Consider the following 214,804-nt stretch of genomic DNA (forward strand, 5'->3'; position numbering starts at 1 on the left):
CCAATATTTTAATATAACTGTAGCTATAGTCGGTATTTTAAAAGATGTATTTTTAATAAAACGACAAATTTGAAGAATTTAAAAATTGTCAATTTGAGCAACAAAATTAGGACTTGGCAGGTAGGTCAATTTGACTTTAAATGACCCTTACATTCAATAATTGCCAAATTTTTATTATCAAGTTAAAAATATTTCATAACAAATTATTTATGCACTCAGTATCATAGTTTAGTTCTTGATGGATTAAGATTATATCAAGTTTTTCACATTTAAAATATTTTTTAGTGGGTTAGTGACAGAATCTAGGAACTTCTGATCATAATTTATCAAATATGTTGTATTCTGCATGTATTTCCATATAATTCTGTTTTATGGTTACTTACAATAATGTGCTTTGAAAATTTTATTTATAGAAATGTATGCCAGGGTAACGAACTGATTAAATTAAATACCGTCAGGGTAATAAAGAATTTTGTATATCTACTCCATCAAAACTGTATTGGAATAAAACATAAAAGCCAGCAATTTTTGGATGTATATTGAAGGATATATTTCCAGAGTTACTGTTTAGATTTTAAAATAGCCTTCATTTTTTGATTCTCTTACAAGCAACTTCTCCTGACAAGATGAGGGACCGATTGGAGGAGTTACAGGTAGGTTCTCTACTTAAATTTTAATGCTTCATAGGTCATTGGGTTAGTTATAATAAAGTCTATTTTGGGGTTATTATTTGAGGATAAATGACAGTGTGTTGGACATTTTTGTGTATAATAAATATACAGCCAGGGTTGTCCTTATTAATTGTGGTATTTGGTGGAGTGATCTGTAAGAGCTGTCACAACCTTATTCTTCTACATTCTATGTACCGGTAGATACCGTAATTCATACTGTTATCCTAGTAGGCCTATATTTGGTATTTTTTTTTCTTTTTATCTCGAACAATCATAATTCACGCATGAGAGGTAATTTTGATTTCGCTCAAATTGTCATTCTACCAAAAGAAGACCGATTTTCATTTATCGCAAAATGTATTTCATTATGTAGCCTATGTTTCATTATGTTTCCTCAGTTTTATGAAAATCTAGATTGGCTTCACATTGGTTTTGCCTGTATCAAGCAAGTGTTTGCGTTACTAATGGCACTATTCTATTGTAGTCATAAAAATAAAGCAGAAAGACAATAAATGTATCTAATGCTATGTAATACAAGTCTGTTTAAGCTCTGAATTCATCACATATATTTCAGACATATGTGATGGAGGTACAAATATAATAAATCTCTATATAATTTGTACACATTTGATCAGGATATAGCATGTATACACAGCTAACAATCATACAACTAAAAAATACATCAACTAGAAATTAGTTTTAAAATAAAAGATAATGCTTACAGCTAGAAATATTCATAATTTTCTTGAAACATCATGCTTTTTAATTTTCATATTAAATTGATTTCTAATGATTGCTCAGTTATTAACAATCAATCGATAAATATTGTCATTTGTGCCATACACTATATACGGTAGATTGTTTGCTACCATACAGATTGTTCACACAGTTTGCTGTGATATACTGTGTTACACCTTGGTGACTCATTTATGATGTGTTGAACCGACACAGTGTCATCTATGTTGCTATTATTACGACTGAAGTATGAATTGCTGGGACCAAAGTGGCAAATCCCAGTATAGAATGTATCATTTTACCATAAGAATATCATTAGTAATTTTATTTTGATGGACTCTCATTTGAATGTTTACTTGCCTTAGTATGAACTTTGTAAAATTAATCAAGATTTGGACATATCTCAGCATCCATTTATTTATCTCAATATTGTATTGCTATGATTGATTTACCACTGCATATTGCAAGCGACAGTGGATTCTGGTCTCACTCCACTTTTAAAAAAATTAAAGCCAAGTAGCCTTTCAAGTAAAGTGACTGGGAAAAGTGAATATGCTAATATCAAATGCCATCATATCCTGTCTTTCCATTGTCCTATTAAGCCACACACTCACATACACACATCCATTGTTTTGGCCGTTTCACAGCTTTTTATAAGGATGGAAAAGTGGTATAAATTATAAAAAGGTGTCTGATTTGCTCTGACTGAAAATTTCTACATTTCTGAAATCCTGATATTGGAATTGAACACATGATCATCATGTACTGTTTTTATGCCTTATAGCAGTATTTAACAAGGCTATGAAAATGTTAAATTCTGTCATAATTTATAAATTTGTCTCATTTTGTATCTTTGTTCTGAAGTCCTATTGGGGAGCCACTTCTGTCAATTTTCTAATTAGGTACCTAAATTTTATATCAGCAAATAAATTATTCTCTCGTTGGGCATCTTATGAAAAATTTGGTAATTGACTTCATTAGCAAGCACATATAAGATAAATTTTCGCAACCTATGCTACAGTATGTTATATATATCTAATAAAAGTTGATCAACACACGCACTTATTGGGTGCTATCGTTGATAAGCACTTTTATTACTGAATACAGCTCTTATTAATAAACAAGAGTTCACATTTAAAACCAGGTATTATCACAAATAAATTTGAGTAAAATCCAGTGATTGAATTCAAGTGAATGTGACGTGTTTCCTTGTTTATTCTTACAATTTCACAATTTCTGATTAAAGTGTGTGTATAATATTTTCTAAATCCACCTCCCTTAATTATCCATCAAACTCTCAAGGCCCCATTTGCCATTGAAATAATAATTCTTGAAAAAGAATAAGGTGTAAGCCCAAATAATAGAAACAACTCTCATGTCAAAGTGAGGAGGAGGTTTCATCTGGGTACTTCTTTATTTTATCTGGAAACTAAGGGACAATGAATGAAGGAAAGCATAGAAATATTTGCTGTATTCTGCCAAATTATTGTACTACTAGAATATGTAATCAATCTTGTTGCAAGAAAAGTTATTGAACAGAAATATCACATTTGGGACTGAGGTAGCATTGTATTAAAGCACCTTGCCTTCTGTCCTTCATGTAATATTTATGTCCATCCTACCAGTTGGCATAAATAAAATATGCACATGCTAACTTTTCATTTTTTAATTGCCACTGTCTTTTGTAGGTGCCTGAGCTTTTCTTTTCTCCGTGATACTCATATCTGATAATGATATAGATTTCTTCCAGGCTTGAAAGTTTTATTAATATCGATCTATAATATTTGCATATTGAGCGATATCTTCAATCTGAAAGCGAAATCCTTTTTTTAATGCAATATGGTCTATGGATTGACCTGGATCTGACCTGTTAGTATCATCTCATTTCATTTTAAGTTTAATACAGTAATTTTTATTCATGGGATACTTGATAAATTTTTGCAATTCCCCTATTTGGTAAATGTTTTTTTATACATATAGCTACTAAGTCTGTATAAATCTATTGATAAGAGGATTCTTAATTTTGTCCAAACCCAAGTCTTGGGTTAAACTGATTGCCCAAAACAATCAAAGTCCAACCAAAATTATTCTGCCTTCCTGCCTTCCAGCTTGTGCCATATTTTAGAATCATGAGCATAATTCAAAAGTTTCGGTATCCAAACCTTGTATTTTGGATATAGGAGTCAATAATGGCCTCTCAGGACATATTTGAGAACAGTTCAATGCTTTATTTCATACATATATAACTGTCAGAGATGGTTAAAAACACTAGTGAAAAGTAATTGGAAAACATCTGAGGATATGCTCAGAGTTAATTCACATACAAAGTTGATACAACAGATATAATCGATTTGAGATTATCAATATCAATACTGATACTTATATTAAAAAACAATTTAATCACATGTAAAACTCACACATTTTCGCGAACGATAGATCAACAACAATAGTTAGCCAAAGCCAAATGATTTACTATTCTGAACACACAATAAAATAAGGTGGATTATTGAATATATTCTAAAATGAGTCATGTTCAATGCATACACATGTACCAAAATCATTTTAAATTTATAGATATTCAGTTTGCTACTTCAGATAAACATTGTTTTGGTTAATATCAGAAGTTGAACTAAGTCTATTGGTTTTCTGGTAGATGTCAAATGTTCAAAAGGACAAATTTTTAAAATGAAACGTTTTTAAATTATTCCTAAAATTATGCTTCAAGAAACTCTATTGAACATAACCAATTTCAAATGTATCCAATATTCAATTCACTTTATATACCGCTGAACTAACAGCGCATTCTAATATACAGTTTTTTGTATTGTTGCCAGTAATATTGTGCAGTGAAATCATGACTGTGATCATTATTTGATTTTTCACATTTCAGCGTCAAGCTAATTTTGGAGTTGAAGAAGATGAAGATGATGAAGTCACTGTCAAAGTTGAACCAGATCACATGGAAGAATTTTTTGGGCAGGTGGGCATTTCAATAATATATTGTATTAATAACATCAATATCAGGGGTGGGCGATTTCTTTTCTGAGTGGCCAATAGGTCAGTTACAGGAAATGAGACTTGGTTACTGGGCCGAAAGCTCAAAACTCGATATGAAAAATTATGAATAGAAAACAGTTTATTTACAAAAGCTAGTTCAACAGCTAGGCTAACTTGCATATAATAATGAGAAGCACATTGTAACAATTGGGGTCATTATGACGTTATTTTCATTGATATTCTCAACAGAAATTTATATAAAAACTATAGTCGTAATTTCAGCAGACACATGTGGGCCGGATGAAACACTTCGGTGGGCCAGATCCGACACGCGGGCTGTAATTTACCCACCTCTGATCTAGATATTTACTTGTCTTGTCACCCAAAGAAGGAAAGAAAGTCTGCGTAGGGCTTGTATGGCAGAGATTGTTTTGCAATTTTGGTGACAATGACCAAAGTACTTGAGACATTGTATATGAAAGTGTGTTTTAATATGCCCGGTTTCTCTTATACAGCTCTTCTAAAACACAGCATTTTTATTCAGAATACTTGTAAAATGTGGGACATATTTAATTTATATCTACAAGATGGAGTTGACAAAGTTTGTGAAGTTATACCCTAATATACTTTCATTAAAATTTAATATTTGCCAAACAATGAACCAACCTAATGTTAGACTAATAATATGAAGTATTCCAGTTCAAAACAAACTCTAGTGAATTCCGAAATAATAAACACTTTGGTTTTGTGCATTGTTACATTGCTCAGGTCGAAGAAATTCGTGGCTACATTGATACAATATCAGAGAAAGTTCAAGAAGTCAAAAGAAAACACAGTGATATTTTATCAGCACCACAAGCAGATGACAGTAAGTAGTATGAAAGAAACACTACATCATCTACAATAGTGAATAAATATATTCCTACATATGGTTGCTATTATGATTATAATATGACTCACGTCTTCTTAATAATGGCATAGGTTGCGGAGCACTGGAGGGGTTGTGGTTGTATTTATAGCTTTTACATCTAGAGAGATGACTATGTGGTTTCTGCTGTCTACATAGACTAAGTACAATTCAAATATAACATCACTTGACTACTTCCTAGTATCATCAGTACCACTCAGTGTTTTTATATTTTCCCACAAATAACCGGGTTCAAAAATCCAGCTTGATATTGCAATTCAGAATTGATTTTAAAGATTTTTTTTTACTTATCAAAGTTTTTCTTTTTATATCAATGTGATCTTACTAAAGATTTTGTGCTTTTTCTGTGTTTTAGAAGGTTGAAAAACTTTTTTTCTCATTCCTCATCCCCAGCAATAACGGATTTTTAGAAAGTTTCAGTCTTGCCGATCTTGTAAATACTAATGCTGTTCACCTCTTCTGAAAGGCAATTTAAATTATTGTTAATTAAATATTTTTGAATGAGTTGCTTGGATTTACTGAATATCAAATATTCGAATGTGAACCTTCGGCCCTATACCCGTTTATGCTTGTCTTTAATGTATTTGTGGTTAATGCTTCTTCCTCCAAAATTCTTCGTAATTTAGTGTAACCAGTAGGCTCAAAATTAAGTAACCCTTTTATTAATACTTCAATAATGCAGTGCCCTCTTCAGAATGTATTATTTATCCAAAGTCTAATGCTCTGTATTTCAAGCATGGATAGAATATACATCATGCTCAGCATACGTGTTATATCAATGTGCCATACTTGGGTAGTATTTGAAGACGAATAATTTTACTTGTTGGCCGTTATGGGATTTACCGATCATTGATTCAAATAAATTTTAAAAAGTTCTTCTGCTAAAGTTTAGTCTTGGTGAATTAAATTCATTGATTTTTTTCATCTGGTGGTTAGTTTTGTGACCAAGTAATCAATAGAAATTTTCAATTGTTACTTCAATGTTCTTCATACGACTTCTTTCCGCGGGTAAAGGTTATTTATGAGCGAGAATATATTTCCAAACTTTCGTTCGACTCTCTTCCATCCGCAACCGTTCAATAATATATCAGCCGATTTCCCCATGGTCGCTTCCGTTAATTCTCTTTCCAATAAACAGCGTTTGAGCTTTCTTTGTCTGATGTACGGGGTGGAAAATTTAATCCCATTTACCGTTATTATAAAATCGTAGCGTCGTATTTAATCCCCCTCTCTACATCCGGAGCAAGGAAAACCACGTAGATTCTGTGAATTCGATAGTTATGGCTTGGCGTATGAATCGCAAACGGACAGTTTCGGTCACGTGCTTTATAATTACGTCACAGCCTTCCACCCCTGGCCAATTTTATCCGGATGGTGACAACGTTAAGCTTAATCGTATTCCTGTTTGGTATATTTGGACGTACTTCTCTGACGAATTATATTGCAATATTTATCATCTCAAAGAATAAAAGACGATTTATCGGTTTATCTGGTTCAATGCATCACAAAGGACACATTCTTTCGCAACGCTCTCTGATCTCGTAGGCAAGCCTGCATCGTGCAGTTTTAATTATTTATTAACAACCGTCTAATCAATAACTGGTTGAACGAAGGCAGTATTCTTTTCTCCCCATGTAATAATGTAACCCGTAGATCGAGGTTGATTCTAAAAATATCAGATATGTATTGTGTCGTTATGTGACGTGAAATTGTTGCGTTTCATGAAAGATTCCTGTAATCAGAACTATAAAACGGGCCTCGTTTTGGAAAGCCTCTCACATTCGGAACTAATACATTTCATGTGCCTGGGTCTCAAAATACTGTCGACGAAATATTGCGTTGATGAATGTGTTAGCGTGTGACAAAATCAAACAAACCCGATCCCATTCACACAGAAGACCCGTTCAAATGGCGATTGGGGTCGTATATTAAGTTAATATTGATCTACTATATACAATGTTGAATATCTTACGTATAGTAAAACGTTTGTGATAATATTTTGCTAATTTGTAGCACTTACATTCATCGTTATTGCCGAGATTTTAGAGTTTCGACAATTCTCGTTTCCAAATTGTAAAGATGTTCTCTACCTGTCATCGCCTAGTCGTATGCGGCACCATTTTCATTCCCCTGGCGAGCTAAATCGCCGGTAGTTAACCGCACGACAGATGACGCGAAATCGTATAATTAAGATTGATCTGTTTCGCAGCCTCAACGGTGACGAAAACTGCAATCAGCAATCATCCTATAGATTTGAAAAATTGCATTAGAAACTTAGATAATTGCGGCGATGCTCTAATCCTTTGTTAACCAACACTATGCCAGCCATACCTGAATTACTGGTACATTGCGTATATGAGGCGAACTGTACACTTCATGCGTTATCAAACATTTTTCTCGTCGAGTTATAATTTGTCAACGTACCATGTTTCAACAATTTCTTAAGCCTATGCTTGGTCTTCACGCACCGCCTACGCACTAGCAAGAGCGCGAATGGTAAATTAGAATAAGAAAAAATGGTATTGTATATATCCATAATTTTTCAAGGACTATAATGCTACCAAACGTTATCGTAATACAGTTATATTGTGATTGTTTTGACGATTGTTCACCATCGTGAAATATTCGTAGCTCAACATCGGCTTTGAAATAAAATGTTCAGTTTCAATGTCCTCTTTGAATTATGAGTAACGTGACTATGTTGTTGACAAAAGCAATTACATCATTTGTTTATTTTCGGACTCTAATTTTATTTCGAATAAGCGACGTCACCGTTGGTATATTCGAGGGCGTACGACCCGGCAAGACTAATCTATCTTTTTTCCGTGGTATATGCTTTTTTTTCGTTCTGGTAATCATTATTGCAGGAATTAGGAAACGATAATAAAAGTTCACGAAATTTCTGATTCTAATTGCGCGATGCAGTAGTATACGTGTTAAAATTAAATGTAAAATACTAGTAATAAAATTGATCCTACAATTCTAGTAAAATTGTGTAAAGTATGTTTCGCATGAACACAAGCTGATGCTCACGCTAGTGCGTTTTTACATTAAACAACATCTCTGCTCACATCCCGATCAAGTTATATACAAACGTTGGGCAAATGTATTGGGATTTAACCTGTTTCACAGTGTTTTGAAACGTGACTTCCAATGAAAAATTTCCGGTCGTTTCATAGTATACAAAAAAGTTTGTTGGATTGATTTTTTGGTACTCTTGTAGTATGCGAACCAAGATGGCGGACACCGAAACGTAGTATGTGTACCAGGTACCACGTTGGGGTTAGGCCATAGTTTTATTTAAATTTTCCTTATTTTAGTTCTATTACGAGTTCGGGGACTAGCCAAGTAACTCCCGTAGTATATGTACCTAAAACGATACTATTTAATTTTTTTATAATCAAATGAAACGATTTTAAATTGACTCCACGGTAAAAATGACAAATAATATATTTGACGTTTTTAAAGTCGTAGAGGTATTTTTTACACGTCAAATTAATTTCTGAATGTCATTGCTTCCTTACCACAAACAATATTAGATATTTGTTAAAACCTTGATTTCACCTCACGCATACACAAGCAGCTCGACTTCCAACTTTTGTTTACTTCAGGCGGAAGCGATGTTCGGCTTCCAGGTCACATGACGCAGAGAACCGATTCACTCTGTTCCGTCGCACGCAGTGCTCGCTATTCACGCTGTTATCAATTTGCTGTAAAATCAACTTGAATATCGATATTATCACTGTATTTCGCTTAAGCCAAATTGAGATTTTAATAACAAATGGAACTTAAATTTGCGATTAGAAGTATAAAATAAGACGCATTCCGGCGGCCTCCGTTTTGAGCATGCTTGATCAAGCACGAATGAAAAGCGCAAATCAAAATTACCGGTACTTGCGATTACTGTTGTGTGGGCCTACGATGTATTTGAAGTATTGGTGCACTCCTGAAATTCATGCATAACCGGGTAAAATGCTTAAAATATTGAACATTCTTCCAACGAAGACGACGAGGATTACTCGGTCTCTGGTTGCCAATAAAAGACGCAAAATCCTTGATGACCAGCGGGAAAATCAACTCGACAGCGTTAAATGACCTGACAGATGTGCCATACGACATTCACTTATAGTAATCGATAGCAATGGGGAAAAAGCGCTTGCCAACTTCATTATGGATAAATCGGTTTCACCAGTTATCAACCTCGACATTCTTTTATGTATAAAAACACAGTGTGTGATCTTTATTTCACCAACATTTTAAATCTGCATATTGGCTGGCCTGGGATGTGCCCTAATATAAAGGGGTTAGGTGTTAATAATACACTACTTTGATTCCCTATTAAATTAAACTAAAAAACGGAGGGGCTTGAAGGACAGTGCTGAGTTCAAAATAAATTGTCTCGCCTATAATATATCTATTTGTGGCTTTTGCTGTGTTGGAAAGTTTCTTTGAAAGTATCAACATTTAAGATAGGGATGGGATAAATTATGTTAAACCTCGCCATAGTCCAAAGAAATTACAACACACCGGAAAAACACATAGGACTCTAAATGAAGTTTAAAACTTCACATAAAAGTACAGCAGGGGCAAACTCACTCTATGCTATAAAGTATATGTGAAAACGCAATGATATACTCTTCAATCGAGCTTTATGATAATAACATAAGACAATCTCTAATTGGGCTCGATTTGTTACAATTGTCCTTTACAATCCACATTTTTGCTTTTGAACTTTCAGAAATACTGCCTCTTACACATACTAATTCTACCCACTGATTTTTTTTTTATTCATCAGAAAAAATGTAATTTTACATTTATGAAACAGATTTTCCTTGTCTGACCATGGTGAGGCAAAACCTTACCAAAAATTTATGCATCTATGCATCATACTAAACCACTTAGTACAGAAATTGTATGTGTATTCTTTTCATAACAGCATTGTCCATGCTGTTGAATTACTTGGTCTTTATTTGGAAGAATTTATTAAACAATTGTTCCAATATTCCAATGAGAAATATTCTTTGTGAAATTATATTTGTTGAAATTTGGTTACTTTTGAAATAGATTCTGAATTTTATACTCAATAATTTCATCGTTGTGAAAAAATATGGGATGTTTTAATCTTTTCAAGAGTAGACAAGAGTAAACTTCCCTTTATTAAAGTTCACTGAAATTGCATTATTGAAAAGAAGGGTTATATTGACTGACTCAGTATTAACAAAAATCATGAATATAATTGTTTTGCTCAATTGTGATTACTGCATCAGGTAGACTTTCGTCGGTTAAATTTTTGGAATTTGGTTTTTGATATAGCAAATTTAGACTGAATTATCATAATATTGAATAAAGTTTACTCACTTATATTGACATCATGTTTATTGGAACCTTTTGATTCTACTGTGCCGAAACATTAAAAAATATGTAAGTAAAATATAGTATGTTCACAAAAGATTAGTATAACTATTATTATATTCAGAATAATTGATCATTCAGAGAAATTATCGATAATTCGTGCCATGTTAAAACTATTTAGCTTTATATATATTTTTATCAGGTGACAATTACACATCTCGCATGTAATGTCTATCACAATAAGAGGGTTTTTAGGCGGACCTTATTATATTGTATTTATGGGAAACTTCATACCAGTTTAAAGGTAGGTAGGTGCTCATGCCTAGACAGGTCTGAAATGACGATGTGAACCTTTCGCTACCTGGTTTTATAACTCTCTCAAAATAGCTCAATACATTGCGTACGCCATCACACCCGAATGACAAATATTTACCATTCAAACTGGCTTAACGTATCTTGTTTTTTCTTGATCGTTATTCACTCATAACAGGACAAAGGGAAATGTAGTTTTATCATTAAAAACCTCATGAATTGAAGTAAATAAGATATATGCATTGTTAATAAGTTAAATACTCAATGAGATGATCATGTAGATGTAGCTATAATAAGGAATATCAATCTTTAAATCTTCATACTTTCTCTGAAGCACTCCAGCATTATGCTATCTTTTTTTCGTATTGGCCGAGTAAGGCCCATAGATAATAGGTTTCTAAAGCATGCACTACTTAAGTATACTCTGGCCTATCCATACTTGTTTCACCTTACAAATCCCATTTAAGAATGGCAAATTTTGTTCTGATTTTAGGTCCATTATTAACTTTTATTAAGTTAAGTTTAAAAGTAAGATTCTATAAGATTTTAAGGGAAAATTTTTAATTTATACAACTATCAGTTGATACATGATAATTAGATTGTACAGGATGAAAATCTCAGTTTTGCATTTGATTGTTTTTACAATAATATTGTATATGGATGGATTGTAAGACAAATCATGATGGCTATAGTCTAGGAGGGTTGAAAAAAATATCAGTGTTATTGGACATGAAGTGAACCTATGGGTCATTTTGTATTCATGTTCTTGTTGTTCCCGTATGATAATCGATTTTTCTTATTAATTACTGTACCGAATGCTTCAAAATTTTCAGTGGTTGAAGATTGTATTTTTCGCTAAAAGGCTATTCTTTTAATTGTTTCATAATTTATGCGGGTCTCAACTCTCAATGGGATTCGCTTTTCAAGTGCGATGACCTCATCAAAATAAAATCTACGCATCTTGTGTTGAATTCCATCAATTTTTAAAAAGTGTAGTGAAAGTAATTTTTTTTAATTTTTGATATCAAAAGACATAGGAATTTTATTGGACTGCATTCATTTCATCGAACAATTTAAAATTTCACCCAGGTTTTTGATGGTTTTTAAAAAATGGCCTTAAATGTAGAAATTTTGGTATAATTGACATATTTTGTGATGATTCCTGACACAAAGTGTTTGATTGTGTGGTACAGTTATTTCATATGGAATTGACGCACTGGATTTAAGTTAATAAAGTTTAAATGTTTGCAGTGCTGTAGAACATTTCTTCACCCATTTAACGATTTATCACCAGAATTTTAAGAGATAATAGATGCCGCTATTCCGAAGTGGAAAAATGTCCTGAAGTGTCACGTCCTGTAGTGTCACATACAATATGCACATTATTGGCATGGATTTACAGTGTTACATTAAGTAACTTGAGCGACACATAGAGGGGTAGTTCAGCTACTGCACCAGAAAATATTATAGGCTCCCACTGTACCATCGCAAAAATTTACAGCACAACACAACGTACTGTTAGTGCATGGTGGATTTGCCGTCCTGTAGTGTCACGCTATATTTTACTATATTTTTTTATCTACTAAGTAAGGTTGGGTGTAACTTTTGTGCAATTTTTTACATATTCAATAAAGCAACTGATTGGACAATGAAACAAAACATGTAGCTGAAAATATATTGAATCTAACAACATGCAAAATTTCTGGAATTGTCTTGTAGTGTCACTTGGAATAGCCCATAATGATACTCATGGCAAAGTTCAAAAATAGGCCCTTTCGATCATTAAATGACAATTTTTAACAACTGTTGTTGAATTGAGATACTTATTTATTGAGTGATATTATGAGTTAAAATTTTTTCCAATTTAAAATAATTTCTCTGCATATTTAAGATTAAATTTTTTCGGCCTTTTTTTTCCCATTTTCAAATGCCATGGCTGCCATATATATACATTACTGCTTCCATTTTTCGTTGACCATGGCCCAATTAAGAATATACTTGATATTCCTATTCAAATACATTATATTATGTGGGATTCATAATAGCTGAATATTTGGTTTTACAATTCCTGGTGAGAACCATTTCAGTTTTCTATATCATGCTCTCTTTTTACATCATGGCGGTCGTAAAAGACAACCGAAAAGAACAGTCATGGCTTAAAACTCCTACAAAACAGCATTTTTATAACTATTTTTTTCTTTCAGAAACAAAGGAAGAATTGGAGGAACTTATGGCGGAAATCAAAAGAAATGCAAATAAAGTTCGAGGCAAATTGAAGTTTATTGAACAAAATATTGAAGAAGGTTCTAATTCAAATACAGCTTCATCAGCGGATCTGAGAATTAAGAAAACACAGGTAGATTATTGGATTACTTCCTAAGGCAAATAGAAATGAATTTTACCTGACAATATATATTGAATCTTATTAAAAAATGCTTTTTGAAACAGTATGGAACGTTTTGAACATTATTGTCATGTGAATATAAATAACCATTTTCCAATGTGAATTTGTTATTTTAATGATGGATTTTTTGCACCTTGTATCAAAATGATATTTTGAAATACCAACTAAAAGTACAAATACCTCTAGTGTACAGAAAATTGGATCAGACCATATTGCTTCCGAATATGGTCATCTATTAAGAAATTCAGGATATTTGAAATATAGTAAAGCTTTGGAACAAGAATTGTAATTATATATGTGATTAAATTGAACCTACTTGATGGCGTTTCTATATCCATGGGTGAATGAGCTTGTCAGTGTATTTCCCATTCTTTATCTATTGATACTATCTCTTTCTCATTTGTTAAATATTTATTTCAGCATTCAACATTATCTAGGAAATTTATTGAAGTTATGACAGATTATAACACTACGCAAAATGATTATCGAGAAAGGTGCAAAGCCAGAATTCAGAGACAATTGGAAATTACTGGGAAGCAGGTTTCAGACAACGAATTAGAGAACATGCTTGAGAACAGCAAAGATGGGAGTCCTGCTATCTTCACGGGAGGAGTAAGTATCACAGTTTATCATTCTATACCAGGGGTGGGCAAGGTTTTTGCAGCAAGGGCCAAAAATTTTGCCCACGTTCACTGGTGGGCCATATAAGTGTGACGTAAAAAGTTACATTTTATAAACAATATTTACAGTATTACAAAAGCAACAGTGGAAAACAATAGGCCTTGTGTCAAAACTAAATTTAACCGCATTGAACAAATTTCTTGAGCTATTTTTAGCTAAAGCATCAAAATTTGGTGTCCGTTTGGTTGTGACAGCATCAGGCGGGCCAAATTGAATCAGCCAACGGGCCGTACTTTGTCTGATCTATACTCTTTCTGTACCAAAATTTAAATAATCAATCTGTACACTTTGAGATTAGGATTTTTCGTTTGTTCTTTTTTGTATCTGGCTTAAATCTAACCGCATTGCCGCATTTTGTAATTTTTTTGTCCTTTCCTCTGTGCATACTGAGTGTTGGTATTATTTGCTACATGCAATGCCTTAGCAGACTGTAGTGTAGATTGCTCTAATTATGTTTGTATCCTGGGTTAGAGATCTCGAGGGGTAAGGTCTCTTTTGGTTCATCAGTCAATCCGAGCTCAGTACCTCCCTTAGAATGTACTTTTCCAGCTCATACAAACCGGAAAGATCTCTATAACCAGATATCACATAGTTTGGAATGCACCATATAGAAAAATTGTAAAAAAAAATTTTTAATTCTATTATGAACCCTAGAAAGAAAACCTACAATTAAACTTGGCTGACAATTATTATTGCTAAAATTTGTTCTGTATTTTTAGATAATCATAGACACCCAACAAACGAAGCAAGCCCTTAACGATATTGAAGCCCGACATAATGACATTATCAAATTAGAAAACAGCATAAAAGAACTACACGATATGTTTATGGACATGGCAATGCTTGTTGAGCAACAGGTACGTCTTGTTGAGTTAATTTTTACTCTTGTTTCTTTACTCTTGTTTTGAAATATTTAATTTGAATATCATTTTCATTTTATGAATAGATTTTTTTGATCAGTTTGTTTAAATTATTCATTTAATTAATTACATATGTCTGAATATCATTCTTTAAATATTTTCAAATTTTATTTGTTAATTTAGCAATTTAGCAGTAAATTTCACTTCAGGAATTTCTATACACAGAGTTTAATAGGTATTATAAGAAAAAAGTTGTTCCTAAAAATTTTTAAAAATTAATAATGTTGGATTCAAATTGTTCAAACCAAATAATCCACGTCCGTCTAATCGGACATTTTTTATAATTTTATTCTCTCATGTCTTGATTTATTTACATATCCAAATTTTTTCGCAAATTATATTCATAACAGAAATCTGTATTGGTATCGGATGAATTATAGATCAAATACAAATATAATTAACGTCTGATGTATGCTCTACCTGTCTTGGAGTTTGATTAACTTTAAATGGAAGTAATAACGAATCACATGGTTTAGTCGAAATGCCGCAATGCTCTTTTAATTATTCATAACTGTCCGATTTTTTATTTTCGACTGATTTTATTTTCGTCAAATTAAAGATCCTTCATTTTGAATTCATATACTTTGAAAATTTACTTCGAAAATGTTTAGGTTTCATAGGTTTTTCGTTTCATATTTTTTGTTCGAATTTGGATATGTACAATAGCAAATATGCAGTTTTAATATTAATACAAACAAATCTTAAATTAAAAAATCATGATTTGTTATATTAGTTCTTTTAATTGAGTTATTGAAAATCTTTTTTTTTTTTTTCTTGATTGGCACTGATTTTAAAATCAATTAAATTTTTCAATTGTGTGAGAAAAAAAAATTTTGTTTGGATTTGGTCATTTCTTCATTTTCAAAATCTTTGGGGTCAAATATAAATGAAAAATTCATGCAGTTATTTGCTTGTCAGCATGACCAAAATTGAAGCTATATAATTCCTCATACTATTGTTATATTATTTTTTAATGCCGCTGAGATTTTTTGCGGAATTTGAGTTCAAAGTTTCAATTATTCTGGATGTTGACTCAGGTAATTTGTTTGAATATTGTGCTCATCAATGTGTCAAGTCCCTTTGTGTTTTATGTGTTTGTATTCTGTGTCACCATAACATCAGTGTATTATAAAATTTAAAAAAGATGTCATTTTGTAGTATACACTGTTGCTGCCGCAATGTTCAATCATGTCTGAATGTGGGAAGCTAAATAAATATCTGCTTTTGGAATATTCATCCCTAAAATATAATTGTTAAAATTGCATGTAGTTTTTGTTCTTTACCATTATTACTATCATAGCTTTGTTACGTGGCTTTATCTCTAATTGAATGTATACAATCTGGCTTTCTTCAATTATTAATCAAAATTCCATGCTTAAATGCGATATTTCATTGATTGAAGTCATAGTAATTGCAAACTTTGAGTAACTGCTTGCAATGTGAGTTGTAGTCAGACCAGAGATTTTGAAATATGGATTAATAATGGTGTACTTATATTTGAAAGTAAAACTGGTGCTTTTGGTGTAGTGCCTGAAATGAATAGAATTTGGAATTTTTATAAAAGATTACCGTTTAAAACTAATATTTGAATATGTTTAGTCATACTTCATAGTTGAAAATTGCTTATCATAATAAGTCCGACCTCTGTCAAAAAATTACAGAAGTACGGTACATGTGTGTGGGTGTGTGGCAAGACCCTGAAATCACTCATACAATTTGAAATGGTGTATTTCACATTGTAAAATTTTGTCCCAGATGTTACTTTGAAAATATTATATTTGAAAGTTTTTGTTCCATTACTTATCAGGTGATGCTTAGAATAATTCTCAGCTATGTTTTACTTTTATCTACTTACTGTAATATTTAGGCGGTACTTTCTATTGTACCTCTCATATAAGCGAAATTTTAAATATATTAGGCATTAGGAATTTGAGAATACTTTAAAATAAAATCATCATTATGCAGTGGTTAGTTCTTCAATCAATTAAGCAAAATGTTACATTGTTTACACACCAAGCACCATTGTTTCCTGTCTATATCATGACTATTCTGAACTGCTTGATGTAGTATTTTTTTGTCACAAGAATGAGTATACGAATGAATATATGATGTTGACGCTAATCAACAAGTATTCTGTAAATGTGATCCATACTTCGTCTATTACGAACATAGGTTTTCATGATTTTGTGTTTGGGTGAAACCAATTTACTCTTCTAGTGAATTTATGATTCTTTTGTGTATTTTCCCAACCATGATTTTCCATCTGTCAAGCATGTGCCTTGGAGCGATGTACTTCATAAACAGTCTATTCTTAAATACTAAATATTCTTAAATACCTATACCTAAATATAGTATTCTTTGGGATGATATGTCAGGTCAGTACTAACTAGTCTTTAACCTTTATTCAACTAAAATCAATACTATATTTCTTCTTGTTTGTATTTTACTTGCATGTCATTTTAAAATGCATCAGATATTATGAAATATACCAATTTTTTGTTTTGTTTTTTCAATGACAAAGGTTCCAAACCTTAAAATTGGAAGTGATATTTTACCAAAGCTTTGAATTTATGACTTGATCATCTTTAAAACCTCATAGGAGTGCATGCAACAACTGGGGCAACATTAACTTTTATTCATATGTGTATATCATTTCGCATATTTTCATAAAGGTACCATGTAAACATCATAGGCACGGCAAGCACCCCCTCTATTGTATTAGACTTCATGTACATTATCATTGTGTAAGGCAGTCAGAGTTCAATGGCTTCCTCAATTTTGAATGAGTAATAGTCATTATTCAATGTCTATCGAGATGCTTGCTTATGTGATATAGGTTTTGTGATTTTGTTATAAATTGGTGTAGTTGGTGTGATATCTTGGTATAATTCATGGTAAACGGTTTCAGTATTTTTCTTCAGATGTTAGTAAAATATATATTTTGACTATAAATAAGCGTGTCCAAATAATTTTGTTTAAAAAAAATTGAAAATATTTTCAAATGTACCATTTTGAACTTTGGTTTACAATTTTAGATATGATCATCTCTAACTGTTTTGTCTTGTGGGCAATGTTAGTAATGCTGACATGTATATATTTCAATATCATATCTTATCAAATTGATAGTGATGTATTGCCAGACTGATTTTGAAATATTTTTTTTCCTATTCTCATGAATGTTATTGATTATTTTACAGGGTGAAATGGTAAACCAGATTGAATACAATGTCAATAATGCCGCTGATTATGTGGAAATTGCCAAAAATGAGACAAATCAAGCTGTTAAATACCAGAGCAAAGCACGAAAGGTACTGCCGAAACGTGGTGCTCCATCTTGGATAAATAAAGAGCACAAACTGGCTTCCACATTTCACCATGAGTCAACATCAAATTCCAACCTCAGAAATACAAATTGCAACAAAGGCTATTAAAATTATTTTTTGTTACACACCTAGTAGTATCAAAATCCAAAAATAGGTCAATTTTTGCCTTTGTTGCAAATATGTATAATATATGAGGTTACGTTTCAAATTTATACATTTTCGATGTTACTAAACATATTTTTGACCCATACTGTCGTGCCAATCCCACTCGGAAAACAACAACAGGGAGAAATGATCGATAGAATTGAGTATAATGTCGAACACTCAGTCGACTACGTAGAAAGAGCAGTTTCAGATACAAAGAAAGCAGTAAAATACCAGAGCAGAGCAAGACGGGTGAGAAGAGAATGTTGTCAATAAAAATATTACATATAAGATGTCGTAATGTCAGTGTCAGTTGTTGTGCATGCCAATTAGTCAGTTTTTCAACAGATGTAAAATTATTAGAAATAATACATAAAAGTCATTTGTGAATCACTTCGTCTTTGTATTCCTTATATGTTTTGTTGATATGCATGTTTGTCTAGTCTTGTCTTCATCTTTACTGTGAAATCGTCGTGGATGGAGTCTACATTTTATAAAAGAATCACTTAGGATTTGGTAGTTATCATATGTTTTCAATAATCCGATTCTATTTATCTGGTGGATTGTTGTCTTCCTGTGGAAATGATCACATTTGTACGTCTGACGATCGCTTCCTATTTGTCTTTCATTCATAACTGCTTTACTCCGATGTGTTCTGTCCTTGTATTTATCGCGTTGAATCCTGGTAAAATAGGAAATTATGCATATTGTTATGATTCTAAGGATCATCTCGCGTCTCAAATTATTCAGCCGCAAAATCCTGCGATCTGCTGCGGAGTTAGTTTTAATCCAATTTCTTCATCTTCATCTACAACCTGGACTTGTTTTGAACCTGAATTCAGCTGTATTTCTTGGAGAATCTACTTGTTAATTTTTCAGCAGCTTTCTTAATTTCTGGTAAAATTTTCAATTTGTATTTGTATATTTAATACAATAGGCCTAAATTTCACAGAAGTGAGCATAGTTTCAAGTATTGAGTAATGGGTAGAAGGAGCAAGAAGCAGTAGAGGTTATTATAGAATAATCATTGAGCAATTTTGTTTAGTTCTTTAAAGCAATGTACCGTAACCTCAGCACCCACAATGAAGTAGTTCTTCACAGCGATTTAACTTCATTAGACACAATAGAATATATCGACGAAAAAAGTTAAATTGATTTCCTCTCCTAATTTATAACTTCCTGCAGCTTCAAGTAAGGAAATAAAATGTGCTCCAGTTTTGGCCTTTTCACTGCTATGCAATGATCAATATTATCAATCTAATTCTTTGAATATCATGTCATGAATACAGTACCGTATTCTTGAATACCTGATATTCTTTTTTTAATTTTTGGTTTAAGCTTGTGGTTAATTACAGTTCCATACTTTTGTTTTAATAATTAACTACTTTCAATGAATGAGTAAAACATTTGTCCTTGGTGAATGGTGACCCAAATTTTGCTTTCGGTGAAGTAAAATCTGAATCAAAGATATGAAATACATAAAACAATGTATTGTATTGGTGAAAATGTGATCAACAGTTTTGGGGTGTCAATTTCCAGTACTATTGTGAAATGTATAAAATGGAAGTGGTCAAAAATCATATACTCTTAATTGGAGAAGCTTGTCACAATAGTTTTATACTAAAATTATTGAAACACTACTCAATGCTCATTGATATTTATTGACTAATCTCTTTTGATAGCAAATATTCTCTAATTCAGTTAATTTACACATCTTTTGTAATTTAACAATACTTATTTGACAGAAACAAATCATCTGTGTTATTCTGATTATTGTAATTCTTGCAATCATAGCTTTGATTGTAGGAATTAAATGTGGCACCTCTAAGTGCTGGTGAGTATGAGTTGTGTGATGTCTGCTACTAAGATTTCTAATGCTGAAGCATAGATCGTTAATTTTGTAAGCAGCAAGGTTTTAAAATGGCTTTTATTTTTAATTGATCATTTAAGTTGAATGCAGTGAGAGGTTATTTTGAGTTGATCATTGAAATGATTCCAACTAAAAGATAGTATTCTCCATGCAAATAAATAATCAATCAAGAATGAATACAAATATTTTGCAAATTTATTATGTTCAATTTTTTTTATTTCCATTAAGTTATATAATTAATTTCATATAATTATACCCATCAGTTATAATTGATTTAGCAAATCAAATAACTGATCTCAATGATTGGAATGTGTCAGTTTGCAGCATGAACAGATTTTAAGTTTTCCTTTGTATTGGAATTCAAAAATATACTTCCCATAGCAGGGATGGCGAACCACTGACCCGGGGGTCACAGAGTGACCCACCGCGTTTTATGCATGACCCGCCAAGGCACGATTAAAATAAAAATAAACATATCAGCAATAAAAATTGATAAAACCCGCCTTAAATTAACCTAACAGTAACTAAACTATTATAATTTATCGTCAGTTGGGCAGTCAGGGCTGCGATCGCTTATATGCAAATTGTTAATTTCCGCACCGGTATGGTAATTTTCAAAATCCCTAATCTTGGACGCATGTCTGCACTGCCGTGTACCGTTATCCAGCTACTGATGCGAAAACAATAAATAGCATGTTCAAAACATTTGGATATTTCGTGAATGACTGCCTTCCACTTTAGTTGGAACATCTTAGAATGATATGAAGTAATTACAATATATTGACAATAGTATCATTTCTTACTAAAAATTTAATATTGGTTTTTGTCAACTGAATTATCTAATTATCACGTTTCTTGAGTGACCTTTTGAAGAATACATTACGAAAGGTTGTTAATGCAAAGCTTTCGCTAAACAAACCACATGCAGCATTTATGCTTTTAACAATATTGATATAAATCGCATGGCTTAAGCCTATCCTGCATTAGAAATTATAGTTAGTTGAGTGTATATTCAGACAATATCCGCGCAAAATACATTTCCTTATTCTTGAAAAATATACAATAAATATAAAAATCAGTAAACATACACATATAAACAAATGTATTAGGTCACACTGGTTTCCTCAAAACCCCCAAAAAAGATTGCACTAAATTGTTTTTTCATAGTAAGAAGATAATATTTGACCGAAGTTAGTTACCTTTGTTAGTATATAGTGATACAATTGATTTTCTCAGTATTTTTAAAAATGAGATTAAGGTAAAAGAGTCCGTTTTATAGGATTTAAACGTCGATAGGCTACATGCCTATCAAATACTTAAACAAATTCTTCTTTATTTCAGAAACAAATCTTTATCATTGTTTGTATCATTGTAGCACTGATCATACTTGCTATTGTCCTGGCAGTTACATTGACGTGAATTGTGGTGAGTATTTTTTTTAATTATAACCAGTAACCACATCTGAGTCTGAAGTTTAAACAATTTTCAGTATGCTTTGCTGATTTTTCTTTGCTGTTCATTCTAAATTTAAGTCATGTGTAGAATTGGTTGAGTTTTTGTGTCACATAATCTGATGTAATTTACCAATGTTTGGCCATTGGTTCCATGGTATTTCCAGTGTATGATTACTTTAAAATACTTTTCAAATACCGGTGTTTAACAAACTTTGTTTCTAGTTTCTCATTATACCAGATTATCAGTGTGATTCACATAGCCACGGATTGACTCTTATAACTGGAAGAGAAGCTGTGTTTCACTCATTGATTCATTTATTGACTTTTGCCTTCTGGATAAAATGAAACTGCTTCTTTTTTCATTAGATTTTTGTGATGAATCTTGTTTTATATTGCAGCAATTTACATTCTGATTCCGACCAAAAATACTTCAATAATTCTGCTGCAACATAGATTTCCATTGCAATGTTCAAGGACTAAATATCATCCCATGATGGCAGTGAAAGTTGATGCTAGCTTGAAGATAAGCGATTGGATATTAGCAATGTTCATTGTTTCTGTTTACTCGGACTTCAATACTGAAGCATTTTTTTTCTATTTTGTATCTCACGATAGACTATTATATAATTATATTAGCATTCTTTTATGCCTTGTTTTTAAGCATTTTTATTTTTCACCGATCTTGAGTTTATGCGTTGATACTTCAATTTAATTTCTTTCTTCTATTATATGTCACCCACGTTGTACTTCTGTCTTTCTTTTTAATTTATTGTACCAAAGTACTTCAGAACATGACTACTACAGTATTAATGAAACTACACTTACAGAAAAAGAACTCGTTCCATTAGTACTCACCGCCCAACCAACAGCCATACAACCTTGTCAGTGAACTATCCATCGTTTTAGAATAAAAGATTGTCAAAACAAACTTTAAAATTTTATTTTTGACCAACAGTTCTTAAAAGTTTAACTCTTTTTCGGATTAGAAATTGCTCATCACATGTTTTTTAAGTTTTTAGTTTGTTTACCCCACCTTCAAACTTTGTTGAATCTGCCACACCGAGCTACTGAAGCTATAAAGATAGGATATGATTTGTGTATGTGAGTCTACTCTTGGACTAGAGTCCATAACCTGCAGTCTTTTCATAGATCAATGCCTACTCATTTTCCATTAATTGGAGTGTAACCACATTTAAGAGTTTTATTTGTAATTACTTTTACAAGAAGTTGGCACTTTCCAAATGAGACTCATTGCCTGGAGGACATCACACAAGTATGATTGAAAACATTGATTGGTTTTAGTTTCAAAATGCCTTACCCATCATGGCCTTGTTTTCAGAGTTTAAAATCTGTTCCCTTTTTTAGGTATTTTCTGTTTTGTAATTACCAGTTCCTGTCACTCAAACTAGTAATTCAATTTTTTTGAGAAAACAGGTTATTGTAGGTGAAAATTATAATTACTAGTGGAAACTTTGGTAAAGAATGGCATTGCTTTATGACTGCTTATTCCATTATATTGTAAGGCAGGGGTCGGCAACCTACGAAGCAATATAATCCGGCCCGCGAAGCTTCACTGAATTATAGTAACAATTTATAGCTGTTTTGTTATATTCTTTACGCAAAATAATTTACGTGTAGACTAAATTATATTATAACGTAACAGTTATATAATTCACAATTACTCGTTTAATGAGCCTATAATTTAATTATAATTTAGACAAATGGCAACAGAACGCAGAAAAGTTGATGCTAAGTGCAAATGGTTTAATGACGCAAAAAATATTCAAATGGTCAGTCTTTGCGCGCAGCTTAAAATTTAACTTTTGATCTGTGTGATAAAATGTGATTCATCGGTCATCTATTCCATTTTTAACTTTCTAAACATATGTGTGGCCCGCTAAAGACTTGCAACCTTTAATTTTGGCCCCCGAGAGACAAAAGGTTGCCGACCCCTGTTGTGAGGTATACCAAAAATTATGGTGTGATTCAGTAATGCTATTCATTAAAGTACATAAAGTCATATTTTTGGATAATAGATTTCTCAAGACAAATCAATGTCTTTACCTCTTCACAAACTCATTCTTTGCTTGCAAATCTGTCTTATAGCTTATCAAAAATTATCAATTGAAAATATATATTCATCTATATTTTTTTAAGTCTTCGAGATAACTTTAAATTTTGATGGCCCCGTACATATTTAAATGCTTTCATTTTGAATATTCAACTCTTTCAATAATATTCACAACATGCCAAAATATTAGAAGGAGGCAGTATGAAAATTTTAGATACGGAAATACATATGGAAACAGGATTTTTTATTTTAGTAGGTTTCAATTTGTCTTAATCTATTTTTTATGATTCTTAGGTTTTCATTACTGAAAGAGAATATTGAAGCTTTTGTTCTATTTTGTTGTCTATTTTAGGGGCACATGCAATATTAATATATATTGATAATATTATTATGAGTTATAATGCAAGGCTCCTGGGTAAATGTTGCTTTGTAAGTGAGATTTTCAAAATACTATTGCGTTACCAGACTGGAGCATGGTTAAATTGAAAATATCTGTAATATTCAGTACATTGCGATACTACTGATTAACTATTTTTCTATACTATTCAGAATTTGTTTACTTATTATATGTTGTTTGTTTTTCTGTACTTTCTAATTTTTGTTTATGATTTAAGAGATTTTAGTGATAAACGTGTAGGGTCTGAAAACTAATTACACTCCTATTTTCAACTCTGGTCTTTAAATTTTCAATCTGGTTTGGGGTTGATTTGTGATTGTTTCGCTTTGATTATAAGTTTCTAAATTTTTTGTCAAGTAAATATCCAATTAGAATATATACTTATGGACATCAAATATATAAAATTCTATCTTCAAAAATATTGTGATCGGGTTTATATTCTAAAATCTAGATCAATCTCTCATGATTTGAAATTATGGGTTAATACATTTTTTGCTTATTTATTAAAGGCACCATGCCCATTAATGCTTGAGAGCAAGTTATTTTATTGACTTTGATTTCCATCTACAATTAATAAGATCTAAGAACTTGAGAATTTGAATAATATCCTATGAATATCTTATGCTTATTATAGCATGGAATTTTTCGAGCATTATCAATAATTATGGTTAAACTTATTGGGAGAGAGAGCTTTGGCAAAGTGATTGAACTTATTATTGTCTTCATTCTTATTGAAATTTGTTTCTAAATGTTTGGTTTGAATTTGGTGCTTTTCACTAATTTGATTCAAATCGAAAATAGGACAAGCTCAAAATGTCTTCAAGGGCTGTCATATACGACTGTATTACTATCTCTGGTTCACACTCAGATAATTGCAATAACTATTATCCTGGCAATTGATTCTAAGCCATTTTTGTTTGAAGTATGTTATAGTATGACACTCAGTATAATGTATATTCCTGAGTCGACTAACATCTAACTATATTTAACACTGGAGTTGTTGTTTATTCGCATATGTATGTGAATACAATTTGATTGCCATTGTTTGAGTACACCATGAGTGCTCCTGAAGGATAGTTACATAGTCTGGTTGTTTTTAAAAAAAGTGATAGATAGATCTAAAATGGATGCAATATCGTAAATTAAAGTAACATAAATGATACTTTAACAATATTGTTTTTAACGTTTAAAAGTTCTTTATCAATGTGCCTTTCTATGCTAATAATTATATTCCCTGTCTATTTGTTTGAACATCCTGAATGTTTTGTATTGATCAACTATTTTACAATAGGCAATTCATGAAATTCCGAATTCGTATTACAGGAATTTTTTGTGGTAATTTAATTCGGTCTGTGCCTACAATTGTTACTTGATTTAATGAACAAAAAATTGAATTACAAAAACGTAGTATACTTCTCAATAATCATTTCCATGACTAAACCATGATTAAATGTTTCAGTTATATTTATACTCAAACTTAGAATGTAATGGTAGCACGCCAGGTCGTTCCTATTTCATATGCGCTGTTTCCTATATTAAACTGCCTAAAAAGATTGACCCATACTCAACTGACAGATTTATTTGCTGTTGATTATTCTATATAAACCGTCTCATGATTAACAAGTATAGAAATAAGATAAGTGATCTTAAGCCACCCCCTTGGTTTACCCCTTGCTGTATGATAACACATAGCTCAGTTTTGGCTAATCAGTTAATAGAACATCCGTTCATTCTACAATGATTATATTATCATATGTTATATTTTTCTGGGGATCATTTAAAAAAAAATATTGTTGTACGAATGTCCTTATGCAAAAAAACTGCTTGAAACTAGTATGTTGATTATGCACTGGCAGTCCTGCGGATGGCATGTATAGTATTCGAATACTTATTATACAACAATTTGAAATAAGAAAAAATTTGTAGCGGGCCGAGTCAAATGTGATTTGGCAAGGGAAAGCTGAGATTGGATCAAAGAATATGACAGAATATATTGTCTATGTGTGCATATGCAGAGTGGCATGGCGCATCTGAAGTTTGATTATATTTGGGGCTGTTCTTGAGACTTTTAAAACTAAAAAGTTTTTGAGGGTCGTAACGATTTGATATATTCTAATGAAAGTTTATACTCAATTGCATTGTATATTTGCTTCAACGCAGTGACTACGTAGCGTCTAGGCGCCTCGCCTGGACTTGAATTCTTACCGTAGTTTTCAACCTTCATTGAGCATATCGATGTGTTGCTAACGAATGAAGGTTGCGCGACAATTCACTACGAAAACGTTAGCCGTCTCCATGCAATTCAGATGTGTTTGTCTTGCGGTTTACTTTCATGAGCTCTATCATAGTAATAGTGGTAAACTTGCATGTAATTGTATTGAATGTATTGTTCGTCCACCGTAATTCGCAGGCTAGCAGCGCACTGGGTCATATTCGTGGCGTGCTGTGCTTCATGTAAAGGTATGTATATGTAATGTTACTTTAAATATATGCTGAATGCACGTTTAGTATGGATTTTAGCTGAAAGATGACCGACGCCAGTTGGAGAAGTCTTTTTTGCATAATACTGACTCCAATGTTTTTTACTTGCCCGGTTCAAAACTGGGCGCAATGTTAAATTCAACACTTGCCGTATTTGAGATATTGAAAAGTAGTATTTTTGTGGATTCTCTGAATAATTTTAATTTATTAATATCACAAATCTCTTATTATATTAAGTAACGTTATATCTAGTTCGCGTTTAATGCCAGTAGTTCGGAGGTTCAAGTTCTTGTTTACGATATCCACTATGTCACATAATATATTCTAATATTAAATAATCTATTTAGTGTTATTTTCTTTCTTTTCCAGAAAAAAATCTGTATGATGGTCTGTTGTGCTGTGCTGCTCATTGTCATTATATCGATTGTGGCTAGTCAAATATCATAATGGTTGTCTGATATCCCGTATATTTGCCCGTATCGGCATGGAGGAACTTCGAGATGTATTTTATTATTGACGGACCTCAAATGAAGAGATATAGAGAATTGAGTTTTTGGTTGATGTGCTTTAAATGCAATTCATTTTAGTTTATGCCACATCCCCTCCGGTATAGAATTTTCAATATAAATGAATTCATTGATAAAATTTGTGCAAGGTTGAATCCGAAGGAAATATTTGAATGAACTGGCGTCATTGGGATATGAAACAATGAATTGCATATTTTCAGTAATTTTTCAAACCCGTATTCTGTAATAACGGAGCAATATTCTTCATATTTTAGCGAGTCGTTTCTCTCCTTGTTTTTTACTTGTACGTAACCATTGGTATGATAGGAGCTACTAGATATAGGGAAGTGCGCTTGACTTGGTTGTTTAGAATTATACAAATTTCAGCTTTGGATGTTCAGTTATCATGTTTATTCTCGAATGTATTTGTGAATCACTGTCTGAATCCACAACTTATGGTATCAGCAATATAGTGATATTTATTGTATTTAACTTGGGAAACCAACCAATCAAACATTTCTTGTGCTTCGCATAAAAATAGCTTCATTAAAAAGTTGTACAGCATTTCCTACATTACCATTTGTTGTTAAAAGCAAGGAATAAATGTTTGAAACCCCGTACTGCATATATAAAAACTTATATATATATCAACATATAATATAATCATATTGAAGGTTAATTTTATTAAATTTCCGTTTGTGACATTTTATTATGTTTTTTTTTTTCATTGTCAGTTAAATCGTCGGAAGTTGATGATTCATCATAAACTGAGAGATAAAATTTTGCTTTCAACTATATATCCGTTTGCATGTTTATTCCTATTTAGGCTAGATAATGATATAAAGCGCCGTGATTTTATCTTAATTTTCTCGAGATACTGCCACCACTTCATTATTAAGTCAATACACCCATTACACTTTTATTCTTTTGTGTGGGAAATGCTTGATTTAGATTTCAGGAAGAGTAAGAATAGTTTCGATATCTTTACGAACTGATGGGCCAGCGCGGACATCAATTTTTTAGAAGTAACTTAAATGTCTCGTAGAGCTACAATATTAGATTTGTTCCAGGTTCGAGTAAGTCTGAGACGTTCGACTATATAGTGCGCATATGAGGTTAATTTTTTCCGATGAGTCGAGCGGAGGGTTGTCTGCAACTAAGGATGATAAGTATGACTACTTACAAGCAGTGGTGGGATTCAGCCGGTTCGCACCGGTTTTATAGAACCATCTCACGGAATTTTATGAGATCAGCGAACCGGTTAGGATTACTGGTTAATGTCAATGACTTTTTGTAACAGAACCAGGTGAAAAATATGACATTTGTGATGGAACCGGCTGACAAAAAAATTGAATCCCACCACTGCTTACAAGTATATATTCGATTCTTATCCAATTTCTAAATTTTCGATTCTGATTCTCGATTCTCGTCATATCTTGCCGAGAAAAACTACCCACTTAAACAATACTATATGAAATCAAACACGAGAGCTATGTTCAAATATGTGGAAGGACAAGAAGGCCAAGTAGTATATATATATAGGTATTTAATCTGTCACAGTAGACAAAATCGCATGAAAAAACGAATCCCTCAGAACCCACAGAGACTTTTAAAATAAATGATCTTAAAAGTCTTCTATTGAAAAATACATATACAGTGAAGTTGGCGACGTCGTAACAACTCAGCATAGCAGTAAAGCAATTTATACATATGTGAAGGACTTGCCATAAAACGTTATATACACTGTTTGCAATCCAAGTTTTAACCTCAAGAAACGATTCCAATGCATCGGAATCGATTCTAGTCGATTCCGCGGAGAATCGAATTCAGACTCGATTTCGCCCTCCCTATCTCCAACTGATCCCAGATTTGCAACTGCGATCGATTTCGAAACGATCTGATTTGAAAATTAATTTCTAATCGACTGTAAACGTCATTGAGTTTGTGTTAGTTGATTAACTTAAAATGCCTATATTCCGCCCTTATTGATAAATCTGTTCAGTAGATATATATTATGTAAATGAAGATTTTAGAGTATTGGACACGAATTGAACCTATGACTCATTTTACTGAATTCGTATAACGGTCGATGTTGTTATTGAAACTGAAAACGCTTTGATTTTGTGCTAGAATTATTAGTCGTTGTAAAAGAAATCTTCTACTTCTGGAAGCTGTAATGTATGGTAACTATCAGAAAGGGTCAAAAGTCATTCTAGAATTCACTATAAATTTCTTTGTTATGTAGTGTTTCTGTGTCCTATATATCCGTGCGCTATGTTTTGGTTAACAAGTGATAAACTTTTGCAATGCAAGATACTTACTTGTAATTCAGTCTGCCAGGCCAATCCTTAATGTAGCACCACCATTGATGAATACCTTGATGGGGCGTAGCCAGGAATTTTCAAAGGGAGTGGGTCAAAAGTTCTAATTGCTATGTTATGCCCTTTTTCACATTTCAAACGCATCCATTGTACAGACTCTGTTCTCCGAATTCATCTTTCTCTCTCTTTTTTCTCTTCACTTCTGCTTGGCGTTTTGGCTGTATCAACATTATTATACTGTACATTACATAGACGTGTTTGCCATTTTACTCAAGTTGGTGAGATTTGAACCCATTAGTTAAAGATCGAGTCATTACTTGAGCATTGCACTTGGTTGGAAGTGAATGTCTTTTAGCTGCCCTAAAACCGAATCCGCTAATAAATAGGGGTCACAGTGGGACATGGCGCACAGTGGAAAATAAGCTCTCACATTCGTGCTATATCCGGTCTGCGGTTTGATATTTGAATCCACCCTTAGGTCCACCCTTAGAAAATAATTCAATTTGTTTACGGATTTCTTTGAAAAAATATCTGAAATATTTTGGTTGAACATTGATTTCCAAACTTTTAAATCTCGAAATAGGAATTCTCCCCGTTCTTTAAATCAGGGTCGTCCAACCCGCGGAGGTGTTCCGAGTGGCCCGCGCTGTTTTTTCGAAATTGAATAAAAACAAATTGAGTAAAAATTCTATTTTACAGTGAAGTAGTATACAAAGATATGATACAAACTATTTGTTTCTTTTTCTGGAATGCGCTCTTTTTTTTTAGATGCGCTCTGCTAGCCCTATTCAAACGAGCCACGAGTGCCATTTTGAATCGAAACCAACTGGGGTATATCGATACATAAAGGTGCCATAGTCCCTTACACACTTGTTCTTTTACTACTTTTACATACATAAAATCTTTGATGTTTCGGCAATGAAGCAAAATATTGATGAATTTAATAACTCGCCATTCCTCAAATTTTACAGAAAATACGTATGTAGGGGAAAATTTTAGAGGACGAACAAAATGGCAGTTTTCATGACCTCATTACTGAGCAGTACTTATTTGTGCTGAAAGTTTTTTCACAGATGAACCATGTCAAATCCCCCGTGATATCACTAATTTCTGACAGTCATATATGAAAAATCCGCCTTGGTACATCGTCCATCACACCGAATATTGACAAACTTGTTAGTCAAAAGCAGTGCCAAACTTCACATTGAAATATCTACGTGTAGAAGAAAACTTGTTGACTCCACTGTATCTTCGTTTTTTTATTGTTCTTATAAATGTAAAAGTTCGGTGAGACGATTTTGTATGTTTTTTCTTTAACCTATAGTCAGTGTAGCAAAACTAGAACATAACTACATAACGTGTTAAGTGGCACGCGCAATTATTAGTGAATTTCATGTGGTCCTTCGACAAAAAGGTTGGATGATTCTACTTTAGATGATTCTGCTGATTTTTTGCTCGTTTCCAAGGGCGTGCATCGTTGAATTAAACCGAATGCCCAATTGTGCCCCAGGGTCTGTCCGAATGTACCCCACAGGTGTACGAATGTACCCCACAGGAATGTACCCCACAGGTGGGGTACAGTGGGACAGTTGACAAACGCTTTTCGAAGCATTTCGGTGGTAAGATGTGTGTCGCAAGGAAATTTCTTAGTCGCTTAATAAAAACTACATTTTCCTCTCTTTATTCCGTCCCTCAAAGTGAAATGAATGTGCAGAATAAACGGCTCAAAGTATGCAAAAGAAAAAAGTGTCCCCAATTTCCCCCTACGGCAGCCTACTATTCCAGAGGAGGACATTCAAATGGCGATTAGACAAATAATCATTCTCCACCTAATTGTTATGCCATGAACGTTGTAGCGACATCAGTAGCTGCATAGCGCCGTACTACGGTAGTTCACTAATTGCTAGAATAAATTGATACCGGTTTTATTATCAATGTCATCACTGAAATGAAACAGTTTTTTTGCAATAATTAGTGACTTGGCGTTTCACCTAAAGACGCGGTAGATCACTTTGTGACCCACGAGTCAGTGGTTCTCACTGCCTGCTGCACGGGAACACGGACGTTTCTGCCCACACAGGATCGTATGCGTAGATACGCCTATCAAGAGTACGCGATGCCATAGAACAGGGCTACTCAACTGGCGGATCGCAGTCCAAATCTGTCCGTACCTTTCGAGTATTCGATTCGAACCGCACCTCATTCTTTATATTTAATCATTGGTCTCACTTTGGATATGTGAGGGTTTCCTTTTGTCAAATGACTTTCATATTTTCAAAGGCTATTTTATAATTTGCTCATATCTGCACCTGCCTATGAAAAATCCTTTAACGCCGCGGCGAAAGTGCGCGTTTAGGGACGTTGAAATATAATTTCTCGAAAGACCGGATCCAAGTTATTTTGAAGTTTTGTTCACGGGTCTTTGATAAAATAGTTCAATAAATCTGCCATAGAAGACAAGGCTCGATCTCCGTGATTAAATACCTCGTTATTAAAAGTGAATTTTTCTTTGTTTTTTTATTAGCATTTCGTTATTTAGTGGAGGCAAATTCCCAACGCAAACACCGCAACACGATTTTCGATTTTCAACGTCTACATATGGCGGGATCGTTAAGAAAGTCAGCTGCACGCATTGGGCGCCGGTTAACTTCCTTTGTATGTCAACCCTATTTTTAACAGCTTTTTCTAGCCTTCATAGATGCAATAGTTTTGACATAACGGGTACGGACCCAAATGAATTGAAACACTACAGAACTTTATTTAGTAATTCAGTTCGTATTAGGCAAATTCCATTACCTTTTTCAAGTCTACACAATATAACATAAACATTGAAACAAAAATAACCACAGAATGAAACACGTAATTATATAATATCAAATCAAACTATATGGTAGCATGGTGTGGATTTCAATATTTGAGATCATGCTTGATGTTGAGATTTGCTTCCGCACTTGCTTTGCCAGAAGGATTCTGTGCGACGCACCGGTACATTCCTGCATCACGCGGTCGACAATCGTGAACAGTAAGCGTACAAACACCATAACTGTTTTTTATGGAGTACTTGTTGTTAGGCTTGATGCGGTAATCCTCTGCAAGATATCAACAAATGAAATGAATATCTAGGATCATAGGGTGACCCAAAAAAATGAACCCAGATAATTTGGAAAATATTCTAGAAAGAGCATAACTAAGTGTCGCGGACTGCTGTATCTTTTTGGTACAATCATATACACAGACAGAAGTTCAAGTGTTGAATAAATTTTTGCAGAGGTAATTAGGAAATCTGTTAGTTCTATTTTTGGAGGTAACGCTCTATATAATGATTACCACTGGATATTGAAAATATTCATTTCAGCGAATCTTACATGTTGAATTATTAAATAAATAATGCTTGGTGGTGAAAATAAACGGGGTTAAATATGGCATTACAGTGTTTTTATATTATTCGCTGATAGTTCTCCTTAACTTGTTTAGAGACAGAAAACGCGATATATAATATCAATATATATATATATATTATATCAGTTTCTATACACCAAAACTGTTATAATCACTTAAAATCACAGATAGTTTTCCAAAGCCAATAATTCTACATATATTTATACATGAACAATATGAAATAATATTTAATTTAATACGTACCTTTGTACCAAGTAACTTCTGGCTCGGGGAGTCCTCCCACAGCACAAGTAAAGCGAGCTGTACTGTGCTCGCTCACTGAAATAGGCTTGAGCGAAAGATGGAACTGTGCTGGTTTTTGAAGTTTAACCGATCTGTAGTCTGTCTTCTCGATTTTAAGCGGTCCTGTGCATGTTAAAAACGAGAGATTTATTCATAAATATTATTCAATACTGAAAGACAAATCAGCAATGGAGTAAAGCGAACATGACCACTAAAACTTCGATCCTGACCTTTCCTATCTATAAAAAATTGAATGCAGTAATATTTTAACATATAAACATAGCAACATTATTGAACTTTCAACTCACTCCTTAAAATTTTAACGTTTACAAAATCGACTCACCTCTTCTCTGTACAACTGTAACTAGGTTAGACTGATCTCCATCGCCTCGTCCCAGTTCGTTTTCAGCAATGACTCTAAAGTAGTAAGTAAAACCCGGTTTCAGGTGTTTCATGACGTAGGATGTTCCTTTGATTTTGTCCTGAACGGTCTGGAACGATCTGGAGTAGGCGTCTCTCATCTGTAAAGAGGACTTGCTGTGTTTAAATAAAAAAGATACAATGGTACAATAATTCACTCCATGCGAGTGGTTTTGCAGGACCATCGACACCGAGAGTATATGGGAAATTCTCCATCAATGAGATAACCATTACTTACGTAAGACTAACCTGTAAACAGTAATGTTTGATAGGGTGTCCACCATCATTTGCAGGTGGCTTCCACTTTATTTCCAATTGTCCATCTTCTGTTAGATCACCGATAGTAATATGAGACGGTGGATCCGGGGTGTCTAAAATGAGGTCATGTAGTGATATGCGAAGCTTCGTGCATAATACCAAAATAGAATTTATGAAAGATGTATTTGCCTGAAACACTAGAACACATGAAGTGTCATTTAGGTACGTGAATTCAATCTTATGTAACTGGTTACAAAGTTTTATGTACAATCATTTTTAACATTGCAACAAGAATGAATAGAACAATATAGCCTCCTAGATGTTTATCAACTAGAATGCTATTTGAAGCTTTGTCAAATATATAGAAATACAATATTTCACAACAACACGTCGCTGATCAAATACCGCAATTGACGTTTCCCCGCCCCTTGACCCCATCAACATTTTTACTTTACTTTACTGTTCATTTTGATGTGTGGGCCCTCTTAAACTGGTTTACATGTTCAAAATCATCATATTTATGAAAATGTTCACCCACGTGCCACCTGACAGGTATTGATACCAAATTTTAGTCTAGTCTATCACAGCGTTTGCGAGACTAATTTGATTACTGCCACTTAAGTAAAGCTTCTCGGAAGACATAATGACGATTAGGATTTTTACGTAACTACTATTTTTTAGAAATACAACTGAAAACTGACAAAAAGCACTGCAACTGTGAAAACGAAGCAATGTTTACAACCATGATTGAATATTTGCCCGAGCGAAAGAAGTGTCTGGGCGGCTGCAGAAATTGCAATTGTTACGTTATCATTAACTCCTTGCTGATTTGTTATGGTTACGGATATGAACAAGTTTAGTTTGCACAATAATTTTACTGAAGAATTTTTATTTACAACATTGGAAAATTTCACCAGTCGTTATAAAAGACTGTCAATACCTTGTAGTTGCTTGACCTCCATAAAGGTCTGGGCGGCTGCAGAAATTGCAATTGTTACGTTACCATTAACTCCTTGCTGATTGGTTATGGTTACGGATATGAACAAGTACGATGCTCATGAAAATATCCGTGACTCACCTCGTACTGAAATCTTAATTGGGATTTCAATAGTTCCGCTTGAATTAGTTGCTGTGATTTTATACACGCCAGAGTCAGCTTTTGTAACGTTTCTCATAATCATCTGTGAAACTCCATCTTGAGTCGTTATGGCGCATCTTCTGTCGAGGTCAGTGTCGTCCTTGATCCAGCGAATCAGTGGGGTTGGTTTACCCTGTTGTACAATTAGTATTCAATTTAGCGATTTAATTTTGTACGAATGGTGATGGAGTGTTCCAATAACGCAGAGATGCCTAAATTCACGGTAGAATCTAATGGCTGTTCATTTATTCAGGATAGAGGTAGAGGTAGTTTTGTTTTATGTTTCGAAGTCCATGCTTTAAAAAACAAATGACTGGCTAACTAATCCCTTACCCGACATGGACTGGTGACCGGACGAGAGGTCATGGTTTGCCATATGATTAAGCCAATATATCTGCTTTCATATCCCCCGAGATAAATATGTAAATCCTATCCTAGGTACAAACTCACGCTGACGCTAGCCACAATTCTAACAGTATTGTTAGCATGGAGATCAATTCCAGTTTCTTGAAGAGACTTGTCGACTTTGATGCTAGGCTTTTCTGTAATCAAATAAATATTATTAAAACATTAGGAATTAAATCTGCTCCACAAAATGTTCTGATACCACACCAGGCATAATTCAAATGTCGTCGAAAAAACAAATTTGCACAATAATTTTACTGAAGAATTTTTATTTTTACGACAATGGAAAATTTCACCAGTCATTATAAAAGACTGTCAATACCTTGTAATTGCCTGACCTCCATAAATTCGAGAGCGTGTGCATCTCCATATCCTCCATCGTTGATTCCTCTCACACGGAAACTGTATCGGTCACCGGGAAACATGCGAGTAATCTGGAAACAAAAAGGCAAATCAGTCTCTCACGTGACAAAGATCTTTCCTTTTGTTTGAGATATTGTTGAACACGAAATGAACCTACAAATCGTTTTGTTATTATATTGCTGTTGTTGTTAATATTCTCATTGTTAATTCTTTTTGTTCTCCCTTTTCTTTTAAACTGTTTTATTTTTGTTCACGGAAACACGTGTTTTCTGCCGCCAAGCAAACGGTTTACGCCAAGACTGTCCTCGGTTTTGATTTTACTATCTCGTGCAACGCGAAAGTAGAAAGTTTTTTGAGAAGGGTACGGTTGTCAATCGAAGTTTAGTGTAGTGTACTTCAAGCGGGCGTGATGTAACAATTCTTGCATATGTCATTCCCGACTACGCCATCCAAAAATTACTTCATTGCGACGTCACAATCACGTCAATACGAGTCCGTTGTCACCGATGAAGAATGGACAAAAATATGTACGAATTGTTACACCATGCCCACTAGCCCACTAGAAATACTTGGGTGCTAAACTACACTAGTCCCACTGGCCCGGTAGCCGTTCCATAGCTCCAGCTTCGTTCAGGATATGGTTTTGGGAAAGTGTGTGTAAAATATTTCGTTTCATTTTTTTGTGTCCATATATTAGATCATCGCTGACTTGTTTATCTGAAGCATTACGACCTATATTACCTAATCGGCCGCTTACGTCTATACGTCTGGTTTAGGCCTACTATAAATTGTCTCGTGCGTGATGAGGAAACGGGAATAATTCCAAAAACGTTGGGAGAGGCATTTTTCTAGCCATGGTGTGTTGTTTGCTTACCCTGTACTTGTTTGTCCTGATAGGATAATCATTGCATGCCATCCAGTTCGTAGTTCCCTCTTTGCATTTCTCAACTACGTATCCATTGAACGCGTATTTGGTGAGATCTTCCGGAGTATCCCATTCCAATGAAACGCTGTTGTCGGTCATATCTGTCACTTTTACACCGGTAACTGGAGGCGGAGGTGCTGTAACGTGTAATTTCGTAAGTTTAATGGTTTTCTAGATTATGATAGTGGAAAATTTCATGAATGGAGACAGGTTATGCTAGCCCGATAAATTTCAGAGATACAGTTGTCTAAAGAATGAATGCATTCTGTGAATGAGTAGCATTATATATATATATATATATAATTTATTTGTGCAGTTAACAACTGAATATTCCAATATGCTAACTTTGTACAATTGTATCTTGTGGACGCAACATATTTTCATGTCTCATAAAATTATTATGACTCCCACTGGAAGGATATTTCCAAATAAATCACTTTTCTATAGACAGTAGACACACCAAACTTCTGATTGTTCCAGAGTCATTCTCTCCAACCATGCCAATCGTGCATCAAGGTTGTCGATTTGGGCATTTGTTCCACATAACTAAATCACTAAACAACTTTTGTTTTCCACCTAAATAACCCCAATACGCTGCAAACGTGACAAACAATGGCTTACTACTCACGGACAGGATCTCTGGCTACAATTTTCTGTGAAGGCAACCCTGGTGTCCCGTTTCCTCCTTCGTTATGAGCGGTGACTCTGAATGAATATTCTGAACCTTCTTGAAGTTTATTGACAGTATATCCAGTGTTTTTCAGAGTCAGATCAAATTCATTAACTGATACCCAATTGCGTCTGTTCTGTTTCCTCAGTTCAATAAGATATCCTGGAATACAGCGATCCCTGACTTTATATTAAATTCGATCTGCTAGATTTTTAGTCGCAGCAAGGAATAATCATGTATATATATATTTTATGTGTGTATTCAAAATCATTGGCGAGAAGCAAATTGTGATTGAGAGATCAAACTTTTCGATCCAGTCATATTGAAGACGAGCTATCCGAGACAACGTTCAAGAAGTAGGCATAATATCTAGTGACTATTAAAATATAGTTAGGTGCAGACTATCATATGCGATATTGTAAAAGCCCGCCCCAGAGATCATGGGGTGTCTCTGTGTGATATGATGTCCTTATTATAATGACTGCTTAAGTGCTTGGTAATATCATACACTAGAAAGCATGTAAATTGAATATCAATCTTGTGACATACCGTTGATTAGACTGCCACCGTCATCAGTTGGTTCTGTCCAGCTAAGTACACAGGAGTTGTTTTTGATGTCTGTGATTTGTGGTACCCCAGGTTGACCAGGAGGTTCTGACAAAACAATTGGATATGATCAAATATATGTAATTCTGAGTGTAGGATTGTATATGTAGTAGACGATTTTTAGTAATATTTCTCTGTTAAATATCGTCCATCAATATATATAATATTTACTTACTATATTTGTCATCAGCAAGAATGAACTCAGATTCTAAATATCCACTGTTTCCCAACTGATTAAATGCACTGACTCTGAAAGCATAGGAAGTTCCTTTTTCTACGTGGTCAGCAACAAATTGCAACTTTTCTCCCGGAAGAATTTTTCCTGCCTGTTAATGATACATACAGTTTTAATTGGATTATATATATATTTCAAATGAGCAAATTATTAAAAGAGAGAAGTCTACAAACCTTTTCATTTACAACATAGCATAAACTTGGGATGATCTTAATTGACAGAATTTAGTTCCCTTGACGAAAATAAAAACATTTAATAAATCTCACTCTCGTCCATTCGACTTCTTTTCCGTCGTCTTTTTTCTCCATGACATACTGTGTAATTTTAGTTCCTCCATCGTCTTCTGGCGCCTTCCATCCAACAGTAATTGCTTTGGATGAAGCTTTGAGAACTTTCATGTCGGTTGGATTTCCAGGAGCAGCTGTGATACGTTGAGCAATTATTACAAATATGTACATTTGGTATTAAAAGTTTGAATACTAACTCAAGGGCAACTCAAATGTTTTGAAAAACTAACGTGATTAGAGCAACTACACCAGACTGAATTTTAATTTGAACTCAAGTGTATCTTATTTACTATCATTGTGACGTTAAACGTTTTACTGTTTCGAGTTTTCAATTGTTTTTCATCCTGAGTAAGTATTTGTTTCATTGAAATCTAAGGAATCGGTCTGGGATTGTAAATTGGAGTAAAACGATCAGAAATAGCTGTAAGGTTCCTCTTATTTATCAAATATACAATAATTTATCGGTTGATTACTGTAAGCGGCTACATTTTACAACTAAGTTGAGTTTAGCTTCTGTTTCTCCCTCGGTGTTTGTCAGTTTCACATTATAAGCGCCAGTTTCCGATCTCTTGACTCCACGAAGAGTTAAGGTCACAGATCCCTTCTCCACAACAGATTCTTTGGTTGTGTCGCCCTCTGAAATAGCAAAATATGGTGATGTTTAGTGTATTATTAATACATCGAACTTTATTGGAAATACACATCTCTGTATAGCTGTCCTAAAAATCATATTCGCTCTCGATGTGGAAGACCAAAAGCACTCTAAGGTAGAGGCCAATTGGATGGCAACTGCATCTTTATAGGTTTAACGATTTTGCTCTTTGTTGTCTGTGTGCGAATAGATCTAAATGCACCTTGTGAAAGTGTCCTCTTATTGAAACAACTTTAATGCTACACAGAAACAAGAGATATGCTCAGAAATTACACTTTGAAATCTCATCATATATATGCTTATTCAATACTACGTGATCATTTTTTTATTCTAGAATTTAATTGTTTCGCTAATACTGCTCTGAAGTCATGGGATATTCAGATATTGAATTGGGCTTTAAATAGTGAAATATATACAAAGAAGGGAGTCTCGGAAAGTGAATTTAATTTCGTACTAGGTTTATAGGTATATATAGAACAAAATATTTAATGATGAAGAAAAAACCTGGAAACTCGAGATCAACTCCATCCTTTTGCCAAGTAGCAACAGGCTTGGGTCGTCCAGTGAACGGAACTTTCAAAACAACATCTTCTCCTGCCTTCGAATTGTGAGGCTCAGCTAAAGTGGCTTTCAAAGCCTCTTCGATCACCGGTGGCTCTGTGTCGGAATTATTCAAAAACGTACAATTGAAAAGTCTTTCGAATAGTACGAGAAATAAGTGTGAATGATTTTTTTTGGGGGGGAGGGGGCAGAATATTTCTACCTACGACACTCGGTCGGTGCTTTATAACAGATGTTATAGTTATGATCCATTAATAAGAAGTACAGTATGGTGGCATACGTCAATACATTTGAGCCAGTGCATTATAGGCCCTGAAGCCCTTTGGTCATTCATAATGGGCTTGATTTCCCCGTACAAAAATTTCGAATAAATTTATGTAAAAAATACGCTCTGGTTTAGTATTCACAACATTGTTTATCATATGGCAGTCTGTTTTGAATTTACAACGAGAAAAAGTTTGCCTGCCAAAAATGCAGGATTAAAAATTCTTTAAAAAATTATAATTTATGCGTACCTGGAGCATCCATAGCTACGATTGGTTTATCCGTCTCTATGAATCGACCCTGGCCTGATGAATTGACAGCAGCAACGCGAAACTTGTAGCTCGAATCTTCTTTCAAGTTTTTAATTGACGCGCAGAGATTTTCAACGGATTTGTGTGGAACCTAATAAACCAAAGAGTTGCGGATAGATATTGCTGCAAAAATATGAGGATGTATATATATATATATATCTGGATTTTAGGAGAAGTTTGAAGGTAGGTGGACATTGATCGGTTAAGCTTTTCCGGATAGACATACAGGTGGCAATTGTGATATTTCACTCGTATAGCAAATAACAGACAAGTGAATCATATCATATGAACCGCGGTTTTGGGCATGGCGCTTGACAGCGGTGTCTTCGGCCTCAACTTGCCCTTATTCAAAAATATTTTTTGATCATAAAGTTCCATAAAATTGAAGAAAAATAAAATTACAAATCGGCTTGCTCTTAAAACATAAAATGTAATCTTTACTTAATTAAACCTTCATACCTTTTCCCAGTCACCGTTATCTTCTTTCATCTCCATTACGTATGACGTCACAGGACTTCCGCCATCGCTTTTAGGCTGATCCCAAGTTAGAGAAATACTGCTCGATGTTACTTTGCCTGGACTTGGGGCACCTGGAGAACCCGGAGGACCTTAAAAGCATAACATTTATGTTTTTGATTTTTTCATAGTGCAACAAAAAAACATTCACACACCAATATTCATCTTTTCACAGTTATGTACTGTAGAGTGTTATATTTTTAGAAACCCAGAATATATATATGCGTATTGCATTCTTTGTCATAAAACATGTGTCTCAAATCAGATGAAGAAGACAGATATTTATGTTTTTAAATCGCGGATAAAGCAAATATATTTTAGGGCTATCAAAGAATGACAGACAGACGAGAAAGCGCCAGCGTGTTACCTGAAGCAAGTACCGGCTGGGAAATAAGTGGTTTGCTCTCTCCTTCTTGGTTCATCGCTTTTACCCGGAAAGTATATTTTACGCCTGTTGTTAACCCTTCAACCGTACATGTTGTTTCATCTGGTCCAACCTATACTGAAAATATTTCTTCATTGTTAAACAGTTTTAAATTTGGCTTATCACCATGCCATAATTAATTTACTGATTCACCAAAATAATCTATTAAAAATTACTCAAATCATATTTATGCAACATGTATGATTGAAAAATGATCTATCTGTTTGAAGGGGTTTTATTATTACAAAATTACAGCTCATAGAAAGGTTTTTGTTATAGTTAAATTTGAATAAAGGAATTATTTGATTGTACCAAATTTGCCGGTGAAACGTCGTTTAATGTTTTAAGTAACGGATGATTAAATAATAAACTATATCACCAAAACCTTGTATTTCTACTTGATGTAACATTACACATTTGGTACATATAGAATAAAACACATTCACCTTTGTCGCAGGGGACCAATTTGGCGATTTTGTGTCTTTCTTTTCAATTTCATATCCAGTGATGGGACGACCGCCATCAGATTTAGGTGGATTCCACGAAAAAGATGCATCGGTACCAGTTACCAGGTCAAAATCAATGGGGCCAATGGGCTGAGATGGTGCATCTTGAATTAAATATTAATGAACAAAGAATAAATTTAAACACTGTACAATATATTCAGATTCATATCTGGGTGACATCACTGTCCAAGAACATAAACACAATTGCGAAATTTTCGTAAACTGATGCTGATGCTGACTGCAAACAGTGGGATGGTACGAAGCAGTGATTTCGTGACGGCATCGGCAAATTATTAGTTAGACAACGAAGTACATTTTTTTATCATATCATCTTATAATAATAAAACTCTTAAAACTTAACTTAAAAAAGCTTCATAGATCTTCAATTTTTTAAGATTTATAGGAAGGAGACATTAACGAATATTCGGTTCTACTAATACTTGGATGAGGCTGTTTTACGAAGTAAGTTTTTATGAGAAAATAACATTTAATTGTTTAGATTTTCCCTCATAGGCAATAAGCCTAAGTGCTATAGCCAGGAACATAATCTATTAACGTTTGGGTTTTCATAAGTTACATCCCGCACATCACTTAGCACAGGATATGGGTTAACACAGCATATTTCATATTCATCACGGGCTGAACAGAGAATCAGAAGTCTATCCGAAGTGTAATCATGAAACGTTAGCAAATACTAGATAGCCATAATATGAATGAAAAATCGAACACTACTGCATAGCATTAGGGTGACTATATAGTTTGTATACCGCCTGTCATCTGATGTCATATGCAATGATCTATCCCTTGGGACAGTAATTCCATATACATCGATCAGTGTCAGAGCTACATATTGAAATTAACATATATATTGAGAATGGCTTAGCAATATAGTTTTATTTTATACTTAAATTTAGAGCATAATTTGCCGGGTGAATATTTTTAATTATCGCGTCTTTATCTATTACATAATCATGAGCTTGTTCGTAGTCGATTCGCATTGATGTTCAAACATTTGCAATAGATAATGTCCTTGATAAACGTAATATATTGATTGAAACTATTAATGATCCAGTCACTTACCTATAACTGCCATCTTAAATCCAACCGTGTTACTACCGGCCTTGTTTTTCAATAGCAAATTGTATTCTCCGGAGTCTTCAGCCCCAACTCCGGTTATTGTGAAAGTTGTTGCGTTGTCAGTCGTTTCGGCTGAAATTCTGCCTTTAGTGTTCAACTTTTTGCCATCTTTTGACCACACTGCGATTGGCAGAGGGTGTCCAACGTATGGTATCTGGAAGACATAAAATTGAAGTTTATGGTCCTATGTTGTCAGTTTTCGTTCACTTTTGCTTGGCGTTTTTACATAGTACTTTTAACTTTTTATTACAATGAAGTATACAACACCAGTCTTCAGCTGAAATCTTCTTAAAGATTCCTAGATCAAATGCCATAACCAGTCTTGTGATTACAATCTCACCTTCAGTTTGAAATCTTTTCCAGCTTTGGGTAACTGCTCGCTTTTTAGCTTTTCCAAAACTGCAGCGTCCATATCAGGGGGATTAGACGGTGGTTGAACATTGACAGCACGGGATTCCAACGGCTCACTAACTCCCAACTTGTTCGTAGCTCGAACGCGAAACATGTATCTCTTGCCTACTGGCAGATCAGTGATAACAAATGACTTTTCGGTTGCTGGAAAGGTTCCTGCCTGTAATGAATAAGTTTATAGGCTTGCAATTTCAGAAGTTTTCGTTACTGAAACTAATCATATCTCAAATTTAAAACCACTAAAATGTAGCCTTGGAGATCTAAGCTTTTCTGGTTTGTACATAAATTTGAGATTCGAGCGAGCAAACTTTGTTCATACGGCGTAAACAGTGATTAAATATATTGGAATAGTGTAGATATTTAATTTTTGTACTAGCTTCAAGAATTCAAATGAATCCTCTTTAATAAATGAATTTTATTTTGGGTCTTTACTACAAACTTGAGTTTAGTCAGTGTGTACTTCAGGTACGTTGAAGTAACTTGTGAATCCTCACTTTGAGCCTGAAACGATCTGTCATTGAATTTAAAACTTTTACTGATAATGAACAAATGAAACTATATTCGTTATTCGTTTATATGAATAATGGATGAATATAAAAAATCACATACTTCTTGCCAATCACTCTTTCCAGACTCGCATTTCTCCACGATATAATTTGTAACGTTGGCTCCAGCACCGACAGTCAGACCAATAGTAAATCTATTTGCTGACATGTTGTCAAACTTGATACTTCCCCCAGGTTTAGAAGGAGCCTCCATAACTTCGGCTGAATTTAGAAATAAATGAAATAATAAAATAAATCAATATTTCACACGGGTCATAGCATATTAGAATATGTAGTAAAATATAGATGCATTCGGTTTTGGTTGAGAAGCTCAATTCTATCCTAAATTTATTTTAGAATCAACATGTCTCTAAATTTGGCTGGTATTTGATCGCAAAATTGCGGAGTGGGGCTGTAGGTTAGCACCCCAACTAGATGATAGTTTAATTTAAAAAGCTCTTGGTACTATATTTTCAAGCGTTGAAAATACTGTTTAATTTTTGATATGGTAATTAGAAATTGTGTGATATAATCAAATAGGAAACTGTTTTTAACATCTCATAGTTTTGATAATTTTCGATGCCTTTGAGGACTTGCTTCTGCATTCAATACATTTTTGAAGACGTCTTTTACTTCAAACGTTTTTAATACTCACTTTGCTCTTGTTCAATAGTAATAGTTTGAGATTTTGTCGTAGTGCTTCCTGGCTGTTGAACCGTTTCAAATTTAATTTCGGATACATCAGATAAAGTTACCTCAACTGGTACTTTGATTTCACCATGAACATTTTTTAGTGTAACCTGAAATAGGAATCACTACAGTATTTGCTTTTCATCAATTCACTACTTTTCATACAATCTTTCATGGATTCTTATAGACGAATGATTTGGAATAATGTTTACTATAACCGGTGGTGTGCAAAACTTTTTTGCTGACCGAGGCAAGTTTCTTGTAACGACGACCCTTTATTCCCATAACTTCAAAAATAATTCAGGGATTGAACAAATTATATATGTTGTTATACAACATATACTGTTATACTCTACTTATAAAAGCACATTGATGTGCAATACATCACATGTGTAATAACGCGAACTCTACATCTTGGATCTGCTGCCCCCTACAACGTGCTGCCCCTATGGCCCTACCCTAGGCCCACCCCTGCCCATAACTAATTTTATAATATTTCATATATATACTAAAATATAATTCCCAGTTTTGGGTCTGTGGACCATATTATACGATCGCGGTGATAGCACGCAAGTTTAATTCAAGTTTATTTTAATTTAGACTGAGCCATATAAACTTTCCGTGGCCCAAAATGGGAAGTTTAGAAGGTAGCAAGACTGTTATTGAATAACACTGGCAAAACCGCAAATGGTTAACTACACAGCTGTTACTAATCCTGGTCACCCTGGCCTAGAGTATTCAATAGTTTAATAATTTGTTAATTTTGGCGTACATTTCAAACCTGTCACACTAGTTTCAAGATAACTCCGTTTATTTCTGATCACCAGCCATAAATGTTCTTCAATTCGATAATAAATCTGAGTTTTGGTAATACTAATCTTAAATGAAATGAAACTATGAGTAACTAATTCCTAACGTTACCTCATAAGTTCCACAATCATCGGCATTGAATTCAGTGAGCGTCAGAGTGCTCGAATCAGAAGTAGTTGTGATTGTACATCTTGAAGAAGTCTTGATAATCTTTTCATTAAACTTCCATGAAGCAGTGATAGGGGATGCACCACTGAAAGGAACCTTTAGCACCAACTTGCCACCGCTTTGCAATCCTTCTAATGCCTTTGCACATTTCTCAAACTCCACAGGATCAATCGAAGGAGGTTCTGAGAATGATATTTGAATATAGAATAATATACAGAATCAAAAAGGTCTAAAATATTTTTTTCGTGTCAAGAACAATAAAAAATTATATATCAAAACTGTGATTCATGTGATTATTTTCTGGTGCGCAATGACGAATTAGCAAATAGCACTACAATAATATTATCAAATTTTATAGTAGTCTTAATACGAATTATGTGGATCGTACTACAGAGGACTTATTTGATTGTGTTCGATTTGTTTATCTATCGTCTTCAACAATTTCAAACGCGAAACATGTATCTCTTGCCTACTGGCAGGTCAGTGATAACAAATGACTTTTCGGTTGCTGGAAAGGTTCCTGCCTGTAATGAATAAGTTTATAGGCTTGCAATTTCAAACGTTTTCGTTATAAAAACTAATCATAATTAAAATTTAAAACCACTAAAATGTAGCCTTGGAGATCTATGCTGTTCTGGTTTATACATAAATTTGAGATTCGAATGAGCAAACTTCGTTCGTGGATCGTACTACAGAGGACTTATTTGATTGTGTTCGATTTGTTTATCTATCGTCTTCAACAATTCTTTTCTTTACATTTTACAAATTTGCGAAAGAAGTCATAATGCATTTGAAAATATAATCCAAGTTGTATATTAACTTAAAATAAATTTTGTTTATAAATTAATAAAAGCTAAAAGTATCATTTCTCTTTGCATGAATTTCTGATAGAAATGTTCCTAGTGATGGAATTAGCATTTTCAATTGAAATGATCCTTACCATACTTATTCGGTTTATAAAGTTCAATTAATTTTTATTAATATTATTTATTTTATTATATCATTAACAATGACATGTTTCAAAGTTGTGTCAGAATTTCTTTTTCATTACAAAGTATTAAAAATTCATCTAGGTTTTTTCATGTATTGATAATCTGGGATGACGCAGAATCTGGCAAATTTCTCCTTTGATTGTTCGTCTATGCCAATTGTGTTTTGCAAATCGCTTGGATTAACTCCTATTGAAATCAAGTCGATGATAACACTTACCGGTCACAATGAGCTTGAACGGAACCTTAACGCCGCCTTTCGTGGTTTCAAAGGTAATTTCACCAGCATCAGTAGTATTGGTCTTTGTAATTACCAAACTATGTTTTGCTTTATTTTGTGTTATAAGTACTCGAGATCCATCGTGGGCAAGTTTCTTTCCTTTCTGAAATCAAAAGCATATAGATCATTACAAACTTTATAAAAATTGAGATAACTGTCTGAAAAGTTGTTCAAACTAATACCAAGTAATTCATGTCTTTGCAACGAATCCCCCATTTATTTTAGAATTTATGAGTGAATAAATTTGGAATTTTACAATAAAAATAAACAAAAAAGTGATGTTTCAGAAGTGTATTGGCTGTGAGACAGGTGAGCTGAGTTGGTCGGTTCAAAACTTGTGTTTCAGTTTCCTTGAATTGAAGTGGACACATATTTGTGTCGAGGTGTGGTGTTGCAATAACTACTATTATTGTCATCTGTTGTGTGAACCTTCTTGCAATAATACTGTGATAAAATCCCCCTATTATATTTTTCCTGGGAGCCATTACTAACTATACTCATATTAGAGTATAATCCCATAAAAGCGATTTCAAGCTCGAGTGGTTTATTATTTTTTACATTATTTAAAAAAACTGTTATGATTTCGACAAATTCACTCAGAATTTCCTATTTGTTATATATGGGTAATTAGTTTTTTAGTCTTTTTTTTTTACAATTTTAAAATGCTTTAAGTGATCGGCGTATACAGTGATATATTGACAAAGCCAATGCTAATTTATATACGCTGCCTGTCTATAATCTCAAGTTTAGTAGTAATGCGACATTTTTTGTGATAAATTATCAATATTAGATGTATCATATTATGATGTCATTATTATGTTTTCAAAATATGTTATCGCCTTTCTGGAATTCTGTAGTTAAATAGCAATCTTTTTCAAATTTTGAGAAATGTTCTTTACAATAAATATTGCGCCAGCGTCGTATTTGTTGAAATCTGAAATCGAAGATACCGATTGTTTCTAACTATAATTAACATTGGTAAAGCCAATATCAGCATTGAAAATAAGCAGGATGTCTATAAAATGATGTATGCGCTGATTACATACAAAAAAGTAGATACCATATTTGTCAAAAACGTATAGGTTTTTATTTTAAATTATCACATTTCCAACATTTTCAATAAATACTACTCAAATTATGCCGGAATTTGGTTTTACAAATTGATTATTCCTAGCCTATCTAGCCTCGTGGACTCGAACTTCGGCTAATATCTGGGGTGTCAATTTTAAATAAACAAAATTTAAATAAACAATTTTTGAAATTCATATCTCATAAATTAAAAGTTAAGCCTAGTCTAATGATGAACGTTTGGGAGATAAATTTGATTACCGGTAGTGACAACAGCACACGGATACAGACGATGTAAACTCAAATTCAGTCATAGTTCGCTAAACACTGAAAAAAGAATCTCACATGATTCCATGATCCGATGTACGATTCGTCAGGTAGCTCGCAGGAAAATGTTGCTTTACCTCCCTTTGATACAGTTATATCCGACATTATCGAGGTGAATCTTTCACAAACAATCTAAACTTTGAAACCTACGACGTTAAGCGTTCCCTTGGAGTACCGAGTTGACTGTAGAAAATAAGCAAAACAAAAAACACTTTTCGATAAAGATGTTATTATACTATTTTCAGAATAAATAAATAGTAGTGCAAAAGGAAAAAGATATGACACCAACACGTGTAATCAATTTCATTGTGAATATATTTCAGCAATGATCAACGTTTCCCCCACAAACAAGCTATAGACAAGCATTTGTACGTAAGTTAACAATAAATTTTGGAACAATAAGAATCTCTCCAGCTTTGTATTGCAATTTATGGCATCCTAAGTAAGGTTGTATGACTTTCAAGTCGGAACTTTTCAACCCAAAAAGATAACATAACAAACTCGACCCAATCACATGGCATTCATGATAGTTGACTATATATTTCGTCTGAAAGTGCAATTTTGGATATAAGTATGGGCCGTTAAGTATTAAGTATAATAACTCCGTTTATTTTTATATAAAACAATAAAAATCAAAAGCAAAATTTTTCCTATCTATGATCTATATCTGATTTGTAACTTCCATTATTTATTGAACTCAAACCCTTATCAACAATTTTCGCAGAATCACACTATCATTATTATACTGCATTTAAACAGTTTTAACAAAGACATTATATTATGATAATACTATATAGGTATCTTAATATTTTTATTTTATTTTCCTAAATCTATGTCCCACTTTCTTGTCTGCTACCTCGTATTTTTATTCTGCGGTTATTCTTCTATATATTAATTAATAATTTTCTACTTTACATTGATTTCATGTTGAGCAGGCTGCCATACAACAGTACCGTCTTGGAGCCAAACGGTTGGGTAAGAAGGAAACATGCTTCATGACTTTATAAGGGTGGATTCAGCTGATGCCATCACCATCTCATGGGATTTCGGCGTTTATTTTAATCAACCAGGCGTTCGCTTCTAACGATATGCGGGCGTGTGCACTGCAAAAAAAGATCAGCAGAGTTACTCATGTTCTCAAAAATCCCGGTTAAATTATTCGATTATTGTATTTGACAAATTTAGAATTTTAGGCACAAGATCTATTAAATTCGGACACAGATTTGAACACTTTTTTTGTTAAAAAGTAAAAGTTCTTTGAATACACATAATTATAAATATAGTCAAATGCGAGTAAAAAATCCATCATTTTGGACTAGGATTCTGCGTATGTTATTCAGACAACATGATTCCGACGTCAATGCCTGGTAAACGCTTGCAAGAATTTATCTGTTTCAGTCAATTAAAGTTTCTCCATAACATGCATCATAGCAAGCTGTACATGGCGTATGCTGTACTAGTACGTCTAAATATTACCAAATTTCTTCTTGCCTTTTTTCACTTCACTTGTCGAACAACTAACGGATTCCTATAAACAAAATATGTATATTCCGCTTCATAACAAGTTAAAAACGAGTGAGGTGTCTCATTAATCCCTACGATTTAAAGCTTAATTCTCATAATGATTTCCCATTTGAAGCCTCTTATAGTTAAGTCATTGTCAGCATTGAATATTCTGAACAAATTTTAAAATTCCAGATGAGATGCAAAGGAGGCAAATGTCTACGGTTGAAAATGAACATTTTGATATGCGCACGTTTATATGATATTATACGACACGTGTACGGTTTTACATACACTATATGGACATGGGAGGAGAGCTATAACTCTGAATATACGAATTAACTTGTCGAAAACTATGCGATACTGATTGAGCTTTTTATGAAAACAGCTCGTGGGATCGTGATTACCTTTAATTTCATGATTTTATATTATTCCGCGGAACCACCCCAAACAAAGACCAGCATCCACCAATTCCCCACAACCGAGTATCGTACATTAGGAATTACCAAAATCTGAATGTATTTTAGTCTTCCACGTTCTTGTTAAAAATTCGACGGTGTTTCATTATGAGGTCATAAATGTATTTATTTTAACCAAAAATGTAAATACAAATTAATATTATTTACAAATTCCGAGGGATATACTCGACGTTTGTCTACTCGCTCTCAGTCCGACTCAGTTCCACAATGAGTGGGACAGAGACAGGCAATTGCGATGAGGAGGAAAGAGAAATATGTGATCAAGTCGATTCACATGAACCGAAAAAAAAGGTAAAATAAATCAACATATTCAAACTTTGGTGATAACTTTGTTTTTACTTTAGCGGAGGGATTTTATTCGAGCATGGTTATACTATTAAATGTTTGTAAAATTCATCATTTAATTAAAGCGCACGTAAAATCGTAATCCAAGAGACAAATATATACTTGTACATTTTTAGTTATATTTTTTGTCAAAACAAAACTCTTTATGGTTTATAGATGGCGCTTCCATTAAATATTTTTACAAACTTGGTTGATGGTTTTGCAACTATGACGTCATAGTAAACACTGTGATGAAACTAAGAAGTAAAATCAGGTCATTGTATCTCATCCCATGTTTTAGCGTCGAATTTTGTTTGTTACAATTGAAAATAGATAATCCAATTATTCCTCTCATATAATTTTTCCCATCTATACATCTTACCCAGAAACTTACGGAAAAATAAATAATAAGAGAAGCACCTGTATATAAGTTGTAGAACTCAAGTATTTTAGGGCTGTTTCGAATGCCGATACGCAATACACTTGAAACTTTTTTGGTCCACGTGACCTTGAAAGCTAGATGACAAGTAAATGCTACAGAACTAGATAGTTAGCACTAGACAGGTCAGCAACTGTTGCCATAGAACTTTTTGGTTTAGCTATTCAGAAAAGAGAATGATTCGTATAAGTTTCGTTATTTGCGACCGAGCTTTTGTTATGCTCTAAATTGGAAAAAATTTTTTTTTAGAAAAAAGTCTACAAGCTTTGCAACTGGATCCGTGGAGCAGTCTTGGTGGGTTTAAATTAATCATTTGTCTCTTTATAAAATTAATATGAACCTTTGTGCTTGATTGAACTATCTATGTGCTGCCTTGTAGGAAAGTGAGGGATAGATACATACTTATAGTTGGTTGCATCGGTTGCAGTTGAGCGTATCAATTTTATGTTTACACTACTGGATGCTCTGTCAGATAACAATTTTTTATTGGCAGTTAAATTGAAATGCAATATCGATACATTTTTCAGTTTTGCTTCTGTTGCTTTCGGAACCCAAAAGATGAGAAAAATGCTGACTCTACATCGATGACTTTAGTTGAATCAATCGATGCCGTGGAACTCGGAAGAACTCCAAACTATGAGAAAACTGCAGCATTGAAAAAGCCTTCAAAGGCATCTGGCGACAATGTAAGTTCAACACTACAATGCCAAATTAATCGATAAAAATATTAGACAATGCAGATAATCCCGCAAATACGGACTATTGGAATTTCAGCAAGCAGCTCTTGGTAAACGTTTCATTAATTCTTAGCCAAAGATTTTTACTACATTCATTTTCAGTAAAATTTCTTTATAATAAAATATTAACAGTGCATCTTTCTGTTCAGGATAACAAATATCCGGGATTGCCAATGATGCCAGCAGAGAAAACTCAGTCATTTGAAGTAAGTGAGTCGAGTTTAATTATTGGACACAAAGTGAGCCTATGGTTCGTTTTGTTAAATTGTTGTTGTTGTTAGTATCCTTGTTGTTATAGCGCTGTTACCCTTTCTATCAAACTACTGGACCAATTGCTTTAATTTTTTTTATTTATTTCAAAAAATTCTGTGGGCTCCATGCCATTCGTTTTTCAATTTGCATTTTGGTGTGATGACTTCATCAAAATTAAAAATGGCGCACCGTGTGCCGGGTCGGCGAGCACCTTTCGGCGATCTGGTGGTCAGCAACTAGAAAGACTACCGGTACTGTGAAAGATTTAATACTGCTACGTTTTGTAGGCTATATGCCTTCGTTTCCATATATTTCAGCATTGCTCTCTTGTTTTAAATTCTTTGTAGAGCATGATTTTTATTACTATTGTGTAATATTCTTAATATGCATTCAGAATATACCCGGAGCGGTATTTGACGAAAAAGAGTTGGTCGTGTCAAAGGTCGAGGTTAGTTACAAAATATTTCTATAAGTTTTTTTTTTTTGAAAAAATATTTCGAAAAACCGAATATTCTAAGTTTGATCCTGCTCTTTCAAATTTAGGGCAAAATTAGACTCCGGAGACCGAAGACAGCGCCAGTCAATCGAACAGACCCTGCAACAAGATATTTCCCACCTGTGGCGTTCTGGACTCCTGTAGATATCAAACAAAGCGATATCTATAAAATTGATCGTAATCTTCCGAACCTCAAGCTTCATATTCAAACGTGCATTAAATCAAGAAGAAACAAGGTGGAGTAAAATATTTTTTATTCATAAATTGATTACCAACATCAGCCATCTTACACGAATTCTTCTATTCAGACGAGATTTCTCAAACCTTTGGAGTTGACACCTACTGGAAGAAAATACGGAACTGAGGTTCGTGAAATCAGAACTTACTTTTGAAATTATACCAATGACGGTTAGATTGGCCGCAAACTGTATTTGGAAAATCATTTTTATGAAATCGAAAATTACCAAAATAAAATAGTGTTTTGTTCAAAGTTTTTCGGGTAAATAAATAATTCAAAGCATGACCCTCTGGTGCATACCTACCACATCATAATTGCTTCCTATTATAGGACAACGTGAGGAAAATGCGACCAAAAACGGCACCACCTACACGAAAAGGCAATGCAGACTTTCCATCACTTGCATTTTGGGCTCCATTTGACATAAAAAGATGCGATTTGAACAACATAAATCGTAATCTACCAAGCCTACAAGATTACGCACGAGCTCGCCCCAAGTCACGTAGAAACAAGGTTTGGTTCATTTATACGTTATGAAAAAAAAATGTATTATTTAGTCTATCTAATGCAAAAATGACAGACTTTTTTCAGTGCATTTTATACATTAGCATTTTGTAAGACATTGTGAGTCTCCTATACTATTCTCGGACTCGGGTACATGGTGTGGCACTAGAGATACATGTATTTGAATAGAATTCATCAAATTAAGATTTATAATAATTATTTTAGAGAAAAAGGAGAAAAAGAAAGTTACCTTCGGATGAAGATTGCAAAGTATGAAAATCGGTTAGAATATAAACATACAAATGCTATTGCAATTTTCGGCTTTTATTATCATTATTTGGAAAATGTTAAAACAATATTTTAAAGCAATAAACACGTTTAATTTTATAATTCTGTTTATCCTATATGCGCTTCAATTGAGGCTCAGAAATCAAGGCGTTGAAACTTGAATCAAAGATTGTTTAGTTTAATAAAGTAGTTTACAATAAGTATTGTCATTTTATGAAAAAATACTTTTCAGATTAGAGCTGATGTTTGACATATCATGGATAAGATGTTGGATGAAGTTCCACAAGATGATGACATTCGTGATATTTTGGAGAGTCCCATTGACAGATCGGTAAGATGTCTTTTAGGTTTTAGTTTTTATTCATCGAGTTGCATGAAAATGATATAATAAAATATTTGTTTTCAGTTTGTTCTAGTCATATAAAATTGCTTCACCGACGTTCCTGCTTTCCAGTATAAATATAGAATGATATTTCATATGTCCTTCTATAAAATTTAATTTTCTTTTTCTCATTAGCTAGATGACAAAAGAAATGAATGTCAAGTGAAGGATTGAAAAGAAAACTGGAAAAATATTTTTTGCCTTATTTTTGAATATAAAATGTATTCTTTTATTTTAGTACCGGTAATAAAATTTAAAAAAAATAACAAATTGTACATATCGATTTTCGTAGGAAAACGTGAACGCAAATCGTAATTTTTTTTTTATAAATTCATTTAAAACGGTCAAATTTTCAAATTTTCGGTTAACTTCATGAAAACATCAAAACAAAAAACTCTTCAACGTTAAAGAAATCTTGTGACAAAAAAAAACATTGATATCAGAAATTCTATATTTAACCCGCCAGTGATTTAAGCCGCAACACTTTGGCGTCAGACGTGTAACGGCAAAGATTCTCATCAAACAGTCCTAAATTGGACAGACAGGGAAATTTCGAAATGCTGAAATTAGTTCTTATTACATATATTTCGATATTGGAGAGACTAGTTTGATGTATCAATTCCCAGCAATGAACATCTTCTATCTCATAGGTTCTCAAAGGGCTCCGTACGGAGCCTCAGGGCTGCGTTAAAGACACGTCGGGGCTCCGCGATCTATTGGTCCACTTAAATACTGACCCGGTAAATTTAGTATCTATAAAGAAGTATTAACACCACCAAAAAAATTTACAAAATGACAACGGTAGAGTCAAATATGGTAGTGATTCAGATATAACATTATCTATAATCAGGGGCGCAGCCATGGTTTTCTAAAAGAGAGGGGGTTCAGAATAGAAAATTCCCGAGCAACACTCATCGCTCAACACTCAATTAGGCGACTTCTTGTAAAAACGTATTTTTCAGTGGAAAACAAGATTTCTGTTGCTTAAACTATTCAATCCATGGCCGACCCGAAAATTTAAAATGTCTTGTTATATCAATTCAATTGTGTTTGGTGTACTCGCCTTTGAGTTGACTAAAATACTACGGCAATCTAAGGACCAAGAAAAACATGCTAAATTGTCTACTAGCAAAAAATAGATTGAAATCGTATTTTTGAGTTGTTCTTTCAGCACTCAAGTTTATCGCAATGTTTTGTTGTTAAGGGAGAGTTTTTGGTTATAACGCCAATTATATTTAATTTCTTCACATTGAATTTGGTCTATGCATGAAGGTATCAGTGATTTCTACAAGTGAAGAAGCCGTCACGGAATACATATCGGCCGACACGGTAAAATGATTCAACCGTTATTAGAAGTTCAGACTTTCGAGCTAGTGCCGTTTTACATTCCTTCCCACTGCCCTATCTCCATCAACTTTTCTATCCTCGACCCACTGCCTCATCTCCATCAACCTTCCTATCCTCAAACCACTGACCCATTTTCTCCATCAACATTCCTATCCTCGACCCACCTCACTATCTCCATCAATCTTCCTATCCTCGACCCACTACCCTATCTCCATCAATCTTCCTACCCTCGAATCACTGCCCTATCTCCATCAACCTTCCTATCCTCGACCCACCGCCCTATCTCCATCAACCTTCCTATCCTCGACTCACTGTCCTATCTCCACCAACCTTACTATCCTCGAACCACTGCCCTATCTCCATCAACCTTTCTATCCTCGACCCACTGCCCTATTTCCATCAACCTTACTATCCTCAAACCACTGCCCTATCTCCATCAACCATCCTATCCTTGAACCACTGCCCTATCTCCATCAACCTTTCTATCCTCGACCCGCTGCCCTATCTCCATCAACCTTCCCATCCTCGAACCACTGCCCTATCTCCATCAACCTTCCTATCCTCAAACTACTGCCCTCTCTCCACCCTATCCTCGAACCACTGCCCTATCTCCATCAACCTTCCTATCCCCGGCCCACTGCCCTATCTCCATCAACCTTCCTATCCCGATCCACTGCCCTATCTCCATCAACCTTCCTATCCCCGGCCCACTGCCCTATCTCCATCAACCTTCCTATCCCCGATCCACTGCCCTATCTCCATCAACCTTCCTATCCCCGGCCCACTGCCCTATCTCCATCAACCTTCCTATCCCCGATCCACTGCCCTATCTCCATCAACCTTCCTATCCCCGATCCACTGCCCTATCTCCATCAACCTTCCTATCCCCGATCCACTGCCCTATCTCCATCAACCTTCCTATCCCCGGCCCACTGCCCTATCTCCATCAACCTTCCTATCCCCGATCCACTGCCCTATCTCCATCAACCTTCCTATCCCCGATCCACTGCCCTATCTCCATCAACCTTCGTATCCCCGGCCCACTGCCCTATCTCCATCAACTTTCGTATCCCCGGCCCACTGCCCTATCTCCATCAACCTTCCTATCCCCGATCCACTGCCCTATCTCCATCAACCTTCGTATCCCCGGCCCACTGCCCTATCTCCATCAACCTTCGTATCCCCGGCCCACTGCCCTATCTCCATCAACCTTCGTATACCCGGCCCACTGCCCTATCTCCATCAACCTTCCTATCCCCGGCCCACTGCCCTATCTCCATCAACCTTCCTATCCTCGATCCCCTGCCCTATCTCCCCCAACCTTATCCTCGATTCACTGCCCTATCTCCATCAACCTTCCTATCCCCGACCCACTGCCCTATCTCCATCAACCTTCGTATTCTCGACCCACTGCCCTATCTCCATCAACCTTTCTATCCTCGACCCACTGCCCTATCTCCATCAACCTGTCTATTCCCGACCCACTGCCCTATCTCCATCAACCTTCCTATCCCCGACCCACTGCCCTATCTCCTTCAACCTTCGTATCCTCGACCCACTGCCCTATCTCCATCAACCTTCCTATCCTCGAACCACTGCCCTATCTCCATCAACCTCCCTATCCTCAACCCACTGCCCTATCTCCATCTCCAATTTTATATTGCCCTCAACCCACTGCGTTATCTCCCTGACTTTCCTATTCTTGACCCACTGTCCTATCTCCCCAACCTTCCTATCCTCAAACTACTGCATCATCTCCCTCTACTTTCCTATTCCCGACCCACTTCCCTATTTTCCTAACTTACTTAGCTTTGACTTACGACGCGATACTACCTAATACCTGACTTAACAGCGTTTTATTCACGTGTGACGACCCTTGTTTTATTGGACACGTTTAGTGGCCATAACGATCGTTTCAAAATTTTGTTGTTATTGTTATGTGTCTCCGTCTCCATTTTTAAAAAATCGCTTTTTTCTTCGAATACTGGACCAATTGCTTTGATATTTTCAGTGGTTAAAGATAAAATTTTTCTCCAGAAGGCTATTACTTTTTTTCCCGCTATGACGTCATCAAAATTATTGCCACTGGGTGGCGCTACGTGTCCATATATTTGAGCATAGCTCTCTTGTCTGTTAAATGATGTTTGGCACTGGGGGCGCTGTAACACTGTCGATCTGTTTGTTTGGTGTGGCTTGTTAGCGTGTGATGTGGTTGGCAGGGTGCAGTTGTCTGAGTGTGGTTGTTTTCGGTTGGATTTTGGGTGTTTTGTGTTTGTGGCAGTGCCTCTGGTCTCCGGTGGGTTATCGGGGATGTTTGTTTGTGTTTTTGTGACTGTTTTTATTGAGATTGGGGGTCTAGTATAGTTTAGTACCACAAGTACTTCCAGTGGGCGTAGCATACCGTTTTTTGCATATGTTATTCCTAACCCCCACCTTACTATGCCATCCAAAAATTACGTCACCAACACGTCATAGGGCTTGCCAAATTATAATTACGATCGCCCGAAATGGCATCTGCGCCGTTGACAACGAACTCGCTAAAGCCGGCGATCTCTCTCCTATCGTGAACGTTGTGACGAGAAAACGAGAGAAATCGCTTGCTCGATTTCGGGTGATCGTCTGCGCGATTTGGACAACCATCAGCATACTTTGATGGGCCATATTGCGCTAATGTGATGTCGAAATGACGTAATTTTTTGGTGACGTAGTCAGGTGGGGGTTAGGATTGACATATGCAAAAATTATTGGGCCAGGCCAATTAGAAGTACATGTGGTACTAAACTATACCAGACCCGAGATTGGTTGGATGTTTTTGTGCTGGACAGTGGGCTAATGTTGGGACCCTGTTGCTGTTTGCGTGTAGTGCCATTGCAGTTCATTTAGTGTTGTATTTTCAGTTTTATCATGGAATTAGCTAACATCAGTACTGTTCAAATGTTGTGCACATATATAATTGTTTATAGTCTTTTAAAATGCCTGTCATATGTTATTTTCAGATTGCAAATTGTAGTAGCTAGTCTCAGGGCCGTCAGTGTTTTTATGGTGTATATTGCTTTCTTACATTTTATTGCCTGGTATTGTTGTTTTTGTTGTGTGCTTTCCGTTTCTTTGGAGTGTTTGGTTGTATTAACCGTTTCATTGAAGGATAATTAATAAATAGAACAAAATAGTATAAATTAAAGTGAACACTGAGAGGAAACTTACTACACACGGCCCAATCGTCAAACTGAACTTTTCTATCTTGCGGCCAACTTCCATGAGTTATACTGGTCGAGAAAGCCAATGAGACGATTCAATCGTACGTCGGCAAAACATGATTGACGGCATTCGTATATGTAGGCTGGAATGTCAAATGGTAATGAATAACCATAATTAGTAGCTTGAAAATATGCTGCTAATTAGGCTAATGATGGCCACCGGTATGGAATCACGAACAAAGTTGTTTTCAAATTTTAACAAGCTGTTTTATGCCCTTAGTAATTGGTTAACTCTTTGAACTCTGAATCCCCAGAACGACGCTACTCTCTCATCCTGATCTCCCACGGCATCGCATCGATTTGACGCGTTAAATGATTGTAATATCTCTAATTTTGAATCAACATAACTTCTAAACCATTAGATATCAGATGGTCTGTAATATGTCATATAAAAGCTTATTTAGTCTTTTATTTTAAACTGGCAATATTTTTTACGAGATGTTTCGATGAGATGTGTAATCCTATTTTTAGTCCCACCTACCAATTTTTTGTATTTTGATAAGATTTAATATCTTTTTGAGAAATGTATCATCAATATGAGTAAAATATTGAAAAGTATACAAAATTACCTTTCGGTGAATATACGGATGACTTTCTTAACATACGCATAACTCATTTTATTGCAGTATTTTTACTATCGATTCCAATGGTTTGCGAACAAAATTGATCAACTATTTTGACGCCAAGTTTGCGTAACGACGCAAAGGGCGTCGACGACATTGTCGTGATAACGTTCACGTGACGTTTCGTGCTTAACGTTTTGCGTGAGGTAGATTGCGCAATTGCGTTCACAGCTTGAGTTCAGATTGTGTCATCATTGCATCAGTATCATATCCTCGGCCGCAGATATAACCCTTTTTTTCAGACGAATCTTGACCGAACATAGTAAATTTGCTAGAATATGAAGGCCATTTTATATACGTTAATTATTTGAATATGGGACGAAAATGAATGGCCAAAGTGAAATATTTGATCCTCATGCATTTATGAGGTTCCACCGGAAACATCTTGGCTAATAATTCACCGTTGCATATCATGAAAATTGAATAAAAAAACTGATAACGGGAACGCGGAAGACATGGTGGCACCAGTAGCTCACCTGGTCAGTGTTTTACATTTTGCGGCCTCATTAGATTTTCGAAATTACTGCATATACGCTACATTCCTGATATGGCTATATTTACAATGGATTTTAAACGAAAGCTTTGTCCAGATGGAATATTGGATAGTATTCATCTATCAGAAGAAGAAAATATGGCACAATGAAGTCCAGCATTGGCGCTGAACAATGCATCCATCGATATGTTCCATCATTCCGTTTTTAGAAATCCGTAATTTTGCTATCCGTATTTTTCATATCTTTATGCAATTAAAACGGAAATACCACTGCATATTGTGTGTTTTAGTCGAACAGTAAGTTCCCCCGTGTATCGTTTACAAGTCGTTAGTCCCTTCACGAGTACGAATTTAAGTAAATAACATTACGAACATGCGGGGAAAAGAGTTTTTCGTATGGAACGTAAACGCGCTACGCGCCAACGTAATTGCTTAACGTCGCTGCGTAACGGCGTAAATGTGTTAGGTCGTTATTTACGTCACCTTGACGTCGCCTCTATCTTGCGACAAACAAAATCACGAATAAAAATGCTTCTAAAATTTAAATGGTGCAACATAATTTCAATCTAATGGTATCACTGGAAAGCTATTTTCAACTTCTACAAATGTTGTCGATAATGTAGTAGGTTAAAAAGAAAACAAATTGAAGTTTTTCCAATTAGATTTAGGAGTTTTTCAGAAGTTTTTCATGCTTTTTAATTTTGCCAATTTCACAAGATGATCACAATATTTTATCTCGATTTTTAAATTATAACTAGTCCTGTAGAGTATCTTTCACACGATGTAAAACTTGTCTAAATATAATATATGGTTCGCAAGATATGAGGGTTTCAAAGTTGCATAGCTCATACGGGATGCCAAAGCTGCTAAAGCGACTTTCAGCGTCAGAAGACTTTCTCTTACTTCCACCCAGGGCTTCCGTGTATGCTACCCATGACGCAGCACAACTTCCACCCTGCGCTTCCGCATATGCCATGACTAAACGTAACATGATTTTTTTTTATTCGGGTCAGAGCGACATCACTGGAATCCAGCCCAATGCCTTCATGCCCAGTAGATATCGACGGAAGTTTAGTTCACTACCCTTAACATGAATTCTATATTTACCACATGTTGTGGAAATACTTCCATTCATTATTTCCGTTTTTAGATGGTATTACTGATATGTATAAAAATATAGTGAACCACTTACACTCGCACCGGCCTTGCAAGAAGGACCGGATTCAAATAATGACTATGTAGTGTTTACTTAGCCACATTCTCAGCGAGTCATAGTGGTCTATATACTGATAGTGCTACCCAGCAGCGTAGTTTGTTACAGGCATATAAATCAAGAGCTCTTTATCTCCCATTTATTGACTGATTCAGATTCTCATGAACTTTATGGAAAAATATCCAATAGTTAGCAAGTTAACTTGGTTCAACCGGTGCATTACACCCTTTATCTTAAGGCTAAAAGTAGTGCCAGATACACATACGTCTATGCAAGGTTCGATTCCAGTTTTATCCAGAACATGAATAAACTATAACATAATTGTACATTGGTTATATCTGTACATTACATGAATGTCTTCGTGTGTATATGCACATGACATAGCTTAAATGCCCTCATAAACACATAGAGTTGACTATACATACATATGATATTGACCGATTGTGTAGGCTGCATTACTTAAGTGGCTGTATAGGTATATTGCGTAGTCCATATGAGCATATTGCATTGTATGCTTATGATATTGACTTCACTCTTTTTTGCTCACCACTTCAGTATATTAGTATATATAATAAAATATGTCGAACTAAAACCTGCAAAAGCAACTTAATTTAGGTGCACTGTATATCAAATATATGTTAATTAATAACATTGCAATTTACAAAATACATTTGATTGTTTGTTGCAATATATTTGTTGTTGAGGTGAAACCTTGCTTATTTGTCATTAATCTTGTGCAACATTTACCAAAGGCTTCAAAGCTAAAATGATCTTGATAGTTATTAAACATTAGTAGAATTTAACATGTGGGCGTTTCTGTCTTCTCAACTCACTTGAGAAAGTCATTTTCCAAACAACGACAAATCTTGGAAGGTCAAAGGTTTCTACGACTACAGTAGTAAATAAAAGAGAAACAACGTAAGGAGACAAGTTATTCTATATTCTGTGATAATACAATAGCAACTGTTTTATTGTTATGTGTACATTCGATAGCATTTCTGTCACGTTTTCAAAATACGCCGGTGAAATTTGACTGCGAAATTACCTTAAATACTGAATGAACGCAATATTCATGTTTGAATATATTAGTTTGTTCAAGATTCACCATTACATCGATTTCTAGCGCGAGATATTCATAAAATTGATCAAACAGCATAACGTATATTCGTAAAAATATATATATATATATACAGAAAATTTGAGCAATGCGAATAAAATATATTTCATTCAAACTAGTTCATTCAAATGTTACTGAATCAGGATATTTTATGTGGAACTGCCACAGATTTGTATCGTCACAACATGAATTGATTTTTTGCGTGTATCCTCTGCGTCCTCTGACTCAGAGAATCTTCACCCAAATTATAAACAGTTCATTTTGACGTAAAGTAAACATAGAAGGATAGAACAGAACAATGAGTAAGATTCTACTCAAGAACTATGAAATGAAAAAGGGCCTTGGGAGGCATAAAAGCAGCACAATAGAATATAGACTATAGCAGCATTCACATTGCAGCTATGTGAACAACAGTTCATTCTATTTTTGGTTGTTTCATTGAAATAAACTTCTAATTTTTGATAATATAGTTGAGATGTTTTGAATAAGGCGTTTTAAAGAAGCTTTGTATGATACATATAATATTACGTTTTCCTATTTGTTACAGGTAAATTAGAAAAATCACGAAGCGTTTATGGTCATAATGAGCATGATTTTAATTGTTGAATTACTCTTACTATTGTCATCAATTGCACTGATAACAAATGCAAGTCAGTTACAGAAAAGCTGTATTTCAGGGGGCATGGAAATCGATGCTGGAAAGGTACGGTGGAGATGAAGATAACAACTCAAATTGAGACTAAATTATAGAAGTGTGTTGAACCCACTTGTTTTTGCTGCTTTTAATGAAAAACATGACTCTTTAAGTTAATATTAAAGTAATTACTTCCAATCCGTTATTAGTCAAAACCATTTTTGTGTAACTAGTATTAAATTCTAATCAACCAATGCTAACATACACCGTGTTTCCCAAATATAAGACAGGGCCTTATTTTAATTTTCTTTCGAAAAATAACACTAGGGCTTATATGGGAGGATGCCATTTATCAAAAAACAAAATTACGAAGTAGAAAATTACGAGATTTTCAAATATACAAAATATGAAACCCGATATCCATTTACTTAAAAATAACACGTTTTTATTAAACAAAAACTGCCATTATTCAAAATTGACCATATCATCATCCTCTGGAATGTCATGTCAGTCACTAGATTTTTATAAATTCCAATGAAGATTTTACTCATTGAACCTTTTCCTTTCTCACGCGTTTTAGTTTAACCATTTGAAACGTGTAAGAGAGATTTCTTGCCTTCGATTAGGTCAAAACAAATTTCACGCTATCGGCTAGATCTTATTTTAAGGGTAGGGCTTGGATTAAAATCATTTTTAAATTTGGGCTAGGTCCTATTTTCAGGCTATAGGACTCATTTTCGGGGAAACACCGTAATTTATGTTTTTTCCCATTTTGTAGTTATCAAAAACTACGTGGTATTCTGGACTGATGAAACAACGTCTAAGGTCTCTTGTGCTTGATTCACTAATATCACGTCTACAGAAACTGGATTCCAAGCTGCTTCAAAGGAAAATGGGTCTAGGTAAATATATGAAAACAAAAAGCAAAATCTACAGAGTATAAATGTGTTACAATAAGTAAAATATTGTTGGAAATAGCTAGAATTAAAAATAAATTATTTACCTATAGTGATTCTTCTACATTTTCATATGTTGTTTAAATTACCAAATCTACCTGAGAACTCATCCAAGAGTTACGAGTCTATTGCCTCGGATCTGGTAGCATACTAATTAATAATGCTTCCTAATAAATTCTCGAAAACACAATTATGAAATTAGATAACAGGTTGCATAGAAAGACAATTTTTTTAACACCGTTTTATTTGCCAGATATGTTGAATTTGAATTTCATGTTGACTATGAAGGAGATGGAACTTATCATATTAGGAAATCAGACGATGGTATGTTGTGTACACAAAATGTATCCCAATTGAATTCTTTCAAAACGTCGTGGAAAGTTATTGATTAGCATAACAATGAAAAGTACCAGTAAACTCTTTTACTATTTTCCTTCTAATTTAAGACATTTGTTAATTTTTTGACACAAATTGAACGTTTGCAGAATTTATTCACCTCGAGCACGGAGAGGAAATGAACGGACTTGCGAATGAAGCGGTGTCAAATATGGGTAAAATTACTAATACATGTACATATATAATATAATATTCGATATATAGATAAATTATTATTTTTTTGTTGGTCTGCAGTTAAACTCATTTAATTCTATTTGTTTTAATCAGACAACCTTTTAGACAATGCAGCTATAGTTTTTCTTTCTGACTATGAAAATTATTTTGCGGCTTTGTTATGTCCACTCGACAAAGGTATGAAAACTTATATCAAACTTTTTAAGTACTGGAAGATATTGTAAATTAAATTACCAAGTCGAAGTATTTGTTGTTGCATCATGAACTAGTACAAATACCGGAATATAAATACTTCTTCCATTGAGTTCAAACGTTTGTTCTCTACCCATTGTGGACATGAACAGCAGTCTCGTTTTGCCTTAGCTATATATATATATGCAAGGTCTGGTGATATCAGAATTTTATCGAAAAAACTTGTGTGCTTTACTTTGTTCAGATCATCTGGTGATTCGTGGATTTTTCCCAAGTCCAAATCCAACTTTGTGACAGGTTGCAGCCTTCATTAACGTCTTGCATGATGTCGCAATATCTGCAAAATTTTCTCCTTCAACATGCCCAGAAACTGACTGAAGTCATTATTTGAGCTAACCAACTATTATTTATCAATGTTAGTTACATATCTATATATATATATATATATATATATATATATATACTAATTTCATCAACAGTCCTCGATGTTTGCTATTATTCAGAATATTGTATTTTAAAAAATAACGCTGATTACGTTGTTTTATAATTATCTAAATATATTTTATCACACCCTTATATGAATGGAAATAATGACTAACTCGTAACCTGTAAGATAATATCACTATTTGACAATTTAGCCATTGATAAAAAAAAATGCTAAAAAATACGTTAAATATAATTCCTATGACCAAATTTATTGTTAATTAGGTTTTGATTTGGGTATTTTGAGAATTTCGAAAAGTATTGATATTACGTAAAGCGAACTCGCCACGAATTAGCTTGGCTTGGGACAAGATTGTGTTGTCAGTTTAGTTCATGCGATGTGACTGCTATACGTTTCTTAATATAGACGCCGTCGGTAAAAGTAATGGTCAGAAGGATTGGCAAGATTTACACACAAGCCATTCACGGATTCTCACTTCTCTTTTTATTCGCGTTTCTATTGCAAAATATACTAATAGTTTTAAAAATTCGAAATCTTCTTTACGGTCGATAGAGTATAGTCAATGATTCGAGAAAATTCATTCCAGTATATATACATGCTCTTATCCTCTACGTTCATAATGGTCTCCCGGCAGCTTATGCATATACGTACGGTTTCACAAAACATTTTCCTGCTTCCGAGTCTTATTCCTCTGTTTTAAATCATTCCTATTTTTACATGTCAATTTGTCGTACTATTTTCAACTTGACAAGCTGGATATTCATCAAGTACATCCGCTTGCTGTTGCCAACCTCCGTTTTTTTTTCAGAGCTCCAGAAGTATATGCACCAAGATAGCGCACATCTTGAACATAGTATTTATACCAGGTTATGGTTCAGGTTGTGCGCCATCTTGGTGCACATACTTCGGGAGCGGCGTTTTTTGATCCTGCTTAAATATAATTTTATCAAAATATTAAACCACATTACAAAATATCATTTTGTTTTAAATTTTAGCATGAATATCAGTCGAAAACAAATTTAGCACTTTGCCTTAGCCATGATCCATCACACTTATTAATACCAGCTTGTCAACAGGATTTCGCAAGTAAAATCAGAGCCAACCTATTTTTAGAATGAGAGCTAAAAAATGACAAAGTTATTAGTAGATTATCAGTAGCATTGTGCATTTCTTTATGTTTATATATTTATTGGTATTCGTTATTCACCATATACTTTCTTTTCATATAGTGGGTAAATTATTATTTACTGATAGCCTAATAAACAAATAGTGATATATAATTATCTATGATTTACCCTATGTGGGATACCTTGTGACATCAAGATGCCAAAGATCAGATGCCCAATCAACGAATGTGAATTTGAAACAGAGGATGAGGCCTCTATTGTTGCTGCATTGCTGAATTTACACGCTACCACACACAGCGCACAAAAAACTCAACAACCCACAACCCAAGTTGAGAAAGTAAAACGTCTAAACATCACATCTGCTAGCTCAACTGAAGAATGGACATATTTTGAATCAAGATAGACAGACTACAAAGCTGCCACAAAAATATCTGGCCAAGACATCATTTACCAACGATTGGAATGCTGTGACGATCCACTCCGCAAAGATCTAACTCGCACCTCACCTAATCTTACAGGAAAATCAGAACAAGACATACTGAACGCTATCAAAGGAAAAGGCCATGATCGCCAGAGTCAAGCTCGCCAACATGAAACAAGACAGAGACGAACCAGTAAGAAACTTTGGCGCCCACATTTGTGGCCAAGCGACAGTCTGTAATGCAGTCCCTCATGCAGTCAAGATGTGAATTATACAGAAGAAATTATGCGCGACATTTTCTCTAGAGGAATAGGTAACTCCCACTTTCAACTAGATCTTCTTGGGGACCCGAACCAAAACATGACCCTGGAAGAAGTCTTCAAATTCGTCGAAGCCAAAGAATCGGGCAACAGATCCGCCTTCAGACTGTTCGATTCCCAGTCCACAGACGCCATCAGCTCATATCGAAAGGGGCGCATTCAAGTCAAGCCCACATCCGATAAGATGCAAGCCACATGTGCCACTCCACTTACTGCGGAGAAACAGGACACGGCAAAAGTTCTCCACTGAGAATCAAATAACGTTCCTGTCCTGCTTTCAATCAGACTTGCTACCACTGCTTGAAACTACACCATTTTGAATCAGTTTGTAGAGGCAAAACATTGTCAAAAATGGTCAAATCATCACAGGAACCTGATGACATGGAGAACTCTATGTCCAATTCATTACGCTCAGTTTACAAGAATTCATCCAACGGAATGGCTCTGGACCACCACCAATATGTGCAAAAGATGGGAAAAACGCAAGTCAGATCCACAGCTATTTTTTGATATTATGATCGACATACTGCCATCTGACTTTGCTAAATTGGGGTTTAAAAAGAATTTCAAACCCCAACAACAATGACTGCGACCAATAACAAATGGATACATATCCTTGGCGCCCTAGTTGCAAGATTTTCAGGAACAACTGATAACGGGAAAATAGTTCGTTCCCGTCAGATCATTTACATTACCGAGAGCTCGGACAAGCTGTTCTTGAGCAGGAAAGCATGCATTGAACTTGTTTAATTTTTCAAAGATTGGCGGAGTCAACAGGGAAATGACATCAATTAACATGACGGACAAAACTTTGACAGGGACTAAGAATGGTGACATATAAATATGCACATGTCCCCGCCGCAAACTTCCCCCACCAATCCCAACGTCGTTACCATACTCGCCGAATGGGGAAAACCGACAGAAGCTACAGGAATATCTAATCGAATAATACAAATCTAGCACTTTCAACACCTGCGAACACCAACCGCTCTCTATATGATGGACGGGCCGCCAATAAAACTTATGATAGACCCTGAAGCAAAGCCTGTCGTTCATCACACACCAGTACCAGTACCCCTCCACTGGAAAGAAGAGGTGAAAGCCGGCCTAGACAGGGACACTTATAGGACTATAGGATATTGGGTAAACTATCTGCTTTTGGTTAATAGATTACGTGTTTAAACTTAGTCACTCTAATCTTAAAATTAGAAGTAATATCTTAGTCATAAAATACGTAACAATTAGACGTACTGTAAGGGCAGGGGTCCGCAACTACGGGGTCGCGACCCAAATTTGGGACGCGAAACCCCCCGCTCTGGATCGCGAAACAATTTAAATTTTCCATAAATATGAGCATTGCGTCTGTGTAGCGTATTTATGTATAACAACTTTATAAATCACTGATTATAATTATGAATGTTTCCCCGAGTATACACTTCCTTATTTACTGTCGTAACATTGGCCAATCAGCATAATTGCAAAAATGAAGTAACAATAAACGTTTCAGAAGCGCTCAGATACTTTTTCCATTTAGACAGTCTTACGTGGTTGTGGATATTATCTCGTTTTGGCAATTTTCGCGTGTTGTTTGTTAGTTTTTAGTTGTGTTTTGGTAAATATACGTCCTAATCAAATAACTAAGTCCTAATTCTTGAAATAAGAACCAATAATTTTGCAATGGTAGAGTGTAGATCCAAGAGGAAGAATTCAAGAGATCAAAAGTCGAGGAAACATTCGTTACTTAGTTGTTCGCATTGTTACATCCTACTACGTAGACTTTAGGCTTTCAAAATGCTCCGTACGTACCCTCAGGACTCCGTTTAAGACACTTAAACCTCCGCGAGCTATTCGTTTACTTGAAAACTGTCCTCGACCCACTGCCCTACATCAATCTACTTATCTATCCTCGACCCACTGCCCGACCTTCCTCAACTTTCCTATCCTCAACCCACTGCCCTATCTCCCTCAACCTTCCTATCCACGGCCCCATCCCCCAACTTTCGCATCCCCGAACCACCACTCTATCTCCCTGAACCTTTCCCCTCTCGTCCTACTGCCCTATCTCCCTCAACCTACCTATCCTCGACCCACCGCCCTATCTGCTACAACCTACCTATCTTTGACCTACGGTGCTATACTATTCAGTACTATTATTTACTACCCGATCGCCACACTGAACTTTACTATCTTGCGACCAACTTCCATGGGTTAAACTGGTCGTGTATGCCAATGAGATGATTCAATCGTACGTCGACAAAACAGGATTGACGGCATTCGTATAATATGTAGGCTGGAATCTCAAATGGTAAACAATAACCATAATTGACAGTTTAAAAATGTGTTACTAATTGGGCTACTGATGGTTTCTCGCTGGGAGTGACAGTTTTCTAAATTTTAACAATCCGTTTTATGCCCTTAATAATTGGCCATGTCGTGAGTCTTGTGACAATATGATGCCGATCCGAAATGAGCAATAGTGCTCCTGTTCGTATAAAGTTTTTTTTTTGACATTTTATAGTAAAAGCTGCGTCCTTTGCAGCTTCATAAGTTTCAGATAAGATAAGCTCAATTTTGGGACTACACGCTGGATTGGAGGGAAGTTGTCAACGCTAGCTACGACAAAACATTTCATGTCTTAAAAATAGTTTGGAAGGATTTACACTCACTAAGCGACTTATATTTTTGACTGTTTTTGAGCTTTCAGCCTCCTCAGCCACGTAAAAAAAATTTGTATATACAACAAGGATATGGCAGAACATTCGTTGAAAAAGACTAAGCGTGCAAATATTCGATTACTTCCTCGTCGTTTTGCCCTGCACGGAAATACAGGCGACATTAAATGAGTTTCTGAAAGGGAACTCAGATATTTCGATATCGAAAGGCCTGTTAAAATTTTAAAAACAGTGACTTCAAGCCCGATGCCATCAGTAGCCTAATTAGTAGCACATTTTTAATCCACTAATTATGGTTATTGATTACCAATTGAGATTCCAGCCTACATTTACGAATGCCGTCAATCATGTTTTGTCGACGTACGATTGAATCATCTCATTGGCATACTCGACCAGTATAACACATGGGAGTTGGTCGCAAGGTGGTTAAGTTCATTTTGACGGTCGAGTCGTAATTTTAGCGCCGTGGGTCAAAGATAAGTAATTTGAGGGAGGTCGGACAGTGGGTCGAGGGTGGGAAGTTTGAGGCAGATAGTGCCAGGGATTGAGGGTAGAAAAGTTGAGGGAGATAGGGCAATGAGTCGAGGATAAAAAAGTCGGGAGGGGATAGGAAGGTTGGGGAAATAGGAAAGTGGGTCGAGGATAAGAAGGTTAGAGGAGATTGGGCGGTGCGTCGAGGATAGGGAGGTTGAGCAGTTGGCCGAGGCGAGGGAGACAGGGCAGCGGATCGAGGATAGGAAAGTGGAGGGAGATAGGGCAGTGGGTCGAGGATTTGAGTTGGAATGACTGTATAACTTCACTGGCTCTAAAGTCTAAATCAGAGGTCGGCAATCTTCTGTCGTTCGCGGGCCAAAATGAAGGTTGCAAGTCATTGGCGGGCCGCACGTATTTTAGAAAGTTAAAAACCAAAAGGAATGACCAATAAATCACATTTTTTCACCCAGGAATTTCAAGCAGTGCGCGAGGACTGATTATTTGAATATTTTCAGCGTCATTAAACCATTTGCGCTCAGCATCAACTTTTTTACGTTCCGTTGCCATTTCTCTAATTATAATCAATTATAGGCTCAATAAACGAGTGAATGTGAATTATATACTTGTTAGGTTATAGTATAATTTAGTTTCTCAAAACAAATTTTGACACGTAAAGAATATATTCGTCAATAAAGCTGTTTTGTTAATATAATTTAGTGAAGCTTCGCGGGCCGAATCCGAATGTGGTTTGCCGACCCCATATTTAAACCCTCCAATGAAAGTTTGATCATTTTACTGTGTCGGTCGATATTTGTCTCATCACTGCATCTAGAAATCACTGATACATTTATGCATAGACCGAATTCGATATGAAAGTATCAAATATAATTGGCTTCATAACTGCAAACTCTGCCTTAACAACGAAACATTGCGATAATCCTAAGTGCTGAAAGAGCAACTCAAAAATACGATTTCAATCCATTCCTTGCTAGTAGACGGTTAAAAAGGTATTCCATGGTTGCCGTAGTGTAGTATATTAGTCAACTCAAAGGCGAGCAACGATGAACACAATTGAATTGATATGACAAGACATTTAAAATTCACGGGTCGGCCATGGATTGAGCGATGAGTGTTGCTCGGAAATTTTCTATTCTGAACCCACTCCCTTATAGACAGGGTTGCCATACCGTGCTTATTTCTAAGATTTTTGCTTATTTTCTAGCCCACCTCTTGTAAAGTGCTTATTTTTGAGTCGCGTGCTTATTTGGTCTTAGAAACGTAGATGACCAATACTTGTTTTGCGTACAAAGCTTGCGTGGAAACGATGGACGAACTTTTTCTGTCAACAATGGGGTTGCGGTATTTCCAGGTAATCTGTGACACACACAATAGTTGCTGCTAGTTTTTAGGAATACTGTTTTTAGGGACAAACTGCAATTTAGAGTAAGCGTAACCATGAGTTCTGTTTCGAACATGAAAAGAATTTTTTTTTATTACCTACTGCTATTGCGACATCGAGAAAGGTGGAAAACAGTAATCGGTGCCCACAATACTACCATAAAAACACAAGAAGCATTGTGGGAAACCAAAGTATGAGGACTTTAGGTTAGAGGTCGGCTGCCTGCGGGCCATATCCGCCGCACGGAGTAAAATAATCCGACCCACAGTGCTCACTTAAACCTACGGATCGTTGTTATGTTATTCTTGTTCTTCATTAATAATTCGTTTTCCGATCTTTACGATTTCTAATCTGTATGAATAATGTGGTTCATCAGCCACCCGTTCAGTTTTTAACTTTCTTGAAAAAGATTCGTAACACTTGGCTTTTGCTCGGGAGCTACAAAAGTTGCCGACCCTTGTCTTAGAGATTTTGTGTGGCAGTGACTTCGTCTCTTTCCATAGCTTTTTGCAATTTTAGAGCTGCGTACAAATTAGTAGTATATATTTACGGTACAACCATGTTCGAAGCGACTTCTAATGATAAAAAGTGGGAGACTCGTGTATGATTTCATGCCTATTTTTGGCTCTGGGTAGATGGCAACCCTGCTTATAGAAAACCATGGCTGCTGCGCCCTTAGTTATAGATAATGTTATATTTGAATCACTACCACATTTCGAAACCCCGTCGTCAAATTTTATTAGTGATGGTAATGCTTCTTCACAGATACAAAATTAACCAAGTCAGTTTTCCAAGTGAAAGAATAGCTCGCGGAGCCCTGAGGCTCCGTAGGGAGCACTTATAGCAGTGGGGATCAACGCCCGACAAATAACTCATCTTCTCATCAACATAAGTGGAATAACAGCGAATATTGTATAAAGATTGGTTCCACGTGTATCTTACAGCAAAGCATCCAAAATTCATTAAAAAACCAATACATTTTTCCCGCCTATCAGCGTTTTCATACATAAAATACAATTACAGATCAAAGCTAAAGGTAGAAAAATATCTACGAGTTGCTGTCTCCCAAATTAAACCTCGATTTGATATGTTGTGTATTATACACAAAGTTTATAATTTGCATTAGTCATAATAAACGCTATTATTCACAATTTTATGTGATAAGTTTCATATATTTTGTGCAAGAAAAATGCTAGTGTCGACAATAGTCTTAAAATCGATAACTAATAATTACATGTTTACCAAATGCTTGGGTCGCGAGAAGTTGAAAATTTTTTTGGTCGCGCTAAAATGTAGTTGCGGACCCTTGCTGTAGGGTACGATGACGATAATGCGTCATGCCCTAAGGATACCAAAACCAGCATAAAAGCGACCATTCGTTAGAAGAGAAAAAGGGGATAACGATAGACAAGTAATTAACGAACTCGGGCCTGCAGTGAAACTTAGATTTAACAGTCATGACTTGAACTGATCTTTGTATTTGTAAATATACAATTGCAATACATGTATTCGGAACCAGGAGTATGTCTTCATAAGATCAGATCAGAGAGCAACAGAAATAGCCAGAAACAACCGCAAATACAAAAACAATGGCAAATACTCATTTGTTCCCTAAACACTCAACTAGGAGTAATCGAACCTGTCCCTATCGATCACATGGTGCCACGAAATGGTTATATGCGCAAAGAAAAATGGTAAGCCTCGACGAAATGTTGATCTACAGCCCCTGAACAAGTTTGCTACTCGCGAAACACATCACACTTTATCACCTTTCTACCAAGCTCACCAGGTACCTCGTATCACAAAGAAGACAGTTTTCGATGCTTGGAGCGGCTACCATAGCCTACCCCTACACAAAGATGACCGCCATCTAACAAGTTTCATCACACCTTGGGGCAGATACCGTTACAAAACAGCCCCACAGGGATATATTGCATCTGGCGATGGCTACAGCAGACGTTTTGACGAAATCGCCTCTGATATTTCTGACAAAACGAAGTGTATAGATGACACATTATTATGGTCCGACAGCATTGAAAAAGCATTTTTCCGAGCTGTTCAGTGGCTCGAGCTTAACCGATGCCCGGTCCTGGTTTGGCATGGTGAACCAGGTATCATACGCTTTTGCATCAGATGAAAAGATGTTACCATTCCGCCAATAGCTCCAGCCGTCGACCAAATTTGTCTGGACGGAAGAACTCAACCAGCTCTTTGAGGAATCCAAAAAAACAATCATCAGAGAAATTGAATCGAAATCTATGACAAAGATAGACCCACATGCCTAACCACTGATTGGAGCAAAACCGGGATAGGATTCCGGCTTCTTCAAAAACACTGTTCATTTCCCACACAAAACCCATTCTGCTGCAAATCAGGATGGAAAATAACACTTGTCGGTATCACGCTATGCGTCAGTAGAAGGCGAGGCCCTAGCTGTTGTTGACGCCCTTGAGAGAGCGCGCTATTTTGTTCTTGGGTGCGAGAACCTTACAGTTGCTGTTGATAACAAACCACTCTTGAAAATATTTGGAGACAGATCACTGGAGAACATTTCGAACCCTCAACTAATGAACTTAAAAGAAAAGTTGCTACGCTACCATTTCAAAATGATACACGTTCCAGGCCTAAAAAACCTAGCGGCTGATAGCATGTCAAGACATCCAGTTGGTAAAGCAACAAAGATGACATTGATTGATGACATATCTGCATTAGATAACGCAATCGAGCATTCTAATGATCATAATTCGATACCCTTTCTACCTGGCTCTTTCATTGCTAACATCTGCATATCTAATGAATCAGAGAAGTTTCTCACATCCTGCGAAAATGCCACCACAATCCATGCTCTCAACAGCCTACAATCAGTTACATGGGACGACGTAAAAGTAGCCACTAATAGCGACCCAGGCATGTCAAAACTTATGACTATGATCAAAGATGGCATCCCAGAATTCCGTATGAACTCCCCGTGGAACTACGCGAAAATCATAGATTTCGTAACGACCTCCACACTTACGACGGGATAATACTCTACAACAGGGGTGGGCAACCCCTGGCACGCGTGCCAAAATTGACTACAAAGAATTATATTATGACGTAACAAAAGAGTGAGGTCCCGAGAAATTTTGTCGAGAAGACCGCAGCATTCATTTGGCTACATTCTTACGTAATATAGTTCGTCCGTGCTGCCCTTTTTCTTCATTTCTGCCTGATTTATGAAGTATAGCTCATGTTGGTTAGAGTTACTATTTGCTACCTTACTGTTATAAATTGATTTCGAAAGAACTATAAGCGATTAGGGAAGGGAATACAAGAGAGAAGTGCAGAAAACGAATTATTGCATGATTGGAATGCCATTGCCAAAAATATTTCGTGTCTTAAAAACTTTGCAACTGCATTACTCATGTATGTTTTCATTTACATATGCTTGTGAATCTCCGTTCTCAGTTATGAACTTCATTAAGTCTCGTAACAGGAGTATCCCAAAAGATGAAACGAGTAGTTTGTCTAATTTTTTGAAAGTTACCAAATATAAAATCTCCATCAGCGCTAATGCAGCAGCATAAGGCTCACTGATATAGAATAAGAAAAGTAATCAAATCTATTTGCCGGACTGATATTTTACGAATAGTGGATCTGTCTGTACATGTTTAAAAGGTTTTTTGTTTTGACAGTAGCAAAGCATTGTTTCTATATTGGTAGGCACGCGGAAGAATTATGTCGTTAAATTTAGCCGATTTTGGCACCCGAGCCGAAAAAGGCCCACCCTGCTCTACAAGAACCGGATTGTGGTTCCACCGTACCTCAGGGAACGCATCCTAAAATCCACTCATTCTGCCCATCAGGGGTATCTTCTATGTCATGACATCACGAGCAGAGACATCCGTTTTCTGGCCAGGCATCCCAAATGGTATCACAGCTGCGAGGACAAGATGCAAGCACTGCAATCGTATGGCACCATCTCAGCCAAGCAACCCACCTACGCCCACAATCCAACCAGTATGTCCATTCCAATTTATATGTGCAGACTATTTTCGCTATAAAGTGTTTAACTACTCTGTCATAGTCGACAGATATTCACAAATGGAGAATTAAACACGGATGCATTCCAGCGAGCGATGCTACAATATCGCAACATCCTAGATCAGGATACTAAAATGTCTCCGGCCATGCAGGTATTTGGTAGGCCAATTCGGGACTTTATTCCTATTCCACCCGGAAAATACGTACCTCAACAGACATGGCGAGAAACAAGAACAGCCAGAGAGGAAGCCTTGAGGAATCGTCACATGAAGGCTGCGGAACGCTGGACTGAACACATGCGACAACTCCCTGCCTTGGAAATCATGTCCGAATCCAAAATCGAACTGGCACACATCCGAATAAATGGGATAAGACTGGAATTATCATAGAGGGGAAACAGTTTGACCAATACATGGTTAAAGTTGACGGATCTGGTCGAATTATCATGAGGAACAGAAAATTTCTTAGGCGATATGTACCAATGTATTCTAGGAGCCCAATTATCGACCTCTTTCAAAATATGGCATCCCCATACATGCCACAATTTCAACATGGCCGCACGTCCAAAAGCGTTGACCGGTCACGAACAATACCACCTGATGATGAAGCAAACATCCGTACTCCAGAAGAATGAACACCAGAGAGCAAACCCAACCACCCGCAGAAACCAACAACTGAGTCCCCGATGACACCAACATCTTTAAACTATAAGAAACTACCTAGAGCAGGGTGGTCCAAACCCAGCCCCGCCGCCGCTTCCTTATCTGTGGCCCGCGTCACATTCGGAGAGTAATCAATAAATCGCATTTCGTGTTGTTTTGTAATCAAATTAATCAGAAAAACATATTGTTACATATTAATGATGCATATATTTGACACTAATGTCACTGAATTGACTATAGTATTATGGCTAGCTGAGGCAATTGGCGAAATTGTCTAAATTATTATCTGGCTTTCTATCTTTTTGGTCGGGAATATATGCTAACAATATAGGCATCATAGAAAACTGAAAATCAAATGCGGATTCTATTAGCCTGGGATGGCTATGTCTGATAACTATGTAGTTTGCACAATAAAAAAAGCGTTTGTTTTGTATTGCACCGTTTACCTATTCTTGGCACTATTGTGGCCCGCAAACAATAAAAAAATAAATTTGTGGCCCGCGGAGCCGACAACCTTGGATCACCATGACCTAGAGCGTTATCCAGGCTTCACCTTATAACAACCCTGGTCTACACGAATAGCCACGAATAACTTCACACAGGCCTAATACCTTGCCAAATCAAGATCTACCACTTCGGTCATTAAGACACAAGAAAACCGACTAATGACACAAATTTAAAATAATTTGCAATTATTGATATTGCAAAATTGTGTAAACATTTATTTGTCACAATGCTCATTTATATATCAGTCTTTGTCTAAACTGGAACGCTATCCAAAAACTTGGGAGCGCATAGTGGATTATCAGTAGCATTATGCATTTCTTTTTGTATATATATTTATTGGTATTCGTTATTCACCATATACTTTCTGTCCATACATTGTTTACTGATAGCCTAATAAACAAATAGTGATTTATACTTATCTAGTTATAGTCGTCAAACATCATAACTTTACTTGAAGCAAAGATAAAAAATATTCCGTAAGAGAAATACTTGATATAGCGAGATGTACTGTTTACCCTTAAGTACGTCTTCAATATCATTACAATCGGAATGAAAAAACACATAAAGCAAAACGACATGTTATTCTATTGCATCCAGCAGCATTGAGTTTTCACAGGTTGCCCTGGCAAACAACTGTACCCGAATAATTTTATTGTTGGTTAGTGAAGATGGGAAGGAACATTTTATTTTTTGGCTTCATGTTCTCTCATGTTCTCATATTTTTAACTGCAACGTATGGCAGCAATGAGTAAAGTGTTCAGGGACATGATTCGGCGCATCAGCTGAACGGAGACATATCAAACGGAGAATGGTTCAATGTTCTAAATACTAACATAACGATCGACAGTATCGCAGGATGTGCTGTAAACATCGACTATAAATCAACCGAACGTGGAGTATCATCACATTTGTACTATTACAATATCGAGAAAAAAACGTTTCTTCTACATTCTGATTACATAGACGGAAAAAAATATCGATTCATGAATAGAGATAGGAAGAAATATGAAAGTGACTTAACAAAAGATATCGACCGGATATCTTCACCGGAACAGCAAAAAAATGATAAAAGTTGTTGAGAACTTTCCGACGCTGACGTATTCTATATCCACTGGGTACACGCGGCCCCACAATTATTTTTGTATTGTTTGCGGGCCACAATAGTGTCAAGTATAGGTAAACAGTGCAATACAAAACAAGCACTTTTATTGTCCAAACACATTGATCGTTAATTGTTATTTATCAAGCTAAAACATGCAAAAACTACCAAAAAACTCACTAAAACGTACAAAAATCTCACTATATCTACATTTAGTGTAAGATTTCACACTCATAACTGAGAAAGTTTCCGTTTTAGATTGTCTGTTTCAATTGGTCAGCTTTATTTTCATTAATATTTAGTTATCAGGCATAGCCAACCAACGCTAATAGATTCCTCATTCGATTTTAGTTTTCTATGAAGCTGGCTTTGTTAGCATATATTCCCGACGAAAAATCAACTTCTATTCAATATTTGTATTCGCTGCCTCATTTAATCGCCGAAGGAATTCATTTATGATATATTCCTCATCGGCTGGGTCATACGAATTCTGGAAAATAACGTCATTAGCATCTTTAACAGGGTTGATGAACACTGACAGAATTATATAATTTTGGAAATGATTGAAAACGAATTGGATGAAACAAGTTCAAGAGATTTTCACCGCCAACAATATTTCTTCCCTGAACAATTTTGGTGCAAACAATTACAACGTAGATTAAGCGTCATTCGCCCTTCTCCAGAAAATGCTCGAACACAATACAACACAGACCGGAGTTTTCAACTGGTTTACTGACCCATTGCGTGTAATATAAGATTATATTCTGTAAAACAGGAGAAATTTTCCATTTTTTTGCTTGTTTTTCAAATTGAAACTCAATTCAAACTAAAAATGATTCAAAATAGATGTATTTGATAGTGTATAGCAAATAATAACAAAAAAATATTTTTTATGAATTGATCAAGTCAAATTTATGGCTATTCAACGACAATATCCCAAATGTAATATTTTCCTTACCTTGTAAATTGCTCCTACAACTTTAGTAATATCTGTTATAGTGAATGATGCATCATTATTTACCTAAAATGAAATCTTGCTATCTAACTAAATTTTTTAATGTTGTTGCTCTGTAGCTGAATTTCACATTCGGAAGTTCGCAAATAACTCTTCCTAAGCATAAAGCCGTAAAGAATTCTTTTGAAAATTAAAAACTAATTGGATGATTTTTTTAAAGCTCCTCAATAATTCACAAAACAAATGGTGCTGTTTTGTTTTGTTCCTGTAATACATTCTTCATGTAATTTTGATTAATTTCGTTTTGTCTGTATGTCAACCGCAATAATACAAATATTGAACAAGATGTTGGAATGTCCACAATAGCTTTTTTAATACCTCGTTATATGATAAGAAGAGTTGAACGACCCAACCCTTTGCGAATATTTTTCAAGCCCATTTTCTCCCTGAAAGAACAAATAATGGGAAATATATATTATATTGTAAAAATTATAGTTACATACCGTGTTGAGTCATATCAGGTCAACTTAAAAGTAAAAGAGGATAATTCTCGCATTACAAAACTGAAATGTCAAAATATATATGAGGTAAAGAAAGGGCGGGATGCACGTATTTATTAGAAACAAAAACATTATAGTGCGTTAAAATTTTATCAAAAATTATATACGAAAATAGACAACTTCTACCTAACTTACAACGGCTCCTGTCACAAGTGTTGAACTTCATTATGCAGATATTTGTACAGGGTAAATTACCCTTTTGTGAATTTGCTTAATTAAATATTGCCAAAGACTTATCTAACTTTCTAAAATTAAACAATTCTTGTTTAATCATTGAATCATCATTCCTTGAATCATCATTCCTTGAATCATTATATTCCGCGAAAAAGTTGTAAATTCAATGCTCGAATCTAGTCAATGAGTCTGGTCATATAGTTACGCGGTTTGGAAATATAATATACTTTGCCGTACGGACTGTAGAAATTACGATATATATTAAAATTTTGATAATCACTGTTCGAGATGCTTATGGCTTTTCTAATTATTCAAGACTTCGCATTAGGAACAAATAACCTGGGAACTATCTTTTTTTATTGATTCGGATTGGCGACTTAAATTAAACTTGGCAAGTTAATTGACTCAGGTATTCAGACACATCAAAGGAAAAGAATGTTTTTCGAATTGCGACACATGAACAAAGACGAGAATTTGAGGAATGTCAAACTTCTATAAATAAATGTGTTTCTAGATTTGATTTTACCCTGTGATAATATTTTTCATTATACGCCAGCGTTCTTACCATATCATTATTCCTTGAAGTTTGTCTGCATTGAAACGTCACCAAATTATATTAGGCCAACACCAAATTAGAAAAGCGCCAACAGACTTACTCAACGTATGAGTCGCTCGCTATACGGAGTCTAGTAGAAATTTACTGCATTGTATACTTTGAAAGTCGATTTTCTGCGATCTTTATTTCGCTTTGCACTTTTTTCATAAACAAAGCATATTGCCTGCAGCATATGCGCTCTAGAATGTGCCACTAGCTACCCCATTGCTTCAGCCAATACTTCCTTGCAGTATATTGCACCGTGGACATACTTACACGTCAGCAATTCCTTTACCTCCTTCTATTCATCTTCACCATCAGACTATATTTGAAATAATAAAAGAACGATACTCAAATAGATGGACACGATAGCCGGTGCTCCTTAAGTATGCGTAACAAGATGGCGGACACCGGAACGTAGTATATGTACCACGTTGGGGTTAGGCCATAATTTCAGGTACAAATACTACGAGAGTATCTTGGCTAGTCCCCTAACTTGAAATAAAACAAAATAAGGAAAATTGGAATAAAATTATGGCCTAACCCTAACCTGATACACATAATTCGTCCCGGTGCCCGCCATATTGGTTTACATACTTCGGGAGTACCGAAGTCGAATACTTAGTCATATATTAGGTGCAAACGGTATGTGGTGTATGTGGTCGCCGAGTTCGCCATATTTCATTTTACTAGTATTGTATTATTTATCGACTGACGATTTGCTTGCTCGTTTTTATTATTTTCCTCCGCGGGACCGCACTCGCTGATTTCTATTCTCTACCCAGGTTTCTACCACCACCATTTTTATGTTTCTTGGCCTGCTGTCATATCCTCCCTTTTTTACCACGACCACCTGTATCGTGTGCTGATCCTGCCCTGCCCTGGTGTATCAGAATCTAGCTTATTCAATAACGTCACGCATGACAACCCACGACTAGGCTAATTAACTCTCAAAAATTACAATACACATACTGGATTGTTTTAAAGGAAGTGTTGTTATAGCTGAATGGAAATCGTTCATCTGAGACTATCGTTTGCGTTTGCTTTACACTTTTACAGTATCCGTGGAAATAAAATGATATCTCATTTTAGCTCTTGATCATTTTAGTTTTTTCGATAAAAATGCGTAATTGCGAAAAGATGCGTAAGATAATTTGAGAAGTGAATCCGCGAACCAAATTTCTTACGTTCAGTCAGCTTTTTCATCCTACACAAACAGATTCAAGTTATTATTTGAGTATTTTATTTCAACCGGCCAATATCGAGGTATATGTCGTTTGACTGATTCGAATCTGCCAATTAGTCTAATTCTAAACACTGAGCCCATTGAAAAATCGTCTATGGAAATTACTAAAGTGCAGATATTTCTGTGGTGCCCATTTTCATTATTGCCAGAAGCACCTGATTCTATTACTTAATGCAGTGGTTTCCAATCATTTACGGTAACACGTCCTAGCAGCCACAGCCTGTCGGTACTGGACTATATATGTTTCTTTTTTCTGACAGCATTATCCAAGTCTTCATTACGTTTCATTCCACTGCTGTTGACCTATAAATAATAGACTACAATCTAATTTACAAACGTTATTGCGATTATTTTTCAACTTTGTGATTCTTCCGAAACTATACCAGCAAAAATTAATCAACTGAAAGTAGGCTACCGTACGATTTGGGCACAGATAGCAAACGTCAGCTTCAATAACAGATGCATCGTATGACATGGAAATTACAAGATTGCAAAAATTCTCAGCCCTCTGCTTCAGGCAAATACTTGCTTCACCTATGTTTGAATATTGTGACAAAAAACAAACATGGGGGGAAAATGTTAGAAGTCTTTCACGTTCATTATTATTCTGGTAATTGTAAATAAAATTGCAAGCTGGTTCATATTTTACACAATGCCATAAGTTTATAAGTTATACATTTCCGTAGTATGTGAACTGGGTTAAGCCATACCTTCATTCAGATTTTCCTTAATTTAGTTATATTTTGAAATCGGGCTGCCTGTGTTGGCCAAGTAAAAATACTCGTTAACATAGATTTTTGTCCTTGATGTAAAGTGGCCCAACAAAATTAGTTACCTCCATATTTGTACACACACTTCTGGAGCTTGAATGCCTGACATTGGGTTAAATAACTATCTTAAGCAGAGACTAAAATTAATTGATTACCATCTCGACGTAGCATGTTACAGACAAAGTTTCTTTGTTTTATTTTGTATATATTTGACAGGGTTTATTTCAAGATATCGGTCATTGAGCTTTGTTATTTGGTTGACCGCTCATAAATTACTCCCTTTTTTGAAACAATTTCACCATTTGTTTGTAGGCAGGAATAGGCCTGTCGGCGTAAACAAAACCCTTTATAGGTCTTTTCTTTTTCTCTCATTCTTGTTTATTTATTATTTTGAATCATTGCCAGTCGGCTGTTTACTATTTATTTAGTGTTAGTAGTTTGATTTATTTTGCATAATTTAATGTTGCTATTGTTTGCATATTTTAGAATAAAGTATGTTTAACCTGCCTGCTGGGTTGGTCGTAAACTTTAGCAACTCTCAACATTACTATATCCATTTATTGGGTCCTCTACATTGCAAAAATTATTCACACGTTTATATCTACGATACTGGAATCATTTGTTTTTATCCCCACACAATTTTGTTGTTTCATTCAGCACATTTACTTGTCGGTATTTCATCGACTGCAATATATTTCAATCATATTCAAAGTGGTGGAGTTTTTAATTATCGAGAAATCTGGCAGGTTATACATCAAAGGAAGTTAATAGCGCAAAATATCACCGCCCAACACGTTATAGGCTTCTTGTAGAATGTAGATCCTCATCATAAGTACTAAGTCGCTTATACCCTACATATCATATTGACACACTCAATTGTATTGCTCAACATATATGTACAAAACTGCGTGTCGAAATTGGTTGGTATAAATTGCCACGTTTCTAGTTTAAACATGGAGATCGTCGCCAAAGTAACCCTAGAAAGAAAATTTTTTATAGAAATGATCACTTGCACAAGTTTACATGCAGAATGAGATATACTTATGGTGGTGTCTCTCTTTTGTCAAATATAAATTTTATTGGGTCTCCTCAAGCACGACTCTCTCGTCAAATATTTATTTTATCTGATTCTTCCCAAGCACGAAAAACGAATCCCCCCTTTATGGTTTTTAACTTGCTATACTCCGTCATGCTAGTCAGCAATTTCTTTGGTGTATCTACGTTCACCCATGCATGAAGTTACAAAGTAAAACTGACTACGCTCACTCATGCATGGCGTTACAAAGTAAAACTGACCATGCTCACTTATGCATTACGTTACAAAGTAAACTGACTTAGTGCACTCATGCATGACGTTAGAAAGTGAAACTGACCATGCTCACTCATGCATGACGTTAAAAATGTGAACTGACTTCGCTCACTCATACATGACGTCACAAAGTGAAACTGACTAAGCTCACTCATGCATGAATGACGTTACAAAGTAAAACTGAAAACGCTCACCGACGCATGAAGTTTTATATTAAAACTGAGTATGTTACAAGGTAAAACTGACTACGCTCACTCATGCATGATGTTACAAAGTATAACTCACTATGCTCACCCACGCATGAAGCTACAAAGTACGCTCACCCCATGCATGAAGTTACAAAGTACAACCCCATGTATGAAGTTCCAAAGTAAAACTGACTATGCTCACTCATGCATGAAGTTCCAAAGTAAAACTGACTACTCTCACTCATGCATGAAGTTACAAAATGCGTGAAGTTACAAAGTAAAACTGACTATTCTCACTCATGCGTGAAGTTACAAAGTAAAACTGACTACGCTCACTCATGCATGAAGTTACAAAGTAAAACTGACTATGCTCACTCATGCATGAAGTTACAAAGTAAAACTGAATATGCTCACTCATGCATGAAGTTCCAAAGTGAAACTGACTATGCTCTCCCATGCACGAAGTTACAAAGTAAAACTGACTACGCTCTCCCATGCATGAAGTTCCAAAGTAAAACTGACTACGCCCTCCCGAGCATGAAGTTACAAAGTAAAACTGACTATGCTCACTCATGCATGAAGTTACAAAGTGAAACTGACTATGCTCACTCATGCATGTAGTTACTAAGTAAAACTGATTCGCTGACCCATGCATGAAGTTACAAAGTAAAACTGACTATGCTCACTCATGCATGAAGTTACTAAGTAAAACTGATTCGCTGACCCATGCATGAAGTTACTAAGTAAAACTGACTATGCTCACCCATGCATGAAGTTCCAAAGTAAAACTGACTATGCTCACTCATGCATGAAGTTACAAAGTAAAACTGTCTATACTCACTCATGCATGAATTTACAGAGTAAAACTGACTATGCTCTCTCATGCATGAGGTTACTAAGTAAAACTGATTCGCTGACCCATGCATAAAGTTTCAAAGTAAAATGACTATATGCTCAATCATGCATGAAGTTACAAAGTAAAAAGGACTATGCTCACTCATGCATGAAGTTACAAAGTAAAACTGACTATGCTCACTCATGCATGAAGTTACAAAGTAAAACTGACTACGCTCGACCATGCAAGAAGTTACAAAGTAAAACTGACTACGCTCACCCATGCATGAAGTTACAAAGTAAAAGTGCCTATGCTCACCCATGCATAAAGTTACAAAGTAAAACTGACTATGCTCACTCGTGCATGAGGTTACTAAGTAAAACTGACTACGCTCGCCCATGCAAGAAGTTACAAAGTAAAACTGTCTATGCTCACTCATGCATGAAGTTACAAAGTAAAACTGACTTGCTCACTTATGCATGAAATTACAAAGTAAAACTAATTGAACCTAATACGCTTACTTACTCATGCATGACAATACAAAGTAAAACTGACTGCGCTGACTCACGCATGACGCTATAAAGTAAAACTGACTATGCTCACTCATGCATGAGGTAACAAAGTAGAACCGACTACGCTCACCCATGCATGAAGTTTCAAAGTAAAACTAACTACGCCCTCCAATGCATGACGTTACAAAGTAAAACTGACTATGCTCACTCATGCATGAAGTTACAAAGTAAAACTGACTATGCTCACTCATGCACGAAGTTACAAAGTAAAACTGACTACGCTCGCCCATGCACGAAGTTACAAAGTAAAACTGACTACGCTCTCCCATGCATGAAGTTACAAAGTAAAACTGACTACGCTCGCCCATGCACGAAGTTACAAAGTAAAACTGACTACGCTCACTCATGCATGAAGTGACAAAGTAAAACTGACTATGCTCACTCATGCATGAAGTTACAAATTAAAACTGACTATGCTCACCCATGCATGAAGTTACAAAGTAAAACTGACTATGCTCACCCATGCATGAAGTTACAAAGTAAAACTGACTATGCTCACTCATGCATGAAGTTACAAAGTAAAACTGACTACGCTCGCCCATGCAAGAAGTTACAAAGTAAAACTGACTACGCTCACCCATGCATGAAGTTACGAAGTAAAACTGACTTGCTCACTTATGCATGAAGTTACAAAGTAAAACTGATTGAACTAATACGCTTACTTACTCATGCATGACGTTACAAAGTAAAACTGACTACGCTGACTCGCGCATGACGCTATAAAGTAAAACTGACTACGCTCACTCATGAATGAAGTTACAAAGTAGAACCGGCTACGCTCATCCATGAATGACATAGCATTGTGAAACTGACTACGCTCAGCTATTCATGACGTTACAAAGTAAAAATGACTATGCTCACCCATGCACTCATGCATGACGTTACAAAGTAAAACTGACTACGCTCACTATATGTTACAAAGTAAAATTGACGGAATCTGACTACATTCATCTATGCATGAAGTGATGTTCACTCATGCATGAAGTTACATAGTAAAACTCTCACCCATTCATGAAGTTGCAAAACTGCTATGCATGAAGTTGCAAAGTAAAACTAACTATGCTCACCCACGTTTCAAAGTAACACTGACTATGCTCACCACCCATGCATGAAGTTGCAAAGTAAAATTCACCCATTTTTTCGGAGACCTCTCGAGGCATTTTTTTTTGTGGTCTTTCGGGAACCCTCATCAATTGCGAACTTATAATATTTGTCTAATACAGACAATTGCTGGGTAGATTTGTATAATTCAATAGCCCGACTAGATCTGCCATTTTGATACGGAATAGAACAGGACAGTCAAAATCGTTATTTTATTAAACAGATCTATTTTTTCATTTAATATATATATGCAAAATACAACTAAAACATATTGCAAAGTAAGTGCAGTAGTCACATATTTAATGAAATAATAAGTAATATATATTCATTGCAAATAGTAACATTATATTTTTTAATAATTAAAATAAAAAAGTATTTTTTAAATTGTCAAAATATAATACCGATCTTCCATGTGGACCCAAGAGGTGTCGGTTTTTCCACTCGTTAGGACTTGTTGATGGGGTCCTGTCGCGCTCCAGAAAAATCTGAAACGCCCTATGCCCATATTTAAATTCCAAACGAATCAACTAATTTGGGAAACAAGACTTTACCAATATTATAAAAACCCAGTCATTAATGCATTATATTATACCTTATCGTGATTGTCTTCACAGATATTGTTCGGCTTCTTCTATTTCTTGGTAAGTAATCTTCTGAAAAAAATATCATTCAATAAAATATTCAATAAAATCGAACTTATTAATAAAATTCACCTAATTGAACTTCTTATCATAAAAAATATCTAAGCCTAATAAATTTGGTAAAAATATTTACATGTAATTTGTAGATTTTCCTTGTATCCGTCTTTTCTTAATTTTTCCAGTCCCTTCATAGTTCTGTGCCTGAGAAGCTAGAATAACATTAAAAATATCTAAGCCTAATAAAAACCCTATTTTTCCTAATGGCGGGAATGGGTCTAAATCTATCTATAACAAATAAAATGTTAATAGTGAAAAAGCCATGGCGATCCCTGTTAATACTTTTCTTCTTTTGTGGGTGTCACAATTATTGTTTCCTGTTGAAAATATCTCTAAAATAGAAGAGAAAACAATGATTATGACAAATAAGATAGGCAAATATGGATACAGCATATTATCATAAAAAGCTTTATTAATAAATATTCAATAATAATATTGACATATTTACCGGTATTTTAGATTTGTCTCTGGTTTCGTCTTTTTTCAATTTTTTCAGTGCCTTCAAAATTCTGTGCCTGAGAAGCTAAGATAATATTAACAATATCTAAGCCTAATAAAATTAGTAAAAATATTTACATGTAATTTGTAGATTTTCCTTGTATTCGTCTTTTCCTAATTTTTCCAGTCCCTTGATAGTTCTGTGCCTGAGAAGCTAGAATAACATTAAAAATATCTAAGCCTAATAAAAACCCTATTTTTCCTAATGGCGGGAATGGGTCAAAATCTATCTATAACAATTAAAACGTTAACAGTGAAAAACCCATGACGATCCCTGTTAATACCTTTCTTCTTTTGTCGGTGTCACAATATCTTGTTTCCTGTTGAAAATATCTCTAAAATAGAAGAGAAAATAATGATTATGACAAATAAGATAGGCAAATATGTATACAGCATATTATCAAAAAAAGCTTTATTATTAAATATTCAATAATAATAATAACATATTTACCGGTATTTTAGATTTGTCTCAGGTTCCGTCTTTTTACAATTTCTTCAGTGCCTTCCCCTTCAAAATTCTGTGCCTGAGAAGCTAAGATAATATTAACAATATCTAAGCCTAATAAAATTAGTAAAAATAGTTACATGTAATTTGTAGATTTTTCTTGTATCCGCCTTTTCTTAATTTTTCCAGTCCCTCCATAGTTCTGTGCCTGAGAAGCTAGAATAACATTAAAAATATCTAAACCTAATAAAAACCCTATTTTTCCTAATGGCGGGAATGGGTCTAAATCTATCTATAACAAATAAAATGTTTAAAGTAAAAAAGCCATGGAGATCCCTGTTAATACTTTTCTTCTTTTGTCGGTGTCACAATATCTTGTTTCCTGTTGAAAATATCTCTAAAATAGAAGAGAAAATAATGATTATGACAAATAAGATAGGCAAATATGGATACAGCATATTATCAAGAAAAGTTTTATTAATAAATATTCAATAATAATAATAACATATTTACCGGTATTTTAGATTTGTCTCAGGTTCCGTCTTTTTCAATTTCTTCAGTGCCTTCAAAATTCTGTGCCTGAGAAGCTAAGATAATATTTACAATATCTAAGCCTAATAAAATTTGTAAAAATATTTACATGTAATTTGTAGATTTTCTTTGTATCCGTCTTTTCTTAATTTTGTCCAGTCCCTTCATAGTTCTGTGCCTGAGAAGCTAGAATAACATTAAAAATATCTAAACCTAATAAAAACTCTATTATTCCTAATGGCGGGAATGGGTGTGTCAATACTTTTCTTCTTCTGTCGGTGTCACAATATCTTGTTTCCTGTTGAAAATATCTCTAAAATAGAAGAGAAAATAATGATTATGACAAATAAGATAGGCAAATATGAATACAGCATATTATCAAAAAAAGCTTTATTAATAAATATTCAATAATAATAATAACATATTTACCGGTATTTTAGATTTGTCTCTGGTTCCGTCTTTTTTCAATTTCTTCAGTGCCTTCAAAATTCTGTGCAATAATGATTATGACAAATAAGATAGGCAAATATGAATACAGCATATTATCAAAATAAGCTTTATTAATAAATATTCAATAATAATAATAACATATTTACCGGTATTTTAGATTTGTCTCTGGTTCCGTCTTTTTTCAATTTCTTCAGTGCCTTCAAAATTCTGTGCCTGAGAAGCTAAGATAATATTAACAATATCTAAGCCTAATAAAATTAGTAAAAATAATTACATGTTATTTGTAGATTTTTCTTGTATCCGTCTTTTCTTAATTTTTCCAGTCCCTCCATAGTTCTGTGCCTGAGAAGCTAGAATAACATTAAAAATATCTAAACCTAATAAAAACCCTATTTTTCCTAATGGCGGGAATGGGTCTAAATCTATCTATAACAAATAAAATGTTTAAAGTAAAAAAGCCATGGGGATCCCTGTTAATACTTTTCTTCTTTTGTCGGTGTCACAATATCTTGTTTCCTGTTGAAAATATCTCTAAAATAGAAGAGAAAATAATGATTATGACAAATAAGATAGGCAAATATGGATACAGCATATTATCATAAAAAGCTTTATTAACAAAAATATTCAATAATAATATTGACATATTTACCGGTATTTTAGATTTGTCTCTGGTTTCGTCTTTTTTCAGCCTTCAAAATTCTGTGCCTGAGAAGCTAAGATAATATTAACAATATCTAAGCCTAATAAAATTAGTAAAAATATTTACATGTAATTTGTAGATTTTCCTTGTATTCGTCTTTTCCTAATTTTTCCAGTCCCTTGATAGTTCTGTGCCTGAGAAGCTAGAATAACATTAAAAATATCTAAGCCTAATAAAAACCCTATTTTTCCTAATGGCGGGAATGGGTCAAAATCTATCTATACCAAATAAAATATTGAAAACAAAACAAAAAACATGGCAAGCCCTGTTTATACTTTTCTTCTTCTGTCGGTGTCACAATATCTTGTTTCCTGTTGAAAATATCTCTAAAATTGAAGAGAAAATAATGATTATGACAAATAAGATAAGCAAATATGGATACAGCATATTATCAAGAAAAGCTTTATTAATAAATATTCAATAATAATAATAACATATTTACCGGTATTTTAGATTTGTCTCAGGCTCCGTCTTTTTTCTATTTCTTCAGTGCCTTCAAAATTCTGTGCCTGAGAAGCTAAGATGATATTCACAATATCTACGCCTAATAAAATTGGTAAAAATATTTACATGTAATTTGTAGATTTTCCTTGTATCCGTCTTTTCTTAATTTTTCCAGTCCCTTCATAGTTCTGTGCCTGAGAAGCTAGAATAACATTAAAAATATCTAAGCCTAATAAAAACCCTATTTTTCCTAATGGCGGGAATGGGTCTAAATCTATCTATAACAAATAAAATGTTAATAGTGAAAAAGCTATGGCGATCCTTGTTAATACTTTACTTCTTTTGTCGGTGTCACAATATCTTGTTTCCTGTTGAAAATATCTCTAAAATAGAAGAGAAAATAATGATTATGACAAATAAGATAGGCAAATATGGATACAGCATAATATCAAAAAAAGCTTTATTAATAAATATTCAATAATAATAATAACATATTTACCGGTATTTTAGATTTGTCTCAGGTTCCGTCTTTTTTCAATTTTTTCAGTGCCTTCAAAATTCTGTGCCTGAGAAGCTAAGATAATATTAACAATATCTAAGCCTAATAAAACTAGTAAAAATAGTTACATGTAATTTGTAGATTTTCCTTGTATCCGTCTTTTCTTAATTTTTCCAGTCCCTTCATAGTTCTGTGCCTGAGAAGCTAGAATAACATTAAAAATATCTAAACCTAATAAAAAGCCTATTTTTCCTAATGGCGGGAATGGGTCTAAATCTATCTAACAAATAAAATGTTTATAGTAAAAAAGCCATGGATATCCCTGTTAATACTTTTCTTCTTTTGTCGGTGTCACAATATCTTGTTTCCTGTTAAAAATATCTCTAAAATAGAAGAGAAAATAATGATTATGACAAATAAGTTAGGCAAATATGGATACAGCATATTATCAAGAAAAGCTTTATTAATAAATATTCAATAATAATAATAACATATTTACCGGTATTTTAGATTTGTCTCAGGTTCCGTCTTTTTTCAATTTTTTCAGTGCCTTCAAAATTCTGTGCCTGAGAAGCTAAGATAATATTAACAATATCTAAGCCTAATAAAATTAGTAAAAATAGTTACATGTAATTTGTAGATTTTCCTTGTATCCGTCTTTTCTTAATTTTTCCAGTCCCTTCATAGTTCTGTGCCTGAGAAGCTAGAATAACATTATAAAAATATCTAAACCTAATAAAAACCCTATCTATCCTAATGGCGGGAATGGGTCTAAATCTATCTATAACAAATAAAATGTTAATAGTGAAAAAGCCATGGCGATCCCTGTTAATACTTTTCTTCTTTTGTCGGTGTCACAATATCTTGTTTCCTGTTGAAAATATCTCTAAAATAGAAGAGAAAATAATAATTAAGACAAATAAGATAGGCAAATATGGATACAGCATTCAATAATAATAATAACATATTTACCGGTATTTCAGATTTGTCTTTGGTTCCTTCTTTTTTCAATTTCTTCAGTGCCTTCAAAATTCTGTGCCTGAGAAGCTAAGATAATATTAACAATATCTAAGCCTAATAAAATCCCTATTTTTCCTAATGGCGGGAATGGGTCTAAATCTATCTATAACAAATAAAATGTTTATAGTAAAAAAGCCATGGCGATCCTTGCCAATACTTTTCTTCTATTGTCGGTGTCACAATATCTTGTTCCCTGTTGAAAATATCTCTAAAATAGAAGAGAAAATAATGATTATGCCAAATAAGATAGGCAAATATGAATACAGCATATTACTAAAAAAGTTTTAATAATAAATATTCAATAATAATAATAATAATAACATATCTACCGGTATTTTAGATTTGTTTCAGGTTCCGTCTTTTTTCAATTTCTTCAGTGCCTTCAAAATTCTGTGCCTGAGAAGCTAAGATAATATTAACAATATCTAAGCCTAATAAAATTGGTAAAAATATTCACATGTAATTTGTAGATTTTCCTTGTATCCGTCTTTTCTTAATTTTTCCAGTCCCCTCATAGTTCTGTGCCTGAGAAGCTAGAATAACATTAAAATATCTAAGCCTAAAAAAACCCTATTTTTCCTAATGGCGGGAATGGGTCTAAATCTATCTATAACGAATAAAATGTTTATAGTAAAAAAGCCGTGGCGAGCCCTGTTAATACTTTTCTTCTTTTGTCGGTGTCACAATATCTTGTTTCCTGTTGAAAATATCTCTAAAATAGAAGAGAAAATAATGATTTTGACAGGCAAATATAGATACAGCATATTATCAAAAAAGCTTTATTAATAATATTCAATAATAATAATAACATATTTACCGGTATTTTAGATTTGTCTCTGGTTCCGTCTTTTTTCAATTTTTTCAGTGCCTTCAAAATTCTGTGCCTGAGAAGCTAAGATAATATTAACAATATCTAAGCCTAATAAATTTAGTAAAAATATTTACATGTAATTTGTAGATTTTCCTTGAATCCGTCTTTTCTTAATTTTTCCAGGTCACTTCATCATAGTTCTGTGGCTGAGAAGCTAGAATAACATTAAAAATATCTAAGCCTATTAAAAACCCTATTTTTCCTAATGGCGGGAATGGGTCTAAATCTATCTATAACAAATAAAATGTTTATAGTAAAAAAGCCATGGCGATCCCTGTTAATACTTTTCTTCTTTTGTCGGTGTCACAATATCTTGTTTCCTGTTGAAAATATCTCTAAAATAGGAGAGAAAATAATGATTATAACAAATAAGATAGGCAAATATGGATACAGCATATTATCGAAAAAAGCTTTATTAGTAAATATTCAATAATAATAATTACATATTTACCGGTATTTTAGATTTGTCTCTGGTTCCGTCTTTTTTCAATTTCTTCAGTGCCCTCAAAATTCTGTGCCTGAGAAGCTAAGATAATATTAAGAATACCTAAAAGCCTAATAAAATTAGTAAAAATATTTACATGTAATTTGTAGATTTTCCTTGAATCCGTCTTCTCTTAGTTTTTCCAGTCCCTTTATAGTTCTGTGCCTGAGAAGCTAGAATAACATTAAAAATATCTAAGCCTAAAAAAACCCTATTTTTCCTATTGGCGGGAATGGGTCTAAATCTATCCATAACAAATAAAATGTTTATAGTAAAAAAGCCGTGGCGAGCCCTGTTAATACTTTTCTTGTTTTGTCGGTGTCACAATATCTTGTTTCCTGTTGAAAATATCTCTAAAATAGAAGAGAAAATAATGATTTTGACAAATAAGATAGGCAAATATGGATACAGCATATTATCAAAAAAGCTTTATTAATAATTATTCAATAATAATAATAACATATTTACCGGTATTTTAGATTTGTCTCTGGTTCCGTCTTTTTTCAATTTTTTCAGTGCCTTCAAAATTCTGTGCCTGAGAAGCTAAGATAATATTAACAATATCTAAGCCTAATAAAATTAGTAAAGATATTTACATGTAATTTGTAGATTTTCGTTGTATCCGTCTTTTCTTAATTTTTCCAGGTCACTTCATAGTTCTGTGCCTGAGAAGCTAGAATAACATTAAAAATATCTAAGCCTAATAAAAACCCTATTTTTCCTAATGGCGGGAATGGGTCTAAATCTATCTATAACGAAACAAATATTTAAAAAAAAAGCCATGGCAATCCCTGTCAATACTTTTCCTTTGTCTTCACGATATCTTGTTTTCCTGTTAAAAAATATCTTAAAATACTATAGAAAATAATGATTACAACAAATAAGATATCCAAACATGGAAGTAGCATATTTTCAAAAAAAAATGTACAATATCAGTGAAAAACAATAATATAAATAATAAATCAGTAATATACAATAACAGTAATAAAAATATAAGTATAACGTAAAACGAAAGAAATATTTTAATTGTTTCATACCAGGGCGTCAAATAAACGATTGCATTACAGGGTGTTAAAATACAAATACCAATTGTATTTAGTTTTCTGAGCTATTATTCAATTCATTAATGAATATATAATCAAGAATTTGTTTGCAATTATTCAAATTACATAAATAGTTCTTCACGGGTCGAGCCATGTTGAACTTCCGCTTATAATCCTTTTGCAATGTGTATGGCATTTTTGTATAGTTTTGAACAATAGTCTTATTTGATATAAATACATTAGTGTGTACTGCCCAGTGCATTTGTTTGCGACCACATATTGGTAATCAGTGCACATGCATACGATCTCAAAGTACGTATGACAATGGGATACAGTTTCAAACCAACAGTCAATTTTTCTATATTAAAGTCTTGTGTGTGGACTCAACGCATTTGGTGGCTAGCACATCTTAGTTATCTTCAATAAAACTCTTCTTCCTATTTGAATAATTGAGTTTCATTTTCTTTTGAAAAACAGAAAGAGTCGTCAAGTTTCATAATTGAGTACCTGAAAAAATATATATACATTTAGTTATTATGCCTTTTTATATTAGAGGAAGTAAATTATGAGAAACTTATTACGTATGATGAGGCTCTACAAGGCGCCTATAACGTGTTGGGCGGTGACGCTGCGCGTCATCAACTCCCTCAGACTTATAACCTTCTAGTTTCACAATATTAACAACTCCACAACTTTGAATATGATTGTAGTCCATTACTGGCAATGAAATATCCAATCTACATGAACAATGTACGAGAGACGAATAATATGTGATGAAATACGACAAATAGTGTGGTGGTAAAAATGATTATTGTAGAGGTCGAAACGCGTATTGTAGATGTATAGGGTTGCTAAAGTTTACGTCCAACCTAAGTATGTCGACAACATACTTAATTTCAAACAATAGCAACATTAATAATTTATGTAATATGAATGAACCTATTTAACCAAAATATAAAACAAGCAAACAATCCGTTTATTACGGCAATTAAATTAACACTACTTGAACGACAAACTTTTAATGCGAGCATTAACTCTTAAATAGCCGACTTGCAATGATCCGAAATACCGAAATAATAATAAACAAACAAGAATATGAGAAGACAAGACGATACAAGATTTTGTTTACGTCAACATGCTTATTTTCGTCCCACGAACAGGAGATTAAATTGCCTTAAAGGGAGTAGTCTATGAACGGTCATTCACCAAAAGTACAATGGCCGATAACTTTCAAAATAACCTCTGATCAAACATATATACGCAATAAAACAATTAAACTTTGTCTGTAGCTGAGGAAATGAATCTTACTATTAGTATGTGTAACCAATTACATGCTATTGTGGTATAATAAGGGATGCTATTCGATATCATACGAGTTTTTAATGTTTGCAGTAAAAGAGTACATTGTTTTACAACATATCATTTGATACAATAACGCATGGGATGGATGTCTATTTTAAACATAACATTAACGCCCATTACATTATACTGGAGATTCCAACAAGAGAGATGTACCGATACCACTTGTCGCCGATACCGATCCGACAACAACGATAAAACGCCGATATCAATATTTTAAAGCAGAAATTGCCGACATTTACATGCTATGTAATTATTATTTCAAGTGTGCAGTCCAAACTAGTTGAAGTAACAGTTTACAAGCATTATTCATGCCACACAATTTTTCAGATTGAAAGAGACATATTTCAGATAATAAGAAATTAATATTTGAATCCTGATACGTTTTTTGGTTTAAATACATTGCACACTGACGCTAATAATATCGGTGTTCGGTTAGAAAACTCATCGGGTTTGGCTACTGTGGGGGATAAAATAAATAAATGCTTACTCACTCTATCTAACTGATACATCGAGTTGCGTGCGCAGAATTTTATGCCATCACAACGTCGTATTTTGTATTTTACAATTCAAAAAATTCCCATTTGATATATTTCCTCATAATTTCCATGTAATGTTAAAAATGTCAATATAAAAAATGGGCTGCAAAAATAGCCAAATTAGTTGGGCTGATAAATGGCTAAAATCAGGTCATAATCCTATTCCCGTTTCTATTCGCGCGGTTGGGAAACAGCATTGCTCATACTTAACGAGGCTAATACCGTGAAAAGCAAAAAATTATTTTCATATCAGTATTTCGAGCTACTTTTTAAAAACATTCTGGAATTGATCAGAAAGTTACTTATCGTGGAAATATCAGTCTACATTTAGCCGATATCAATACGAATACCGATACCAAATATTATCACCGATGCCCGATACCTTTTACCGAAAGCCTTTTAATTTAGTTTTGACCAGCACTGACTGTATAACGACATTGATGTTTGTTTTAAGCAGAAGGTATAACACTCATTTAACCACTCCAACCCGAAATTGAAATTGATGAAAAGCCAATATACCTCAAATAATAATGAAATAAAACAAGTAAACAATACACGATAGTAATATGAACATTCGTTAAAAAATTAATATTCAAGCCAGACGATATTATTGCAAAATGAACCTAGCAATTTTTAGCTGCCCTCAGTTAATATTTGGACGTGTTTCAACTTAAAATTATTCTAATTTGAATCGAGCAATAAAATTGGAACCAAGTTGAAGTAATAAAAACGAGAAAAAGTTACAATTATATTATATTTTCATGGCATCGTGATTCCAGGACAAGTTCATAGATGACCTCTTATTAGGGGGAAAAGGAGAACAAACAATAAGCAAGAGACTCAAGTAGAAAATGCGTGTGAACATTCACAATAAGTGGTCTTTTTAAAACCAAGAAAAAAAAAAATGTAAAATCAAAAACGATCTTGACAACAACAAAAAATGAATAAGCCTGCAACGCAAGGAGCTACAGAACAAAATGTGGAATGGACAGACATTTTTCTTCTTTACATATATTCCATATTTTCCTCTGCATGAAAGCAAGTAGAATCCGCATTTTTATTTTTTCAAATGCTCAAAGTAGTATAATTTTGTCACAATTACAACCAACAAGGCTCATTTACGCAACGAGCGTATTTTTATTTATTTTTTGGCGCTTCAAATTTCATTAATGTGATACGAAATGAATAAAAGCAAAGCATTTCCGTCGGCGAAATTTAAAACTATCCAACGCCAAAACTTTGTCTTTCCAAACACAGTTTAGCGCCCGAGCACATTCTGTCTCATAATCATTATTTTATCTCGGCTTTAAATTATGAATTAGTTTCCTTTTGTGTATATTTTTCAGTGCACGCACAAGTTTAACCAGTGCTAGGCATTTGTAGCAGAGGCATTATCCAACATATTGGGTGAATATAAGCGCCTTCAGTTAACAGTTAGTTGGACGTGTTTTAACCTAAAATTAATCTAACACTATCCAACATTGAAATTAGAAACAAATTAAAGTAATGAAAACGCGGCTATTTGAAGAACTGTATGGTAATACGACATTATAGTGGCATTCCTTGGTATACCCAAACAAGTTTATAAATGTCCACTTATTAGCAGAGGATCAGCTAAAATAGAAGAACAAACCATTAAGCGAGGGCTTAATTAATATGACTCGGCATGTGTGCAGTCTAATTTGGATATTTTCTGGCCTGCCAGCCTGTTTGGAACTGTTTTCTATGCGCTCAAAAATATGAATATCCAGTGTAAGCGTCAAATATGCAACATTGCAGCCTTCAACAGATTTAGCAACCAATCACAGGAAATCACATTTCTTTGCTACATTAGATACCCGACAGACGGACTGCACCTTTTGAAAAGGAGTCAGAAACATCAACCGTTGGAATATCGAGCGCACAAACCCAGGATAAACAGATCGAGTAATAATCAAACACTATACGAATGTATGTATTATTATTCCTGTAATATAATTTGTACACCCAAGCTGTTTACATTTTTTACCACCAAAACTATGTCGTGTCTGACATTAAAACTTAACGGTTCTAATGAATTTACTAATAGGGACAAAATCCGACAAACTTTCGCTTTCAATTAATATGTTTTCAGTCAAATATTTGCACCAATAAATTGGGCTTTTTTATGAATCTGTTGTTGTGCATGGCTTTCAAACATCTGATCAAGCGTTTTTGTTATGGCGGAGATATAGTGTGGGGAATCTTGTATAAATAAAACATGGTATTAGGAACAAGAATTATGCAGTTGATTTTCATCTCTTCACCACGTAGCTTAAGATTTTCGCAAAATACCATTGTGTAATGAAGCATTGTTCTGCAAAAGTACTCGCAAGCTCTAATGAAAAAAAACTGATCAGTATCAATGCGACAAAATCAGAAAATTCTAGAAAAATAAAGAAAAGTCCTCATGTTGCGTGTTTTTAAATCTACCAATTTATTACGCTTTATCAGAGAATTAGAAGCGACCATTTCATTTCTTTCTTAAATTCGTGGAAACGTTCAGCGCTTTTTTGTTGATACGTTTGCTTGCATTTCTCCAATATTTAGCTTAACATTATTACTTTCCATCTTTACTGTTTTACTTAAGTAAGAATAATAAACATAATAAATATTTTTGTACGGCTAAGACATCCATGCGACAATGACTTAGAAATAAATTATTATTTATCAGAATTTTTTTCTATTTAAATAAAAATTCAAATTCACCAAACACAAATCTGAGTCGGGCATTTAAGTTACGACAGATTTAAATTCAATTCAATGGAAGAAATTTTTCAGAAAAAAAAAACACATTTCTGAATAGGATTTTAAATTTTTGAATAATTCCTAACCCGAACCCAAGCTGAACAACTACTAATTTGTTATGCCGGGAAAGCACTTAGGGGCTCATAAAAATGTGACCCTAATATGTTTGTTGAGTAAGAGTTAATATCCTTTACGTATACGTATCATCGTGCACTAAGTCAAAAGAGTAAATCAAAACAAAAGCAATAAGAAACTTTTGCGTCGTTTTCAAGCATGATATAAGCTTGTCCGATTGTTTGTGGCCACGGTAGCACGTAATTTCTCTTTATCATATTTTCAATTTTCCGAGTTTTATGTCTGTAAGTATTTCAAAGTTAGAAATATACAGAGGAATATGTTATTGCTTGAAAGAAAGTGATTTGAGCTAGCGAGCAATCGTTTTCAGCGCGTATATAAGCTAGTAATCATTACCCGCACAATAATAAACAAACATTAAATGCGCTCGCTCGAAATTATTCGCGAAAACATGCGCCCTTTGTTAATTGAATATTCACTTTGCTTCAAAAGCAAGGTTTGGGCTTGCCAGAACGGTGACGTAATTTTTTCTTTCGTGAGAGACTTTGTTGTCGAGTCGATTTCGCTTGTATTTATCAGAGCGGTACCAAAACAAAAAAAAAATAAATAAAAAATTTCTCTCATTTTCAACGCGACACGGCTGAGCGAAAGGCACACGCGTATCGGGAGCGTCTGGCACAAAGCGTCCTAATCAAGTTTTCCGATGAGATTTAGCTCAAATGGAGGGCGGGTAGATTGAGTTAAGTTAATGACAGATTTAAATTCAATCCAATGGAAGCATCAACTTCAAAAAAAAACACCCGAATGCAGATTTCAAATTTTCAAATCATTCCTAACCCGAACCATATAACCCAAGCTGAACAACTATTAATTTGTTATTTTAAAGCGAGCGGGGGTGTTTTCCAAAATCTCATTTTTCCAAAGAAACATATTCAACTGTGGTAATATACTTAAATATTTAATATACAGTGCAAACGAAATTGAGAATGAAACACAATAGCGGGGGAAAATTTGAATATTTCATTAAATCGAGCACTAATATAAAAAAAACTTGATTCAACAAAAAGTTGTGGTGGCTCAATGTGATTAATTTCAAAAAAATAATTAATTATTTTGATTTAATTTCGGCTGGGGGGTAAAAATTTGAATGTACCAACAATTTTTCGAACTACGTCATTATGTGAACTATATGAACTATTTCAAGTTTTGGGTTTATGAATGACAGAAAATGTAATTTGATAAATTAGATATGAATTGGATATATTGGAATTGGATATATTAACAAAGCAGAAAAATTTATTGCATACCGGCTAAAACTGCACACCTGCCCGTGAACTAACCACTGCACAGTGGCGTAGCCCGGGGGCGGGTCGACCCCCTCCCCTCTTTTAAAAAGAAAAAAAAAATATTTTTTCTGTATCATAGATGGCAATCTTCCGTACCTTGAAACGCTTTTTAGACTCCAAAGACTGCTGAAACACGCGTATTCTAGCGTTCGATCGGACTCGCTAGCTGTTTCGATCTAACTTGGCGAAAAAAAATCAGAATTGAAAAATAATTCTAGGCTCAGACCTTTCCTATCAAGATCTATCAAGATCAAGATCATATCAAGATCGGAGCCTAGAACACATTGATAAATGTTCTAGTAAAACTTATTGTGAAATCAAGCACGCCGCGGAACAATTATTTCATGCTGAGAACCGATCGCATTTTTTTATTTCGCAATCTGTTTCTGAATATCAATAATTGTTTTTTCATTGTTTGGTCACAATTAATTTCAAACAAATTTATTTATCGCCATATTTAAACCGCATGATTGCTCTTTTCTTGTCATTGTTGTAAACTGCTTGTCTGATTTTTGAGGAAGTCTGATTTTGGTCAGACGAAACGTTACAGAAATATATTTGTGTTAGTGTGCACAGCAGACTCTTGAATTGCATAGTATGGTATTTTATTCTTGCTACAGCATCCTTGCATTACATGCATACGGATTCACTAGCGCAAAGGCATAGAGGAAGGATTGGGGAGTTAGTCTCGCACAACCTCTACTGATCGTTATATTAGTCTTTTCGCGTGACTTCTGTATCCGAATGGATCCTGCCAAACTACTCCGGACTCGACAACTACCACAAGAAAAGAATTTAGAAGCAATACTAAAAAGAATTCAACGCCTTTAAAAGAATCACATTAAAAGGACCCTGGCTATCAAGATCTGAGCCTAGAACACATTGATAAATGTTAAACACATTGGTAAATTCCACTAGCGCAAAGGCATAGAGAAAGGATTGGGAGTTAGTCTCGCGCAACCTCTACTGATCGCTAATTTATTAGTTGTTGAACGTGTAAGTTCTAATATCTGAGATGAACTGTAGCTAAATTTGCATAATTTGTAGACGATGTGATAGAAAAGTGCCATAATATAAAACTGTGTTAATTTAAAGGACCTTCGTCGAACCCCTGGAACAGCTCCAACAAACACCAAAAATTCGATTGAACCCAGGTAAAAAAAAAAACTACTGTTATAGACCAGCGTTTCCCAAGCTTAAAATAAATATATAGTTTCATTATCAAGTTTGGGATTTATAAATCACAAAAAGTGCTGTTTGGCAGAGGTAAAGCAAAGGTAAACTTATATTAAAAATACATAAAAAAAAAATCAATCCAATGTTATGTTCATGTGTATACCGAGTCCATCTAACTTTAGGTGAAACTAAATTTCGTTGACCTAAGACACTATCAAGTTATTTAAATCACAAAAAATGCTATTTAACAGAAATACAGAAAAGAGATTTGGTTAAAGACATAGTCTTTTAAACTATGTTCTTATCAATCTTTGGAGCTGTAATTAACATGGACATAGAGTAGCTAAGCTTATACTAGAAGTTAAAAAAAATAAAAATATTAATTTTTCGTTTAAATAAAATTATTTGCTGATTTGCTGCGTTACAGTATCGCCACTGGAAACGATATTTTATTTTGGGGCTTGCATGGCGTAGTTAACCAATGCCAAATCGTATAGAATTCATATTTATACACTCGGTTGGAATTACTTATTAGCCAGAAAAAAACGATAGTTGTGCGAATCATGATATTATACAGTATTTAGACTAGAGGATTTTCCAAAATAAATTCCATTTGACAGACAAACCAAAGCTGAGCTTATACTGAATATAATAAAAATAATACTTTGTCAGGAGGTTTCCCGAAAAAATTGCAGATATTATTTATTGATAGATATACAAGTAATTTACACGAGACGCGAGATATTCCAAACTTGAACGGCTTAAAATGTTTGTGTACCACAGGCATTGTGCGTTATATTTACCTAATATTGAGGTCCTCTAAATTAGCCACAGGGATTGTAGACATTCTACATTCATTATAAGAACATAACATATTAATACTCGAAATAAACTATGAAGAAATAGGGAATATATTTCTAGATTTGGAAACTTATGGACATGAGGGGCATGGGTTCTAGGAACACTACCAATGAAGGTCTATACTGGTTATAAGGTATTTGCGGCTATAGTATATCATAGGAAATTTAATTTTAGGACACGAATTTTGGGAGAGGGGATTAACAACTACATTAATACCCTCTGGTGAAAACTAGTTTCAAGATAAAAAAAAAATGGTATATGGTATGCAGAATGACAAGGACATGTTAGCTTTGGTACCTCATGATAAACGATTTTAGAGTCGTAATATTTGCAATAATAAAGCGTCATACATATTACATACACGCATGAATATAAGATATGAATACTCGCACTTAAAAACAGCGCATCAGGAATATTGCCAGCTTCGAACACTTATCAACCTACTTCGAACATTCATAAATATGAATCGTATGGTTACTTGGACTACCAAGGATTGCCGGCTTCGAACACTTATCAATATGAACCGTATGGTTACTTGAACTACCAAGGAATGCCAGCTTCGAACACTTATCAATATGAATCGTATGGTTACTTGGACTACCATCGATTGCCAGCTTCGAACACTTATCAATATGAATTGTATGGTTATTGGTTACTAGGACTACCAAGGGAAGTATAAGTCGGGTGTACAATTGGCCTAATTTATATATTATCCTTATTGAAAATTTCAGTTCGGGACACAAATTACATGGTTAACCAGTATCGAAAGTAGTAAGATTCACGGTAATATTAATGTACTTGATTAGACTCACTCCAATATTACCAGTATTGAAAATTTAATGCGATTCTGGATTGGAACATGAATGGCATAGTTATTAACTGTTTACTACCAGGTGGTATAAACCAGGGATTCCCAAAGTGGGCGGTTATAATTATATTATAACCTGATAATTTAGTGAAGAGTTAATCGTTTAACGAGCCTACAATTTAAATATAATACGACGAATGAGAACACGCTGCAATGGGCAGGGGTTCAATAGCGCAGAAAATATTTAATTTAAATGGAGCTCCTTGAAATGCAATGAAATGAGGAAATAAAATCCATATGTTATATTTGAGAAATGCATCGATACGTGATTTTTATAAAGATGTATCTTTTTAATGAAAATCTCTCATAATTTGACAAACCATGCAAAAAAGACAGAAGGCAGAAACCTGGATTCTTTCATTTACGACCTCGTTTGTGGTAGAGAAGGGGTTTGTAACAATGAAACAAGTGCTATCAGAAAAAAACATCGCCATTCAATTAGTAAACGGGGTGAGTTGAGATTGTGGCTGACGAAATTGTCACCAAAAATTAAGCTTATATATCTCATTGAAAAAAAAACACTATAAACTATGATTTACCTTGTTTATTTGTTCTGTATTATATTCGTTTCTGACCTCAAATGTTTTTGTAAACTGGGTGGGTATAATATATTACTGCGAATAAAAGATTTAGGAACCACTGATATAGACCATGATAATTTACAGATACATTTCTGCGCTTAGTCGGATTCTTTTTTATAGTATGATACTATTTTGTGGAAAAAAACAAGTGAATTCTACACAGAATATTAAGAACCATGTTATCAATAAAGTAATACCCATATAAATAAAACATGAGAAATATAGACAAATCCGTGTATTTATTCTATTGGATCATTTATATAGATGTATACACATAATAACCTAACATATTAGTACCTGCAATCAACGATATAGCAATAGGAATTATATTTCTAGATTCAAAAAGTTATGAACATGAACGAACTATTACCAATAGGAAATATATTTCTAGATTCAGACAGTTATGAACATGAACAAACTATTACCAATAGGATTTACGGCTATATTGATACGTTACAGCAGTGGTTTTCAAAGTGGGCGTCGTAATTTTTTTTTTTGCGGAATCTCTTTTGCGGCGCGTAGAAAAAGTAATAATACAAGCGTGAAAATGATACTAAACAAGAAAAGGCTAAAAACGCAAGTACGACGTAGGCTACATTGACTTTGGATCGTACAAGTAGTAAAGCTCCGTGATTTTTGTTGCAACTGGGGATGCGATGATACTAAATGCCGTTTGGGCTTATTAGATAACATGTTTCACTGGCCAAAATCTTGCTTCAACAAAACATTGATGCTTTTCTTCGTCGTTTCTAAACGAAATCGATGTAAAAAGAAATTTGGATTTTCTTCAATAAGGATCATCCTTCATTGGTAAAAAAAAAGCGTTGCGCACTCTGATCCCTTTTGCGATTTCGTATTCATGCGAAGCAAGATTTGCGACCATGGTCGTAATACAAACAAAATATCGATTTCGAGTAAATGTTGAGAGAGAAATGCGTGCGGCTCTCACAAATCTTACCAAGGTTTAGTAACAGTTGTAAAAAGACGCAAGTATTCCCATCCCATTAAATGCAATTTCACTGACTTTGATTTAGTTTTCTTTGATCGTTTAAATAAAACTCATTGCAAAAAAGGTCCTTTATTGGAAGGTACGGTTTAATACGGTTTCCACGAAAAGTAGCAACTCGAGCATATTTTTTGGAGGGTGTCACAATACGAAGAAGCTTGCATGGCGTAGTTAACCAGTGCCAAATGGTATAGAATTCACATTGATACACTCGGTTGGAATTACTTATATCACATCGTTATTGGAAAGCTAATGTAATTCTAGCTTGGAACACGAATGACACGGTTAACTGGTTACTACCATGGTCATAGACCATGATACTTTCAAATTACATATATAAGATTAGCCAGATTGGCCCAGAAAATTTATATCAATAAATTCCATGCAAGAAAATATTGACTATGCTATCAATAAAAGAAGGCAATATACATATAAATATGACACAGGATATATAGACATCCTTGTATCCGCAAAACCTAGTGTGTACTCAATTTATTTCATTATAAATAGAAATGAGTTTCAATGTTTTAGAATTAATGATTTCCTCTCTATATTATTATTGATACAATGCTGTTCTAGCAGTTAGGTAGAGGTTTTCAAGGGAGGATTTGAGGAGAAATCGATAAAGAAGTACTGGTACTTATATCTTGAGTATAATTTTTTTTTTCATAAGTATCGTATAGCTATGAAAATATTTTTACGAATTGTGGTGATTACAATGTAACTCTTGTTATGAAAATGCTCGCAACAACTCAAAAATAACTAGCTAGCAATAAGCTACATATAACAAATATTATGTTTCATTCAAAAATACCTTGAAAATACGGGGATGGAATGTAAATATCCAAAAAATGCACGATTAAGTCCAACAAACAAAAAATAGATTTAATTAGCTACATGCCCCCTCAAAAATTGTATACGCCCCTTTTGCAAAGCGCGCCCCACCCTTTTTAAAACCATTGCCCCAGTGAATAATTGCTGATACTATTAAATTTCATGCCAACGATACTGAGAAATGAACACTGGTCCGGTTCTAAAGACTTTGCCATAAAAAATTATTAGCGCGCATTGGTGCCTAAACTAACAGTATTACTGCAAACACAAGGGGAAAAGTTCCTTCTCAACAATGACGAAAATTTGACAAAATTTGGAACAAAGTAATGCAAGTTTTATTCCGAATATTGGGCGGTAATATAACAAAAACACGGTTTTTTATTGCTAAAATTCATTGTCTTATTCGCTCATTAGCCACAAAAAAACGATAGTTGTCCGAATCATGATAATATTAAGTATTTGGGGGTTTACCAAAAAAGAATCCATTTGACAGACAAACCGAAGCTGAGCTTATACTCAATATAATAAAAATAATACTTTGTCAGCAGGTTTCCCAAAAAAACGGACTTAGTTAACTTTTTATTCATAACTATTATATATGTGTTCATCAGCCCTTTCACGAAGTATATTGTTAATGCTGAATATGTTTTGCTCTTTATAACTAACAAGAGAGCTATGCTCAAATATATGGACACGAAATCCATAACGAAAATTTTTACCATCATTTCCCTGAAAATCATATGGATTTCGTGTCTCACGCGTCCCATGGGAAATACAAAGGTGTGTTATCCCATCCCATCTCATGGCACGTTTCCCATGGACAAGCCTGGACATAAGGTAACTTTGCGATAATGCGTATCCATATTAAGTTTTTGGCCACTCGGAAGCGTTGACACAAAATCTTAATATGGTGAGCTGGAATGAATATTTAATTATTAGTTGCAAACAGCTAATTTTGAAAGAGATGCTAAAATTGTACAATATTCCGCCTAAAACTCAGCTATTAAACATGTACAACGATACTTCAAACACTTTTACGAAAATTTCTTCCCTGGTCTATTAAGGCATAGATTCTCAAAGTGCTCCGTGGGAGAAACTTAGGCGCTCCGATTACTTAATAAAATACTGACTTGTCCAATTTTGTGACTGTCCAAAGAAGTAATAACACTAATAAAATTTGACATCAGTAGTGTCGAAATATGACAACGAGCGCAAATTCAAATGTGACATTATTTATAAGTAAGATCGCAGAGGATAAAAAGTTGTCTCTCAGTAAAATATTCAATTCATAGCCGGTGCGAGCATTCAAAATATCTTGTCATAGTAATTTATTTGTGTTCTTCGTTACTCGAATTTTAGTCGGGAAAACTTTTACGATTATTTAATAAATGAAAAATCACTATTTGAAAATTGCACGAAATACGTCCCAAACTGCCAACTATAAGTAGACCGGAATCGTATTTTGAAGTTAATCAAATTTGATTTGTTTTTTCGGCACTCAAAATTATTTTAAAGATATCGACAAAATACGAACGAGTGTAATTTAAAATATTGCAAAAAAAAATGTTCGATATATTTTGCATTAATATCTTATATATCGTCACATACAGAGAAAAAATCGTATTGGGCTCCATCGGTAATTTCAAAATAGACAAAAGGTACATCGCGCGAACAATTTACTGTGTTTCCATTTCAGTTCCTATATGGTATACATTTTAAAGAAATCCTAACATAACACAAATTTACAATGTCTGAAAAGCGTTTTCAATCTGCTGTGAGACTGCTAGAACAAAACTTATGGTGATATCTTCCGTTTTAGATTTTAGTTTTAATATTTTATAATGCCGGTTTTCAATTAAGAAATTGGGTTGCAAATTCACCTGGTATTAAGCCTATTAAAATGTTTAGCATTTAAATTAAGTAAAGTAATTTTAACTTATTTAGGAATAGTAATAGATACCAATTTTAAAATTGATTGTGGGGATCCGTGAATAGTGGTGATGAATGTAAATTAGAAAGATTCAAAAGATTTTAATAACATACTTGCTCTTTAGACTCGAGGCAGCCACCTCTCTCAGTGATGCATAATCGGACGAATAATCCCGCATGTCTTTAGATATGATGAATTGTCTTTCCCTCTTTCAAGAAGTGTTTCAGAAAGCTGAAATTTATATGAGATAATGAAATGTAGGTAAATTTTATATGATATTGATTTGAATTATATATAGATGTTCGAACTACGTCATTATTAAGTTTGAGGTTTATAAGTTACAGAAAATGTAATTTGACAGGAGCACAGAGAAACTATGCTTATACTTTAGTGTTTAGATACATAAAAATGAAAATAATAATTGTCAGTTCATGGACAAATTATTCACAGATTTCCCCCTAAATTACAAATATTACTTTGGAATGATTTGTCAGCGTACAATATTGCAACACATCATATAAAATATATTTATATTCATGAAGAGCACGTTGAAAATACGGCTACATATTAAAAAAAGGAAAATATCGAAAATAAAGCGGGAAAGATAAAATCTAACAAATTTTCCCTTTACGCCCCTCAATAAATTGTCCACGCCCTTGTGATAAGCTATGCTTATTCTAAGATACAAAGACGACAACTTGTAGCATACTGATATCCATTTACATTCATTCTATATTATTTGCAGATTTTCAATATTATAAATATTACTTATTTTGAATGATCTGTCAGTGTGCTATGTTGTATCTCATTATCTAAATCTTAAATAGTTAATAGTTTATTAGTGTGTTATATTTTACCTTCAAGTTCTCTATAGTCTTTCCCTCCCAGCAACTTCCTGAAAATATAGGTCAATAAATAACTTCAGCCACAGACATTGTAGACATATATTTATATATATATATAAATGTGAACAGGACAGATGCCTTTCAAAGAATCACATTAAAAGGACCCTGGCTATCAAGATCTGAGCCTAGAACACATTGATAAATGTTAAACACATTGGTAAATTCCACTAGCGCAAAGGCATAGAGAAAGGATTGGGAGTTAGTCTCGCGCAAACTCTACTGATCGCTAATTTATTAGTTGTTGAACGTGTAAGTTCTAATATCTGAAATGAACTGTAGCTAAATTTGCATAATTTGTAGACGATGTGATAGAAAAGTGCCATAATATAAAACTGTGTTAATTTGAAGGACCCTCGTCGAACCCCATGGAACAGCTCCAACGAACACCAAAAATTCGATTGAACCCAGGTAAAAAAAAAACTACTGTTATAGACCAGCGTTTCCCAAACTTTTTCGGCCACGGAACTTTTACACTTTTTATCTCGCCTCGCGAAACAAAAATGAAAGGGTAAAATTGATAAAGGAAAACGGTCTAATGTAGTGGTTCCCAATGGATAATATTTTGTACATCTTGTGCGATAATTGAAATATTTGCAGCTCTTCCTGACTAGCGGGATTGAACATGATATATATATCAGTTTATACGTGACAAAATATTAATTGATAGATTATAAGATTACATATATGCTTGCTCTTTACTCTTTAGACTATATAGGCGTCAATCTCACTCCGTGATGCACCAGACTATTAACAATGTCGATTCTGTTTGATGCAATGACTCTTTCAAGCAGTGTTTTAGAAAACTGAAAATAAATATATAGTTTCATTATCAAGTTTGGGATTTATAAATCACAAAAAGTGCTGTTTGGCAGAGGTAAAGCAAAGGTAAACTTATATTAAAAATACATAAAAAAAAATCAATCCAATGTTATGTTCATGTGTATACCGAGTCCATCTAACTTTAGGTGAAACTAAATTTCGTTGACCTAAGACACTATCAAGTTATTTAAATCACAAAAAATGCTATTTAACAGAAATACAGAAAAGAGATTTGGTTAAAGACATAGTCTTTTAAACTATGTTCTTATCAATCTTTGGAGCTGTAATTAACATGGACATAGAGTAGCTAAGCTTATACTAGAAGTTAAAAAAAATAAAAATATTAATTTTTCGTTTAAATAAAATTATTTGCTGATTTGCTGCGTTACAGTATCGCCACTGGAAACGATATTTTATTTTGGGGCTTGCATGGCGTAGTTAACCAATGCCAAATCGTATAGAATTCATATTTATACACTCGGTTGGAATTACTTATTAGCCAGAAAAAAACGATAGTTGTGCGAATCATGATATTATACAGTATTTAGACTAAAGGATTTTCCAAAATAAATTCCATTTGACAGACAAACCAAAGCTGAGCTTATACTGAATATAATAAAAATAATACTTTGTCAGGAGGTTTCCCGAAAAAATTGCAGATATTATTTATTGATAGATATACAAGTAATTTACACGAGACGCGAGATATTCCAAACTTGAACGGCTTAAAATGTTTGTGTACCACAGGCATTGTGCGTTATATTTACCTAATATTGAGGTCCTCTAAATTAGCCACAGGGATTGTAGACATTCTACATTCATTATAAGAACATAACATATTAATACTCGAAATAAACTATGAAGAAATAGGGAATATATTTCTAGATTTGGAAACTTATGGACATGAGGGGCATGGGTTCTAGGAACACTACCAATGAAGGTCTATACTGGTTATAAGGTATTTGCGGCTATAGTATATCATAGGAAATTTAATTTTAGGACACGAATTTTGGGAGAGGGGATTAACAACTACATTAATACCCTCTGGTGAAAACTAGTTTCAAGATAAAAAAAAAATGGTATATGGTATGCAGAATGACAAGGACATGTTAGCTTTGGTACTTCATGATAAACGATTTTAGAGTCGTAATATTTGCAATAATAAAGCGTCATACATATTACATACACGCATGAATATAAGATATGAATACTCGCACTTAAAAACAGCGCATCAGGAATATTGCCAGCTTCGAACACTTATCAACCTACTTCGAACATTCATAAATATGAATCGTATGGTTACTTGGACTACCAAGGATTGCCGGCTTCGAACACTTATCAATATGAACCGTATGGTTACTTGAACTACCAAGGAATGCCAGCTTCGAACACTTATCAATATGAATCGTATGGTTACTTGGACTACCATCGATTGCCAGCTTCGAACACTTATCAATATGAATTGTATGGTTATTGGTTACTAGGACTACCAAGGGAAGTATAAGTCGGGTGTACAATTGGCCTAATTTATATATTATCCTTATTGAAAATTTCAGTTCGGGTTACAAATTACATGGTTAACCAGTATCGAAAGTAGTAAGATTCACGGTTATATTAATGTACTTGATTAGACTCACTCCAATATTACCAGTATTGAAAATTTAATGCGATTCTGGATTGGAACATGAATGGCATAGTTATTAACTGTTTACTACCAGGTGGTATAAACCAGGGATTCCCAAAGTGGGCGGTTATAATTATATTATAACCTGATAATTTAGTGAAGAGTTAATCGTTTAACGAGCCTACAATTTAAATATAATACGACGAATGAGAACACGCTGCAATGGGCAGGGGTTCAATAGCGCAGAAAATATTTAATTTAAATGGAGCTCCTTGAAATGCAATGAAATGAGGAAATAAAATCCATATGTTATATTTGAGAAATGCATCGATATGTGATTTTTATAAAGATGTATCTTTTTAATGAAAATCTCTCATAATTTGACAAACCATGCAAAAAAGACAGAAGGCAGAAACCTGGATTCTTTCATTTACGACCTCGTTTGTGGTAGAGAAGGGGTTTGTAACAATGAAACAAGTGCTATCAGAAAAAAACATCGCCATTCAATTAGTAAACGGGGTGAGTTGAGATTGTGGCTGACGAAATTGTCACCAAAAATTAAGCTTATATATCTCATTGAAAAAAAAACACTATAAACTATGATTTACCTTGTTTATTTGTTCTGTATTATATTCGTTTCTGACCTCAAATGTTTTTGTAAACTGGGTGGGTATAATATATTACTGCGAATAAAAGATTTAGGAACCACTGATATAGACCATGATAATTTACAGATACATTTCTGCGCTTAGTCGGATTCTTTTTTATAGTATGATACTATTTTGTGGAAAAAAACAAGTGAATTCTACACAGAATATTAAAAACCATGTTATCAATAAAGTAATACCCATATAAATAAAACATGAGAAATATAGACAAATCCGTGTATTTATTCTATTGGACCATTTATATAGATGTATACACATAATAACCTAACATATTAGTACCTGCAATCAACGATATAGCAATAGGAATTATATTTCTAGATTCAAAAAGTTATGAACATGAACGAACTATTACCAATAGGAAATATATTTCTAGATTCAGACAGTTATGAACATGAACGAACTATTACCAATAGGATTTACGGCTATATTGATACGTTACAGCAGTGGTTTTCAAAGTGGGCGTCGTAATTTTTTTTTTTGCGGAATCTCTTTTGCGGCGCGTAGAAAAAGTAATAATACAAGCGTGAAAATGATACTAAACAAGAAAAGGCTAAAAACGCAAGTACGACGTAGGCTACATTGACTTTGGATCGTACAAGTAGTAAAGCTCCGTGATTTTTGTTGCAACTGGGGATGCGATGATACTAAATGCCGTTTGGGCTTATTAGATAACATGTTTCACTGGCCAAAATCTTGCTTCAACAAAACATTGATGCTTTTCTTCGTCGTTTCTAAACGAAATCGATGTAAAAAGAAATTTGGATTTTCTTCAATAAGGATCATCCTTCATTGGTAAAAAAAAAGCGTTGCGCACTCTGATCCCTTTTGCGATTTCGTATTCATGCGAAGCAAGATTTGCGACCATGGTCGTAAAACAAACAAAATATCGATCTCGAGTAAATGTTGAGAGAGAAATGCGTGCGGCTCTCACAAATCTTACCAAGGTTTAGTAACAGTTGTAAAAAGACGCAAGTATTCCCATCCCATTAAATGCAATTTCACTGACTTTGATTTAGTTTTCTTTGATCGTTTAAATAAAACTCATTGCAAAAAAGGTCCTTTATTGGAAGGTACGGTTTAATACGGTTTCCACGAAAAGTAGCAACTCGAGCATATTTTTTGGAGGGTGTCACAATACGAAGAAGCTTGCATGGCGTAGTTAACCAGTGCCAAATGGTATAGAATTCACATTGATACACTCGGTTGGAATTACTTATATCACATCGTTATTGAAAAGCTAATGTAATTCTAGCTTGGAACACGAATGACACGGTTAACTGGTTACTACCATGGTCATAGACCATGATACTTTCAAATTACATATATAAGATTAGCCAGATTGGCCCAGAAAATTTATATCAATAAATTCCATGCAAGAAAATATTGACTATGCTATCAATAAAAGAAGGCAATATACATATAAATATGACACAGGATATATAGACATCCTTGTATCCGCAAAACCTAGTGTGTACTCAATTTATTTCATTATAAATAGAAATGAGTTTCAATGTTTTAGAATTAATGATTTCCTCTCTATATTATTATTGATACAATGCTGTTCTAGCAGTTAGGTAGAGGTTTTCAAGGGAGGATTTGAGGAGAAATCGATAAAGAAGTACTGGTACTTATATCTTGAGTATAATTTTTTTTTCATAAGTATCGTATAGCTATGAAAATATTTTTACGAATTGTGGTGATTACAATGTAACTCTTGTTATGAAAATGCTCGCAACAACTCAAAAATAACTAGCTAGCAATAAGCTACATATAACAAATATTATGTTTCATTCAAAAATACCTTGAAAATACGGGGATGGAATGTAAATATCCAAAAAATGCACGATTAAGTCCAACAAACAAAAAATAGATTTAATTAGCTACATGCCCCCTCAAAAATTGTATACGCCCCTTTTGCAAAGCGCGCCCCACCCTTTTAAAACCATTGCCCCAGTGAATAATTGCTGATACTATTAAATTTCATGCCAACGATACTGAGAAATGAACACTGGTCCGGTTCTAACGACTTTGCCATAAAAAATTATTAGCGCGCATTGGTGCCTAAACTAACAGTATTACTGCAAACACAAGGGGAAAAGTTCCTTCTCAACAATGACGAAAATTTGACAAAATTTGGAACAAAGTAATGCAAGTTTTATTCCGAATATTGGGCGGTAATATAACAAAAACACGGTTTTTTATTGCTAAAATTCATTGTCTTATTCGCTCATTAGCCACAAAAAAACGATAGTTGTCCGAATCATGATAATATTAAGTATTTGGGGGTTTACCAAAAAAGAATCCATTTGACAGACAAACCGAAGCTGAGCTTATACTCAATATAATAAAAATAATACTTTGTCAGCAGGTTTCCCAAAAAAACGGACTTAGTTAACTTTTTATTCATAACTATTATATATGTGTTCATCAGCCCTTTCACGAAGTATATTGTTAATGCTGAATATGTTTTGCTCTTTATAACTAACAAGAGAGCTATGCTCAAATATATGGACACGAAATCCATAACGAAAATTTTTACCATCATTTCCCTGAAAATCATATGGTTTTCGTGCCCCACGCGTCCCATGGGAAATACAAAGGTGTGTTATCCCATCCCATCTCATGGCACGTTTTCCATGGACAAGCCTGGACATAAGGTAACTTTGCGATAATGCGTATCCATATTAAGTTTTTGGCCACTCGGAAGCGTTGACACAAAATCTTAATATGGTGAGCTGGAGTGAATATTTAATTATTAGATGCAAACAGCTAATTTTCAAAGAGATGCTAAAATTGTACAATATTCCGCCTAAAACTCAGCTATTAAACATGTACAACGATACTTCAAACACTTTTACGAAAATTTCTTCCCTGGTCTATTAGGGCATAGGTTCTCAAAGTGCTCCGTGGGAGAAACTTAGGCGATCCGATTACTTAATAAAATACTGACTTGTCCAATTTTGTGACTGTCCAAAGAATTAATAACACTAATAAAATTTGACATCAGTAGTGTCGAAATATGACAACGAGCGCAAATTCAAATGTGACATTATATATAAGTAAGATCGCAGAGGATAAAAAGTTGTCTTTCAGTAAAATATTCAATTCATAGCCGGTGCGAGCATTCAAAATATCTTGTCATAGTTTTTTTGTTTAGTTTATTTGTGTTTTTCATTACTCGAATTTTAGTCGGGAAAACTTTTACGATTATTTAATAAATGAAAAATCACTATTTGAAAATTGCACGAAATACGTCCCAAACTGCCAACTATAAGTAGACCGGAATCGTATTTTGAAGTTAATCAAATTTGATTTGTTTTTTGGGAACTCGAAATTATTTTAAAGATATCGACAAAATACGAACGATTGTAATTTAAAATATTGCAAAAAAAAATGTTCGATATATTTTGCATTAATTATCTTATATATCGTCACATACAGAGAAAAAATCGTATTGGGCTCCATCGGTAGTTTCAAAATAGACAAAAGGTACATCGCGCGAACAATTTACTGTGTTTCCATTTCAGTTCCTATATGGTATACATTTTAAAGAAATCCTAACCTAACACAAATTTACAATGTCTGAAAAGCGTTTTCAATCTGCTGTGAGACTGCTAGAACAAAACTTATGGTGATATCTTCCGTTTTAGATTTTAGTTTTAATATTTTATAATGCCGGTTTTCAATTAAGAAATTGGGTTGCAAATTCACCTGGTATTAAGCCTATTAAAATGTTTAGCATTTAAATTAAGTAAAGTAATTTTACCTTATTTAGGAATAGTAATAGATACCAATTTTAAAATTGATTGTGGGGATCCGTGAATAGTGGTGATGAATGTAAATTAGAAAGATTCAAAAGATTTTAATAACATACTTGCTCTTTAGACTCGAGGCAGCCACCCATCTCAGTGATGCATAATCGGACGAATAACCCCGCATGTCTTTAGATATAATGATGAATTGTCTTTCCCTCTTTCAAGAAGTGTTTCAGAAAGCTGAAATTTATATGAGATAATGAAATGTAGGTAAATTTTGTATGATATTGATTTGAATTATATATAGATGTTCGAACTACGTCATTATTAATTTTGAGGTTTATAAGTTACAGAAAATGTAATTTGACAGGAGCGCAGAGAAACATAAGATACATTAAATACATAAAATACATAGATACATAAAAATGAAAATATTAATTGTCAGTTCATTGACAAATTATTCACAGATTTCCCCCTAATTTACAAATATTACTTTGGAATGATTTGTCAGCGTATAATATTGCAACACATCATATAAAATATATTTATATTCATGAAAAGCACGTTGAAAATACGGCTACATATTCAAGAAAGGAAAATATCGAAAATAAAGCGGGAAATATAAAATCTAACAAATTTTCTCTTTACGCCCCTCAATAAATTGTCCACGCCCTTGTGATAAGCTATGCTTATTCTAAAGATACAAAGACGACAACTTGTAGCATACTGATATCCATTTACATTCATTCTATATTATTTGCAGATTTTCAATATTATAAATATCACTTATTTTGAATGATCTGTCAGTGTGGTATGTTGTATCTCATTATCTAAATCTTAAATAGTTAATAGTTTATTAGTGTGTTATATTTTACCTTCAAGTTCTCTATAGTCTTTCCCTCCCAGCAACTTCCTGAAGATATAGGTCAATAAATAACTCCAGCCACAGACATTGTAGACATATATTTATATATATATATAAATAAGAACAGGACAGATTATTACTACGGAATAAACGATAAGGAAATAAGAATTATATTTCCAGATTCGAAAACTTATGAACATGGGACGGTATGATTACTGAGACTACTAGCAAAGAATTCAACGCCTTTAAAAGAATCACATTAAAAGGACCCTGGCTATCAAGACTTGAGCCTAGAACACATTGATAAATGTTAAACACATTGGTAAATTCCACTAGCGCAAAGGCATAGAGAAATGATTGGGAGTTAATCTCGCGCAACCTCTACTGATCGCTAATTTATTAGTTGTTGAACGTGTGAGTTCTAATATCTGAGATGAACTGTAGCTAAATTTGCATAATTTGTCGACGATGTGATAGAAAAGTGCCATAATATAAAACTGTGTTAATTTGAAGGACCCTCGTCGAACCCCTGGAACAGCTCCAACGAACACCAAAAATTCGATTGAACCGAGGTAATAAAACTACTGTTATAGACCAGCGTTTCCCAAACTTTTTCGGCCACGGAACTTTTACACTTTTTATCTCGCCTCGCGAAACAAAAATGAAAGGGTAAAATTGATAAAGGAAAACGGTCAAATGTAGTGGTTCCCAATGGATAATATTTTGGACATCTTGTGCGATAATTGAAATATTTGCAGCTCTTCCTGATTAGCGGGATTGAACATGATATATATATCAGTTTATACGTGACAAAATATGAATTGATAGATTATAAGATTACATATATACTTGCTCTTTACTCTTTAGACTATATAGGCGTCAATCTCACTCCGTGATGCACCAGACTATTAACAATGTCGATTCTGTTTGATGCAATGACTCTTTCAAGCAGTGTTTTAGAAAACTGAAAATAAATATATAGTTTCATTATCAAGTTTGGGATTTATAAATCACAAAAAGTGCTGTTTGGCAGAGGTAAACAAAGGTAAACTTATATTAAAAATACATAAAAAAAAAACAATCCAATGTTATGTTCATGTGTATACCGAGTCCATCTAACTTTAGGTGAAACTAAATTTTGTTGACCTAAGACACTATCAAGTTATTTAAATCACAAAAAAATGCTATTTAACAGAAATACAGAAAAAAGATTTAGTTAAAGACATAGTCTTTTAAACTATGTCCTTATCAATCTTTGGAGCTGTAACTAACTTGGACACAGAGTAGCTAAGCTTATACTAGAAGTTAAAAAAATTAAAAATATTTATTTTTCGTTTAAATAAAATTATTTGCTGATTTGCTGCGTTACAGTATCGCCACTGGAAACGATATTTTATTTTGGGGCTTGCATGGCGTAGTTAACCAATGCCAAATCGTATAGAATTCACATTGATACACTCGGTTGGAATTACTTATTAGCCAGAAAAAAACGATAGTTGTCCGAATCATGATATTATACAGTATTTAGACTAGAGGATTTTCCAAAATAAATTCCATTTGACAGACAAACCAAAGCTGAGCTTATACTCAATATAATAAAAATAATACTTTGTCAGCAGGTTTCCCGAAAAAATTGCAGATATTATTTATTGATATATATACAAGTAATTTACACGAGACGCGAGATATTCCAAACTTGAACGGCTTAAAATGTTTGTGTACCACAGGCATTGTGCGTTATATTTACCTAATATTGAGGTCCTCTAAATTAGCCACAGGGATTGTAGACATTCTACATTCATTATAAGAACATAACATATTAATACTCGAAATAAACTATGAAAAAATAGGGAATATATTTCTAGATTTGAAAACTTATGGACATGAGGGGCATGGGTTCTAGGAACACTACCAATGAAGGGTTATACTGGTTATAAGGTATTTGCGGCTATAGTATATCATAGGAAATTTAATTTTAGGACACGAATTTTGGGAGAGGGGATTAACAACTACATTAATACCCTCTGGTGAAAACGGGTTTCAAGATAAAAAAAAAATGGTATATGGTATGCAGAATGATAAGGACATGTTAGCTTTGGTACCTCATGATAAACGATTTTAGAGTCGTAATATTTGCAATAATAAAGCGTCATACATATTACATACACGCATGAATATAAGATATGAATACTCGCACTTAAAAACAGCGCATCAGGAATATTGCCAGCTTCGAACACTTATCAACCTACTTCGAACATTCATAAATATGAATCGTATGGTTACTTGGACTACCAAGGATTGCCGGCTTCGAACACTTATCAATATGAACCGTATGTTTACTTGAACTACCAAGGAATGCCAGCTTCGAACACTTATCAAAATGAATCTTATGGTTACTTGGACTACCATTGATTGCCAGCTTCGAACACTTATCAATATGAATTGTATGGTTATTGGTTACTAGGACTACTAGGTCGGGTGTACAATTGGCCTAATTTATATATTATCCTTATTGAAAATTTCAGTTCGGGATACAAATTACATGGTTAACCAGTATCGAAGGTAGTAAGATTCACGGTTATATTGATGTACTTGATTAGACTCACTACAATATTACCTGTATTGAAAATTTATTGCGATTCTGGATTGGAACATGAATGGCATAGTTATTAACTGTTCACTACCAGGTGGTATAATCCAGGGATTCCCAAAGTGGGCGGTTATAATTATATTATAACCTGATAATTTAGTGAAGAGTTAATCGTTTAACGAGCCTACAATTTAAATATAATACGACGAATGAGAACACGCTGCAATGGGCAGGGGTTCAATAGCGCAGAAAATATTTAATTTAAATGGAGCTCCTTGAAATGCAATGAAATGAGGAAATAAAATCCATATGTTATATTTGAGAAATGCATCGATACGTGATTTTTATAAAGATGTATCTTTTTAATGAAAATCTCTCATAATTTGAAAAACCATGCAAAAAAGACAGAAGGCAGAAACCTGGATTCTTTCATTTACGACCTCGTTTGTGGTAGAGAAGGGGTTTGTAACAATGAAACAAGTGCTATCAAAAAAAAACATCGCCATTCAATGAGTAAACGGGGTGAGTTGAGATTGTGGCTGACGAAAATGTAACCAAAAATTAAAAAAAAAATACTCTCTGGAAGACCAATAAGCTTATATATCTCATTGAAAAAAACACTATAAACTATGATTTACCTTGTTTATTTGTTCTGTATTATATTCGTTTCTGACCTCAAATGTTTTTGTAAACTGGGTGGGTATAATATATTACTTCGAATAAAAGATTTAGGAACCACTGATATAGACCATGATAATTTACAGATACATTTCTGCGCTTAGTCGGATTCTTTTTTATAGTATGATACTATTTTGTGGAAAAAAACAAGTGAATTCTACACAGAATATTAAGAACCATGTTATCAATAAAGTAATACCCATATAAATAAAACATAAGAAATATAGACAAATCCGTGTATTTATTCTATTGGATCATTTATATAGATGTATACACATAATAACCTAACATATTAGTACCTGCAATCAACGATATAGCAATAGGAAATATATTTCTAGATTCAAAAAGTTATGAACATGAACGAACTATTACCAATAGGAAATATATTTCTAGATTCAGACAGTTATGAACATGAACGAACTATTACCAATAGGATTTACGGCTATATTGATACGTTACAGCAGTGGTTTTCAAAGTGGGCGTCGTAAATTTTTTTTTTTTTTGAGGAATCTCTTTTGCGGCGCGTAGGAAAAGTAATAATACAAGCGTGAAAGTGATAATAAACAAGAAAAGGCTAAAAACGCAAGTACGACGTAGGCTACATTGACTTTGGATCGTTCAAGTAGTAAAGCTCCGTGATTTTTCTTGCAACTGGGGATGCGATGATACTAAATGCCGTTTGGGCTTATTAGATAACATGTTTCACTGGCCAAAATCTTGCTTCAACAAAACATTGCTGCTTTTCTTCGTCGTTTTTAAACGAAATCGATGTAAAAAGAAATTTGGATTTTCTTCAATAAGGATCATCCTTCATTGGTAAAAAAAAAGCGTTGCGCACTCTGATCCCTTTTGCGATTTTGTATTCATGCGAAGCAAGATTTGCGACCATGGTCGTAATACGAACAAAATATCGATCTCGAGTAAATGTTGAGAGAGAAATGCGTGCGGCTCTCACAAATCTTACCAAGGTTTAGTAACAGTTGTAAAAAGACGCAAGTATTCCCATCCCATTAAATGCAATTTCACTGACTTTGATTTAGTTTTCTTTGATCGTTTAAATAAAACTCATTGCAAAAAAGGTCCTTTATTGGAAGGTACGGTTTAATACGGTTTCCACGAAAAGTCGCAACTTGAGCATATTTTTTGGAGGGTGTCACAATACGAAGAAGCTTGAGAACCACTGCGTTACAGTATCGCCACTTGAAACGATATTTTAGTTCGGGGCTTGCATGGCGTAGTTATCCAGTGCCAAATGGTATAGAACTCACATTGATACACTCGGTTGGAATTACTTATATCACATCGTTATTGGAAAGCTAATGTAATTTTAGCTTTGAACACGAATGACACGGTTAACTGGTTACTACCATGGTCATAGACCATGATACTTTCAAATTACATATATAAAATTAGCCAGATTGGCCCAGAAAATTAAATCAATAAATTCTATGCAAGAAAATAATGACTATGCTATCAATAAAAGAAGGCAATATACATATAAATATGACACAGGATATATAGACATCCTTGTATCCGCAAAACCTAGTGTGTACTCAATTTAATTCATTATACATAGAAATGAGTTTCAATGTTTTAGACTTAATGATTTCCTCTCTATATTATTATTGATACAATGCTGTTCTAGCAGTTAGGTAGACGTTTTCAAGGGAGGATTCGAGGAGAAATCGATAAAGAAGTACTGGTACTTATATCTTGAGTATAATTTTTTTTTCATAAGTATAGTATAGCTATGAAAATATTTTTACGAATTGTGGTGATTACAATGTAACTCTTGTTATGAAAATGCTCGCAACAACTCAAAAATAACTAGCTAGCAATAAGCTACATATAACAAATATTATGTTTCATTCAAAAATACCTTGAAAATACGGGGATGGAATGTAAATATCCAAAAAATGCACGATTAAGTCCAACAAACAAAAAATAGATTTAATTAGCTACATGCCCCCTCAAAAATTGTCTACGCCCCTTTTGCAAAGCGCGCCCCACCCTTTTAAAACCATTGCCCCAGTGAATAATTGCTGATACTATTAAATTTCATGCCAACGATACTGAGAAATGAACACTGGTCCGGTTCTAAAGACTTTGCCATAAAAAATTATTAGCGCGCATAGGTGCCTAAACTAACAGTATTACTGCAAACACAAGGGGAAAGTTCCTTCTCAACAATGACGAAAATTTGACAAAATTTGGAACAAAGTAATGCAAGTTTTATTCCGAATATTGGGCGGTAATATAACAAAAACACGGTTTTTTATTGCTAAAATTCATTGTCTTATTCGATCATTAGCCACAAAAAAACGATAGTTGTCCGAATCATGATATTATAAAGTATTTGGGGGTTTACCAAAAAAAAATCCATTTGACAGACAAACCGAAGCTGAGCTTATACTCAATATAATAAAAATAATACTTTGTCAGCAGTTTTCCCGAAAAAACGGACTTAGTTAACTTTTTATTCATAACTATTATATATGTGTTCATCAGCCCTTTCACGAAGTATATTGTTAATACTGAATATGTTTTTCTCTTTATAACTAACAAGAGAGCTATGCTCAAATATATGGACACGAAATCGATAACGAAAATTTTTACCATCATTTCCCTGCAAAATCATATGGTTTTCGTGTCCCACGCGTCCCATGGGAAATACAAAGGTGTGTTATCCCATCCCATCTCATGGCACGTTTCCCATGGACAAGCCTGGACATAAGGTAACTTTGCGATAATGCGTATCCATATTAAGTTTTTGGCCACTCGAAAGCGTTGACACAAAATCTTAATATGGTGAGCTGGAGTGAATATTTAATTATTAGATGCAAACAGCTAATTTTCAAAGAGATGCTAAAATTGTACAATATTCCGCCTAAAACTCCGCTATTAAAACCCATTACAGCCGGATGGCATATATTTAGTAATTATAATTAGTAATTTTAGTTTATTTATTATCTTGAGAAAAAAACATAATTTTTGAAAAAACAAATAGTATTATATCTGCGTGGATTATTTCCGCGTGGGACTTGGCTAGTTATATAAATATGACGGGATTGAACTCGAACGGGTCATATCGATTCATGCGTCATAATAGGAAAATCTACCTTAATACAACCAAATACTCCAAGAATATATACTGTCACATTACGAAATGTGCTATGCAGTAGTAGGAAGATATACTATCACATTACGTCTCGTCAGCAGTCGCAGTTATTCGTTAGAGAGTGTCCTCTGGCAAATAGAGAACAAAAAAATTGTTCCTAACCATTCAGATGCAAATGATTCAGTGGAATCGGACATTTCTTATGTCGCACAACCTGACGCGAAGACGCGACCTACCCAAACATAACACGTCTTCACTATGCGACGGCGTAAGCTATAAGACCTCTTACGGTCTCATTCTGTTGCTATAACAACTAGGAAATCAACGATACCAAACATGCGAGAGTGCTGTTATGATAAAGAATGACGCGTTCGGCAGGAATTGAAAAAGTTTGATTGTTTGTTTACAAGCTGATGCTTACTCAAGCATAAGCGTGACGTCGTACGAATAATGGTCCAGGAGCGACATCTAGCGTGTAGAAAACAAAACATAGCTTCCAACGAGCCCTGAGTGATGTGTCAGGCGTTATTGCTTAACGAGAAATTATAAATTAAAAGAAAAAAAAAATTGGGCTTAGATGTACCGGCAGCGTTGGGTTTTAAACATGTACAACGATACTTCAAACACTTTTATGAAAATTTCTTCCCTGGCCTATTAAGGCATAGGCTCTCAAAGTGCTCCGTGGGAGAAACTTAGGCGCTCCGATTACTTAATAAAATACTGACTTGTCCAATTTTGTGACTGTCCAAAGAAGTAATAACACTAATAAAATTTGACATCAGTAGTGTCGGAATATGACAACGAGCGCAAATTCAAATGTGACATTATATATAAGTAAGATCGCAGAGGATAAAAAGTTGTCTCTCGAGTAAAATATTCAATTCATAGCCGGTGCGAGCATTCAAAATATCTAGTCATAGTAATTTATTTGTGTTCTTCGTTACTCGAATTTTAGTCGGGAAAACTTTTACGATTATTCAATAAATGAAAAATCACTATTTGAAAATTGCACGAAATACGTCCCAAACTGCCAACTATAAGTAGACCGGAATCGTATTTTGAAGTTAATCAAATTTGATTTGTTTTTTCGGCACTCAAAATTATTTTAAAGATATCGACAAAATACGAACGATTGTAATTTAAAATATTGCAAAAAAAATGTTCGATATATTTTGCATTAATTATCATATATATCCTCACATACAGAGAAAAAATCGTATTGGGCTCCATCGGTAGTTTCAAAATAGACAAAAGGTAGATCGCGCGAACAATTTACTGTGTTTCCATTTCAGTTCCTATATGGTATACATTTTAAAGAAATCCTAACATAACACAAATTTACAATGTCTGAAAAGCGTTTTCAATCTGCTGTGAGACTGCTAGAACAAAACTTATGGTGATATCTTCCGTTTTAGATTTTAGTTTTAATATTTTATAATGCCGGTTTTCAATTAAGAAATTGGGTTGCAAATTCACCTGGTATTAAGCCTATTAAAATGTTTAGCATTTAAATTAAGTAAAGTAATTTTAACTTATTTAGGAATAGTAATAGATACCAATTTTAAAATTGATTGTGGGGATTCGTGAATAGTGGTGATGAATGTAAATTAGAAAGATTCAAAAGATTTTAATAACATACTTCCTCTTTAGACTCGAGGCAGCCACCTCTCTCAGTGATGCATAATCGGACGAATAACCCCGCATGTCCCTAGATATAATGATGAATTGTCTTTCCCTCTTTCAAGAAGTGTTTCAGAAAGCTGAAATTTATATGAGATAATGAAATGTAGGTAAATTTTGTATGATATTGATTTGAATTATATATAGATGTTCGAACTACGTCATTATTAATTTTGAGGTTTATAAGTTACAGAAAATGTAATTTGACAGGAGCACAGAGAAACATAAGATACATAAAATACATAGATACATAAAAATGAAAATATTAATTGTCAGTTCATTAACAAATTATTCACAGATTTCCCCCTAAATTACAAATATTACTTTGGAATGATTTGTCAGCGCATAATATTGCAACACATCATATAAAATATATTTATATTCATGAAGAGCACGTTGAAAATACGGCTACATATTCAAGAAAGGAAAAAATCGAAAATGAGGCGGGAAAGATAAAATCTAACAAATTTTCCCTTTACGCCCCTCAATAAATTGTCCACGCCCTTGTGATAAGCTATGCTTATTCTAAAGATACAAAGACGACAACTTGTAGCATACTGATATCTATTTACATTCATTCTATATTATTTGCAGATTTTCAATATTACAAATATTACTTATTTTGAATGATCTGTCAGTGTGCTATGTTGTATCTCATTATCTAAATCTTAAATAGTTAATAGTTTATTAGTGTGTTATGTTTTACCTTCAAGTTCTCTATAGTCTTTCCCTCCCAGCAACTTCCTGAAAATATAGGTCAATAAATAACTTCAGCCACAGACATTGTAGACATATATTTATATATATATATATAAATAAGAACAGGACAGATTATTACTACGGAATAAACGATAAGGAAATAAGAATTATATTTCCAGATTCGAAAACTTATGAACATGGGACGGTATGATTACTGAGACTACTAGCAACGGGGATATAGGCTGACTATAGTAGATTTACAATTTGGTGGGATCTCATGTATATAGTGATCTTTAAACTGGTTATCGAGCAGCGACACCCAAGTTTCTAATATCTAATTAAAAAAGTAAGAATTCCACAGAGTTTTGAAACTACTATATCTCATATTGACGGCGTGTGCCGTATAAACGATCCAACTAACACCATTCAGTAGAGATTATAAACGAGAGTTTATATGAATTAAGCTCTTCACACGTGATTAGGCATAACACGACGTGACCCGCACCAACAATAGGGAAAATATGACATATATTCCCATGTCTCTAAATTTAAACAGTCCTGAACATATGAATACTTAGCACTTTTACCAAGGGGATATGGACCAAAGAAAGTTCGTCACGAGTTCTTTAAGGGGTAAGATTAACGGCTATCTTAATACACTTAGTATGACTCACTCTTATAATATCATTGTTGGAAATTTGGGGCGATTTCAGTTTGAAGTATAGTTGGGAACATCAATGACATGGTTATCAACTGTTTACTACCAGAGCGTTTACTACCACGATGAGCTACAGTTAAATTTAAGACATTAGTCTGATTACCATTATCATTTGTGGCAAAAACGCTCATCAGATTAATAAAAAAGGCCAGGACTACGATTTCAGGGAAATTAGGCATATTAGTGTGTATATAGGCATCCCATGATAAACAACAAGGTAAACAATAAGTTTTAATATTTGCATGGTTATTAAGTTGGGGTTGTGTTTTAACCGAATTGCACTTAACGAGGCATAGTTCAAATCCTTTCAGTATCATTGCAGATATACACTGCTGGATTTACTTATAGTATCACTTTAAAAAAAATTCACTGTTTGTAGTAATCACAACGTGACGCCCTATTGCGATGAAACGCCTTTTATTTATGCTGACCCAATGAACTTTACCTAAACTAGCATTACAAGATAGTAATTGGTCTTTCGGTTTGGACGATTAAACAAAACAACAGCAGATGGGACAACACAGCAGTTAGCCCCTGAACGTGCAGCGCTATACTGACTACGCCATTATTCACCGGATATTGCTACAGTTAATTTGTAGTACAGAATAGTTAATTTCGCGATTATACTCAAAATATTAAAAGTAATAATTTATCTGTCGATTTCCCGAAAAAAAATACAACATATTATTTATTTATAGACACGTAAATTGAAAGATTTCAAATGATATGATTACATACTTGCTCTTCAGACTTGATAGGCCTTCATCTCACTCAGTGATGGAAATCTGACACTTGACGAATTTCTTTTGGTGCAATGATAAATTGTTCTGTCGACTTTCAAGCAGTGTTTTGAAACGCTGAAAATCAATATATAGATCGTGATTTTGTGTAAGTCAATTCTAAATTTGAATTAAACTAAATTTCGTGGAGCCAACTATGCCATTTTCAGGTAGTTAATTCACACAAATGTTATTTGACAGAGACACTACAAAGCTATGCTTATGCTAAAGATACAAAAAACCAACTATGTAATTCAATTGAGGTCATTTTCAACTATGTCGCTGATTTCACCAAATTTACATCCTTTAGTTAAAATGATATGTTAGTGTATCATATTGTACCTCATTTTGTATTGTTAAAGTGAGACTCTTTTCTGAATATTTTCTTCTAAAAATATACGTAAGTTTTAATAAAATACGTAACGGGTAAATTTCGATATTTAATTTCATAAAATTTAAAATTTAGAAAGTTTAGACGAATAGACGAATAAAATTTATTCAGCGATTGACATTAAATTTCAAATATAAACTCCATAACATATCAGGTGTAGTCTTCAAACTGCACAAATTGCAAATATTACAATAACAATAAAATACTCAATGAATTTATTTAACTCTTTCATGGAGTATATGACTAATTAATTACCTCTGATCAGTAATTTGTAGCATTATCACATTGTTCACGGTAGAGATCGCAAACTGGGGATCGCTATCCAGCAGGGAAGCGCGCAACGAATTTTAGGGGTCGCAAAGAGTACACCAATTTGATACAAGATACTATATTTATAGTACTTTTTTGGACTTCTGCTTCGAAACACAATTATTAAAGCTTGTGCAAAATCTAAATCTTACAATTTCGATAGAATGCACAGGATCAAAAAAGCGGCATAACAATGTTCGGACCTCCTGAAGTATGCGCACCAAGATGGCGCACAACCTGAACTCAGGTTGTGTACCTGGTTGGGATTCAGGTTATGCGACATTTTGGTGCGCATACATCAGGAGCACCCAATGTTGGCTTGCATCGAACTATTTAGCATTTTAAACGTGAACGTGGGTCTGACTTTTTTATATAAATCTCACAATTTCGAGAGAAAACACATGATCAGATAAGTGGCATAACAATGCTGACTCTGATCGCAAGACCAGAGACGCGGTGCGCTCGCATCGAATTTTTTAGCATTTTAAACAAAAACAGTGGTATACAGGAATCAATAGGCGTCAAATAAAATGTTCAAATAATACTTACTTGTAATATTTCTCGTTCGTTAGTTCGTGTCTTTGAATCTTTAACCTTCAATATTTCTTCATCTGAAAAAAGTTAAGATATTGATAAATAAATTGTCGCAGAACTGTAGCTAGCATAATCAATGGACAGTGGGACTGAATTTATCGGATCTTTTGCACAAAGCTCCCGCCACGTTTTAAAATGACATATTAGTAATTATCCATTTGGGGTTAGGAATGATTTAAAAATTTGAATTTCCAGTGCAATCTGCATTCCTAACTTAAACTGGATAATTACTAATTCTCTTATTTTGAACGTTGGTAGGGTCTTTGTACAAAGATCCAATCCATACACAATAATATATTAAAGTAAAAAGGCTATGGCGAATCTCTATTAAACCATGGATTTTGCGCTACATTTGCGAAAGTTTTGAAAGTAAGTGTATTACGTTTAAGTTTCTTCATGATAAGCTTATGTATTGTCATATAGGTTTTAAGTTTGGCCTATTTGTGAGAAAACGATAGAACCCGCTGTTAGTGAGTTGGGTGCAAAAGAGAATCATCCATCAATCTAGACTTCTGTATTAGTTAATAAGTCCAAGTCGTATAGGCCCGAAAACCTCTAATTTACCACTTATACAATAGTAAAATGAAAGCAATATAATAGCAATGAAAACAATGGGTATAAAGAACATTTAACTCACCTGAATATTGTTTCGAACTCGCTGTCCTAACCCAACAGGCAGCCTATCCATACATCCTACACAAAATCAAATCTTATCCTATTACGAACATTTGTGACTGACTGAAAGCGATGTCGCTTGTGGCTTCCCGCGCAAAAATATCTGACGAAAAAAGCTATCTGATTGTTGGTAATCAAATGATTGACCTGATTACTTTAATTACTCCAGGTTGTCGTTACGAGTCGATCACGCTTCTGAAGCGTGATCTCAAAGTTGCAGAATGCAAATGGCGGTTGGATTTGCTTCATTCATAGTATAATACCTAGTTCACAGTAATATTCTCAGGATCTTTTGTAACAAGCCCCGCCCCAAAACAACACCCCGCCAACGCTCGAATTAAATAAAAATAGTACTTATTCAGTTAAGGTGAGTGATGCAGATTCAGCCGGAAATTCAAATTTTCGAATCGTTCTAACCCAAAACCCTAACTGCATAATTACTCATTTTTTATTTTAAAACTTGACAGGGGTGTTTAGCTCAGATCACACATTTTTGCATCAGTGACGGGAGCTTAGTACAAAGAATCCAGCAATTCCATTATATTCGTCTGTTTACATTTGTCGAGTAAACGCGCACGTGAATGCCATCAAAAATGTAACCATCCTACAACTCAACGAAAGAATAACGGCGTGTACAGGTTCAGCGTTATATCAATGCATTCTCTGCATTGGCGTACAAATCTTAGCTCATTAACTGGCGCATAGCCAAGAATACTTTTAAGTTTTCTTACTATAACGTGCGGGCGATGTCGTTAAAAGAGAGGTCATATTGTGACGTTGTTTCGATGCCTACTATATAGTAATTTCTTCGCCCAAACCAAACGGCGGAGACATAACATCAGCAACGAGATTAATCACGGTTCTATGTGAAGTAAATAATTGACTGCTCAAGACAAGAGCATACCGACGACAACAACTGATGATATATCGATCAACTATTCGAGACCATTCAAATATTTGGTGTTATGGAGCTCGTGAAGAGGTGGACCGTTATTGACGTAGCTCCACAATAAGAACGTAACAAAAACAAATTGTTACTTAGCGATCAATATTGATGGGTGAATTGAAATTACTCTATTTATTACCTCGGATGTATTTGCTGCTGCTTAAATTTTATTAATGCCATTTTGAGTAGACGAATAGATCGCGGAGACCTTAGGTCCGTTTGAAGCACTTTGAGTCTGTCTCTAGATTAGACCTCTTGGTAAAGAACGATCATGATACAGGTATGTAAGGCCGTAAAGAACAATCCTGAGATTTCAACACCCAGGGGAAGGGTATACACGTGTTATAATGTATTTAGTATCTATGTCAGCCAGTGCACTGCAGCTGACTACGTTTGCGTTGAGTGGCGCATCGTGCTAAGCCCTAGGAATGCGCTTGATTTCTAACCTAAGACTACCCCGCTTAGATTCGCAGGTTCAAATCCCGTAGGGGATAATTTAGTACCAGAGGATTGCTGGCGGCTTCCTCCCGCCACCCCTACCCCAAGCCACAGAACACTTGCACTTTTTAGGTCGCTTCGCGGAACACCAAAAATGAAATTGATAAAGAAAAATGATGCAATGCAGCGAGTTGCTGAATGCGCCGCGAATACCTAAAATATGATTGGATATTTTTGTTTTGTTTTTTAATTTAAATACTGGGTATATGGATTAATAAATTATTTTCACCTTTCTATGTCGATTAATTTTCATTATGTAGTGTGTGCCTTTAATGTTACGTAACAATGAAGTACTTTTATTTATCTGCTCAATCTATTATTATTTATCCACTGAAACGAGTTTAGCAAACATAAGTAATTTTTTCCGCATTTTAAAGTGTAACCAGGCAGAGGTGGAGGAAGAAAAGTTGACCTTTTGCCATTATCCTTTAGGAATACATGTTTACCTACAGCAAAACCAAAAGCTGTAAACTTGATATTGAACTTGACAATCAAAAAGCTAGGCCGACGGTTAACAAAAATGCCACCACCCGCAAAAAGTTTGTCAGCTTTAGGCCGACGGTGACGCGGTATTCAACAGTCGTTAGTTGGGCGACAACTTTACGATGACGTGATTGACATGGCGACCAATTTAGCCCTAAGCGAACGCCATATAAAAAAGATGTTTTCTTGTAGGCTTTCCCACTACCGGAGGAAAAAATCTCATTATGTATAATTTTTGCAGCCATAGATTAAACATTTACATAAAGTCATCAGCTCCACGAAACTAGGGCTCAACGTCTCAACTTCTTAACTTTGGCTAGCCTAAATTTTACTGGTTGGCAAAATTGGCCCGACTTCGCTCAGTTGGATGATTCGTGTCAACCATAACATCGACTGATGGATTTCATTAATCATCTTGCACAATTTCATTGATCATTTGAAGGCTCTCTCCTAACTTTCCAAGCTAAGGAAGAACGCAAGAGAATCGATTCCGGCCCATTACAAGTTGAAGCAGTGAGGAAAGCTTACTTGTGCCGTTATGGGTTTCGCTTTGGGTAGGATCTTCATATAAGCGCGACTGGACTGAGGTCTGAACTCTGGATCTCTAGTTGGATAATGTATATTTAATACACTGACTTCTTGTAAAGATCCATTTGTACACTCAGTGTCCAATGAGAGGATGAGCTGAAAAAGCCTAACTTGGTAACATCACGCGCACTCACTCAGAAATACAGGAGACCGATATCAGAGCAAAGTTACAGGCCAACACACTAAACTGCCAAGAAAGACTATAAAAAGACATGATATACTCGACATAGTCGACCACATGTTGGAAGTACAGTAAGTTGGTCTCGCGCAATCCAACTCGTAATCCATTTAGATTCGCCAATATTATAAAACTTACGACACTTGCATAAATATAATTTTGTGTCTCCAGTATTAGATTTTCTATATGTAGCCTACTATTCAAACAACTGAACTATCGCACTATTGGATTCCTCGGGCCCCTTAAATGTTCCACTGGAATTATGCTTCACCAATAAAATAAAAAAAATTCAAAACCACTGGGTTGCATCAATAAATGATTCCATGTTTGATAACTTGACTAACTGGACAGCATAACTGATTTTTAATCGCATAACCCACACGGACTGGTAACCTGGCAAAAGGCGTGGTACTCAGGTTTGATTACGCAGTCATTTCGGCTTTCATCACCCCCACCGGATTGTGTGTGGAAATGCTTCTTATTAAATTTCATATTTTTTTTTTTGAAACTTCATCGCTTTTGGCAGAATCCAAAAATCGAAAATACCTTAGAAGAGTGAGTAATTTGATACATAACATTATCACATTGCACCAAAACTTGTAGGGTCACATTTTTGCCAGAACAGCCATAGACCACTCACAACACTATCACCCTTGTGTGGTGCATACCATATATGTACACACCCTTTAAACTTGACCATTTCCCCGTTTTATAGTATATATGTGGTATCATCACTCAATGGTATTGTACTTACATTCAAATTCTTAAACTTATTACTATATTTACATGCAGTGTGTTTCATGTTGTGTTGTGTCTGTATTTATATAGATGTTGTTTTGTTATACAAACTCCTTTGTACACACAGTTTTGGATACTCCACCCTTACCTCTGTTACCAAACCCACCCACCCTCCTTGCACAACTGTCTGTATAAAAGACCATATTATACGTATTTGATGTACCGTAATATAATTCATACATATCAAAAAGGGGGTATGACGCACATTCGTGTTTTAGGCCAGTATGATCTTGTGCATACATACCGTATTCAGTATTTATATTTACTAATTCTCTTATATTGCTTTTACGAGACGAATAAACATACATACATACATACATACATACATACACCGGACCAATATGTGGATCCTATCCCTTTCTTACAAGCTTTTAGTAATAATACACAATAAACATATATAACCGCACGAACAAACGCAGCATGTTAATTACCGAATTTGCCTCGACGAAAATCTGCCTATAAGTAATATTTTGACGGCGGTGTCCTCGTCAGTCACCGTAGCGCAGGGGTAGCGACTAGGTGCCGCTGAGCGTAAGTCTTTGGAGGATGAATTGATAGTAAGCCCCAAAACAGCCAAATATCAATGAATAGCTCTAGAATAGAGCAAAATAGTATTGAAAAAGACGTTCTTACCACTTTGTGTTTAACTTTAAATGACATGAAATCGTTTGTTTCAAAATTTCGGATCTTAGGGCAAAAAATAAACACACTCGCTACCACTCAAATATAAAAAAAAAAGATTGCGCAAGAAATTCCAATTTTCAAATCATTCCTAACACTAACTAGATAAATACCAATTTTTAAACGATGCGGACCGTTTGCGTGTAAAGCGAACGTGATGACCACTACACTACAGAAACGCATACGCCGGTGGGTCATATTAAAATGAACAATACTCTTGGGAGACTTCTATATAGGGAAACGTATACACCCGTGGTTCGTGAAATCGGCTTGAAACCGACCCTGATGTCTTTCCGTAGTGTAGTGGTCATCGCGTTTGCAAACGGTCCTTCCAAAGTGAGAAACATGTTTTCCTGTTAACATTTCGCTCTAGCCTAAAATCTTTGACGGATCTCGTTCATCGCCGTAAGAAATGGTGCATATTATGAACTTAGGTATCCTTTTTAAAGTAGAAATCAACCCTTCGTGGTAGATTTTTACTTCCTTCTAATATCTCGAAATACTTTTAAGATGAAATGAATATTTGCTCGAACAATCGATAATAACCAAATGTATTTTTATCATAATTGTCACACATTTAAGAAAAATGGGTTGAAATGATGAAATTAATCAGTTGTTAAAAACATCTCAAATACAATAAGTAATTAAAGTTTAACTTCAGTGGGAAGTATTGCGGTGAACTTATACATGAAAATAGTTGTCAAATCACCGACTTTTTTTTAATTCTAGATAAGTAATTTTATCCGTTGCTAAAACGTGGAGATAATGAAGATAGACATTTCGAATGTCAAGTTGCTCAATTTAAAGCGTAAAAGTGTGGAATCGAGTAATATATGAACCGATTAAAATGAACAGGAGACGGATTAAAATATGCAGTGGATCTTGAGAAGACTTCGAAGTTTTTTAAAAACCCAAATAACACGCATATGTAGTTACCACACACCCTGCCTCTATACACGGAGGTTGTGAATTAAGTATTTTAGGTTCGAAACCTGCTTGGTCTAGCAGTATATTCCTACCAAGCCGCAAGTTTCAGATTTTTACGTAAGAGTTACAGTTTCCGTGAAGCCTCGTTCTGAGTGGAAATACGAAACACCGTGAGAAAATGACCACGGAGACTTATCATAACTACATTCTCATTCGTCACATATACAAATCGTTACGTTGTAAACGATCCATCCAACGTGAATCTAGACCGCTAGGGTTGATATCTAACTTTTAAGTGTTTCCTCTTTCATGTCATTTATTTTGCCGTCATATCCATTGTGCAAGGCTGGCTGCATTCTGCGTTATTGGACACGTTAGTGGACATAACGATCGTTTTGTTATTATGTTGTTGTTGTACTTGTTCTTTGTAGCATAAAAAAACTCTTTGATTACTGGACTAATCGATTTGAAACTAAACTTTTCGCTAGAACGCTATTACTTTTATTTATTTCAAGTATCCCGGTGTGCTGTATGGGGTTCGTTTCTTCGTGTGATATGACGTCATCACAATTTTGCCACTATGTTGCACTATGTGCTCATAAATTTGAGAATAACTCTCTTGTTTATCGCCATTTGATTGTTCACAGCGTACTCAATTATAAATTTTTACCCACTGTCTAATGAACACAATTGCTACGACACCGTCACTCCCACCACTTCAAGGCAAACCATATGCTTATTTTGTCTCATATTCTTTTGAATGATGTATAGGACTGAAACAAGTGCAGAAACGAAACATTTAGTGAACTTGCAAACAGCTGTGAAGATTATATCTCATATTCGGTAAACAAAGGTTTAGAATTCGAAGTTTTATAAATATTTTCATATTCGGCAAAAGAATAATTCAAATTTTACAATTGCGGTAAATTTTGAATTCGACAAACAAACATTTCAAAATCTAAGTTTTGTGATGAAGTTTTTATTTTGTGTTGCAGTCCTAACCAATTACAATTCTTATTTCTACGCCATGATTGTCTTGTTAAAACGTGTAAAAACAATAAAAAACCGTCAAAAAGCACTAGAAACCTTGCTAAAAAGTGCAAAAATGTATCAGAAGTTCGCTCAACTTCATTTGTCTCTTGTAACTTTGCTCAGAGATCATTGTTCTATATTTTTACAATATTAATACAAGCCCTGTATTATCCCCAAGATTAACAACTGAATAAAAAAAAATATGGCTATGTACTGATTTATATTCTTCGAGTAAAGTTGTAAATTGATGATGTTTTAGTCTTTCTTGATATAATTCGTACACTTTGACACAATTTTCACATTACTTGAATTTCGAATACAATTTATTGGAATGGTCGTGATCACAAATGTACTGATTGACTCGACATGGTTTGCAATACGCTAATCATTGTTATCAGATTTCCTATTTTCAGAGGTAAATAGTATCTTGTGCTACCATAATAGAAACCAGTCGAAATTTACATATATTATTGCGATTTTGAGGAAAATCCATAACATGCACTGCGATTAATACTTCAGCCTTCTCCTCTTATGGAATTAGTTTGAAACGAGCACGCCAAAACCTGACAAAAATAGCACGTGGTGACTCAGTATTCTAAGTTACCAAAATTATGTTGAAACCAATGCACCCATCGAAAATATTCATAACGGTCGGTTGTAAAATAGCAAATATGCAGTTTATATATATGTATTCCTATTTTATCGATTTGATCGACAACACGGGGTTATTTTCGCTGTACTTGGGCGACGGTAATATTTGGGCCACATTTTGCTGTCGCACAAATAGTTTGGACTTTATTTTCCTTAGGAGCAAAAAGTATGAAACTTTTTGTGATTCTGGTTCTTGTCGACAGTTTCTAGGCCCAGCTATCTATCTTGTAGTTGTTTTTGCTAAGTTGGGGCTACAAATATATATCATGATTTCTCTTTTTAGACCCGGTTATCTTTTGACAAGATTTTGAGAATTAACAGGAAATTTTTTTCGCTATCGTATCGTATTCCAATAATTCGTTGGAAACATATCTGGAACTTGGAGTACTGTTATGGTAAATTTCACCCTAAATGTGCAAACTTGCAGACTGGACCTATTACGTCATATATAGTATGTATCTGCTTAGTCAAGAGCGATGAGAAGTCGGTTTTAGTTATCGATTCAAATAAAGGATAAATTCAGTCGGATCTTGCTCGCCTTACACGCCTTACCGTACTTGGTAAGGATTTCCCATAATTAATCGAATTGGTGGAGGGGTTGGGGCTTACTCAATTTTTGATTTGGCAACATATTCCATATTCTTAACAACATGCTTGACTATTGCCGACTTTATTTATATTTTGCTTGAAAGCTAACAAAAAAGCGGCGACGTCGTCCCATAAACTGGTACCTATCTATATCGATAAATGAATATGAAACAGTCAGTACTCCAGAAGTATGTGAACCAAGATGGCGGACACCGGAACATTCTATGTGTACAACGTTAGGGTTAGGCCATAATTTCAGGAACAAATACTACGGGACTCACTTGGGTATTCCTAGACCTTGTAATAGAACTAAGGAAAATTAGAATACAATTATGGCCTAATCCTAACCTGGTACACATACTACGTACCGGTGTCCGCCATCTTGGTTCACATATTTCTGGAGCGCCAAACATTCATACCGGTACATTATTATATTTTCCCAAACCAAATCAACAAAATCATTTTTTTGCTGAAGATGCATTTTAGATCAAATAACGTTAGCGTGGTTTTCCTAATCGCAGATGTGAGGAATTACGATGCTAACAAGAAAACAGACAAAAAACAAAGCGCTTTGCTTCCATTTTGAGGGTTTAATAAATGAAAGACGTTAAAGCGGTTTAATAAATGATTGAAGAAATATGTGCTTCATTGTACAGTATATAAGATAATTCGGAGTCATTCAAAAACATGTGGAAGGAAAGATGGTATTTGGAGAATGAAGAATTCGGTGAGGATAAAACTAGTAAATATCGCAAGAAAAATCATATGGTTGATCTGAAAAAAGAAGTTGTTCAGCAAATATCGGAAAAAAGTCATATTGGCCGAATATCCACAAACCGTTGGTATGATTGGAAAGTTATTGGAAACTATTTTCCGACTATTAAATAAGCAAATCAGTTAATGGCCCATACACTGTGGACTAATTTGGACGCATCCCACTCAGATATATATATATTGCCTGAAATTGAAATTCAGATTAAAAAGATCTACTTAGCTCTTGAAATTTTTCTACAAACTGGAACTCTGGCATATTTAAAAGCTCATGTTATTCTTTTAGCGACAGCATTCCTAATTGAACAAATTGGGTACAATTTGTTGCTGAGACTTGTGGCAACGTAGGAATTTGGACACGTCTATGTACGGAAAGTCTGAATTGCTCCTGACGATGCCGAGTATTTTCGTTTTCCACCCCCATTCCCTCTGTTCTCCCGTTTTAAATATATAAATATGCAACTTACGGTCATCAGAACACGAAATATTGCATTTATTAGGAAAAGTTTCTGGTAATGGTAAAAGTTTTCTGGAAATGGTAACTATATTTGAAAGAATATATTTTATTTCAAAGAACGGGTAATTATTCAGGTGATGGTTCGATTTAATGGTGGGAGGTACCAAAATACAACGTGTAGTTTTAACTTGCTCATATAAACACTTTCAATTGTTAATACAATAAATTATCGCAAAACAACTTAATAATTATGGCGATTTCAAGACCCTCAACATCATGAATCGATATTTTCTAGTTCTTTTGCCTAAAAGTGATGTAAAGCACGTGTAATGCACTTATTATAGACAAATACATTTGAATACAACAAAAAACGACATCGAACGCACAAAATTGAGATAATCGATGAAACCCTATAGTAACTTCGATATGCGATAATTAGTTTTCTAACCCCATTTATTTGCGAATTTAATGCGTCTCTGAAATACCAAGTGATTGGTATTGACATCATTGGTTTTCATCAAATATATCAAAAGTGAGGGCCGAAAAAAACGATAAAAAAATAAATTTGAAATCCAATTTTTTCGAATTTTATTGATGATAACATTTTTAGCTTTCTTATGTTGAAATATATCCGAATATACTAAAAATTTTAATCCAAATGCAACAGAACAAATTTTCCATTTTGGGGTCCGAGGTCATATAGGTAATTGAAACCACTCCCTTAAGATATAATTATAAAATTCTCACATCGACTAATGCAACAAAAAAATTAAGTTTGACTGAAAATTCGCTCATTTATATGTGTTTGAAGTTTAACTCACGACTTCGTAACTTTCAGCAATAGGTCATTTAACAGATAATCCAATTTATGAAATTATGGAAATTTTGTCATGTGGTATTCAAAACTCCACTATGAACAACTTTCAAAACATCGCTATTAGATCTCTTTTCAGGTTACACTTTGACCTCAATTAAATAGTCTATTCTATTTTTGAAATTGCAATTACTTCGCAAAATATAATTTTGTAGACGATGAGATTTTAGTTCTGAACAATTCCTGAACAATACTTTTCAGTATGTATACTGTCAATTTATTATTTTTCCATGTGTGTCATCTATTACGAGTATAAAAATAATTAAATGAGTAGTCTCATATTTTCATGTGCATAGTCTAATATCGTCTGTTACACGAGAAACTCATTTGTGATTAGGCAATGAGAGCACTTCAGTTCGAAAGCGCAGTCGGAGTCAGATGTCGTTACGCACGACGAAACTTGATACGAAAGTATATTCGGGGTTTCGGGAACAAACGAACATTTTACAGGGAACTAATCCGTGCCAAACTTGGCAAGAAGGTCTGTCACGATGTCTACAAAACCCACAAAAGTGATCAGGCCAAAGGAAGAGGTTCTATTTTTGCAAAATCGGGTTTTTGGGTCTCGGATGCGAGTACCCGTCAATCTAGTCACACTCGAGTGATTTCAATGTTTACAGGTCATTGAGCTCTGTTTCCGGGCAGAGCGTTTTGCAGACTATATTTTTACAAATATATTCAACAGGTGGGCAGTGGCTTACAAGCAAAGCATTTAGGGGAAGCGTGAACGTTTTTAATGATGGACTATAATTAAATAGCCAGCTCGCGGTGTCGACCATATCCAATGATATTCCTCATTCCCGCAAATAGGCTAAATAACGTAGTCCCTCGGAATTGGGCGACGACGATTGGGCACCATCTCCACTATATTTAAAACGAACTGTATTACTTGCGTGAAATTTTGTCATACCATTTTTTATTGAAAACCGCTAAAAATAACGCTGTGAGTGGCTCACCATATGCCACAGAAAACGAGTAGCCCAACTGCAGCAAAAAATAACATGTGACCGAAATGCAGCAAATAGATGTATATATATATATATAACTATAACATTATAAATATATATACAACATATATACTTAACTTACTGAATTTCATCATTTCTAATATTTTATGATAGCACAATAGCTATGCATTACTGTATATGATTTTTATTCACAGGTATAGCATCAATAAACTTCATTTGGACCCAGAGATCTCGGTTTGCAATTGAGGTAAACGGCAGAGTGAAACCTATTTAGACTTCCACATAAACCGGCTTCAATATTGATTGGCATATTCAAAAAATTGATCCAAAAACACCAGATGGGAAAATAATAGCAATAATTTTTCATCGATTCGAGTTTTATATTTTGTCAAGGTTTTTACACTTTTCGTCAATTAAGGAAAATAATATTTTTGGGTACTCCTAGGATACAAAGTTCGACCCAAAATTTATCTATCTTGGTTCTGTAAAGTGCTTTATACAACTTATTTTGTTCGACCTCGAAATAATATTTGTGAATGGCGGTGGCTTATGGACGAGTGTACGTGATTTATCAATTTTTCCGCTTGATAAATTACACTTTGAGCTGAACGACATATACACGGAATATTATGAAAAATAAAACTACGTTTTATTGGTATATCTACCATGCTCTTACCATATTTGTTAAATAACTTCGGAAAAAGTATTTTGATTCTAGTGAAACTATTGTGAACGAAATTACGCGAAAGATTTAAAAGTTTCGCATTATACAAATTGCATTTCTTAGTTAGCTTTTGATTTAACCTTGCATGTTTCAGTTAAGTGTAACTATTTACTAAAATTGGGGTATAAAAACTAACAATCCTAGAATAGGTAGGTAATTGCTCGAATGCTTTAACTCATTCACTGATGAAAATTTAATTCAGTTATTACTATAATATTATAAGTGGTATGAATTTCTGGTGACATCCCGTGGCTAAACACGGTAATAGCAATTTATGCAAGCAAGTTCTAAATATTTTAAGGTAATGAAATAAATATTTAGCATTTTACGGAAAATCGAGGAAAGTCGAATCCCACCCTTACATTTTGCTTAACCAAGTTGAAAAGATTTGCTTGTCGTTCAAAATTTGCTGGTGACATATCCCAGAATTGTTTTGTCGATTTAAATCAAGTTATCCGATGGGTTTTTCCATTTATATTAATCGTGATCGTACAATCAACAATGAATTAAACCACAGATATGTTTTAAGGATGAGTAACATCACGAAGAATTCTGTTTTTATAATAAAACAAAAGGTTATTACGTTAACTGTTTGATGAGATTAAACAGAACACTAGAACTTATTTCAAACATTCAAAAATATACGTCATCACTGCGTCATATGTTATTTGATTTGCATCATTGTGAATATTTATATTCGTCTCCATATTATTGACCGTCTGACCGTTGTTAATGGACATTGTTTGAGAATTTATCCCAATTGCTGCCGTAAAAGAATCAGTCAGTTTGCGTCAAGCAGCGTTGAAACGTTTGTCATAAAATACGCAGTAAAACATCTTCCTTTTGTAATTTCATTCTGAAAGATTGTTTGCAGGGAAAGTCTGCTTTTCGTTGTCAATTTCTTAGCGTCCGCACAAATATTACTGTCTTTGTGACTCTCTGTTGTGTTTTCGCAACCAAATTCTAATTTTAAATTTTGTACAAAAATTATCTTCCCATTCAAAACAAACAAAACTTTACTTTAAATGTCGTTATGTGGCTATATTAGTTTACTAATCTTTCAAGCAATGTACTTATTGGTATCCGCAATTCCCAAAACCATGACGTTTCCCAGTAAAAAAGTGAATATTTTTTATAATTCCTCCTATAATATCCACACAATATTTAGAACGTTGTCATCAATATGGCTGGCAGGTTCAATTTCATTTTACCATTTGCTCTTCCTTCGAGATTCCAGACGATACTTGTTTTTATCGAATATACAGTTAGTTTTAGATTGGAAAAAATATACAGTGAGATATTACAATCGAATTCATATTAAATCCAAGGATAGCTTCATATAGACGCATTGTATGATGAAATTAAATATTATAAACATATAATACTGGATCAAGTACGCGTCTGCGCTTCTTCACATGGAAGTCGTTTTCATTGCTTGTCAACGCTCCTTAGCAAACCATCACCATTGTCTTTGAGTTACTCAACTACCGTCGTATTTCGCAAGGTAAATCTTACTAATATTCGGCTTGTTGTATAAAGGCGTTACCAAGTTTGCTTCGGTCGTTCTTTTCTCTAGACTTTTCCCGACGTAGATGTTTTATATCTATTTACCGTTAATTTCAAGACCCGTCATCGAAGAACAATTTCGTTCCAATATTGACTCAAGGAGCCCAACTTTTACGAAGAGTAACTTCGAGCTGACGCCTTAATTTAATGTAAAAAATAGATAGATGAATGACCACTCAAGTATGGCGCTGGAAAATCACGCTTTCGGAACGTACTTTTTCTGTACGCCAGGTATGATGCACGACGACCTTTGACCTTATGGGACAAACATGGGGATGCGAAGTGAGACAACGTTGCCTAGGCGTAGTCGTAAGATGTAAAAGAGAAAGCAAACAATCTGGAAAAAGACAAACGCCTAGAAGTAAATTCCAACATGAAATTGTCGGGAAATGTAAACACCGGCATCGATAAGTTGCGGATTAATACTTCCATTCAACAGTTGTAGTTGACCGGTCTCTTGATGACGGACGGGGTTCAAGACGGAGCAAAGGTCTCATATCGAGTTCTAATTCCGATTAAAAGCTGTCAGCGTTCGACCGAGTCGGTAGTGTTACTATTCGATTTTGAATGGCGACTTTTTTCAGATAGGAATCACGAAGATCGGTATTTTTTAATCATGCGCTTAGAGAAATAGATGAGTGTAGATTCCGACTGCGATAGTGCCTGCACGAGATATAGTTTCTTTTGATATTCCCATATTTATTCGTGCAATAATTATTAATCTGAAAATACTCTGAAGACTAGGCTCAATCGAGACGAAATAGGTATTTAAAATATCAAATCGCAAGTTCACGCTCGTTTGTTTGTTTTTCTGTTGAAATTTAGGAGTCGATTTTTCTGAAATTATTTATATTATTCCAACCGCAGGATTAGCTTATAAATAGTTGCTATGATGAAAACTTGTACTTAAATCAGGTTTACCTTATGTATGAATAAATGTCAATGTGGTATAGAAAATAATAAAAAATATCTATATTCTAGTAAATTATCTGGATTTTTTTGTAGCCTAAAAACCGATATTGCTCGCGTCTTTGAATTTATTGAACCAGTTGGCATGGACAAATAACGTCCCCCTAAAACAAATTTTTACGAAATCACCACAAGTTTGAGGTTATTTCGTCTTTTAATATTAACCATATACTTCGTGCGTCGTACGGCTTCGCCTATATCGACCTTTAAAAAAAGTATGGCGCAATCAAAACTTGTTCGCAATAATGCTTAGATTATGAATGAAATATACTTTATAAAGAAACCCATCATTGAGTCCAACGTAATGAAACCTTTCAAAGTGTTTGCTAAATTAGACCATCAATAAAGTGAGGCATGTTTGAAAATACATCATTCTGCTGGAAAATTTATTTGAGACAAGAGACTCATTTATTATAGTGAATTTACTGAATATTTTCATTAGTAAACTAATTGGGAAAACAAATATTATCGCAAACTTAGGCTCTCGAAGTATATTTACAAAACTCTCAGTCACAATATTATGTTTTAGCCAAATAATACGAGCCTATTAACATTTCGAATTTTAAAATCGTTTCCAGATCCCGATGTCCAAATAATTTGGCGCCGTTCAACAAAGTGAAAAAGCCCAAAGAATCGCAAATTTGTGGGCTCAATGAAGGAGTCGACAAGTCCAAATTAAATCCAAATGCGGGAAAATTTAAATACTGTATTACATATCAATTTATGTAACTGGATATATGCCCTATGTATTTTATCTAAACTTTAGATTCGAGCAAAACAATAATTTTATTAATTTTGTCCCCTGCGTACATATATAAATAAAAAAAAAATTAATATGAACCTCGCACCTTACAATATTTCATCGAGTGAACCCATGTGACCTACATGAGGCAATATAAAAACTCCCCCACCTATTTGTTACTTACTGAATCGAAAGTGGTTAAATTGATTGAGCTTTGAAATTAAAAATTGTGTAAAATGGCGCCACAGTTTAAACAGATCACCAATTTCATTGCCAATAGCTCTATTAAGGAATGTGTCTTCTAACAATGACATTTTCATATACGCCATATTTGGCAAGTACACTTGTCTCGCGACTATACTATTTACCGGGGACAAAAAATTCCCGTCCCTTTTTTGTTCTAGAATTAGAAAAGCTGGTTGGCGTTTGTTCTGATTGCAATTTTTTGAACGGCAATAAGACGATAAGTGTATATAACACTTAGCGCTGTTCTAACAAACTGTAACTATAGTTAGGCATGCGACCCCTGAAAAGATTCTGCATTACGAGTTACGTATGATCAATTCTTTGCAACGAGAATAAATTCATCGGAAAAATTGGCCGATTGTTATCTGTCTTTATATTACATGCAATTCCAATTTGCATTACGTATCGAGTATAAACAAATACAAGAACAGGGGTGCCAACATTGAGTTAGAATATCACTTCAATTGTTTTGGGCATTTACCTTATTAATGGAGCCCAAACCACTATTTCTGTACAGGTGATATCTTGTCCAGCAGGGTTAAATTAGAAATACTCCAATTCATGATAAACTTATAAATAGCATTTTAGCAAAATATAACACGAGAATAGTGAGGAAGCTCAAATTAAGATGAAGATTTCTGTGGCGATAGCCGTCGTTTTACTTACGGCTGTCATCCATGCTGAAGGTACGTGATATTCAATACTTATATCATAAGTTTGAAAATTTGTTTTTTACGTTTCGGAGCACATTTTGATAATAAAAGCGTATAGTTTAATACTATTTGGAAATCGATTTGAGTGTGGACCGAAGCTGATAATATAAATTTTTTTTTTACCCAGCACTCACTTTGTACACACACGCGAAATACACTTGATGTTGTTTCGGTGTGCATAGTTGTTTGAAAACATTAGTTCCAAATCAAATTCACGTATTTTATTCATACGACGAAATTAAATAGTTTTTCAAATTACTCTCAATTGAATCTGTCTTTCCATTGTATATAGCAATAATCAAATATACGTCTTTACAATTTACAACGCGGGATTTTCAATTTTTTAGGAAGAAAAACTGAGGTACTGAGGAAGAAAAGAAGCGTGATGTAAGTTTGAATTTATTTTATATATCTTAAGCAGAAATTTTCCTTGTATATATATGAAGTAATCAAATTGGAACCATTTTTTCATCAAAATTTGATTTTACATTTTAAAATGTTGCAATAATTTAAAATAATGTATCCTTTTTGTTTGAAGTTTTAAATTAACAAAAACTTTCCGTTTGACCTAAAAAATCATCTTATGAATTATAAATTGGTCGTCATCAAATAAACTTTTTCTTCCAGCCAAATTCCAAAACTTCCAGATTCAATGCAGCAAACGCAATCACAAAGTCAATCACAAAGTCAAACGATAAGTTGCGAACCTGCATGTTCAGAGAACGGAGCTTGCGCTGGCGTGAACACCTGCAATTGTGATGATGGTTGGACTGGACCAACTTGTCACCAATGTAAGAATTTTTATTAAAATATTTTTTATTAACAAAGAGATTTACATGTATACAGCCTCATTTTTATAAGTATACTCGTATATTTAAGTACTTTTCACTGTATAAATTTAAATACCAAATAACCAAATATTCAATTGTATTACTTCAGTTCACTGTGACAACGAATGTCAGAACGGTGTCTGTTCTGGGCCAAACACATGTAGTTGCATTGCAGGCTGGGAAGGTGAAACCTGCGCCCAAGGTAAGTTCTTGAAACATCTTGTGACGTTATCAGATCCCTTCATACATTCATAGTTTGATTCCAATTCTTTTTTCTACTTCAGCTATATGTTCGCCAAACTGTGGGTCCAATGGCATATGTGACGAACCTAATCATTGCAAATGCTCAGAATTTTGGAGCGGAGACTTGTGTGATGTCGGTAAGTGTTTTGACTTTTTTAGGCCTCGGAATCTTCGCGTTCGCGTTGTTGTCGAATAAATCTAATGTTACAAAAATAAATACAAATAACTTATTTATTGTTTATTTTACAGCAACTTGTGGAGACGGGTGCCAAAACGGAGGATCTTGTACTGGACCAAATGAGTGTGAATGCCCAAATGGATACAGAGGAGAACGATGTGAAACTCGTAAGTCATTTTCATTTTTGTAAACGAATGAGGCGTTTTGAAAACATAACCGATTGAATGTTTCTGGGTATAGTCTTTGTAATATTGGGTATTCACTTGAATTTCAGTATCAGATATATATATATATCAACAAATTACAAGCAAGCGACACACAATGTATTCGGTATGATCATATATCTAATGAATCCATTTTGAGCTGCATTGAGATTTTCCTTTCCAGCTTTACCAAAAGATTGCGTATTTCCCTTTGAATACAATGGGAAAATGTACGAGGAATGTACCAACGTAGATGGAAATGGTGATTACTGGTGTTCTACCTCTACAATATACCAAGGAGAGACCAGAATCTGTACTGGTAAGAATGGTCTTCATTCCAACATCTGGTTTTGTAAATTTTGTTTGCTAATCAATCAACTTAATTCTTGTTTCTCGTGTGTTATAATTATAGTATTGATGCAATTTTAATGATTGGTATATATGGCTACCAAACAATCAACAGCGTTTCGTGCAATTTTACAAAGAAATGCTATATAGAGTATACTCACTAAGATAGAAATGTAATCCCAATTATCTTGCTTGGATAAAGTTGACATGGACCTTGCTAAAATTGAGAAGAAAGTGTTTGACAAATTCAATTATATTTTGTGAAACTAAGCTACATTTAATTAGTTTTCATAAAACGTTTGAAGAGTGTGAACAATATTTAATTCCAACTTCAATTGATTTTATGGCACTATTTCAGCATATCCATTGGTTGAAGCGATCGGCGAAGGTAATTGTTAATTACATTGCATGTCTTCTTTTTTTCATCATGTTAATTAATCATTTAAACTGATAATTCTTCATTCCATCTGCATAATCATTACAGAATTACCAGTCATTGTACCAATCCCTGCACCAGCGATCGAAAGCAGTGGCCAAGGTAAACTTCCAGTCTGTGTTTTTATAATGATTAAATACAACTGAATGTTGATCACATTTTGGTTGGTTTTCACTTTTCGTGGAATCCAATTTTATCTGTATGAACAACATTCGTTGAAAAGCAACAGTAACCTTTTCGAACACTTTTGAATGAGATTTAAATCAGGCACAAGTTTGGAAATATATATGTCTAAAAAACAGATACTAGATATATATTATCACATACGTTTTTATTCTGTTTACAAAGCACTTTTAATAACAATTTCCACTAACTGTTTGCCTAACTAACTAACAAGTAATCTCAGCACATCCAACTAATTTCACATTTCGTTCACATCATTTTCAGAATTACCAATTATTGATATAAACCATGTGGGCGTAATTGAATCCAGTGGTCAAGGTAATTCACTATTTTTCCTTACATTTATCAGTAATCTTTTTTTATCGTAAATACGAACCTAAATTATCACAACAAATCATTAAAACTTATTCCTCAACTACGATTATCTCATATTTTCTGAGAATTTCCTGTTCACGTTTCCCATACACAGTTTGTGTTGCATGGTACTAACTCACAAACTAACTATGTGACAAACTATAGCAGAGGGTATAATTTTTTGGAAAGTAACATGACAACTTATCATTATTATCATTTTTTATTATAAATATTCTTACCTTACGTTTAATTACCTGCAATTGAGTTTCATCATATCATCATTTAATAATTCAGATGTCTCACTGACCGAAATTGAAGGCAGTGCAGCAGGTACTAATTTTGCTAATTTATGATATAATATAGAAAAATCAAATCGGTATCTTCATAAATTTAATCTAAATAATTTGAATTGATTCCAACTAATTTTGATGATTATTCATTACAACATTTGAAATACTTCAAATCTGTCAAAAAAATGTAACTTTTTACATTAATTCCATCAAGTTTCTTACATCAATCAGATATGCTATCAAAGTTAAGTTATAATTGTGATTCCACTAAACTTTTTTTTTCACTGAAGCTGTAGTATTTATATATTTATGAAGTCCACTACGATCATTAACCCAATTGACCAATTTAACCAAACGCTGCTTGGACAAAATCTCAAAAATATCATTTGCATCAATTCATCAGAATATAATGTAATCAACCACAATTCACATATGAATGTAATTTTTCATCAAATTCTAGGATTACCAAGTATAGATGCAAATCCTGGATCCGTTATTGAATCCAGTGGGCAAGGTAATTCATTCATTTTGGGGGTAAATGTTAAAATAATTGAAAAGTAAATATTGATACTTTAAGCCTTAAGAAGTAGAAAGTGATGAGGTTATCTTCGTTTTCTGCTGTGTCTCACTTGTATGCATGCTAATGGCACAAATTTTGTATAATATAACTAATTTTCAAAGTGTGTTATCTTATGTAGTGAATTAACCTTGCATTAGATATATTAATTTTATTGTGTATTGTTTGTGTAATCACTTTCATACAATTGTTTTAATACACTCATTTTAATTCACACGCACAGAAGCATCACTGCCTGGAATCCAAATTGAAGGCAGTGCAGCAGGTAAAAATTTTTATAATTATTCATTTATTCAACATTCAGTCAAAAAATACGCATCGTCTCAATATCAATTTGCTATTGTTCGGTTATTTTTACTTAAATTACTGAAAAATGAGGTTAAAATAAACATACGAATAATTTTTCATTTTCATCTAATTATTTCATTCATTTTTTCATTTATTAATTCTAGGATTACCAGTCATTGAAACCAGTGGCGCAGGTACTAATAATTCTTTATACGTTATTTTCTATTTTTTATTTCTATTCACCAATTCAAGAATGCTTTCATGTCTGTTCTTTTGTTTAAAAGGCAAGAACATTATAAAGTTTCCCAATTACATAATTGTAATATAGAATCATATTATAATGCAATATCCGATAAAACTTTTGCGATTTGTAATTTATGTTTTGCTATGAATTATTTGAAATCTGCTTTTAATTATTTGTCAGTATATATGCAATAAAATTATAATTGATCATTCATTCATCATTCAATGATATATTTTCATCATTCATTAATTCCAGGCTTACCTGACTTCGAAGCTAGTGGTGCAGGTATTAATTATTCATCTTTTCATATATACATTTATGTCTTGTCTCATTTAGATGCCTGATTTCTTTATATATCCAACGCTTTTCGCTCTGGAAATCATTTGAACGTTCACTAAAAACAAATTGAGTTCAATGTCCAACAAAACGCAGTAACGTCTGACTGTTCTCAAGTTTCGGATTTTTTATTTTCCCACTTCGTACAGTTACAATCTTTTAATAATTTTATTCAACCAAACATTTTGGCCATAGGTTAACAACATTTTGGTTATTTCCAATGTAGAAAAATGAAAAGTGTAAAATTGTATATAATAAAAAATTGAACGCCTTTATTGTACTTGGATGGTATTGAGAAGTTTGGTTGACATATTTAGGATATACTTTTTTACGTGAACGTTTAATAATTTTAGAAGACTCAAGTGAGTAAGAATAGATAAAAGGAATCAATTAAACTTTTTCAATAACAATCAAGAAATAAAAATTCATGTTACGATATTGTATTATCTTCAGTCTTCTTTGGTAGAGTCCGAGACAGATACTATAGAATAAAAATACTATCTCGTTTTAAACATCCTACACGTTATTGCCGACTTTTGAGTTGTAATCCTAGTAAAAAAGATGAACCAATATTCACTCATACCAATCCAAGTCTTTTTGAGAAATAAAGCTTTTACTTTAACAGGGATTGAGGTCACCGCAAGTGGAGAAGGATCAGGTGGATCTGGAGGTAAGGTTCTATATGGGAAACGATGGGTAGAACGAGTAAAATTCAAATCTGAAATATAAAAATTGTCAAAAGTATTTAAAATTACAGACGAAGATTATTCACAATACCTTAGTTTGTGCTCAAAATGGCCTCATCCAAACCCATTCAAATCCTGTTTTACGGTAGTAAAAAATCTTAAGTGGGCCGCTCAACCACAAAACAAGTCATTAAATCAACCTTTATTAGGACCACACATATTGAAAATTGGGATAAGTATGTAAATGTGAGAATAATATATGTTGTTTTGAATATATTTTCGTCTGTCATTACTTGACATCAAATTGAGTTATTTTGGATTTGAATTGGATAGGTGAGAAACGTTTATCACTCAGTTCCACATTTTTTCAATTTTGGATTTTGTAATACCGGTATTATAGAACAAACCCATTCTAAATTATTTTCACTGAGAATCGATACGACTTGAATGCTAAGTAAATGTCATCCTCGGAAGTTTGCTTGCGTTCGGGGTGTCGCACGTAGAAGAACAAATACAGTTGCCATTGAGGTTAAAAGGCTTCTGTCAAACTTCTTTAACTTCTAACGCCCTTATCTAACTCATTATTCACTCGTCTTTTGTCACGGCGATATTTTGCAACCTGGTGCAATAAAACTTACGCACGCAAGTCCGGGCCCGTTGGTTTACTCTCAAATAATCTGACGCAACTTTTGCGTCTTGCGTCAGGAAATCTAAAAATAGTTACGCACATCGGTATCTAGGCGTGGCTTTTTACAACTTAATATTTAGCAGAAACACATCTTTACGTATTTCGAAAATACTTTTATGACTCCGGGTCATATAATGATTCAACTTTGTAGATAATACCGTTTGAGGTCATCGAGGTCATCTCCGGTAAATATATTTTGCAATCTTGTGTTTAAACAAATTTCGAGCTCAAATTCAAACAAATGAAAGCGAATTACCGGAAGTAAATTAATGAATCAGTACTCATATTTGCAATGATAAAACGCTAAATGTACTGTAACGAAAACGTGTACTGTAACGAAAAGGATATCGTGAGGAACTCGAACTTTTTGCAAATCCCCGGTTCCATAGATAGTTCCAGATGACAAGAACACAGCCCGTTTAAAGTTATAGCGTTTAAATAAGTTTCAGTTTGTAACAACCTTTGCATACCTAAAAATTCGTTATTGTAATTACTGGTTTTCCGACAGTATAATCCATGTTCTTCAGTTGAACTAGGGCATAGTAACCCTACAATGTTCTTTCTATTCACAGGAGAGGGAATTGTTCTTCACGGAAATACGTGCGCACTATGGGGTAATGAACATTATCTCACATTCGATGGAGCTATGTTTACGTCCACTGGTCGATGTCATTATGAGGTCATACGTGACTGTTCTGGTGGAAACACTTTCGTCATCAGCGTGCTCTTTTCGGATGAAGGAAAAGCAATTCTTCGAATCTCAAACGCTGACATCGAATTGGAACTTTCACAAGGAGAAGCCACATTTAATGGAGAGAAGTAAGCTATTACCTCAAATTATATTATTAATATTATATAGTAAACAAAGGGGAAAAGAGCAATTGTCCAAAAAATTATATGACAAACTTGCTGCTTTTGACCTATTGGTACGAGGACATCCGCAGATTAGAAAACGCGTAAAACAAGATTTCATAGAATTCTTCACATCTTCAAAGTACTTTCAGCCGTACAATTAATTGGTATTACGCACCTTTAGAATCGAATGCACGTGTGTCAGTTGATTCAACTGATCTAAAATTCCAAATGTTCTGGTAACCAATATTGCCAACTTGTCTATTAGTCTATTTCGTTGTTAATATATTTGAATTATTTGTGTTTTTTAGAGTTAAAATTCCCAGTCTGACCAGTGGAATCCATATCGAAACCATCCCGTATACAGATTTCATCGTATTGTATGGTCAACTTTTCGGGCTTTCTATTGCCTGGAATGGTGATTCTGGTTTTTTCTTCCACATTACCGATCAAGAGAAATGGCACGGAAAACTGTGTGGTCTTTGTGGAAATTACAACGGAAACATGTTGGACGACATGATCCCAAGAGGATCAGGTAAGAAGAGTGCATATACCTAAAAAAATTAAATGAATTTTAGAAGTTAATCATTTTATATGACGTCACAGATATGGTAACCGTAAATATGGAAGATTTTATGGACAGCTGGCAAATCAAAGATCAAACAGGGGTTTGCACCACGCCAGAAGTTTCGCATTATTGCTCTGGGCTCTCAACTCAACAAATTGAGGTAACTAGTGCCTAATATTTATTTAGGTAACTCCAATGATCGCAATTATGCTACGCCTTTAATATGATTTTTCGAAACATATGAAGTCATTAAAGATTTCAAACGCTTTTAGTCATTCATTTCCAAATAAAATCATTAATGTTTGTAATAGCTAGTTTTAACAGTTTCAATACTCCTACAATCGTTGACTATCACATCATTTCAACTTAACTATATAGGATGCTAATAGTGGAGTGGATTTTCGCTATGAACTGTTGTCATGGTCATACGCTCATGCTTATGTTATCTTCTTTAATATAGCTTTCGGCGACAATTTGAGCATTCATATCTTTGTACGCTGAAATACTTACATTTTCAACTTCCGAATAATCTTAATCTTACAAATGTACACATTTATAAAGGTGTGGGCGCAATAATACTTGAATTCCGTAGGTAAGATTGTGAGATAAAGTTATATGATTGGGATTGGTCACCGTTGTCAGATCATTTTACATTTTATTGAATTGATTCTTAAATATTGGTCATATAATTAATGTTAAGGCGTTGACCAAAAAGTAATTACTTAGTTTAGAAAATTATCTCTTGAATCAAGATTGTCTCAAAAACTCTGCAACATAATTGATTCGTAGATACTTCGCAAAAATCAGTATTTAGTGCTATCTATGAAGGTTGTTTGAGTTGGCACCGTAAATACTTTTGCTTTTAACTAATCATATTCATTACCTTTAGGATGCTGCTGCCATATGCGAGCAATTGAAGGAAGAAGATGCTTTTGCTGCCTGTGCTGGATACGTTGCTGAATCAACATTCAATGAACTATGTTTGATGTCAATGTGCCAGTGCACTGGCGATTACAACGATTGTATCTGCAATTCTTTAACTCAGTTTAGCAGACTTTGCGTTGCCAGAGGAGCTCACATTGAAAATTGGAGGACAGAACAATATTGCGGTGAGTGTTTCGATTTGCTGTCCGACTGAATCGTCATGTCGGGCCGTCCGCAATGAAATTTACCTTCATTCTTTCTCTTTATATAACTTTCAGCCAAAGAATGTAGCGGGGGTATGGTACACATGGAATGTGGAACTCCCTGCCCAAAAACTTGTCGCAACCGTCTTCAACAAATGATCTGCCCAACAGCGTGTATTGATGGATGTTTCTGTCCTCACGGCACCGTTCTCGATGGCGACGTTTGTGTCCCAGAAAGCGAATGCTCTTGCGTTCACAACGGAACAAATTATAAAAATGGCGAGGTTCGCAAAGAAGAATGCAGAGAATGGTAATATTTTCAATCTTGAAAACTTGAAGATTACAATGGGCCCTGCTCGTCATATATAAAAATTCTTTGTGTTTATTTCAGCACTTGTGTTGGTGGTGCATGGACTTGCGATTTCCTTCCTTGTGGAGGAGAATGCGCTGTGACTGGTGATCCTCACTACAGAACGTTTGATGGAAATACCTACAACTTCGATGGAAAATGTCAATACGTTCTTGCCACTGATGGATGCGGAGGATCAAATTATACATTCTTGGTAAGACAAGCCATAAAAATTAAGAAATTTGTCCTACTCAACATCCAATGGAGTAAAAAATATATACAAAAACAAAGAGTGTACCTATAAGCCGTCATATTTAATTTGCCATTTTTAGTCAGTCATATGTGGGTCACATCGTTCCCACGAAGCATCATCATATAGATGTCTAGAATTAGACAAAATTGTCATACTGTCCAATTTGAAATTGCATTCCAAAATATTTGATGTGGGATTCTGACCTTGTTACTATGCAAAACTAAACTCTTCGATTCTCCAGGTAACAGCTGAAAATGTACAATGCGGTGAATCTGGATATTGCACAAAATCTGTTCTTTTAGTAACTAAGGGAATGCTCGGAAAACACAAATACAAACTCAGTGCTGGGGAGGTTGTCGCTGTTGATGATGTTTCCGTTGCATTACCTTACATACATGGTAAGTGTACGGAGCTGTATTGTCATGTCCAGATCCGGAATATTCAAGGGATTGTTTAGAATTTAAATTTCTCTTTTTTTGTCTGATTTTTATTTTTTTCAATCTTTTCAGGCGATGTCTCGGTTGAGCGATTGTCCACTCTGTCAATGAGACTTCGAAGTGCTCTCGGATTTGACTTAGAATGGGATGGAAAAATGCGAGTCTACATTAGGGTAAGATTGCTATGTAAAAGCAAATTCAACCAATTCAAGTTATTGCAAACTATGCTTTTATTGTCATTGAAACGTATGACATCAAGATCACCGTAAAACACTGTGACGATTTTTGTATAAAAACGAATATCGCTCCTATACATAACGGGCATTGAAAATTCTTTGCTAGCATTTATCAGTAATTACAAAGTTTATATATATTGGAAATTTGCTACGATTTAAAAAATTGAGAATCTCATTTTCTTGTAGAGTGATACATTTACAACTGCGTCATATCATGACGATCCTTCGAAAAATATTTCTATGTAAGCGCTTCGACGTCATATCGCTGAGACAAAGTCATTCCGTGTGTGACCAACTCAAATATATTAAACATATTGATTATGTTGATAAAATGTTCTTCGCATATTGATGTAAAAACTGCCAAATATTGGTACCGTAAGTATCACACATCGAAATAATGTATTTAAGCGCCGCTCGTTGAGCCAATAAAAACACGTGACTTGTGTTGAATTGCCGAAAATTTATCAAAAGATAATTTTACACGTTGCCGCTCGTATTTGTAATTCATTATTTCATGTGTTTTTTTGGTTGAATATTTTTAAATATTCCGAAATAAGATGACGAATGTAATTTTATTTTGAAAATAGGAAAAGAGAGTTAATATATATCTACTGGCTGGCACATTCTATCTAAATATATAGTTGCCGCAGTTCGAGATTTCGAATTGAATCTTTACATCCAATTGTATACGATAACCGGTAGGATTCATGCCATTTTAAAAAAAATATTTTTATATGCACAAGAGGATGCTTTTTGTAAGTCCCGCTTGAAAGAAAAGTTTGCTGCATGTCATAAAACTATTATCTTGTTGCAGCTTTCCTCAGAATGGAGAAACAAAGTTTGTGGAATGTGTGGAAACTTCAACTCAAAATCGACCGACGATTGGGCAACACCACAAGGAAGTGTTGTAACTAGTGTCACAACTTTCGGGAATTCTTGGAAGGTATTTATTTTATTTACTTCAATCTATGCTAAAAAAAACGTGATGTTTGGGCATCTCTATTTTGTTCAAACACCATACGCCCTAGTAATTGCTACCGATACATTCAATACGGCTAAACTATTTTGCGTATGAACTTTAAAAATGAAATCTTTAGAAAGGGACGTAACCGCAGAATTTAATAACAAAGACCATTTCATTTTGAAAAGACTTGAGAGTCACGTTAACGCCAACGCAAAGTTTTGTCTTAGGTTGGCTTAGCTTCTGTGTAAACTAACGTCCCGGTTTTACTCCGTCCTTCACGCTCACGCAGTAACGTTGTGATAGATGGATTGTCTTTAAGAGCCCGGCCCGCTTGGTAAACACAGACATTAAGAATACTAATATGTGATGAATGTTTTTGAAAAGGGCATATCGGCGAGTTTGCGTCAACACTATCTTACCCGGTAACGCCCTTGCAATACATACCTATAGGGTCACAAAACATTGAGAAAAGACGATTGCGGTTAAAAACAATCTTGATTCGAGTTACCTTCTGGTTCTGTTGAGAATCATTTTTGCAAAGCCACACGGAGTTCTTGGTATTAATTTCGTTATTTCTTTTGTTATATCAATGAAATGAAACACCAAAAATCGCCACAATTATTTGAAAAACCCGTTTCCACGAACGAAAAAGAGGTTGTGGGGCTGAACAATGTCACTCCTTACAATTAGGCTTCTCACTGCTGACTCCGCATTCAAACGGATGTTTTATTCATTGTTGTGATCCGTGAACGAGTGATTACTTTGTTAAGCAAACTGTACGGATCCATTCATTTCAGGCCTTAGGCCACTTCTTCCAAAGTGTAATAATTTAGATACCATCTGCTATATTATCCATAACATTGTTTAGAACGATACAAATTATCACCTTTGAAAATAGAAGCAGAAAACCTTTTTCCAACAAAATTAACCTACTTTACGTACATTTCAGATCAATCAAGAGTGTCCCGATGCTCTCCCGGTACTTCCAGATTCTTGCAAACTCAGCAAAGAACTTGAAACATATTCAGAAGCAATGTGTGCTGTTATCAAAGAAAAACAATTCTCAGCATGTCATAGTGTTGTAGACTGGAACTTGTTCTATTATAACTGCAGGTAAAAATATACCCCTGATTTTTGTGGAAATTATTAGAAATATTTATCTTAAAAATATCTCTTGGAGACAAACCAATAATTCAAATAAACTCTCATATAAGAAATACTTCAAGAACGTAACATAAGATTGCATGGTAAGATTAACATGATATCCTTCAAACGCCAAATAAAACGCTAGTCGTCTTCACCTGTACCCCGAGGTTGAATTCAAAAATCCGTCTTGCATATATATTTGTAAATTCGAGTCAAAAAATCTATTTTTATCATTAGGTATCAAGTATTCACCTCAAGTAAGCTATTACACATACTTCAAAAAAAAATATCGCGAAGTCTAACTTTTCGCTTTCGATTTTTAGAAATGATGTATGCAGTTGTGGAACAACCCAATGGTGTGCATGTGACGCCGTCGCTGACTATGCGCGAGAATGTTCAAAGAAGGGAGTAATCGTCCAATGGAGAAATGAAAGCTATTGTCGTGAGTATTAAAAATGCTGTGTTATAGTCTATAGCTGACATGGGCAAACTACGGCCCGCGGGCCAAATCTAGCACGTTCGGTAATTCAATCTGGCCCGCCTGATGCCGTCACAACCAAACTAAAACCAAAGTTTGATGCTTTAGTTAAAAATAGCCAAAGGAATTTTTTTGAGATTGTCTTCAAATATAGTTTTGGCACGAGGCTTATTGTTTTCCACTTTTGCTTTTGTAACACTGTAAATATTGTTTGTTAAATGTTACTTTTCACGTCACTCTTACATGGCCCGCCAGTCTAGGTGGGCACAATTTTTGGCCCCTGGTTCAAAAACCTTGCCCATCCCCACTCTATAGTCATCAGTATCAGTGAACATTCATCTTCCTGTGATAAAAATTCAGATTTTTCGATTTTCGATAATATTCAACTTAACTATTATTTCAGCAATTTCCTGCCCCGATGAAATGGAATATCACGAGTGCGATTCCCTCTGTTCAACAACTTGCAGAGCTTTTGGTGACAACCCGATGGTTTGCGATTCATGTAACGAAGGTTGCTTCTGTCCCAAAGGAACATATCTTACAGAGGACCAAACTTGTGTCCCGCTTGAAAAATGTGAATGCACTTATCTTGGAGCCATCTACAAACCAGGCGAAAAACTTGATCTCAACAGCATTTCTTGGTAAGTACCAACATTGTGCAGGTTTACACCGGATGGTTGCTTCTACCCCGATCTTGTTAATAAAATGAGAATGTTTTTGTTGTATACTTTTTGCAAAACCTGGTGTTGCGATTGGCACAAGATAAATATAAGAATGACACCACCCCATTGTCTTACCGTCAGTTCATAAGTATCTGAATGAGCCTCGACAAAATCATATTTTCGTTCGTTATCACTTTATTAACTTTCTGCATTTCTGTTAAATTTTAGTGTTTGTGAAAACGGACAAATGGCTTGCCACAACAAAACAGAGGGATATTCATGCGACCCCTCTTTTGAATATTTCGATTGCCGCACTGCCGCTGCTGGTTCAACTGGACTTGCCTGCAAAACTACATGCTCAAATCCGTTCAACAATTTGTGCAATGCCGAAACAGAGCAATGTATTTCAGGATGTACTTGTCCCGTCGGATTTGTACTGGGTAACTCATTTATTTTTGAAAAAGTTATTTATGTTTACTTTCGGCGCGTTTTGAAGTGTAAGGATGCTGTTGGTCGGCATCTATCTTTATACTTTTAGTAAGGTTCGAGCTTTGTATGTTAGGGGCCACAGTTATCGAAAGTTGAATTACTGCTATCAGTTTTTGTGAGTTTCATGTAAATCATTTTTTATAACTTTGATTTCTGACCTGAAATCTGTAATTCTTACCGATTTCAAATTAGAAAATTTTACTTTTTGTGTGCCTGTCCGCCTGGCGGTCTTTGTGGTTTATAATTGCAGCAACTTTACATACATTTTTAAATTTCAGACGAGAAGACTCACGTATGTGTAGAACTTGAAAAATGCACATGCCTTCACAACGCAAAACTTTACATGCCGGGAGAGACAAGAAAGGAATTGTGCAATACTTGTACTTGTCAATCAGGTGGTTGGCAATGTACTGAATTGGCTTGCTCTGCTGAATGTTCAGCAGTTGGAGATCCTCACTATACAACGTTTGATGGTCTTAAATATGATTACCAGGTGACATTATTTGTTTCGATGAAGTGTCGAGCTTAAATTGCGATATATTAGAGGCCTATACAGTACCTAGATGAAAAAAAGGTAACCTAAATATTGGCGGATGATAATAAAGTAAAAAAGGCTGTCACATTACAAATTTAATTCTTTAGGGAAGGGCACAATGACAGATTTTTTTTGGATTTGCAGGTGACTGAATCATAAAGAAATTAGTTATTTGTTTATTGAGTCAATTAATGCCAATGAATCTATCTACTCTATGTTACCATCTTAAGTTTGAGGTCGCAAATTCAAGACTTCATCAGTCAAATTTTTAGCCTAGGCCCATCTATCAAGTCAGAATATTGAGTTGGCTTTGTTCTTCTAAACTCAGTGGAATCTTCCGCATAAACAAGTGACTAATTATGCTGAGTCTTGTTTGGGGAATTAACGTCAGTACTTAAATTCTTTTCAGGGTGCATGTGGATACACTTTAGTTCAGGATCTTTGCAACGGAAAGCTTTTCGGAAGCTTCAGAGTCGTTGTTGAGAATATTCCATGTGGCAACACCGCTGTTACTTGCACCAAATCTGTAACAGTTTACCTCTTCCACCACGCAATCCACTTCACAAAAGGGGACGGTGAACCAGTGAGAATATTTTTGTTTAATATCCTAATTGCCCAACTACAAAAGTAATTGCTAAATCATCCCTCAACCTTGGATTAGAATATTTGTTCAATCTTTTCAAAATTATAGATTTAATGTCATCATTTCTTACGTACATTTTCCATTTATGATAATCATGTTTTAGATCGTATCATACTCTAACGCAACTAACGCTGGTCTTCGTCAAACTCCTTTTGATTTTACGTATCACGTGAGACAAGGATCAATTTACTATATATTGGAAACAAACATAGGAATCTCTGTTTTGTGGAATCATGACAATGCAGTTAAAGTTCAACTGTCACCTAATTATAGTGGGGAGGTAGGTCAATATATATTATATTATTGACGTTCCCAAAGTATTTGTACGAAGATGTCGCACAACCTGAACAACTCCCAACCTGGCACACATACTATGTTCAGGTTGTGCGCCATCTTGGTACGATTACTTTGGGAGTACCAGTTTATTTGCATTTAATGGAAAAATGTTTATAACGTGGTTTGAAATTCCATCAACATTTTAGGTATGTGGTCTCTGTGGTAACTTCGATTACGACCAAAGCAATGATTTCCAGACAAGTGATGGCGATATTGTAGCAGATCCCAACGTTTTTGGCAACTCGTGGAAGGTAGGATTAAAAAAAAACATTTTATTTATAAATTTTAAATTATATATTTAATGGACGATTTATCACAAAAAGTTCTACTTCGTATTTTCTTTTCCTCACCAGTAAAATTTTTCGTTTCAAAAAACTAAAAGAAAAAACGTTTTTTTACAGTTGATTGAAACTTGTCCAGACTCCGAAGGTGAGCCCCATCCATGTGACGTTTACCCTCATCGTGCCCCATGGGCGGAAAGGAAATGTGGCATCATAACAAGCGAAGTATTCAAAGACTGTCATGCCGTCATCGATCCATCAACTTTCTACCAAAACTGCATGTATGACACATGCGGATGTGACTTTGGAGGAGATTGTGAATGCTTGTGCACTGCAGTTTCAACATATGCTCAGGTATGATGCTTTACTAATCGGAATAACAAACAAGCAAACAATTTTTTCACATAGTCAGCGGAAACAAAAAAGGGTGATAGAGTCTAAAAATGTTCAATTTTAAATCATGAGTATGAGTTACGTCAGATACATTAGGGCAGGGGTTCTCAAACTCTTGGTGTTGCGGAGCCCTTGAAAAGTTGAATATTATTCGCGGAGCCCCAAAATAAATGTTAAAATTGTTACTTTTAGATTAATATTCCTGAGCAAAGTAAAAGTACTTTACTTATTTTAAATGCTGAACCTTTTTTAATAGGGTTATAAATAAATCTAAAGTTTATACTAAAGCTGTAAATTTGACATTTGACAAACATATATATTAATAAATTAGGGGTCGAATCTTTTCCCTTTTGACATTTTTGGAAGATTTAAAAGATTTAACGTGCGCGATTTCATTTTGTTACAATCACCGATTTTTTCGTCAGCATGTCGTGTTTTAAACATCTTTACGCCGGTGTTTATTCTCCCTAAATCAAAAATTTCCCTCTGCATATACATGTATTGTTACACAATGACGACGTTAATTGCTTTTTTGTTCTCGTGGGGAATTATGAGTTCAATGTGAAAAACATGTTACCATATTATAGTCATCGGCGACGGAATGCTAAAAATAATAATTAATAAAGAGGTAAATCCACAACTCAAATTTCTTGATTGAAAAACGGCATTCTAAAATATTAAAACTGAAACTTTAAAAGGAAGATCACACGTTTTGTTTCAGCAGACTCACCTCAGATTCAAAACGCTTTTATAGACATTGTAAATCTCACAATTTGGTTTTATGTTAGGTTTTCATCGTAGTAACTGCGATATCGAAACACAGTCAATTGTGCGCGCGATGTACCTTTTTTTCTCATTCTGAAACTACCGACGCAGCCGCACGCAATCAATTGTGAGCGCGATCCGCGATGTACCTTTTTTTCATACTGAAACTACCGACGGAGCCGAATGCAATAAAATAAATTTCAATTGTCCGTATTTTGCCCAGTCATTGTGATTTTTTGAACGGCGATATCTTGCTTAAAAATAATCTCAAGGGCAAAGGAACAAATCAAGTTTGACAAATCCCGAAATCGCCAAAATACGACTCCAATTTATTTATAGTTGGCAGTTTATCACATATTTTATGTTATTTTAGAATAGTATACTTTCATTTTAGTAATCCTAATAGTAATCTCGAATCAAACGTGAGTAACGATGAGCACAATTACATTATAACGACGAGACACGTTAAATGCTCGCATCGGAAATTGGATTGAATATTTTACGCAACAGAAATCTCGTTATCCGTTTTTTTAATTGCTAAGAATGTTGCGCGGAAATTTCCGATTCCGATTTTGAACCACCTCCCTCTTAAGAATCCTGGCTACGCTCCTGCTTATAAATAATGTCATTTTTTAATTCCGCCTTTTTACCATATTTGTCAGATTTTATCAAAGCTGTTATTGCTTCTTTGAACGGTTACAAAATTTTGAGTCAGTATTTTGGAGAGTAATCGAATAGCTCGCGGAGCCCTTGGGTTTCTCTCGCGGAGCCCTGGGGCTCCGTACGGAGCACTTTGAGAACCTATGCATTAGGGTATAGATTAATTTAGATGTTCCGATATGGTGAAGAAATCGGTGAAAAAAAGATCATCGATTTTTTAAACCACCAGACTGTTTCGAGGAGTCGAGCAATTCTCTTACACATAATTAATTATTCCCATCGAGATGGCAACCGGCGTAGGGTGGTCCGAGATGCTATGCCGAGAATGTTCGTATCACTTTTCTTGGTGCACCAGCGTCAAACATTGTTCATCGAGCATAACTTTATAACTATAAGCCTCACATTCAATGCATCAATATACGGAAAATTAGGATTCAATTAACATTTTTGTACCTTCTCTTCTAGGCTTGCTCCCAAGCTGGTGTTTGTGTAACATGGCGTGACAGCGAATTCTGTCCTGTCATGTGTGAAGCTCTTGATCCTGGCTACGGAACCAGTGGTGATTATGAATGTGAATGGAAATATGAAGCTTGTGGAAATCCATGCCCGAGAACTTGCTGGAATAAAGACCCGGTTTACTGTCCATGGGAACAACTCGAAGGATGTTATGTTCAATGCAAAGACGGTAAGGAGCTGGTGATGACTTTTCTGATGACATTTTTAAAAAAATATGCGGAATGACTTTCTTAATGCGTTTGATCGGAATATTGCAAATTGCATTTTCTGTTGTTAAGCAAAGTATGTAACATAAGATTTGCTATTGGAATCGCTTTGATAGACCCTTTTCCTACAAATTTATTCAAAACAGTTTTACACATTTTATTTTAATTGCAAGTGTAAGATAAGAACGACCAAAAACCTTGCTGCACGGCGCGTTACATATATAGATACCTAAATTATTATATGGAATTTTATTGCCATTTACGCATTGTGAGCTAAGATCCAAATTTTCCATATTGTTGTAGATGAAGTATGGGACTACGTTGGTCAAAAATGCAAGCATGAGTCAGAATGTCCGGTTATTCCACCGCCACCAACAACTACAACCCCGGCTCCAACAACAACAACAACTCCGCAACCCACAACTCCGGAACCAACAGTAATACAGTTCTGTAACTGCAGAGATGCCAACGTAAGACAGAAAACAAAATCTAATAATATAGAATAGAAAATTGAGTAACCGAAATTCTACGGTATTTGGATTTGAATATCATTACCAGCAAAAATCTCAGCAATCTAGCATATCTTTAGCGGGTCAGGATTACCAATTTATAGGTATTGTTGTTGCTGTAACAGTAGGCACCATTTGACATCATTTTTAATAATACAGTTGGAAACAGCAGTTGTCACATCAACTCTCCGTTTTTATTACCACAAAACAACAGCTTATAAATAAAATAAATGACCATTAGGAAAAGGTCTTAGAATATTGCACTGTAAATATGTCTGTAATGGTGATTATAATGGAAAACTTTCAAAGCTCATGTCAATATTATCACACAGGGCAATATTTATCTACCTGGAGATTCTTGGCCTCTGAGAGGAGACTCATCACTTTGCGTTACTCTGGAATGTGTAGAAGAATCACCCGGGAAATGCATAACGAAAAGTACAGATTATAAACAAACTTGCGACTCTCAGCCCAAACCAACATGTGCTAACTATTTCCCAGCTGTTGCTGTAGATGATGGTTGTTCCTGTCACTGGGAATGCCAATGTAAGTGCATACTTCGTAAAGGGATTCGTTAGCTGAATATAGTTCTTAAATCAGGCTGAGGAGAAATTCCAATCCATTCAAATGAAGACTCCGAAGAATTTTATATTTCGGCTCAGTCGTTCGACTTCGCGAAGTTAACCTTCAGCACAGCGAGCACATTTAACCTTATTGTCTTTCTTTCTCAAGGTTATTGCTTCGGTCAAGGTGACCCACATTTCTTCACTTTTGATGGATTCTATTATCCATTCCAAGGAAACTGTACTTTTGTGTTAGCTAGAAGTTCAGGATCATCATTGACAAAGGATGTTAAACACGTTGTTGAAAGGGATTACGAAGTAAGTAAAATGTCTTTCAACTATCTCATCTACTCGCAATATCAGAGACAATTTGTTTGCATTTTGTTTCAGGGAAAACTCTATTTTTACAAACTAAAATTACCTATTTCAAATATTTAGATTTGGATGCAAAACGTGAAATGTGAAGAAGCCCCAACAACAACATGCACAAGAATGATCACATTGAAGTATAACAATACCGATCTTGAACTCATTGATGACTATACGGTAAAAGAAGACTATAGTTAGAATAGGGATTAATGTACATGGTCACAATCGCAATTTTGATGCCCAAGTCCGTAAGAGCGGCTATTGGGCTACCATACAGACGGCAGGTTCAATTTTTAGCGCAGCTACGCGACACCCAAGTTTGTATAGGTAGTAAACGAACAGATGTTATCATATCATTTTTCGAAAAGTTCTTGAAATACTTGAAAAAGCTAATTTAAATTTTCAGTCGTCTTGAAGTAAATATTCAATTAATTCCTCAATAGATTCTTATTTTCATTAGGCAATGACGTCATCGAGCATGATCTCATATTTTCCAAATACAATTTTGACCACTCTCACGTGTTCTTGAAAAAATAGTTTTTTCTTGAAATTTTGATTTTTCTAAATTATTTTCATTGCAATTGACAGTTCACCGTTAACGGTGGTCCTCCAGCTAGCGCCCAAGAGAACCTGCCAGCAACAATAAATGGAATCCTTGTTGAATTACGTGGTAGCAATTTGTTTTATGTCACGATTGAATCTATTGGACTTGTTCTGACATACACCGGCGAAGACTACAGTTGGTCACTTCGATTACCATACGGATATGCTGAGGATAACACAGAAGGGTTGTGTGGTGAGTGGGAGAAGTTTTACCTGTTCAAAATGGGTTTGTTCGGTGTTTGGACCATGATAAGTTTTATATTTTCATACGACGTTTTTTAAGCCTTACCGAAGTACCGAAATCTTTCCGGTTGGGCGTTGCCTACCCAATTCGTTAACATTCGTCAACGTTATATTAATCTAGTATCACGCCAAAAGTTACCAGAACGTCGATTCTACGCAAGAATTTCAATTTAAAATTGTTTATATTGTTAAAAAGTATTATAACTTATAACACGGATTCAGAACCAGGTTATTGAAAAATCGAATGTATCTCTGGCTTCAAAATAGATAAGGATGGTTGCATGAATTCATGAATGTTGGCGTAAGAATTTGCATGTTTTAGCTAATTGACAGATAAAAAGGATACAAATGTCTAATTCTAGGTGTTTGTAACAACGATCTGTCAGACGAACTGACTTCACGTGGGGGTGAAATTGTCACTGACATTGAGAAGTTCGGATACAGCTGGCTCGTTGCCCATAAAAGTGGAGTTTGTTACGAACCACCTCCAGTATGTTCAGACCCTCCAGCGTCAGAGTGTGACATCATTCTATCTGACATATTTGAAGTAAGTTATTGAATATCTTTAAATGAATTCAATATCTTTGGATCCATGGAAGATTTCGTACTTTATATGTACAAAGTAAGAAGGCTATAAGAATCAGACTATCTTGGTTGGTTTCTCATAGAAAGTTACTCTTCCATGGGCCAATACTCATAGCCTGATTGGCAAAAACTTGAGTATCAGTGTATATAGCCTTGATAGCCTCAGTTAATATGTGAGCATAGTCACAATTTTATTGCTAATCAAATAACGAAAAAACATAACTATATTTTCTATTATAATTTGCGCTTGTTTTCCACGTCGAAAAGTAGCAATGTTTATATTCTAACAGTACCTACGGACAAATGAAAACTAACAAAATTACCTAATTGTCGATCTTGCTACCATCAAAATACGTGGATTTTGTTCGGATTTGTAAAATCTGAATCTGATTATTTTATTTTCGTTTCCAGGCATGTCATCCACTTGTCGACCCAGAAAAATTCCACAAAATTTGTCAATTTGACACGAAATGTGGCAAATACAGTTATTGCGAGGCAATTTACGGCTATGCAAGAATTTGCCAAGTGGAAGGAGCGTGCATTGACTGGAGAAATGCCGACTTCTGTCGTAAGTACAAGTACACAAGGAATTTTCCTTGTTGGTCACGACGTATATACCAATGGGAGGTTTTGTTTCATTGTTAAATTATATCTACTAGTGGGCTAATTCATATCAAATTTTCAAAACTTGAAGATGCAAAATTCGCTTTAAGTATATTGCTATTTATTTTTCAAAGTTTCTCGCGGGTCCAATATTTTAGCCCAGGTCTTGCTGGTTATTACAATCCACTTTCGTATACCATTTGTCTGAAATTTTGCGGTATTTATATAAATCATTTTACTTTTGCGTCTTTCTATTTGAGTATTTTTCTCTTTTTTACTATAACGTTAACAAAATATTCCCTACTAGAACTAATCTTTGTTCTTCCTGCATTCAGCGTTTGAATGCGAAGAGGATTTCGTATACCAAGCCTGTAGACCCGGGTGTGACTATACATGCGCTGAATTCAATCAAGGAGTGGAATGCGTAGACGGAGAAGTTATTGAAGGATGTTTCTGTCCCCCAGATCAGGTTCTTTCCAACGGAAAATGTGAACCTACCACTAATTGCACTAACTGTATTGATGATAATGGAGATATATATGAGGTTGGTAACAAAACAATTCATCGTGATGGTGGTAAACATAGGTGATTGGCTCAGCCATCCATGTTGAAATGATGCCGTGGATCTGAACGTAGAATCGCTTATTTTAAGCCTCAAATTAGTCATTTGACAATCATGTTCATATATTTTAACATGCCTCTCTTGTTTGTATATACAGTAAAAGTAATATGACTATGCAATAGCAAATAAGACTTACTGATATACCGTAGCGAGATGTATCCCGTTTTGTCACGTGCATAATTTTCGTTTTAGTGTAGGTAGTGCCGCCACCTTCTCTATGTCAAGTTCTCCTTTTCTTACATTGTACTGAAGTATGCATACTTTTCATTAGTACGGTGAATCATTCATTCCACCTGGAGACACATGCACTGTATGTACCTGCATGAACGAACAACAATTTGCGTGCAATCCAATTGCATGTTCACCGGATTGGAGTCCGGAAAAACCGGAATGTTCATCATGTCATGTTGTACAGCAAGTTGTCGGAAGTGATCCATGCTGTCCTGAGTATGAATGCGGTAAGATTACCTTGAAAAAAGCATAAAGCACTAACTTATAATATAGAAACAGTCTCCACTCATCGCTGTTTTGTGTATTTACATCAAAAATATAGCTAGCCAGTAGTCATTACGGAATATTTTATTTCTAGTTACGAACAGACGTGTTTGAGTAGAAAGTTATCCGACATTTAACCAAAACAATTGTCGATTCAAAAAAATACCATTAATTAAAATACTAAATCTGTAAAACATGATCAACATATCGAAGTAGATGAAACATTAATAATAATTGCTCATAGTAAATCTCCCCAAAATTCCTTTCCTTCTATAATCCTTCTAAATATATTTCCTTCTCCTTAAAACTCTTAACAGTACTATTGATTAGGCAACATTAAATCGACTATTCGGTCTCCTTCATATAGTTTGCAATTATGCAAGCGGACAAGGAACAGGGGAATGTGCCGCCGCTTTTATACCAACTTGTTCATCACCCGGCTATGTAGCTGACATAGTAAATCAAGGAGAATGTATTCCACAATATGATTGCGTTTGCAACACTGATGTCAAAAATTGCCCGGAAGCGCCCACATGCGAGGACAATAAATATTTACATACGGAAGTGGGAGATTGCTGCCCAACTTATGAATGCAGTGAGTATAGTTTGGTGAAGAAAATATCAAGCAGGGAAAATTGATCAAGTGTTCTATTCTAAAACGCTTTCCCCGTCGTTCGAGTCAAGGCTTTTACAACCATCCAGTCAATCCCGAATACGTTTTTGTTCAAGAAAAATGCTAGCCTCCTCCCGTTGGATAAATTTTAACTACTGGTCTGTTATAATTTCCTCCACCCCTCTATTCCATTTGTATGGAACCGGTGCATTATCCTCAAAATGAGCCCTATTATCGCCCTTCTTCTCCTCCGGTACAAATATCATAGTCTCATCCCAAACACTAATCAAACCGTGTTTACCTAATTCCGTATAAATAAAGTCTCTGACGGTTGGTCACACGGCGCAAAATCTCTTAGTCCTTCAGTGAAGCAGCATCTAGTACTCGATAAGATACCACCACTATACGACATTGCTTCTAGATTCTCAAAATGTCCGGTAATTTTTAGAACATTACGCATAAAAAGTTTCAGTACCAAATCGAACTATCATGTTTATAAGTAGAATAAAGGCCTTAAATATATTAAATAATTTAGGATGTAAAACTTGTCCACATGATGGTGTATGGTGTGATGTTTGCGAAAACAAGGTTGTCACCTACGATGACTGTGGATGCAGCGCTACTACATGTAACATAAAGGGAATTTGCTATTACAATGGAACGGCATATGAGGTATTTTTTGTGTTAAATGCAATGCAATGCATCCAATTTCAGGATGCAATGTTATGAGTAACTTTCATTTTAAATGTCCGTGAAATATCACTCAATAATATTTATTATTCTTCAATAATAATTCTTTTTGGGTATTTTCTACAAGTTTGCACCTAGTGTTGATTTTCAATTTAATCTTGACTTTAACAAAACCCGAACCGATCTTGAAAATTGTAGAAGTATCGATAAAAGAGCAATTCATGCAAACTTCAAACAGGGATGGCGCTTGCTACGCAACCAAAAGTATTAGATTTCACCTGACTGATTTGTCAACCTGACTAATCTTAAATTTTGTTTAGCCTGGTGATGAGTACTGGATAGACCCATGTCAACACTGCACATGTCATGCGACTGAACCAAACGAGAGGGGTTGTTACCACGCTGACTGTGTTTTAATGGCATGTGCCGCATACTGTCCACCATGTCATGAAAGGGTCATAAATACAGGAGAATGCTGCGGAACTTGTGTAAAAACTTCTTGCTCCGTAGATGGGCCGGACGGTGAAGCGCAATGCGTCGATGTAAGTGAATATATATTGTTATAAAAGCGTTCATTTTTGTTTATTTTGGATAGTTATTATGTTACAACTCCTAAATAATTTGGAGACCGACAATCATGTTGGTCCGGCGTCAAAAGTCGGTTTCATAGAGTACAGAACTGTTTTGATTCTGAATGGACACACGGGCACCGGGCCTTATAAGAAATTTTACATTCACAAATTACATCAATACGTGAATAACAATTTTTAATGCATTTACTGATTAGACTTCAGTGCCTATCACCCTTCCAATATCAATCGAATTGAATGTAGGATTTTCTAAGATTGAACCATATTTGAATCACATTTTCTGATTTCGTGTGTGTTTCTTACGCTGTTGTGCGACGGCGACTCAAATAATTTGAGCAATCGATTTAAATACTACAGATTGGAGATGGCTGGGAAGATATGGACACTTGTTCATCACATATCTGCGTTGCTGATAATAAAGGCGAACCGGTCGTTATAGAGCGTCCAATGGATTGTCCTGCTCTCATTATGCCAAGCTGTGGTCCATGTTACGAAGTCAAAGTCACTACTGAAGACTGTTGTCAAACGGCTCATTGTGTAAAATCAGCAGTATGTTGTAGCTTGGATGGCACAACAGTAAAACAGGTAAGTAATTTATATTATCGTAACGACCTAATATTAACGAGTTAACGAGTAGTACTAGAGCTAGGTGTCTCTGACGACTAAATCTTTATTGGAAAGACTGTAGGCTATAGGGTAAAACAATTCACTTGTTGATGTGAGTTCAAGGCTTCATGACTTTAATGAGATTGATGATTAGTCCCTATCAACATAGGCAGAAAAAAATCCTCGAACTCATTCAACGTAATACCTATTTATAAAGGAACCTGTAATTTTTTAAATTTTAGCAAGGAGAATCATGGCCACCAAATCTTTGTACAACGTGCACTTGCACATCAGCCGTTAACCACACATCCGGTTTTCATATCGTTAACTGTGAGAAGAAAGAATGCCAGAATTTTGACGAATCTCTATGTGAGGGAACTATAGTACCAACAGAAGATGGCTGCTGCAAGAAATGTGATAACAAGTGCATAGACGCAAACGGAGGCACTTACGATGTACGTATTTGTTTTAAATTTGTTTTGGAGAAATTGACTAGATTTTCAAAATTTTCTAGGTGGTATTTTCAAATCCTGAATTCATTCGCAGTTTTCAAACGAATATTTCCAATGTTTAGAGTGAATGGAAGAGGTTCTACGTTTTTTCACGTAAAAGATGGAAACAAAACTAATTTTGCTATTAAGGCAATATCCAATTAGGTTTGCTTTCCGACATTTCAATCTCCCCGGGGAGTAAATTGGTTTTGTTATTTGTAAAATACAGTTAGGAATAGAGGTGGATACGTGTTTCCTATTACAATTCGAATACCCTATGTAAATATTATTTTTTCATAAAACTAATTAGGGTCATGAATTTATTTAGTATGGTGAAGTTTTCTATCCGGAACCTTGTAAAGTCTGTTCATGTGTGCAAGGCAACGAAATAAAATGCAACAACGTAGCCTGTAATAGTACTACTGGTGGAAAAGTACCGGAGTGCGGCCCATGTCAAGTAGCAACTAGAATTCCAGAATCGGATCCTTGCTGTCCTGAATATAAATGCAGTATGTATTTATTTATTTTTCTAAATAAACTATAGTAATATGCAGTAATACACAGTTTATATCAGTTAGCTCAACTAGGAAACAGGTTACAAGTCTTTTGTATAGTATCTTGGAGAAATTTCATCTCAGAGAACGTAGTTAATTTGCTAAATTACCCGTTTGCTGAATTTAGTATGCAAAGGATAAGCTTACTTTTTACTTGTAAATCTGTACCTAATCATTAACGTAAGATTATTCTTAGCTGCTATGCGCTATCAGACCGCAATTTCACATATACATAGTTGATAATGTTTACGTTATTCACTGTATGTATTCTCAAAAATTGAATTAAAAAAATTTTCAGCGTGCAACTACGAGCTCGGAAAAGGAGAAAGTGAGAATTGTCCAGCAGTCGAAATACCAACCTGTGAAGTTGGTTTTGCACCAATTCTAACCAACCCAACCGATTGTATACCGATTTACGAATGCACATGCAATCCCGATAAGAATCCATGCCCTGCTGCCCCGACTTGTACTCACTTACAGCATTTGGTGACTGACGAATCAGGATGTTGTCCTAAATATAAATGTGGTGAGTTTTTATTATTGTATATTAGATAGGATTTCGATGATATAAGTAATCATTCCGTAAATATAATCTATTCAAAGCAACTAATATTCCTAAACGCCATGCAAAATTTTGTTTATTGCTAAAATAAATCTTTCGAACTGTCATTAAAACCGCAAGAAACAGATGTACCCAATCCCTAAATTTTATGATCCGGATAGGTGGCGGAAGAGAATTGTTATATTTTTCAAAACGACGGAATGTGACCTAGTTCTACACTTGCACGTACCCTGTGTGAACAGTGTTTTTTTAATGAAATCTCTTTACTATCAAGATTAATGAATCCGGGATCGAAAGTCATCTACACTATTATACTATTATTTGCATCGAAAAATGCTGGATATTTTTATCTCTCATGAACGTGTTTTTTTCGTTCCAGAATGTAACAAATGTGATGATGTACAACCAGCCTGCTCTCCATGTCAAGACAGATCAGTAACCATTGATGATTGTCTATGTGCTCATGTTCAGTGCTTATCAAGAAATGTATGCCATTACAACGATATAACGCGACAGGTTCGTCTCATTAAATTTAATATTGGTAAAGAAAAGCATCCATGTTGTGCTTTGCATCTAGTTCTATTCCCCCGATTGTCATTTCCAATACAACCTATGCCCAACACGTCATGCTAAACTTGAATATACACCTCCGTCATAATTTATGAACTTTGGCGGTACCATTGGCTGCAACAGCCTAATGATTTCTGTGGTGGTCAACTCAATTTACGTTTTAAATATATCGTTCCTGATTAAACGGATAGCTCCCTACGTATCAGGCAGTCCCTTTCTAGCACCATATCCCGGAATATGAATTATCTCATACAAAATCGTATCATCCCATCCTCTGATTGTCTGAAATTTTCCGACAATACGGTGAATGCTATTTGAACGCTAAATCACTGACGCTTTTAACAGTACTGTTAAAGAAGCGTCAGTCGTAATCTTTTCGAATGTCGCACGGCTAATATATTGAATCGGCTGGACATCAAATGCAAAACGGTGTTTTATATATTTATATATACCTAATTGTATGTATATCTTTTTGTCAGATTGGAGAAGAGTGGGATGAGGACGTTTGCACTCGTTGTAAATGTTCAGGTGAAACATTCAGCGCAGAAACAGGTTGTTATTCTACTACGTGCTTCGCCACATCTTGTGATACCACTTGTCCACCTTGTCATAACTACGTCACCCAAAGTGGACAGTGCTGTGGAAGTTGCATACCCGTTGGCTGTGACGTGCATGGACAATGCAAAAACGTATGATATATTTTGCCATATTTAATTTATTCTGTTTCATAATAGGGCATATTTGGATTAGAAACGAACTATAGAAACACTCGATTGCTATTTTTTATACTCGAAAAAAATTTTCTACATTAATATAATATTATAATTTTAACGTTTTGATGAACATTTACATCATATTTGAAAATTTAGTTTGTTTATATGTTTCAACTTGGACCCAAATATTGATTTATTGGAATTGTTAATAACAATTGTAAATTTCTTATTTTCCATTTTACGAATTCAGTGTATTTTAAAGTGTGCACTTATAACCATATTTAGCGCTTCATTCTCGGAATTTCTACCTAAACTGTTGCTGAAAAGGGGGGAAATTGTTTGTTAGCTTTAAACAGACTTCTCTTGCAAAACTTTGCAGGACTCGAAGTAAAACCACTTTGTTGAACTCATACACGAATATTATTTATTATCAGATTGGTGAATCATGGAGCGACCAGGACGAATGCAAATCTTACGTATGCATGCTGAACGAGGAAGGAACCCATGTGGTAACTTCATCATATGCATGTGAAGAACCAGAAATACCATCATGTAACTCCTGCTATAAAGTCGAAAGATATACTGAAAATTGCTGCAGTAAATACAGATGTGTACCAGATAGTGTATGCTGTGCGTCTGGATTGCCACAACTGGTACATTGGACTACATAATTTTAGAAAATAAAATGATGTGTATATAGAAAATTTTATTATCTCAATCCCATATATAATATCTTGTTTAATAGGCTATAAACCCGGATGTCTTTATTTAATAAGCTACAAAACCGAACCTATATTCTTCAAAAATTGGGAAACAAATTTATGGCATCGTGAAAAAAGATGAATTTGTTATTATAATATTTGGCGTCATGGGTGTAGAAACAATTCATTACAAATTGATAATTCAGACGTGTGATTCAGACCCTCAACTCGAGATACAGAGTATTGATTTCGAAAAAGTTTTTGTCTGCAAATCCCATTCTATTCGAGTTTAAAAAACTCGACTCCTAGTCTCGGGCAACCGAGTACCAAATGCATACTTCAGACTCGATAACCAGCACACCTCAACATGAATATATGCGTATTTAATATGCTGCGTAAAATTACTCTCTTCATATTTCACATTATAAAATTATACATTACAACAACCTGAAACAACTGGTTTTGGACGTGAATATTCAATATTTTTTTACCTTCTTATTTACGTCACCATCATATTCCTGTACTGTATATATAACAATTTTGAACGTTATTTTTGTATTTCAGCCCTCGTCGAGTTGGCATCCAACAAATTGCGATACATGCCACTGCACTGAACAAATCGATGAAGACACTGGTTTTTATATACATATGTGTGTACGTAAGGCATGTCCACCTGTTGACGAGCAAACCTGTCTTTCAAAGGGGGGATCAATCGTCTCGACTGAAGATGGATGTTGTTCAAAATGCCAAATTGATGCTTGTTTCGAATGCTCTAGGCATATTGCCTCACGTCTTGAATATGTTAGAGTGGATTCTTGTACCTCAGTTGAAGAGATGCCGGTTGCATACTGTGATGGTTTTTGCCGAAGTGGTGCTCTGTGGTCAGCAGTAGGTCTCTCCGACCAATGCTCTCTTTGCCAGCCATCATCTCATGAAACTAGAAAAATCGCAATGAAATGCAAGGATGGATCACAATTTGATTATGAATGGAAAATGGTGACAAGCTGTGGTTGTACGGATTCCTGTGAATGTAATGTTGTCACTCCAACAGAACAACCGGAGGAGCCTGAAGTTTCAGGTTCTGGCGAAGAACCTACCACTCCCCCACCCACTAAAATTCCGGAAATACCAGAAGAATCAGGATCTGGTGAAGAACCCACCACGGCACCACCCACAAAAATTCCGGAAATACCAGAAGAATCAGGATCGGGTGAAGAGCCTACAACGGCACCACCCACTAAAATTCCGGAAATACCAGAAGAATCAGGATCGGGTGAAGAGCCTACCACGGCACCACCCACTAAAATTCCGGAAATACCAGAAGAATCAGGTTCGGGTGAAGAGCCTACCACTCCACCACCCACAAAAATTCCGGAAATACCAGAAGAATCAGGATCGGGTGAAGAGCCCACCACGGCACCACCCACTAAAATTCCGGAAATACCAGAAGAATCAGGATCGGGTGAAGAACCTACCACGGCACCACCCACCAAAATTCCGGAAATACCAGAAGAATCAGGATCTGGTGAAGAGCCTACCACGGCACCACCCACTAAAATTCCAGAAATACCAGAAGAATCTGGATCTGGTGAAGAACCAGCCACACAACCACCTACGAGAATTCCTGAAGAGCCCGAAGAATCAGGTTCAGGATCTGGTGATATAGTTGTTGAAATACCTGAAGAAACTACAACAACAAAACCTCTTCCAACCACCACGACTACTGTTGCAACAACTACTACCACTACAACTCCAGAACCAACGACAACATCTACTACTACAACCCCAGAACCAACGACAACAACTACCACTACTACAACTCCAGAACCAACGACAACAACTGCTACATCAACGACCACTAGCACAACTCAATCAACAACATTCACTTCAACTCCAGAGCCAACGACAACAACAGAAGAGCTGACAACTACGACAACCACAACAACGGAGCCAACTACCACGACTGTAAAAACGACAACTGAAGAGACAGAAGCACCCACCACAACAACGACTACATCTAAACCCCCGAAAACCACTCCAAAACCAATCCCAACAACGACAACAACTACAAAAGCACCCACAACAACTACACAATCTACTACTAGTAGTACGACGACAAAACCAATTGTCACCGTTCTACCGGAAACAACAACAACACAAAAGGCGACAACCAAACCAGCTGAACCCACTTGTTACTGGACAGATTGGATGAGTTCGGACCGCCCAAAAATGCCAAATCGTAATGACGACGAGCGATATGAGCATTTACGTGAAAACAACTTCAAATTCTGTGAAAATCCCACTCAAATTCAATGCCGTCCAGTCGGGAAAACTATTGCGGATTTCGAAAAAACGCAAGAATGGCAAGTGGTCAGTTGTGACGCGAAATCTGGACTTTTCTGTGATGGAAACCAGCAACCAGTTCATCCAGTCTGCGAAGATTATGAAATCAAAGTTTATTGTTGCGACGGAGTAGCCACATTAGCTCCTACAACTGCTGCTTCATCACCTTCGTCTGAAGGAGGTCAGTGGCAATGGCAACACCAGTCTCAATCTGGAGAAGGTGGGAGTCAATCTCAAGGTCAAATTCAAATAGGTACTGGCGACGGCACTCAAATACAGGGTCAATCTCAAAGCCAGGAAGTCAGTGACATCGACGCACATGCTCAATCTATTATCAGTGGGATAGAAAGTAGTCATCAAGCGAACCCATCAGGCGGTGATAGTTCAAGCCAGTCACAGGTTCAAGTGCAGCACCAGTCATCAAGTCAAACATCAGGTCAATCACAAATCCAAATTCAGCACCAGTCATCCTCATCAAGTCATTCACAAACGCAATCACAGCAACAAATTAATGAGGATTTGGCTTCTTTAAATGACCAAGACATCGCACATCTTCTAGGACAACTCGAAAGCAATGGTGAGTTTGCACAAGCGCAATCTCAACAACAGCAACAACTTGAAAGTGCTATGAGCCAGATGAGCTTGGTAAGAACCTAGTTTTAGCACATATAAAAAATTGATCTAATAAAATTGAATGAATAGATGGTGCATGAATAAGGGTCATTAAAATACACCACCCAGAGTAGATAAGAAAACCTTGAATAGATTATGTTTGACTCAACGATAGATATCTTGGTATATAAGTTTTTTATCATTGCAAAATGTTATAAAATTAAATCACATTATAATTAGTTAACCTCATCAATAATCTTTTCGTTTACTTATTAGAAGGACATTTCAAAAATATTTATTTCTAATAAACACAAGTTATTAGAATATATATTATAATTTGTCAGTGTAGTTACATTATTAGATGCTTTTTTATTGGAAAAATAATAAATGTATTATCTATAAAAAATTTTCTTGTTCGTGATATAACAACGTGTATACGTTCATTCTAACAGGGTGATATAGAAAGCGAACTACAAGAGGAACTAAATCAACGTCTATCTTCGGAAAATTCAGGCGAAACTAAAAAAGAAAACATTGACGATGACCTTGCTGAGGAAATCAAAGAACTCGTCAAAGCTTAATTGGAATTTAATGAAACATAATAATACCTGACATCCTAGCAAAAATTAACCAAATGTTCATTCTTTAGTACTAGTACATATTCTGCCGCGCCGTTGATCCAAGATTTATCTATGTATATATATAGTGTACTATATACAAACTTATCACAGTTAAAGCTAATATTAATTTCACAAGAATTAGTTGATTCTTCTCGTTGAAATCTTCACGTTAAAGATATTACACACATTCGTTTGTTTATAGTCATAACGTCGCAGCACTGCCTACGTATTCATGTTGTAGGTCGGTCTGGTTCTGGAACGATATCTTCAAGACAATTTTTTTACATACACAAATTTAAGTTCAATATTTCTCAATTTCCCTATCATCATTTTTATTGTATAATCACAAAAAAACAATTCTTCAATATATGTAGTATATATTTTTTTGGTATATATTTTTCTGACAAACTCATGTTTCGTTATCGTGTCTGGGCAAGGCAATATTATTGCTATTTTGCACATTTGTAGTTTTTAATTTCCCAAATTTAATAACCCTAAACTTTACGTTGAAGACAAATCGTTTCATATAATTCGTAAAAAGCTATCGCAGAAATAGCCATGCTTTTTGTAGAGCTTGTATGTATCAATATATCGAAATCTCAAGTTTTCTAATTATTTCGCGAGCATCGTAACAAAGTGTGACTGTTTGTAAATATTGTTTCATGTGTTTTTGTTGGCTTGTCAAAGATTACAAATGAGACCAATCTCCTCCATTTATGAACCAATTTAGCTGAATTTAATCATTTTGATTTGGTTTATATCTGGCAAGAATATGTCTGTTATGAAATTTATGGCTTGCCACTTTTGTCCAGATAAGATTCAGTTTTGCTCATGTTTGGACGTTTCACAGTTCAAATACTTGTTTGACGACATTCAAACGTGAGGAAAGATAAATGTCTTCTGGACAATATTGGTCAAAATTTGCCAAGCTGTGTGCCGTGATGTACTGCACTTAAAGCAGTATATATCTGTCAGTTAAAAATGGCCCAGCTGATTTTGACCGAGATTGGATTGGACGAATGTAAAAAGTCCGAACCCGCATGTAAGACCGGGAAGTGCAATGAGTGTAAAGTAATTACTAACAACAAATAATTGTAACCGATTTGTAATAAAAATCACACTACCAAGTTAATATTTTTTTTAGCTTATTGCTTGTGAAATGTATATCAATCAACATACCATGTAGATTTATGTGTTTTGATCTATAGTAGATTGCAAAATACACTGCTTTATCTAGACTAGTCGAGGTCTTATGGAGAATGAAAGGGAAAAGATTATAGCATTTTCTTTTATGTGCTCGAGGTCAGGGGTTCGACATGATAATGCGTAATAAGAGAGCAATGCTCAAATTAATGAACACAGAGGGTCGATAACTCATCGCCGCACCGATGGTTTATGCAAAAAATCACGGCATCACATGAAGTTCGCAAAATCAAGACGAAGGATTACAATGACGTGGCGTGTACGGTTGACGGAATAAAACAATGTCCCCATAAGCAAAATTAATATTGGATCTAATGAAAGGGAATTAAAATGAAAGTAAGAGTCTTCTAGCGACGTTCCAGTGTCCGCCATCTTGGTTCACATACTTCATCCATAGGGTCATTTCGTATCCAATAAAACTTAAATAGGCTGTATGCGTTGCTTTCCAAAATTAGGGTTACTATATTTTTGTGACCTCAAAGCGGGGCGCCTCCAAATACCATAGCTGTGATCTTTACAACTTCAAATTTATCGATTTTACATTAGGAGCCTACATTTAAAACCACCCCGGCTGTCTTCATTGACCATATTGCCGAGTTCATGCCCTTTCTGTCTAATTTTCGGTTTCGGTTCAAAAAACAGAACGGATTTACGATAAGCACCCTTTTGGCGTACGGGGCTCACACGTAACAAATTGTAGCAATAGTCCACTAATAAAACAACGGAACAAAGAAAATCACGATTCCGCTTTCAGTAAGTAGACTACCGGTCCGCTGCACAGCAACAACAGTATCGCGAACATGCTGATTCGTAATGTTCGTGTAATATGCTGACTGTCTAAACGCCAAAGCGGGACTTTTGGCTGACCGGCCGGGACAAAACGTTGAAAAGTGTGACTGTCCTGCCTAAAACGAGACGTATGGTAAGCCTATTCAAAATGGAACTAAAAATGGACGAATTGATCGCAGCGAAGCGATTGCATTCATTTTATTGAACTTACCATTTTGGAAAATTTTGCACCAAAGGTAGCATTGATTTCTTCCGCTGACATTTTTCCATTTTCTGTCTTCACGAAAGTCTTAGAGTCATTAAAAATTTCAAACGGTCCGTCTCGAACATTTTTCACGTTTTAGTTTGGGAGCCACTGTCTGTGTCATTATCATATATATATATATATATATATATATATCAGGGATGGCGAACCACTGACCCGCGGGTCACAAAGTGACCCACCGCGTTTTATTCGTGACCCGCCAAGGCACGAATATAATAAAAAACTAACATATCAGTGATGAAAAATGATAAAACCGGCCTTAAATTAATCTGGCGAAAACTAAATTATTATAATATACCGTCAGTTGGGCAGTCAGGGCTGCGATCGCTCATATTCAAATTGTCAATTTCCCGGCCGGTATGGTAATTTCCAAACCCCCTAATCTTGGACGCATGTCTGCACTCTGCACCGCTGTGTGTGTACTGTTATTCAGCTATTGGCTCTGAAATCGTTTATGACATAACAATGCAATTGATGTCCATTTCTCGCAACAGATTGTCTCTTTCGGAAGTGTATCTGCGGACTGTTTTAGGGGTTATACGAGAAGTAGATGCTACTTTGCATTTTATTAGTTTCTCGCCTACAATGCTGTTAGGAAAACAAAATCTTTCAGACCTGAAATAAAAACCTATAAATCCGAAATAACAATGGTGCAGTGTAAAAGTGCCTCAATGTGGTTGAGAGCTGATCAAAAAATATAAAACTATCAGAGTGGGTGTCCCTCCAAACTCTTTGGAACCGTAAAACATTTTGTCGCATCATCCTAAAAGTTTTTGTTAATTCATATGCGTGTTTTCGTACTCTAATTTCATAAAATTATGCCAGAAAAAGTCCCTGATAGAAGTGCTGCATAAGTAAATCATAAAAATTACACCAAATACATCAGAAGCTTATAATATTTGTTTCAGAAGTTTCGTATAGATACAAACATTGATTAAATATCTGTGACCCACTCTCATCTGTTCCGCGATAAAAATATAATTTTTGACCCATTCATTGAAAAAGGTTCGCCATCCCTGATATATATGGTCCGAGAAGAAGTGAATTTTTGTAACCAACTCAAAATTGTTCTTCTTATTGCAAATTGCGCCGTGGGGATTTGGTAGAGCTGGACGTGGATAGCATATTTGTGAATTATGGTCAGTTCGTAACTTCTACTAGTTTGAATACAAAATAAACAACAAGATTTTTTCGAATCGCGGTTTAACATAACTAAGGGTAGGAGGCAGGAGTACTTCTCATTAAAAAAAACGGCTTGAGGTATCTCAGACTGTATTAGCGTTCAGGTCGTATTTGCAGACATTGGAGTTTTTACTTGCGGTTTAACTAAAACTTTATAAAGATAGTTAATAAGGCTGTATAGTTTAAGTCGTATTTTTAAACATCGGAGTTCAACTAAGAAATCGTACGACTTTCCTAAAAAAATGATATATTGTATTTCAGAGCTATAGTCTGTCTAAATATTCTTGATTCTGAGTGGTAATTGAAACTTTTGTCAAGCCGGAGTCAGCTTTTCGAATCGTCCCGGACCGTTTGGAACTTCCTGACTATATGCCCTTTAGTTACTCATTTGGACAAGACTATTGGTAATGAGTAAAATACGACACACGTTTGACTCTATCGAATATTTTAAATAGATAAAATCCCTGTGCACTAAAATGATGATTTTATAAATATGGTGCTGCAGCACAATGAACAAAATTTTTCACTTCATAATAAAACAATAAAGTTAGTTATTTTGTATTAAATTCAACGTTTTTAAAGAAAATTAGTTGAGAATTACAGTGCGTTTGCAAACAATACATAAAACTAAATGACCAATAAAAAGAAAAAGTAATTCCAACAAAAACTTTAAGTATTAAAAATTGGCACTAAGGCAATAATTAAACATAATATTAATTGATGTATTTATCCATAGCCAACAACAGTCGTTTCTCTGACTTATATATAAAAGGTTAATGGATTGAATATTCGTATAAGTTTTGAAGCAATCTTATGTCGAGCCTGGCCATATTACACAATTTCCAATCAATCTAAGGAGGACATCATACCCTTATAAATCGAATGATGACATGCAGACCAATATGTATTTACATGACTTATAAAAACCAGCCCTTTATAATATATTTTATGCAAAGTATATATAGATTCCGTATCATTTAAAATTTCCAAGTAATTCGTCAGTGAGTTTACAAATCTCAGATGCTGTTAGACATGAGAATTGTCCAGAAATGACGTCGCAATGTTGCTGTGTATCAAACAACATTTTCTTTGTCTGCTTTCTTCAAGGCTTCTAATAAGTTTTCCTCAGGTGTACTTACAAGTGGCCATGTTTCATTAATTTCTTCATCATTTCGACTATCTTCAGTTTTCTTGATTCCATTAGTGCAAGGTTCTTTACTGTCTTTGTCCTCATCGCTCTCTTCGGCGAGTTCTTTCTCGTTTTTTAGTGATGTTTTTTCATTCACGCTGTTTTCCGAGTCTGATCGCTCCAATTCTAACCAAAAAATATATTTCTATATAAATATATATATATAAAAGAAACAAATATGAATCTAGAAGGAAAATGAATTGTTTTGAATTTGTCTCCAATCAGAATTATCTTAACAGCGATTGGCAATCATTACGTAGACTAACCGTTCCCACATTAGGATATATTATTGAAAATGTCAAAAAAGTCAAAAACATAATACAGGGCTGAATTTATACTGTGAGCGGCTTGATGAGGGCATATGCTATGTTTTTTGCGTAGCCATGACGCCATAGAGAATGCATTATGACACCATAAAAGATTCCATATACTACGCAAATGTATTATGGCGTCATAAATATATTTTTAAATTGCGTGCAATACGACATTTTATACACATGCAAGATACTTCACCCGCTAATCACCCAAATAGATAGGATAGTAAGTTCAATTTTAAAACACTTTGAGAAACTCAAGGCTGTAATGGTAAATCCGGTCATGGCCCTATACATCTAACAAAACAAGAACTGCAGAATGATATGACGAGATTTACCTTGTAATTTGAGAAACTATGAAATATAATTGGGAGACATGATTATAGTCACACGTTGTAAAAATATTCGACCCGATTTGCTAAGCATTAACCAGAATGCCGCATTCGCGTACAATGACATTGTCGTAAAAATATCTTCCTTCAAGGCATTTCGATATACAACTAGAAAGATTTCGAAATAAAGGAGACTAATAAAATATTCTTACGCTTTTCTTCGTCCTCAAATTCAATGTCTGGTGTCTCAGAGTTTTTCTTTCCACAAAACCTCTGATAAATTCGATATAAAGTGATCAGAAGAAGAGCTTCGAATGCCTGAAAAATATTAATTTTATTCGTAGGTTGCATTATAAAGTCGAGTGGGTCGGCTATGTATTCATTTAAATCCGCAATTCGCGAGGCAACCTTAAATCCATTGCTTACAACTTGATTTCTTTGATTTACAGTACTTTTTCTTCCGATTGATACATTTTGATGATCGCAATATAATATTTATTTGAACGCTTTCCAGGGGTTCCCAAAGTTGAATGACCGGGGACCGAAATAAGAAGCGGAAGGAAGAATACTCGCAGGCGGCTGCAAGGGGCCGATACCGGTAAGTATAATTAAGATACCGATATAATTGGATTGTTTCGAAATCACACGTGTTTAAATTGCGATAGTGACGTAACAATTGGCGGTATCTAGAACGCAAAAAGAAAAGTAAAAACATAATGTAATAAACTATTTTACTTAATTCGGTTCGGTGGGCCTTATCAACTTGTTACGCGGGCAGCGGTTTGGGACCCACTGCTTTAGTCACAACATTCCGGTTCGTATATATATGATTTAGGTATAAATTTTAGCTCAATTTAATTAAGATGGAAGAATCAACATTGCTTAAAAACCGCAAAAATGCGCTACGTTCGACGCGACTGTCACAAAAGCATTTATAGATAACACAATTTGTGTATTTTGTAGAAAAAGCATTGTACATAGTCTTCAAACAGTCCAATTTCAGAATCATGGTGGGGTTTGCCAGTTTTTAAGTATATATTCTATGTAAACTACAACGAATTTACTGTACTTTGATGTCCCAAACTCAGTCCGGTGCTAATGGTCAGAGATATCACAAACCTCGTCATTATGAGATTAAAAGTTTATATCAAAACACGGGGCATTAAATTCCACTTGATATTTGGTACCTAGTTTTTTTGTTATTCCTATTACCAATATTTATACTTGTATTATCAATTTATTGTAATAATTGTCTTTATACATACCGTACGTTGTTTAGAAAATGACTAATGTTTACCTAGTATATGATTTGACATGTTTGTATACGCATGTTATGAAATCGCGTTCAGAAAAGGATTTTATCAAGCATGGACTATATATCGGCTTCATTTCAATGGTGCATATCCGGAACCGAAGTTGTTATTGAATAAGTAGGGATATCTGGTTAGGATAACCTCGCTTGGAGGACACATTCTCTTCATTGGACGATTTAATTTCTATCGCGACTTCGCTATTGTTTTTTAAATATTGATAACTACGATCCCGCAAGGTAACGATATATAGGAATGGCAATAAAACAGCTTAATCATATGGTGAGTGGTGACCCACGGCCCCTTGTCTGGTTACTTGTATAAGCCTGATACAGGAACGATTGCATTCAAATTTTTATATACAAAACTTCTTCCTATTGAATTAGCTTGAATTAGCTTAGTTTATTTAATTAGCCATATAATGTACTGAACGGAAGGCTAAAAGCGGACGTTTATAACAATATAATTGGTTTATAACAATAAATATTGGCCTCTTGGTCGACTCTTGATGATAAATCGCATACCAAGCACATAATGGATGTTCTCCCGAGCATCGTCACAATAGTTCAATTCTCTATCAATAGCCAATCAGGAGGTTTATGGTAACCTAACAAGCAAAATTTAGCGCTCTGCTCAGGGAGTTTTTGCACAGAGAGATTTTAAGCATGATTATATAAACCTTGTCTCGATCTGTATGGTTTGAATTCAAGTTTTACGTTATATTTTTTAAATATGGTTATAAATTAAATAACTCAGTAGCCAGTTTGCTGTAATATGAGTTTTGCTTTTGCTGCAGTAATGGAAGAACGATCCCTAAGTCAGGATGGAATAGGCCATAATTAGTTGTAAGTACATACACTGAAAAAAAAATTAAAACTCTGTCACAAAATGGCGATTTGCAAAAGTTCAACCAGTTTGCAGAATCCAAACCAAACACTCAAACTAACAATCTAAAGCTGTGTAATAGTCCAATATAGGTACTCCCGTAGTGTGTGTACCAGGTTAGTGTTAGGCCATAATTTTATTCCGATTTTCCTTATTTTAGTTCTATTGCGAGTTCGGGGACAGTCTGTGTTAGCCAAGTGGATAATCCCATGTCCATAGGTTTCAGTCCCTTTACACAACTTGATGTAAAGTAGTTGACCAAAATTAGTTACCTCCATATTGGCACACATTTCTGGAGCTCCCCATATAAAATGATTTTTAGGCGTCAAAAGTCAGGGAACATTAATTCGATATGAAAGATAGGTCAAATATTCACATATAGTAAAACAAAACGTTTAGCACTAACCCTAGTAAACTATAGCATGAAGTACAAATAGGTATCAGACTAGGGTAGATCAATATTTATTTGTTATCATTTTTATCTGCGTCTTTCTTGTTTTAGCCATCATTAACACTTAGCAAAGTTACAAACTTGAGTGCAATTGTACCTGAACGTCAACCAAGCGTCAACCGCTGAAATCAGGAAACTAGAAAAAATATCCAAACATTTATGATGATTTGAATACCTGAAAGGCCATGTATATGATGGGCAACAATATCATGACGCCAACGAGAATAGGATCAAATGCAAGCTTTAACACCGTTCCACACAATTGTACATTTTGACATCCCGTTTCCACACATATTGTCCGACTGAAATTTAAAAGTAATATTCTGTAAATATTTCGGATCTTATGGAGTTTATAGGTAATGGCGAGCTTTAACGGTTCACTTTAAATATATATTTCTTGTTGTGTAGGCTACGTGCCCTAACAAATTGATTAAGTTTGTGAATGGGTGGTATATAAGTTAACTCACCATGATTTTTGATTTTCTCGAAAAAGGCGAGCAAAACAAAATCCAAAAATATATCCTGTCATTGGTAGTATGGCTGCACAATAGACAACTTCAGTCGGAAAGAAATAAAAGAATTTGTCACCAAGAAGCAGACCAGCGAGAATAGCAAAGGTGATACTACAGATAACAAGCATTACAGCTCCAAACTGAAAAATAGAACTAAATTACCAAAGGAGAAAAGAGCCAAGAGAGAAACCAGGTTATGTTATGGTCAAGGACTGAGGGAAAAAATAATTTTAATTACAGCTACGTGTTTTTGTCCGGATTATGCCTGTTTTCACTCATTTCTCATTTCAAGATATCACTTCGCCATAGTAATATCATACTGCAACAATTTTGAATTGCGACACTGCTTGTGATTATTATTATTATTGGAATTAGCTCTTTAGAGCAGGTGTGCGCAACCTCTAATACAGGCGGGCCAGATACAAATGATTGGGTGGAACCGCGGGCTAGTAGTTGTAGGCACAAAAAAAAAACATTGTAATGTCAGAGGCCCAAATAATAAATTGGACTTAGGTATAGGCATTGGAACGCGAAGGGATTGTAATTACAAGTCAGATTATACTAAATTGAAAACTTGTTTCGCGGGCCGCAGACCATTCAAAATTGGCACTTATCCGCGAGCCGCCCAATTTTTTCTTGCGGGCCGCATTTGGCCAGCGGGCCGCCGGTTGCACACCTCTGCTTTAAAGTATTGAGTCTTCCATGAAAACAGTGGTATTAGTCAATTTTATAAAAACTTTCTCACCCGCATAACATGTACTGTCCATTTAGGGCGATAATGTTTGATTGCAATCCCAACACTGACTGGTACGATCGTCAGAGCTACGTTCAAAATAATTTTATCAAACGGAACTATCTCGCTGCTGTCAATCGGTATTATATATCGAGAGTAGCAGAAAAGTAAAAATGGCATCATTCCAAGTCCAAGTACGGATGAACATGTTGTCATAAGAATACTGAAAATATTATAGAAATAATTGAATGAGAATTCAGAGCATGGAAATGACATGACATATATGAGTAAAAACCCTGTAGTGAAGTACAACTCTCGTTCAGGTCCGTGAGTGATAATAAGTGCAAAATTGAAATAAATAAAACAGTTCATTGTTTCTAGTTTACATAGTTTCAACAATTTGATGTTGATGTTGATGTCAAAACTATTTGTGGTGCGTACCCGAAATCCGCCACTATATTTAAAATTAGAATATTGTTTAATAGTTAAGATTTGGGAACATTCATGTGAGTTTTACATGAGTGGATTGGGCAATGTCTCACGGATAACAGACATGATGAAATAACCTCGGTTTATACTCGGCACTCGTACTATCGTGCAATATATTATAAAGTGAAAGGTTTACTGTATTAGCAACTACATAATAATTTACCAACCTTAGATTCATGTCACCATTGATAGCAAATGCCAGCATGTTAGACAGGTTTCCTCCTGGGCAACACCCGCATATTAGAACTGCAATTGCAGGATAAACATCGAGATTGAACGCCCGAGTCAATGCAAATGCACCCAAAGGCATAATTCCATACTGCGAAATGAGAGCGATAATGACACCTTTCGGTCTCTTTACGTGCTTCATAATTTCAGTTACAGTCATTGTACATCCTGAAACAACAAAAATTCATAATCTTATTCATCATTCGCAATTGTTTCTATATTATGGCGATTTAGTGACGAAGGTTAATTAGAACTCAAGATTAGTTCGTATGAAAATACCAACCCGGAAGAACGTTTCTGGATGCTACAATTTTTCTTTAAAGTTATTTCACAAACTTTGAAGGTTGGAAAATGGAAATTCAATATATATACAGGGTGTCCGTAAAGTCTGGACACATATGATAATTAGATTAGTTAATAATGCACTTCATAAATTGTGAGGTGACACAAACATATGATTTTTGTTATGTACACTTTCTCCTTTACCATACCCCAGAAAAAGAAATCAAGTGGACTAGGTTCTGGAGAACTTGAAAAACACTTCACAGATTGGATCACAGATTTAATGCACTTGAAAATATTTTTTAAATAAAAATAAAAAGGTGGTAAAAAGAGACAGGTGTGGGACATGATATTTTTGAGACACGGAGTAATAAACTCATGGTCCAGCAAGGATCTAATTCATTAAAAATTACCTAATGACGTCATAACGCTGCAGAGTGCGACGATAGTAGTTCCACTGAGAGCCATATTGAGGGCAACGTTTCGTGGAACTTTGAAAAGCGTGTAGAAATAGTACATACTCTCTGACATCATTTCTTGAAGCAAAGTTTCGTTTGACATTACTTGTATCATTACATGAGATGCATTATCGGCGTCTAATAATATGTCTTTTAGTTCTTGTGGCGGGAGTCTCGTTTCAAGAATGTCTCGAAGGCGCTCTGGAAGAAGGGCTTTGGAAATATCGTCATTTTGATAAATGTATATACGTAGCTCTTCCATCGTCATGTTACCAGAAAACATGACTACAACCATTTCATCTGGAATTCTATCAGCTTTTAACATTTCTTCTATCTTGGGTGGAAAACGAGAAAGAACAAATGTTCGATTTCTCATTAATTTGACTCGCACCTCTTCCATTGTCGTTTTCCCCTCCCCAACATCACGGATTACAGTCTCGTCCAAATACCCTTCATCTACTATCATTCTAATTTGTGCTATTTCTACATTACGCATTGAAATCGTTGTGGGAAGAATCGCAGTCGTGGTAGAAATACCGTTGTCACACATTGTACCATTATCAAATAATCCTGTTTTCATTAGTGTAGCTCTAAATTCATCTCCAGATATATTTCCGCTAAAATAATCTTGGAACAAATTTTTTAACTTGTTTTTAGTGTCCATTGTCATGTTTTCTGTAATGTTTTCAATATCTGAAAAGCTCTCTATCGGAATGCTGCAGATTTTTATTATCTTTTCCTGATTTTTGTCATCTTCCATCGATTCTTCCATTATGATTTGTCCATTCACCACACTAAATGTGGCATTTCGATTTTTCCTTAGAATTTCGTTTATCTGGCCAATGATATCAGAGTATGGTTTCATTTTGTCATTATAGTAAACATCTTCATCGTCTTCTGGATAATTTGATTTTCTCAATCTATCTTTAGTTGAGTCGTATATCATACTTTCTATCCATTTATTTCCGCCATTTAACAACCATTTTGTCCATAAGTCAGTTTTATCTGTGATATTACTTTCAAATAAATGAGACCTGAAAATCATATCCATAATTAACTGATTTCCCATTTCTTCTGTGTCATTTTCGAACAAGGAAAATTCACCCGATCCATAAACAGAACTGCCAGATGTTAAGTCTATCTTTGGTAGCTTGAGACTATTCAGAAAATCCCCTTTAAATGCAGAACTAAAGTACTCATCAAGGTTCATGCCATCTGCTAGTTGATCAAGAATTTCGTCAGTGGATGAATAACCGAATGACGCTTTAGCGCTAAACAAAAGCCACAAAGCTACTATCCGTACGCTGCAAATCATATTTAGTTTTGGCTTTTAACTGAAAGAAAAATATTAACCGATAAAAAATGTGATTCTATTATCTAGGAGATATCTATATTTTGCTAATTAACCTATACAGTATTTAATAATATACAAAATAATATATATGTACATTTTATATTACATAATTTTTTTATTTATTTCAAATTACCAAGTGTCCTTAAATATCAGGAGTTTCCTTTTTACCATATCTTAATTTACTTCATTTTCATCTTTACTGTACAACATTTTACAAGCTGAAACATACTGCAAAGCAGTCAACACTTTTTTCATCGTCTCTTGTTTTTATTCTGATGAATAGATTTTGTGAAAAATAGATGTTGATTACACAATATTACCTAAACCTGATATCAGACATTTTTATTCTTCAGTTATGTTGGTACAATTAACTTAGTGATGGCGCTCTCGGAAATGCCACTGTTTGTCGAATAAACATTGCTTTTACTCATCACTTATATGACGATGGTCATATATATAATTAAAATTATGCTGCTGCGGCATTAAAGATGACCAAACAAAACAGATAAGACTGTTTGCCATCATAATTTATAAATTTTACCAGAGCACAGTTGATTTACGTACATACCATATGGGCGGTTCTGCTTTGCACAATATCGTCGATAAAACAGTAAATAACTCGGAACTATAATAAAAAAAGTGCCAAATTTATATTAATTCAGAGTATTTAAGGGAAAACAACAAGTCGAAATGCACTTTTTTTTAAACAAAAACCGAAGTATATTGTTCTCCAAACCGAGTCCGCGACTTGGATATGACGAATATTTTGAAACAAAAATTTCGATATGAAATCTGATATAAAAATAAAATTTTCTTGGAATTTTATTCTTTGCTACTTAGAGAGGGGATTCTTAACGAATGACCAAGGGCAGCAAAACATACCATTGGAATAATATCAATTCGTAAGCGTTTATTAATTTTCTGCAACTAGTTAGATAAAGTCTATATATTTAATGACGCATAATGGCGTTTAAAAAATCAATTGTTTTATTCTCTTCAAACCGTTATCAGTTTAATAATCCCGATTCAATTTTCAATTCTAGTTCGCACTGACAGAAGGCTTAGCTGAAATATGCCATAGTTGTTTGTTATTTCATTTGTGCACTACGTTGACCAGGCTAGAGTTTAGCCACAGAGCCAATGCCATGAAAGATTCTACTGTATACCTACATATAATAATCAACCCAATCAATATTGACATCGTCCTACCTTTAACTAGTGTTTTTTTGACTGATTAGCAACATTTTTGCGCTCAAATATGTATTTATGAATTCAAATTCAGCTTACAATGAATGTATCGATACTGCGTAACTAAAGATTCGGGGAAAAACCATTCAGTCGGACGGCATTACATCACACTAGTCTGCCTTTTTTAGTCCGTGACAAAAAGTCTGTTTTCACAGATTTTCCATTACTTTAAATATATCCTTATTGCATGAGAAATAATAATTACAATTAAATTAATGTCTGTTAAGGCAAGGTTACGTCGTTGTAAAAAAGTACAGAAATTTCCACAGCTTTGTTTGATCACAATGTAATCCTAATAAAAATTACATAAATATAAATAAAATTGACTCTTGTCTGTGAGCGATCTTGCGTTAACCTGATTCCAATGTAAAATATTCTGAGTCTAAATTACTATTTCCATGCATTTGGTTGGCTATCGAGATAAATTAACACATGACTACATACATGCACATCTGCTGTGGTGACTGTGCTTTCGGTGTCGACTTTTGGCAAAATGGTTCCTCGGCACACGTTTATCTAAAAATGTACTCGCAGTAAACATGCTATTTACAGTTTGTATTGCTTTATTAACAAAATACCTTAGGAGAACTGTTACTAAGTTAGTAGATTAGTTATACAAATACGACGAAGGATGTACATGCAGCCCCCGTGTCGCGTCATAGAAACAATTTATTTATTCGACGTTTATCATCAACTAGAACAGGACTCCAGTCACTGAAATCACATCCTTGTTTAATTTACAAATTCAGTTATACAAAGATATGCGTTGTATTATTTACTGAGCTGTTTACCACAAACATACGAGATGTGTTAGGGATTTCAAAAGTAAACCAGCAACACACGACTGCTACTGTCTTTAGTCCAGGAAGTACTCCTAATCACAAATAAACTGGAAGTCGAAGGTACAAAATTAGACCATTCTTCTGCGCAATAACCTTCGTGTCACTAACCTCATGTTGTAGTATATACACTACTTGACTTGCTGTGCCTGGACGCTATTTGCTATTTTGGTTTTATTTGAACCGCTATCACCAATTTAGTGGCCAATCGGAATAAATTTTCACACTGCAAGAGGTACTCCCGTAGTATGTTTACCAGGTTAGGGTTAGGCCATAATTTTATCCCGATTTCAGTTATTTTAGTTCTATTACGAGTTCGGGGACTGTCTGTATTGGTTCTATTACATTTGAACCCACGTACATTTGTACCCCTAATTTGAACCCACGATAATTGCACCTGCATACTATTGCACCTATGGAAATTTTTTTTTACGGATACTAACCCTAACCCATGGATTTTAGCACCCTCATATAGATTGAACCCGCGGATATACGGGTGCAAATGTATGGGTTCGAAAGTACGTGGGTTCAAATGTACGGTCACCGTCTGTGTTAGCCAAGTGAATATACCCCCTGCCCATAGGCTTTCGTCCCTTTACACAACTTGATGTAAACTAGGTGAACAAAATTAGTTACCTCCATATTAGTACACATACTTCTGGAGCGCCGATTAATGATTCTAATCCCTGGTACAAGTGAGGACATATAAAAATTTACTAATTATTCCGCTTAGTTAAAGGCATAAGAAAAAGTAGCCTAAACTAATATTCTATCGCATCAGAGTTACTTTGAATAAATTTTACCATAAAACTTATTTTATAAAATTATATATATATAATACGTATAATATGCGGATGTATCGGCGTCGAAGAGTGTATCAGAATATGAATCACATATAAGAGGGCAAGCCGTGATCTACTTATGTTAATTGAAAATTCTAGTAGTTGTGGGTTTTCCTTTCAAAATCTTGTCTTCGTCTTCGGGAAAAGGGATTAGACTACCGGATGACAAGGCCTCGTTCGTGTTTCATTTATTTGCAAAAGGCCGAACACGATGTTTGCTCTAATTCGTAATGTGCTGATTAAATATTTATGTTTATTTCATACACGATTTCGTCCCTGAAATAACTGATTAGGGATCAGCGCAGAATGGACAAATATATAGCTTAACAATAATAGCCAACAGATCAGTATAGGATTGCGTTAATTCGTAAACCAATGATCAAAACTTCTTAATCAACTGAGGTACCTGAATGCTAACAAAACCCTACTGTGAATTCAAAATTTGTATATATATTCGAAATGATTCTGTTACCAAATTTTGCTTTCTGGGAACCAAGCATAATATTTATTGTGTGTACCGAATTCTGATATTATATGCTATAGTTATTGTGGCAGAAATGGTGGCTAAATTTTATTTATCGCTCACATATTCGACAAAAATTATGTTGCAAAATCAGAAACTAAATTGATAAATAACTAATAATGTATTATAAAAAAACAGGCCAAGGCAAGTAATTCCGTCTCAGTGTTGTGTTGCATATCGCGTATGCATCGCCTTCATCAACAGTTTGTCGTACAGCTAATTGGGTTTGGAACGGCCCTCAAATGAATATGTCTGCAAGTATTTCTACGTCATTACTATCTGTAAAAGGTGCATCTATATACAATCAGGATCTGATAAAGGTCGATTGTTTATTGTCTACAAACATTTGCGATAAAATTTATGAAAAGTAATTTTTATTTCTAGGTGTACAAATTTGGTGCTTTATATATAAAGCATAGGCTGGTGGCAGCATATAGGCTGTTGGACATATTGATGAGGCAGAGGCAGGCCATTTGCAATAAATCTATGTAATTTTGTTTAGACCGTATCAAACCATGACGGTGTTTGAGTTCCTATTAGGTCCCAGCGTTGGCCCATCTGTCCCCACTGTATATATTTTACTTCATAAAAAGTAGACAAAATGCAAATATCTTTATGATAACACAATGAATTGCGAGGTAATTAGTAGCTGACTAATATTTGAAATATACCTAGAGAATGTGTTTTATTTGCACTGATTTTCTTCTTTGGAAAATATGCTCAGCCAAAGCTAATTTTAACCGTGAATGATTTACGTTAACAATTTGATACTTTAGGCAGCGTCATTTATACCGCTGATACAGATAGTATAGAAGTAACCGAATGAAGCACAACTATTGAATATGTAGTAGTTGCGGCAGTGAACATTATGGAGATTATTACGCAAATTAGCTAAAAATATGTAACAACCTCGTAATCGTTTATAAAACATCAAATCGGTAGTTAATAGGTGAATTTTCGACGCACCCTTACATACAAATAGGGTTTTGTTTTTATCAATTCTAAAAAAAACATCGTGTTTTAAAACAAGAGCTTGTTTTAAATCCACTTTTTTCTGTATTTTTTGTATTTTTTATTGAAATACCCCTTGCATCGACGCGAAACTACGCTAAAACGTTGCATTCTGGCAGCTGCACACGCAACCGGAATTCTAATTTCAAAAATGTAAGAAAAAATTCTTATTTTGACTTTTACTTCTATTGCGTACATTTATCACCACGTTTGTATCTCCACCAAAGTCATAAGATTTTAACCGGAATGTTTAGCCGAGATATCAGAGAGACGTTTTGAGTAAAAAAAATCATGAAACTTAACTCACGAGCCTACTACACACAAAAAATTAGATCAAGGGCAGCCTTCGGCAAAACAAGTGCGTTACGATAATGAAGAATATTCTCACATCGGCGGCAATCTACTGATATAAACGATGGGACATCCTTGCTTAGCCCATGTTAATTGTAAGAGTCCCCTGATGCAAAGACGCCACAACTAATCTGTTATGACGACATAATATGGATTTCGAGTTCATGTATTGGCACTTTTCTCATAAAACGTTAATACTGTTCGGTTAATAATAATTTATGGTTAGCATACTTTGTTTTTAAGGTTTGAGTGATAGAGTTTTTCAAGGTTATACAAACTCATTTATTCGATCGCATTGCATTTTTCGCAGGGTGGTTTCGTCGTACTGGCTTATCGGTTGCGTCTTAGTGCACAAACCACTGAACTACAGCTTGTGAAGGTGTGTATGAGCCTCCATAGATATTTGTTGCGTTTTGAAGGATTTATTGCAAATAAGAAGCGCTTGGCAAGTTGTTACATCCATTTTTCTTCAACCTATTTAATAATAATGAATCAAATAGTACAGCCATTTTAAACAAAACAGGCAAAAAAAAACTCGATTTAAAACAATTGTTTTAAAACAATTCTTTTTGAACAAATCCCTACATACAAATACAAAAGATGGCTGTTCTCGAGGTGCGCACCTTTGGCGGTGGTTGGCTACTGACACAGTGCCTTCATCTCAATTTTTCGAGGGAACAAGTCCACTGCAATTACTTAGCCTACTGGAAAAGATGACTGATGTCGTTTTGCACTTGTTGTTAGATTTTTTCTTCTTGTTGTTATAAAAAATCGCTCTTCTTTTCAATTACTGGACTAATTCCATTCAAATTTTTAGTAGTTAAAGATTGTTGTTGTCGCTAGAAGGCTATTTATTATTTTATTCATTTCAATTTCTGTGGGCTCTATTCGTACCTTTGTGTGTGTGACGCAGTTTTAATTTTATCCATGTGAACACGGTGTTTAATCCGTTAAGCGTGATGACTGTATTTCGTTTTGATTTTGCGAACTTGTGTTGCGCTAAAGTAGGAAGCTTTTCGATACCGGTAATGCACCGTAGACTATAGGCATGAGTTTATTTTTTTGCCAAAAGAGGTGGTAAGTTTTCACTCACCTAAAAGTAACAAATTAATCCACGCACACGCATACACACACACAACCACAGAGATATAAAAAAGTAAGAAACGCGAGAAACTTTAGATAAATTACTATGATATTATTAGGAAAATTAAATAAATAAAAGAAAGTTGAAAAATAATTTGATGGCAGTTGCCAAATTGAATATGAAAACAAGAGTGAACAGCAAAGAAAAATATTCATTGAAAAAGATTTCGGCAAGCTGATTATAGTTGGAGTCAAATTCTGAATAGCCCCACAAATTTTGTCAAAGTTGGGTGCATGGAGATATGGGCTAGAGCTAGCCTACTTCGTTCACCAAATTATGCATGTACGTTAATTCGTCTCGTAAAATCAATATAAAAGAGTTAGTAATTAATTATCAATACTGAAGACGGGATGTATGCACAATACCATACTGGCCTAAAACACACGAATGTGGCGCATGTACCCCTAGATGAGCATAGTTAGAGTCAAATATAGCCAAATTTTAGTCAAGATTACTTTAATCATTTAATGTTACTGGTAACAGTAAAGTAAAATTTGATAAAATTACTGCAGTTTGGTACTGATGTTAGTATTGGAGTATATTAGTTATCAAGAGTGTAAGCAAGGATTTTTTCCTTTTATACCCATTGAGTTAAGACAAGGGTTTAGAAATTAAGGTTGTTATTTCACAGGATCACATCGAAATTACCATGGAAAACTAATCATTTTTTTTTTGTAACTTTTTTCATGTAGAGTTCATTCGATCACTGTGAAGCAAAAGCCTGAAAAAACAAAAATAAATCTGCATGTAGATGTTTCAAAGTTTGCATCATATAACGGAACATGGTAAACTATTATTTAGACTTTAGAGACTAATGAATTGTTCAAATGATTTTGAAAGGCATTGATCATTAAATGCTTATCATTCCATATTGATGGTTGAAGGATCCAAAAAAATACTGTTTGGGACAGAGAATAAATTATCACACCGTTGCAAAAACACTCAAATTTGATCATACCACACTATCTACACTTTAGCTATCAAGTCAAATCTCTACATCAATACCTTACCTAAACACAAAATAAAAGATAGAAAACCATCATCAAAAATTAAAATCATCGGCAGCAAATTAAAATTCAACGGGGATAATCAAAAAATACCTCAACTGCTTGCTAGTTACAATTAGTAATCTTGGAGGAAATATGTTATACTGTTTGCAAACGGCGTCCTAGAAATGTCGTGTCCCACTTGGGACACGTAGGACACGACATTTTTGAGACACCCGTTTGTAACCCTAAGGAAATGCCACACCTCAAACAGAAAACAAAAGCCATGCGTATGTAATCAGGAAGATCCCACATCGAGAAAAGATAAAGAAGATTACATATGAAATTGTCAACATGTTAAATGATATTCAAAGAGAATACCATTCGGCATTCAAGTATGTATGTCAGTTACCATGTGTCAGTTACAATGCGATGAAGCAAACATAGCATATACATTTCCTAATACGAATGTTTTGAACCAGACTAGCCCTATAACAGAAACAACATTCAAATTTTAAGAACAAAATAGCTCAAACAGCCCATCTAATCACAGTATTTATTAGTTGCAGGAACAATAACGATAATATTACCGCTGTTCAATATCCCATGAAAATAACAAGGTCCAAGTTGACAGTGTCCCAACGTATCGTCATGGATCATGAACAAGTAATTTTTCATAAACGAAATGCCAAGTAAAGTTCCTTGATGAACTCCGTGCTTCACGACACAAATATTACTAGAGAATGAATTTCCGTGTTGCACAACTCGTTTCTTGTCTTGTAGGTAGCTCCTGGTCTAATTAAATGGGATCCCTTTTATTCCATAGTAATCATGCTTACTGAAAAGAATAAAATGGTCAATAGTGTTAAGGCTTTTGAAATATCAATATACAGTATATATTTCCGAAGATCTGGAACGCTACTCTTCTTAGCAAGAGGAATACCTTTGACTGCCTTGAAGCTTCGAATGAATATTACAGTAGCCAGTGAGAGGTTGAATATATATTCCAGGATATCAATGATATGTTGCGGAACATATTTCAAAATTTCGAATGGACTCCCATCAATCCCATCAATTTGACATGGGCTTCAATTCACGTATGGTTTTTTTTTTTTTTTCAATGATGTAGAATTCTATCAAAGGGGCACTGTTATTTTATATAATAAATATGCTATTCAACTTTTATCAATAAAAGTGTCCCAGGAATGAATCCAATCGAGACCCGATTGCTAGTTGGAGAACGGTTATAGTCTGGGAAATGTGTGCCTTGTGCGTTTCTATCATAAATATACTATTCAACTTTTATCAATGAAAATTTCTCAAAAATGAATCCAATCCAGACCCGATTGCCAGTTGGAGAACGGTTTTAGTCTGAAAAATGTGTGCCCTGTGCGTTAAAAACTTTACATGACAAAGAAACGCAAGATGTCGCTATTCAATAGATTTTTTGAAAGAGTTCAACACCTCGGAGAACGAATGATTTGCATTTTCCGAACTTTAAAATGGCTATCGATTGCTCGTTTAATTCAAAACTGTCCCTCTTTGTATTGTTTGTAGTGCAACTGTCAAATCATTCATGACAGCAATACGAGTTTTGAAGATCTTACAGCCTCATTTTGTATTAATCAATAGGATATAAATTTGTGAGCTCAGGGCTGCCAAGGTTGGATGCATAGATGAATGACTTACAAAACTTGTTTATATCGGTTTTCTTTTTGTGTCTTGCGGTTGCTCTGACTGCTAATCCATAAACTTTTATATTCTTGATTAAACTATTTTAGGGAAAGATAAGCTAATAACTCATGACTTCAAGTTCATTGCTGTACTATATTATTTCTATGTTATTGACAATGAAAGTATCGCTAGATATCAGCACGCGGAAGTCTTTTTATTTCCTCATTTTTAGTGTTCGTGATTTCATTTTTCAGGTCCTATTGACGTCAATTCATGGAATTTGCTTATACGTCGTTTGAGTGGATTGTGAGCAATATGTTTGTTCTTCGTAGTAAGTGTGAAACATATAAAACATATTAATGTTCAATATATATATTATTCCGAGAATTAGAGTTTTATTGTAAAAATGAGCAATATGTTTGTTCTTCGTAGTAAGTGTGAAACATATAAAACATATTAATGTTCAATATATATATTATTCCGAGAATTAGAGTTTTATTGTAAAAATGAGCAATATGTTTGTTCTTCGTAGTAAGTGTGAAACATATAAAACATATTGATGTTCAATAATATTATTCCGAGAATTAGAGTTTTATTGTGAAAATGTGTGTGGTAGTAATTTAAAGAGTAAAATTTTTGTCTCATATTCAATTTACCTTAAATTGGAGTCTTTAGCTTGAAGCTATGGAAATTTATTTTAAAGTGTTGACATTATCGTTCCAAATATGGTTTTATATCAGCGTTTATATTTAGGAGGCTTTTTTGCTTTTCTTTAGACTGTAATCTTAATCATGGCTTATGGGAGCTATTGCAGTGTTTCGAAAAATAACAATAAAATCATGTACAGTATATTCGGGGTTCTAATTGATAATGCTATATTTTTATTTAATGATTTTCAAAATAGAGACGTCATTTCACCTTTCTACATACCAGAGGTGATTATCAATCAGTAAGTATGATCTTGGTTTCACAAATCGCGATAAAATCGTGTTAAATAAATTAATAAAGATGACGTATTTTATTTGTACTTGACGAGAATCGCAAAAGGACGTTCTAATTTATCTTATTCAACAACACCAATGTTGTTGAATTCATCAGCACATGGCAACGAACAAACGTCAAAAAATATAGACGTATTATGTCCTGATAATGAAAAGTACGCAATATTACTCGATATTACTGGGAAATTTTCAAATTCAAACACATCTGCGGTAGGCTTTTGAACAGTTCCTACTTTAAATTGATCTTGTACATGAAGAAGAGATGATTGCCGTGTGACAAACAACTAAAAATTAATCACAGACGGCAGAACCGCAAACGAGAAACGCCCTTGTGTCAACTTATTGTCGCCGATCAGATGTTGTCAAGAAATGATTAGCGACTTAGGTATACAGTCTGCGAACCACCAAGAAGCCGATATTAAAAACTATGACGCGTTGGCAGCCCCTTTCGAGAATATCGAATGTATGATGACTTAATGGGACTTTTTATTGGCTATGGGCAGGGCTATATATGAGGAGCAAATGTTTACTGTGTTGTTCATTTCAAGCAAACTGGTTACAAAGGTGAAAACGGGATGGATGGGTTGTTAATTTCTTTCGTTTTTGCCATAGTCACCCAAACATGTTTATCTCAGTCGGCTGTGGAGCTTTATGAAACAAAATTGAACAAATATGAACAAAAAGCAGAAAAATACGTCGAGAAAGTAGAAGAACAGTTGGATGAGCAGAAATTTCTATATGAGGAGTTGGTATATGTGTCAACTTCGGTAAGTTTTTGATACCTGAACAATAAATATTTGTTGCAGTACTACAATGAAACAGAGGCTAAATTTGATATTGTCACTTATACTTCGTCCAAGTCGAGTACCTAAGGGACGATGATACTGATTGCTGCCATAAAATTGAATAATTTTAATAAGGAACTTATAGTTTGTTGGACTCAAAAGAGATTATTTTCAGTTTTTCACATATATATATTACCCAATAAAGTACTTTCAAATTTGATTCCTTTTAATTTGATTGCATTGATATTCTCTGCTCTGTGTGAAAATGATCGAAATAATATTTTTTTTTAACTGTGGAATACTTATATTAGAACCATGAATTTTGATGATGCAAATTGCAATATAAAAAGATATGTAAAACCGTTTTAGCTCACAATTGTGTTGTAGTTGTATGGTTTTAAGAGGTCAAGAGATAATCTGTGTCAGCAGTTTGTTATTTTTTATCACAGAATGACGAAGTTAAAGTCCTACTCGGCGAAACAGCAGTTGTCCCTTGTCATTTCAAAATCTGTCCAACGACTGAAAAACAAGTGACAGTTACTTGGAAAGTCGGTATGAATCCATCGACTGCCACAAGGATTGCAAAATGTGCAAATTACGATCTAAATACCAGATCATGCGGCTCATTTAAAACATTTTCAGAAGACTTTGATGATCGTATTACCATGAAATCTGGGAAAGCTGACCTAATAATCAAATCCGTGAGTTCTGTATGTATACAACGATACAAAATGTGTTATCACTTTCTATTTTTTAATTCTCTTCTTTACCACGGCTACCATTGATTTAGGAAAGGAATTAGTTATTTTTATAGATTCGAAAGACAGACAACCGTAATTTCTGGTGTCAAGTACAGACGAACGATAATAACGAACTCGGGACCGACATGACATCCGTATCGATTCGAGTTCTCCAGTCCGACACAGAGAGGCCAAAATTTAATCGGGTAATTCTGGAAAAAGAATTAGTAGAATCTCAGCCCGGCGACAAAATAGTTTTGAAATGCAGGTTGGCGAATGGTTTGGAATGCAAGTTGTTAAATGGTTAGACGCATCATGCTCTTACATTATCTTTCTGTTGGCTGTTATATAGGTGTGACGGTCATCACTGTGACGATATCGCATGGTACAAAGGACCCACCAATGAATGGGGTAATGCTTATGAACAAATTTACAATAAAAAATCACGATATCGCATGAATCCCGATATTACAATAGCTCCTGCTTGGAAGAATAGAGTTTCGTTCTCAGGTTTGTTTGTTTCTTAAGATTTTTTTTTAATACTGTATATATATTCTGTTAGTCGCAAAGTCAACTCGAAGTATGAAATAACCGATATAAATATATATAATATTATATTAAATTTCTTAATAAAATACTAAAACTGAATGAAGTGCACAATTTACAGCTTCAATTAATATTTCGTTATACAGACCATCTACTTTTCGTTGGTAATGGCATGAGCTTTAAACATGAATTTATCCATTTTAATTTGGGAAATGTATGACAATCTAAATGAATTGAACCCTTGATGCAAGAGTTGATCCACGGGCTATGTCTATATATTACCTGTTTGAAGTTACTGACAAATGTCAAATCGTCGTGTTATTAAACTAGTAAACAATTATTCATTGCCGATCATTTCTTTTTCCTAGGATTTGATATGGCTATCCACAGTGTCCAAGAAAACGATGCGGGACGATACTGGTGCGAAGTTAGTGGCGCAGGGTATTATGGGTTGGGTGAAACCGGAACTGATGCAAAGTAAGTCTGCAAACTGTTTTCGAAACTGAGTGACGAAAAATTATAAGTCCACTTGGATGGATTATTACAGCCAATACCTGACAAATTTTGTTTCTGTACTTTTGGAGTCGAATATTGCATCTTTATACGACTGAGTGCGGTCAAGACTCACATTATTTGATATGGTAACTACTAACTAGAAATGTTATTTATACTTTACAGATCTCTTGTTCTCACTGTGAATGAAAATGAGAAGTACTCATGCGATTAAATAGAAATAAATGTACAGATCGGAAAGAATTGGTATCGGGGAGAATTTCGTATCATATCAACTATATACATTTGAATTGATCTTGAGTCTATTTGTATGATTTATTTTAAGTAAATTGTTATTTTAAAAGCTAGCTGACTTTTTTGGACTGAAAATTAAATTGGACAAAATTTAGTATATATTTCGTTTTGTGTTGGTATACGTATCTGTAATTTACGATGGGAGGTATTTTATTGACGGCAATAAATATATATATTGAACCTACAATGTTTCGTTTGGTGCCTATTTGTTGAATTGTGACATCACAATGAATGGGATTTTCGCTATAAAAAAAAAAATTACAAAATGCTCTTATAAAAGGAAATATAGCTGATGACCGATTAAAAAACATTGAACACGATCTGAGCTATAATGCCTAGCCCAGTGGTTCTTAAACTGGGTTCGATCGAACCTCTGGGGTTCGGTGGAGCTGTTCCAGGGGTTCGACGAAGGTGCTCTGAAACAGTTGCATATTATGAGACTTTTTTATCACCCTGCATACTAATTATGCAAAAATAACTATAGTTCATGATGACTAATTACTAATGACTTGAACCAATTGAATGGAACAATTAATTGGTGTTACCCTTATTCATATTCTACCGTACTAATAAAATTTAACTCAATTTTACGGATAAATCGAAGATAGGCAGTAATTGTACATGAATGAATGCAAAATCATAGCGTGTTTGAATTTCACTAGGTGATAAATTTGCGACAAGGAATAGTTTATCGCAGAGCTTTACCCGAAATTATTATGATCCATTCAGGACAACCCCGATATGGCGCCGAATTAATCCTATCTCTATTTCTGTAAAATAAAACAATTGGCAAACGATTTTATTCGCATTTCAGCGCAGTTTAAAGTTTGAGAACAAACTACAACGTTTATGGGGTATATTATCATCTTTCGGATTTTCAAAGTTATTTTTTATCAGTTTTCGCCTGTTCATAACTTATACAACAAAAACCATCTGCTCATTCTGCCGCCAACGTCATTGTGACAAAACAATGGTTATTCCCACATGGTTATTGATATCTAAGGTTTCATCACAATGTTCATATTCTATAACCTTGCAAGAATTAGCTTCCACTTTATGACGTTACGGTTTGGCTTCTAATTTCAACCGTTCAGTACAATGGGGTTCGGCGGGAGCTTGCAGAATAGCGCAGGGGTTCGGCAGGCTCACAAAGATTAAGAACCACTGGCCTAGCCTATTTGTGGCTGAAGTGCATCATTTATTTAAGTCCATGTTCGTAGGACACTGTAACAAATACGTCTAACACCTATTAGAGTAAAATGAACTATTAAGTATTGTGAAAAATTGACTTGATCTCAGCGTTCAGAACATGCCAGTCTTCACATTCAAGCGCATTTTACATAGGGTCCGTAAACTCCCCGCTACTGCAGTCGTTCCAATGTGTCCACGAAAGCGCTGGTTGATTACAGCTTCATCAGCTAATCTGATTCGTTTATGCTTACGATTACAAAATTTATTTACATTTTTGTACATAATTGTTACAGAGATCCCATTTGAGGGAACCGCCGTTAGACTAGCAATCATATGATATACAATACATTGATCTTTGCGCGATCTGTACAGCGCAGATTGATCAGTCGCGGAACACGACCAAAGTCTTGCGCAGTTGGCTGCGTCATAGCCAAGATTAAAAATTTGGCAACTATTTCATCGGTTTTCGTCTGTAATACTGATTTGTCTATCGCGTCCATTCGAATGGCAAAAATAAAGACAAACTTCGATCATGTATTGCAAAAGCCCTAAGCACTTATGACCTTAGTTCCCTAAATATAAATAATAGTGAAACCAGTCTTCCATGTTATCTGAAACGGAATACGGCAGGTAAGATTCCTAATTAAAGGCCAACTTTTGACTAATCAAAGTTCAGAAAGAAAAATAAGCAAAACTTAATTTCAACCAGGCCAATATTGAAGTCTGGATCGCCAGACCAACTACAATTATTACATTGATAATTCGTCTATGAAAATTTTGTGGTGCCCTTGATCCATCCCTACAGCTACCCCTTCCACACAAAATCATTGAGTCTTCCCCAAACATGACACAGTACAAAGATCATTGTATAGATTTTAATCATTCCACCAAATCTTGTGTGTTTGTTAAATTATTTAGATACATAATAATTATTCGAAAAAAAAATCAATTATAAGCATTATCAAGAATATATATATATAATAGCAGTATTCCAATGCAAGGTTATTGCCGACCTGACCTTAACCAGAACTAAAATATTTTAAATCGGCTGATATTTAAGAATTGGCATTTTGTGTCACTAGCAATCGTGAATCTAAAAGAAGTGACATCACTGTTTTAATATTTCGCAAATAATTCAATTAATCGTTGCAACTGACTTTTACATTGTATTCCATGAATTTTGTACAGACCATTTTTGAAACATTCATTTTATTCCCAGCACATAACAGAGAAATGAAACCAAAATACCAACTTCATCAGAACAGCTGAAAATTTCGTAACATCGAATCAGTAAATGGAAAAAGGGCAATTTTGAAGGTTCATTTCATAACTCTTAACAAATCTTGCAGTGTACAATTCCAGACGGTTGTTAGAATTAACAAACAGGGTCTTGATAAAAACCAAACATGGGAGAAAAAGAGATTTCCAGCCAACAATACAAACTGTTTTCCATATCACTCTCATAAAAAAAATCTCATATTTTGCCCATAGGGAATCAATTAATAGATATTACTTGAAAATGTATTTTAAATGAACATATTTCAATAGAAAGGGTTTTCAAAAACTATGCACTGATGTGGTATTGCTATCAATTTTGACTATTTGAGCATTCTTTTTATTGAACAAAAAGGTACCTTAGGGAAAATAAACAAGTCTACATTACCTATATAATTTTAGAAAAAAAACGAATCATTTGAAAAATTACCCTATTTGTACAAGAAAACTAATTACCGGTAGTTTTATTTATCACTACATACTGGAAAATGAAAATTTCTGATCAGCATTTCAAAAAAAACGTTTTGATTTCATTGCAAAGCTAAAGAAGATTGCTCTCGCAGCATCATTGCTTGATCAAAAACAACAAAAACAAAGCGTAAAGACTAAATAGGAATAGCAAAAAAATATAAAAAGCAAAAAGCATGTTATTTATGCATGAGATTTACATCACCATAATAAAATGAATTACAATCTTATACAAAATAATATTGTAAAAAGCAATTTACACCATTTAGACATGGGCAGTTGTGAATGATCTAACTATATTATAACCTAGCATTCGGTTATGGGGCATATTTAATAAAAGGCATAAAAGAGTCCAATATGTTTAATCTGTAACCTTATCCGCAAAGAATTCAGTAGTACATCGATCCAATCTAATCAAAAGAGCCAAAAAAATTGGTCAAAAACAAGCATAAAAATCCAAGCACATACTAACTCGCAATATTTTTACAGCATGAAGACAATAATAGGGCATGAGAAATTGTAAACAATACAGAAATATTTGAAATACTGTTTTAATTTTACATTCCAAGTTTTCGAACCCAAGTCTAATAAATAAATGTGTGGCATTGACTGATAAATTGAAGTTATTTACATTTACTAAGTCTTATTATTCAAACTGAATTAATGAAACTTTATGAAACAAGAATGAAAACATTCGGCAGACAGTGTACTGCAAAAATGAGCGCATCATTTGAATGAATGGAGAAGCACCGCAGTCTCTCGGAAAACTGATCTCTGTGCAGAAATACCCACTTTTCATTGGTTGCGCCATACGCAATTAAGATAACGAAAAAAAATTATATAAAAATAATAGATAACAAAGCCGGTCAATGTGACTGATTAAAAGGGACACCTACAGCCCAAATTTAATTAAAAAATCGAAATCTCACTAAGTTTAATGGGATACTTGCTTATAATTCTATTACATTTCTATATGTGTCCCACTCATCGGTAATAAACAGAAGTACATTATCAATACAAAAGAAAATGCTGAAAAAATTAAAAATTAGTAGCATGATATAGCTCCGAAGAAGGTGGACATAATTTGGGCAACACAAACTACCATTTACATTGAACACTTCTCCAAAAGTAAGATTGTTCAAAATGATAATTCGAAAGCATTCAAAATTCATTATATTTGACACAGTATATATGTGGTTTTCGAAAGAAATTAGATTAATTATTTTTGAAAATTTAGCGTTTTGAACATTTGAAATCTGATGGTAAGACACGAAGTGAACTTCACTTAATTTCTGACACCATTCCGCAACTAAATTTAATTTCTATCAATTTACAACGAATTTCTCTGTTGATCCCAATTTATTGTATATAGGATATTCCAAATTTGAATTTTTTTTCGAATGTGTATTCAGAATAGTAAAGTATTCAAGTTAGGCCATCCCTAGCACATGCCATTAAATCTTTTTTATTTCCCAATATGAGTGATACAGTATAGTTAAAAGCAGAAGAACTATCGTTACCTTTTATTATATTTTAACAATATGCAAATACCCAATCAACTACGATAAATTTTTCATAGTAAAATGTTTAGATTATCATATCCAGTTCCTTCAGAATACAGATTCCGCAAATACAATGAACGACAAAATAACAAATAGGGCAGTTACAAACGATAATCGCTTATGCATCACACTCTCAAATTTGGCACAACAGGTTTAGCATATATCGAATCAGACCATATCTGGAGAACGAACTGGCCAACCGTAACCTCGGGTTTTGACTGTTTAAATTCTTCATATTCATTGTATCTATCCGAGCACCATACTACTGAAGAGCTTCTGGAAACACTGATGACAATATGGTTTTTCGTTTTGCTCTTTGAATGTGCCCTTGTTGAGTTGTTTGAGACAGAAAGCGCAAACAAAATGCTCAGGATGGAATTTCTTTCCCATCGCTGTGATGCACCGACCTGATGAGAGATGTGTATACAATTTATAATTAGAAAGCAGTAAAACTACACTGTTTCTCGCCCTATTTAGACAGGGTGCCCAGAGGATTATTTATAAACGAGATGTATAATTTTAAATTAGGCAGTGTTCAATAACAAGGAATAGCATAAAACATGATATATCAATATATAAGATATCTATAAATATGTATATATATCATTGTTATGCTATTTTCTAATTATATAGAATGACCCAAAAAAACAGAACCCATAAATTGCTTAATTACTTCTACGAAATTAAAAAAAAATTAATTGTCACTTAACTTCTGTTTGCGTATAATTGTACTCCAAAGTTTCAGTAATCTATGGCACTCGGCACAAAATTTATGTTCTCTCTAGAATATGTTTTAAATGAACTTGGGTTCTGTTCGTCAGGGTCACCCCGTATAAGCGAATGAAATGAGTGGGAGTAACGCTTTGTGCGATTGCTTCAAAGACAATTTCTCAAAATTCGATTAAAAATAACATATCTGAATAATATTAAAAATAAACAATCTACTATTCAAATATATTTCAATTCAGTTGAACATTCCTTCCAAATAGTACTACAAAGGAATATTGTTTCATTAAATTAGGAAGTACCGTAGATCCTCGCATATAAGCAGAGTTTGAAATTTAAAAAATGTGCCAAACTAAGGGGTCGGCTTATAAACGTATAACTCTTGACCGTCGTGGCCGGACAAAAAAACTTCTCACGATAAGAGCGTACGATTTGTAAGGTCAGCTTATATGCGAATTTTTATAAATTCACTATTTTAGGGCCATTTTTAGAGAGTCTGCTTATATACGAGGATATACAGTAAATACTTGCTTGATCAGGGGTGAAGCAAAGCAAAATTACAAACCTGTTATTGGTTTCTGACATCCAGAGCAGAGAGAACCTCTCAGTAAATGATAGTGAGTCTCACAATACGGTTTTCCATCCAATTCAAAGAAACTTCCGTTAGTAAAAGGTGCAAAACATTCCTAAAGAAAGTGTGATACAATTTCATTGACACACATACTACTCTACAAAAACTGATTTATTTTGAGAGGTGGTGACAGAATCGGGTGAGCTATCTATAATTAAACAAAATTATTTTCAAACTAGGTATTTCGAAAGAAAATATCTTGACCAGATTTATTATTTATTCTAATTATAATTAATTCTTCAGTGCATTTCTTATAACAAGCGGGGTCATTAAATTACATAGTAGTGACAGTGATGATCCAGAGGTATATAATCTTTTAGTAATTAGTAGCTGCATGTTAATTAGGAGACTTATTCAGAGCGGAACATGAAATAGTTTCACAATTTTTTATGCAGTTAATTTGAAATAAACAGTGATATTTTTTTCATATGTTGTTGATCTCTATTGTGACTAACTATGTACAATCCATACCTAATTTGGTATCTAATATTTCTGCAGCTATGCATACACACTCATACTGTCAAAATCAAGAATCTTTTCTTGTAATGTAATAGAATAATCTCAATAGAAAGCAACAGTGGTTCTCAAACTTAATGTGCTTGTTGACCCCCTATGCTTCTATGAAGTAGCCGCGGACCCCCAAAATTTATAGAAAAACATAGCAGAGTGCTATTCAGAAGACATTCGAATTAGCTGCCAATCTCCACATACGCATCAAAAATAGCGCACTGTTTTATCTCATGACATGATCTTGCACATCAAGTTTGTTTCTTGCTTTGGCTTGATTTGAACAAGTGTAGAAAACTGTGCTCACAACTACTTGTTTTTATGCAATTTATGCCACTGCTCTACAATATCTTAAACCATTTTTAATTAGCCACATCAATGTGCATTTTGTGCTCAAGGGCGAATGGCAGTGGACTTATTAATGGTCGTATCAGTGACACACAATAAAATAAACTTTCTGAGAAACATTTTCCTTCACTTTCAACACAGAAAAATTATGAAGACAATATAGTTCTTGCACTCACCCTACATACGAAGCATTCAGGATGCCACTGGAAATTCAATGCAGATATGTAGTTGGAAAGTATTGGTTTTCCACATCCTCCACACTTAGGTGCAAACATGTTGTAATAATCCTTGCGACAATATGCTCGTCCTTCGTACTCATGAAATCCTTCATCCCCAAAGAAATTTCCGCATTGAGCACAGAAGAAATGTTCTGGGTGCCATGTTTTGTTTAGCGCTGTTACACATTGCTGAACAGAAATTAGGAAGATTATTGATGACTTACGTTAGACTTATTAATTGCGTTGGTATCGCAGATTACATATTTCAGCCCCCACCTCACTCACACAGGGTGTAATAAATTTGGTAAGCAATGCCAAACCCTAAGGCTTCTGGGCAAAATTATGACAAAAGATAAATTTTATGTAAATTATAAATTTTCATTATAAAAATGGCATAGCTAATAGAAAAGAATCAAATCCTATTATCCTGAGTTCTTGATAGAGTCCCTAAACAGTACTACATAATCAGTACTATAAATTTCCGTCAAATTAATCTGTTTAAAACATAATTAACTACATGAGTTTTGAAAGCAAAAAAAATTAACACTAAGAAACTACTAAATCATTTTTATCTCACATAAGGAGCATAATTCATCTTAATAAAATGTCAGGGAAATACCATTCTGAGAGAAATGACATTTAAAAATGTTTTATGGTTAGATTAGAATCTTTCAAATTGTGTAAACAAGTTAGATATACAGGCCGAAAGAAAAATGAAGGGTGACAAAATTATAAGCAATCAAAGCAGAAAGACTTGAATTACTTACAGTTACAAATGAATATAGAATATATTACAGCCAGGAACTTCAAAAGGTAACTTATTATTCAGGATACCGAACATATTAAAAATTAAGCTACATCTATGAAATGTCCAGTAGAGAATATTCCCTGTCTCATTTTAATCAATTATGATGGTATAATATGGTCGACATATATTGACACATGATTTTAGTATATTACACACATTATAATAAAAGTTGAATAGATATTTAAAGCATTTGACTTTTGAATATTATACACTAATATGTTTTGTGTGGTATATGACTCTTTGTAATAGCATAAATACTTCATGAATTAAGCAACAGAATTACGTATACCTGTAATCACCTCACATATAAAACCATTAAAAATTTTTAGTCATACAGGAAGATAGTTGACTAATGTCCTCATAGCATACTTCAATATTTTATTTAAATTTAGAATGACCTAATATGCTCCTACTCAACGAAATCCTGTCTCAAAATCATAGCTTATTTTAGCAAAAAAATAATAACATTGTCTGATTGTATACTTTGTATGATATAAATTTGTATGATATTTTAAAAATTGAATGACTAAAAAATTTACATTAAATGAAATTCCAAGAGATTATTTGATTTAGAAATATGAAAAAGAAATTCCAATTTTTATGAACAATTTTCCATTTTGTAAAATATTCCATAGTCGAAAGCAAAATTTCGAATAGAAATATTGATAATTGTGAGATAGAGATTCAGAAAATTGATTGGACTAAAAATTAAAACAGATCTCCACTCTTTGCACTTCAGAATTTATTCAAATCTGTATTTTTGAATATGAATATTAGTCAAAATTGCAATAAGAAAAATTTAGCATATTATATGCACATGAATTTAATTTTTTCTGTATAGCATATTAGAGTTAGGCTAATTATTGATCTTTACTACAACATCCGCAGATTATACACATACATATCCACAACCGCGAAGTTTTGAGGACGGATAAGTATATAGTCTCACATAGCCCTGACTGATGGGTTACATTAACTATTGCAATTTCAGAAACAATATTGAAATTATTATCAATAGAGTTTTTGCAGGACTGACTACTTATCCCTTTTCTATGCTTTTTATAATGCAAGGAACCAAGGATGCTGTAGCAGGAGTGAAGAAACTCAGACGAAACGTTACCGAGATAAATTTGTGTGAGTGTGCAGCAAGACTCTTTAAATTATTTATATTGGAGGTATTTTTTATTTAGCAAACTTACCCCCAGTACTGGTTGGTTACAGTAAGCACAACTTGGTGAGAACAGAGAATGATAACATTTTTCACAATATGGTTTCTGATCTCTCTCGAAAAACGTATTAACACCAATCTCTTCATCACAAACTGCACAGACAAAATGTTCAGGATGCCAAACTTTTCCGAGGGCTGTAGTTACCTGAAATTCAGTTACAGTTTATTATTCAAAGACTCAATGAGTTATCATGTATAAACTTTATTTCCAGGATAGCATCCTATATATAGGAAAACTCATATAGCCTGTTTTCTTGGCTTTTATTAACATAGACATTACTACTATACCAAAACAAAAAAGAAAAACAGTTTACAAGCATGAAGCATGCCAAATGAGACAAGACTAATGTTAGCATGTGACAAATTACTTATCACATTGCGAGTTATGTCATGTATATGACGTTATTCCGAATCTAATATATAATTAAAAATGTTTGGCTTTGTGCACTAACATGAATCATTTTTTTGTAGGATGTAAGAAAAAATTTGTTATTAATTTGAAAACCAGGAAAAATAAATATGGACTTATAATATAATGACATCCTGGATATTCTAAATTAATTAAAACTGATTAATGTTGAAAAATCACTGCATTTATAATAAAAATCGAACTATGTTTGTATTGGTTTTTCTCTTCTATTGTTATCGGTAATTGAATGACGCTTTTTTGGTACAGTTTGTCAGTTAAAAGTAGTTCCTGATCATAAATTTTAAAATTTGAACAAATTTAAGATTTCTGATTTCAAAAATTTACTATATCAAATATGAATGATTTTGAACACTGCAGTCGTAATAGATTACACAAATAAATCAAATTCATTAATATTTTGATGCAATAATAATCCCTCCCACCTCTCCCATAACTGGTTTTTGACATGCAGCACAATCACCTTTCGATGCTGCTCTTATACCTTGCTTACTCAGATCAGTATTTATTTGTCCGAGCATAGAATCGAGATCAACGGCTGCGAAAAACAAACATTATAAATTATTGAAGGCATTTTGCAGCAAGGATGAATGTTCAGCAATAACGGCAAGTATACAATCTATACATATTTGGTGGAATTTCATTGGTGGGATTTAAAACCAAAAGTGGCATAGTCAAAATAGCTTTATCAGAAGCCCAAGGATGTTGAGATATCAAGTTGGGGGGGGGTTCAAGTAAACTATGGAACAAAATCAAGCCAAAGCTGAAATTTAGTCTGACAAATATCAATCCGATATATCAAAAAGCTTCACTATTTGCCACGGTTAAAAAAACGACATCCGATTTAAGTTGAACAACCCATGAATAACATAAATTTAACTCTGAAAAAGTGATCACAAGCTTTTGTTTTGATTGAAAAGTTCCACTCAAGTCCTGTAGAAATTTGTAGAACAGAATGACCTTAAATCTTAAAAGAGTAGCAATAATACCAGCGCAAAGCACAAAACTCTGACTTCAAAACTACACCTGGAACACAGACACAGTATAAGGATGTGGGACTTTCCAGTCAGGTTATTTTCGAGACACCGATCTGAACACCCAATAATAAAAGTATGAAGATTTCAACTTGCTCCTTACCAGATGAAACTTGAGCTGTTTGTGCGACAGGGGTTGGTTGTATTGTACTGATAGAATCTTTAGGTGACGTAGGTTTTGATGATCGTGATTTATCCGGTTTGGCATAAGGTGGATCACTCTTATCACTGGCTGCACTTCCAGAACCCTGAGATAAAGCAACAAAAATTTAGTTTGATAAAGACAGATAATGAATTTGGAAAACTTTTGTGTTGTATTGCAAAAACAATTTCAGGTAAGACTCTTGTCACAAATACAAAGAGCACATTCAGTTTCAGTACAGGAAATGAGTTAGTCACTAGTCGAATCTGTTATATTATTCAAATATTCATGCATATGAATTCAGAGATATAGTTAACAAAAAGCAGTCAGAATGTCTGAAAAGCTTTGAAAAAAAACAACACCTGCAACGCAAAAGAGAAACGAAAACTCGCTATTCATATTGTGTATGGAGATTATTATTAAAGTTTACTTATGATCTACGATGCACCGCGCATTATACGAGGAGAAATATGGTATTGTAAAATAGGAGGAGGTCAATGAATTGCTTACTTACCCTGTTGTCATCTGCTTCTGGTACTTTAAAATCACCAAGTGATGCCAATAAATCATCTAATTCTTTTGTGGCAGAGGACGCAGTAGGTGATGCTTTTGTGGTGCTGCAATAATTTGTATTAATGTAACAAACTCAATATTATAAACCTGAAAAACTACCACTTTGTAGTAGTTTCAAGACAATTTTTTTTTTTTGCATATTGCATGCAAATGAATACAAGTTTCCTCTTTTTGTATAAAGCTATATTGAAAGTGACAGTACAAAGTTTTTTTATAAATGAAGAAATGTGTATTAGAGTTACTTAGTTCATAGATAATGCCATTATAGAACTCTTTCAACTACGAATTATTCTTTGAAATGCAAAAGTCTTGATTTTAAATGTTGATTGCTGATTTTGTACATAGTTGAGTTTTGATTTTCGACATAATGGATGGAAAACAATGAAACCTACTCATTAGTGGACGGTGTTGTGCTCTGCAATTTCTGTAATAAATCATCGATGCTTTCTTCTGATTTCTTTGGATTTGTGTTATACTCTGAAAAAAATAAGATAAATATCTGTTTTAGCCCAGCAGTCAGAACATTAGATTTAGCTACGCTGATATTACAAGTTAGGATTTTGTGCCTATGAGCAGTGGGTATATTCACTTGGCTGACACAGACAGTCCCCGAACTCATAATAGAACTAGAATGAGGAAAATCGAAATAAAATTATGGCCTAGAATCACCATACAATAACCCTTGCAACAAATAGTCATATTTTATAGAATATTAAGTTATAAGTTTAAAAAGCAAAGCAGTTCTATGAACATAGTGTACATTGACGAGCCCATGAAAATAAATATAAGGCTCAATTATAGGTCTGTAATAAAATTACTGTCATATTATTAATAACAAGCTCTTCAGGAAAAATCAAGCCGTTCAAAAAATTATAAAATATAGAAAGATGATCCATAACTTTAATCTGAACTCAAATTACAATATACTAGTGGTGCTTATCTCACATTCCATCTAGTCTAACTATGTGGTGGTATTTAACAAAAACTAACATTCTGACCAATTTAGGAAATCGAGACGGGTCAAGTAGACTTGAGTTACACGTTAGTGACTCATCATCATATTTATACATAACTGAGGCATTTGGCATATATAAACAAAAATCCTTCATTTCTATAAAATGGGAGCTAACATTTGATTCATCACATTCAATTTTTTATTTTATTTTTATAGCTGTATTAGGGTTTTTGAGGGCTTGAAGGTATAGTGGATGGAACGTTGAACTTATTATGTAAGCGTCATAGGTTAAAGATTTTGGGTCTGGTTTGATGTCTCACTCTGATGTTCACCATCTTACAGGGAATAAATTGGTGCTTTTCAACAAATAAAAAGTAGTAGATCCTTAGATATCAGTGACTGATTGTTCAGAGTCTTGTACAGAGTGAGCACTTTCCCTGTGAAAATGTTTCAGAAAAAAAAAAAAGGCTATGATTGTTAAGTATCATGAACTCAACCATACCCTCGAAATAAAAAAAAAGGTCAGTTATTAATATTCGAAGAATTCTCTGAAATAGTTGGGTAACATATCAATTGAATTTTTTGAACATTCCAAAAAAAGGCATATTTATAACCACAAAAATAATCACACACATAGGTGTTCAAGTTTTTTCAAGCAAAAAGGAAATGACGAAGAGCACAGAAAAGTTTAAATTCGGTTCATTCAGTTCAAAGAAGGTATAAAATACACAGGTCAAATTTTTCAAGAATCAAAACTCGGTGACTAAATAGGCTACATCAGTAACAAATGTAGAAAGCTTTTACATTAAATAATGCAACAGTTGTATCCAAATTGATGATTTTAGCACACCATTGCAATGTTACGTATCACAGCAATAAAGCAATAAAAACCTACCTTGAGGCGGTGGTTCAGCTTTGCACAAATCATTCAAAAGTGAATCTAATTCAGATAAATTACTTTGTAACGCCGTCATTGTTGGTGGATTGTTGTTAGGTTGATTAATTGAATTCTGGACAAAGAAAATAAAGAGAATTTACTATAAAACAAATATACAACAAGGTAAAGTAAACATGTAACGTGAATCCTACAAGATACTAATATGGTACCGTAATTTACTGAGGTTTTGAACTCAATTTATTAATTTGAATGGTGATTTAAAAATTCAAAAAATATAAATAGAGTCTGCAATTTGATCTAGAATTTGGTAAATATTATTGTTTAATTCTGGCAGTATATATATATTTAATATAGTTGTACAGTTAAAGATACAGTCACAACCAAGAAAAAGTGATATCTGGACTTTATAAAGCAAGAAAAACAGTAAAACTTTTCTGCAAATTTCCTTTACTAGAATGGCACACTTTCAAAACGGCAACACACACTACACCTAGCTATCTTCAGAACAATTCCTACATCACAAAACTGATCAATTACGGAATTGCACTATATCGATAGCTGAGAAATCTTAAGTTGCTGTTTGAGGTGCTAACTAAATTACAATATTATCAGATATATTGATTGGTTATTTTTTGTAGCAGTCAGAAATCATGTCATGAACAGCATTACCGCACTTATTCTTGACCGAAAGTAAAATTCATCGTTCTTATGACAGATTCAATTAAGGTTGTGAATCATTGAACAATGATCATTCATTGTTAATTATCTTGAAAATGGAAAATCAAATCAAAAACCCCAACATGTAAATGAAATGAATTCATTTCTTCAGAATCGAAATTAATATATTCAGTCTAATTATATTTAGTTGGAAGTACGGTACGTCAAAATATATTAACAAATTGAGGTAACCAATGGTCAAAATCGAATTATTTCTCCTCTGAAAACACTCCAAAATAATATTTGAAAATATGGAACATTAAATATATTCTAAATTGGATCTTGTACATCACATTTCTACACATTGATTGTTGCGGTACTAAAAACTTTTAAAAATACTGACATTATTTTGATCGATGTTCTACAGCTATCAAAAGATAAATTGACCTGTTTATAGTCAAATCAAATGCCAAAAATCAAATGCCAATTATTGCGTAGATTCAAATTTTTTAAATGAAAGCACTATAAATTATTACTGATATCAAGAAATAACAAATCAATCTTTCAGTAACTAATTTTATATGTATTCGAATATTCGGATCTCTTTTCCTTGGGACATCCCAGACTACCAGTATATAGCCTACATCTATCCTTCAACTGTTTATAAATACATTTGAACTCAAAGAGTGCATAAAAATCTGAGCTTAGTACAACAAAAATAACAGAAGTGAATCTGTCTTCTTCACACTAAGCAAGGCTATCTGACAACTGTATTTAAAGTTCGGTAGTATTTTATAATAGCCTACTATTCATATTCAGCCCTACATCTGATCCTATTTCACATATGCAGTAGAGCACTGTGAGCACACGTTTGGTAAAGTAATCCACCATATTACATTATTATGTTATATGAAGCGCATGTCTGAAGCAAATGTTCCTATTTGAATTACATAGCTCTGTCGAATTGTCTATATTTATAGAGGCACACAAGTAACAGAGTATTTTATCTAATATTTTGCAATGCTTTTAATATGACCTTATTTTAAACTGCATGATAATTGCATAAAAAATTGTTTGGTAAAAAACCTATAACTTGACCTAATATCTAATGCTGACTCTCATTAAACTTAACAAGTAATGCCAAATCATAACCATACATAGTCAACTAAATTTCACATCTTGAATGTGCACAATTAACTCACTATATGCATAGCTCAACAGCAAAAATTACCGTGTCCTGCTGCACAGGCACTCCCAGTATCATTGGCTGCTTGGCTGTGTTATTCTATACTAAATATTTCAATGGCGTCGATACATTACTTCCGGCTTCAAATTGCCATCATATTCACCGCTTGGAACGAAGCGTCAAACGAGGCTAACTATTGACACCGACATATGAGTGACTAAGGGCACGTCATCGATAATCGCATCTCTAAATTACAAATAACGTTCAAAATGCCTTGAAAGAGTTTATCATTATGAATGATGATGAAATTCTCAATGTAATCTTTGAATATGAACATGCATAAAAAGATTTTAAGGTTTCTAACCAAATCTTAATGTAACATCAAGTTCACTTTAAATATTTGAAGGTTTCCTAATGCTTATTTTTGTTGTTTCGTATAAACTAGATTCCAAAGAAT

General features: G+C 34.5%; 7 protein-coding genes and 1 long non-coding RNA gene across 14 annotated transcripts in view; 5 read left to right on the plus strand and 3 right to left on the minus strand.

Moving 5' to 3' along the window:
• Positions 1-417: 417 nt before the first annotated feature.
• Positions 418-28,168, plus strand: LOC120343051 (syntaxin-1A-like). Of its 3 annotated transcripts, XR_005569568.2 has the most exons (10): positions 418-653; positions 4,297-4,386; positions 5,172-5,271; positions 13,200-13,351; positions 13,820-14,011; positions 14,800-14,937; positions 18,198-18,308; positions 20,213-20,301; positions 21,679-21,762; positions 22,190-26,093. XR_005569568.2 is itself a non-coding variant. In XM_039412126.2 (9 exons), exons 1-8 carry the CDS (start codon positions 627-629, stop codon positions 21,754-21,756), a joined length of 888 nt encoding a protein of 295 aa, XP_039268060.1. In that variant the 5' UTR covers positions 418-626; the 3' UTR covers positions 21,757-21,762; positions 22,190-26,093. The 3 variants fall into 3 exon arrangements, 2 of the variants coding, with proteins under 2 accessions (XP_039268060.1, XP_039268061.1); XM_039412126.2 differs by lacking the exon at positions 20,213-20,301; XM_039412127.2 differs by lacking the exons at positions 18,198-18,308; positions 20,213-20,301; positions 21,679-21,762; positions 22,190-26,093 and adding exons at positions 18,609-18,719; positions 27,110-28,168.
• Positions 28,169-32,322: 4,154 nt separating this feature from the next.
• On the minus strand, positions 32,323-121,778 carry LOC120342571 (twitchin-like). The gene is made up of 26 exons (XM_078111256.1): positions 121,760-121,778; positions 48,233-48,397; positions 46,760-46,922; positions 45,494-45,732; positions 44,538-44,682; positions 43,947-44,104; positions 43,267-43,497; positions 42,870-43,080; positions 41,730-41,893; positions 41,227-41,356; positions 40,803-40,951; positions 40,284-40,434; positions 39,712-39,864; positions 39,042-39,191; positions 38,535-38,689; positions 38,209-38,359; positions 37,977-38,081; positions 37,386-37,589; positions 36,707-36,894; positions 35,792-35,903; positions 35,515-35,606; positions 35,005-35,197; positions 33,918-34,039; positions 33,592-33,769; positions 33,210-33,371; positions 32,323-32,656 (listed from the first exon to the last, which is right to left on the minus strand). The coding sequence occupies exons 2-26, from the start codon at positions 48,317-48,319 to the stop codon at positions 32,475-32,477; spliced, it is 3,975 nt and encodes a 1,324-aa protein (XP_077967382.1). The 5' UTR covers positions 48,320-48,397; positions 121,760-121,778; the 3' UTR covers positions 32,323-32,474.
• LOC120341821 (uncharacterized) lies at positions 50,356-53,462 on the plus strand. The gene is made up of 9 exons (XM_039410380.2): positions 50,356-50,487; positions 51,209-51,253; positions 51,487-51,645; positions 51,846-51,902; positions 52,343-52,396; positions 52,492-52,680; positions 52,753-52,809; positions 53,013-53,195; positions 53,412-53,462. Exons 1-9 carry the CDS (start codon positions 50,404-50,406, stop codon positions 53,460-53,462), a joined length of 879 nt encoding a protein of 292 aa, XP_039266314.2. The 5' UTR covers positions 50,356-50,403.
• Positions 63,392-64,589, plus strand: LOC144420820 (uncharacterized). Its single transcript, XR_013474746.1, has 5 exons — positions 63,392-63,442; positions 63,750-63,820; positions 63,982-64,047; positions 64,160-64,243; positions 64,503-64,589. It is a non-coding gene; the product is annotated as an uncharacterized LOC144420820 (long non-coding RNA).
• A 21,033-nt stretch (positions 121,779-142,811) lies between the features above and the next one.
• On the plus strand, positions 142,812-176,278 carry LOC120343047 (mucin-5B-like). 5 transcript variants are annotated; one of them, XM_039412115.2, is made up of 56 exons: positions 142,812-142,976; positions 143,351-143,390; positions 143,631-143,794; positions 143,943-144,035; positions 144,118-144,213; positions 144,326-144,421; positions 144,642-144,776; positions 145,164-145,193; positions 145,290-145,343; positions 145,689-145,742; positions 146,073-146,108; positions 146,529-146,582; positions 146,869-146,910; positions 147,098-147,127; positions 147,433-147,462; positions 148,139-148,183; positions 149,460-149,706; positions 150,051-150,274; positions 150,346-150,467; positions 151,197-151,416; positions 151,510-151,744; positions 151,826-151,997; positions 152,278-152,434; positions 152,546-152,646; positions 153,524-153,652; positions 154,623-154,786; positions 155,143-155,261; positions 155,701-155,938; positions 156,188-156,399; positions 156,727-156,941; positions 157,393-157,566; positions 157,730-157,906; positions 158,109-158,213; positions 158,364-158,597; positions 160,527-160,746; positions 161,087-161,253; positions 161,625-161,838; positions 162,025-162,173; positions 162,294-162,401; positions 162,813-163,020; positions 163,433-163,617; positions 164,067-164,223; positions 164,594-164,802; positions 165,152-165,338; positions 165,743-165,970; positions 166,524-166,660; positions 166,999-167,220; positions 167,626-167,853; positions 168,117-168,329; positions 168,694-168,874; positions 169,218-169,445; positions 169,861-169,997; positions 170,531-170,740; positions 171,199-171,417; positions 172,030-174,453; positions 174,873-176,278. In XM_039412115.2, the coding sequence occupies exons 1-56, from the start codon at positions 142,919-142,921 to the stop codon at positions 174,999-175,001; spliced, it is 10,662 nt and encodes a 3,553-aa protein (XP_039268049.2). In that variant the 5' UTR covers positions 142,812-142,918; the 3' UTR covers positions 175,002-176,278. The 5 variants fall into 5 exon arrangements, with proteins under 5 accessions (XP_039268049.2, XP_039268052.2, XP_039268050.2 ...); XM_039412118.2 differs by lacking the exon at positions 146,529-146,582; XM_039412116.2 differs by lacking the exon at positions 145,164-145,193.
• A 2,705-nt stretch (positions 176,279-178,983) lies between these two features.
• LOC120342401 (uncharacterized) lies at positions 178,984-187,636 on the minus strand. Its single transcript, XM_039411215.2, has 8 exons — positions 187,585-187,636; positions 185,618-186,996; positions 184,862-185,090; positions 184,218-184,428; positions 183,428-183,612; positions 183,136-183,262; positions 180,527-180,632; positions 178,984-179,794 (listed from the first exon to the last, which is right to left on the minus strand). The coding sequence occupies exons 2-8, from the start codon at positions 186,975-186,977 to the stop codon at positions 179,553-179,555; spliced, it is 2,460 nt and encodes an 819-aa protein (XP_039267149.2). The 5' UTR covers positions 186,978-186,996; positions 187,585-187,636; the 3' UTR covers positions 178,984-179,552.
• Positions 187,637-197,063: 9,427 nt separating this feature from the next.
• Positions 197,064-199,693, plus strand: LOC120342472 (uncharacterized). The gene is made up of 6 exons (XM_039411309.2): positions 197,064-197,402; positions 197,870-198,121; positions 198,235-198,428; positions 198,513-198,670; positions 199,075-199,183; positions 199,385-199,693. Exons 1-6 carry the CDS (start codon positions 197,211-197,213, stop codon positions 199,431-199,433), a joined length of 954 nt encoding a protein of 317 aa, XP_039267243.2. The 5' UTR covers positions 197,064-197,210; the 3' UTR covers positions 199,434-199,693.
• A 1,872-nt stretch (positions 199,694-201,565) lies between these two features.
• Positions 201,566-214,804, minus strand: part of LOC120342004 (paxillin-like) — a 20,613-nt gene continuing 7,374 nt past the window's right edge. The window contains exons 3-11 of the mRNA XM_039410643.2: positions 212,502-212,616; positions 211,044-211,128; positions 210,593-210,695; positions 210,040-210,184; positions 209,328-209,440; positions 208,447-208,620; positions 206,398-206,628; positions 205,301-205,421; positions 201,566-204,416 (exon numbers count right to left, since the gene is read on the minus strand). Coding sequence (XP_039266577.2) covers positions 204,256-204,416; positions 205,301-205,421; positions 206,398-206,628; positions 208,447-208,620; positions 209,328-209,440; positions 210,040-210,184; positions 210,593-210,695; positions 211,044-211,128; positions 212,502-212,616 — 1,248 coding nt within the window. The 3' untranslated portion in view covers positions 201,566-204,255. The remainder of the gene's footprint in view (positions 204,417-205,300; positions 205,422-206,397; positions 206,629-208,446; positions 208,621-209,327; positions 209,441-210,039; positions 210,185-210,592; positions 210,696-211,043; positions 211,129-212,501; positions 212,617-214,804) is intronic.

This window comes from Styela clava, chromosome 3, assembly GCF_964204865.1.
Source record: "Styela clava chromosome 3, kaStyClav1.hap1.2, whole genome shotgun sequence".
Classification (NCBI taxonomy): Eukaryota; Metazoa; Chordata; class Ascidiacea; order Stolidobranchia; family Styelidae; genus Styela; species Styela clava.

Coding starts and splice junctions, on each gene's coding strand:
- LOC120343047 (XM_039412115.2), top strand. CDS start 142,919: ATGAAGATTTCTGTGGCGATAGCCGTCGTTTTACTTACGGCTGTCATC. Junction 148,184..149,459: donor AGGATCAGGTGGATCTGGAG/GTAAGGTTCTAT, acceptor TTCTATTCACAG/GAGAGGGAATTGTTCTTCAC. Junction 155,939..156,187: donor GATCTCAACAGCATTTCTTG/GTAAGTACCAAC, acceptor GTTAAATTTTAG/TGTTTGTGAAAACGGACAAA.
- LOC120342571 (XM_078111256.1), bottom strand. CDS start 48,319: ATGTCGGATATAACTGTATCAAAGGGAGGTAAAGCAACATTTTCCTGC. Junction 43,081..43,266: donor GAAAAGATTTCAAACTGAAG/GTGAGATTGTAA, acceptor TATGTCTTCCAG/ATACCATACGTTGGACACCC. Junction 37,590..37,976: donor CGGTGGCAGTCTAATCAACG/GTATGTCACAAG, acceptor GCTGTATTCCAG/GATATCTTATTGAACTGAGG.
- LOC120343051 (XM_039412127.2), top strand. CDS start 627: ATGAGGGACCGATTGGAGGAGTTACAG. Junction 14,012..14,799: donor CTGCTATCTTCACGGGAGGA/GTAAGTATCACA, acceptor CTGTATTTTTAG/ATAATCATAGACACCCAACA. Junction 18,720..27,109: donor ACCAGAGCAGAGCAAGACGG/GTGAGAAGAGAA, acceptor TTTCTTTTCCAG/AAAAAAATCTGTATGATGGT.
- LOC120341821 (XM_039410380.2), top strand. CDS start 50,404: ATGAGTGGGACAGAGACAGGCAATTGCGATGAGGAGGAAAGAGAAATA. Junction 52,681..52,752: donor TTAAATCAAGAAGAAACAAG/GTGGAGTAAAAT, acceptor TCTTCTATTCAG/ACGAGATTTCTCAAACCTTT. Junction 53,196..53,411: donor CCAAGTCACGTAGAAACAAG/GTTTGGTTCATT, acceptor TAATTATTTTAG/AGAAAAAGGAGAAAAAGAAA.
- LOC120342401 (XM_039411215.2), bottom strand. CDS start 186,977: ATGATTTGCAGCGTACGGATAGTAGCTTTGTGGCTTTTGTTTAGCGCT. Junction 185,091..185,617: donor CAGCGTTATGACGTCATTAG/GTAATTTTTAAT, acceptor TTGTTGTTTCAG/GATGTACAATGACTGTAACT. Junction 183,263..183,427: donor CGAGAAAATCAAAAATCATG/GTGAGTTAACTT, acceptor TTTAAATTTCAG/TCGGACAATATGTGTGGAAA.
- LOC120342472 (XM_039411309.2), top strand. CDS start 197,211: ATGGATGGGTTGTTAATTTCTTTCGTTTTTGCCATAGTCACCCAAACA. Junction 198,429..198,512: donor AAAATAGTTTTGAAATGCAG/GTTGGCGAATGG, acceptor GCTGTTATATAG/GTGTGACGGTCATCACTGTG. Junction 198,671..199,074: donor GAATAGAGTTTCGTTCTCAG/GTTTGTTTGTTT, acceptor TCTTTTTCCTAG/GATTTGATATGGCTATCCAC.